The following is a 288,358-nucleotide window of genomic DNA, read 5'->3' as shown; positions in this document are numbered from 1 at the left end:
TATCTATGAACTGTATGTGACGAGTGAAAGAATGGCTACTGTAAAATAACAGTGCTAAAAAAATACATCTATACAATCTTCCTATTGCATTGTCCAAGACGTGACAATAGTCATTTGCAAGTTTACCAAATATTTAAAAGACAAAATACAATAAACTTTGTCAATTAATCAATTGAATGCTTTTCTATCACAATAATAGTGTCTTCAATTAACTTGGTTTGGGGGCTTTTTCAGAAAATATACTCCGATCAGGCATAACATTATGACCTAATATTGTGTTGGTCCCCCCTTTGCTGCAAAAACAGCCCTGACCAGTCGAGGCATGGACTCAACTAGACCCCTGAAGGTTTGCTGTGGTATCTGGCACCAAGATGCTAGCAGCAGATCCTTTAAGTCCTGTAAGTTGTGTGGTGGAGCCTCAACGGATCAGACTTGTTTGTTCGGCCAAGTGTTGAGTGTTGTGTGTTGAGGCCAAGTCAACACCTCAAACTCGTTGTGCTCCTCAAACCATTCCTGAACCATTTTTGCTTTGTGGCAGGGCGCATTATCCTACTGAAAGAGCCCACAGCCACCAGGGAATAACGTTTCCATGAATGGTCTGCAACAACGCTTTAGGTAGGTGGTACATGTCAAAGTAACATCCACATGGATGGCAGGAACCAAGGTTTCTCAGCAGAACATTGCCCAAAGCATCACAGTGTCTCCGCCAGCTTGCCTTCTTCCCATAGTGCATCCTGGTGCCATCTGTTCCCCAGGTAAGCGTTGCACACACACTCGAAAATGTGATTCATGAGACCAGGCCACCTTCTTCCATTTCTCAGTGGTCCAGTTCTGATGCTCACATGCCCACTGTTGGCACTTTCGACGGTGGACAGGGGTCAGCATGGGCAACCTGACTGGTCTGTGGCTATGCAGCCCCATACGCAACAAATTGTGATGCACTGTGAATTCTGCACCTTTCTATCAGAACCAGCATTAACTTCTTGAGCAATTTGAACTACAGTAGCTCGTCTGTTTGATCGGACCACCCAGGCCAGCCTTCGCTCCCCACGTGCATCAATGAGCCTTGGCCGCCCATGACCCTGTCACCGGTTAACCACTGTTCCTTCCTTGAACCACTTTTGATAGATACTAACCACAGCAGACTGGGAACACCCCACAAGAGCTGCAGTTTTGGAGATGCTCTGATGACTGATGAGAAACGCTTGCCCATTTTTGTGGAAAAAATGTTCACTTAATGCCTAACATATCCCACCCACTAACAGGTGCTGTGATGAAGAGATAATCGGTGTTATTCACTTCACCTGGTCATAATGTTATGCCTATAAACAACTATATAAACAACTTTCTTGTCTTAAGCGCATGTTGAGGTCAAAGGTCTGACCTTAGGATACCAAATTTTCCTCTAAACAAACTCTAAATGAAAGCTTTAAATTAAGCACAGTGTTGATTCCAGTCTCTCCATATGCACCTTCTCAAGATATCACAGCTAATAATGTGGTTACAAATCACTTTAACTTATGCCACACACGTGTTTGGCCCCATTAGTGCAGCCTTCCATTCAGTTAAACCCCTGACATGTTTACTTCTGCTCTGACACACGTCCAGATGCTTTTCAGCTCCAGTCACACATAAAAACAATAACAGAGAGGAAAAAAAATCCTTCCTTTCCCCATAAAACTCAATTAAGGGATAGAGGGAAGGAGGGGTGCATTAAAACACTGATTAATTCCCAGGCTGAGTAAATACAAAAGATTTCTACAGCACACAAGGAGAGGCGACAGGAGGATGAGTAAAAGTGCAGAGAGAGAGAGAGAGCGAGAGAGAGAGAGAGAGAGAGAGAGAGAGAGAGAGAGAGAGAGAGAGAGAGAGAGAGAGAGAGAGAGAGTGAAAAAAAAGCTTTTATTAAAATTCACATAACATAAATAAATAGCACAAATTTTGCTAAAAAAATTTCTTTTCTTGTGATATAAATCACCAATTTTGCTTGGCTCAACAAGAAATTCAACAACTGGGACTTAGGCCGCCTACACACTGCAAGTGTGGCGTGAGCGTCTCTCGCGTGACCGTTTTTATTCGGCTGAATCGGCTCCCATGTTAACAGGTTAGAGTGTGCACACTGCCTGCTTGACATGCGTGTGCATGCTAGAAATAGAACCACGCCTATTTTTCATGCGACACGCAAGCGCGTTTAGAGGCAAAATTGAATAGGAAAAGATGTTTGACACGAATACATATTAATAAATTACATTTTGATGTTTGAAAGTCTCTAGGTGTGACATAAATGCATATCGATTTTCAAATATTGCACCTGTCAATACAAAACGCAATATTCTGTAGCCTATTTTGCCGTCAATACTGCCTTCGTTGTCTTTGCTGTATCAGTAGGCTATACCAGTATATTTATGTTTAACATGAAGTATAGGGCTTTCACCGTCACCCAGCAGCAGCAGCGCAGCGTCAGACACGTTACTGGTGTGCAAAGACAGAAAACGCCACGCAGCTGCCACGCAACAGAAACGCCACGCTTGCAGTGTGTAGCAGGCCTTAAGGCCTGTTCACACCGGGACGATTTCCGTGTGCATTTATCGCTGACGTTTAACGTCTCGTGACTAAATAAAGGGCGCCAATGTGAGCGTGCACACCGACGCGCAAAACGGCAGGCGTAAAAGCGTCATTTTTTTTAAAAACGCCTCAGGTTCGTTTTTTTATTTTATACGCGTTTTTATATATTTTTTTAAAACACGACTTGGTGGCGCTCAAGCACAAAACGGTCTTGCCGAGCACACATTGATACAACGAAGAAGTAGTAAGTAGACAAAGAAAAAGTTGAAATGGTAATGCTGCTTGCCAGTTAGCATAAAGTGTGTGTGAATGGTTTTGGCCATAGACATAATATGTCTATGGTTTTGGCAAGCACGTAAATACTGTCTCTCTTCTTTTTCTGTGTGACAAGCGAGTGTCAGAAACGTAAAGTGCCGCAGCACCACCTTGTGTACCGGGAGCGCATCTACTGAATGTGCACGTTCACTCGGCGCATCGCCAGTGGAAATCGCTTGGGTGTGAACACTCAAGACGCGCCGAAAAACGTCCCGAAAAACGCTGGCGATAAGCGCGCGCGATATTCGTCCCGGTGTGTACAGGCCTTTATGGTGATGTTTTTTCACATATTTAAACCCACAAATAAACACTTTCATTGAAAAAAACACATCAAAGGAGGCAAAAAACTTCTTCAAAATATCAAATAAAGGTTTTAACCTCTCACGGTATATAAATGCATGAAAAATTGTCTCTTTTTGCAAACAAAAAGGACATCCTTCAGTAACATCAGAATTGATCAAAGAGACAAACGCATTAACTGCAATAGCATGTAAAACTCTCCACTGTAAATCGCCAGGATTTTTTTTACTAATGGTGACTTATACAAGGCTCTCCATTCTGGTTTTTCATTGACCTCAAGATTAAGCACATTTCTCCATGGTTCATCACACTTATGATTCAACAATTTCTTATTAAAAGCTTTTACACAGCACTTTTACAAATCTTTACCAAGTGAAACATTTGAACCCACAATCATTATTTCTTTACAATCTAATAACATTCTGTTATATTCTCCCAAAAAGAGTCTTTACAATCAGGGTTAATTGACCCCATCAAGTATTGATCCAACGGTTCTGTTTCTTCCTCAGTAAGGGCCGATCTCCAATTTTCAAGCGCTTTTGCGACTATTCGGTATGATTTGAGTCCTAAATGCTCAGCAAGCACGGTCACGTCCTTAAAAGCAGATCCCGCTATTTGATGTAAATGACCGATTACTATCAACTTGGCATTACGCAAAGTCCTTTCGGGAATACAAAATGTCATCTCATGTGATAAGTCCAATTTTTTAATATTCACAATAACTTGACATCTAAATTTTGTCAGATCTGCACTGTGAATGTTCATAATCATTATGCACTATAGGTCAAAAGTATGAAATATAATTTTTTTTTTTTTTAAGAAGTCTCATGCTCAAAAAGGCTGCATTTATTTGATCAGATACAGTAAAAACCACAATATTATGAAATATTACAATTTAAGTTAACTTTTCTATTTTAAACTAATTTATTTAAGCTGAATTTTCAGCAACTATTACTCCAGTTTTCAGTGTCTCATGAGAATTAATTTTAATATGCTGATTTGGTGCAATCAGAGTATTCTAGCAAAGAGAAATGCCACACTACACCTTTAAATACTTCAAAAGTTTTATTAAAGTTTTCAGTTTTTAGTTGAAAACGACTGTGTAAACCGCCCCCTAAATCTGTGTATTCTGTTACTGAATGTGTAATAACCACACCCATCAGCCAACGCACCAATCAAGAATGATGTTGAAAGTTCACTTGCAGGGGCGTGAAGCAGAGATGTGATTGTCTATCTACCTGTCTATTTGCATCGGCACCAGGAGCTTGTATGTGACACTCATTCAGGATGCAAATCAAGCCAGTGGCCGGAGATCAGTGCCTAAAAACAAGAGCACATCCACCCGGCAGGCTTTCTGGGGTTATCAAGGTCGTTCAGCCTGGATATTTACCAGCATCCCTGTTCTTATCAGCACAGATCTAGCTAATGGAAATAGCAGCTAGCCCTGTTCCTGCACTACCAGCAGTTGTTTCATCTGCTTCCTGTGACACCACAGCTCTCTGCGAGAGGCGTTTCCCTGTCTGCCGCCACTGCTGCCCTGTCTGTAGATGTTTAAGTTTTTATCCAGCTCTTTATGCTCTGTGACAGGCCTGCCCACAGGGCTGATGGGATTTCTACAAGAACTGCAACAACGCAATTACTTTCTCCCCTGCTTTCTCTGTGGTGATAACCCGACACAACTGCCTAAATCCTCCTGGAGAAGATAGACAGCACGGTAAAAGACAGTGATACAGGAATAGAGTTAGCTTGCATGTTATACAACTTGCATTATTCCGAGTAAAAGCTTAAAACACTGGTATCAGAGTTTTGTTTTCTGTCTCAGAGCGGAGTGATGTTTCTATTTGGCACATATAGGGACAGACTTGTGTGATAAATATGAGGTCGTTGCTGATTATTTGCGCAGAATCTGCTTCTGTCACTTATTAAAATGAGATCTGCGTTATGAAGATGTATTCCCAGCTCAGCTCGAACAGGCAGGAACACTGACGACGGGCTCCAGGGAGGAGCCGGAGAAATGGAAGAGAAGAGTAACTTTCCCACCAATCTGCTCGCACACCTGCTGGTGTTTTAGAGCAGTAGCGCTGAAGGAGAATCCAACAGCATGGACGAGGACACACTCAGACACTGAATGACCTCTCTCTGGTTCCCAGAAGGACACGGTCTCCTCTCTCTCCTTCTCTCTGCAGCAGTTAGTGTATCTGAGTGTGTGAGATCTGTCGCAGAGTCATGGCTGTTTCTCAAGGACATCTTTCACTCGTTAGAATCTCTAAACTCGATAGAATTAAATACAATGGACCAGAATGTTGTCTTTTTTGCTGGCAGATTTTAAGTCACATTATAGTACGCAACATCAGCATAGAAAAGCGGCATATTAAAGGGGCCATATGGAAAACAAGATATCCAGCCTCATTTGAAATAAAGAGCTTGATATCTAACATGGAGGTCATTTATATAAAGAATTTGTAAAGATAAAGTTGAAAAACAGCCCGTTTCAGAGGGTCAGAAAAGTTAGAAAATTATAACTGTTATAAGAAGTAACTAATTATAGGATTTTAAAGATTAACGAACTACATCACAACTTCAGGGAAAAATATACCTCTAAAAGAGGTTAAACGGTAAAGAATAAGTCCTCTAAAAGGGATAGTACACCCAAAAATGAAAATTCTGTCATCATTTACCCTCACCCTCAAGTCGTTCCAAACATGTATATGACTTGCTTTCTTCTGTGGAACGAAGATATTTTGTGAAATGTTTCTCAAAATGAGTGTTTTTCTGTTTGTTCATGGGTAGTTGACAAATAATATTTTGTAAAACACCACTTTTGAAGAAAACAATGCAAAATATGTAGTGTGAAGTCTGATGTTTGAGAAAATATAAGGGGTCACTAACGTTGTCAATTCTTTCACTGTTTTCTACCCTGGTTTTGAGCTTCTCTCATGGAACACTCAGTTTTTATGGCCGTGCCGCACTGAAGACTCGGAAGTAAACGCCCACTGCTATGATTGGATAAGCTTTGCATATTACAATGAGCTTCGGCTCCCCAGTGACTACACGTAAGGAATTGTTTTGAAAGTGTGTGGGAAAACGGCAACCAGAATGATTCACCCACAGGGCTCGCAAAATGTCTTCATCAAATAAACACAATGATTTATCTCTCATCCACCCGCAATTAATTTGAATGTTGTTTTTTATTACTTGTCCTGCCGATCAGTGGATATAACCATGAACCGTGCATCACTAACACAGACATGCACGCACAAGCCTCACTTTAGAGTCAGACAAATCAGCATAATCAAAACTTCCACTATTGTATTTTTCCTTCAAATATTAAGTCAAGAGTGTGAACAACGCACATCAAGAAAGGAATTTTATTTCACTATTTAAGATAGCAGATATACATTTTGGTAGCCCGTCTGGAAAACACATAGCCCCGGGACGTCAGGTTTTGTGAGCCCTGGCCCATACATGTCCGAGTCTGATCCCGAATCACAGCACAATGAACCAACAACAGCTCAAATAAAGGATTCTCCAGCCTGTGACAGCGTGCTAAGTTATGTTCAGTTGGACACGTACACATAATCAATAGATATCAAACGATCTGTAACAATGCAATACTGTCACATATACAAAACATGTTTTACTCACATAAGTGTGTCGCTTCATTCATCCTGTAATCTCATCCTGTCTGCAAATCCAGTCTCTTGTTTACAAACGAATCCGTGGTGAAATGAAGGAACAAACGCGCAATGTCTTCCCCACGTGAGCTGGATCTTCATTAAAAATAAAGTTCATCCATGCATTCATAATATTGGAATCTGAATGAAGCTTATGCAGCATGTTTATTACTTAGAAGTTAGATCCGGTTTAGCTCCACGTAGGCCTATGTTATTGATCTATAACGTCAGGCACAAAATCGGTGGGCGGGGCTACACAATCAGGCGTTCGACTTCTTCACCGTTAAGGCGGTGTTTCACCACACTCTGATGTCACAGGAAGGCACATTCCCAGATCAAGCGTTTGCTGAGCCAACTGTCAATAAAAGCTTTTCTTTGACTAACAAGGAAGTTTTCAGCTCTCAAACTTACAGGATATTCTTATAATACCATGACCTTTTATATATCAAAAGCTCAAGGGAAAGTCGATTTCTCAATTGATGACCCCTTTAAAACAGTGTATTTAACAAGGGGAAAAGAGAGAGAGAACCAAATCATAAGCTCCTACATCCAAGTTTTGCAGTTGAGCCAGAGCTGAAAATACACTCTGAAGAGCCTCTCTGACACTGACACACACACACAGTTCCTCCATGACAAGAATGAGAGCCCCTCTCACACACACGCACATACTCTCTTATCCTCCATGGCCCCTGATTTAGTGAATGACAGTATTTGTGGACAGCTGATTACAGTTGTCTGACTTTGGCTTCGTCTCTCGAACAAGGCCACTTGAACCAGAGGGGATCCGTTCAAGCAGACCTCTTTCCTGTGAGGAGCTTTTCTTCATCCTGCTCCCAATCAGAGCACTTTCTCCCTCAGCTTTTCTGCCTTCTGTTCATTTTCAAAAAGGAGTGATTAGAATGTGGCCGTAGCCATCAGCGATCCACAGCGGCTCTCACTTTCCCAACGGTGATTACAGGGTGAGACATCCACCCGCCCCTGACACCAGATCAGCACACACACAGAGGAGATTTTAAATCATTTGTGGTAATTCAACACATCCTTCCAGTCTAAAACTGAAGTGTATATGAGATGCTTCTGCTATGCTTTCTTTATAAAAACAAGCCAGTGTTGTGTGAACTTGAGTTATAGCCTACATGAATGAATAGAGGGAGGAAGTGTCCACATAAACAGCTCAGTAAGATTCTCTCAGTTAACACCCTTCAGATCAACAGAGAGAGATCTGCTCACATTTATGAACATGGCGCATCTGCGCACTAGGTGAGTTTCCTATGCAAAATTAATATCCACAGGAAATGTGAAAATGCCACATAGATACAGTAAGTGTGTCACTGGTGTCACAGAGTGATAACTCTTGTGTTATCAGTGGCAGCTTAACTAAAAATACTCTCAAACAGTGAAAAAGAGAGCGTGAGATCTGTCAGGATCATTCCTGCAAAATAAACTCTCATATAAGGATGAAAAATCACAAACGAGATCTCTTTTATACCTCTAATTGCTTCTCCAAGATAGAAATGGCATTCAATGGAGAATTTGTTTTTGTTTTAGACTTGTCTTCCCTAGAGCTGCACTAAAAAGTCATAGATTGCAAGTTAAGACATATAGCTTGCCACTTAAAGGGACAGTTCGTCTAAAAATTTAAATTCTGTCAACGAAGGTCTTACTGGTTTGAAATGACATGAGAGTGAGTAATTAATAATAGATTTTTCATTTTTGGGTGAACTAACCCTTTAAACTTATAGCTCTGTACCTGTACTGTATGTCAACAATGGCCCTTTTTTGCATCTACTTTTATTTCTCCTAAGAAACTTCTGGAGAAACAGCTAAGGAATAGTGTAGTTCTTGGTTTTCTTTCTTTTAGGTCTCACGAGCTTAAAGAGCAACTATTGAGCATTCTCTGATTATGGTTACTTTAAATGTTCCTTTCAGAGTTTTCCTGGACAAAAATTATCCTTCATTACTACTTAGTAATTGATGCCAAGCAAAACGAGAGGTCTCTACCTCTACGCTGAGCTCAAATGTTTGATTGACAGAGAACATCTATTGAGAACAGTTAACCCATACTTCAACATTCAACCTTAAAAACTCATTTAAACACACACCCCAAAACAAATGTTTTCACTCATCCTTCAACACAAACTTTCAACAGTACCTTAATGATTCAGAATAATCACAGCGTATCCCTGAGTTTAGTTTCTGAGTGATCAGTATGCACACTGCCTGTAAAAGGTCCAAAAATTTTCTCAAGTTAAAAAATAAATACGACCTCACATTGTGTCAATCACGTTTACACACTGCCTCCAAAACTTTTGTCCGTCTTTTGAACTTTTGAAAATCAACAAACAAATAAAACAGTAGATCTGTGCACTTTTTAAACAGGATTGGGATTGTGGGATTTCCTTCCTTATAATGACCGTCATCAATAGTGAAAGACTGGGAAAACTTGCCTATTACCAAAATGTCTGGTGGAGGAAAATTACTTCAAGATATTTGATATTTGAAATTGAACAAAGACATTTGCTCTACTGTTGTCAACCCCCATCCTCAACTTCCTCATCAGAAAAGACAAAGAGATTCCTAAAGACAAAGAGATCACACTTTGACAGTGGGGGAAGCTTGGTCTGATTGGTCAGTTTGAATGGCTCACGTTAGGTCACATGGTCAGGGAAAAGGATAAAAGAACATTGTAACTATTGCTCTGGCTCTTTTTTATTCTCTGGCTTTCTCTGCTTAGGGCCTTCTCTTTGGCTCTCCTCTTCTTCCCTCTCTCTCTCTCTCTCTCTCTCTCTCTCTCTCTCTCTCTCTCTCTCTCTCTCTCGTAACATTCTATTCATGCTGTGTACGATTAATAGTATAAGTTTATCATCTCATACATCCATTTTGAAACTATTTTAAGTGTAACCATAACCAGATATTGTCATTAAATCTTTACATTTTGATCTATTCTAACTTACTCTGTAATTATTAACCATCTCTAGTAGATTATGGAACGGTATAATTGCAACAAAGGGTTAAACAGAATGATTAAATGTGACTAATTATTAAATATAAATAACCAAACAGCCAATTGGCTTCCTAACCTAAATTCAAGATTATGATAAATGGAGTCAGATAAAAGATGAATTGGCAATAATCCCTTCAACCCAGCTGAAAAGACCGAACGCGCAGCGACCTTCGAACCGCTATCGTTACCTCCATTGGAACGAATTCAGTGGTCTTACAATAGCAACGCATTATAACAGCACACATCCAGACTCGCTCTCTCATTTCATTCAAATGCAACTTGCGTCTCTGTTTTTGATTGTTTTGAAAAAGAAATTAGAGGACTTTACTATTAATACTACTATAATTATTATTATAATTTCTTGTGATCATCTTGTCTGGACGACTGTTTTGTACACGGATATAAACAGGCAAGATTTAAAACATTGATCTCAATTCAATATGTCCCCGTAATTATTTATGTGATAAAGAAAATCTGTGTAATAAGTGTAAAATTAATATACATCATTATCCCTTAAATGTCACCCTAGTCTTGTCTGAACTTGTTCGTTCATCTTTGGCACAAAGCCACTTGCTGCAAACTTTCCTTCGTGGAAGCTTCACGTTAATTTTAAGTGAGTGAGATAAAATATTTCAACTCAAAATTGTGTGTCCAATTATTTCCCAGACATAGTTTTGGTATTGAGGTCAAAGTTAATTTGCCTTGCGTTCGCTATACAACAGTGTGTGATGGTCACGAAGACGACTGAGGATTTGAAGTGTTTGCCCCTATAGCAGCGACTTTATTTTTGCGTGTTCTGCATACAGGGTGAGCATCCTCGAAGTTTCCCTCAGGACTTTTGTAAAAGTCAAAATATGACCACACCTCAGATTTGGTCCTTTTCGAAGGCTGAAAAATCTCCTGGCGCCGTCACTGCCTTCCGCCATTTCTTCTCATTCAAAAAGCAACGTTGCGCGCTGCACCTGCACCAGACTGATGCTGGCTGGACGGGATTTACCGCAAGTTTTCAAAAAAATGTAATTCCATTAAATTCATGACGAACGAGAGAGGTAGGCTCGTAGGCTTTGTGAGGGGAGCCAAATTTAAGCTTTGCGTTTTGTGCTCTGGTCACCCGATTTTCCACAAATTTGGCTGACTCAATTTCATTCAACTGGACATTGAATCTCTCATTTATTTTCCCAAAACTTAACTTACGTCTCTCACAGGGGATTATAAACGTTTCTTCCTATTGTTTGCTTTTAATTAGGAGTATATCCCCATTATTTACTGTGGTAAAATAGAAAACGGTGAAGGACAGATACATTTTACTTCAAATTCTATAAAATTCTATTTGTGCTTGTTATTAGACTGTTGGTGCGTCAAGTTTATGTGTATAGCGCATTTCATACATGCCGGAGACTTTTCGTTTTGCTTTCTCTCGCAGTGCATAATCAAACAAAGCCTAAAGTTCTTGACCCTGCGGAAGATAAATTTGCTCTTCAAACCTTTTACTACAATCCATTTTCCAATCTAGTTTTGGAACATTAGGAGAATTTGAGAAAACATGAAGATATTAGAAAAGCGATGCTCTCTTTCCTGCTTGTGTCCCACATCTGCTCATGTCCCACATATACATATACACATATACACACATATATATATATTCCCTCTGCATGCAATAGGATAGCGCTACAACCAACCAGAGCAACGAAGAAGGCGAAGCGGAGCTAGTTGATAGATTAAGCTTTCGCCGTTCCTGGTCAGCAAAACTCAGAACACATCTTCTTTTCTTAAGAATGACTTCAGTGCCGTTCTTTGTTCTTTTCTCAAAGAAAAGCTTAACTCCAAGTCTTACAGAGTCGCGGCCAAAGCCAATTCGAGAGACCGCTGTTTGCCAGCTTTTTTGTTTACGAGTAGCACGTGGAACCGCAGCAACTCTGCTGACATTATGTTAAGCCCGCCCAACGACTCTAAACACGGTGTGATTGTCCAGACCAGAGTTTGGTTTTTCCAGCTCGCAAGCCAACGGAGAGTTGCTAGACTACCCTGGCTGCAAATTAGATTTGCTGCCGCTAGGGTGCGTCTAGATTTCTAGGCTACAAGGATGCAATAAAATGATCAAAAATGACATTAAAAGACATTGATAAATGTTAAAAAATATAGGGGCTATATGCGTTTTTCTGAAATTTAAACTCGCGACTGACACCTGTGGCCAAAAAACAGAACTGCTCTCATTTTCTGCTCGCTCTCGCAGCGGTGGTGACGTCACATCCGCAGACAGCGCGGGAAAAGACGACCCGCCAGAAAATAGGAAAAATAGGATACAGGCTTATAGGTGCACCCACTGTGAGCGGACAAGGTGTCAGTATGCTCATCAGGAGATGTTTGAGTCATAAATGGTAAAATAAAAAGGCTAATGTTACGTTTATTTTGGGGAAAAAGTTGCATATAGCCCCTTTAAATAAATGCAGTTCATTTGCACTTTATATTCAAAGTATCTTGAAACAACCATGGTTTCCACCAAAATATTAAGCAGCACAATTGTTTTAACACTGTAATAAGAAAAAGTGCTTCTTGATCAATATATCAGCACTGAGTTTAGAAGTATTATGTGACACTGAAAAACGGAGTAATGCTGAAAATTCTGATTTACATCACAGGAATAAATTACAATTTAAAATAAAGTAAAAAAGAAAGCAGTTATTTTAAACAATAATAATATTATTTCACAATGTTGCTGTTTCAAATAAAGCCTTACTGAGCATACACCATTAAATGTTTGTTTTTGTTACATTATAAAAGCAAAAATAATTTGCCTGTATTCACTTTCATTCTGCTCTCTAGGCATCAGTATTGGCCATTAAAAAAACCTATAATAGTCAACCACTAATTACATTATATAACCAACCTCAAAAACATTAAGAATTGTGAAGAAAAAAAATGGGCTTTGGCAAAATCCAGAAGGATTTCTCATTGCTATTGAGGAATACTAATTTCATGATTATGAATTGTTAGCCTCAGGCTGAATTTAGGCATTTGCGCTTGTGAGATGTTAGAGTTTAACAAAAATGACCTCAAATGTAATAATGCAGTTTTCTCTCGCTCTCTCTGCACCCACTGTCCCGCTGAGTCACCATAGAGAGAGAGAGAGAGAGAGAGAGAGAGAGAGAGAGAGAGAGAGAGAGAGAGAGAGAGAGAGAGAGAGAGAGAGAGAGAGAGAGAGAGAGAGAGAGAGAGAGAGAGAGAGAGAGAGAGAGAGAGAGAGAGAGAGAGAGAGAGAGAGAGAGAGAGAGAGAGAGAGAGAGAGAGAGAGAGAGAGAGAGAGAGAGAGAGACACTTCTCTCCCCTCATGACGCTGGACTCACAGATGACTGGGCACCAAGCTGGCACTGCCATCCTGCAGCTCTGCCCTGCGCTCTGTAGAGCACCTTCACAGCTGCCGGGTTCAGATCAGCTCTCTTCTGTACCGCAACCCTGTACGACTCCCGTAACCTCATCACCGCCAGCTTTTAAACAGGGGCCAATGAGCAGACTCACAGACCCACCGAACCTGCCAGATCACGAGAACTCAAGCGCTGAATCACGTGGGAATGATTCCACACAAGCAGAGGACCAACCATCTGGGTTCTAAAAAGCCAAAAGTGTATGAATGTTTATTTTAAAGTCTTACTGTGCACAACTGACCTTATGAGAGATAAATGACTCACAGTCCAAATAAACAATCAAATCGCTGTGCTGATAAGCCTTGTCATTTGCAATTTTGTCTAACAAACTTAGTGAACTTCCCAACATTATGGTAAAAAAAAAAGTGTTGTCATGGTAGTGACGTAATTCAGATATCCAGAAAAGGCTACCGAATGGAGTTTTATTCATTCTGTTCCCAAAACAGCCAGTTATTTTGAAAGAAAGGCCAGCGTCGGACCAGACTGCGGTAGACCATATGAACAAAACTAGCAAATTTGTAATGATCATCCAAAAGTAAAAAAAATTCTGCATTTACCCAAAGGAAAGGAATAATCGACTATACAATATGGTGGAAGTTTTTAGAAAGGGGAGTTATTGATTTAAATAGCGCTTGTCATGCTTTATGACATTGAACTTTGCTTTTTCTACTTTTGTGATTTGTTTTCTCCAATACAAAGTTTATTTAAGACCAACACAAAAACACATTTAGACCCGGGCGTTTGCATCTGCAGAAAGTATCCATAACATATTTTGCCTTTATGTTAATGTCAGTATTTAAGACATGTCGACTGTCTGACTTCTTGACCCTTGGGTAGATTTCCTCATGTAATCTTTTTTCTCATCTTCTAGCATTATATTTAGTATCAACATAATCTGAAAGCTCCTGCTTTGTTTTTTTACACAATGATAAACTGCATTCAAATAATTTATTCCAAAACCATCAGCAAGAGCGTAACTCACAATTAGGGTTGCAAAATTCAGGGAATTTTCAAGGCAGAAAACTTTCCATGGGAATTGACGGGAATGTATGGGAATTAACGGGAATTAATGGGAATAAGCTGGGAATTTGCAAAATTGCAGGTTAGCCTATACCAGGGAACTTCAATGTAGTTGAAAAAAAAATCTTGCAGTATAATCTTGGTTAAAACAACCCAATTTAATGCAATCTCAGTTGAATTTCTACCCTACACATTGCTCAAATCACATGCACACAATACACTATTTACTGCAGGGCTATTTAGGCCACACACCCTGCATGCACTGTGCATTCCTCCATAACGTGCATATTTGATCAAAAATATATATTTTTTAAAAGTAATACGTAATAGTGAGAAATATTATAAAAATTGAAGATAATGGTTTCTATTTTAATGTACTTTAAAATATAATTTATGTCTGTGATGCAAAGCTGAATTTTCTGCATCATTACTCCAGTCTTCAGTGTCGCATGATCCTTCAGAAATCATTCTAATATGCTGATTTATTTTCAATGTTGGAAACATTGTGCTGGTTAATATTTTTTTATAACCTGTGATACTTTTTTCAAAAAAGAACCGCATTTATTTAAAATAAAATCTTTTGTAACAACATACACTAAATATTTGTTTTTCTTTTTTTGAAAAATTAATACTTTTATTCAGCAAGGATGTGTTAAATTGATAAAAAGTAATAGTAAAGACTTTTGTTAGGAAAGATTTCAATTTTAAATAAATGCTGTTTAACTTTTTTTCCCATCAATGAATCCTCATAAAAGGAAAATACAGGTTTCAAAAATATTAAGCAGCACTGTTTCCAACATTGATAACTGAATATCAAATCAGCATATTAGAATGATTTCTAAAGGATAATGACACTGAAATGCATAATAACAATTGCCGCAATAAAAATATATGCATTTTTCATATTTACTAAATTAGAATTAATTGGAAAACATATCAATATTCCAAAAAAGCAACAAAAAAAACTAAATTAATTAAATTAGAATTAATTGGAAAACATATCAATATTCCAAAAAAGCAACAAAAAAAACAACATGTCCGCTTATATTTCCAATTAATTTCCATAAATTCCTGTTAAGTTTCCAAATTGGAATATTTCCAAAAAGCTCCCATAGAAAGTTTCCGGAAATTTACAGGAAACTTTCCGCTCTTTTGCAACCCTACTCACAATGTCATTTTATATGGCCATAGTTGGAGTACATGCCCTTGAAAAGCACCTTATTTAACTAAATTTAAAATATACATGTACAATAACTGGACTAGCCTAAAAATAGTTTTTGACTGATTTAAAGAACTTGACGTTTCACTCTGAAATACGCCACAATACGGAAGTTAATTGAACACTAAACCCATCCCACAATAGCCCTTAACACTCTAAAGCTGTCATTTGCACTGTCTTTGTTCTCTCTTAGGTCCTCAAAAAGAAGCTGTTCATCTAAGCAAGAAACGCAGCATCTGGTCAGCCTCTGGGGGGTCCGAACCACTGAGTTACCCTAATACACACACACACACACACACACACACACACACACACACACACACAAACACACACACACACACACACACACACACACACACACAGACAGACTAACCAAATCTCTTCATCTCATTTTCACTGACTCACTCGTTTCTCCCCCTCATCTCTCCTCCATTTCTGCTCTCCTCTCTCTATCTTCTGTAATTGCTCCCAGATCTCTCATTTCTCAGCCACGCTCCGCTGCTAAGCTCTTAAAGATTTAGGCACCGCACATAAACCCAGTCCTGTCGCACACCTCGACAGAACCGTAGGACCTCTCCATCTCTCATCGCTATACTCTCTTCCCCGTACCCTATAGGTCCATAAGGCGATTAAAAATCACAGTTCTTGCCAAATGGAGCCCGTGGGCTCGTAAAATTGTGGGTCACTTCAGACGAAAAACAGCTCTGTGCACTGTGTGTTCTTTTCAAAAGAAATTATGATGTTTTAAAGCAGTACTGTAAAAGAAAATAAACCCTTTAAAACACTCAGAGTCAAGCAGCACTCGAGCGGATGTCAGAAATGGCAAATGGGTAACAGTGAGTACCGTCATAAATGCCATATGCCATCATGCTGAAATGCCATCATAAGAACAGTTGATTTATGTCACGAACAAGAATACATCAGGTTTACAGTACAAATGCATCTATCCATCCATCCCATAGATACAGTGCATACAGTGTACACCCTTAAATCAGGTTTGAAGTAATCAGACATGAGAGCGTTCCACCAATGATTACTTTATAGCAAACAACATGATAGTGTGTGAAAGCAAAACTATGATTACTCCTGACAGGTCTCCTTGACAGGGTCTGATGTGTCATATCTGTACTGGTCAGGAGAGTATGTAGGTATGCAAGTTTCAAAATAAAAAATCAATACACATTTTTTTATTTAAAAATTGAAAATATTGAAACTGAAAATTTTATATGAGGAAATCTGAATGTTTTCCATGTTCCCTCAGGAACTTCAAAAGCACAAAATAAGCTTATTCAACCCAAATTGCTATTGAGGATGCTTCTATTTTACCTTGCGCACAGCTTCTGTCATCAGAACTGCCACATGAAACCTTCAAGCACGGCTTAGTTTGTAATGAATAAACATCCATAAGTGACACAAGGTGTTGGGTTTTGAATGTAAACTGCACATAGCTCTGTGTCCCTTTGATAAGGGCAATCACAACCTGTTTAGAGGCTCTGACAGAGCCTTTTGCCGAACACACAACTGCTCTAATACCCATTATATAACTAAATTAAATCCTGTGATTACAAACTGTCGAATGCAAGAATCAAATTCATAGTTTAAGAGCGTCACATTAAGCTGAATAACCAAGTCCAAGAAGACAATTCTCTTCTCTGCTACTTTAAAGCCAAAAAATATATATTTGTTGAGATGCAACCGGTTTTCCTTTCTCTACAAAATGTTCGCTAGTTACTGCACAGTATGTGCTGTGAGCTGATACAGTAATTGTTCTACTACATAACCAATGAAACTTTATTTTTACGTTGGTTAATAACATCAGCCGTCAATCACTCCCTTTCACTGCGCTCTGCTGTCACGTGACAGGGAGCTAACTAGCGCGTAACATGTAAAGAGATGAAGAGAGAAGGATTTTTATGAAGGAGAAAGTGAAAGAGTTTCTTACCCGACCGGACAAGTAGCCTGATTAAAACGTCAATAACAAAAAAAAAAAAAAAACTAAAGATTCACCAAAACCGCGAGAATGATTCAGATTTTATTTCATTTTTTGTAAGTGGCAATTGATGGTGGATACGTACTATAATGTACTGACAGTAACAAGGTTGCGCTGTTGAGGCTCACACAGCCTCTTGAGGAGAAATCAAAACAAATCAGCAGCAGCACACAAAGATTGAAAAAGTTGATAACATTGATTACATACAACAGTTCAATAAACAGTTAAAATCAAGTCACTTATATTTTAGACGCAATATTGACTGTTTTTGTTCTATTTCAGCAGCGAAAATATTTCCAAACAAAGACCACAGCAGGACCATAGCGCGTCTCACAGCAACACTCTTCCATAACTGAATGATTCAGCGTTTTGAACGAATCAGATTCAATGGCCCATTCATTAACAACTGCCTCATTCTTGAATGAATCAGTGATATGAACAAATGGTTTGAATGAATGACTCAATGACTCGCTCATTAAGATGGTCACCTGCTGCCTTTATAAAATCACAAATATGCAGATTTAAATATAGAACTGGTAGAACACTGGTGACAATATTTTTTTAATCTGACAATTGAATGACCGATTTATTAGCACATGATGCACACACACACATTTAAACAATGTATAAACATTTAAGTTGTGGTGCTCCTAAATTTTTTCTGGTGCTCCTAACTTATTGAAGTTGTGAGAACCAGTGCTACCAAGCAAAAAAGAAAATTTGAGCCATGTGTGTGTGTATATATATATATTTAAACATGCATTCACACACCTGAATTGTATATAAAGACATTTTGCAACACTGTTAAAAAGTTTGGGGTCGTACTTTTTTTTTTTTACATTTATTAATGCAAAAATACAGTAAAAACAGTATTATTAAATATTATTAATTTAAAATTGCTGCTTTCTATTTAATACTTATTTAACATTAGAAATCTCTTCAGTCACATTTGATCAATTTAATGCATCTTTGCTGAATAAAAACATTAATTTCTTTCCAAAAAAAACTCTTACAGTAGTGTACATGCACACCTGTACAGGTAAACAGCCATTAGCACATAATGCCATATGTCTACTTCCTGCCAGGCTTATTTGGACTTACCAGAACTACACACAACATCCACATACAAAAGGAGGAATCATGGAATTGTCAAATACATTAAACAGCTCTCACACAAGACTACCCATAATTTCTCATAGCATCTTATAACCAACAGCAAGAGACATATTAATCAATATTGAAGGCGGTTTAGCAGACATACTCAACCGCAAGAAAATGTGGTTATCATATCTGAATGTCTTTCATGGAGAGTGTGTATAATTATCCTGAGAAAACCAGGAAGAGTTTCAAACCCTCAAATCAAAGTCTAAAATAAATGAGAAGAGACAAAAAAAAAAAGAGAGGAGGGGATCGTTTCCGCTCTCTTTCGCTCCTCTCTCTCTTCATCTCTCCTTCACCATGCACATCAGAGCAGCTCAGGCCTTCAACAAAACAGGTTCCCGAGTTTATTTACATAAACTTCAAAATGCCGCTCTGTTTAGGAGGAAACAAAGACAGCAGACATCAAAGTTCGTAAGATCTGGCCAGCGCCTCCACGCTGCAGCCACCGCAGGCCTTGAGTAAACCTCTAAAAAGGATGTTTGCTTTATTCCCACCCAACAAACTCTTTCTTTTGTCATTCTCCACTGAGAATGGGAACATTAACCGAGAACAATTTGTCAGCGCACAGAGGGTTTCCAGACCTCCACGCTGACAGAAAGAGCAGAACACATCGTCCTTAACTTTCCACTTGTTTTGACAAATATAAGGAAAGGGGACGGCCACTGGAAAAATTGCAGAAAATTGCTGAATAAATGTCCTCATCCAGATTCAGAGAACAATGGGTGGCTAGGGCTCACAATTTTGAGTTGTTCAAAAGTTACAGAAAGTTTTAGTCAATCAGAGGGTGAAGATTAAAGCGGGTTCTTTGGGTTTGACTGACTTTGTAGTGGTTAATTACGATCATATTTAAATCACACTATTTAATCACATAAAGACAACATACATTTTACTTTTAATTTATCCTTAAACTATAACATACACACACATTCATGTATTATACAGGTGCATCTCAATAAATTAGAATATCATGGAAAAGTTCATTTATTTCAGTAATTCAACTTAAAAGGTGAAACTAATATATTATATAGACTCATTACATGGAAAGTGAGATATTTCAAGCCTTTGTTATCATTTTGATGATTATGGCATACATTGATTATGCTTACAGCTTATGAAAACCCAAAATTCTAAATCTCAGAAAATTAGAATATTGTGAAAAGGTTCAGTATTGTAGGCTCAAAGTGTCACAATCTAATCAGCTAATTAATCAAAAACTCCTGCAAAGGGTTCCTGAGTCTTTAATGGTCTCTCAGGCTCCGTCCACACGGAGACGCGTTTAGCTGTATACGTTAAAATTTTGTACCGTTTTGGGAGCATGAAACCGATATTTTTTGAAACCGGCTCCCAGAGTGGATAAATCTGAAAACGACACTTGCGTTTTCGTGTGTACAGCCAATCCGTATATTTTGTGAAACGGTGAGGTCATCACACCACGTCCTGAAAGAATAGAAAGGGATACAACTACGGGCACTGGGCATGTGCACATCAATATTGCGTTATTTAATTACTATATTTGCATTATTGTAAGGGTAGGTTTAGGGCTGGGGTAGGTGTAGGAGTTAATAAAACACATCTGGTTAGTAGCACATTTATTTATTGTTATTTTATTGTGAGATTTTGCCTCAATTCCTACCATTGCTGTACCCCTTCTAGCCACAACTCTTCTCCGTTTTAAGTGTACTTCTGTGGCAGAATTACATGCCTGGCATGTATACTACATCGTTTTGAGTCATTTTCATTGCTCTCATGTGTACGCAGATATTTCTTGAAACAAGGGGGGGGGAAAGATCAGATAGGGAAAGCTCTGGCTTCGTGTGGACGGGGCCTCAGTCTGGTTCAGTAGAATTCACAATCATGGGGAAGACTGCTGACCTGACGTTGTGCAGAAAACCATCATTGACACCCTCCAAAAGGAGGGTAAGCCTCAAAAGGTAATTGCAAAAGAAGTTGGATGTTCTCAAAGTGCTGTATCAAAGCACATTAATAGAAAGTTAACTGGAAGGGAAAAGTGTGGAAGAAAAAGGTGCACAAGCAGCAGGGATGGCCGCAGCCTGGAGAGGATTGTCAGGAAAATGCCATTCAAATGTGCGGGGGAGCTTCACAAGGAGTGGACTGAGGCTGGAGTTACTGCATCAAGAGCCACCACACACAGACGGATCCTGGACATGGGCTTCAAATGTCGTCAGAAGCGTCTTTCCTGGGCTAAAGAAATAAAGAACTGGTCTGTTGCTCAGTGGTCCAGCCCTCTCTTCTGATGAGAGCAAATTTTGCATCTCATTTGGAAACCAAGGTCCCAGAGTCTTTAGGAAGAATGGAGAGGCACACAGTCCAAGACGCTTGAAGTCCAGTGTGAAGTTTACACAGTCTGTGTTGGTCCACTGTGCATCCTGGTCTTCCATAACATCTCAGCAGTGCCACAGGCTGATAGCATCCATGCCACACCGCATTGAGGCAATAATTCATGCAAAAGGTAAAAGGAGTACATATGCATGATTATACTTTTCAGAGGGCTGACATTTCTGTATTTAAAATCCTTTTTTATTTAATATCATGTAATATTCAAATTTTCTGAGATTTTGAATTTGGGGTTTTCATAAGCTGTAAGCCATAATCATCAAAATATAACAAATAAAGGCTTAAAATGTCTTACTTTGCATGTAATGAGTCTATATAAATATATTAGTTTCACCTTTTAAGTTGAATTACTGAAATAAAAGAACTTTTCCACAACATTCTAATTTATTGAGATGCACCTGTATATATACCGTTCAGTGTTTTTTTAAAAGCAAGAATACTTTTTAACGTATAACATAAAAATGCTGTTCTTTTGAACTTTATATTCAAAGAATACTGAAAAAAAAGACTTACACAAAAATCAACAATGATTTCAACATTGACAAAAAATAAATGTTTCTTGACTTAATGGTCTTATGTTGCATGATTCATCAGTGAATGTTATACTAAAATAAAACTTGTTTTCATGATCACTCATCAAAATGATACAATACTATATGTACTTCCAATAATGTAGCTTAACATATCATTATTCAATTCAATCCCATAGGATAGTATTACCTACTAAATATTCGGTTTCCTTATAGAATGTCACATTACAAATGCTAAATGCATTGTAAACGCGTCATAAATACTAAACTTGGCTGCATCTGAAGGGGGAGATTGGGAGGGGGGGGTTTGAGAGAGCAGGACACGGCAAGAGGAAACTGAGATCAAGGCCTTTTGTCCCCGTTCATGCACGTCGTCTCTCTCTGAAGACCTCCAGCGTGCAGGCAGCAGGGTGGATGCCAGCAGAGTGAGCTGCATTCGTGCACGCCTGCGGACCGCTGTTGCTGGGCTCTGCTCTAGAGGGATTTCAGCTGACAGCTGTTATTAATAAACGAGTGCTGGAGGTCAGTTCATTCCTCCGCCTCCTCTCCACCTGACTCCAGCACAGTTACACGTCCAGCATCTCACCAGCTGCTCTAAGCACCTCTGCAGGAGCCATGGACACAGAAATGGTCTTTAATCAACAGCTACACTGACTGGGCATGCCATGTGGTAAAAACATCCAACATAATCAGGCAAGAGCCCAATAAGACATTTGTCAAAACAAAAGCGTGATAACCCTTTATTATAACCTTAATCATAGTAACTCTTTACTTAAAGTATAACACATACACCCACACATATTATATACCCCATTCAGTACGATCTTTAAAAAGGGGTCCTTTTATGCCCTTTTATGACGTCTTGATTTTGTTTTTGGGGTGTACTAGAATTTGCTTTCATGCTTGATTGCTCAAAAAAACATTATATTTCACATATTTTACATTACTTCAGCACCTCTCTCCCCAGTCTGGCTCTAAACCGCCATATAATTCCTGTTTCAATGAAACCCCTCCTTCCGAAATATGAAATATGCTGTGATTTGTTAGCTGACCCAGTGTGCTGTGATTGGCACCGTTTAGTGCATGTTCGGGAAATGTCACGTCCCTTCATAACAGCGAGCTCTCCTCAAATGTAAATATTAAAGATGCCGTCATTTTTCAAACCAATTCAAGCCTGATTTAGACTTAAGAATGTTCAAGGCTCGAAATTGTGACTATTTTGGTCGCATGTGTCCCCGAAATTTAATCTGTGCGATCTCAAAAAATATTTGGGAGCATTTGTGCAAGTGCAAATAATTGTTGAGGTGCGACCTGCTTTCATTTCTCTACAAAACGTTGGCTAATTACTACACAGAATGTGCCTGCTGTGAGCTAATACAGTGACCGGTCCACCGTTCTATCACATAACCAATTAAACTTAACTTTAAAGCAGACTTTAGGTTGATTAATATTAGCCGTCAATCACTCCCTCTCCACTGCGCTTTGTCACGTGACAGGTATCTATCTGGCGCGCAACATGTAAAGAGCTGAAGAGAGGAGTTTTTGAAGTGGCAAGTGAAAGAAAATTTTAATAGCCTGATTAAATAACAAAAAATACGTTTGGAACAAATCGGTTGAGTCAAAGATTCAATGATACATTCATAAACAACTGCCTCATTCTTGAATGAATCAGCCATGTGAATGAATCGTTTGAATAAATGACGAAAATGACTCATTAAAGATGCTCACTTGCCGCCACCTACTTGCTGTTTAAATGTATCATTCTTTCCAACAATCGAAATCTAAATCCCTCTGGCGCGAGGACGATCCGTTTAGATCTGCTCTGACGGATAGATCTGTATAGCCTTGGTGGTGAGAGGAAGGAGCGTTTAGATCCGCTGTGACGGTCAAACAAAGTATAGCCCTCCAGTTAGGCCAAGAAAATGTGTCTGTAAGGGAACGGTTTAAACGCGCAGTTACCTTACAAATATTTTTTAAGTAAACCTTGGCTTGTTTTACGCGGGGGCACATACTTCAATCCGAGTTCCCACACAAACATTAAATATTCTGTCCATTTTATCACGAAATTCAAATGATTAGTTAGTTCACTAGAGAAATTAACTCTTTAAAGTCCCTGAAAGGCAATTCTGAGATTTGTTTCTAAACACATTATAAATCAGTCCCTCCAGAAAAACGCAATTATGCGATCGCATGATTTAATGCATAATCAGCCAAAGTCCGCATATTTATGCGGGGGCCGCATTTTTTCAAATACGCCGCACTTTCGCTGCGTAAATTGCCTATTTCCGCGTGCAAAATATGCGGGGCTAGCATGATTTCATAATCCCCGCATTTTCGTTGCAAAAAAGTCATATATATTAGCAGAAAGTTGAAAAATGTTTGTTTACTTCACACAAGAGCCGCCATTTCCCCCTATTGCCATGGGTGCAGTGCCTTGAGCTCTGCATTAGACTTGCGTAAAGAGTTTCCACTGGAATAACAGAGTGATTTTCCTGTCGTTTTCAAAAGCCAGAACTCATCTCAAGACAAACGCTCACTCTTCCTTCTCTAGTGCCCTCTTTTTCTCCTCCTCTGGTCCTGATGTTTAGCACTTTTAGCATAAAAGGGTCATATCATAAGCAACCACATTTTTTTTAATTAAAAAATCTTGATGTACAATGAAATGCACTGCAACTCTGAGAAGTCAGTACTTTCTCCCAGGTCAAAAAAAGCCTTCAAGATCTTCACATAAACCTTCTTGTTTTTGAATTTCATAATAAAATGGACATAATTTGTTTCATATCAACAGTAACAAAGCACAAAGATTATTGCGATTTATTGGATGTGAGGCACGCTACAATGTTCCGTTCATTCATGAACTGAAAACAGAATGACTAATCGATTCTTCGGATTTAAGAATCGATATTGGTTTGTAAAAATGAGAATCGATTAAAATCGAGAAATCTATATTTTTTACCCAGCCCTATAATATTGTTAAATATATATTTATATAAACTTTGACTCTTTTATAGCTCCTGTGCTTTTGTGTAACTGGAGCACAATCCCATCACAGTGGGCACGCATTTACACTTCCTGTTTAAATTAAAGTGATAAACATCAGGGCATGTGCTGCATCAGGGCAACGGCATTAGAACCGCTGGCTTCCTTTCAATTCGTATCCCAAACAGTCAAGACTGTTCTAAGAGCATAGAGTGGCTGCTCCGTATCCGTTTCCCCACTCATTCTTACTAATGCCATTGAGAGTTGGTTGTGGCAAATCTCATCCAGGGAATCCTCAAAACAAAATTGTGTGTACAAAGATTAAAGGGGGGGTGAAATGCTGTTTCATGCATACTGATCTTTTGGCACTGTTAAAGACTTGGATTCCCATGCTAAACATGGACACCGTTTCATAAGCTAAGGTGGACGTTTGATGGGAGTATTTCTTTGCCAAAATTAGTACTTCCTGTTAGTCATAAGTTTCGGAAAGTTTTTTTCGATCATGGGTCCGCTTGACGTCAACAGGGCGGAATTTCCTTGTATGGGCCGTACGGACAATTCTACCGGAAGAGCGCGCGCGAGAGAGAGAGAGAGAGAGCGTGAAAGCAATAGGCTACGCCCATCAAAGCGCTGGCTCGTACAGATGGAATTTGCTTTTCCGGATCAACAACTGAGTTGCGCAAATATTTATGTCTGTTCCCTGCATTTCGGTGCCGATTGTTTTATAAACAAGGCCCAGTTCGACGCCGGATTTTCAGATCGCCTAATACTGAAGGATGGAGCGGTCCCAACGATAAAGGTCCCAACGTTGGAACCGCAGGTTTGACTGCTTCAAATGTCTGTTTTTGCCTATGCCCTTAAGTAGCCCAAACATGACCACGTATTGATCAATGGAGCATGCGATGTATAGTGTGTGTACATTTGTTTAGCTGGCCACTATATGTGTATGTTTGTGTATTGTAAAAGCACTCCAAACAACAATACACAAAGAATGGGGAAATATGTTGAACTAAATAAGCGCGGTTCTTCATTCAAATGCGCTACTATTCCATGTCTTTCTATGTAAACACTAGCCTGACGCGCAAAACCAGTCCGCTTACTACAAATCATGTCTTCACAAACCACGCGTAAACACACACACACACACACACACACACACACATTGTAACACTCGCGCTTGACATGGTGTTCTAAATAACACAAGCCGCTAAACATATTATATAGTTAGTGTAACTTATACCACATAGTCGACGTCCTGCTCTAGTCGTTTTTGCTGCTGCTCCTGTTCAACTTCAGCCTCTGGGTCTGATTCCGGATCATAGATGTATGGCTGTATCTGATTAAAAGCCATTTTTTATGTTGAATAAAGTTTTTCCCCACTTTTAGGGATGACGCAGCTTTCAGACCCACTCAACACAGTAATAGCGGCGCGCGCTCGACATTCTTTAGCTCCGCCCACACGATACGCCCCCAGCCGCACGGCTTTTTCCGGAAAGACTCGGAACAGCGCATCTTTCTTTTATAATTATAATAAAAATAAAGACTTTTCGGAGATATGCAGGATGCAGTGCTACTCTATAGGTACTCAAGATTGACATGACTGACTGAAACTGAGTGTCCCCCCCCCCCCCCCCCTTTAAAGTCTCTGTGCTTCTACCTGTAAACCCACTCCACAAAATCCGATTCATCAATGTGACAAAATAAGTATTCAGGACAGAGTGTCAAACTGTTCCCCTGAGGAACTGTGACAAACCTGAACCCTAAACACACAACGTGTGATGAGTCAGGAGGTCTTCTAGAGCTTAAATCTTCGGTAACACACTCTCGTATCTGCCTGACGATGATCACACTAAAATCACACACATGCACGTCTTGTCTAAAAAGAGAGCGATTCAGCTTGCAGTGCCTTGAGCTCTGCATTAGACTTGCGTAAAGAGTTTCCACTGGAATAACAGAGTGATTTTACTGCCGTTTTCAAAAGCCAGAACTCATCTCAAGAGAAACGCTCACTCTTCCTTCTCTAGTGCCCTCTTTTTCTCCTCCTCTGGTCCTGATGTTTAGCACTTTTAGCATTAAAAGGGTAGCCTAGAAATCTGGACGCACCCTAGCGGCAGAAAATGTATTTTGCCGCGAGTGTAGTCTAGCAACTCTCGGTAGACCTGAGAGCTGGAAAAACCAAACTCTGGTCAGGCCAATCACAGCGTGTGTAGAGTCGGTGGGCAGGCTTAACATAATGATGGCACGTTACGGCAGAGTTGCGGAGGTTCTGCGTGCTACTCGTAAACAAAGAAGCTTGCGAACAGCGTCTTTTGAATCGGCTTTGGCCCGCGACTCTGGAAGACTTGGAGTTAAGCTTTTCTTTGAGAAAAGAACAAAGAACGGCACAGAAGTCATTCTTAAAAAAAGATGATGTGTTCAAAGTTTTGCCGTCCGGATACGCCGAAAAGCGTAACTAACGTTAGCTCGGCTTCACCTTTTCCTTTGCTCTGATTGGTTGTGGCGCTCATGGCGCTATCCAATTCCGTGCAGAGGGAATTTGAAAGACAACCGTTTATCCCGCCCCTCGGATTGAGCCCTGTCAATGGTGAGTTTCCAGACCCAACATCTTGATGTGGGTCTGGCTTGTCAGGCTATTAAAAGGGTCATATCATAAGCAACCACATTTTTTTAGATTAAAAAATCTTGATGTATAATGAAATGCACGAGAAGTCAGTACTTTCTCCCTCGGTCAAAAAAAGCATTTACTAAAATTAAGCTGCAAAAGCAGCTCTGAACTAACAACTTAGAAGGACAGATGCTCATTTGCGTAACAATTTCAGGCCAGGTCACAGCATAAACTTCCATTCAGCTGTTTCTGTTTTCGGTTAATAGATGACTGAGAGTGGGTTTTTTTTTTCTTTTCACATTAACCTTCTCACTCTCGCTCTCTCTTCTGCACCTAAAGAAATGTCCAGAGATGGTTAAAAATAACACAAAACACAAACAGTGGACAAAGTCGTCATTGCCCTAACCTAACCTGCCCCATGCCACAATTAATCACACTTTCAGGTTTATAAAAAAAGAGAGCCCCCAGACAGACACACACACACACACAAACACACAGGTCTCCTGTGCCGTGACACTCAGTATCACCGTCAGCAACCACAGTTGTGCAATCCACCTGCATCCGCTGTCAACCATCTACAGCCCGTCAGACACATTGAGAGACCAGTCAATCACAACCCCCTCAGGCTTATAGGAGGCAGTATTGTGGCAATACGGTGCATAAATAATTATATCATCAAGCAGAGACATAATCGGGATATAAATGATGGGATTCTCACACACAATCGGCTAGCATTTACTCATTCACTGTGAGTTATGTGTATCAATTTAAGAGAAAGATTAAAAAATGTGGATATCAAGGCTGCATCTGTAGGAGGATAATCTTCTCCACTTCGCTCTCACACATAGACCAAAATGTCATTTTCAATTGAAAATAAAAAGTAATTGTAGGTGCATTAGTTCTATTCTGATCCAAAAGCTTCCAACTCAGACAGTATTTTGAGGCATCAATTGTAGTTAATTGAGGGTTAATGAAGGCCTTCTGAAGTGAAGCGATGGGTTTTGTAAGAAAAATATCTATATTTAAAACTTTATAAACTATAACAACTAGTTTCTCGCAAAATGCTGTACACATTGAGTTATGCGCGCAAAACACAGGTCACATATTAGAAGTCTAAAACGAGAATTTTTAAAGAGAAATGTAGGAAGATTTCTATATAAGAGAAGAGGAACTGTTTGAACCACAAGTTGCGTCTACGCTTGCGCTACTCCTACATCCTACGTCGGGTCAGCGGTCAATCTTTCGCCGTAACTCGATGCATATGGCCGTTTGCCGGAAGTTAGTTATTATAGTTTATATAGTTTTAAATACGGATATTTTTCTTATAAAAACCTATCACAGTTTGAAGGTCTTTATTATCACCCTGGAGCCGTATGGATTACGTTTATGATGGATGGATGCATGCACTTTTTGGGGGTTCAAAATCAAGAGCACCATTCACTACCATTATAAAGCTTGTTAGAGCCGATTGTGTTTGTCTGGAAGAAGAATGTCAAATACACCTAGGAAAACTTGAGGGTGAGTAAATCAAGGGATAATTTTAATTTTTGGGTGAAACGATCCCTTTAAAGAGTTTGAGCATTCATTTTGCATTAACCTTCTCTCTCTCTCACACACCTAAGATGGTTAAAAAAATAAAAACACACAAAAGATATAGTTAGCATTATAGATATTGTTGTTAGCATGAATGAACAGCAAGTTCATGTTACCTGCTAAGATACCATCAAAGGTAGCATATTTTATAGAGAAGGTAATCCCAGAAGGCACTGCGATTAGCCCATATAACCACCATTTCAATCGGAATCCACACAATTGGGAGCTTTGCATGAGTTCGAAAAAGTTCACAACACAGATTGGTTACACAAATTTGCTGCATTGGCAAGCTGCTTGATTTGAAAGTGACTTCTGTGTGAGCAGTGCTTAATGCATGCTATTGACAATTGACTGTTTTTGGGACATTTTTGCCCATGAAATTCCGCACTTGACCACATCTTAAGAGTCTTAACACTAGCAGACACAGTATAAAAGTCCTAGCTCGCATGCTATTTTCAAAATTCACATAACACTTTCAATAACAGTTTTATGATTTTTTTTTTAGTCAACTGAAAGTCTTTTGAAAAGATGTTTTGTCAGCTAAACAATTGACTGTTGTTAAACGAAGTAAAGTGTTCAATGGATGGTACTGTTGATCTCTCACAACATCCTTTTCCCTCCTGTCAAAAGCTAAATACTGTATAATGAATCCTCCTTGCACTATTTTTGTAGATGCCAACTATGGAAAACATTTTAATTTGGTCATTTAACAGATTCTATTTGAGTTATGATTCTGCTTTAGAAGGAAGCTGTCTATGTAGGCAGCAGACAGCAAGGCAGCTCATTAGGTTTTGGAACAGAGCTATAGCCTAGAATTAGAGAACGATAATGAGGGTTAACTGCTTGTGACCGTGATGTTATGATTTTATTCTGGGACATAGTCACACATCTTCATGTAAAAGAGGAGTGTGGTCCCGGGTTGAGTGGAGACAAATGGTTTCTCTCAGACACGCACTTACACACTCAGTTGGTACGTCACACAGCGCAAGAAAAAAGCCATTTAAATAATAATTAACTGGGCCATTTAAAACCACTCTGCCCCACACAGCTAATTACCCCGGCCGACTTCTGCCCTCGCTTTCCCATTGTTCCCCAGAATAGCAGTGGATTCAATGATCTCAGTGGCTGCAACGTGGACCGGCGTCATGCTAGAGCTCCTGTGTGCAATTCTCAGTGCTGGCCTGTGAGAACGACAGATTGAACACAGCTACCTGAACAGCTTGAATGCACGCACATTCTCTGACACTTTATGATTCGACGTCTCGCGGATAAAGTGAATCTGCCATCGCAGGGCGACCAGCACTGAACAAAGTATTTCTGCAAAAACACTGAGACATGAGTGAGAGAAAAACATCTTGATCAGTTCACACAAGGTGAACATAAAATCAAAGCATCAGTGACTTTAAATACAGCAATGTAATGCACAAAAAGAAAGCATCTCCTCTAAACAGACCTCAATGGAGTGAGATTCTAAGTTTCTCCTGCTATGGCGGCGGCTGATTCATTCCAGACCCTCAGAGTCAAATACACACAATGAGTTAAAAATAGAGATCCTCACTTCCTGCTCCCATTAGCTCGGTCTTAGAATAGAAGCCCCACATTTATAGAAACGCCAACACAAAAGAGAAAGACAGAAATGAAGAAAGTGTTCTGTTCGGGCTGAAACTACAGAGCAGAACACTTAAAATTAGGGGTGTAACGATTCATCTACTACATCGATGTATCGATTTATTTTCCTATGATCTAACTACATCGATCTGTGCTCGGCAAGTTGGCCTTCCGGACGACATATATCGATCTAACATCGTTTTAAAAGGTAATCAATCGATTGTATCGATCATAGGAAATAACGCATTGGATTTAAGCACGTCAGACTTTATATGGATGTTTTTTCTTAGCACTTTTAATGATAAAGGCGTTAAACGTTACTCGATTCAGTCTGCCTATCTGTGACATCATCGCAACGCACCAGCAGCAGCGCTCATTGAAATGAATGGGATAGTGTCGCTTTGTCGCTGCGTGTCGCTGGCGGTGTGAACGGGGCTTGAGAAAACAAAACATAGCATGGCGCATGGCAGAGGAGAAGCCAACGAGCGAGAAATGATCAAGCCACCAGGAGAAAGAGCTACCTGTACTTTCAACCCTTGCTAAATGTTACCTGTGCATTCCTGACACCAGTGTGCCAGCAGAGCGAGCTTTAGTACTGCTGGAGACATAGTGAACGCACAGAGAAGTGTTCTGCGGTCAGATCATGGTGATATTTTTGAAAAAGAAATCTGTAGAGTCATTGAAGAGTAGTTGGTTACATTTTATCTTTTGTTAAATATTGTTTGTTTATTAAACTGAGAGTAGTAGCAGACCAGTTTATTCAATCTGAAGAAATGTTGGTTTCACTTTATTTTTGATATTAATATTGTATTTGTATTATTTTAATGTTGAAAAACAACAGCAAAAGTAGCAGGCAAACTTACTATTAATTAAACCTGAAGAGAAGTTAGTTGCACTTTATTTTTGATATTAATATTGTAATATTTTTATGTTGGAAAACAAAAGCAGAAGTAGCAGGTTAACCTACTGTTAATATGTATTGAATATTGAAAATGAGAGCAGAAAAGGTTAACTTCCTGTTAATTCAACCTAAACTGTTGGTTGCACTTTATTCAAATAAAATTTTAATGCATTTGCCATTAATTGTTGTTTACTTGTTTGTTTATATCCATAATTAATTGATATACCGGATTCCCTTACAAGAAAAAACAGGAATCTTGGAAACTTCACCTGCACTGACCAGTATCCAGATATTTATTTCAGTCACACAATTTTTGGCTAAAAAGTTACTGAATCGATTTCAAGTCACTGAATCGTTTCGGATCGTATCGTTCTAAATTAACCAATATCGTCCTTGAATCGTATCGACAACCTCAAATCGTGATACGAATCGTATCGTTGTTAAAACGAATCGTTACACCCCTACTTAAAATACATGATTTTAAGATACCGTGTGAAAAAATCATACAAAACATCATAGCTACGGAACAGTAGACTAGCATGAAGTACAAAAGTCAATCCAGTCACAACAATATTAGACAAGGCTAAAAACAGACTCTTGCCTGTAGGTCATGCTGTGGAAAAGGAAACCATGAGTCAGAGCTGCATGAACTGAATGTAAAGGTCAGCGTCAGGTCAACAGGACACAGTCTTCACTGGAAGGCCGGTAACTGGCTGTAATTAAACTGATCTGGTTACTGATTCATGGCTAAGATACTCTACCCCACCTAAAGAAACAGATCAGGAAAGCTCAAACATATTAAATTGTCTTTTTTCTGGGCAAAGAAAATCCCATGCGAGAAGAATGGACGTGAACAACCCAGGCAGAGATAGCTAGGTGACCTCTGCCCTCTCCGGTGGGCACCGAAACAACTCACCCCGACCGGCCCGTCAGAACAAGCATCTGGATCACAGTGCCGGTCTAATCAGAACTGATGAATGTGGGTCGGCTTTAATCTTGCCGTGTTGAACTGATTGGAAGGCAGACTCTGCTTTGAAGTGAAGAATTCCATTAGCTTCCGGCGCTCTGATCCGACCAGTCCGGAAAAGCCATCACACACACACATACACGCACTTACTCTTTTCCAACATCACGCTCACCCCCCCCAAAGGCAACTGTAGAAGCCCATTTCCACAGAAAACAGCAAATATCTTTTTGAAGAGCATCCGTACGAGAGATTCTCAGTCTGTCCTAGCCGTCTGGGCAGCGGTGTGGCATCCTAACCAACCTTCAAGGGCTCGCCTCCACTTTGATCCAGTCAAACACGACAACTGGCTGTTAAGGGATCACAGACAGAGGAGAAGAACTGAGCAAAGAGCCAGTGAAAAGAAGAAAGCGAGCCACCATCTGGGCTGACCACCAACTCTTTCTCCTGACACACAGGCAAACTGTCAGAACCGTCTGCTCTGTGCAACAAAACAGACTGTACCTGATGCAACAATCCACTAGGGATGATGAAATTAATCGTTGCATCAATGCATTGCGATGCAGATGTGGACTATTCTGCATCGATGCAGTAAAAGACCATAATCGATTATAACCTACTGATGTTTTCTCTGACATCATTCGTCACATAAGCGATTCTCACGCTAGCGTAAAATGGTGGAGGGAGGCAAAACACAAAGCGAGTAATACAAAAAAATGCACCCACCAATTTAACATTTACAGCGTAAATGTGTGCGAGGCTGCATGCATGTACATGCGAATTTATGACCGTTATTGTAACTTAAAGGGATAGTTCACCCAAAAATGAAAATAGTAGTATCATTTAGTCACCCTCAAATTGTTCCAAACCTGTATACATTTCTTACTTCTGCTGAACACAAAAGAAGATATTTGGAAGAATGTTTGTAACCAAGTAGATCTCGGCAGCCATTGACATCCACAGTGGGGGGGGGGGGGGGTACTATGGTAGTCAATGGCTGCCGAGATCTGCTACTTGAAAGTTTCATGCACTTTTAGCATTTCCTAGAGCTTGTCAGTTTCTAAATGGTCCTGTTGTCTGCTGTATTCAGACTTAAGTTGTGTTCGATGTTTGCTTCATTCAGGAAGTGGACTTTCATGCAGTAGATAAAATAAATCTGACTGCTTGTATTCATTGATTCATTGGGCAGTAATATTGAGAATTAAGAATGCAACATATTGTGAAGACATGATAATCGTAATCAAATTGAACCGTGAGACCAGTGACGGTACCTGGTCTGTACTGAAATGTAAAAAATGTGACGCTTTGAGCGCTGTTGAGCATAATCGTAAACACCTCTGACTGGCCATTGTGCTCACCCGCTCATCGGATATGTCTGTGTTTGGCTACAATGCTCAACACACGGGGGCATTTGAAAGCACACAAAAGTGTTTGAAAGGGTTTTTAAAGCGGGAACGGGAGTGTTTGAAAGCACAAGCAGGCGCTGATCAGCTGACCTGCATTTAAACACTCTAGAGCCCGACCGATATATCGGCGGGCCGATATTATCGGCCGATATTAGGCTTTTTCCAAACTATCGGTATCGGCATTTATGATGGCCGATAAATGAATATTTTTTTAAAAATAAAAAAACCGGACGAAACACCTCTCAAACACATTGGCCCTCATTTATCAAAAGTGCGTACACCAAATTTCCAGCGTACACCTGGCGTACACCCAAAACCACGGTGACTTTGAGATTTATCAATATGGACGTTGGCGTACGGCACGCTCAAATCCTACGCCAGCTCAGGAGGTGGTGTACGCACGTTTTGAGTTAGTGCGAAAATGCGCAGAAAAACAATTCCTAACACCACAAAACGCACTGACAAAGATATGCTATATTATGACCCACTGTAAAAAAAACAAAAACAACAACAACAACAACAACAAATAAAGCCCTATTTGCACGGGATAAGTAGGCTAGGCTATTATCTGGGGACCTCGTGTGATTTAGAAATTACTCCCCCACATCTGAATTTTGCGTGGCGCATTCGCACGGGATAAGCTGTGATTTTACTCGAATTTACTGACTTATCTCCTGGATATGATGTTACTTGAAAATGTTTTTTCGTTATATAGCTGTATGAAATTATAAACAGTCGTATCGATATCATTTTGATTGTTTTATAGTAATACAAATAATTTCGTTCAGTTAGAGAACAGACGCAATTAAAAACGTAACTAAGCAATATAGCCTATAATAACACGGCGGAAGATTCAGTTTCAAAGCTAAATGTAAAAGTGCCCATTTAAGCGAGTTGTCATTGTACTGTTCTGTTTTTGTGTTTTTCATTAAGAATAATATTAAACACACCATTCAAGCAATTTACTCCCAATTTGTGCTCATTCTAAAGTGAAAGTGGTAGCCTATAATCCGCGCGGCCGCTCATGAAGTCATAACGGTGCACATATGCAGTCTAGCGCCATTCTTCGTGAAAGATAAAGATAGAAATGCTCACAGGACACGAAAACCTTGCAAAAATTATATACGATCGGCCTAATCCCGGCCAAATAGATGCCGATTCGCACGGGACTAATAATATCACCTCGGTGTTCGGCGAAATATGGTAGGTCATTTGCGGGGGAATTTTTACTTTAGGCCTACATATTACAGACATGGCCGATTCGCACGGGATTAAGATCACAGACATTATCTGCGATTATTAGCCTACAAATCACCAGAGGTCCCCGCATATACTAATAATCCCGTGCGAATAAGTAATTATAAACTTCAGTGTTTATTTTTGTGCAACATGAACTTCAATTTGTGTGACTTTACCAAAGCATTTGATTTGTAGGCATGTATTCGTCCAGTTGCGAGCCTGTGCGCTTTACCTGATGTTGGTTAGGCCCGGCAGCTGCGCACGGACTGGACTGAAAATAATTCAGACTGACAAAATAATAAAAATGACATTCTTCTTCTTTTAAATAATAATAAAATAAATAATAATAATGATAATAATGACATTCTTCTAAATAACAATAAGCGTCATTAATAATACAAATCATAATATTAATCTTACAAATTGTCATGCAATTATATTAATGTGAATGAATGGTACTCCACATCACATCATCATCACTATTGTACACATATTATTTCAAAACACGTGCTGTAAAATAATGAATTGTGATAGGTAATTTCTCATCCAAACAGCTATTTAAACTGGATTTCCACCGTACACCTTTTTGTGGGCACCTTTAATCCCACTCTTTAAACTTCCAAATAAAACAATTTTGTTTTTTTCCACTTCCCTGGTGATGGTCTCGATCTCTACTTCAGAGAAGTTTCGCTTCTTTGCCGTCTTCCGTATGTCCATGGCGTAAAATGAGGGCGTGGGGGAGGCGGAGACTTGAATATATAGGGGCGTGTTAATCTAATGACGATCGTTTTCAGCCGCGGCATTTATCAAGGGCAGGTATTGCGTACGCCTGGATTTCAGAGGTACGCACAGCTTCATAAATCAGGCGGTGAGAGGAGTGTAAGCATAATGTTACGCCAATATATACGCCCGTTTCTACGCAAGATTGATAAATGAGGGCCATTGAGTGTTGGCGTTTCATAGTTTGTCCACCAGAGGGCGCTCTACAACGTGCCGGCTGGCAACACCACCAGCTGATCCAGCAGAGTCATGCTGAGCTTCAGCGCTCTGAGCGCTGCATTCACAACACAGATCATCCGCGAAATGCATGTAAGTTGGCAACTAGACATACATTGCTTGAATTGAATAACAGTTAAAAGAACATCCCCATCAGTTCTCTTAACTCAAATAACATGACACAATTTGTAACTGCCAAGTCCAGTTTTGCTGTTACATGTAAGCCAAGAGAGCTGGTAATTACGCTAGGTTACAGTTGACTGACTTATTTTACCTCGGACAATGTGACTGAATAAAATGTATTTCTTTAATAGTCTGACAGTTTGACATCATGAGACGTATCATCTCTCCCCTGCCCGTTATTTTGAAAAAGTATACATATTTCTAAATTATAACTTATCATAGACGCTAACCACAAAGCTAGCTAATGCCATGGCTATCAGTGGGAGACCGCTAACATTAATGCGCCTTGAAAAACACAACAAACTTATTCTGCCTAAATAAAGTAATGATTACTGTATTTATAACTAGTATATTTGTAGTTCCAGTCTCTGCATTGTAAATCGTAAGTTAGGCTCGTGAAGAGTGAACGAAAGTGCGTGACTTCGTTCAGACGCCGCATTAACGAGTCAAATAATGGATTACACGAGTCATCATCAGTAACGTTAGTAGATTTTAGAAGGCAGGCAGCAAATGATGATTGAAAATGGTTTGTTGTAGCTTGATGGATAGAATTAAAAGTGCATGTAAAGGGATAAGCAAGTTGACATTGTAATTATAAGGTGGCTCATATTTATACTGTATATAGTTTATGTTTTGCTGTTGTTGTTATTTATCAGAACTTCTAGAACTTAACTGAATATTTTTTTTTCCAGTCTTGCTAAAAGTTATATTTATAAAGCTTACCACATCTATTAATACTGGTAACTTTGATTTTTTGTTTTTGTTAGCCTATTGTGTTTTCGTCCAAACGACTTTAAGTTTCATATCTTAAGTTTGTATTTTTATACATTTTATTTATCAGAACTTTAATATATTTTATGTTCCTCTGTTCTGTTGTAACAATAAAACAAACAAGTTTATTTTTAAACTGCATTATCATATTATTTTAGAGAGGCTGAGGGATCATGAATAACTACAAATAACTGATGTATAAGGGAAATCTGTTTGTGTTTTTTTACGCGTTTCTGTTATTTTATTTTTTTATTTTTTATATATATCGGCTGATATATCGGAATATCGGATTTTTAAGTGACCAAATATTTGTATCGGTATCGGCCTTAAAAATCCTTTATCGGTCGGGCTCTAAAACACTCCTGTGTGTATCTGTGCAAGCGATCGGTCAAAGGGTCACATTTTTTTAAATTTCAGTACAGACTAGTTAGCGAAGTCGATACTTTTGACAACACTACCTACAAGCGACCCATTTTCATTTCTTTACAAAACTAATTTGTCTAACAATATAAGAAAATGAGAAAACCACTAATTGCTCTTGCTCTTAATTTCTTTGCTTCTGACTGCATGATTAAATCCTTTAAATCAATGTTTACATTGACAAATACGTTATAGTTCAAAAGCATTTATTTGATCAAAAATACAGTAAAAGCAAAGCAAATAACTTTTCCATTTTAATAGATTTTAATTTCTTACAAAAAAAATCTAACCCGAGTCCAAACTTTTGAACAGTAGTGTCAGTAATGTCATCGTTTTAATTGTTTAAATTTAAATAAATACAATTATATTTTAAATTCAGAGTTCAAAAGAATATTAATATTTGTTGTGGTATCAAAATTGGTATCAAGAATTGTGAACAATCACTGGCAATGGTACTGAATTGTGGCAACAGGTGCCTAAAACTTGGAACCATCCTCCTAGGCATCTGGTCATAAAAATCAGAGTTTAATGCAATAAAAAAGGGGTCGCAAAAGGCACTGCAGTTACAGACCTTTCCATCCTCTGTGAAGAATGAGATTGAGAGAAAAAGAGAAGCATACTCAAACACTGAGATCTTCATATTTTGTATTCAAATAGAATGAAGAGCAGCAATCAGACAGCGCAGTCGAGTAAACAAAGCCTGCATCATTTTGTCTTATATTACCACAGGGCAAGTGTTGAAGAGAGAGACGATAAATTAGGACACAAAACTGCAAGGAAAGCAAACCTAAGCGGTCACCTCTGGAGCTACAATACAGCTGAGAGCCATTTATATTCCCCAACATGATTTTAATTTTAATATAACAGCCAAACAAAACCAAACAGGGTCGGATTATACAGCACTCCACGGAATCTCTCCTCCTTACAGCCTGGAGTGCACTGAAGCTGGCAAACCTCAGGAAAACCGCTTCGGTTTGTTCTTCTTGTTGTTTTAGGGAACTGTCAAGGCTCAAGGGAGAAAGACAGTGCTGAGAGCAGGAGAGAGAGAGAGAGAGAGAGAGAGAGAGAGAGAGAGAGAGAGAGAGAGAGAGAGAGAGAGAGAGAGAGAGAGAGAGAGAGAGAGAGAGAGAGAGAGAGAGAGAGAGAGAGAGAGAGAGAGAGAGAGAGAGAGAGAGAGAGAGAGAGAGAGAGAGAGAGAGAGAGAGAGAGAGAGAGAGACAGCTCTGAAATAAAGAAAGAGAGAGAGAGTGTGTGCTGAAGGGCAGAAGAGAAGCAGGACTGAAAGGAGGAGAAAGAGAGAGACAATGACAAGACTTAGATCAGGAGAGACTATTTCCTATTGTACACAGCTATGCTTGTAAATGCTTTGGTGAGACAAATGCACCGTTTTCGGTCATGACACTAAAGCACAGTAAAAATGTACGATTTGAAAGACAGTGCTGAGATCAGAAGAAACTACCCTGGAGTCAGGACAGAGAGCGACAGGACTGAGGAGAGGAGAGAGAAAGACAGTGTTGGGATCAGTAGACAAAGAGACTGAACTGAGATGAGAGAAAGACAGTGGAATCAGGAAAGGATAGAGCGACAGGACTAAGGGCAGGAGAGTGAGGGGGTGGGACAGCTAGAAGCATTGTCCTACACTGTGTATTACGGCTGAAGAGAGAGATAAAGCAAGCGAACACAGAAGAGTGCAGCAGGGAGTCTGGCTGCTTTATTGCAAGATATTGGGTCATGCCTCTGTACACATGCGGGAGCGCGTTTGCAAGAGACAGACACGTGTGTTTCGGCAACGGAAGTTCCAGTGTCTCCGTCAGCCGTGGGCTCTAACTCCAGGCTGCTTTGAATTAGCGATTTCATTTTGGTCGGGCTTCTCAATGACAAAAGAACTTGTTAAAGAACATTTGATCCCAGGACCACAACAAGACAACGCTATTATAATACCGACCGACCGCCTTCTCTGGTCATCAAAAGACAGCACGCAGCCATAAATTATTGAAGGCAAATTTCACAACCCGTGTTCGCGGAAACGTGCAAAATCAAAGCGCTAGAGTCAGCGCCCCAGGCTGAACCAAACAAAACTAATACTACCAATTAAACCGAACGCATCAAATTAAACAATGACCTTCAAACATCCCTGATTACACAAATAGCGGTCCGACAAATTTCCCAGGGTAATTATCTGTTTTTATATATAATTGGCAGGTATAAGCAGTAATTCATTAAATCATTTGATGACATTAAGATTTTAATAGTTTATTCTCTGTAATCCTAAGGTGAGGCTCATGGATTCTAATCACTGGGTTCTATTGTTCACTTTTTTGGCATCATTGCTTTTTATTCCACTGTTTAATGATTGAAATAGTGGCAAAGAAGATGGGCTACAATCAGAATGAAATTTACAGCTTAGTGTATATTGCAGAGTATACAGGCTACTTCTTATTAAAGTGTGAGAATCAGTATGGAACATAAAAGAATAAACATTTCAAATGGTAGCTAACCACATTGATGACCACTATGGTTTAATTTGGTGTCTGTTATTGTGCCATTTGAGGAATAAGGTGCATTACTGAACTTGATCTTTTCACCTCACTGTTTTAGTACATTTATGCACAAACAGATGGAAAATTGACAGTCCTGTTCAGCAGTTCTATGGATGTTTTGCCCTCCAGGTCTCTGTGCCAGTCATGTGACTGATTTGGTGCTCAAGAAATATTGTTAAAAAAAAAAGTTGTGCAGCTTAATATTTGTGGTATTGTTGTCAAAAATAATGTTATTTCAATATGTCTCGATACTGAAATATCTGAAACGGTTCCAATACTCCTTTTCTGCAGTATCGATACACCAATACCAGCTGTGCGTTCTCACACTCCACTCTCTCCAGCGGCGAATTGACACCAACCCGTCTCCTGTCACTCATCTCATTCGCTCTGGTTAAATAGTGCTTGTATTGAGCATTTTACTCATTCCCTCAGGTTTTGCGCTCACACCAAAAGTGTGTGCACCACTGAAACTTAAAGCCATGTTTATTTCATTTACTACCATTTCAGTAGTTACATAAAGTAGTATGCAATTCTAGTAACGTAAAGTAGTATGCAATTCGGAACATAGCCAGAGAGAATCTGAGAGACAGGCAATGACAGTGGAAGCATTTATAATTTATATTTCCACAAGAGCTTATCAGTCTCTTTGGATGGTGGTAGTGGCATCTCCACCATGATTAACCCCTGAGAGACAGACAGAGAGAGAAAGAGAGATATGGAAGAGTGTGGAGCTGGAGGTTGGACTGACAGGCAGAGACAGACAGTGACAGCGGCAGTGAGACTGACACCCTAAAGAAAGAGAGAGACAGACAAAAGAGAGAAAAAAATAGAGTGTAAACTCAATCACACAGGAGGAGGCACAACACAACGGCTGATTCTGCCTTCCAACAGAGACGAAAAACATAAATTATCAAAATAAACCATGAAACGGACAGAAATGAGTCTGAAAATGAGGAAACAAAAAGTGACATTCAAACACTAAAACAACAACAGACTCTCATACACACACACACACACACTTCATCCTGTTTACTGCAGCGCTTGTTTAAAAAGTGCTTATATCTCAGGAGTTTTAGCTGTGGAAGACACAGAAAGATGGAGATGAGACACTCTTTCTCTCTCTCTCCAGTATATTTGACGTTGTGCTGGTGTAATTACTTGTGCAGATGCCTCACCACAAACACACACACATAGCTGACAAGTGCAGATGTAGACTCAATTTCTAACAAAACTGTCCTGTTTTTCACGGAGCACAAAAACTGAATCGTACACGTGTGATAGTCACAGAATGAAGCGTAACGACGCAGGCATAGTCTAAAAGTGAAGTCTCAGCATCTGCAAAGTTTCATGCCAGATTTAAAAAGGAGAAAAGGAGAGAAGGAGAGAGAAACCTGCTGTAATATATCAGCACTATTTATCAGAAAGAGACTTTAAGCCTTAGTTTAGATTTTTTTAACATTATCCCTTGTCTATTATTTACTTTGAGTAAACTACTGTAAGCTAGAGTTAGAATAAACGACAGTGCATAACAATTACATCATTTTATATATGAATCATGCGCGAAACCACATATAAACTTGGGACACTATGGGAATCAGTTTCAAACTCACTTTTGTCCAGTGCCGTGGATCAGTTTGCACTAAGAAAAGCAAGATGAGAACCCATCTTTTGCTAGCCATCACCACATTTGGTAAAACAAAATAATTGCATTTTTGGACTACGTTAAACTCTTTGTCAATATTGTAATATTGACAAAATATTGTAATATTGTATTTTAACCATGCTAAGCTTTGCTGACATACAGAGAGAGACAGAAAATGCAAAAATTATGCAACCAGCAAAGACAAAACACACAAACCCATTTACACAGAGCACATAAAACAAACAGCGATGGCATCCAGAATCAATTCAAAACACACACACACACACACACACGCCTGAACATGACTATCGCTGAACTGGGCAGCAGAATCAATAGATCCCCTCACAGAGGGCTGCGTCTCACATCCGTCCTGAAACAGCAGCAAACAAACAGCTCATGCACACACATGAATCAGAGATCTCCCTGTTTGGGTTGTATTGCTCTTTTAAAATGATATTGTTTCCATTGTTACATCATGTGATTAATAAAAAAAAGACTCAGGAAAAAAGAGTAAAATCAATTCACAAGCAAATAAACATTTCCTACAAAGAGATAAGTCTCCACCTGAAACAAATGTTGCTTGAGCACCAAATCAGCACATTAGAATGATTTCTGAAGATTCATGGTGACACTGAAGACTGGAGTAAATTACATGTCAAAATACATTAAAATAGAAAAAAATATTCTAAACTGTAATACAGTGCCTGACATTTATTTAGGAAAATGGGGGAGGGGGGATTTTAGGCGACTCTTAAAAGGCATATTGCAGGTTGAATTTATTTTCAAAATGAATATATAACCTTATTTGCAAATACCATAAGAAAAGGGAATGCAGGACTTAAAGGTGAACTAAGTAAGATTTTTGCAGTAAAATATCCAAAAACCACTAGGCCAGTGTTATATATTTTGTTCAGTTGAGTACTTAGAATATCCCAAATGTTTCCAGCTATTTGTAAATCGTGAGAAATTGCTATTTTAACCAAGGAACCGGGACGTGTGAGCTATGCGTTTGAGGGAGTCGCCTGTCGATTGCGTCCTATCTGCGTTACCCTCGGTTTCCGGTTTTATTTAGCAGAAACGCTGTACTCTCACTGCAGTGTGAACAAGTGTAATAGCAGCCACTGAGCGAACATCATAACTTCCTTTTCAACACATGCAGATATATCTAATACGATAAACAGAGTTGCGTTACCTCATACTCATGACTGCAAAAGAGGAAGTGGCGCCGGCGACCGTGTCATAAAAGTCCCGCCGGCGACTATGCCATAATAACAGTCCCGTTCTTCAATCGCTCCTGCGGCCTTGCTCAGCTCCAGAACACTTGGTCCTGCTCTGCTTCATACTACAGTAATGTTAATAATCGCATCCATGAACATGATTTCTGCCCGAGTCCTATCCTGACTCTTTTCCACCGGCCGTGAGGTGAAGACCACATGTCCCAAGATTCTGCACTCAAACGTGGCGTCATCAAACTACGCCTTTGTTTTGAACAGGAGACCTCTAGTGGGCAGAAAAGTTACATAGTGTAGCTTTAAAATGTTTTAAAAAGATATAAGAGCACAAATTTAGTAGATAAAGTTGCCGGTTCGTTGACTGTTTGTAAAAAACATTTTGTTTTGTTTTTCTCAACATCGTCATATTACATCACGAGAGGGAGTCGTTAGCACAATAGGTTGGTATTCAGTAGGAGTCCGTATATTTTCAGTAGATTTTCTAAATACAATTTATCATCGTCAAGTTACGTCACTTCCGGTTTTGCCATTTTTAGATGCGGAAGTAACATTTTCTCACAAAAATGACTCCAGAAGCCTTAGTAGCGAATTTATAAGTATCTTTTATAGTATATTTAAAGAAAATCTAGTTCCTGCATAATTGATCTATACATTGACTCACTAGGGTCTCTAACCTGCAATATGCCCTTTAAGGGGGGATTTTTTTATTTGTATAATTGACCCAACACACAACAGCGCAAAGAATTGTGATTTTAAACTTTGAATTGTTTTTTTAACTAGTGCTGTCAATCGATAAAAAAAATAAAAAAAACCTGCAAATTTTTTTCTGTAATTAATCGGGAATAAAAAACTTAATATTTTTATATTGTAATAACTTCACGCAGAAAATTACTTTAGAAACAACTTAAAAAAGAAAAAAGACAGTATCATTTTAAATATTTGTTGTAATGGCATTTGTTTTATGAATGGCCAGTCTCACTGATACTAATACAGCTATTGATGTCTCTATTAAATTATTTTATTTTAAACATTAATGATAGACATTCAACATTAAAGTATAATTAAAAGCTATCAATTTCAACATTTATTAGGCTTTAAAAAAAAATTACTTTTAATTTAAGTGAACCTAAAACAATCTTTACATAAACCCATTATAATAAATGTCATATTTACCCATGGCCTTCATATACTATAATCAATATACAGAAATTGAATAAAGTTATCAAACACAGCCTGTATAAATTATGTATTAAATATAGATTAATCCTTATTAAAGCTACAATTTCTGTTACATTTGTTCTTTGATTAACATTAATGACAGACACAACAGCAACATTAGGCTGCTGTCACTTTAAGATCTGCCACTGCCGAACGACACGGATCCGACGAGCTGTCACGCACATCTCATTTTCTCAACTCTAAGTTCATTTAAGACTGCTCTTTTGAGAATACTGGATAAAACAGGCATTTTGGCACAATTCTGTGTGTTCGTTCAAGCGCAAAAGAGAACTTGAGGAAAAAGCAATAGTTATCTCCATCCTAAACGTGCAGCTGACGCTTGTCTTTTCCGACAGCATGTTTATTCCTGTGCACATGCCATGAGCTAAAGATCAACCTCGTGCATTAAAGAACACATGAATCCCTGCCCTGTTAGCCAAACTCATAAGGCACCAGACCTGTTTGTGTGTAACCCAAGAACACATGTACCTGAGGACACAGCTGTTTCCTGTGACTAAATAAACCCTCTGATCGGCAGCTCTCCTCATTGCTGGAACACAGACCTCAGCTTGGCTCTTTTTGCCTTACTGTCTCTCTCCATGAAACTCCTCATCTCTCAGTCTGCGCATGGGGATAGGAACCGTTGGGAGCTCATTCAGAAGATTTGTTCACCTGAGGTTCACAGCTGCAGTTCACAGCGAGTCCTCACACCCAGTGTTCTTTTATTTATGTAAAAGGTTAAGCATTAATGCTTTTTATCTGTTTTGTACTGTACTAAGAAAATTTTTTGTATGTTTTAAGCAATATAACTGTAATGCCAAACCTCAAGTGGCTACGCTATATGCAAATGTGATGAGACAAAACTAGAATGCACACATAGTCAGGGAAGCGGCCTACACTTTAAACAAAGCAACATCGACATGGTGTACTGGTTACATCTCAATTGAAACCCTGAAAGCATCTACCCTAACTACAATGGCAGAAAGCATAAAAATATATGACAGTTCAGACAGAGATTTGCATTGATTTGCAGCCTAAATCTGTTAAACGCACAGAGAGAGTGTGAGCGAATCACTCTTGAGTTTACAGAGGGCTAGAGACGACCTGATTCCACATCGATCATTCAGCCATAGTTTCAATTCTCCCAGGACCGAGTGAGCAAATGTCCAGCCAGACTAATTAATCCGTTAGACCAACTGATTTAATTAAGGCAGCACTTCTGTGAGACGGGAAAACTGAATCTTGTCTTTTGCTAGAGGAGAGGGAGAGACTTTAACAGCAGGTACACCACAGGAAAGAACAGAAAGTTGGTAATTTAGGTTTACACATAGGCTCACACAGAAGTTACTCAAAGCAAGCAGCTTTATGTCAAAGAGGTGGATTTGCGTGTCCAACTTGAACCTGATGTGAAATTGGCATGGGAAAATCCTTCTGCTACAAGCAAAATTCCCAATTGCATGGAATCCTACTGAAAGGACTTGATTTTGACCATGAAAATTCACATACAGTAAATGTGACACCTCAGAAATTCAGTGATTGACAAAACACCCCGAAGCTCATCCATTTAAACGTTTCTTTGTCACTTGATAGCGACACAGACTTAGTGTGATAGAGCCTTAATCATGGTTATGAGATGCCTGTCCTTCATGTGAAAGCAGAAATAACAGTATAGAAATGCAGCATCGTTCGTTCAAAAAATAAAGAAGCAAAAAACAAAACCAGAACTATGGTAAAACAGTTGAATGGGGTAAAACTTGTCCTTCTCAACAGGCCTCCATGAATTTGAGAGCTGCGATAAGAAATGGGAACACAGCAATGACTTCTCTTTTGATTTGACAGGGGACTTGTCAAAGACAATCACCCTGTGGCTCTGCCCAGAGCAGCCTGCAATCTATTCCTGTCTCTCATAGCACAAATAAAAGCCTCTGAACAACAGAAATCCCCTCAGAAAAGAAAGAAGTCTACAGTGAGCACAGAACAAAAGCATAAAGAGAGAGAGTCTCCAGTTGTTTGTTCAGTCCCATGGTCCATCACCTTGATCTGGGCTGATCGAGCAGCTGTGTACTGGACAAAATCTTGGCTTAAACCCCCGTCTCCATCTAATAAACCCAAATCCAGCAGCCGGATATCAGCCTCTCTCTGTGTGCCCTCCTGCTGTTGTGGAAATGTCCTGTTATTGCTGCTCTCTCTCTATTGATCGGGGTTTAATTGCTCTAAAACTCTGTTTGGAGGCGCTTCCTCTTTCCATGTGGTGTTGGGGGCATACTGGGGTTTCTCAAACCACAAGCCACAGTCTTTCCCAGAGATATCAAAGTCCTAGACTGGTTCTCTGCACGATACCACCTCTTAGAGCACAATGACTTCTGAAAAGTGTCTTTGAGCACATGTATCCAGGTCAGTGGATCATCGAACACAAACAGTCAGTTTTATGAAATCAGCTCCAAGGTGAGCCTTTTTATGTCTGAAGGCTGTTCCTGTGCCAGCATAGCCTTAAAGAGATAGTTCACCCAAAACTGAATTCTGTCATCATTTACCCAACCTCATGTCATTCCCAAACCTGCATGCCTTGCTTTCTTCAGCAGAACATACAATAAGATATTTTGAGAAATGTTTTAGTGTTTTCTTTTGTTTTTTGTGCATACAAAAAGCAACTCTTTAGTTACCAACAATCTTCAAAATATCGTCTTTTGTGTTCTGCAGAAGAAAGAAATTCAAACAGGTTTGGAACACCATGATGGGGAGCAACCCTCTTACCACACCTTGGCAATAGAATCACCATTGGCTAGTCATTTTTCAGTTTACTTGCCAGAACGTACACTCTTAAAAACGGTCAAACAAGCATTATATTATATGATAATGAAGCACTATAATTTAATGATAGAACTTTAGAAATTAGAACTAAAACTTGGTAACATGTATGAATGCATTTTTATAATTTTAACTGAATCTTAACATAAACATTAAATTCACGTTGTCAGCGTTCGCTCAAACGGATTTGCTGAAATCAAAACGGATGGTAATAGATGAGTGCCAGCTAATGAGATTGCCGTTTGCGCATTAGTTCCACCCACTACCGGAGAAACCGGAATCTCTCCTGCTTCTTCTTAAAAGCTGAATAATTCCAAATGAACTTATTTTAGCAAGAAAATACAACAAAGAATATCATTTACACGTCAATTCTGCGTGGTATGCAAGACTCTCGCTCTAAAGCTAGACATTATTTATGATATTTTCCCATATCATAGAGGGAGTAAATAATGACAATTTATTTTTGGGTGAACTCTCCCTTTAAGACGACTGCATCAGAAGAACTAATTCAAATACACATATTCAAATTCACATCACAATGAGAAAGACGGACAGAGTCATGTACATCATGAGTCACGTTCAGACAGTTCCAAAATACATCTCCACTAAAATAGCACAACACACTGACACACACACACACACACACACACACACAAGATGAAAAGGCCCACAGCAAGATCACAGCAGAGGAGATGACTACTGAAATAAAAACGAGAGACAGACCGAGAGAGAGAAGAAAATGAGAGAGTAACCATACAGGCAAATCATCTCTGTCTCTCTGGTTTGCTGATTTTACATTGCATGCAAATGTTTGTATGGCATGATGACAACTATAACTCAACCCAGTTCAAGAGTGGGACAGCACTGTAGTATTATTACATGCCTGAATGAGAGTGAAAAGTCAACTGTCCTTCACTTTTATCTCGTCTAGATTCATTGCACACCTGTTTTCATATGAACGGCCTTTATCGTCCTTGTGTAGCAGCGACACTGAACTGTAGCATGATAGCATCATATTACAGCAGAATGTACATTTGAACACAGAGAAAGAACAACAGTGTACACTCTCATATATGCATCTTATGATATTGATAAGATATGAAAAACTTCCTAGATGCATTAATTAGCGCATCGACATATTACATTTTCTGCGCTTACTGTAATGAAAACCTGCATAGTTCTGTGCAATTTAGTAAGGATAATATCTGTAACAAATGTTGCTGCAATTAGTTTTAACAGCTTAATTTGTTGAGAACTTGGATATTTAACTTCACTAAACGTAGACAAGCATGAACACTTTTAGATGAAACCACACATTATTACTAATTCAAATGTTGAATTTTAAGTATATAGATAAGATAATTGCAGCAATAATTTTTTTACAGTACTAAAAGTGCCCCTATTTTTTCGAATATTCCATTTCATGCAGGGTGTAATACAGCTGTTTGTGAATGTAAACGTTACGCAAAGTTGTAAAGTCACCCAAAAGAAAGAATCGACCGCTGCGTCACTAGAAAAGAATTTGACAAATGACAAAAGAAAAAATGAAACGAATACATGGATGTAAAATTCACGGATGAATGCATTTAGACATTCAATGAACTTCCCTTTCAACTTTATGGGTCAAAAAATTCATCAAAAGTGCGGAGTCCTCCTCAATTGCTTGCAAACTTTAGACATTTAGGTCTGACTCCCATTAAAAGTAAGAATTCTTGATATCCTGTTTCCCATTTTACATTGCAGGATTAAAATTGGCTGCAAATTCTGATAATCAAAAAGAAATTGAGGCCAGGAGATGTGTGGGACTTTGTGAAAGTCAGCCTTGAATTCTGCTGAACTTTCTGCAGATTGTGTGCTGGCCTGAGCATGATTCATCAGCACAATTCATCCAGGCAGACTGATCAGCCTGATTAGCAGACATCATGTTCTCTGTGTGTGCTCTGTAGGAATAGTTTTAAGCAGTAGAGAACTCGTACAAAGTCTTAAGCCAAATTTTACCAGAAATCCTTAACAGGTGCACCCACAAACTATAACAAAAGACCCTCAAGATGGGGTAAAAGATCACTAGATGTGAGAATCACTACAGGAAGAGAGTGACTGGGCACTCTCTTTTAAATTCTTAAAAGTGATTGTGGCAAGCAGGGCGGGGATAAGAGCCGTGTGAATGGAGTGAGGCCAGTGGCACGAGTGTTAGGGTGTATTCACACCAGGAAAGTCCACTAGTTCACTTGCTTTGGTCAGGATAAAATACAATGTTTATTTATTTTATTTTTTTTGGTGTGGTTCGCTTTCACAATGCCCTTTTTGCAAGTGAACCAAAATTTGTCAACAAAACCACATGTGTGCTAAGGTCATCCATTCATAAGAAGCAGGGAAAAGCAGGAAGTGCAAAAACAGGCTAATCATGGAGATCTTAGCGCCCTTTTTATTTTTTACTGATTTAGTGTAATCAGCGAACACAATATGAAGAAACTTATGAGCATCATATGATACAATGTCATCTATACCAGAGGTTCTCAACTGGTGTGCGTGATTTATTATATTATGTATATAAAGTTGCAAGAAAAAGTATGTGAACCGCTTGCAGAATCTGTGAAAATGTGAATAATGCTAACAAAATAAGAGCGCTCATACAAAATGTTTTTTTATTTTTGTTTAGTGCTGTCCTGAATAAGACATTTTACATAAAATGTGTTAAACATTTGAGATGTATATAAACATTTAGTCCACAAGACAAAAAAAAAAAAGCTGAATTTATTCAAACTACCCTGTTCAAAAGTTCCAGCAGTGACTGTATGACTTTGAGATCATCTTTTCACACTGAGGACAATCGAGGGACTCAAACATAACTATTAAAAAAGGTTTAAAGGGCATATTGCAGGTTAAAGTTTTTTCAAAATGAATATATAACCTTGTATGAAAATACCATATGAATTTAGAATGTTTTAAAAAGACATAGGAGCACAAATTTAGTCGATAAAGTGGCTTTTTTTCAACAGCATCATATTACGTCACGAGAGGGAGTCGTTTACCGGGCTCTGCGTTGGCTCAGTGCACAATAGGTTGGTATTTACATTCAGTAGGAGTCAGTGTATTTTCGGTAGTTTTTCTATTTTAATTCATCATTGTCATGGTAAATTATTGTGTCCGGCCTGTCAGGTCTTCGAGTCCAAAGGTTTCCTAAAAAAAAAAAAAGTTGAAATGGTGGCGTTTTGTGCAGGTGAAGAGACGGGACTTCTCTTCTGCATCTGCTTCAAAACACATGGTGGTGTGTATAGCGTTCACTTTAGACCGGAGGATTATCATCCCGGCAATATGATGGTGTTCAACATTGCAATACTCATGTAAAGGATTATATTAAATGAATAAACATCACACGCAATGATTCTTGATGATGTTGTTTTTACATGAATCAATTTCAACATTGATGAATACAAAGTACGTACATCAACACAAATGCATACAATGTGATGGAAATATTTTATATAATGGCCTCAGAAGTGGTCAAAGGGTTATTTAACATGAAACTACAGAAAAAGGCAGACTAAGGATAATCCGGCCAAAGACTTATCCAAAAAGGTGCCAAACACACATAGAACAGTCATACTATTCCCTTTATAAACCAATCACAGTGAAGAAGGCTTGTGACATTGATTTTCAATCAACTGTAGAAACATAAATGTACATGCATCTTTCTGTTCAGGAGACTCATTTGGTTGTTGTGACCGGTGATCTCCCGGCCATGAATAAAACTTCATTTCAGCAAAGAGCAACTTTGGAGTTATGTCAGGTATATATGCTGCGCAGCTGAGGAATAGAAGTACTAAAGATTCTACGCTCAAAAGATCACAGCAGAGACATTGATAGTGTTGGAAGACTATAGAGCCGTTCTCGGGGTGAGGCTGTAATACGTTAGGATCCTGCAGATACCAGCGTACACCTGAGGACAGTGAGAGTGTATAGATGCTAAAGACCTGTGTGCTCATGGTTTGAGGTAGTGATAGTAGCTTCTCGACAGGACGCTGTCACCTTACTTCGGGAGGGGAATTACCTCAAAGTATTGAAATTGTATTAGAAGTTTTCAAAAAGGGAATTACCGAGATACTGTAGTATTATATTAACAACTGGGAGTTGTTTTGCACGTGAACTGCGCACCATAAGTCTTGCTTTTTTAAACATTTGCTTACTACCAAATCAGTCGTGGTGAGAAACCGCTAACGTTATATCACATAACGTTTAGTGTGGACGGATATTAACGAGTGTGACTTATGCCTGATGGTCAAAGCTTATTAGTTTCTATAACTGGTAAGTATCAATACTCCTAGATGACCAAAACCATCTTTGATACTGCATGATGATGATAATAATCTGTACAGTATTGGGATCTGAGCAGGGTGTTCATATGGTTAGCTAGCGTGTATATATCATTAGCTAACACTGGTCTCTCACTGACACCTGCCGCTGTTCTCCACTGGTTCTCCTCACACAACAACTCAATTTGTCTCCTCTAATCGTTGTTCTGTCTAATCCTGGCCTGTCCCTAATTGTGTGTCATAATTGTATGGCTGTGGTCTGGCATATGAGTATTAATAAACATTTATCATTTCTTCAGCATCCGAACTGTCTTTGCGATCCATTGTGTTCCTATTGTTGAAATTCACTGCTCTCCCTCCCGTTACGTCACTTCCGGTTTTGGCATTTTTAGATGCGGAAGTAAAAATTTATTTCCTACATTATTTTTCTATACATTGACTCACTGGGGTCTCTAACCTGCAATAGGCCCCAAATACAATTTACCTTGATCTTCAAATTCAAAAGGTTTTCTCCCCCGGCTCAATGCGTCTTGTTTCCTTCCTTTCTTTCCTCCTTTCCTTCTCCTACCTTTTTTAAATAGTGGTGTTTGAATAATTTTTCCTTTTTTAACAAGCAAATTTATTTTCACAAAAAATTCACACACACACACACACACACGTACTGTCCCACTTCACTTAACGTCCCACTTCACTTAACATACACAACAACACACATAAGTTACATGAATATGATTAATACTGATTAATAAATAGGTCTATAAAAAGGTATAGCAGTCTTAAACTATATATACACACACACACACAATAGCCATCACATTAATTAAAAAAATATACAAAATAACTGAAGTGAAAATAAAGTGACATTTTGGGGTTATGGAAACAACAGTTACAATGGTGAATACACAATACCAACATGAACTGTTAATGAAACATGAAAACTGCTCCTGATGAACAGAATGAACATACCTGCATGCAAATCTTTCCCAGCTAACACACGCCGTACTAGTAATGGGACTTATTGGTACTTTACTTTTATTTCATGACCTTTTTCGTGACTAAATTTACAAAGCAACGTTGGATGCTCGTAGTTTCTCTTGCACTTTATATATCAAGTGATATACAGCGCATGCCGCCACTTTTGCGCATGCAATTGAAGGCTGACAGGACAAGAAAGTTCGGTTTTCTGAGGTGAGAGACTTTTTATATCGTAACAAGCTACGAAAATATAATTAGATTAATGAAACTGACTTATGTGCACCTACCATGGCATGCTGACAGTGGCAATGCGCAGAAGACAGATTAGGTACCAGAGTTCGTTTGGAACCGGACCGAGACCACCTCTTCAGCTGGGTCTCGGTACGGTTGTTTGGTCCACACCTAAGTGCGATTGCTGTATTCACACCAGCCCAAAAGGTCCGCACCATGGGGGGGAAACAAACTACAGTTCGATTCAATCGACCCAAACAAGACAGGTGTGAATATACCCTTAAATGACCGTCACCTGCGTGCCACAACTGTCTCAAGCCCTATAGAGAAGGAGGATAAGAGGAGGAGGGACAACAGAGGAAGACAAGAGAGGACCAGGCCTGGGACTTTATGTTGTAGTTTTGGTTTAATTAATACAACAGTCGTCCATGAGGGGCTGCCGCTTGCTTTACTTTCATTTTGTTGTGTTTGTTTATTTGGTCATTACAATCAATGATTTATAATCATAATTTGCCAGTTCCTGCCTCCTCCTCTGAGCCTTTAACATTGTTACAGTGACAAGTTAAACCAAAAATAAAAATTCTGTAATTTTGGTCTGTCTTGGCCAATTTTTCCATTTCTTTTTTTCAAACTATTGCTTAAACATATCGCATCTCCAAACTGTTTTTAATGCATGCCTTTTGCCACTTTTATTGACAGAGCAATGATGATCAGGAACGTAAATGTATTTCACCAATTGCAGAAAAACCACAGTCCCACAGGCTAACCACTAGGCCACAGCCCCAACTGAGCTCATCTGCTAAATTTACATTGTCCTATACAATCTGCGATCCCTCTTCCACAGGCCATTTCACATCAGAACCTACTACACCCTCCCCCCACCGCTTGTTTGCAGCCGTTACGATCTTTTTTGCTATGAGGTGAGAGTGAGGTGTCCTGATACCGCGATCCCATCAACTCAGTGCTGATTGATTGACTTTTCCCTCTCGATGATCCTGGCTGCCTTTGCCAGATATCGGATTGTTTCTTGTTGTCTGTGAAAAAGTCGATGGGCGTCCTGTCTGCTTTGCAGGGCCATTTTTAAAGTGCATTTCTTTTCTTAACAAAAACCCACATGAGCCAGACACAAGCACTGCTGGAGGGCTGTGTTTACACTTCAGGGTGTTTTCTGCCTTTTTAGATGGAAACAGAACTGAGAGTTTCACTTTAAAAACTGTAACATCATGCATGCAACAACTGCAGCTGCAGGAGTCCCGTTCCGTGACAGATCTAACCAAAAAATGACTCAAAGAGAGAAAGAGTAAAAGCATTGATGAGAGAAATAGAGATCAGCAGTCATTTCCTGCTGTCTTTATTGGTTATAAAGGGGGAAAAAACAGGAAGAATGGAAAGTTCATGAACAACTTCTTACACCATGTCCTACCAGACGCAATGCCATGCCACAGGGTAAAACATATCCTCATGTTTTTGCCCTAACCAGCTGCAACATACATACGAGTGACAGGATTCTATTTAAAAATAAGTTTCTATTTCTGTGGCTGAAACAAGAACATACAAACTAATACTATCAATTTTAGGTACTGATTATGTGCTTTAAATGTTAAAAAGGTTTAATATGAGTTTGAATATTTTGCATAATCATATTTATAACATCATACTAAAAGCAACAATAGATATTTTAATTCTTGAAAAAAAATTAAAGAAAACAAAAAAAGTTTGTGATCTCGATTCAAACACCCTCTCAATCTCACTCCTAAATGACAAACTCTTTGCCTGTGCCTATTAAACCTTTGACAAAGTCACCCGGGAATATTCAGATCTGCATTGGCGCTGCCGCTAACCCAGAGAGAGCAGCTAACATGTATAGATATGAAACGGCTTCATAAAGTCTTTTCAACCACACAGTATCCTTATTTCGGTTACAAATATTCATGTTACAGAGCTCCTGACTAAATGGTTGCTTTTTGCGACCTTTTTTCCTGCTGGTGCGACAAAATTGTTAGAGGTCGCACTGGTGCGACCGCCACGGTGCCCAACTGATAAGAGCTGCCATTTCTGTTACATATGAGAAACATTCAATAATAAGTATGTATTTTCAATAATAATAAATTGGTTTAATTATCATGTTATGTGCTTATCTACTTATTAGTGCGTCATAGAGAAGTGCACTTGCAGCCAGCCCACACATACTTCTGCTTGGCTGTTATTTGGATTGATTTTGTTGTGTCTAAGCCATAGCGCATCTGGTGTGTACAGATACATTGGTTGTCGCTGGAATCTTATTGCATTGCGTCTGGTTAGGACACAATGCAAGAATACAAGATTCAAAATCTGCTACGGGGTAATCAAATGTAACAAATCATGTAAAAAAAAATGTGCCATCTTTTATTGGAAAATTAAACATTCAATTAAATTAAAACAAACAAAAAACATACAGAACAAAAGCGTTTCAGCTCAAGCAGAGCGAACGGGGAAAAAAAACATGAATAAAGCAGACTGTGCCAATTATCGTACAGAAAGTAAATACATATACACTTGAGTCTGCATATGGTTATTGTGTTTATATTGTTTCACATGTTCATGTTGAGGACAAACAAGAATATCCTCATGCTCGGGTGAAAGTTGGCTGCTCAAACTGATAACAATAAGGCCAGCCTCAGAGAAAACGTGCTCCACCGACACAGACATTGCTTAGCACACCATTATATGTGTGTCCCTGCAAAGTTTCTTAGAGCGCTTTGTGTTTTCTGCTCTTAAACCGGTCTCCCTCAATGGAACTTAAAGGAAGCAATCTCAAGATCATTATACGTCTTTATACAACGTTTTTTATACGAATCTCAATGTACAAGTGTACTGCATGTTAACTAGAATAAAAGTATCTGCTCACTTACTAAATCAGATCGATCAAACAAACACAGTAACTACCACATTTAATTTAAGCTGCAAGCACAAAACTATGCTAAAAATCTATAAAAATTAATGATTCTAACAAGTCTTTATTTTAATAAATTGGTCAACAACAACAAAAAGTCTCGAAGTCACGTTCATAATCATATGTATATGCACAGTTAATGATACACATTCGAAATAAGAGTTTTGTTGTAACACCCAACATAACCATAAAATGTTTAGCATCTAGTAAGAAACACTGGACTTTTCTGGACCAATTCAATTCTTGTTAAAAAGGCAAGAATGAGCCGAAAATTAAACGACTTAAAAATAGACGTCTTGTATGACTATCTCACACGAGTTCTAGTAATCAGGGACAACTTAAAGCTGAGTGGCGGTTCTCAGTGAGCACATGCTAATGAGGAAGACAGGAAAACGTTAATCATGCTGGTCACCTCATCTGAAGAGACTCGTGACTAGCTGCCATTTCCATAACAAGCTTTCAAAGCTCTTTTAACGACACAAGAGGCCACAGTCCCAGTGGCAATTAAAATCATGTCGGGACACGCCATAATCTGTTGTGATATCACAGTGTGAGACAACGGCGGCAACAAATGTTGGCTGGGAAAAATCTCAGGAGACAACGGTCACTTTGGCTACCAAAGACAAGCCCATTTCTGAGACACTAATGTCTGCAGGAGAAGAGAGAACAGCCAGTCTTCCATGATACGCAGAAACTCTCAGACAGCTGGGGAAAAACTCATCTGCAAGTGTAAATGACATTACTGATGACATCACAAGGGAATTACAACACCGAAGGAGAATTGACCTATCGGTAAGCCCCTCCCCTCGAACGCAGATGAGCCAATGGCAGTTGAGTATCAGCTGCACGGGTCGGGGACCGGAACTCGGACATCGGACATCTTTAGGTTTCAGCGCCATAGAGAAACATTGGAAGATCCGAAGCTCTCATCGGTTTGATGGGGTTTATGGTACAAAAAAAAAAAAGGTAAAACGATGTGTCTGGGGTACTGTAACACTGATTCCAAGTATCCTGAGAGGATTTTGTGGTTGTCACACTCTCATTAAGTTACGATTAAAGTGAGTCCATGCTAACGTACAAACCTAAATAGCTAACTGTTCTCACAGCATTTAACAGTGTAACGTTAGGTCGAAAACACCAACGAAGGTCTACATTTCAGTGCCTCTCCGTATTAAACTGGTTAAAATGTAAATTGACAATATTTGCAATAATCCGACCACATGATGGCGCCTTATACTGTTGTTGTTCGCTCTTATTTATTTTATTTTATTTAATTTTAAGCTTAATAACATCTGGCAAAGGGACTACCAATGAAAACTAGCCTTTGGGCTAATCTGGGTACATTTTACATTCATAAATGTTGATTAATGTACACAGTCCCTTTTTGAAATAAATTTATAAATATATTAACCGCTCTCGTGTGACACGCTCTATGAACGTAGAACACATTACGTCTTAAAGGGATAGTTCACCCAAAAATGAAAATTAGCCCATGATTTACTCACCCTCCTAGGTGTATATGATATTCTTCTTTCAGACGAATACAATCTGAGTAATATTTAAAAAGTCCAGGCTAATCCAAGCATTATTATAGCAGTAATAGTTGCTCTGTTTTTGAAGTCCATAAAAAAATGCATCTGTCCGTCAAATAACGTGCTCCACACGGCTCTGGTGTGTTAATAAAGCCATTCTGAAGCAAATCGATGCATTTGTGTAAGAAAAATATCCATATTTAAAACTTTATTAAGTAAAGTTTCAGCCGTTCACCTTCGGTGGAAAAGTGCCATCTCGCAATTCAAGATGCGTACGTGACATCATGACGAGTTTGTCTTTTCGATCGGCAGAGGCACTTTCAACACTTTTTCCATAAATTGAATGCGGAAGGCCGTCGGCCGAAACTTTACTTTATAAAGTTTAAAATATGGATATTTTTCTTACACAAACGCATCGATTTGCTTCAGAAGGCCTTTATTAACACCACAGAGCCGCGTGGAGCACGTTATTCGATGGACAGATGCATTTTTTATGGACTTCGAAAACAGAGTTTGTTAGCACCCCCCGAAAAGCCATAAGGTCTGTATATGTTGGTTTACTGTTAGTTGTATGAGTGTTTTTTTGAGTAATTTGCTGTGTATGTTAGTGATAATGCAACAGAGAGAGAGTTTGTGAATTAAACGTTAATGCGCACTTCTTATGTTTTGTTTGTTCAGCTCTTATGGTAATTTTTCAGTGACAAAAACAATAAACTTCATAAACCATCAGTAAAGTTTGGCCATCATTCAGATGGTGTCCGCTACATTCTGTGTCCAAAAACATCTTGGGAGAAGGTTTTCACACTGACAGCTGTCATTGTAAGACAGTTAGCAATTCCGTTGTTTTTCCGAGTTAAAAACAGTAACTAAGGGGGCGGGGCTTACTGATCATCAATTCCATTGCTTAAAAATCTCATTAACGTCGTCAACACACCCATCCCTAACTCGAATCTAAACAGTGCAGATGATAACATTTCTCTAGACCAAAAAATACAAACCTCTCAAACTTCAAACTGCAATAACACAGGACAACTATAAAGGGTCCATAAACAACAGGAGAGCTGCAATCATGTAAAAAAAAAAAATGTCTCAGTCTCCAGCGGACATGGACCTCACACTGAGAAATAAACACAAGCACTACCGTTCAGGCAGAGTGCAGGCAAGATGTGTGACAAGAACGATTAGCTGCTTGCGGTCTAAAATCAATTTTACATGTACAAAAAAGCCAGTGCAATGCCAATAGATCTGCCTTAATCCTATTGCCTTAAGATCCCTTAAAATCGGTGTTCTCTGCTACAACCTAAAATAAATACAGTTCTTTCTGCACTTATGTACTCAGCTTTACATTTACTTACAAAAAAAAACAACAGCAGTACACTATTCTATATCTATCTTTATGTTATAAGAAAAAAGACATGGTAGAAATGATGCTAGGGTACAAGAGAGAGAAACCGGTCCATGTCTCCCTGAAATTGACAATTCAGTTCTCATAACCTGCCGTCTGCCGGGGAGTTCATATTGTTTAGGGGGTCCAAAAAAATAAAAAAAATAAATAACAGTGCTGCCTTGGAGCAAAATATATTTTCTTTGTTTCAACAAGAATCCAGGGATCTGAGGAGGGGGGAAATGTCTGAGCCGTCCTTGATGTTGCAAAAGAAAAGGTTAAGAGACCAAAACTGGCAAAAAAAAGAAAGGGGAAAGAACTGCCTGGAAATTTTGGAAATGCATGCCAACAGACTTCGAAGACATGCCCTGGATCATTCTGAGCATTTTCCTCCTGTCTGAAACCTGAGCCGTTCAGCAAAGAAAAAACTAATCTGTGAGGCACTCAAAACCAAGAAAAAAAAATCCATTATCGATCAATGTTTGTTGTGGGACAAAAAAAGAAAGAACCTGCCAGAGTGGACGGCACTTGGGCGGACACTTTGAGCTCCAGACCAATTTACAGAGTAAAGAGGAAGAACTGCATTAGCACAAAAGAGACGGACACACTGACAACTAGGAGCACTACCCACAAATCCCTGCAAATCACTTCAGATGGACACTTGCATCAATGTCCGACCATATAATTGATATCCCACACTATGATGCACAGGGCTGCACCAGCAAAAGCAAAAAAGGCAATGTCAGCGTCAAGCAAAAGTTAAAATTCTGACCTTGGGTTGGGCGCGTCGAGGAAAGGCAACCTTAGGATCAATCTGTACACAAAAAGAGGAAAAAAAGAGAGAGAAATGACGATTAGAAAAGCAAAGTCATATCTCAATGCAGTTATCCAGACCTAAATTTAACACTCTTTCATACTTGAAGAAATCATCAACACCATCAGGTTTTGGAATGAAACATTTGGAGCATGGAGGGGTCATGCTGGAACAAAGCCATTAACTCTTTGGCTTGTCATCTTGTTAATTTCAGTTTGTGTTCCATCTGCTGAAGGTGTGCAGACAGAAAGAATTATCAGAGAAACCATTTCATGCTCCAATGTCACACCGTCTTGCCTCAGCCTTAATACGGCCTCTTATAAAGAGGAGTTTCAAACAATCTCATACAGGCAGACGTAGTCAAGAGGAAAAACATAAACAGATCGAAATTGGGCTCTTGCAGGAAATTACTTGTCCATGTTCAGCAAGGCAAAGGCTTTAGATTGTAGCAAAACTCCTAGTGTAGATTTGAACGTTTGCCTGAGGGCTCTGCAGCATATAACTGTATCATTACAGACACAGAGCCTTTCTAAATAAAACACACACGGCTTCTTGCTGGATAGAATTTTAGAAGTCATTTTTTTTGCCTTGTCTATATGTGTGTGTTGTCTATATGTATATGTTGACCATTTTAAATAGATAACTCAATTAACTGTGCTACTCACGGGGGTAATTATTCTCTGAAATGACACATTGGTGTCCACTGAACTAAACCTTTTATTTTCCCAAAATTACATTTGACTGAGCTGTGATTGTTATCTCCCCAAATCAGGTCAATTAGAGAGATGGATTTTGTAACACCTGGGTATGGAAACCTTCTCTGTGATGAATTTCATGTAGCGATTCGTTTTAGCAATTAGCCTGAGGCTTAACCAATTCAACCTCAATTACTCCATAGAAACAAGCCTGTGTGAGCAGAAACAATATTACGCTTTGAATTTCAAATCAGTAGAAATTAGGAGTCTTTTTCCATACAGCCAGAGAGCAAACATGCCATTCTGATAAATGCACGGATAAATTGAGCAACATTTGTGTGTATACTGGGACTATAAACAAAGGCTCCAAAACAATCTCATGTAGGCTTTTGAGTTTTCATGCATTTGCAAATGGTCTAGCTGTCTGATCAGATATCGATTGAAATCAATAAGCTGCATCTATGGGGTCAGGACCTTAGAAGCCATTATAGGTCTAATTAGGCCTATTAGTACAAAACATTTATGCTACCACTGCTGGTACTGGAACAGTCAAAACAAGAACAAAACCACTGCAGTTCCAGCCATTCAGTCTGACAAACAAAATCACAGACAAAAAAAAGAAATCTTAAAACCTAGTGATAATCTAAATCAAACAGCAGACAGCAGTTATTAAGCCAATATGTAATTTAGACTCGAGCACACATTGTGTAAATAAAGTCCTGTGTATTTCCAGATGAAGCAATTACGGAGCTTCTCCCATCTCGGCAGTAGCAGCTTAATGTGTTAGTAGCCTTTTATAGCTTTCAGATAGTGGTTTACATCTGGTATTAACATCCTTTTTGGCTGACCCAATCACAAGCGGTCAGCGACAAGTATAAAAAGGCTCAAAGCATTTTGCAATTGGATTATTAAAACCACTTTAGCTGGAAGTTAAAAACTACCACATTGCATTTGTAAAGTACTCTGAGCTGGTCACATGCTTAAAATAACCATACAGTCATGAAGATTTTGAAAAGTCCTAACATATACATGCACAAAATTTCAGTTCACATGAAGCACAGGCAAAGTTCAATTATGCGACCGATTTCTCCACTTCCGACAGTCCCGATTATCTTGATGGTTCTGCAAATTATCTTATCAGATTTTCCTGTGGTGTGAAGCGTGTTAAGAGTGACTGAATCTGCTAAGAAGAACGAAGCCAGATCGCAAATCTACAATCAGAAATCCTGTTGTATAGGGGGAACCCCGAGGACAAACGCGTGCACGCTCTGGAGATTATCACGTGAAACGAAATGATACCCAATCGGAAAGCGAGCTGACAGAAGACTCACGTCCAGCTCGCACTTTAACATGAAAAGTCCATTTTCACACCGTCTCCATGACTTAAAGGGGGGGTGAAATGCTGTGTCATGCATAGTGAGCTTTTTACACTGTTAAAGACTTGGATTCCCATGCTAAACATGGACAAAGTTTCAAAAAAGAAAGTTGGACGTTTGATGGAGTATTTCTGTGCCAAAAACACTCCTACCGGGTTCTCACAAGTTTCGGAAAGTTTTTTTCCAGTATGGGCCGAAGTGACATCAAGGGCGGAATGTCCTTGTACGGGCTCTTCTCCCAGAAGGGCGCGCGACTAGAGTGAGAGAGCAAATGCACGCCCATCAACGCGCTGTGCTCAGCTTTAGGGAAGCCACAGGACTTCACGAAATCAACAATGTCACCAAAGATGTGTGTTTTTGGTTGTCAGGGCAAGACAATCCTGCACAGCTTCTTAAAGAAACCAGCATTAAGGGGACAGTGGATGGAGTTTGTTTTTCCGGAGCAGCAACGGATTTGTGCAAGTGTTTTTGTTTGTTGGCGACAATGAAGGCCCTGTTCAACTTTTGTAGCTCGTCTAATGCTGAAAGAAGGAGAGGTCCCAACGATAAAGGTTTACGGTCGTGCGTTGGAAGCTATCGACTCGTTCATTCAAATGCGCTACTATTCCATTGTTTTTCTATGTAAACATGCACTAATCTGACGTGCAAAACGTTCCGCTTGAAACTGCTAACATTAAATCGCATACAATAGTCCATAAACCAAATTATGTCCTCAAACCACGAGTAAACAAATTTTTTTTTTTTAAACTTGCGCACGACAAGCCGCTAAGCAAATATATACAGTTACAGTACATACCACATAGAGACGTCCTGCTGTAGTAGTTACTGCTGCTTCTCCTGTTCAATTTCAGCCTCTAGATCTGATTCTGGATCATATATGTATGGCTAAATCTGATTGATCTCCATGGTTTATATAGGATAATGTTTTTTCCACGTTTAAGGATGTCACAGCTTTCAGACGCTCTCAACACAATAGCTGCGCGTGCTCGGGATTCTTTACTCCACACGATACGCCTCCAGCCGCTCGTTTTTTTTTTCCGGAAAGACTCTGTACAGCCTATCTTTCTTTTATAAATATAATAAAACTAAAGACTTTTCGGAGATATGAAGGATGCAATACTACTGTATAGGCACTCAAGATTGACTGAAACTGAGTGTTTCACAGTTTCTGATGGTTTCGCAGTCCTTGACGCCCGCCATGTTTGTTCACTTTAAAGTCAGGTTTGATGCAAGAGATTTTGCAAGATTTCCTGTGTTCACAGACAGGACTCAGATGTTTGTGAATGGAATCTTTTAGTGTGTGGTGTGCGCTCCTGGTCCCATTGTGGCACTCCACACACTAGACGAACAAAGCGGTTAAATCTATGATTTCTTATGATCACGTTGTGGTCTCTTACATTTTAAAAATCTTTTAGAGTGGCCCCAGCTTTACAAAAAACCTAAACCAGCTTTCAACCAAAAACTTCCAAAACTGCTTACTGTATTCTGAAAAACACAGTGATTGTCTTCCTAGATGGCATTTTTAGGAGCAGACACAAAGTTGAGACAGAGCCTATCATTTTTCAAATACGCCTGGTAGATGCATCCTCTACCTAAAGTTCCTCTTTAAAAAGACATCACTCAAAGTGTTTACCGTTCCTGTACACTGTACAAAACTCAGCACTGATTGCAGGAGACGAGATAACAACCCCCCGCTGTGATAAAAAGCTCACAGAAATCTGATTTCAGCTGAATACGAGCGACACAGCACTGCCCTGAAACCTCACTGCCAGTCGTAATTATTCATTACCGTCAGATTTACAGACAGCATCAGACACGCAAGCGTTTCTGGAGCATTGAACACTTGGAGAATGAAGACAGCGTGTGGTGTAGTCACTCCAGGTGTTCGGCATAGTTTGTCTGACATTTAAGTTCTTGTTTTTTTTTCCCACAAACTAAACATACTAAAGGAATCAACGCACAGCAGAGACGTGTCATTTTCAGAATGCCAGCACACTGACTGATGTAACTATATATTCCCATTACGAATGTTCACATTTTCAACACTCTAGGGGTCATTTTTTGCAGCATCTTCATTGTTCAGTAGTGAACGGATTCAAAATCAAACGGAGTACAGAAATTGAGCAGAGCGAACTTTAATTTAATAATATGAAGGGAAAGGGATCTGGATGCAAAAGGGAAACATCCAGTCCATGTGGGTGGAAACTGGGAACTGGGAAGTGCATGTCCATGAGTCTCAGGTGACTGTGAAAGGAAAGAAAGGGGAAATCCAGAGGTGTCCCTTCAGTTCAGAATGAGATCAGATGAGTTTATAACAGTTGAGAGTCATTTCCCAGATAAACAAGGAAAGGACACATTTTGGCTCAGAGTCCTTGAGTGAATGTCAGTCTAAACACCATCTACACAGATGCCAAATTCATTTTAACACAGCATTCACTTTTATGGCTGATTCTACTGCATATGCAGGACTAAAAAGAAAATGGATGGATTCTGATTGGCGGTCAATAAAATCTTTCTGAACTAATGTTGTCAAAAGTACCGACAGCGATACCAAGTCGGTAACGAAATTTTAAAAAGTGACGCTTTGAGCACTGTTGAGTTGGAATCGTAAACACCTCTGACTGGTAAGTTAAAAAGTAAGTTTCATTCATAATATTTCTCCTTAAATCCTACAAAAATGTCATACCATATTGTCCCTCTTAACCTGTAGTATAAGCCTAAGCAAGCTTAATTGTTTTACTAGTTTAACATGACAGAAGAAATCGGCAGAGAAAACCAACATTAAAAATTAAATGATTTAGTTTTGCTGCAGATAGACACTTTTTAAAATATATATTAATTTCAAGATGTAATATTAACATGGCAATTTAAACGTAGCCTTTGTAAAAATTTGAAGCAAAACATTAAATGGTTAAATGTGCAAAAAAACTAGTATTTTCCAAATCGACTAGTAGCAGCAGTATCATTTAATTGGCTAGTCTCGCACATGCCTAGTATATTTTGACATAATTTTGTGTGTGTCCATTCAAGCGTAAGGAGACACGAAAGAGTAATCAATTCGGTGAAACTTGGCCCGAATTGCCGAGCGTCATATGACCTAGCATCGCTTCACTGCCATTCATAAATCCTCTCCAGTCACTGGTGGTGCCAGATTTAATAAACAGGGCAAATTAGCGAGAGCGCAATTCCAAAAAAAGCGCTGATGGGAGTGGAAAGTTCTGCGTGTGGGTTATCTACTGACAAGACACAAACTAAAGAACACAGACGCAGCCATCATTTCCATAATGACCAACGCAATCTATCAGTTAGCATCAGGTTTAAGATGTGCTTTTTTTCTTTTGGTGTACCGTTTCTCGCATTCTATAGACGTTTCATCGGAAGCACGCGCCTGGCCCGAAGTTAACTTCCGGTCTGTGTTTGTTTATCGGTCTGGCTAGCGGCTAGTATGGCACATTTATGACTATTCTTGGATAATATGATATAAATATTAACGATCAAGCAGAGAGAATATGACACCAGTGCAAAAACAGTGTGACTCACCAAAAAGCCTTGAAAGCTTAAGCTCATAAATATCCAGTCTGACTGCATACAAGAGCAGCGTTGTGTCTTTTCTAATGTCATTTATACGTGCAGTAATGTTTGTTTATGTTGTTGCCGTTGAAACAGTCTTTACAGTCTATACAGTAGGGAAGCATTTGATTTCAGACACAACGACTGTCTTTATGAATGGGTCATTGAATCATTGACTTATCCAATTTGTTTAAAAAGTTAAACACATTCATAAACAAAACACTCAGCTATGAGTCTGTGAATTTGATGAAAGAGCAAAATCAGAAAATATTGTGCCTAAAATGTAAGACACTTAATATTAAATTATTGTTAATTAAACTATTGTATAAAATCAACAGTACATTTGCAAAAGTGCTGGTATTTGGGGTAAAACAGCAGTCTTGCTCAAGTGATATTGCTTAACTATATCATATTATAAACTAGGGCTGCACGTTAAATCGCAATTAAACCATAAATGCTGCTCCATCTGGAAGCCAGAGGGCGCTTTCATGCAAGATACTCCAAATATGTGCCGCAGAAGTACAATAGCGCACATCATTCCAGGAAATCCCAGGCTAAATCCAAAATCGGCCCCCAAAACCTCATTCACTATTCCACTAGTATAGTTCACTGAAAGCAGGGCTCAACATTAAGCCTGTTCACATGCTTGCCCTTCGGACAAGTAAATCTATCATTCACTTGTCCGAGTAAAAAATTAGCTTGTCCAGATTTTTTGTCCGGATGAAGCAATATTCTCACCAGTGTTCAATCAGCTTTGACATATTTAAATATGCATATTTGTGATATTTTTACCTTTTTATAAAGGGCATTTTTCCATAATCTTATTAAATATAGGCTATGCTTCAGCTTTCATTTTATATTTTTTAATTTGACCTATAAATTAAATTAGAATAAGACAATATAGGCTGTTACCAATCAAATTAAATTATTTACACTGAAAAATTACAAATGAATTAAATAATGTTATGAGATTTTAAATATTTATACAAATAAGAAAAATGTTGGAAAGATGAAACTAAACCACCGGTAGGTGGCAGCAGGTGACCGTCTTAATGAATGAGTCATTGAGTCAATTCGTTCAAACGGCTGAGTCATTCAGTAACACACTGTTGCTGTGAGATGCGTTACGTTTCTGTTGTGATCTTTGTTTGGAACTATTTTTCGCTCCTGAAATAGAACAAAAACAGTCCATATTGCATCTAAAATGTAAGTGACATAGGCCCGGTTTCACAAACAGGACTTAGGCTAAACTAGGATTAGGCATTAGTTCAATTAGTACATTTAAGTAACTTTTATAAATGTGCCCTAAAAAAAAACATTTCCGGTGTGTATCTTAAGACAAAACAATGGCACTGACATATTTTAAGATACATCAGTGCAAGTTTCTTTCAGTTAACACAACTCAAAAATGCATTTTAGTCTAGGACTAGCTTAAGCCTTGTCTGTGAAACTGGGGGTTAATGTTAATTAATTGTTTATGGAACTGGCATATGAAAGTGTCATTTTCAGTCTTGATGGTATTCAGGAAAACTAACAACACTTGTTTGTGTGATGTTGCTTAACTGTATCATATGTTATAAATATAAAAACTACACAAATTTTTAACCGTGTATGTTAACCGAGTTTCTTTGTATGAGCGGCGCTCATTTGTTTTCGATTTTCTCCTCGAGAGGCTGCGCGAGCCTCAACAGCACAACCTTTTTAACATCAGTTTGTTTTATATTATTATCCTCTATCGATCTCCACTTACACTAACTGAATGCAGAATCATTATTGCACTTTGGTGATTCCCTAGTTATTTCTTTTTTTTTTTTTATGTTTTAACCAGGATACTTGTCCGTCAGGCAAGTAAAATTATTTTTCACTTGCCCCTTCAAAAAATCCCAGACAAGCGTTAATGTCGAGCCCTGCTTAAACGAGTGAATGAAAATGAGTGCGTGAAGTCAGACAGCCGTTGAGTGTACATCGGCTGTACACTCGTTATTGCGGTGCAATGTGGGATTGAATGAGTGCACTCAATAACGTCCACTATGGTTTCGGAAACCACTACAAATGGCTGTCCCCTCAAATAATGCCCTATTTGATGGTATTCAGCCCCTACAAACATCATACTATCGGTGAGCTAAATAAACAGACATGACTAAATGCTTCTCATGTTTGGAAAGATGCTAGACGCGTGTTGCTTTTTCAAGTTATAAGCAACTCAAACTCAGTGATTTCAGATGGAGCAGCATTTACTACTGATCACAGAGCCGCCCTGCATTGACAAACTGCGCATTTTATTTAAAAAATTGCCAAAACAATAAGCCAAATCGCATCAAGCGCGATTTCATGTTAATTGCGATTTATTGTGCAGCTCTATTATAAATATTAAAAACAAGTAAGTGGATGTTTGGTCCTCTTAGTAGGACAAAGAACAAAACTTTATTCAAATTAATGAATTATATATAGCCTAGAAAGCACACAAAGAGCCCTTCCTTTATTATTACCAATATCTCCACCAATCAGCTGGTGTGTGGTGAGCGTTCTGGCGCAATATGGCTGCCGTCGCATCATCTAGGTGGATGCTGCACATTGGTGGTGGTTTAGGAGATTTCCCCCTTCTATGTAAAGCGCTTTGAGTGCCCAGAAAAGCATTATATAAAATGTAACAAATTATAATTATCATCATCACAACATAGATGTCACTCATCTCAGTTCATTGCGAACTTCCAGTATAATCAATGAAGTTGTCTACACTGCGCAATGAATCTCTTATTTACATTGTGTCTACACTTTGTGTGTTATAATGAGAGGATTAGAACTCAGCACTGGACAAAAACTCAGGTGCTTTGAGTGGATTCTGACTAACTTAAAAACCTCTAATTGGCCATTGCGTGAATGGTTACATTGCTTAGTTTCAGCTGAGGGTGCACTCTCTAGCCCCACTGAAAGAACCGGGCCTGATTGGATCAGTGCATTAGCACTCCTAAATATTTTTTCAGTCGCACCGACTGTCACACAATCATTTTCAGCAGCCAATGCGACAGAAATGGTTGCACTGTTGAGCCCAGTGGCCCTAAATAGCAAGTGCCGATTCCAATCTCTTTCACACTGGCCCTAGGCCATCCATATTGTTAAGCCCTGATATATGCAAGTACGTAAAACTCTCAGTCCACTCAAGCTAAAAAAAAAATTTTAATAAAGAAGCAGGAAATAAACAGAGATTGGAAAGGAAATGAAAAACTCTGTGGGAAAGAACCATCTGAATGACATCTGTTTCGATGCACACTCTCTATTCTCACAGTTACAGAAACCAAACATTATGAAGTGATACATACCGTCTTGGAGTCTAATTCGTGGTGTGGTTGAGCTAAGACTTTATCTACACTGGAAACATCTGCAAACGTGATGAAGCCAAACCCTCTTCAAACAAAAACAAAAACACAAAACACAGCGAAGGTCAGGAGATAACTTCACAGGAGAGGCAGAACAATTGTGACAGCATACAAAGCGCTTGTGTCTACGCTCAATGAAGGCAGGGGTGTAGCAATCATGACACATTTAGAAATTTCCACTTGTGATATAATCTTAACTATTCAATGCCTTAATATGTCGCTGCAACACTTTTCAAATTGTTCCAATGCCCTTGAATAATGTATACACATATGTGACCCTGGACCACAAAACCAGTCAGAAGTTGCATGGGTATATTTGTGGCAAGAACCAACAATACATTGTATGGGTCAAAATGATCGATTTTTCTTTTATGCCAAAAATCATTAGGATATTAAGTAAACATCAAGTTCCATGAAGATATTTTGTAAATGTCCTACCATAAATATATCAAAAATGTACTTCATTTGGACAACTTTAAAGGTGATTTTCTCAATATTTAGATTTTTTTTGCACTCTCAGATTTCAGATTTTCAAATAGTTGTATCTTGGCCAAATATTGTCCTATCCTCACAACATGTATAAATGGTTTGTATAAATCTCAATTTAAAAAAAAAAAATACCGTTATGACGGGTCTTGTGGTCCAGGGTCACATTTAGTATATATACTGTTACAAAATACAATAGAGTGACTGAAAATATTGGTAATTTATACAGGAGAAGTGACCCTTTAAGCCCAACCAAATCTAAATTTAAAGATCATTACATTTATTAAACATCAGAAACTGACAAAATTAAGTTTAAGAATTTTTTTAGCACCGATTTAACTTTAAAAAAAACATATTTCTTAGCTAAAGCCGCAAGCTTGTGAGGCCTTATAGCTGTATTTTTTTTTCTCAGTTGGATAAAGTTCAAGAATTGTGTTATGACCACAATGGATTTAGTTGATGCCTTTTATATGAGACTGAATGGGTTCTTAGCTTATGCAGGTTTAATAGGAAGAGGTCAACTGTAGCATTCCTAAGGAGTGCGGTTTGACAAAAATAAAAGTTTTGATATGACTTCTACAGTGTCCGATAGAAGCAACGAATCCTAAATAACTGAACATTCAATTGGCCAAGTCAAAAATGTTTACATTTGCTATGAAACAACTTCTCTCATGCTTTGTATTTCAAAATATAACAAAAATGGGCTTATATGGTTTGTGGACTTATTAGGGTCACTTCTCCAATATAAAGAGTTCATGGATTCCACGCTGCAGAATTAGGTAGAAAAGACTGATATACACATCTATAATATAATGTGCATTGCCTGGCTCTGTCATGTATTTGCAAATGTACTTTGTCTTTTGTAATACAATTTAGAAAACAGGGAATCGCTTTCTCGCGGTACAGTCCTAGCTCAATGTCAAATTGCATTATGAATCGGCTTTCTGTCCTGCTCTTCTTGATCTGCCCTTAACGCATCATAAAACAGCAGAATATAGAGACAGCGAAAAATAGAGAAATTGAAGCACGTGTGTTTACCTGGAGCGTTTGGTGGTGGGGTCGCGCATCACCATACATTCTCTGATCTCCCCGAATTTACTGAAATAGTCTCTAAGGCTGTCTGAACACAAAACACAAGGACACAAAAGGGTTACACCGTGTCTACACTTCAAGTGAGCGACGCGATTAATCCTGAACGCTGCCGTTATAATCACCGAAGGTCGCGCGCTTCACACTTCGTTGATTATAATGAGAGCGTTCAAGTTTTGTCGTGTCGCTCGCTTTAGTGTCAGATTACTGAAAAACACAATAACCTTGTGCGCAGTGACACACATACACACAAACAGCTTGCAGCGTGTGCAATGGATAAACATGAAGCAAAACAACTCCAAAAACAGAAGAAATTATCCTTACCTGGTGAGGTTTGCCAGCTGAGGCCACCGATAAACATTTTACTGTAAGGAGAAAAAATGGTATAAGTGACTCCAGATGTCAAAACGGCCATTTTCCTTGTAAATACCTCATAAAGAGCGCCCTACGAACAGCTTGACCTGTGTACCGGCTGAAATGAGCCTTAGAAATGACCTGTCAATCAAAACATCAGCAGAACTGCGCGAGGAAGGACACGCGCTCGCTCGCGCTGAAAACAGAATCAAACTCCAAACACACACAAGGGCGCGCGCACACTTGTCCTGTCTTCTTACCCCGGGTCGTGTTGCGAATCACTCGGGCTTCCAGAGGTGACTTGACTCGCGTCCGCTTCCATAGCTCAAAGCCCAACCAACTCCAAACACACGCATACACACACACACGGGCACTGCAGCCCCAGCTCAAGGAATATTACCGAACCGGGAGCGCTAGCGTCACACGTGGGATCAGCGCGCGCTCCCGCCCCTCTCAGGAGGGGGCGTGACTGAAATCCTCAGCCAACCAATCCGGCGGGGATCTGAGCCTACCTATCTAAGGAAACCACGCCCCCTGTTGGTTAGCAGCGTTTGACAGGAACCACGAGAGTACATTCAGTTCTTCAGTAGGCTCTTTAAACCCTATAAAGTTTACATTTGCGCCACCTTCTTAATAATAAATACAACTAAGAGGCTTTCTGGAAAAGAAAATGTATATTTAAAGCTAAAATGAAGCACAATAGTTCACACAATTTAACTAAAATCTAGTGTTTTCTTGGTGGCACTAGCCCGTTATGTCATGTTTGTCATTTTGGTTTGACTTTGACAACTTATTATTAGTGCCAATGTCATAAATCCCCACAAAATTAATAAGTGAATGTACATAGTGCCCAGAGATTTATAAATGATCGGGTTTGTTTGGAATTAAATTTTTTCTCTTAAAAGTCCTTTCATTCTATTGGCACCTTCCAGTACTGAGCTTGGCTTTTGTTGTTAACTAAAAATAAACCATAGAAAAACATTTTCATTTAAATAAAATCAAATAAAAAGACTTCAATTTAGTTTACCTCAGATAGTTGCCAAGGTGACATTTCTCATTTTCATTTAGTTTAAATAAAATAAACAAAACACTAATATTTTTTGCTTTCAAAACATAACACAATTAACTTAACTAATATTAAAATGAAAGCAGACATTATAAATAAAATAAAAAAAATCAAAATAATTCAAATAATTAACTAAAATAATACTAAAATAACACTGGAGCTTAGCCTATGTAAAACACTGGGAATATGTCTGCTTTTCTATCACCGTGGGGACTTCCCAGTTAATTCTATTGTTTTTATACTGAGCTAATAATATTTATCCCTAAACATAGCCTATAAGACATCATTTGGTATGTATGTTAATTTTCCTGGAGGGTTCTTAAAAACCTGACACCCTCATGCATGAAAGCAATGTATTTCTGAGCCTTTCTCCGCTTTGCTGAGTGAGCATGCAGAATGGATAGATCAGTGTTAGTGTGACATCTGCTGACTTCATTGATATGGAAATGCTCAAATAGGAAGTTTATCAAATGACTGCAGCTCTAGTTTCACAGAGATTACAGTGGCAAACAAGAGCATTGCTTCTCCCACCATGGCCAAATGAGAACTCTTGAACCAGCCAATCATTTCTTACCTCACTTTAATAAACACACAGGCCATTCATACAGTATATCATGCTGCTAATGTTCTAATAAACTTTCCCAAACCCACGCCAGTCCCAAAATGCAGTCTTAAATTGATTTTCAACTCTGATATTTGATATTAAAATGGCTTCCGCTGGTAAAGGGGACATTGTGGAGAGCTTTTGATATTTGGAGCATAAAGAGTGTTTCCCTATGAAGAAAAGTGAACTGCATCATGTTTTACGAGTCCAATCTGTGATGGAGACCCACAGTCACAGTGGCATCTGTGTGTGATTAATGAGTGGATCTTCTACTTACTGAAAGTCTAATTTTTTAATGCTGTGCATATGTTAGCTGCCTAACAGATCACTGCGCCTCTTTAGGATAATATGCATTCATCAGGCCACTCTGGAAATGAAAGGATTTTCTGCTTAGATAAATAGAAATCTCAAACTTAAGACTGGAGAATGAGACTATACATGCAACAGAATCAGCTGTGGCATTCAGTTTCCAAACCAATCAGACCCCCTGCGGCGGGCAGATATGAGAGCAGGGCCAAACACAAGGGCTTTTCTGCATGTTTATTGAAGAATGTCACTGCTCACTTTAAATATTCAGCCCATTTCAGCACACTTTCCCATGATATTTCATGCAAATTATTGCAATACAAGTCACCTTTTCCTGACAAAGTGCTTTGATGTGGGATCTTTCACATGGCTGCACAGCCATGTGACATTTATTCAAGTCAGCTAGATGCATTTCTCTGTTGATCATCAGAGGGATAGTTGGGACAGTGTTCATTTTTGTAGAAGCAAGAATATAAATTTATAATTTTCTAATAATATTATGTAAAAAATATAAATGTATATTTACTGCATATGTATATGCATGTTGATCCTATCTAGTAACTTCCGTGGTAAATACATTATGCAGCAGAAAGAAAAATTATATATATATATATAATACATTATGTAGTAGAAAAACGTGTATTTATTTACACTAGTAGAGTTACAAGTGATGATCAACCTGTATACATATGCAGTATAAAAATATGTAAATATTTGTATATTTTTTCCACAATAAGAATATTATCAATTTATAACATTGCTCCTATAGAAACAAACATTATCCCGACCACCTACTCATAACCAGCCATTAAAAGCTTTACACTGAGTGACATCTGTTGGCCAGAAGTAGCAGGTGCACATCATTTGTTCAAAGACAGCCAGAGAGTGTGGACTTGAACTCTTTTTAACTATTAGGGAGATATTACAACATTTTAAAGAAATGAAACGAGTTTAAAAACGGGGGTCCAATCCTACTCCTGGAAGGCCACTCATGCATCAATGAGCCTTGGCCGCCCATGACCCTGTCTCACCACTGTTCCTTCCTTGGACCACTTTTGATAGATACTGACCACTGCAGACCGGGAACACCCCACAAGAGCTGAAGTTTTGGAGATGCTCTGACCCAGTCGTCTAGCCATCATAATTTGGCCCTTGTCAAACTCGCTCAAATCCTTACGCTTGCCCATTTTTCCTAGTGTCTAACACATCAACTTTGAGGAAAAAATGTTCACTTGCTGTCCCACCTACTAACAGGTGCTGTGATGAAGAGATAATCAGTGTTATTCACTTCACCTGTCAGTGGTCATAATGTTACGCCTGATCGGTGTATAGTAGGCGAAAAACAGTATGGGACAAAAGTAGTATATCCAAATTCACAGTACTCATAAAACAGTGCCCGGATTACCTACTTCTTCCGGCAAAATTCTTAAAATTCTTTACTATCCCATGAGGGCATGGGATAGGATTTAAGAATGATAGAGAAGCGACGTAGGTTACATGATAATGACAACATGTACTACCTTTTCTGGTAGTACATCCAGATTACATTCGTACTACAAACATTCATACTATCAGGGTCGCCGCTAGCAATTTTGGGCCCTGTGAAAGAATATGAGGTTGGGCCCCCTACCGCACCCATTCCGCACCAAACATACAAGCCAACCTAGCTATCCAAAATCTTTGGGCCCTATTTTAACGATCCGAGCGCATGGTCTGAAGCTCATGGTGCAGGTGCACTTAGGGCGTGTCTGAATTCCCTTTTGCTAGTTTAACAATGGAAGAAATTGTCCCCTGAATTGGCACATGGTCCAAAAGGGTTGTCTCTAGTCTCTTAATGAGTCATGGGTGTGTTTTGGGCGTAACGTGCAATAAACCAATCAGAGTCTCATCTCCCTTTCCCTTTAAAAGCCAATTGCACTTGCGCCATGGTGGATTCATATTTACATGGCGGACTTTGCGAGCGGAAAGACTGATAGGTATGTGTATGATAGGGCCCTTAGTCTGCAATTTAATAATACTGACCTATTTTTGCCAGCAATGCAAAAATAAGACGTCATTTAGTTTTATTTGTAACTCTTTGGTAGATTATACATTTATAATTTCTGTTAATACTAATAAAACCGATCTCGGGGTTCCCAAAAGTGCGTGGGCCCTTAGAATCGTCCTGACTTTCCCCCCCTTAACGGCGCCTCTGCATACTATATAAAACATACTTTTTTTTTAGCGGTTGTGAAGTAATTACTTATTCAAAATAAGTCCCTACTCAAGAAAGTATGCAATTTCGGACGCAGCCAAGGTCTTACTAGGCATACTAGAAACTTCCAGACAGGTGAGTTGAGGCAAGTCGGATCTAAACTGCAGAGTGCCCCTCCAGGACCGAGTTTGAACATCCCCAGTTTAAAACAACAAAGTATCCTCCGGTTTCACAGATAAGGCTTAAGCTAGTCCCAGACTAAAATGCATGTATGAGCTGTTTTAACTGAAAGCAACTTGCACAAAAAATATCTTATGTCAGTGCCATTGTTTTGACTCAAGATTCACACCAGTAATGTTTTTTTCTAAGGCACGTTTATAAAAGTGACTTAAATGCACTTATTGAACTAAGGCCTAATCCAAGCTTAGTCTAAGCCCTGTCTGTGAAACCGGGCCATTATTGCTCTGGACTGGAACTTAATTACTTACTTACAAAAAGATTAAATGTACTACTGAAATGAGCCTCACTTGTTATTAAAAATGGGAACGAAACCATGCATTAAAAGCTAATATGGAGCTGAATATCCTTCTTTCCCCAGCAACTCTGAGGTTAAATTTCGAATATACTTCAAAATCTGTTATGCAGGTTCTTCAGGGCAGTACTACAAAAAAAAAAAACAATTCCTACAAGCGGTTTGTAAACTTTTAAGCTGTATATTAATTCAACTGCAAGGCAAAGTCAGCATCAGCACAAGGGAGAGAAAAGCACAGCATGTTTATGATATCCACAGATCTTTTACTCCAGCAGCAGTGAGATGTTTAACAGCGTCACAGAGCAGTGAACCGTACAAGTTCATTTCAGCAGGGGTTCATGATGCTCTTCACTGCCGGAGTTCTTCAAGGCTTTAGTCAAAGAGCACCACACTGTCCCCACCCATTTCTTACAGAAAGAAAACGAAATACAAAGACCAAGAAAAGAACAAATATGTGTAAATTACTACAACAACAAAAAATCTATATACTTCATTATCAAAATACCTGAGCACAACACAATCTTTCAAACCATCAGCATTCAAGAGACAATCTTAGAAAACAGTACAATATTAGCAACTGTTCACATAAGCAGCTTTGGTTTACCATATCAAATGTACTCTGCAATGCATTCTGGGAAAATAACTTAATTCAATTATCCTTTAAATTACAACAAATAGCATAATATTAATCATTTAAAGATAATTTTTCAAAAATCCAACAAATTAATCTCCATACAACAAACAATTGTACAAAAAGTGAAAAACAAATGTACTGTGCGAAAGGGTGTTCAGGAGAGGATAAGTGAAAAGCTGTGACATCACTCCATCTCAAACCAGGTGCAAAACCCTCGGTCAGCCAGTAATCTGTTCAGCAGGACCACCTGCAGACACACAGAGCACACACACACACAAGTTAAAGCTGAAATTTAAGGATCTAGTAAAGAAAAATTGGCCATACACACCTCGTCTCCCATCTGTTTCCACATGTGCACCAGAGGAAGGCCGTCTTGACTGCCTGTCACCTGACCACAGATAACAACATCTGTCATATTCAGAATTTTTTTTCCTCTGAGCTGTTTTTGATCGCCCAGTACAGAGTATCTCAAACTGTCAACTGCGACTAGATGAAAAGCTATTTTGAATACTTTATTTGTTTACCTGTATGTCATGTGACCATAAATTGACTGTGAAAATGCAAATGTGTGGTTAAATTACTGAAATATTAACTTATTTCAAGTAAATATTTATCTCAAAGGGGTTCAGCTGACAAAGAATTTTGAGAATCCCCTGCCAAGTGAGATGATGCAATACTGTGGAAATAATCTATATATAGAATATACAGGAATAACTGACAGAAATTTTAGTTTTTGTTTGTTATAACCTTGATGATTAAGGCCATATTTGCAGTTAATTCCTCCAGTGCTGCTTTGGCCTCTAGGGAAAACTCCTCCTCTCCTATCAAAGCAAATAAACAGCTTCGTATTTTGATCATAATTCAGTATTTATAATCTGACAGATCTTTTTTTCATGAGCAGCAGCACATCACAGAATGTAACAGACTTGTGTTTTACCTGGCAAAAGCGTGATATTGTCTAACAGAACCTCTGCTGCCTGGAACGGTAACGTCACAAAGTCCGACCTGTGAAAACAAAATCTTCAAATATCAGATTCCGATCAACAATAACAGATGAAGAATCAAACCAAACTTGAGCCACCTGACCTGATCTGCCTGAGGGTGGCGCTGTTTACGGTCTCATAACCTCCAATATCTACATATCTGATATGAGCCATGCCAGACTCTCTGTCATACTGGATGACCTGGGCTCTCTGCCAGCCACTTCCTGGCACTGGGGCGGCACAGACCACCCCCACTGACAGAGAAAGACAGAAAATAGACAGACTTCCTCAAAACTAGACAACATCAAGCAATTCTAATTATTTTGGGAGATGATCTCACAGCCTATAACAATTATAATTCATCTTGCCACAATTTTAGAAACAATTTATTACATACAGCACATATACTATCAGTCTATCTCTCTCTCTCTCTCTCTCTCTGTGTGTGTGTGTGTACTTGAGGACTAAGCAGCCCTGATCTGTCGAGGCATGGACTCAACTAGACCCCTGAAGGTGTGTTGTGGTATCTGGCATACCAAGATGTTAGCAAGCTGCAAGCTTGGGCCTCAATGGATCGGACTTGTTTGTTCAGCACACCCCACAGATGCACGATTGGATTGAGATATGGGGAATTTGGAGGCCAAGTCAACACCTCAAACTCGTTGTTGTGCTCCTCAAACCATTCCTGAACCATTTTTGCTTGGTGGCAGGGTGCATTATCCTGCTGAAAGAGGCCACAGCCACCGGGGAATACCGTTTCCATGAAAGGGTGTACATGGTCTGCAACAATGCTTAGGTAGGTGGTACATGTCAAAGTAACATCCATGGCAGGACCCAAGATTACCCAGCAGAACATTTCCCATAGCATCACACTGCCTCCGTCTGCTTGCCTTCTTCCTATAGTGCATCCTGGTGCCATGTGTTCCCCGGCCATCCACATGATGTAAAAGAAAACCATTCATCAGACCAGGCCACCTTCTTCCATTGCTCTGTGGTCCAGTTCTGATGCTCACGTGCCCATTGTTGGCACTTTCGGAGGTGGACAGGGGTCAGCATGGGCACCCTGATGCATTTTTCCTGCTTCTAACACATCAACTTTGAGGACAAAATGGCCTGCTTAATATATACCACCCACTAACATGTGCCGTGATGAGGAGATAATCAGTTATTCACTGTTATGCCTGATTAGTGTATGGTAAATGGTAAAAATAATGACATTAAAATTCATTTTAAAAGTCATGCCAATAAAGCTGTGCTGGTTCTAAAGGAGAGAAAAAGCAAAAAGAAGACATTGATAGAGAATAAAAGACAAGCTATCAAGAGTAAAGCAAACCATACTACTCTATGATAGAGAGAGATGTCTTGTTGTTCCTAGCTAAATTAATAAATGGCAATGTAAAACATTTACACTCAACATGGAGATTTGTGTGTGTAGGTAGGGGTCTATATACCTTCGACGGGGGTGGGCAGGCTGGGACATCCCGGCTGAGAGTAACAGAGCTGCATGTGCTGAGTGAGTGTGGGAAGGGCCTGATAAGACGGATGCTTGTGCTGCTGAACGAAGAGATGAAGACCCACCTCCACCTGCGAAACGGTCACCTCCACAAACACATCATGAGGCAGCAGCAGCTACAGAGACAACAGAAAAACCCACACAAGTTGTTACTGGTGTCAAACTTGGTGTGATGAGCCTGGGATAGTTACTTACTCACCCTCAAGTTGTTCCAAACCTGTACGAGTAGACATTTTAAAGAATTTTTGTAACCAGGCAGTTGACAGCACCCACTGACTTCCAAAGTAGGGAAAAATATACTATGGAAGTCAATGGGTGCTGTCAACTGTCGGGTTACCAACATTCCTTAAAATATCTTCTTTTGTGTTCAGCAGAAGAAAGAAACTCATACAGGTTTGGAACAACATGAGGGTGCGTAAATGACAACATTTTCATTTTTGGGTGAACCATCCCTTAATTTTCCACTTAAATGTCAATCTGTTCCTCACACAAAGGTTGGAATATACAAAACTGAGCCTCACACAAAAAACTTTGAATATAGCACATAAATCAAATGAACTTTTATGATGCTCCTCCTGTCATACTTTTATGTTTTTGTGTTCCACAGAAGAAAGTCACATAGATTTGGAATAATGTCAAGATTTTAAGAGTCCTCACCCAGGATGTGATGGGCAGGCAGGGCAGAGGGACACAATTACTCAGATCCAGATCTTTAAACTTCTTCCTGATGAGTGAGAGAGCATCATCCACCTGGTGCTGTGAGCCTGGATGAATACAAACACACATGAATTCAGCGCTGGGCTTTAGCATTGATAAGGTAGCCATCATCATGGGAAAACTCACCCTGGATGTGGCAGATCTGAATCTCATGAGTGAACGGCAAGGTGGAGACGTAGATCTTTGCTCCAGAGCTCTGCTTCAGGAAGTTCACGAATTTCCCCTGCTTCCCGATCAATCGACCAACCAGATGCTGCAAAGACAGAACTTGTTTTAAATCTAGGACAATCCTTCCTCATACAGAAAACAAGTTTTCCTGTCACCCTCCTTATATCAGTAATACAATCCTCAATGCAAACAAACAGTATAGAGTCGTTCATATGTCCTGTAACTTGAGCTCTTCTGTAGCGAGTCTAGTACTTCAAGATCACGTATCTTTTCTGCTGTAGTGCATCTCCAAGCGCATTCATAACTTCATAGACAAGTATTAAATGGGAATTAATGTTCCATCAATATCAGTATGTGGGTGTGTCTGTGGGTGTGACTCACCGCTGGCACCTCTATGTCCCAGAGAATGATGGGCTGGGCTGAAGGTGGATCTAAGCTGCATGCCTGAGTATCAGCACTAACACAGCTTAAACTTTTAACACCCGAACCTGGAGACGAGATCCACATCAATGTCACACACTAAGAAATTTTTACTGCTTTGTAATGGAAGCAACTGTCCGACTTAAATATATAAATTTTTTCAGACAGATAGCTGTTACAGGCCAATAATGTCATATATATCAAAAAGTTTTTTTAAATGTAAGCATCTTTTGTTTAGCAAGGCTGCATTAATTTGATCAAAAATACAGTAAAAACAGTACATTTGTGAAATGACAATATAAAGGGGACATATTATGCAAAATTCACTTTGAACATAAATGGGTGTCAGCAGTGTGTGTACACAAACACCCTATAAATCGTAAAAATCCACCCAATCCCCATAAATCATAAAAAGTGTCTCAAAATGAGCTGTTTGCAGTTCCTAAGCAACGTGACGTCACATTGCACACGACTGCTGATGGATTTTGGCCTATTAGCAAAGACCCTGCCCTGTGTGAGCTGTACACAGTCCGCCATGTTTTTCTCCTCGCCAGAGCATTTAACAGCAGCATTCAAGTAAGAAATGTATTCTTATTAAAGCTTCTAAAGTTATTCAATCAAGAGAAGATTGAATCAAGTGATTTTGTGTTTTTCTTTTGTTGTCTGATTCATATTAACAGCATATTTAGTAGGAGGTACTGTATTTTACACTGCTTTCCCTTTAATACAAAGATCTAATGTACACATGCAATTGCTTTTCCTACTGTTTACATTCACAGACATAACCGACTGTGTTTATCTGAACTTTGAGTGTTTTTTTTAAATAACCTTGCGTGTATTTGATAGTTTAAGCGCAATAAGACGTAAAAGAGAACTTAGTTTAATACTCATGGGACGTGCCGTCTGACATCCAGCTCTCTCTGCACGTGCTTCGGATGTGTGCGCTCAGAAAACCATATATCAGAAGTTTGGATTTATATGGCTTTAAAATGCATTCAAATAATGATAAAGAACTGCAATGTCACGTGAGCGTGACCATGATGGAGATGATATTCAAATATTGGCAGAGTACCAGAGGCATAAGTTGTACAGGCTCCGCCCCCTTCCGGAAAGCAGCAGCTCATTTGCATTTAAAGATATATGTACGAAAACCGCATGTTTTTCCTTCCACTCAAAATGGGCATTTACAACATGGTATAATAAATGATCCGTGGGGTATTTTGACCTGAAACTTTCTAAAACTTTCTATAACTTTCTGATACAGCAGAGAGTTGTATTACATGTTGTAAGAAGGGGCATTATAGGTCCCCTTTAAAATAACTGTTTTCAGTATACACTCACCTAAAGGATTATTAGGAACACCTGTTCAATTTCTCATTAATGCAATTATCTAATCAACCAATCACATGGCAGTTGCTTCAATGCATTTAGGGGTGTGGTCCTGGTCAAGACAATCTCCTGAACTCCAAACTGAATGTCAGAATGGGAAAGAAAGATAATTTAAGCAATTTTGAGCGTGGCATGGTTGTTGGTGCCAGACGGGCCGGTCTGAGTATTTCACAATCTGCTCAGTTACTGGGATTTTCACGCACAACCATTTCTAGGGTTTACAAAGAATGGTGTGAAAAGGGAAAAACATCCAGTATGCGGCAGTCCTGTGGGCGAAAATGCCTTGTTGATGTTAGAGGTCAGAGGAGAATGGGCCGACTGATTCAAGCTGATAGAAGAGCAACTTTGACTGAAATAACCACTCGTTACAACAGAGGTATTCAGCAAAGCATTTGTGAAGCCACAACACGCACAACCTTGAGGCGGATGGGCTACAACAGCAGAAGACCCCACCGGGTACCACTCATCTCCACTACAAATAGGAAAAAGAGGCTATAATTTGCACGAGCTCACCAAAATTGGACAGTTGAAGACTGGAAAAATGTTGCCTGGTCTGATGAGTCTCGATTTCTGTTGAGACATTCAGATGGTAGAGTCAGAATTTGGCGTAAACAGAATGAGAACATGGATCCATCATGCCTTGTTACCACTGTGCAGGCTGCTGGTGGTGGTGTAATGGTGTGGGGGATGTTTTCTTGGCACACTTTAGGCCCCTTAGTGCCAATTGGGCATTGTTTAAATGCCACGGCCTACCTGAGCATTGTTTCTGACCATGTCCATCCCTTTATGACCACCATGTACCCATCCTCTGATGGCTACTTCCAGCAGGATAATGCACCATGTCACAAAGCTCGAATCATTTCAAATTGGTTTCTTGAACATGACAATGAGTTCACTGTACTAAAATGGCCCCCACAGTCACCAGATCTCAACCCAATAGAGCATCTTTGGGATGTGGTGGAACGGGAGCTTCGTGCCCTGGATGTACATCCCACAAATCTCCATCAACTGCAAGATGCTATCCTATCAATATGGGCCAACATTTCAAAAGAATGCTTTCAGTACCTTGTTGAATCAATGCTACATAGAATTAAGGTAGTTCTGAAGACGAAAGGGGGTCAAACACAGTATTAGTATGGTGTACCTAATAATCCTTTAGGTGAGTGTATAATACAAGATAATTTATTCCTGTGATTACAAAGCTGAATCATTACTCTAGTCTTCAGTGTCACATGATCCTTCAGAACTCCTTCTAATATGCTGATTTGCTGCTCAAGAAAATGTTATTACTACATTGAAAACAGTTTTTGATCTTTATTAAGAGATTTAAAAAATGCAATATTAACATTTTAAAAGCCTGTTAATTCATTTTACAATGATCAAACTGGAGCAGAATTTCATGAGTTTGAAATTAAAGGTCTCACATACCTCTCCAGGCATCCTCTTCTCCCTCTGCCACTCCGTGGATGTTTGGAATAATATTGCTCTCAATGCTGACTGTGTCCGTTTCTGTGGGGGTCATCAAAAAGCCTCGGCCCTGCTCAGACAGCTCTGCACTAGATGCATCCTCTGAGAAGCAAGAAGCACATCCAGAATCATCTCCAACAGAAGCGCCTAAATTGCAGAGTAGTTTATCCCTGAATGAGACGGCGCCCTGAAGAGATACTCTGTTGTTGTCATCACCGCTGATGCTTTGCTGCTCAAATGCTTCTTGAGCAGCAGACTGAAATTCACCCTCCGGAGGTCTTGAAACACCGGCAAGCTCATATGAATCAATGGATTCCTGGTCTTTGCAGTCCTCTGCTGCTGTTTCTATGATCTGTTGGACTAGAACAGAACTGATCTTTTCCATGTACTCTGGGCTCAGGCCTCTATCAGCGGAGAAATCAGACAGGCTGCTGCTATCATGACTGTCCAAGTGGACAGAAGCTGGCTGTTGCCCCGTTGAAGGGTGAGAGTCGTTGGAAAGGCAGTTTGAAGAGAGACAAACCAGATCAGACTCAAGCCCAGAGTCATCTTCACTAACTTCTTTGCAGTCTGGATGAACTTCACCAGCAATGTTGTCCTTTTCTTGCCCAGGTTGGAGAGTCTCAGGGAAACGAAAAGATACTTCTCCTTCTGGCTCGGGTCGAACTTCTTTGGTGAGGCCTGTCACGGGAGAGGTGCAGGTAAGGTTGCGCATGTCCAGAACTGGTGAAGAATCTGTAAAGTTGCTGATTTCAGAGGATCCTGAGATGTTGTGGTCCATCTTCAGGTCACTGTAAGAGAAGAAAAATAGAAACACTCCAGGGTCTGTCTTCACTCTGGAAAAAGCAAATCGGTCCATTCTCTGAAGGTGACTTACTTTGACATGTCAGGATGACTTGGCATCAACCAAGATTTTCCATTCTTCAACAATGTAAACATTAGTCAAACTGCTAAAAGGGTGATTTAGACCAGAGGTTTTGAAACATTTTGCTGGAAAATTCCCCAAATATGATCCCTTGCAAGCCCCTTTTCCACAATAAAAAGGCAGCCTTACATTTTCTTGAATAAAAACTACACTGAAAACAATATTAAGTGTGATATATTAAAGGATTAGTTCACTTTAAAATGAAAATTACCCAATGATTTACTCACTCTCAAGCCATCCTAGGTGTATATGACTTTCGTCTTTCTAATGAACACAATCAGAGTAATATTAATAAATATCCTGACCCTTCCAAGCTTTATAAGGGCAGTGAACAGGGCCCACGAGTTTGAAGCTCAAAAAAGTGCATTCATCCCTCATAAACGTACTCCACACAGTTCCAGGGGGGTTAACAAAGGTCTTCTGAAGCGAATCAGTGGGTTTTTGTAAGAAAAATATCCATATTTAAAACTTTATAAAGTATAATATCTAGCATCCAGCATGACCGCCTTCCCTTTTCAACTTACAGAAAAAGCGTAACTATTGTGACGTATGATGTCGGACGTAGCGCAAGCGGTTTGAAATGCGAGAGGCACTTTTTTTGGGATATTTATTAACATAACTCTGATTGTGTTCATCAGAAAGACACATACACCTAGGATGGCTTGAGAGTGAGAAAATCATGGGGCAATTTTAATTTTAAAGTGAACTAATCCTTTAAAAGACAACAAAATTAAGTATCTGCTTTCAAAATTAAATACTATATAGATTATTTTCATTAAGTTAACAGCATATCTGAGATGATCATTGTCTATGCTAAACATGTAGCTGTTTTGGAATAATGTGTATTGTAAACACATAAATAGAATAAACTGACTAGATAAGAAATATGTATGAAATAATCACAATAAATCTCATGATTTCAGACTAGTCTTCAGAAAGCAGAATGAAATTGTACTATTATTAAATTTGGGAAATGTATAAAATACATCATTTAAAATGTACTTAATATCTTAAGTTAACACTTTTCCTAAAAATATATTTTGTACAAAAAAGAAAACAAGAAAAAAAAAAAAGAAAGGCCTGGTCTGTGAAACTTGATGGAGATCAGTTACTTAAAACGGTGGCTAACCATCAAAACCTCACCACACAACCTTCAAAAATGAACACTCTGCTACTGACCTTTCCCCTAAATCACTGGAGTCAGCAGGGGAGGAGTTAACAGGTCTGCTTCTGTCCGAAAAACACACCTCCTCTTCAGTCCAGAGAGGTACTGCCGTCCTCCTCCTCCTCCTAAAGCTGTACCAGCACCAGCCCAGCAGAGTCAACACAGAGACGGAGACCAGTGGCCTAAACGACAGCAGCATCCTCTTTCCACTGATCCCACTGAGAGAGAGAGGGAGAGAGAGGTCAGCTACATCTAATAAGACCATCCCTGGTCTTGGGTGGCACTAGTCTGTAAGGAGAGACGTCTGAGCTCAGAGGGGGAGTGAGTCTTGACACCAACACTTCTGCAATAGAAGACTGAACCAGAGCAATCTCATTACCAGCTCAAATATCCCAGCAACACATAAACATGCGGCCCTCTTAAATACAGCTGTCACCATGACATTCGCCACATATCTTATTTTCTGCTCGTCTATGTGTATCAATATATAAAATGCAAAATGTGCTTGCAGTGTAAGGTGCCAAAAAAAACAACAACAATCACAACCCAAAAAGCAAATAAATGCAAGAAGACCAATCACAATTTTTGTTCGATTTCTTTTTAAAAGTCCACATGTCAATAAGAGAAGAAAAAGAAAATGAATTTTAGTAGCACTAACTAGGTGCCACCTTTAAATGTCAATATAGAAATCACAATATTATGATAAAAATAGAGCCTTCTAATCTCTAAGTGAACCTTTTACTCTATCAATGCCATCAGTCATGGAAGCAAAGAGAAGTAGTTTATGGGTTGCAAAAATATGAGTGTCAACAAGTCTCTCGGTCTCTCACACACACACACACACACACACACACACACACACACACACACACACACACAGTGTGGCGCGCCATCTTTCTGGGGATTATCCATGGTTTTTATACTGTACACATCGTATTCTATTCCCACACTAACCCTACCCCTAAAGATAGCCTACCCATTACAGATTCATCACACTTTTTGCATTTTTACATTTTCAAAAGAACTCATTCTGTATGATTTATCAGCTTTGGTACCCATGGGGACCTCAATTAAGTTCTCCACGGTGACACGGTGAATCCCCATGAGTCTGTGTGCTTTCAGGTTGAATGCTGCCTTCACGTGCTATCGGAAATGTGATAATTCCGACTTCTGAAGTCGTGGTTACGAGCTCATTACATTCAAGTTTCAGAATGTGAGGGCGTTCATGTGCAGTTTTTACCTAGGAAACTCATATTTACGATAATTCCGATAGCACGTGAAGGCAGCATAAGTCCCCACCGGGATAAAAAAAAAACAACATGTTTTTTTTTTGTTGGTGTGAAAGCATGTTAAAAATCAGTTGATGCATTTAAATCAAGAGCGAATAAATCCACAAGAAAGAGACCTTCATTCCACTTAAAAGAAGCCAGTGTTTGATGTCTCTCAGCTCACCGTGAAGCTCAGCCGCGCTGGTGGTGTATGGATGTGTATGACGTCACGGGAGCGCACGTGTGTTCGTGCAGTAATCAATAGCTGAGTTGATTACTGAATGCAAAATTTAGCGAGCAAAATTAAAAACTTGACAAAAATTAAAAACAATGTATTTCAAGGCAAATGCATGATATAACATTTACAGCAGTTATATAATTACAAAAAAACAACAACAATTATACACTTACAATAACCTATCATCAGACATGAGTGAAGTTTTGCTACAACCCTGAACATGTAAAAGCTGGTTTAACCCATTTAATCCCAAGCTTGTCCCAGAGATGACATATAAGAATTTGTATGGTATCGTATTTGTAAGGATATAAAACAATCAATGTCAATTATGTAAAAAAAAAAAAGATAAGTCCATGAACAAATAGGCACAAATAATCAATTAAGAACGATGACTAAATGAAATTTATTAGGGCTGTCAAAAGATTAATCGCGATTAATCGCATCCAAAATAAAAGTTTGTGTTTACATAATATATGTGTGTGTACTCTGTTAATTATTATTTATATATAAATACACACACAAGCATGCACTCTAAAAAATGCTGGGTTATTTTTTTAACCCAACCGCTGGGTTGAGACTGTTGGGTCATTTTATTGGGTTATTTTCTCAGTGTTGGGATGTTTTTTGTGTAACCCAACCGCTGGGTTACCGGTTGGGTCAAGTATTCTGACAGTTGAAACAGTGAACTCACCCCTCCCCCATCAACGCCTCAAACAAGACAACTCTACCTTCGCGGCCATTTGAATCACCTCAGGACTCAGGAGGTATCGTTTTTCAGCGAGGACAGCTGTTATTCTGAGAAAAAAGGTATGTTTTAGAGTATTTAATCTAGAAAACTATTACTGTACCCCAGAAAAATGCAAAAGTATGCAAAATAGGGCGATTCACACGACACAACAGTCTTAAAAAGTACGTTAACCCCTAGCTTCGTTCTTTGGTTTGTTAAGCCTATACTTTGTTATACAGCTTTTTCCTGCCTTTTGAATAATTCACATGTCTCTTTTGGCCAACATTTCCCCAGAAATATGTGACTTATGTGAGTCATTTAGTTCGCTAACATTATGTGTCTTCATAATGGGTTTTTTAAGGTCGATAGTCGACAGACACGCGAGCCTCGTTTGCTTTGTGATAAGACACTCGCGTCAGGGGTTTATCGCATTTTTTGTTTAAAATTAACAATATTAGAGAGTACATCATGAGTCCATCTTCCAAACCGTGTTTTTGTCCAGTCATGAAACACTAGAGTGAGTCTTGAATAAGAGTCAAGAGGACTTTATTGTCTGACTTTCTCTACTGCAGAGTAACGTTAAGTTACCTACAGCTAAACGTATGTCATATATTCGTATCTATAAACAGAGAGAAGGTTCTTCAGACAGAATAATATACAGTTTTACTTATTAACCGTTAGACCAGTGTTTCCCAACCGGGGTGGGTGCCGTCTGACGAGAGCAGGGGTGCCGTGTAAAAGTCCTTCATATATATATATTTGATTGAATAGCTTTTGTAAGTTTAATAGGATTAATCTTTGATTTATACAGTCAAATATGCAATGTTATTTTACATTTGATCAATTTCTGTACCTGAAAACTAATGTTAGACGTACCTGAAAAGCATAGTTTATTTTATTAGTATCTTTGCTCAATAGTATTTATATGTACTGCTGCTTGTATTTAAATTATTTGTTCTTATTATTTTCTTTATTTTTATTTGACAGTAGTCCTTTTTTCCCTGAAAATAGCAAATACTGAACCGTACCAAAACGAACCTAAAACCGTGATACAAACCAAACCGTGAGCAATCTGTAGCGTTACACTCCTAGTGTAACGTATGCGAGGGGGGGCCACAAAATGGAGAACATTTTCAAAGGGTGCCATGACTGAAAAAAGGTTGGGAAACACTGCTCTAGACCAACAAGCTACAACACACACACACACACACACACATGTTTGTTTTTGTGAAATGTGAGGACATTCCATAGGCGTAATGGTTTTTATACCGTACAAACCGTATTTTCTATCCCCTTACACTGCCCCTGCCCCTAAACCTACCCATCACACACACACACACACACACACACACACACACACACACACACACACACACACACACACACACACACTGCCCCTAAACCTAACCCTCACAGGAGACTGTGCAGTTCACTTTCTGTGAAAAAAAACTTGTTCTGTGTGATTTATAAGCAATTTGAAAAGTGAGGACATGGGGAACGTCCTCATATTTCACCCTCTTTTTGTAATACCTATGTCATACCCATGTCATTATACACATTTGTGTCCTGATATTTCACGAAAACATGCCCACACACACACACACACACACACACACACACACACACACACACACACACACACACACACACACACACACACACATTAATATCTCAAGATGTTGAGACATGGCTTTATACAAAGCATATGAGTGAGTTCATGTGTGACATATCTGTAATGTTAGAAGGTGCACTTGCGTGGAAATTTAAAACCATAGTCATATGGTCATATCTACACAGACATAACAAAGTGATAGTTTATTAATGAACTACGAGAAGGCACTGAATATGTCTGTTGCATAATCCAACGTTTCTCTCTGTGTAAAACACAATTAAATCTGTACAAAATACATTTTATATATTATAATAATAGTAATAATAATAATAATAATATTTGCCTCTTGGGTATTAAATGGATCCTGGAAAAATGGATTCAGTGAAACAGATTTGAATATACAGCAATAAACTAGCCAGTCTATATCTCAAAGGGTTAGTTCACCCAAAAATGAAAATTCTGTTCTGTCATTAATTACTCACCCTCATGCAACGCAACTACCATGTTCAAGGCCCAGAAAGGTAGTAAGGACATTGTTAAAATAGTAGTTGCGTTGCTGTCTATGCAGGGTAAGAAAGCTCTCAGATTTTATAAAAAATAACTTAATTTGTGTTCTGAAGATGAACAGAGGTCTTACGGGTGTGGAATGACATGAGGGTGAGGAATTAATGACAGAATTTACATTTTTGGATGAACTGTCCCTTTAATGCATGTGTTTTTGACTTTTGATTATTTAAAACATGAACAAAACAGTTATGTTTTAATGACAAAAGTTCAAATAAGTGAGCAAATGGAAAATATCTGTATAGGCCAAAAATAAATAAATCTTATTGTTGTATAGTGCACAGTTGTATTTTTTGTCAGTCATTGATTTAAAAAAAAGTATTTGCTCAAAAGTTAAGTGTATTCGAATTTCTCATATTCTCATCTGTTTGATATACAGACATTTTGTCTCATTTTAAATGTTTTAAGAAACGTGATGACTACTGAAAACTCACAGCCTCTGTCAATTTGCCCATTTTCCCACTGACAGGTTGCAGAAAAACAGCTTATGATAATGGATCATTTTGTACAGGAGAAGCTGAAAGAATGGAACTTGGATGTCTTGATACCAAGCTTTAAAGGTAAACTTTAAGTAAAATTAAAATGCACTTCTTTATATGTTCATTAAAACCCATTGAGCTCTGAATAGGTCAGTTTTCTTATATTCTTCTCTTGTCTCTTGTTTCCTTCTCTTTACAGATGAACAAATTGATGAAGAAACCCTCCTGCTGCTTGATGAAAAATCACTTGAAGCAATGATACCAAAGATAGGCCTACGTCTGAAATTTAAAAAGCACCTGAGAGAGCTCCTTGTTGTGAGTGAAGAAATCCACATTTAAGATGGGATATATCTGCTTTAAGTGTAAAAAAACAGTTGGGGCCCATGTTCGTTTTTTGTTTTCTCACCTAAGGAGAATGCATAATGTACATAGTTCATCAAGTTATTTTGAGTGTGGCCAAGCTGGGTGTCACAGGACATTTAATTACAGCAGATCTTTTAAGCGACATCTGCTCCAGCACCATATAGAGGCTGAGACAGAAGAATCCAGTCATTCAACACACTTGCCTGAGACATTGACATTGAGGTCTGACAGCAGACCTCTGACTTCTCACAGTCAGCCTTTCGAGGAGGAAGATAATGCTCGCGAAGATAATGCTGCTGATGACATAGAATGGGATGAGTTAGAGCAGAACAATATCACAGATAGAGTGGCCTTGTTTCTATCGAAGTTGAAAGCAAAATCGTCTATGACCCTATCTACTGTCAACTTTGTAGTTCAGCAAACATCTAGTCTGGTCTTTGATATTGTTAGTGCTTTACAAAGACAGACAATGTCTTTCTTAAAAAGGATTGGCCAAAGTGAGACCCCTGAAGGCCAACAGCTGAATCAGCAATTTGAAAATGCAGCTAAACCTTTTCAATGCTTGGATACTGAACACAAGCAGATGAAATACTTTGTTCAAACTGGGTACCTAGTTCAGCCAGTGGCGCAGCCTCTCCCTGGTGTCTCGTACACCCAACAAAGGGACTCACAAACAGGAACTGTAAAACAGGTGGCAGTGCAGGATACTTTCCAAAGGATTCCTTTACGTCCACTACTGAAAATCATTCTTGAGAGTCCAGGGACGATGGAGAAGATAATGGAGTGGAAAAGGAAGCTTAGTGACTCAAACAGTCTGGATGACACCACTGTGTTGAAAACAAGTTCTGTTTTCCCCACTGAGCCCTCTGTTCCTCTTCTGCTGTATAATGACGACTGTGAAATGGTTAATCCACTAGGCTCCAAGACGTCAATCCACAAGTTGGGATTCATCTATTTCACTCTTAAATGTCTTCCTCCAAAGTGTCTTTCCAGTCTTGATTCTCACTTTCTTTTGGCAGTGTATAAAGCAGATGATGCCAAAACGTATGGTATAGATGCTGTCCTGAAGTCAATTGTTGATGATATCAATGACTTGGAAACAAATGGTGTGGAAGTAGACACGACTCACTTCAAAGGCACATTAAAGGTTTGGGTTGCCCAAATTTGTGGTGATAATTTGGGGCTAAATTCAATCCTTGGCTATACAGAGAGCTTCTCTGGGAACAGTGTTTGTCGCTGGTGCCATGTGAAGAAACCATTATTGCGAACACAAACAATGGAAGATCCTTCACTGCTTAGAAATAAGGATGGCCATCTTTCAGATCTGGTACAAAGTAATCCAACAGAAACTGGCCTAAAAAGAGAGAGCATTTTGAACAACCTGAAATACTTCCATGTGACAGAAAATGTAGCACCAGATGTCATGCATGATATCCTTGAAGGAGTAGGGGCATATGAAATTAAATTGGTATTAGGCTCTCTCATCTCACAGAAGGTGTTAACCTTAGACCAGGTTAATTACCGAATCACAAGTTATGATTATGGCTTCTGTGACTATGCCAACAAGCCATCCACAATCCGACCTCAAGAACTAAAAATACCTGACAGTTCGATGAAGCAGACGGCAGCACAAATGTGGTGCCTGTTAAGGCTACTTCCTTTGATGATAGGAGATCTCATTCCAGAGGGAAACAAATACTGGGACCTCTTGCTGCTTTTGTTGACCTGTATGGAATACATTTTTTCTCCAGCCTTAACAGAAGATGCAGTATTATTTCTCAGACATCTCATTGATGAGCACCACAGCCTTTTCCTAGAACTCTTCCCTGATAGACATCTAAAGCCAAAACATCATTTCATGCTGCATTATCCAGGTGCCATAAGGAGACTGGGCCCTCTGGTGCACTACTGGTCCATGCGCTTTGAGGCCAAGCATGGTTTTTTTAAAAGGCTTGCCCACGTCACATGCAATTTCAGAAACATTTGCAAAACAATGGCCTTCAGGCATCAAATGTTGCTGTGTTACAATCTTTTGTCTGAACACATATTTTCACATCACAAAGAACTTGGTCCTGGTTGCACTACTCAACTTGCATCCATTGAGGGATTTGATCGAGTCTGCCAAAGATTTGAGCAATCTCCATTGACTGAAGTGTACATACCCTCTTGGGTGAAGTGGAAAGGGACAGAATATCGTCCAGGAATGACCCTCCTTATGTCTCATTCTCCAGATGGTGAACCTCAGTTTGGAACAATTCAGGCGATTGTGGTTTTTGAGTCTGTCATCAAGTTCATTGTTAGGAAATGGGACACAGTAGGATTTGAAAGACACTATTTCGCATGCTGTGTCATTCCCACTACTGTCATTGACTCCATTGATGTTGACTCCATTGATGATTATCATCCTCTACATGTAGTGAGGTCATACAAGGAAGGGGACAGCAACCACTATGTGTCCATACGCTACAGGTTGTTTTAAATGTCCCCTTTTTCAACTTGAGCTTCCAAAGAACAATTTTTTTTAATTTTTTTTTATTTTTTTATTTTTTGGACTGTACCTGTGAAGAATATTGGAGATGCAAGCTTTTTTCACGAAGGAGGCTATCTTTAATTCACAATTTTATAATTGACCATGCTTTGCGTAAGTATATGTAGAATATATTACAATACTATACTATTTTCAAATTAAGATATAGCATCCAAGCACTATTATTTGTAGAATAAATGTCAATATGAAAAATGCATGTCAGATTGTAGCTTAATATTTGCTACAAGAAATTAAACCATTTATTTAACCCTTTTTTCCATGCAATTTTATAGGAGCCACAACCAGAGCAGACCCAAACTGGATCAACTTCCGGACCTCCTGTGGACCAACAATGTGAAGCAGAAAATCAGATATCAGTGGAGGAAGTGCCAACATTTGTATGTGTTATTGCCTTTTCTGTACTTCAAATTACTTTACATAAAAGAAAGGGGTAAATCAGGTGCAACACAGTTTTGATCACGTTTACAAAAATTTACAATGATTTTACTAATTATTTCACTTATTTTATTTGTGTATAGTATGTTCACGAGTTAAAACAAATTAACTGTTAAATGTGAAACTCTGGAAAAGGGATTTGCACTAGTGTCAAAGGGATAGTTCACCCAAAAATAAAAACCGTCTGGCATTAATTAATCTCTTCATGTTGTTCCAATCCCCTAAGACTTCTGTTCATCCTCGGAACACAATTGAAGATATTTAAAATTAAGTCTGAGAGGTTTCTGTCCCTCCATTGACAGCTTAAGCAGCTGACACTTCGAAGGCCCAGAAAGGTAGTAAAAGCATCATGGATGTAGACTATGTTACTCCAGTGGTTCAACTGTAACTTTCTGAAGTGACGGAATGCTTTTTGTGTGCAAAAAAATGCAAAAATATCAACTTTATTCAACATTTTCTTCACTTCCGCTTCAATCATGCATTCATGAGAGCTGCTTCTTCTCCCATCCTCAAGAGCACCACAACGCATGCGTGTTGTGCTGACGCTAGAGCACGACTCTCACGATACAACCCGTACCAGAAGTGCTGTTACTGTTTGCAAACAGAGGAAGAGGAACACTACTGTAATAACATTGTCATACTATAATACAGTGTCCTCTGCTTTCAAAAAACAGTACTGCAGCATACGGGTTGTATAGTGAGAGTCATCGCATCAACAAAAGCACCAGCGTTGTGGTGCTCTCGAGGATGGGAGAAGAAGCAGCTCTCGTGAACACACGTTAGAGATTGAAGCGGAAGTGAAGAAAAATAGTTGTTATTTTTGGGGGGGTTTTGGCACACAAGCATTCCCGTCGCTTCAAAAAAAGTACATTTCAACCACTGGAGTAACATGGTCTACATCCATGATGTTTTTTTCTGGGCCTTTCAAAGTGTCAGCTTCTTAAGCTATCAATAGAGGGACAGAAACCTCCCAGATTTCATTTAAAATATCTTCAATTGTGTTCCGAGGACATCTTAGGAGATTGGAACAACATGAGGGTGAGTAGATAATGACAGAATTTAAATTTTTTGCGTGAACTATCCCTTTAATTTTGTCAGTTATTTTTTAAATTTAGTCCTGTGTAGCCACATTTAGTAGGCTAAATTTTTTAGATGTGCAGCTGGATTTGAAAAGATTGCTTCTTTGTCTTCTACAACAGAATATTTCTGAGGTCTTAATGAGCAGCGAGGAAGGCAAGGAAATTTTGGCCAGTGTCGAGAAGAACACTTTATCTTTAAAACAGCGAAGATGCATGGTCAGAATACTAGTTTCACACCTTATAAGTCGCTTTGGAGAAAAGTATGTATGCATTTGTCCGTAATGAAAAGTATATTTTATTGCATATGGGTTGTACATTCAACTGACAAAAGTGAATTTTGGTCAAATAGTGCATCCAGCTTGCATGAGCTGTCTGTCTGTCTAGCACTAGAAATTCTTTCATGTCTATATTATAATGATGTGCAAACTCCTTAATTCTTTTTTTATTTTTATTACTATTTCTAGCCCATCCTCTAAGAAAAAGATGTGTTTGGCTGTTTCTCTGGTTGAGCAATATCCCTGTCTAAAGGACACCCAGGGTAAAGGCCATGTAAGTACAACTTTCTTGTTGCCATATTTCTAAAGCTTTTCATTTTAAAAGGAACAAAGTGGTCTATGGCCTTATTGCATTCACAGGATACTATGGATGTTCTTGAAGCTGATGGAGCCTCTAAAAGGACATGGTGATGGAAAAATTAAATGAGGAGAATATATTTCAATGATTTTGCGTTCATTTTAGCGTTGGGTCGATAGACGATGCCATCGTCCATTGCTGATGGCTGACAGACATCACAATGTTTTGCTAGCATCATGATTCCTCCCCCCACCCCCGCAAGAAAATCTTAATTAATCACTCTATATCGCCCAGTGCAATGCATGTTTTCAATTTCCGTGCATCCGTGTGTCCACCAAAGCGTTTTTTCATGCAGCTGACTGGCGTATTCAATTGTTTTCAATGGGAGTGCCGCGTTTTTAGTTTTTTCGAGTATTTCACGCTCAAGCGCTGAGTGCTCAGCGTTTTTTACCGGTCGCCTAGAGTTGAAGAATGTTCAACTTTGAGTAAAACGCAGCGCTCATCACTGTCACTTTTCACCCAGCCGTTAGAGGTGTGCGATACCGCTAGATTTGGTATCGATCCGATACCAAGTAAATACAGGGCCAGTATCGCCGATACCGATACCAATATCGATACTTTTTAATAATTAAGGTGGATGCGTCTTCAACCTAAATCTAAATGAATTTTCATGACTTTTAATTTGTTTTTGTGATTTGCATTTTGGGTTATTAATCAGTACTACAAAAGCTTTTGTTCAGAAACAACTTTTGGTTACTTCTGTTTTATTTAAATAAACAAAGTTACAAAATGATTACTTCACAAATATAAAAAATGTAAAAACAAAATCTCTTTTCAAGTAGCATGTTAACAAAAAATGTTTCTCCTCTTTAGTGCACTTCTTTTCAGGATTTTTTTCTTAAATAAACAAAGTCACAAAGTTTTACATACAACGCTCCTCTTTCTCTCTGCTGCCATTCTCCGCCTCTGACTGACTGCTGTTAGAAATGCGCGGCTGAGCGGCGCGCGCGCCTGACTGCTGGTGGTAGCGCTAGTGGTGAGTCACGTGACGGTACAACACAGGAGAGGGGGAGGAGAGCAGCGTCGAGCACGAGCAGCATTCTTAAGAGCTTGCTCTGCTCTCTGACAGCAGCAGCATTTATAATAAAGCCTATAATTCTAATAATTTTTGCACAATAAAATCTCTACTGTTTAAATGACTGATATTCAAATGTATAACTTATTGTATAGCCAATATTTTATATTGGTTATCCCCAATCTCTCTTTCTTTAGGGGAAGTTTAAATATGACATTCTGGAAACAATCAACATTTAGCAGGACCTGTCGGGTCGGGAATTAAATCATTATAAGCATTATTTAAGCGGGTACGGGTGGGTGCGGAATAGGGCTGCACGATTAACCTTTATCGCATCGATATTGAGGTTTTAACTCCCGCAATAACCTAACCTCAGGAGTCTGAGGTTTTTTCCCCCGCCTCTGATATTTGAGTGACAAACCTATTAGCCAATCAAAATGGTCGAATCTCACGTTCCTGGCTTGCTGGCCAATTAGAAATAGCAATGGACACAAGGTTGTATAATGCAATGCACCGGGCGCGGCGTGCGGCTTTCTGTCAGCAGCAAAGCAGCTAACACACAACGTGTCGTGTACCTCGAATTGTGCCAATAGAAAAAGCTTGTAACTGCGCAGAAATGGCCGAAGGCACTTCTTCGGTGACGGGAGAGGAAGCGGAGCACTTGGTTAACAAGAAGGGTGGTACTTCAGCTGTTTGGACTTATTTTGGATTCGCGAAGAACGACGTGGAGCAAAAGAGTGCTAAATGTAAAATATGTTGACGTGCCGTGGCCAGATCCAGAGGAAACACTACCAATCTATACCAGCATCTTAAAAATATAGTATAGTATATAGTATATATATATATTATAATATTTGTAGTAAAAAACCTTTAATGTAGCACTCTGACACAGTTTCTGATTTTGCGCTTTCTTATCTTGCAGAAGGCTGGATAAGGTGTTGTTTTTAATTGTTATTGTCATTTATTTTAAAATGTCTGCAATATAACAGTTTCATGTTCAGTAAATGGAAGTGGACTACAGAATTATTTTGTTTTTCTAATTGTAAATCTAATAAGAATTCATTTTCTATTTTTCAGTGTTTAAGATTGTTAAATTTAAAAACAAAATAAATGACCAAGTGGTTAAGTTAATTTCCATTATGTCGTCTTATTCTTTGGTATTTAGGTTCAGGTATTTAATAATCACGAAGCATCAAAAAATCTCATTACCTCAATCACTATGTATGTAGTTTATTTAACCCTCTGTGTCGTAAAAGTAACAACATATTGTATTCATAATTTTAGGTTTTATGCACTTAAAAGTATCGAACGCAAAAAAAAAAACGCAAAAATCGCACCGCAATCGCAATATTTGTCAGAAAAACCGCAATTAGGTTTTTTCTCAAAATCGTGCAGCCCTAGTGCGGAATAGAACCTTGCGCACTTGGACGGGGAAAAAATTCCCGTGCAGACCTTTCACTGTAAACATTGTCTGATGTCAATTTGATAGACATCGCACAAACCTAGTTTATTTGTTAAACTTTTGTGAGCAAACGCAAAAGCATTGAAACTTAATTTCTCCTCTTATCTCATTTTTTTCCATCACCATGTCCCTTTAGGGGCTCCATAGAATGCGTTATTCATTATCTGTGCCTTTGCAAATAAAGTATTTAGTTTCGGTCACATTCCTAAAGGATACAAACTTATTTTGTGTTTTAGGAAGCATGGTTCAGCCCAGGACGAAGCCACCGTCCAGCCACTGGATTTCTGGAGGAACGCCTAAGAAATGTCAGAAAGAGATCACGCCGTGAAAACAGCTCAAGCTGTAAAAACTGTGCAAGCCGTGAGAACTGCGCAAGCCGTGAAAACCACGCAAGCCGTGAGAAGGATGATTCTCAAGCCATGAGCAGCATCTTGGTTATACCAGGTAAATGTGTAAATTTTTTATCCTTTACTAAAAACAAGTGCTTATTATTTTGGCAAATGCCCTTAATTTCATTGTTGTTAAAATTATTTTTACTTGCAGAGCCAAGTATTTCACCAGACAGGGCAGTGCAAATTGCTGAATGGCTCAAAAATAACATGTGGCCAGCTAACAAAGTAGCAGAATACATGAAAGAAACAGCCATCCACAGGGCTCAGTGGATAAGAGCTAATGGGACAAAATCGATTGAGGACATAAATTGTGAATTCCCTCGACTCCTTGATACTCCAGGCATGGTAGGTCCAAATCTATGCTTATTTTTTTTCTTCAGAAAGTCAAAATTCCTTTTGGTTGTCATTAAGCAAAAAAAAAATGATCATGATACTTTTCCATATTGTTCATAACAATATTTATTATGATATATTATTTGATGATGCTGCCAACTTAAAGAGTATCCCAACAATAACTGAAGCCTGGAAAAAAACAGAGGGTTTATTAATTAAACTATAAAAATATAATTTATAAACAAAAGTAAGATAATGTAAACTTAACTGTGCAAACATGCTTAAACATTCCTTAAAACAATAAAGAACCTGATATCAAAAATAATCAATATTGAATCGAATATTTAATCAAATTGTGAAATTTGTATACCCAACCCTAACTTGAACAATGTACAAATGAACAGCACTTTAAACAAAATTTTTTTTTTTGATTTTTATTATTATATACAGTATAATTGTGCTTAAAAAAATATATTTTTTTTTACCTACACCTTATTCTTGTTTAAAAGCATTTACATAATATATATGAATGTATATGGAGGGTGATAAAAAGGTGACCTTGAAATTGTGGCGTTACAGGCAACGCGAGACGAGGAAAAATTTGAGTGCACCTAAATTTTGTGCTGGTGCACCTAAATAAAAAAATTGAGGCACACCAGTGCAACCAAGGCAAAGGTGTGTTCCGGGCTTTAAATGGATAGTTCACTCAAAAATGAAAAGTCTGTCATTATTTTACTCACCCTCATGTTACCATTTAGTCACAGTCTGAAGCCCTGTAACATATTTTGTTTTTTGCAATCTCTCGAGTGGTGTTAGCTGAAGAACATTGTGTCTTGTAGGGATATATTTTAAAATATGGAAATGCCTGTACTGTTCTGGAAAATTAATAGTCTTAAAAACCAACTTGAAAAAGCTTTGAAATGGGTTAAATACATTCAATAAAGACGGAAGACAGATCATTGCCTTTAAAGTGTTTAAAATAAGCTAATGCACTATTGATTTGTCATTTTCAGATTTCACAAGACTTCTCTATATTATTCCCCGACCATGCAGAGAGACTTTGTCAAAATTGGAAATTGAGTTTCAAAGACAAAATCCTTCACTTTGCCAGCCAGGAGAAAAAGGCTCAGGAGCTTCTCCACAAAGTAGACAATTTGTCTCCAGGTACAGTTGTGAATGCAAGAACATAGGTCTTCAACCCATGCTCCTGGGGACCCACCGTCCCGTGGAGTTGAGCTCCAACCCAAACATACCTGAACCAACTAATTTAGCTTTTCAGGATCACTTGAAAATACACAGGCAGGTGTGCAGAAGCAGGTTGGAAATAAACTTTGCAGGACCGGGGGTCCCCAGGAGCAGGGTGAAGACCTCTGCCTTAAAATAATGACAATAAAATAATTAATTGATACAAAATATTAATCTGCACAGAAGCCCAAAGTGACATTGCACTCAGGCTGCTACCTGTGATACTGCCCACCCCTATCTACAAAAACGGGATGAAAATGTTCAAACCAAGCTTGGAAGAAAATATCAAGTCTTTCATTGAATTCAAGAATGTAAGTAATGTAACATTGCACACATCACTATGCAGGCCATTATAAGAGCAACAGTATCAACAGTAATTTCAAAGTATTACATTCTGTATTTGTCATGACTTAGAATCAGAAAATAACTGTTGAAGAAAAACCTGATATGCGGTAACTCATTAATAATCCAAGAATCAATATGCGATACGACCCAGTTATTGCAAGGCATTGCGATATGTACATTTGTGATATTTCAATAATTTCGGCATATTCAACAGCCCTAATGTTATGTAACGTATGTTCTAAATTAATTACATAATGCCACTCAGGGACCACAAACATTTGTCATTACCTGGACTGCTTTAATAGAAAGTTAGTTAATATAAAGATTTCCAATATAATTGCTTTTTTGTATTTTTTATTTTAATACTATTTTTGTGCTCGACCATGGGGTTGAAAACATTTATGACATACTATTGCAAAGCCATGCGCACTTAGTCTCCTTGTAGGATTTAATACTGAGCAGAACTCTATATCCTAGAAGCCTCCAGAAGGACTGGACTTGGACAGACACAGCCTCACTAGGAGCATTTGAGAAGCATCCTATGAAGACTAAAGGACTAATTATGCAAATTTATGTAAAATGCCATTTGAGTAAACTGCATTATATTTAAAATAAGGATTGATTTTGGATAGGGGTAGGAATCGCATGGAACCTCACGATTCTGTACTATCGTGATATATGGCTCACGATAGGGATGTGACGGTGAGGAAATTTTCCCACCGGTTAATTAATGTGTGACAACACCGGTAATACCGGTATCACCGGCGGAGGCTTTTAAATCACTAATTCTATCTAACCGAAAGTAACATGCACTCGACCGCTCTGAACTGAAAACGCGCCAGTGCGCACACACCGTGAATGACAGCTCGTCTGTAAATGCGCGCTCTGTTCGGCCATGGGTGCGTCTCAATCAGTTCCCTAGTTCAGTAGTCAGGGCACTGATCAAGCATTGATCAGTCTATGATTGAGATGCACGCCATGAATGAATAACAGTTCGTCCCCTTGTTTATAATCGACGCGCCCGAACGAGCGCGAGGGTGCGCGCGGCAAAAATAAATGTGCGCAGTCAGCGTAGCGCGGAGGCTCGCACTGCGGAGCCAGGCGAAAGTAAACAATGCGCGCTCTGTGCGGCCGTGCATATTTTACTTTCGGTTTTGAATTAGCGCCAATTCGGCTGCGGGTTGCTTGAATTGTGGGTTCATTAGCCTATTATTTTTAATGAAAAACACAAAAACAAAACAAATGACCAACTCCCTTAAATAGGCGCTTTTACGTTTCGCTTTGAAACCAAATCTTCCGCGATCATCTCCGTCAGCTCCTCACTCTTAAATCTGATGAATGACTCCTGCCGCTGCCGAGACTCTGAGTCGGATCCTGCTTTATTAAGCAGATACGTTCAGTTTTTATTTGTATTGTCTATTCTCTAACTGAACTAAATTATTTTATTACTATAAAAAAATCAAAAAGACGGTGGGCGGTGCCACGGTGGGCAAGTGATGTAACCGGTGTTGAGTCTGGACACCGGTAACACCGGCAACACCGACTATCGTAGCAAGCCTAGCTCACGATAACGATAATATCACGAAACAGTGATTCTGCGATAATTTGTATATTGCTAAGGAATCCTATAATGATGCATCACAATATCTAACTATGAAAACAAAATGCCAGTACAGTGTTTGCTTTATTATTTGTAACAGAAAAGGCAAACAATTAGGCTAGAAAATACTTTATCATTTACCATCAACATTCAGCAAATGCACATCTACATCATGTAAACAAATTTCTGAATATCTAATAAACATTTAATTTCACAAACCTTGCAGATTTAATCGAATCCAGCTGATATCTTGTGAAGTGTGCATTTTTAGCCTGCATAAACGTGTTACTGCGAGTGACGGTCGGTCCGTGTGAAGTGAGTGAATGCGAACAGAAGATCAGCTTCACTGGAGATGCGATCGAAAAACCTTAAATCCTTCATTTTAAAATATGCTGTGCTGTATCCAGTTGCCCACGGTGTCATATTCATATCGTTTTTACTGTGTGCTGTATGTAAAATTAGAATTACCTTGTCTTTATTTGAAAAAAATATGATTACCAGTGCGCATGAAATTACCAAAATGACTGAGAGCCCTGTTGCAGTGTTTAGCCTACTTCCTTTTTTCCACATATTCATATATTTTTAAACAATTACTTTATTTGTGAAAAATACTGTAACAGGATTGCAGATTCAAGAAGATGCCATCTAAAGTATAAGCATGTTTATTTTAAAGATTTGTTTTATAATTTATAATATATATATATATAATATAAATAAAAATCATATATATAATTTTATGTTTGTGTGTGTATATATATATATATATATATATATATATATTTAAAAAATATCGGCTTTATATCGGCCATCGACCACCCTGCTCTCTAAGATACCGACATCGGCCATCAATATTGGTCGACTACTAATTTAGAGTGCCTTATTTTGTCAATTAGAATATCGATATTTGGCGCCAGTGTATCGATTCTCGCATCACACTGTGAAGGACAACAATATATCGCCATATCAATATTTTGTCCCACCCCTATTTTTGTATATAATGCTACATTGTGCTGTGAGTTGTATGTTTTTAACATTCTTCTGTTTTTAACAGGTTGGGACCAACATGGTGGAATTTTTGAAGGAGGCTGAGCTCACTAAACCCTTCCCCTTTGTACTAGGTCTTGGGGATGACAGTCAGTGCCATCAGGCCTTTGTAATAGTTGGCAAACAGGCACTACAGGCAAACACTCTCCTTGGTGCTGTGGACACATGTTTTAAAGTTTTTTATGTTTTGGACATTCATTTCCCAAAGCAGTGCGCACCAGTGTGGGAATTTTTGCAAACTGTTGTCTACAAACTCCCAGGAACAGAATCTCCATCAGTAAGACTGCTCCGTGGATACTTGTCATGTTAAGCAGTACTGGAACCACAACCCTCTCTAAGATGTTATGAGTTCATAAATGGAAAATTGTCAAAGTAATGCATACTGTTTCTAACGCATTTTATTGTGCCACTGTGTTCTTGTGCCAATTTGATAAAAGCAATGAGTTTAAGGGTATTTAATGTATTTAATGTAAATGTTAAAAGTAAAGCTAATGTAATTTATTGATATTATTTATTTTTTTAAATATTTCTAAACAAATTGGAATTAAATGTTCATTGAGCATGAAAATATTGCCTTTTTCTATGAATTTATTTTATCTTAAATTTGCTCTCTTATTAATAAATCTTCTCCTTTTGATTATTACTGTTTCCTCTGGTAATTCTCTGCACTCATTATTATATATTCATTTTCAAACCTATTTCAGGGTTTTATTTAACCAGCAATGTAGTAATTTTTAATCAATAGTTGAGTTAAATAAAACAACCCAACATGTTGGGTTAAAGATTTAACCCAACCAGTTGGGTTAAAATAACCCAGCGTTGGGTTAGTCCATATTTGACCCAGCGTTGGGTTGCCAAAATAACCCAAATTGGGTTATTTTGACCCAGCATTTTTTTAGAGTGTGTATATATTTAAGAAAAAAATATTTTTATATATAAAACATTTATATTTATATATATTTTAGATTATATAAATGTATATATAGTATATACATGCAAATATTTCTTAAAGGGTAACTAAACCCTAAACCAACTTTTTTTTGTTAATGATCTGTAATACTGGGGCTTTATTAATGCTGTTCATTGATTCGAGTAAATGTTTTGACATTTGAGTATAAAAGGTGAACTATGTAGGATTTTTGCAGTAAAACATCCATAAACCACTAGGCCAGTGTTATATATTTTGTTCAGTTGAGTACTTAGAATATCCCAAATGTTTTCAACTATTTGTAAATCGTGAGAAAATTGCTATTTTAACCAAGGAACCGGGACGTGTGAGCTATGCGTGTGAGGGAGTCGCCTGTCGATTGCGTCATATCTGCGTCACCCTCGGTCTCCGGTTTTATTCAGTGAAACACTTTACTCTCACAGCAGTGTGAACAAGTGTCATAGCAGCCGCCGAGCGAACGTCATAACTTCCTTTTCAACACACTCAGATATATCTAATACGATAAACAGAGCTGCGTTACCTCACACTCAGCACTGGAGAAGAGGAAGTGCCGCCGGCAACCGTGTCATAATAAAAGTCCCGCCAGCGACTATGCCATAACAGTCCCGATCTTCAATCGCTCCTGCGGCCTTGCTCGGCTCCACAACACTCGCTCCTGCTCTGCTTCAGACTACAGTAATGTTAATAATCGCATCCATGAACATGATTTCTGCCCGAGTCCTATCCTGACTGTTTTCCACCGGCTGTGAGGTGAAGACCACATGTCCCAAGATTCTGCGCTCAAACGTGGCGTCATCAAACTACGCCTTTGTTTTGAACAGGCGACCTCTAGTGGACGGAAAAGTTACATAGTGTAGCTTTAATTCTATAAAATATGGTGTAAAACCGCCAAAGTGCTGCCCTCTTAAGGTTGAACGGTGGCTACTGCAGTTGAATTTTCCTATTGGGCGCTGTGGTACATCGTGACGTAGGATGGTACCTCCAACGGCTCACTATCCGCGCCCCTAGCACGAGCTCACCACGCCCTCAGAAATGTTTCCCCCAATCACATGATGAGAACGGCTTCACTACAGTATGAACTGTCATGTTACATGAAGTAGAAACATTATGAATGAAACTCACTTGACACATGCTTTAACATTGTATTGAAGAAAATACGGTTAAATAATGAAGTTTTCAGTACACGTCAGGCTTTTCTTGCGATTTTATTGCCGCCCGTCATGTGTACAGATAATTTTCATACATGAGCAGTGCTTTCAAACCCTGTCACGCAAGTGGTTGCCGCGGACGCAGATAGATTAGGTCAGTTCTCATGAATGTAATATATACATGAATGTGTGTGTATTTATATATAAAAAATAATTAACAGAGTACACACACATATATGTAAACACAAACTTTTATTTTGGATCACGATTAATCGCGATTAATCTTTGGAAGGTAATTATTATAAACCATTAAAAACTGAAACAAAACAAAATATAAGGGTTAGATAGATAGATAGATAGATAGATAGATAGATAGATAGATAGATAGATAGATAGATAGATAGATAGATAGATAGATAGATAGATAGATAGATAGATAGATAGATAGATAGATAGACAGACAGATAGATATTCAAAAATTAAGCTTTGACGTCATCATTGTATCAGGAAATAAATGTGTGTGGCTGGTCACATGACCAAACCCAACAATGTTAAACCTGCCCAGAGCTCATGTAGACATCTTACATTTGCATTATAAATGAACATTTGATTCAAAATATAAGTTGCTTTTTAATACCAATAAAATATGTGAGGAAAAATTATGGTCAAAATTGTGACCGGTGGGATTAAATGGGTTTTAATTTGTCTGAAGTGATTGAGAAAGAGTACGTGTGGCCTGTTGTCAAGCGATCTCCGCCTCAAACTGATTGGCGGGAAACTATAGAACACTCGTGAGATTAATGTAGCGACATTAAAACGAAGGTGACCTTTTTTTTTTGCAGAGTTTAATTAACATTTTAATTTCATATGTAAACAAAAGGAAAACTTTAGGCTAACTGTTTTATCCATATGAATAATTCAATTCACATTTGTATAGCGCTTTTCACAATACATAGTCTCAAAGAAGCTTTACAGAAAATGCATGCTTCTGCATTACAATTTAGAGGGATTTGTATTAATATACCATGTAATAATTTAAGGCAGAAACAATGAGCTCATTGAAGTAAAGAATACATGTTGTTAACAGACTCTCTAGTTACCTCGGCATGAGTGTCCCGAGATAAAACAGAACAGGAAAATAATTAGTGTAGCTGCTGTTCAAAACATTAAGCAAAGACAATCATGTGTACTGATATAACTGGAGTACAAGGTTATGAGCTGCATTATGTGAATGCCTGACTAAAGAGATGTGTCTTTAATGTAGTTAATCTAGAGTCTGAGCCCCGGACATTATCAGGAAGGCTATTCCAAAGTTTAGGAGCCAAATGTGAAAACGCTCTCCCTCCTTTAGTGGACTTATATCCTAGGTACTACCAGAAGCCCAGAGTTTTTTTAATCTTATAGAGCGTGATGGATTGTAGGGCAATAGAAGTTACAGGACACAGGAGCTAAACCCTTTAGGGCCTTATTTATAGGTCAGTAGCAATACTTTATAATTGATACAGAACTTAATAGGTAGCCAGTGTAGAGATGATACAATTGGTGTTATATGATCATATTTTCTTGACTTAATAAAAACTCCAGCAGCTGCATTTTGTACATATTGTAACTTGCTTATTGAGGATGCAGGACCAGCTTGTAATGCATTACAGTAATCTACTCTAGAGGTCATGAATGCATAAACTTACCCTTTTGCATCAGAAACAGATAACATGTTGCTTAGCGATGTTTCTGAGGAGGAAGAAGGCTGTTTTTGTAACATATGTAATATGATTTTCGAAAGACAAGTTGCTGTCTAATATAACATCCGGGTATTTAACTATATCCATCTAGATGCAAATTGTATTCCAACAGATTTTGTGTGCAGGTTTTTGGTCCAATAAGTAATACCTCAGTCTTATCTGAATAGGAGAATATTACTGGTCATTCAATATTGTATATCTTTAACACACTCTGTGAACTTGGATAATTTTGAGATTTCATCTGGCCATGCTGAAATATATATAACGGTGTATCATCGGCATAACAGTGGAAACTAATTCCATGTTTTCTTATAATATTACCAAGTGGCAGCATATATATTGAGAATAACAGAGGGCCTAACACAGATCCTAGCAGCACTTCATAATTTACAGACGTTATCGTATAATTTTCCCCGTTTAAATAGACAAAAGGGTAACGGTCTGTTAGGTACGATCTAAACCACTAATTATAAATACATTAATATTTACTATAAATACCAAAACGACCCTGTCCGAAATGTTTTTTTTTTTTAATCTATAGAAATTACAGGTATTAAAATTACTGAGTATTTCAGAGTCTTCAGATGTGATCTGTGAGTTTTTTACCAGCAAAACAAAAACAAGTTCAGACATAAAACAAACACAATGATGGACAGAAATGGACTTTATTAGTGTTACATCTGTAAATATGAAATCAGATGATAACAATAATGTATTATAAAGAGGGTCCAGGACACAAAGATTTCGATCTTCAGTGCAACCCCTCAAAATGTCCTCCATGTTAATTGACATAATGCAGTGAACATGATCGATAGACAACAATTCATATTTTATGTTGTACATATTCAGTAATTAACTGCTTTACAAAAAGCAAAATAATACAATGTCATAGTCACTTGTATTTACAGTGTAGTAAATATACTTTTTCTATTTTTACACAAAAAAATATTTACAGAGGTGAAGCTCTCAGCATAAAAAAAGAAACTAAAGAGAACAATTATGTAAAATTTTGCATAACCTCAAGTGCCAAAAAACGTAGTGTTTGAAACATCCATCAGTCTGCCATTAGTAAACCCATTCGACACTTGACCTTTCTGACATTAAGACGTACCGATGTGAAAGCAACTCACAAGTAGAAGAACAGAAAAAAGTAAAATTGCCCCCAATACACACATTTCAACATGTCCAAGAGTCAAAATGGCACCATTGTATATGGGGTACGGATAAAAGTTAGATTTCAAGCTTGGATTTAATTTGAGAGAAAACTAAAACACAAACATCAGCCACATATGGCATAACATTTACACGACCAGAAAAGAAAATCTGTTGCAATCCCACAAACTCATAACTGGATGGTACAGTCTTGCGGAACCCTGAATGTTACAGTTCACCGACCAAAAGGTGAAAGTAAACTTTGAAAAGAGCTTGAGAATTGTCCCTAAAACAGCATGTTCTTGAATCTTCCATTTTGTTTAAGTTGTCATAACTAAGAACCCAATGAGATCTTGGTTGCCTCTCTCAGTTCTTTATATCTCAATGTTTTTACAGCTGATTGTTATTTTTCCTGTAAAACTGAAGTGACATTTGATCAAAAACTTCCCCTCTAATCCAAAACTGACAGATTATCACCACCACAAGAGTGGTCATTGATTGAAGCCAATCAGAAGTTCACATATAATAATTTGGCAAAGTAAGTGGGTTTTTGGAAAGGCAGTCCACACTGAGAGATCACAGTTTGGATGGATTGGCAACTTAATGTTTCTCTTCTATGCATGTTTTTCTTGTACTATTAAGTCTAAAAGGGTCAATTCTTGAAATACTACATGAACGATTGTACATTTTTGTTTTAGGGGACAGCTCGCAAATGTTTCCTCATTAGTGTTGACTCTTCAGGAAGAAAAATCATTCCTGCCCTAAAGGAAACGACCACAAAAAAGTAAACATAATAAGTAAATAAGATCAAATACAACTGAACAAAGGAATGGCACTTGGTTAATACTTTCTATCTATTACATTTAAGAAGGAAATTAGTGCTTTTAAACATAATATACTTCAGGCCACCTTCAGGCAAAGTCTGTGATTCCATCAACAACAAAAAAAGTTAATGTTCTATTATGCATAAACAAAAAAATATTAGACTTCCTCCCATCCGGTGTCAAACAGTGACTGGTTTAAACAGAGGTGTTCCGTTTATTTTGATCCTGGCAAACACGGCTGGACAGTTTTAGAAGAACCTAAAGATTACCGTAAACGCTGGGTTTAGCAGGAGAGGAGGGAAACTGCATAAAGGGCAGCACAATGTATGTCAGAGGTCCAGCAGGGGCTAAACCCTGCTGTGCTGCAGTTCTCATACAATCTTTTTGATGCTAGGTCTTTTAAAACTGCCAGTGCTGCGTTGTTTCTGGACCTGGCTGGCCGAGCCGTGGCGTGTGCGTCCGCTGGATGCCAGAACCGTGGTAGGGGACAGGTCCACCTTCTCTTTGTCGATTCCTGCTCAAAGCAAAAACATACATGCATGATTAAACAAAGCTGCAAGTGTGAATATATATAGCCTATATTTTAACAGTCATTCAAAGCTTCCGTTCTTGAGGTTTTAAGTGGAAAGGTTCAATTGAAGAGGACGACCTATCATACATGCGACGCAAGTGTTTTTTGTTAATTCTGTTCGCCCATCTGTTCGCTGGTCTGAAAATGAGGTGTGTTCAGGCACATTGTTGGCGCTTCTATTTTGAGGCAACTGAAATAGACTGCGCCATTGACCAACAAAAACCTGGTCTAAAGTCAATAGCGCAGTATTTTTTGTGTTATTTAAAGGGAGCGTTAGTAATATGCACCTACACTCTGCTTTAATACACACACAGGGGAGCAGCACAAAACATTTTTAAACATAAAAAATAAAAGGATTCCTCTCTGGAGAGCGTTCCGTCTTTCCGTTCTAAAATTCTGCCATGTAAATAGCGAATCCGCCATGGTGCAAGCGCAACTGGCTTTTAAAGGGAATGGGAGATGAGACTCTGATTGGTTTATTGCACGTTACGCCCAAAACACACCCATGACTCATTAAGAGACTTTGTACAAACCTTTTAGACCATGCGCTTGACCCTTTTTTCCGTCGTTAAACCAGCAAAAGTGGATTCGGACACGCCCTAAGTGCACCTGCGCCATGCGCTTCAGAACATTCAAATTGTTAAAATAGGGCCCATAGAAACCAACCAGATAGATACCATTAGATATATCATGTTCAGATGATATAAAAATTATATAAAGCACACACAAAAGGTGGCAAAGCTGTTGCTTCACACATTGTGAGTGTGTACTGTCTAATATTGGTCAAACATTACATTTAGAGCATACATAAACTATGGCCTGGTTTCATAAGCAGGGCTTAGGTTAAGCCAGAATTAGGCCTTAGTTCAATTGGGACATTTAAGTTGCTTTTATAAACGTGCCTTAGAAAAAAACATAACTGGTGTGCATTGAGACAAAAAAATGGCACAGATGTATTTTAAGTTGCTTTTGTTAAACAGGGCAAACATGCATTTTAGTCTGCGACTAGGCTTAAGCATTGTCTGTTCAACCGGGCACATATGTGCTTTCCAAAATAGAATAAAAGACTGGTCTAACCATACAAAAAAAAAAACAGAAGTGTGAAAACCTGACAGGAACCAACTTGAAACAATTAACAACCACTCTTTGATCCATATCTGTAAATGTAGAAAAGTGTGTAAGACGTCATAAATTAGATTTATAATTAAAACATTGCTTTTAAATGTTTGTCTCTTTAAGTTCATCTCTTCCAAACCAACCACAACTGACACTGTGTAGACCAGTATATTAAGTCCTGGTTTCACAGAGAGGGCTTAGATTAAGTCAGGATTAGATCTTAGTTCAATTAGGACATTTAAGTGACTTTTATAAACATGCCTTAGAAAATTATTATTGCTCAATAACACATGCTCAGTAACATTGCTGGTGTGCGTCTTGAGACAAAACAATGGCACTGACATATTTTAAGTGCAAGTGCAAGTTTCTTTCAGTTAAAATAGCTCAAACATGCACTTTAGTCTGGGACTAGCTTAAACCTTGTCTGTGAAATTCAAAAACATTCTGGTTGGTGATTTTGTCATAGTGTTTTTCCATACGGTTTCCAAACTTGTACTATATAAGGGTTCATCTGCTACAAGTATCAATATAGTTTAATTTAATGCCATGTCAGCATCTGTGGCTATCTTCATGGCAAAAACGTAATTGCAAAAATACAAGAGTTACATATATTTTTTATTGGCTACAAAGTAAGGGTTTAAATATAAACGACAAAGTATTGAACAGTGCAGATAGAAAACCGCAGGTTAAAATGAAGCAGGAAGTAGGACAGAGAACTTCACACCACTTGAACAGATCTTTTTCATAAGACAGCATGCCAGTTGTGACAGAAAGACAGACAGCAGGAAAGCAAGAGTGAGAGACAAATTCAAATAAATAGTCTCAGGTACTTCAGGACAGACCTGGTGCATGCTGGGAGGTGGCCAGTGAGGTCATTGAATTCGAGAGGTTGAGGTTGGCAGTGATGGTGAGCTGGCTCTGGACAGGTGGAGGGTATGGAGAGGTGGGTGTCCGCAGACCCTCTTCGTTCGTTTCCTCATCGATGCCGGGCAAATAGGTGTCAATCAATGCATCAAGAAACTTGACAATCAGCTCTGCATAGTCTGGGAACTGAGTTTGCTGAGGGAAACAGAGAGCAGCTCAAGTTTATGCAGATATACAACTAAAATACATATATACACAAACATAAGCACACACTACCGGTCAAAAGTTTAGAAAAGGTGTTTTAATGTTTTTGAAAGAAGTCTCCTAATTTTACCACGGCTGCATTTATTTGATCAAAATATAGTAAAGAGAGTAATACTGTGATATTTTATTATTACTATTTAAATTAGCTGGTTTCTGTTGTCTTCAGCGTCACATGATCTTTCAGAAATCATTCTAAGATAATTTCTTATTAGCAATGTTGAAAACATTCAAAAGTTTGGGGTAAGATAAAAAAAAAAAAAGGCACAATAAATTGACAAAGACAGTAAAAACTTATGTAAAGACTTAACTAACTTAACTAAATATTACAAAAAAGTTATATTTATAATAAATGCTGTACTTTTGAACTTTCTATTCATTAAAGAATCCTGAAAAAAAAAGAAAAATTCCATGTTGGGCGTCGGCCATTTTGAATTTTGTATTTGTATTTTACGAACACATTAGCATATCGTTATGCAACTCGTATGGGTCATCAACACGATGCCCTGAAGGAACCTGAGAAGTTTCGAGGTCAGCGCCATCTAGTGGTAAAATTAAATATTCACATGCTTGTAAAAGTTTGGATGTGGTTGACTTATTTTCACCGGAGTCACATCCTTAGATTCCTGAATCCTTGCCTAGGTTTCACCTTATGGTTGGTGCAATGTTGCGATTTAACGCTTAAACAACTTTCACTTAAACAAATATCTTTGAAACCGTTAGTCCGTTCGAGACGAAACCACCGTAGGAAAATCGGAATCAAAGTGGGTGTGGGTCATTTTTTTAATTTGCTAATACATACAAATGTATTTTTTCATACATACAAATGTATAACCTATACAAAATTATATATTTTCACCAAATTTGCCACACACCCAGAGAACACAAAAAATGTCCGGGATTGTGTCACTTGGTGGCGCTATAATTGAACAAAACATGAATTTGCCACTAAATTCAATACAGTATTATGTAAATTGCTATATTTTACAAATGCATTGGTGTATCATTACTAAACTCGGTGTGTGCCGTCGGCACCATGCCCTGAAGGTACTAACATCTTTGGTTTTAATGAGAAAATAAATAAACTATATTCAGCGGATCTATGTATTTATTTACTACCATAAAGAATCGCTGGACTGCAAAATAGTGTGTTATAGCAGACGTAAGGAACTATCATCCAATTTCTGGACACACACACACACACACACTTAAACAAGGCTTCAGATGGCACTGATGCCCCAGGAATACAGAGATATCGCCTCGCTAGAGTGGCCAGCCTTGGGAAGCGCCTTTCATTTGCTTTCCACCCGTCAGGAGCTTGTACTACGGCTGTATTTTAATACCGCGTAGCATATTTTACAAGTAACTTTGTCGCCCTTTCTGTCGAAATGATCCCACACAGTAGGCCTACTTCTTTTTCATTGCTTCATTTTGCGAAATATGTCTGTGTAGACACGTGTGGTTGCACGTGTCGACGCGCCCCGTGAGTTAAAAGAAACAGCATATTTTTCTTTAACCATGCAGCAAAAAAAAAAAATTCTAAAAAAACCTTTTTAACCGTTTAACAAAATTCTTACTTTCGGTTAAAGGTTAAATGGTCAATATGAGCATCCCTAAAACTGATGGTTCTTTTCATGGTTAATGACTCTTTTCCATTGCTTATCTTACCCACATAAGTGTGATTTGTGTGTATGCGTTTTTGTTAGGTTAGTTGTGTATGTGATTTAGTTAATAAAACTTGTGCACAATGCATGTTTGGTTCTAACTCCCTGCCTGCAAATAAACGGTCATTTAAATTATCGTTATATTATTATATTATATTATATTATTGTTACATGCTCTAAGCGCTGTAAATGCTAAGGAAGAATTATTTTTCTGTGGCCATGAAAAATACCCTTCTCTTAGAATTTATTAATCAATACTGAGGGTTCACAGGATGAACTAATTGATTGATTATGTTAATTATGTTAATGCAGCTACGTCAAGTTAAACTCATGAATTGATTAAAATATTCATAATTAATCATAATGAGTTATGAATCATTATGAATATTGAGCTAACTCGCTACAACACCATATTGCCAAAAGTTTTGGGGCGTCTGCTTTTACATGCACATGAACTTTAATGACATCCCATTCTTAATCCGTAGGGTTTAATAAGGAGTTGGCCCAGCCTTTGCAGCTATGACAGCTTCAACTCTTCTGGTAAGGCTTTCCACAAGGTTTAGGAGTGCGCTTATGGGAATATTTGGCCATTCTTCTAGAAGCGCATTTGTGAGGTCAGGCACTGATGTTGGACGAGAAGGCCTGGCTCACAGTCTCCGATCTAATTCATCCCAAAGGTGTTCTATCGGTTTGAGGTCAGGACTCTGTGCAAGCCAGTCAAGTCCCGCCACATTAAACTCGCTCATCCATATCTTTATGGACCTTGCGCAGTCATGTTGGAACAGGAAGGGGCCATCTCCAAACTGTCCCGCAAAGTTGGGAGCATGAATTTGTCCAAAATATCTTGGTATGCTGAAGCATTAAGAGTTCCTTTCACTGGAACTAAGTCAAACCCCTTACAAAACCCACACCATAATCCCCCCTCTACCAAACCTTACACTTGGCAGAATGCAGTCAGGCAAGTACCATTCTCCTGGAAACCGCCAAACCCAGACAGAGTCCAATGGCGACATGCTTTACACCACTGCATCTGATGCTTTGCAGTTTGGATGCAGCTGCTCGGCTATAGAAACCCATTCCATGAAGCTCTCTATGCACTGTTTTTGAGCTAATCTGAAGGCCTCACAAAGTTTGGAGGTCAGTAGCTATTGACACTGCAGAAATTTGGCAATTTTGCGCACTGTGACTGATTTTACGTGGCCTACCACTTCGTGGCTGAGTTGCTGTTGTTTCCAATTGCTTCCCCTTTGTTATAATACCACTAACAGTTGACCGTGGAATATTTAGAAGTGAAGAAATTTCACAAATGGACTTATTGCACAGGTGGCAACCTATCACGGTACCACGCTTGAATTCACTAAGCTCCTGAGAGCGACCCATTCTTTGAGAGATGTTTGTAGAAGCAGTCTGCATGCCTAGGTGCTTGATTTTATACACCTGTGCCCAAGGAAGTGATTGGAAAACCTGAATTCAATGATTTGGAGGGGTGTCCCAATACTTTTGGCAATATAGTGTATATATAAAAGATTATTGTTAATGTTTTTCTCTTGCATTTTGAGAACAAATTTTGTGTCACTTACCTTAGAGAAAGGACCAGCAAACCTCCAGAGTCCATTAAACCCAAAAGCTGTGGAGGTAAGTAAAAATGTTATAGATTCTGAGTACTCACTCACTAGACTCGGTGTACCCACTCAGTCACTCATTCATTGATTACAGGATGATTTTCACAGCTTCTCATTGGACTCTAGCAATCATAGATCCTTCATCTGCCCATCAGACTCTGACATTTACAGTTCAGACTCTCATATCTGCATATCAGACTCTGGCATCCACCTATCAGATTCTCACATTTACAGATCAGACTCACATCCACTGATCCTGCATTGCTCAAACTGAGTATCATCTCAATCCTTAATCAGATTAAACATGAAACTAGTTTTAGATGTGTGCATGTATACGAGAGATGTGAGATACTTTACTTTGCAGGTAGGACGTTTGGTACTGAGGTGGCGACTCTTCATGATAAACTACACTCTGCACAATTCCATGGACTGGGTTCAGAAGATTTGGGTCCTGACACAGTGACAACAAAGTATTAATCTTTGAATCCAGGAGGTTGTGACTGAAATAAAAAGCAAAACACAACAATGAGAGTCTAATTTCATCATTCAATGTCATATTTACTGAAGAGCAGGTACATTTGGACTTACACAACAGGAAAGACCTTTGGGAAGACAACACTGGCCTCAGCTAAAAACTCATACAGGACCCTCTGCTCAAATTCATCCGATGTGTTTTTCACCTGAGTGGCCTGAAAAATCATTCAATAATACAGATTTGTCAAAATTCAGAGGATGAATGCATGTTTAAAGGAAATGGCGGGTAGGGGGGCAGGAAGTAAGACGCAAGACTTCAGAGGAACAGAAAATGATAGAAAAAGTAACAAATATTTAAATCATAAATGCAAATTGATCTGTGAATGAGGAACTGAAAAAATATGTATTTATTCCGAGAAATAAAGAGATTACCAGCACAGTCAGAAGCAGCGCCTGGATTTTGGGATCTGTGAGAACTTCCTCATTAAGCAGAACATTGGACTCAGACACAGAGACCTTCCGCAAGTGGTGATGGGAGATTCTTGGAGTTTCTTTCAACAGGAAACAAAAAGTTATAAATGGATGCAAACATTGAGAATCATTCACACCTTTGTGACCCTCACCAATTTCATATTCATTTTCAGCCACTCTCCTCATCTTGGGCGGCGTTGTGATACCCGACTCCATTTCAGGCCTCTTCGGTGCTTTGCTGTCTGATATCAGGTGGTCAAAGCTTTTCCTGGTGCCTAAGGAAAACATTTTAAGAAAATTAAAATCACTATAACAAACTAATCTAATATTTAAAAGCATTAAGGTATACAACGATTAGGGATAACATTATGGCCACCTTCCTAATATTGTGTTGGTCACCCTTTTGCTGCCAAAACAGCCCTGAACCATTTTTGCATTGTGGCAGGGTGCATTGTTCTGCTGAAAGAGGCCACAGCCACCAGGGAATACCGTTTCCATGAAAGGGTGTACATGGTCTGCAACAATGCTTAGGTAGGTGTCAAAGTAACATCCATATGGATGGCTGGACCCAAGGTATCCCAGCAGAACATTGCCCAAAGCATCAGACCGGGAACACCCCACAAGAGTTGCAATTTTGGAGATGCTCTGACCCAATCGTTTAGCCATCACAATTTGGCCCTTGTGAAACTCGCTCAAATCCTTACGCTTGCCCATTTTTCCTGCTTCTAACACATCAACTTTGAGGACAAAATGTTCACTTGCAGCCTAATATGTCCCACCCACTAACAGGTGCCGTGATCAGTGTAATTCACTTCACCGGTCATAATGTTATGCCTGATCGGTGTACATACATATACTGTATATGACATTGTTTTCTTAATACATTACCCAGAAGCTTCTTTGTGTTGACCTGGGAGGGTTGCCCCATGTCCAGGCTCATGGATTTGCGTGTTCGTGGGCTGATCTGGCCCACTATGGGGTACTGGGCCACCAAGTACCGCTCTGAGACCTTCGGGGATGCCCACAGCTGGCATTCTCGCAGCATTCTGAATGACAAAGTTCATGATTTATGAACTAGTATGTAAAAAGTTAGCATTTCACAAAAGGTGATGGGTGTGAAGTTACCCTGATCTTCTGTCTAGGTGGTGCCTGCAGGCGGAATCCTCATGATGTACAGAGTACATATCCATGGGAACATTCTCCATGGTAACATCAGAGAGTAGCAACAACTTCCTGTGTTTCAGGCTGCAGCGGCTTCGCACTTCTTCTGACACTGGGAGGAGAGCTATACAAGTGCGCGACATTACTCACTATACTGGACCCTAAATAACCAACGTGAAGACAACCCAGAGAAGGAAAGGCGAGATAGCAGTGGTTTCCTTACCTGCCAGATATGCCACGCTCTGTGTGTTCACCTCAAACTTGTCACAGTTCAGGTGCTTTCCTACCAAGGCCAACAGCATGTGCAGGATACGGATGGTCCGTGCCACTGTGGTGGGGGAGGGGTGTCGGAACCCTGCCAAAACAAAACAGAAATTTGATAGTTTCCCAACCAACACACAAAACATTTGAATATTTTTTTGCATAAAACCTATTTATTTACCTTTCAGTAGGTGTCCGACCAAAGCAAAATTAAAGTTAGAGTTGAAGTTGAGACCTACAAAATGGTCCATCTGTTTGCAGTGCCATTCCAAAGGCTGACGAATCTCCATAAACACCTCCTCAGGACTCTGATAGATAGACGGGACAAATCCTTTCACTAGTTCTTTTTTTTAGTTGTTTCAATCACAAATCAACAAAATGTTGTTTGAAATGGTTTTAGATGGAGAATAGCATGCTACAATGTTAACTACAAAATGTCAACTTCCCAAAAATCTTTATTTTCAAGTACCCAAAAGCACATTTTTGGTTACTATTGCCACTGTAGAACTACCCTATTTGGAAGTGTATTTTTCAACCATGATTCATTTATTCTGCAACCGCTAATAAGAGGTGGTTTCCGATATAGTGTCGTCCTACATATGTTTGTATATGTGCTGCAATTTGACATGTAAGAGTGTTATATTAGAACCTTGTCGTTGAAGACTCGCAGACTATCAAGTGTGTGTAGGTTCTGTTCCAGCAAAGCGGTTCCGGCAGAGTACAGATTCACCTCGTCCAACTGCAGCACAGCCACAGCCACCCAGAAGAGCGCTTTGTGCATCGGTGAGTCCTGAACGAAACCCACACAGCTAAACAAGTCACACTGGCTCTCTTTCTCACACTCACACATTTTTAGAAAAGCACTGTAATTTAATACCTTGTTTAGTAGAGGCTGTAGTTTAGTGAGGGCAATGACGGTGGCTTCGATCAGCACCTGGCTATTACAGTTATCAGGACTCTTCAGGCAGCTCTCCAAACCCTGAGAATAAAAAACAAAAACAGTTCTTCTTAAATGACAGAAAACATCAAAGCTAGATGGCAACTGAGATGATGGGCACAGGATCATCTAATACTTTCCAGAGCAGAGCAAAAACAGTACACAGGACAGCTTATGGATTGACTCATTTTCATGACTAGCCCTTGTTTGCTTTAAAGGAAGACAGACAGTTTAGACAGGTTCTGACCCGGTCGATGCTGAGGAGAGGGCTGGCCTTGCTCAGGATCCGTATGATTTGTTTCATTTGGGTATGTGTGACCCGTTTACTGATGCAGCCAAATACCACAAGAGCCCGTGGCTGCAAGGATGGATTATATTGAAAGGCAAACCTGCACATTAAACACACACATACATGTTCATCATGAATCTGCATTGAAACTTCAACTTTTTATTAATTATTAATAAATTATTTAATGATTCATCTGTATAGAGCAGTTTGCATACTTCTGTGCCAGATCGGTCCACTGGTCCAGCCATTTACAGCCTGGAATGTCCCTCATACATGCCTAAAACACAAAGGGAAAAACCCAGTCAAACCCTGTGACGTACTTTTAACCAGTACGTAATGCTTACCAACACAGAAAAATATAGAGAAATGAAACCGGCAGATGCACAACATTTTATCTTTATTATGACTTCCAGTAATTAAACATCTTTATCCTGTGAACATGCAAAAGTTAAAAAGTTACTTCTAACAGATCTGCTAGCCCTTTGTTGAAATAGCATTGCACTATGTTACATCTTAACTATGGAAGTAAAATAATGCCAAATGTTTTTGAAACAAAAAAGCTTGTTGAAATGCACTACTTGAAGAAATATACATTGCATTAACCATGTTTGCATTTTAATGCATTGTATTTTTAGGGCTTGCATTTTTATGGGCTGAAATTCAACATGGTTGTATATTTAAGATGAAAAAATTTGCATTATTAAAAAAATTCAATAATCCATATTCACCTCTCAGATTTAATTTCCAAAATGCAAAAATACAACCTATAAGATTCATTTTATTTCGCTTTACAAATTCGCGTACACAAATTCGGTGGTTCAAATTTGACAGAAAATTAAACAGTTCACATCCGGGAACATAATCTCCATCTGCTGTTAGTCAACCTCACCAGCAGGTGGTGCAAGCGGCTGTTGACGAAGACCAGAGCGGTAGAGAGTCATTCATTCATTAAATGGATTTACAGAAATGGAGCAAGCGATACGTATTTGTGATGATTATCAGGGCCAGTATATATATGGAAAAGCTGTTAAAGACACAAAAGCTGTGTTTACATTTAAGTCTTCGCGGTTACTTAATTGCAGACTGTTAATTGTGGTTTTAAACTACTCTTTATTGTCAGAATATGACAAACGCTTCATGTTTTTTAGTTCCTTACACTTTTCCAGTAATTTTTCCTGTAATTTCCAGTAATTTTTTCAATTTCTTAATAGAAAAAATGAATGTCTTAGGTTTCCGCATGTGCTAACGGGTGATATTGTTTCTAGTCATGAAACTGATTTTGGCATATATCTTCAGCTGCAGTATTAATAATATTACACGGTTCGTCTTAGAAATGCACATTTGACAGTGAGTTGACAGTAGTAGTAGTTAGGAGTTAGATGTACATTTATGTTCATCAACAAAAACACGGAAAACACTGTAAAAATGGTAACAACCTCATTTTTATATGGTAAAATTTAAATATATGACTGAGTTTTATTAAAATGAACCATTGGTCTTCCATAGTATCATAGATTTTTAGATCATGATAAACACAGTTAAAAACACGCATATTAGGGTTGTGCCGATGGACGATATCATCGCCACCATCGTGATGCCACGCCCCCCATTGCGAGTCTTGTTGTGAGTGCAACGCACACTAAATCCTCTTCTATAGTTAAACTAAAAACTTAGCAGGGATTGCTCTGTAAATTAAATTGAGAATAAACTAATGCATATATTCTATTTTAAATACTGTAGTCTATGCCAGATATAGCCTACATTTTGAAATAATAAACGAGGCTCAAACATCCATTTCATAAGCATGCGTGTTTATTTCAGCACTTCCGTCAGTGAAACAACACACCACAGCCTGTAAAACATTTAAACAATTATCAGTAAATAATGGTAACCTAAAGAATATAAGAAAATGTAATATTAGTAAAAAAAAGAAAGAAAAGTAATTTCCCCTCAAGGATGCCATATACCGCTCTGCGCGAGATGAAACACGAGCTGGACACCTTCTCAAATATCTTCATCTTCATGTGTGTTGCAAAGCAACACTTGTTGTAAAGGTTCTGAAGAGCAAATGTTATCTTCCACAGGGTCAAGACATTTAAGCTATGTTTGATTATTCATTGCCAGAGAAAACGAAAGTAAAATGGCCTGTGTGTGAAATGCGCTATTCAAATAAACTTGACGCTTCTTACCAAGTCTAATAACAAGCACAAACTGTGTTAAATAAAATTAAATAAATAGGTAGCCTATTCGTCCTACAGTGTTTTTCTACTTTCCCACAGTAAAGGACTTGAATGGGTAGCCTAATAGACTTAATTATAAAAAAAACGAAAGGAAGAAACGTTTATAATTCCCTGCGAAAATGGGTGCGACGCGAGTGAAGATTTGAGAAAAGAAACGAGATGTCCATGTGGGATAAAATGGACTAAAGTTAAGCCTATTGTTAAAATTCACGGAAATCGCAAAACAGCATAAAAAAGCTGACAAATCTTAAATTGGGCTCAGCCTACCGCTCTCATTCGGCATGAATCCATTCATGGCTGCAAATTTATTTCCTTTGTAAACAAAGCTTTGTTCTTCACTCTGTATTATTCACGTAAAACAGCATTCACATACAAAACACTGGGTTAGTAACGAAATTATAGTTTTGAAGTAGAAAATATTATTTATGTAAAGAGATATATTAAAATAAAAAGAGCACAACTCTTCTTAAGTGGAAGGAAGCTACTTTTTTCCCTCACGTGCAAGCGCGGATGAGTAATTATTTGGGTTAGTTAAATAACGAAATTATATAGTTTTTAAGTAGAAAATAGTAAATACTATTTTCTACTTAAAAACTATATAATTTCGTTGTGTAAAGAGATAGTAAAATACAGATATAGTAAATTATATATTTGTATTAATAAAAAAAAGACGATATCATCGTCCATCACAATGTTTTACTGTAAACATCGTCAACTGCCAATTTAGGAGACATCGCCCCACCCTAACGCATATAGCTCTTCACTGCCATGGTCAAATGTATCTAGGCTATATGGTTTCTATGGTATTTGTTTAGTAGCCTATAAATGCACAAATAAAAATACTGTAATAATATTCCATTACTCCTTTAATACATGTCTAAATTAATAATATAATAATTCTATATGAATATATACCACATTTCTAAATGAATATATCCCACATTTCTAAAACAGTACCATGGTGCAGTTAGTGTCAGAACAGTAAATCCATGGTAAACTATGGAAAAGATCGAAAATCCTTCTGACTGTATCATTGAGCACAGCGTTTCTCTTGATTGTCAGCGCTGTTTTGTCTGGCTTTAAAATAGTTTAAATCACCGAGACATTTGTGTTTTTCACTAAATGCACGTGCTTCTCACTGGATCTCACTGCGCTGTTTAGTGTTGCGTGACCGATCAGAGTAAACGGATCTGCTGAAGTGAGCTCGCGCTGCGCTGCCGTTTGTACTTTGACCCGAGCCGTCTGTGTGGCGCAAATGAGTACCAATTTGTGCTACCTTTTATCAACAAATTCGTCGTCTTTGGATGATGACTCAATGATGAGTTTCACTTTTGATTTAAAGTTTGTCACCGCTTTCACTCATTTTTTCCTTCTCGTGTCGAGTTTTCTTTGCCAGTAGAGCGTGCAGTACTTTTGATGTGCAAGTTAAAAGCTGCATGCTGACTGGCTCTGACTGGCTGTTGTCAGGTTTATTTCTGCTGTGCGATTGGGTGTTAGAGTAATCTATATTGGGTAAAAATGTCCAGAGCTTATCATCGTTATCGGCATAAATTTTTCCGCGATTCGATATGATATTGTTTATCGGCCCAGCCGTAGTTTCTCGTGACAGTGAACTGTTGAATTTTCCGTCAAATTTGAAACCCTGAATTTGTTGAAGCAAATTTGTAATATTCACATCTTAAATATACAACCATGTTGAATTTCAGCCCATAAAAATGCAAGCCCTAAAAATACAATGCATTAAAATGCAAGCATGGTTAATGCAATGCATATTTTTTCAAGTAGTGCATTTCAACAAGCTTTTTTGTTTCAAAAACATTTGGATTTATTTTACTTCCATACTTCCAGGCAACAAGTGTCCACACTAAATACTAAAAATGCTGTGCAAAGCAACAAAAATAGCTATATAGAGCAGGATTTTGTATCAATATGATGTTTAAAAGTCTTTCCGTCTACTTAAGATGGAAGAGATATGATTTATGGCTTGATGCTTTACGAGGTATAACGTACCTCCATGATCTCCAGCAATGCTTCGGTAACCGTCTCCAGGGATGACAGAGCAAAGGTCTCTCTCTCATAGGAGCCTGGAGAGAAAGAACGATCCCTGTAGCTGGAACGAAAGGCAATGACCGCAGCCGATTTGACCTTGCTGATGCCGAACAGCAGGTAGAACTTTGGCAGGGAGAACTCTGTCAGACTTAGACGCAACACCTGCTTGGTCTCCTCTGCACAGCAGAAAAACAAGACGTTTCAGTAATCAATAACTCACTGATGCATGAAAACATCTCTCTAGGGCATTGACATCCGCTTACCGCTGAAGCACAGCTGGGAGCATGTGCAGAGGGAATGGATGATGTTGATAACCAAGCCATGCGTGGATGCCCGCAGCGACAGAGGCCCCGTGGCCACCAGCAGGGTCACAACATGGAAGAGGTAGGGCAGGTGGGCGGCTACATCCAGAGAGTTGTTGAAGGACAGCATGAGCATGTACCTGGCCAGGATGGCGATGTCATCCCACATCAGGTGCTGCTCCAACGTTGGTGTGGGTGATAGACACGTCTTATCGATGATTTTACACATCCGAATGATCACCTGTGGGTAAGTGCGACGGCATAATTAATTAATAATAATAATTTAGAAGAGAGAACAGTTGTTACCGCAGACTAAAACTATTAAAAATAGGTTTCAGTAAATGGAAAAAAAAGTTAAAATAAAACAAGTTGAAAAACTTAAACTTAAACTAAACTAAAACATAAATAAAAAACAAGCACTGAAGAAAAAAAAAATGACAAAAGCACAAAATTACTAAAATTTAAATGAATTTTTTTAATATAAAAATTAAAAAGCTAATTCAAATGATTAAGAAATACTATAATAGAATATATAAATAATACTAAATAACAACCGACAGCTCAATATATAAAAACACTGAAGAAATTAAATTACAAAAACATATTTCCTGTTTCCAATTAACAGGAAAACCAGCAGTCAGGGAATTGTTCTGCTTGAGAATTAAGAAGTTGTTTCAATGAAATATTCATATGTTAAGTCTGTCTGGTTCACAGAACCCAGCTGAGCTCAATGAGCCAACATCAAGTCCATGACCTGAGTGCCATCAACTATCTCTCATGACAAAGAGAGAGAGAAATAGAGACAGGCCGACCAGAGTGGTTAAAGAGAGCAAGAACAACGGCGAGAGAGGAAGAAACCAACCAAACCACATCTGTGAGTCACACTGTGCTCATAGAATTACAGCTCTAGTTCAGGGATGCAAATGGGTGAGGGGTAAAAAAAAAAAGGTGAGAACATTGCGTGGGTAGAGAAAACATTGTCTGAGGTCAGGACACCTTTTTTTTCAAGACACTATTAAGTATCTTTGCATCTGCCTGAAAACTAATTCTAACAGGTAATGGTGCGTTCACACTAGACGCAAATGGAGCGTTTCACGCGAGTGATTTACATGTTAAGTCCATGTTAAGTTACATGTTAAGTCAATGCAAAGACGCGAATAGACATTCTGCGGTGCGAATTGAGCGTTTTTGACGCGTGATTCGCACGAATGCCGCAAATCGCGCAAGTTGAAAAATCTGAACTTTGGTGGATAGGAGCTTGCTCTAGTAGTGACAACAATGAGGACAGAATCAATATGTGGATCCCCGGAGCTGTACGATACATCTTCATACTTTATAGAAACAGGAATAAAAAGGATCTTGCTTGGAAGAAAATGAGTGAGGAGGTCGGACAGTCTGGTTAGTTGTAAAAAACGCTCTTTACTCAATTTGAGCTATATATACATATGGAGACAAGCTAGCTAAAGCCGGCAAATTGAGCTTATTCGCCGTATTTTAAAAGAATCCATGTCAGCCATTTCACAACGAGACGAGCCGGCTGGCAGAAGCCCCTCCCATGATGATGTGAATTTATGTCTGTTGTGAAGTGAATGTCACGCGCGAATGAAGCGAGTAAACTCAAAATGTTCAAGCGTCCAACTACACGCGAATACTGCGATTTATTCGCTTCATTCGCATCTGGTGTGAATGCACAGTAAGAGGTAAGAAAGTTTTTGTGTTTTATGTAGGGCAAAACAACCCTTTATAAAACACACAAAAAAGGATTCAATAGATGTGGGAGCTGAATACATAAACAAAACAAAAACAAGAAGACAACAACCAGATAAAATGTATGTTGGAAATCATCTTAGCTTCTTTATTAACACTCAAAACTGAAAACTGAAGATCCCACTGGTTACAAATGCATCAATATGGGATACTTTGTACACCATCGAAAGTTAAACCCTATTTTTTCTGACGTTTAGCCACGAGAATTTCAAGGGCCTGCTTCCTTTGTTTTGCTGCATGTCTTGGCCGTTTTTCTTTGACGCATTTATTTTTATTTATTTTATTACCTTATTACCTTGTAATGTCACTTCACAAAATGAGAAAAAAAAGATCCCCCCCTCCCCCAAAACACCTTCTCATCGGATCTACGCAAATCTCGTAGGTGACCTATTTTGATCTCAAAAAGGTGAATTCTCACCTAAAGGTGAGGAGTTTGCATCTATGCTTGTTACAGCATCATATGTTGCAGTTTTACATGTTCAGAAGCATTCTCAAAATTTGGTCCCATTTATATTCACTCTCACAAAGTGTGTGTGTATGAACATCACCTTGCTAGACACCAGTTTGACGTTGCCAGAGGCCAAAGCGACTGCGGTGTCTGCCATTACTTCAGCTTTGATGGATCCAAGACCTCCCGTCGCACTGGTTTTTATAAAACTGTCCAGAACTACATCAAGTAGATCTGTTATCTGTAGACACAGGAAGCTACCATCAGCTCAACATTGGCATGAGTAATGCTCTCTAAAGTCGAATTAATTGCAAACACAACAGTGCAAGTAAAAATATTTAAGGAAGTGCGTGCTACATGAACACGACCGGGAACCCACGAATAGCAATGTGTGTGCACGTGGTTTCACCATGCAGCCATTGGTAAGCCTTCACACCTCCCCAGCAAAACCCTGAATAAGATCAATTCTGTTAATTCTGTTACATTAATATATAATTTTAAGATTATTTCTGTTACCTGTCCCAAGCTCCCCCAAATCTTGGCCTGAATAGATGGATACATCTGCTTTTCATTGATCGTCATTGTAATGAGTTTGTCCAGAATTGCAGTAACTCGTTGGCGCTTGGCATCGTCACTGTGCTTGCAGAAGCGTACCAGGTTCAGCAGCCAAGGAGTCATGTACTCCAAACACAGGTGCTTTAGTTCTATACCTGCATACATGGAGGAACGTCATTGGTTAGCAGAAAACTTCCATACTTGAGTGCTCCTGGACCCTGCTGTGCTAAATACTCCTCATCCTTATCTCTAGACAAACCGTTCATTCTTGTAGACATAACTGAAAAAAAGCAAATACACAGTCGGTATAAACATTTGTGGACTAATGATGCCTTTTAGTAGCAGTTGAAAGTAGGAACTTCCTATTAGGAATTCAAGGCGAAACAGAATGCGAATAATGATCCGAAACAGCTGGGGATCACCAGGGTCTTCTGAAAGTTTAATTAAGGGCTTAATGGGGCACTAACTGGACTTGCTGAAACCAGAGATACACTCCTCCAGGAACTCCAGGGTCAGGTGAGGCTCATTAGCTGCTAGAGTCTTGCTAATGGACACGATGAAAAGGGTGTTATTGGCAGGGATGCAAAGGCCAGAGGTCTCCAAAAGTTGGCCTTCAATCTTCAGGTTGAAGGTGCAAGTTAAGGCACACAGGAGGTTATAAGCGGCAGACCTTTTAACAAAACAGAGAGAAACATAAATATTCAGGAATACACTGGTAAATATCAGACAGCTGTTGTATAAATTGTATAAATCATCACCTTAAACTGGGGTCAGAGCTGCCCAGGTTGAGGAGGGCGATGTTGAGAAGGGTCCCCGGCACATCTTTGGGCCTGATCTTGGTGTGCTGGGGGATGGAATCGGGCTGGGAGAGCTCCCAGCGCGTACGGATGTGGATAATCGAGTGAACTATGCTCTCACACTCCTGGTGCATGAAGGTCAATGGCGTACCCTGGTTAGCGATGGTTAGCGTGAACTGATTTTCATCCACTAGGCAGATCTCTTCAATCTCTGAGGCGTAGTAGATGTCGTTGAGGAAGACAGACTGACCCAAGACTCGTGTTCGTTCGGCTGAGGTCACCTGCACTGCCGTACTGCCCACCTGGAGAAGAGAGAATCAAATCTATTGAAATAAAACATAAAAAAGGGAAGCCGAGCTAAGTATTCATGTATTCGTCTTCACACACCTTAATGGACACTTTGGTGTCTTTGTGGGCCAGTTTTAGGGCATTGTGAAAGACCTTCAGGTCTTCTTCTAGTGCAAGAGTAGCTGCCGGAAGCTTCTGTTCCTCTGGTTCCACATGCTCAGCCAGCCGTGTGGGTGAGTCAATGAACAGTAACTTCTTACTGCCCTTGAGGCCCGTCAACAGTCTCTCATGGTATTTGGTGTATTCTCGTACCCATGTATTACAGTTATAGATGTAGATGGCGGCCACGTTCTCATAAGCAAAACCCGGAAAGACAACAAACCATTTGGAGAGGAAGTCGGTCTTGAAGCGATTGCTAGGGCCAGCATGCGTCAAGTCCACCACTAGCTCGTAGGGTTTGGCGTAGTAAGGTTTGAGGGTAAGAAGCACGTGATATATGAGCAAGTCCCCATTTATCTGGCCCGTCTTGAACCTGTGAGGGAGATGAAAATAGAAAGTCAACCTAACAGAAATAAAGGCCTGCAAACCCACTGAACGCTGTTATTTTAAGATGAATAACTAGAAAAAGGAAAACAAACTTTGATGCTTGCTTGATAAAGCCAGAGAGTGTTTTCAATGGTCATATAAACTTGCGTTTTGAAGGTTATAGAAAAGAATAAAACTTCTAGACTAAAATCATGGGCAAATCACCTATGACATGCACTGGTTCATGATTAAAAAAAGAAACGCTGTGAAATGTCTTTACTAGGAGTGTACAATACATACAGTTGTTGTCAGAATTAAATTAAGTAAATATGAACAAAGTAGCCTGTAAAAATACATCTGCATTGTTAATCCTTTTGATCTTTTATCAAAAGAATTAACAAAAATCTAACCTTTTATTGAAGTAAAAGAATTGAAAATGTGGGGAAAATCTCTTTATGAAATAAACGTTTTCCTCCAAAACATGTTGGACATAATTATTGGCACCCTTTTACCCTTTTCAACCTCATTTTCTAAAGATAACAGCTCTTGAGTCTTCTCCTATAATGCCTGATGAGTTTGGAGAACACCTGACAAGAGATCAGAGACAATTCCTTCATACAGAATCTCTCCATATCCTTCAGAAACCCAGCTCCATGTTTGTGCTTCTTCTCTTCGGTTCAGCCAACTCATTTTCTATAGGGTTCAGGTCAGAGAACTGGGATGGCCATGGTAGAAGCTTCATTTTGTGCTCAGTGACATGTTTGTGTTGATTTTGATGTTTGTTTTGGATTATTGGCCTGATGGAAGATCCAACCATGGCCCATTATACGATTTTTGCGGTCAGGTTTTGTATTCTAGTATTTACAAGAATCCATTATGCCATGAATCTGAAGAAGAGGTCCACGACCGCCAGCAAAGAAATAGGCCAAAAATTTCTCAGATCCAGCAGTATATCTAACCGTGGGCATGGAGTACTTTTTATCCTTGTTTACATCCAGTCGTGTGTCTGACAACTGAATGCTGGAGTTTCTGGATGAGCGGGAGAATTTTTCTTGAAACTCTCCCGAACAACTTGTGGTAATGTAGCGGTTGTTTCATAACGTTTTTTGTCTTTCTGACCCCAAAAACTCAACTAATCTCTGAAATTCTCCATCTGTGATCCTTGGAGAGTTTTTGGCCACTCAAACTTTCCTACTAACATTAGGACGATATAGACACATCCTCTTCCAGGCAGATTCGTAACATCTTTAGAAATCTTATAATGGGCCATGGTTGGATCTTCCATCAGGCCAATGTTCCAAAACACACATCAAAATCAACACAAAAATGTAACTGAGCACAAAATGAAGCTACTGACCTGAACCCTATAGAAAATGGTGCTCGCCTACAAAGCAACCACTGGCCCTGCACCAATATACCTAAACTCGCTTGCGTTCTGCAAGTGAACGACGCCTCATGGTGCCATCCCAAAGAGGCAGGAAATCACTCTCACTGACCTTTTCTTGGACCGTACCCACCAGGTGGAACAACCTGCCCATCTCAATTCGAGCAGCCGAGTCTGTAGCCATTTAAAAAAAACTTCTAAACACACATCTTTTCCAGCAGCAACCTGACCAATAAAGACTAGCACTTAACTATTCTATTATTTTTTATGTTTGCGTTTAAAAAATAAATACAAAATCTGTACTGTACTATGTGTACTCCGCTAGATTAATTGATACTTGTTACAGCACTTGCATGCTGTTGCCCCTTGTTTGTTTAGTTGCTTCTATTGCTCTCCTCATTTGTAATTCGCTTTGGATAAAAGCATCTGCTAAATGATTAAATGTAATGTAATGTAGTTGACTGGAACTACTTAATTATTGCCCTGATAGTGGAAATGGGGATTTTCAATGCTTTAGCGATTTTCATATACGTGTGAACAAAATTATCAACCATCTTTAGCTGCACATCATCATATTCTTTGATTTTACTCATTGTGATGGATGATTAAGGGAATTTTGCCTTTGTGTCATGTTCCAAGTCACCCTGGTATGCTAAAATAAAAAAAAAATGAATGGGAATATACTTCAAAGATATTTTACTCATAAAAAAATTCTAGGGGTGCCAATTATTGTGTCCATCGTGTTTTGGAGAAAAACATTTATTTCGTAATGTGATTTTCCCTCCCTCTTTTACTACAAATGAAAAGTTAGATTTTTGAGAATTATTTTAATTAAAAGATCAAAAGGAGAAAACAATGCAATTTATTTTTACATCCACATCTAGAGAGTGGATACACTCTGTGATGTAGCCTTTTCAGTTTAGGTTGGACTAGCGCATGTACGTATTTAGAGTGTATGCAATCACTGTGTGATTTATTCTATTATGATGCAGTAAAAATGCCCCTTTATGACCAGGAGTATTTGCCTTCTAGGCTATATATCATATGATATAGGAAAGCAATCACACAAAGAGTGCCGTTTTTCCACAAATATCAGCACGACTGCAAAGGTGATATCGAATTTATACAACGGTTTAATAAACAATTAAGTGACTTACATTTTAGACACAATTTTGTCAATAGGTTTAGTCACGATAGTGTCCGTTTTGTTCCATTTCACTGATGAAAATAATTCCAAACAAAGCCACAGCAGAACTGTTTTTGTCTCTGAGTACCACACAGAGGTGTTTCATTACTGAATGAATCAGTTCATTTTAACGAATCGGTTGAATGAATGATTCAATGACACACTTATTAAGAAAGTCAAATGCTTCCTGAAACGATGAGCCAATTGAAAAAATTGGTTGAATTCATGACTCATTGATTCGCTCAATAACACTGACTTGCTGGTTACCTACTGGCTGTTTTAGTTTCATATTTAAAGTATCTTTTCAATTTTAAAATCATTTCATATATCATATATTTTAAAACATCACAACATTATTTATGCATTTGTAACTGCAGGTTAAATGCATTTATGTCACCTCTGAGCTGCATTGAACAGTCCGTGTAAATACATCTAAATGACACTTCAGATTCATCTTCCATGTTTCCTGTATTAAATAATTTGACATAATAAAGGATGCATAGGCTACATTTAATTAGGCAAGAAAAAAAGCCCTTATAAATGTAAAAAAAAATTGTATGTAAAAGATTTAAACTTATTGGAAAATGTTGTTTCCAATAAAACTTTAGGAGTCAGCCGTCCATGGCAGTCCTAAACCTGCCACGGTACCAGTACAATAACACACTCAGCAAAATACTGTCTGATCACGGTTACCGCCAAAATCCCAGAACATATCGAGATATAATTTTTGTCAATAACGCACACCCCTCGTCTTTACACATATTACTAGCCTTGAATAGATGTGACTAAAGCCACAATGAACCAAGCCACACATTGGTTAATGTGCATGTCTAATATAAGAGCCGAAGCAGAAGTGAAAGTAAAGGCAGGAAACTTGTCGCTGGTTAATGAGTGTGTGTGCACCTGCAGGCTCGGCTTTAAAATGACCACTTCTCAAAAATAGTGCACACTTCTCTAGTGCTCTAATTTACAGCGTGAACACATTCACACAGAGTTATTGAAGCCTCTTCAGATAACAGAACCTCAGCATAAACCGAAAAGGTAAGAAACCATTTACTTTGAAATTGAGGAGCTTGAAGCTCATAAATAAAACAATTTATAGTCATTTTATTAAAAAAGGCTCACAAAAACTAATTTAAGTTTAAGTTAAGATTTAAGTGATAAAAAGTATATACATTTAGATATATAATAATATACTAAGTTACATACACTTGTTTTTGACTCTGTAGATGTCTCAAAAATAAATGAAAATGTGTAGATTTAAGAGTTATAAATAATATACAATAGTGGCCTAAAGTGATGTAAAGTGATATTTGATATATGACCCTCCAAGTTCGATTAACCCATCAAAATATGAGGAAAATGCTTTATTATTATTATTATTATTAATAAAAAAATTAATATGAGGGAATAATAACTTAATAACTAAAGGTTAAGGTATTTATCTAACAAAATTATTTGTCAAAAAAGGCAAAATTCACCTACATAGATTTTATTTTAGTATGAAAATAATAGCAATAATTATAAAAATAGTAATAGTAATAATAATAATAATAATAATAATAATAATAATAATGTATAGAAAAAAAAAAAGATTACCGGAAAAAAGCATACATTGACTACAACATAATCAGTCATTAATATTTAGTTAGTTCTTTTTTTGCACGTGTTCATAATTTCTTTGTAGGACCGCCTGGCCAAAAGTGGTCATCACTTTTGGGCACTACTAAATATTTTATATATATAAAAATTTTAATGTATACATATATATGTACATATTATTAATATATACAGAATATTAGAATATAAATAAAAATAGTATTCTTTTTTTATACATATTAATATTTATACACTTGTTTTTGAGACCGTATGTTCCAATATGTCACCAATAGTCAATGTTTTAATTGGTAGAAAAAGTGGGTTAAAGTATTAAGAAACACGTTCATTTGATTTTGAAAATGAATTTTCTAGCAGCAACTGATTTTGACAGAACAATTCAAGTATATATAAATGATTAATATGGTGTATAGCTTATTTATAAGAAATTTAACAGAAAATAAAATAACAGAACTTCTCCTTTCTCTTATATTTCACAGAACCATGATAAGCCCCAGAATCACTTGTTTTGTGTACTTTGCATTGCTCTTCGGAACAGCACATGCTAACAAGACAGCTATCACCAACACAACCAATTCAGTCACACAAAATAACAATTCACCTATAATAGAAGCCAGTACTCACATACCATCATCCATCCAAACTTTACTGAAAATGACACCAACATCTGTACCAACATCTGTACCAACATCTGTACCAACAAAGCCTCAACAATCAGTCTGCACACCGGCCACTCCTGAACCCATTAAAGGACAGTGTATCTTCTTACTGCCAACTGGAGATAGTCTGCAACTGGTTGTGGTTGCTCTCACAGTGGGCTGCATGACATTGCTGCTGACCACACTGATATGCGCCTGCCAGGTTTGTCACCTGAGAGGACTCATCTCTAGTCTCCATCTTCGTCACAACAGCGTTGACCTACGTGCCATAAGAGAAAAGAGTGAATCACCATACAGGAATGAAGGCCAAGTGGACGGGCAGCCAACTGAGACCTGCATCATGCTATCAGAGGTCACCACAGCACAAAAGGAGAGTAGAGAGGATGAGGAGAGAGTTCTGGGGAACAAGACAGAGGAGAACAAAGACACGCAGCAGCCCAGTACCATGAAGGACCCGAATGGAGACTTCACCCAGGAGAACAGTCATGAGCCTGCTGCAAAAGCACCAGAGAGCTCCGACACAGGGGTGTGATCACGATTGGACACTTTGAACAAACCGGTGTCACAACTCCCCCTGCTGGCATTCAATGTCTGCATCTGCTTAAAATGTAACTTATCTTCTGCAAGAGACTCAAAAAAAGGTCTGAAATCTAAAAGTACGGTTCTAAGACTGTTAATAGAAACTTATATAAAAAAGACTAAAATGTCAGCACTGAAAAATCCTGCAAATAAGCCTTTGTCACTCTCAACATTGTATGACCATGTTTCACCAGCCAAAAGCATTTATGTTGTCTGTATTTTTTTAAATAATAAAATCTGTATTTTGTTCATACTGCCAAAAATCTTTTTCCTAATAAGTCTAAACATCCTTAAATGAGATATATATACACTTGAGAAACAAAAATATGTAAGATAAAACTAGTTTTTGGAGAATGTATCTATTTATTTAACAGTGTAAATAAGTCAGAATCATAGACTATAAAAAATCCTCCACATATAATTTAAATGGATAAGTTATAAAAAAAATTTCCCCTCGCTAACAGTTGTCACGATGGGCAAAATTTGCTGTATCGACCAAAACTTTAATTATGGCCCGAGCACCAATGGTGTGAAGACCCTATTGGAATTGCTGTCTATTATATGAAATTAATGGCATTTTTGAGGGCCTAAAAATGCTCGAAAACTCGTGAAACTTTGCGCACGCGTCAGAAGTGGTGAAAATGTACGTCTGATGTGGGTTTTAGAATTAGGTGTTGAAAAATGGCTCAATATCGCCACCTACAAAATTTCAATTAAGCACCGTTCGGTAGACACATGTAACAGCCCAAAACCTACAAAAAAGTCTCAAGGAGCAAAATCTGAAAACCCAACAGAAAGTGAGATATTTTGAATTTTCTCTGCAAAATCTTTGCAGCTTTTGTCCTTTCCAGACGTTGTACTTTAACAAACTCCTCCTAGAGATTTAACCAGAACATCATCATATTTGCACAGTCTAATCTAAAGGCCTTTGCGACGTTAAATTATGAAGATCTTGGAGTTTTCCCTGAAGGGCGTGTCCCTGGCGGCCTCACAAAGTTCAATGTTTTGCCACGAAACAGTAACTCGGGCATACAATGTCCGATCTGCCCCAAACTTCACGTTTTATTAGAGTCCTGGCCTGAAGACATCTACATTCAGTTAATGTCATAAGTCGTTAAAGTTGACCAGTTGGCAACAGGAAACGGCATGTTTTACATTGTGATTAGCTTCTCATAGATTTAACCAGATCAACATCATATTTGGTCAGTCTAATCTTTGAAATTGCAAAGATCTTGAGTTTTCGCTGAAGGGCGTGTCAGTGGTAGCCTGACAAAGTCTGATGTTTCGCCACGAAACAGGAAGCTGTTGTAATTTAGGTATATACAATGTCTGATCTGCCCCAAACTTCACATGTTTGATAAGAGACCTGACCTGTAGACATCTACATGCCAATATTCAGTTAGTCATAGAGCCACCTGCTGGCAACAGGAAATGGCATGCTTTACACTGTAATTCACTCCCTGAAACACATTTGAATATGCTACAAAGTACCAAACATGCTAGAAACACGTTAAATCATGCATCACTTGGCTAAGTACTAATGTATGCAATTAACGCCACGAAACAGGAAGTTGTTGTAACTCAGGCATACAATGTCCGATCTGCCCCAGACTTCACGTTCGATAATAGTCCTGCCCTGAACACATCTACATGACAGTATTCAGTTATAGTAATAGCGCCACCCACTGGCAACAGGAAGTGACATGTTTAACACTGTGATGCACTACTGGCAACATACTAAAATATGCATTTGAGTACTAAACGTGCTAGAAACATAAAAAAAAGCCAGCAACACTTAGCTGAGTGCAAAAGCATGCTATTATCATCATGAAACAGAAAGTTGCGGTAACTCAAGAATACAATGTCGAATCTGCCTCAAACTTCACGTGTTTGATAAGTGCCCTGGCTAGAAAACATCTACATGCCAAAATGTAATTATAGCAGGGTTGCCAACTTTCACGCATTTGGCGTGAGACACACGTTTTCAGGCTCAGTCTCACGGTCTCACTCTGCCCAACTTAATCTCACGCCAAATTGCCAAACCTGCTTTTGATATTAAACAAAGTCTAAGCTTTTACATTTTATCAAAGTTTTAATATGAAATTCAAACAATAAATACCGCTTTGGCGCACTTAATGTGGCATAACAGTTAAAGCCAGAGCAGAGTTGCGACATGCTTTCATCTCGTGGTGGCGTGCGCGGTCACGTGGTTCATGGAGCACTCAATACTTTTATCGCTGTGTCAATACATTTGAATGGCTTAAGCGGATAGACGACAGCTTCATGATACAGGTGTTTGCATCAAGTTTTGGTAAACAGTACAGCATAGTGTGCATTGATTATTACGTCAACCATATTTACAGGATCATTTTACTATGGAGAGTGATGGAGATCCAACATTGTTAACATTAATGTTAATGTTTTTCCGCGAGCAAATCACTCCGCCCTCCGCAGAAGTAGAGCAGTGCTGCGCCTTCTGAGAATATAGTCCCCAGTGTGTATACGTTTATAATATGGCTGTGTCTCATGTAACCTTGTTATTTGTACACGCTGTGACTATACACATCACACAACATGTAAATAGGAAAATGTTGGTGTTATTTTGTCACTTATTGAGCAGTAGGCTAGATGGAGCCATATACCTCCACTCTTTGTGCTAAGCTAGGCTAACGGTGGGTGCGTCAGACAGCGTTATGGGATGTACGGAGATGAGAATGGTATGTATGGACTCATCTAACTCTGGGGGATACAGTGAACAAGCTAAAGTCCCAAAAAAGTGGAGTGTTCCTTTAACTGTATCATATGTTATAAATATAAAAACTACACAATTTTAACCATGTATGTTAACTGAGTTTCTTTGTATGAGTGGCGCTCATTTGTTTTAGATTTTCTCCTCGAGAGGCTGCGCGAGCCTCAACATAACAACCTTGTCAGTTTGTTTTATATTATCCACTATCGATCGCCACTTACACTAACTGAATACAGAATCATTTTTGCACTTTGGTGATTGGTGAAGCGTTAATATCGAGCCCTGCACCTTAACTATTTTTCAATTGAATAAATGTTCCATATTTTAGTTCAATAATATTTATTGAATATTTTGAGGAAATCTTTTGGTTCTAAATACTATTTGTGCAATAATTATTGTCAATTAATGACCACTTAAAATATTTTTCTTTTTTCATATTTTTATTATTTATATTACAATTAGTGTAGTAATCAAGGTTAAAATAGAGAATTCCAATTCAAAGAGGCAAATTAGAGTAATTTTGTGGCTAGAAAAATAATATTTTTGATTTGTAATGCTATTACCCACTAGGTGCCTGTATGGCTCTTTAATAAAATACATGTATCTAGTCTAGTTGCTCAAAAAAGTATTGCAGATCATAACTGCTTACTTATTTTTAGGTTTTGCATTTTAATAAATATTTAGATATGATCAAACACTAGATTTCTTTAAAACGTTAATAACTTACATCCTAATATTTTTAATGATAATTGTATAAGCACACACAAGTGAATATTAATGAATACGAGCACATATAATTTAACCCAAGAAACGTTTAAAATAGTGCTATGGCAAACTTATTTTTCCTTAAATGTACAGTAGTCTATATACATATGAATTGATACGAATCAAGATCGAAAGCGATATTTGTTCCCATCACCCCCACCGCCCAAAAAAAAAATAAAAAATCTCACTCCAACCTGAACTTAAAAGTTGGCAACCCTGGTTATAGTCATAGCGGCACCAGCTGGTAGCAGGAATTGTGGCAAATACAAATTACTTTGATGTAGTCCTCCTATATTTACATACTTATGCATATTTCCCACTGTGCTATGTTTTCCTAAAGCCACCAGGCGGGGGTGGCACGGGTGCGAGGGCCCTTTCATCGCTGCTTGCAGCTTTAATTCAAGTTATATTCTCTGAAATCAATCAGATTCATCTAGCTTTGCTTCTCGAGTAAACTCAATTTGAAGTCAAAAACGGATCTAGAAATTGACTGTGCAGTTTTGTGTTTTTGAAAAAAAAAAAATTGTCTTTATACCTGTACAAGACTTTGAATCAACTTTGGTAACAATAAAATCAATTCAATCCACACAATTTAATTTTGCAGCATCACAGCACCGTGATAAAATACATCATTTTACAGCCACACCCAAAATTTCTGCTTTTCATTCACACTTAGTACGTTATCACGTGATCTAGCAGAACATATTCTCAGCCTGTTATAAATAGAAAAGCAGCAACCCATCCAGGACAGTTGATGAATGGATCGCCTCCTCTGTAGACACAGGAACAGCCTTGAAATGGTAAGACCCATTTTGTCAGAGAAACTTTAATATTTAAGAGTAATTCGTTTTTAAAAAATTCAGGTTAGAAAACTTTGCACGCAGCACTGAAGTATACACATCGTTCGGTAGTATTTAAAATTTTTTTTTATCATTATACTACATAAATATAATGCTGGGAACAGTGCTTCACTGAAGTATTTGCAACATTGACAATGGTTAAAAAAATAAATAAAAATAATTATAAATTATTATAAAGGTAGCACTTTATTTTACAGTCCTGCTCCTCATGTACTATGCATACTATGAACTTATTATAGTAATTGCAATAACTGGGTAATAACTAGGTACTAACCCTGAACCTACCCCTAAACCTAATCAACACCCATGTAGTTACCTTATATTACCCAGTACTTTTTTTAGACGCAAGTGCAGGTACTGTAAAGTCAAATGCAAACATTATAACATATACAGTAGTAATTAAACTAAAGCACAGTTGTTTGAACTTATGAGAATGGACAAAGTTATCGTATACGTACTGTATTACAGGAATAATCTCCCAGATAAACAATATTTTATTTGAAATATAAACTCTTTCAAACATCTAACAATATAATGCAAACGTTTAAAAAAATTCCCTTTCGGTAAAGTGATAAAATGTAAAATATTAAACATGGAGCTACTCAGAAGTTATATGTTGGACATTTTGTTGTCACTGAATTCACACACACATAAAGTAGTAAACTAATTAAACTAAAGCAAAGTTGTACAAAGTTTAATGGTTATGTGAATGGACAAAGTTATAGTATATGTACTGTATTACAGGGACAATCTCCTGGAGAAACAATGTTTTATATATAATATAAACCATTTAAAATATCCAAGATATAATGTAACTACTTTACAACTTACAACTGTTTTTCTCTCTTTCCAGTGATAAAATATCATATTTAACATGAAGCTATTCGGACATTGTTTGTTCTTTTTGCTGTCATTAAGTATCTCTTCGACCACAAACTCTGACCACACCAACGCAGAAGAAGAACTTGAGAGGAAGGGTGGAGATGGTGCGAAAAGGTCACGAGTGAGAAGACAGAACTTAAACCTACCAGATGCATTACTTTTACAAGAAAAGGCTTATGCTTTATATGTTTTATGGAGACTTTTGAATGAAGTTTCCAACAATACAAATGCCATTAGAACATCAACAATGAGACCAGAAAAAATAGAATCTATGACATCAGAAGGGCCAAAGAACACGGAGATCGTCTTCAAAGCAAAGGACAAACCATCTTCAGCTCCAACACAGGAACAGAGCACTCACTCCACTGGCATTACTGTTACAAATGACTCTACAGCTATGGCGTCTTTCCCCACTGACCCATCATCACCATATTTACAGAAAACAACTCAATCAGGAGATTCACGACTAGTCAAACAATCAACTCAACGACTCCAGACCACAATACAGAAAATACCAGAACCCAGTCAAGTTACAGATCAACACAAGCCTGATTCCACAACATTCAAAACCGTTGAGGAACCCTCAGATATCATGCATGAAGAAAGCACTCGTTCTCCAGCTACAGCTATGGCATACTTCCCAACACACTTACCGGAGTCACAGAAGACAACTCGATCAGGGGATTCCCTCCTAGTTGAACAATCAACCATGGCAAAACAGAAAATCATTGAATCCAGTCAATTTACAGAGCAACACATCTCTCATTCCAAAACATCTACAATCAAAATGTCAACCGAAGCAGTCAAGGAACCCTCCTCAGATATCATGCATGAAGAAAGCACTCGTTCTACAGGTACGAATGATTCTACAGTTGTAACGTCTTACCCCACTGAACTGCCACCACAAGAGTCAGAAAAATACACTCAGTCAGGAGCACCACTATTCACACAACAATCAACTCAACATCTCCAGCGCTCCAAGCAGGAAATTTCAAAACCTAGACAAGTCACAGATCAACACAACCCTGATTCCACAACATTGACAAAACAAATGTCCTCCAAAGCAGTGGCGGAACCTTCTTCAACTCTCATTCATGAACGAATTGATAATTTCACTGGTATTACTGATACAAAAAACTCTACAGTTATGGCATACTTCCCAACAAACTCACCGGACTCACAGAAGACAACTCAATCAGGAGATTCCCTCCTAGTTGAACAATCAACCATGGCAAAACAGAAAATCATTGAATACAGTCAATTTACAGAGCAACACATCTCTCATTCCAAAACATCTACAATCAAAATGTCAACCGAAGCAGTCAAGGAACCCTCCTCAGATATCATGCATGAAGAAAGCACTCGTTCTAAAGATACAAATGATTCTACAGCTGTAACGTCTTACCCCACTGAACTGCCACCACAAGAGTCAGAAAAATACACTCAGTCAGGAGCCCCACTATTCACACAACAATCAACTCAACATCTCCAGCGCTCCAAGCAGGAAATTTCAGAGTCTAGTCAAGTCACAGAGGAACACATCCCTGATTCACCAACGTTGACAATAAAATTCTCCTCCAAAGCAGTGGAGGAACCTTCTTCAACTCTCATTCATGAACGAATTGATAATTTCACTGCTATTACTGATACAAAAAACTCTACAGTTATGGCATACTTCCCAACAAACCCACCGGACTCACAGAAGATAACTCAATCAGGGGATTCCCTCCTAGTTGAACAATCAACCATGGCAAAACAGAAAATCATTGAATCCAGTCAATTTACAGAGGAACACATCTCTCATTCCAAAACATCAACAATCAAAATGTCAACCGAAGCAGTCAAGGAACCCTCCTCAGATATCATGCATGAAGAAAGCACTCATTCTACAAGTACGAATGATTCTACAGCTGTAACGTCTTACCCCACTGAACTGCCACCACAAGAGTCACAAAAATACAGTCAGTCAGGAGCACCACTATTCACACAACAATCAACTCAACATCTCCAGCGCTCCAAGCAGGAAATTTCAAAACCTAGACAAGTCACAGATCAACACATCCCTGATTCCACAACATTGACAAAACAAATGTCCTCCAAAGCAGTAGCGGAACCTTCTTCAACTCTCATTCATGAACAAATTGATAATTTCACTGGTATTACTGATACAAAAAACTCTACAGTTATGGCATACTTCCCAACAAACCCACCGGACTCACAGAAGATAACTCAATCAGGGGATTCCCTCCTAGTTGAACAATCAACCATGGCAAAACAGAAAATCATTGAATCCAGTCAATTCACAGAGGAACACATCTCTCATTCCAAAATATCTACAATCAAAATGTCAACCGAAGCAGTCAAGGAACCCTCCTCAGATATCATGCATGAAGTAAGCACTCATTCTACAGGTACGAACGATTCTACAGTTGTAACGTCTTACCCCACTGAACTGCCACCACAAGAGTCACAAAAATACACTCAGTCAGGAGCACCACTATTCACACAACAATCAACTCAACATCTCCAGCGCTCCAAGCAGGAAATTTCAGAGTCTAGTCAAGTCACAGAGGAACACATCCCTGATTCACCAACGTTGACAATAAAATTCTCCTCCAAAGCAGTGGAGGAACCTTCTTCAACTCTCATTCATGAACAGATTGATAATTTCACTGGTATTACTGATACAAAAAACTCTACAGTTATGGCATACTTCCCAACAATCCCACCGGACTCACAGAAGACAACTCAATCAGGGGATTCCCTCCTAGTTGAACAATCAACCATGGCAAAACAGAAAATCATTGAATCCAGTCAATTTACAGAGGAACATATCTCTCATTCCAAAACATCAACAATCAAAATGTCAACCGAAGCAGTCGAGGAACCCTCCTCAAATATCATGCATGAAGAAAGCACTCGTTCTACAGGTACGAATGATTCTACAGCTGTAACGTCTTACCCCACTGAACTGCCACCACAAGAGTCACAAAAATACACTCAGTCAGGAGCCCCACTATTCACACAACAATCAACTCAACATCTCCAGCACTCCAAGCAGGAAATTTCAAAACCTAGACAAGTCACAGTTCAACATAACCCTGATTCCACAACATTGACAAAACAAATGTCCTCCAAAGCAGTGGAGGAACCTTCTTCAACTCTCATTCATGAACGAATTGATTATTTCACTGGTATTACTGATACAAAAGACTATACAGCTACGGCATACTTCCCAAAAAACTTACCGGACTCACAGAAGACAACTCAATCAGGAGATTCCCTCCTAGTTGAACAATCAACCATGGCAAAACAGAAAATCATTGAATCCAGTCAATTTACAGAGGAAAACATCTCTCATTCCAAAACATCAACAATCAAAATGTCAACCGAAGCAGTCAAGGAACCCTCCTCAGATATCATGCATGAAGAAAGCACTCATTCTACAAGTACAAATGATTCTACAGCTGTAACGTCTTACCCCACTGAACTGCCACCACAAGAGTCACAAAAATACAGTCAGTCAGGAGCACCACTATTCACACAACAATCAACTCAACATCTCCAGCGCTCCAAGCAGGAAATTTCAAAACCTAGACAAGTCACAGATCAACACATCCCTGATTCCACAACATTGACAAAACAAATGTCCTCCAAAGCAGTAGCGGAACCTTCTTCAACTCTCATTCATGAACGAATTGATCATTTCACTGGTATTACTGATACAAAAAACTCTACACTTATGGCATACTTCCCAACAAACCCACCGGACTCACAGAAGATAACTCAATCAGGGGATTCCCTCATAGTTGAACAATCAACCATGGCAAAACAGAAAATCATTGTATCCAGTAAATTTACAGAGCAACACATCTCTCATTCCAAAACATCTACAATCAAAATGTCAACCGAAGCAGTCAAGGAACCCTCCTCAGATATCATGCATGAAGAAAGCAATCGTTCTACAGGTACAAATGATTCTACAGCTGTAACATCTTACCCCACTGAACTGCCACCACAAGAGTCAGAAAAATACACTCAATCAGGAGCCCCACTATTCACACAACAATCAACTCAACATCTCCAGCGCTCCAAGCAGGAAATTTCAGAGTCTAGTCAAGTCACAGAGGAACACATCCCTGATTCACCAACGTTGACAATACAATTCTCCTCCAAAGCAGTGGAGGAACCTTCTTCAACTCTCATTCATGAACAGATTGATAATTTCACTGGTATTACTGATACAAAAAACTCTACAGTTATGGCATACTTCCCAACAAACCCACCGGACTCACAGAAGATAACTCAATCAGGGGATTCCCTCCTAGTTGAACAATCAACCATGGCAAAACAGAAAATCATTGAATCCAGTCAATTTACAGAGGAACACATCTCTCATTCCAAAACATCTACAATCAAAATGTCAACCGAAGCAGTCAAGGAACCCTCCTCAGATATCATGCATGAAGAAAGCACTCGTTCTACAAGTACGAATGATTCTACAGCTGTAACGTCTTACCCCACTGAACTGCCACCACAAGAGTCACAAAAATACAGTCAGTCAGGAGCACCACTATTCACACAACAATCAACTCAACATCTCCAGCACTCCAAGCAGGAAATTTCAAAACCTAGACAAGTCACAGTTCAACACATCCCTGATGCCACAACATTGACAATCAAAATATCCTCCAAAGCAGCGGAGGAACCTTCTTCAACTATCATTCATGAACAAATTGACCATTTCACTGGTATTACAGCTATGGCATCTTTTCCAACACACTCACAGAAAACAACTCTATCAGAAGATTCCCAACTAGTTGAACAATCAAAACAGAAAATCACCGTACCCAGTCAAATTACAGAGCAACACATCCCTAATTCCAAAACATTCACAGTCAAAATTCCTTCCAAAGCAGTGGAGGAACACTCTTCAACTACCATACATGATCAAATTGCACGTTTTACTGGTATGACTGGTACAACAGATTCTACAGCTACAATGTCTTTCCAAACAGATCTAGCATCACAAGAGTCACAAAAAAACACTCAGTCGGGAGCACCACGACTACTCAAACAATCAACACAACATTTCCAGAGCCCCAAGAGCCACAAAATTCCAAAACCTAGTCAAGAATCTCGGCAATCCACTGCACTTATGTCCATCCCAGTCATAGCCACAGCATACAGAAATGAAAAGGAAACTCTACTACAGACTGCCATAAACTCACACATTACAAACCATGGCATACCTGTATCAACAAGGGGAAACAACAGCCTGCTACCCATTTTATTTCTACAAACAATGAAGCATGAACATCCAAGAAGAGACATCACTGGGATGGAGAAAGGCATTTCAAAACCCACTCTACCTGCAAGGACAAAAAACCCAACTTTAAGTTCATCAGCAGTCAAGCTTGAAATTCTAGAAACTGCTACATACACACATTCTGTAACTTTGCAAAATGGGAAGCCCAACCAGTTTGTGGTGGCCCCAAAAACTACGCCACCTGCATTCACATTGAAGCAACAAATCCAAGACTCCACTTCACTTCTGATAACAGAAGAGAGACCCATTTCACATCTCAATGGGTTCACGTCAGATACAGAACGCCACAAACCCACACCGGCAGAAGAGCCTACAAATCAACACACTGAACAAAATGCAAATAATACAGAAAAATCTTCTAGAGACAGTTTTATGCAACACTTTATGACAACAAAAACTCGCATATTAACATATGATTCATCAGTAAGCAGCAAAACAGCTTCCACATCACCTCTTCCTAGCCTGACTGAGGCCCGTTTAGTTGACTCAAAAGGACCGGTGGACATTTCTGTGCCGGCGAGCATTAGTCAACATGTTTCCACATCATCTGCTGCACCATGCAGAACCTCTCAGATGAATCCAAAAACACAATCACAGAGCACAACAAACAAATATCCAATCCATGGCACAATAATGTCCCATACAAGTGTGCATTTGTCTCAAACTATTCCAGTCTCCACAGAAAAGATCACTGTGACATTTGCTCCAAATCCAACACCTTCAGAAAAAGATACTCATACAACATCAGTCATGAGACATGGATTTCTAACATTAAGAACACAGGAAATTCCATTCTGGATATCAACAAAACGGTCCAAATTACACCCCATTGAAACAAAAGAGCCTCAATCAGACTTGACAAATCAAGAACCAACAACATACACAGTGGAAAAGGAAAATCACACCAATAATGATCTATTAACTGAGATGGACAAACCAACGCAAAGCACGATTGGGCACAAACTGAGCAAGAAGACTCGTACAGCTACAACAAAATTGTCAAAAACACAAAAGGTCTCACAAAATCCTAATAGATTACAAAAATCATCTGATACTGCAATAAAAGATGACATGCAAACAGGCAGAGGGATTTTTGGATTACTCTTCAGTCTTGGGAGCCTCATTTTGTTGATAATAATATTCTTGCTTTGGGTAGTATGGAGAAGTTGGCAGGCCTGGCACTGGAGGAACAACATTTGGGTGGCAGGTTCCCCTGTCCTGTGTGGAACATATCATTCAGTCTTGCAAAGCAGCAGTCCACACACTGCAATAGAGATGACGAAAGGGAACACCCAAAAGAATAAGCAGGAAAATCATGATGTTGATGAGAGTATCGCCCTCAAGCAACAACAAAAAGACCTTCATTAAACACAAGGATGCTAGCGAACACAACAAGGCACACTGTCGAATACCCTCAACTTTTTTAACTAAACAAATTCTGAATTAACAAATTCTACAGACTCCTCAGTGAGTCACAAACTTAAAGACAACACCATCGTGTCTTGCATATGCAAACAATTAACTTTACATGACTTAAATGAACAAATGAGAGATCATATTACATTATATAGAGATTGTGTGATTGTACTTTTTAAGGTCATTTCAGTGTTTTTATTAAATGATTTTAATAAAAAGGTTGTTATTTTTTGTATTTTAAGCAGTGGAAAGCGTAATAAAATGCCTTATGAACAAATGCTTTATTATAAGAAACTTTTTGTTTTGTTTATTAAAATTTCAACAAAACATGTCTAATCAACTAAATTCAATAAATGATTATGAAGTAGATTAAGCATTATATTAAGAATAATTGAGTCCTATGAAATTTCTCTTTTTATGATTTAATACAAAAATATTATCAAAAAACGGTGGTAATCAAATAAAAAGCAAAAAACGTTTATCCTTTTATTTTTTGGCAAAGTGCTGCAAAACTGAGATTTACTAAATTAAACCATGGATTAAATGGTTTATATATATATATATATATATATATATATATATATATATATATATATATATATATATATATATATATATATATATATATATATATATATATATATATATATATATATATATATATATATATATATATATATATATATATATATATATATATATACTTAAATAATTTTTAAATCATAATTTCTTCTAGTTACACCAAACTTTAATTTTTACGGGTTGTAGTGAAGACCTGTTTCAGAGTGTATTTGACAGGTTTTTATTCAAATAAAAATGCTCATTAGGCGTTCTCTCAGATCATGTCCAAATATGGTTTGTGAGCTGTCAAAAACACCCTGAGCATCACGTGTATTTGAGTATGTAGATGAAACGGCACTGCTCATTCACACAGAGACAGGACAGGCAGATAATATATTTATGGCAGTGTTTTGCATGTATATAGCAGTGTTTTACGCTATAATATTCACAGACCATGTCGCGATTTGATTTATTGTACAGCTCTATTTTCGATTTATTCATTCTTCCATCAGTTTGCGTGTTTTAAGTGACATCTGCTACATTATACTGTAAATTCAATTTTCATGACTGGATTCTGGGATTCCCTCTGCATCACAGAAATCATTCGGCCTTAAGTTATAAACATACCTTTATCTGCACAAGAGGGATGATGTTCTATATGTTTCCTCGTTTTGCAGCCATGTGGCATCCACAAATTGGATATCCAGGACAAAACCACGTTATTAATTTTTCTATATCCAAAGTGTTTCCATACTAGCCAGGGGAAAACAGAAACTACACAGAAAAACTACTCAATTACAGTAACCCAAGTAAATGTAATTCGCTACTTTCCACCTCTGATTTTAAGAAACAATAACCTGATTCATTAAAACAAACAAATTCTTGTTGAAAATGCTAACAGATTTTATTTATATACAATGGAAAGTTGACATGTGAAAAGATTATACTTCATGTGGCAATAACAATCTTTTTTGCCTCCGACTGGCTTTCTTTTCACATCCAAATCTACCTGGCTAACATACAAAACAGCAACAACACTAAAACAGTGTTAGATGAACATATCATTGAACTAAGGGAAGAATCTAGACAGCACATGTAAAATTAGAGCTGAGCGCAGATGGATTAAGCTAAACAGTCTGACTATGCCATTTCTGCATTATACACACAAACACATATCCAACAACATTCACTCACACAGCGAGCAAAGCTACATTAGTAGGCAGAGGATGTGGCATTACTGGGCAGCATTAGCAGGGTCGGAAAGAATGAAGCGATTGAGGAAGAAAGAGGGATAGAAGAGGAGAGAAAGATGGAGAGTGGCACTGAAAACGTTCTGTACCAGCGCTCTTTTGTTCAAAACGCACATACACACACACCTGCCAAAACATGATGGTGAGGAACTTTTAAATCAATTACCAAAAAGCGTGCTAAGAATCGTACTACACTTAACTAAGAACTGTTCTCTGATATCAGGGTTTTAAATTATGAATTTTATGTGCAGATTTTGTGGGAAAACCTGTATAGAATGGGTTTAAAAAGAGATAGTTCATCCAAAAATGTTTATTCTGTCATTAATTACTCAACCTCATGTCGTTCCAGAACCGGAAGACTTTTGTTCATCTTCGGAACACAACTGAACATATTTTTGGTGAAATCTGACTGCTTTCTGTACTCTCTATTGACAGGTACGCAACTACCACTTTGACACTTCAAAAAGTTTATAAAGAGATTGTAAAACGAATCCATATGAATTGAGTGGTTTAGCTTTAGATGATAAACTTTTATACACATGTAAACATTGATCAGCTAACATAAACAGAAGCTCAACTGAACCTGCTTGATAACAAACATCACTGGTTCTCGCGGAAGCTCGAACATGCTGCTTAACAAACGAGAATGAACCTCATTGGTTCTTGTGGAAGCTCAAACGTGCTCCATAACACGAGAACGAACCTCATTGGTTCTTGCGGAAGCTCAAACGTGCCGCGTAACACACTAGAATGAACCTCATTGGTTCTTGCGGAAGCTCAAACGTGCTGCATAACACGAGAATGAACCTCATTGGTTCTTGCGGAAGCTCAAACGTGCTGCATAACACGAGAATGAACCTTATTGGTTCTTGCAGAAGCTCATATGGGCTGCGTAACACACCAGAATGTACCTCACTGGTTCTCGCACATCAAGTGAACATGCTTGAGCTTTCATTTCCCACAACTGAGGTGTGAGTTGATTAAAGTTTATATGTGAATAAAAGCCTAAATTCAATCTGTTTATCATATAAAGCGATCAAGTCTCTTCAGAAAATTTGGACTAAACCGTTCAATTCATATGGATTCGTTTTACGATCTCTTTTATGAACTTTTTGAAGCGTCAAAGTGTCAGTTGCGTGGCTGTCAACAGAGGGACAGGAAGGTCTCAAATTTGTGTTTTCCAAAGATGAACGAAAGTCTTACGGGTTTGGAAAAACACGAGGGTGAGTAATTAATGACAGAATTTTAATTTTTGGGTAAACTATCCCTTTAAATGCAAATGATAGTACTGCACTTTTTGTGATAGCTGACAGCATAATCAGATTAACCTAACATAATATCAGATTTCATAAAAGCAAAACTGTGGATTTAATTATTGTGCTAATATTGAAGTTCAGTAGAGTTTATTCTAGTTGGAATTAGTATTTTTCATCAGACTCCATCCCAGGAATCTAAAACTCAAACAAAAACATCTTCAGATCCGAATTACAGGTTAAGTGTTGCTTAATGACTCAAAAAAGAAAGAAAGAAAGAAACCAGGAAGGAGAAGGGGGGGGGGGGGGGGGGGGGGGGGGGGGGTTGAGTGCAGAAAAGAAAAGAGAAAGCAGAGGAAATGGATGCTGAATGAGGGAATCCTAAAGAGGAAACAGAGATGTCAGCACTTCCTCCCTCCCTCCCTCCCTCCCTCTCTCTCTCTCTCTCTCTAGAGCAGAGCAGACTCTACTACAGTCACCCCTCCACTATCTTAGTAATCCCAGAAAGGGATCTTCACAGAGAAAGACTGGATTTGGACTTTGGTGCAGCATAAAGCACAGAAAAAATAGAAAATAAGAAATCAGAATCGTGCTGATCTAGGGCAAGCAGACAAAAAAGAGGTGAGAGATGGAGAGAAACTGAAAGACAGAAAGAGGACAGGAGAAAGGAGCACAGAGTGATGACAAGGAGAAGGTAAGTAATTCACAATGCAGCACTGTTTACCTGAAGAAATATTATACTCACAATCAGTTATTTACAGGTTCTGTGGCATGACATGAACAAGCATGTAAGCACATTATATACAAATGCTGTTTTTTGTCTAAGCACATGCTTAGAGAGTCGTGCAGAGCTAGGTGCAGGCAGATCTGCAGAGACACTGCATGAAGACCTTCAACATCTCTGCTGCATGTGTTTCAGAATGCATGCATTGACTAGCCTCACAACTGCAAACAAAAAAGGCAGAACACATGCATATACTTTAAAAATAAAAAAACTGAGATTATAATGATAATGAATAAAGACTCACAGCCATATCAAATTATAAGACTCACAGCCATTACTAATGATAATCAGATTCATTATCATCACTAACAATAATCAGACACTGCTCTCTCACTCACATTGCTCTGATTAAACATTAATCACTACTATATTCAGATTTACTAAAGTTCAGATTCGCCATCATTACATGGCATCAGACACATTGTCATCAGACTCCCTAAGGTCACTAACTTTCATTTACATAATAATCAGGCACAAAATCAGACTTAATCACCCAGTATTAATCACCTCAGACTGTATTAAACTGTTTTCAGACACAAATTGTACCACTCAATATAGTCAGACTCGTTGTCATCACTCACATTAATCATATTTACTGTCATCAGACCCAATTTGTCACTCCAAGTTTGGACTCACTGTCATTACATAGAATCAGACTCACTAAAGTCACTAACCCTCATCGGCATTATAATGAGACTCATTACAGATTGCATCAGTCAAAATAGTCAAACTCATTGCTATTATTCATTTATCATATTTCTGTAATCAAACTCGATCAGTATTATCAGACAGCGGTCATTCACTGTAATCAGACACAAAATGTCACATACTCATCATCACTTAAATTAATCTGAATTACTGTCATAAGACAAAATCAGTCACTCAATATAATTACATTCAAACTATAATCATTACACACTGTCATCAGATCGCTTGCTATAATCAGACACAAATGACTCAGTATAGTCAGATTCACTAAAACTAACACTTATAATCATTATTTAGACTCCATCATTGGTAGTGTTGCCACAATACTGGAAATTCTAACTTCAATACGATACCTTGAAAAATATCGATATTCGATACCATTTTCGATACCACTGGGAAACTACCATATACACACTTGCATACAGATATCTCATAATTTTTTGATAAGTTGGGTAGCTTTCACACAGCACAGGGAGGCTTATTTGAAACTGAACTTAATTTACAAAAAAGAGACAAACAGTGAGTAATAAAATAAGAACAAATAAACATTGCAAACGATAGAAATAAAAAGTTCTAACAGTAGGCTAGTATTCAGGTAAGAAAACACTACAGAAATTAAATAAAAATTAATGCTTACAAGAGCAGCGAGTGATTTTCTTTTGTCTTTTTAAAAAAAAATTTATTAACGTCCTCATGAAATCAAAATCGATCTTATTTACTTTGTTAGCCCACATTACAGGTCTTAGGGTGAACAATTAATCCGTGCAAGTTAATACACAGAAAAAAATTGTTTGCCGTGGTAATCTTTAATCAGAATCTGAAAAGTAACTTCGGGTCTGGAATGGCGTTCCCTTTCCGATGACAACTGTGTGACGGCTTGGGGTTGAATATTCTTAACCACTCCCCTCCAACCATTAGTCTGCTATGAGCGAGAGATGGAGAGGGGAATCGCTGAAGTAAAACCCTGCCCTCTATTCAATATTCCTTTTCACTTGGAAATACGTCACAGCACTGAAATAAAATCAGTTGCAACTTCCGGTTCACTGGGACTTTAACATTAAAGACAGCAGCAGGTTAATTAGGCTGCTGTCACTTTAAGAGCTTATGCACGGATCCAATATACAGTTACACAACTTGTGCTATTTACGTTCCCAAACGGGCTGTGTTTACCTGAATACTCAACAAGAAGGGCATTTTGACACAATATTGTGTGTATTTTGATTCAAGCGAAATAACCCACTAAAAATAAGTCAATTTGGTACGCGCAAGCTGTTTGAGAGGTGGCTTTAGGAGCAGCCACTGATCAGTGGTGCATGCATTTTAGGTGTAAGTGCGAAACCTGCGGGAATGAGTAAAATTATGCGCAATACGAGCACTATTCAACCGGAGCGATTGAGACGAGTTTGTGACGGGTGTGATGCAGGTGTGTGTCAAACTGTAAATTTGCTTTTGGAGAGAAGAGAGCGAGAATGCGCAGCTGGTATCATTGTATCGATACTGCAGAAAAGAAGTATTAGAACCGTTTCAGGTATTTCAGTATCGATACATATCGAAATATCGATATTTTTGACAACACTAGTCATTGGTTTCTATTATCAGATCCTATCAATTTTAGACACATACACACATACACACACACACACACACACACACGCACACATTACTGCCAGTCATGGACACTAGTACAATACTAAAAATACAAATAGGTGCATTCTGCACGCATGTAACAAACAAACATGCATTCAGCAAACAAACCTCTTGCCGTTGTCCACAGGAACACCATGAAGATGCCCGTGTGTTCTGTGATGTCCTGCCTGCTCTTACTGTGGTTTACGTGTACATGCGCACATGCAGAATGTCCCGCTGTTTGCACCTGTAGCGAGAGCCATCGGACAGTTGACTGTTCCTGGAGGGGGTTTAGACATCTGCCGATGGGCCTGCAGAGAAATATTCAATCCCTCAACCTGACCCACAATCGGCTATCTGATCTAGACCATCACCTAAACGCCTTCACACATCTGCGCATTCTGGACATCTCCTATAACCGTCTACTTAATTTCCCAGTCTCACTGCCACGGGCGCTGTGGGAAATCAACATCTCAGGAAACCGTCTACGTGTACTCAACAAGGATGACACAGCATACCAGTGGAACCTCCGAGTTCTGGACCTGTCCGTCAATAAGCTGGAGCGTGTGGTATTCATCAACAACACGCTCCCTAACCTGAAGGCTCTCAACCTCAGTCACAATAAGTTCTGGACGGTGCCTACCAACATGCCCCATAACCTGGAGGTAGTGGATCTATCCCACAACTCTCTGGTCCAGATTCTGCCAGGGTCCCTGATCCGGCTATACAGGCTGGCTCAGTTCTACCTGCATGCAAACCGCTTTACAATGGTCAGTGAAGGGGTATTCGAGCATCTGCCAGGTCTGAAGCTCATCACTCTAGGGGACAATCCGTGGGCTTGTGAAGAAACTGCCAACATCAGCCACCTGTTGGTGTGGACCAAACACACTTCCACCCGAGTGTTGGGTTGCCCCTGCCACACCTGGCACACCTGTGGAGAGGCTCACCTGTCCAGGACAGGGAGCTGGCACTTTGGCACCTACACGCTGTCCCCATATGTCTTTGGAACAGAGGAGCCAAGCTACCCACACGTACAAGCGGTCACCACACACTCCTGGACAGGGACGTCACTCCTAAACACCAGGGATGACGAAACAGGATCTAGAAGCACCAAGGAACAGGAGTCTTTCAGAAAGGGCCTTCTCTTTACCTCAACTTCAGAGGTTTCCGATTCAAATATTCATTCAACTACAGAAGGCCCAATCACCCCAGTCGACTTCTTCACCACCATCTCCACCACCCGCAGGACCACCACTCTCCGCACAAGGAGCGTGAAGAGACCCAATCAGAAACTCAGCAGAAACACAAGCCCAGGACACAGTGCCGGCTCACTCTACAGATCAGTCGGCTGTCTGCTCCTCCTGGTGGCCATGACTCAACAGCTCTGAGTCACATGGTCCTTGGATCATACTAAAAATCAGGTTAACAAATAGATATCATGCTTTGCATTTTCATTTCACTTTTATGTTCAACATATGAAAACTTGAAAATGACCTTCCAAAACAGAACAGTCTCACAGTGTAACCTCCATCTGCTGATGTAGAGCAGCAACAAGCAAGATCAGTGGACATACAAGCTTAGATCCATGGATTTCATAGGTTAATAAGATTAATGTTACTAACTAGTAAAACTGACAATCCAATTAGTTTAAAAATGATTCTATTCATTTAAATGCATGATTGTTATTACTTAAATAAAACTAAAATAATAAACATGAACAAAAAGCATCTTGTTTGTTGTGGGTTATATTATATTTGCATTTTTTCATTCAAACTAATAAATTAGTCACTGAAAGGTCCAGAAAGCTACCAACCACGTTCCAACAGCTACTGACAACCATCAGGGATTCTTGATTAAGATGGTCTAGAAGGTCACAAACAGTTTCACAATCACCTTAAACCAGTTTGGAGAAGCTGGAAACCATCTGTCATGTTCTAAAAACACAGCTTAAGCTGATGATGTTAACAGGATTTTCCAGCTGGGAAAGCAAGTTTCTATCATGGCATACAACACAAGACATTTTGAAACTGATAAATGGTCAGGTTACCCAGCTATAGGAATCTAAACGTTAATAAAAAAAAAACCTCAAGTATATTTGGAAATCTTTTTGCAATAAACACAGAACACTTCAGCCAGTCTTCCGTGATTGTTACCATGATGCCTGATGAAAAGCAAACAAATAATTTGTTAAACAAAAAGGAAATCTTGTCAACATGATCTTTCCATCAATGACACTCCTTTCTGACGCATCATGTGACTTTAAGCACAGGTGTCATTATTAAAAGCATCCGCATCAGTCTAGAGACACTGCACATCATCACCACTCGCAGAGATAAAACGTTGATGCTGAACACTGCTGGTGAGTATGCAGGGAAAGATTTCTGCTTTAAATTATTTCTCAGGACTAGTGTTCAAACATTAAATTCTGATTGATGCTTAAACTTTTATGAACATTATTTTTTTTTTTTCTCTTAAAAAAAATTACATTTGATGATATTTTTGTGTCTTGGTATGTTGTTTTCAGATCAGAAAAAAATGGCTTTGAGGGTGGACATCTGTGTGGCGCTGCTGGTTGTGATGTCTGGCTGTATGCTGGTCCAAATGCAGACTACCAGTCGTCCGACGAACAGTACAACTGCATTAAACAACACCAACAGCACAAACCAAAACAAGACTACAACTACTTCACCCATTACCACCACTACCACCACAACAGTCACCATCAAGAACCAGAACTTGAACGGCGGCGGTTCAGCCAGTTTCCCCGGCAGCACAAACCAGACTGCTACAGGTTCAATGGCCGGCCAAATTGGTAGCAGTTCCTCCTCTTCCTCCATGACTAGCTGCTTCAAACTTCAGCTGCTTGTGTTCATGGCTCTGCGCTTTCTACAAATGATACAGTGACCATCAACCTCCCATGTGCTTTGAAGGTAGACAATCATGTAAGATTCTTCAGGGACTTAATAGAGTCTGTTTCTGAAATGCTTCAAAGCTTTTGTAGATGTGGTCTCGCAACTTGTAACAAACAGCTTTTTGCTTAACATTATGGAAGATTATTTCAAATATAAAAAATATTGTTCCTATTCAAAACCATTATTCAGCAGGCAGTCAGGGTATTTTTTATTTATTGTTGTAAAGCGCTGTAATATCTTCATAGATTTCCCTTTGTTGATGAAATGATCTATCTGTTATTAGTTAATTGGTTGTTCTCAGAAGCAATAAAACTTTGAACAAAAGAACGTGTGCTTTTCTAATTCTTTTGCACCAGTTTGCACCATGTGGGTATTATGAAGGCTTACCTGCGAGTCACATAGTAAAACACAGGGTTTCCGTTCTTCGAGGTTCCCGCCTGGTAAAAGATGTTAAGAGTCTTCAACGCTTTAAACTCTTCTTTCTCATGCACCTGGTGTCTAAAGAAAAAGAAAAACAGCTCTGAACTGCATCCTTTACTTACACTGCAAGAAACTGTACACTTTAAGAGAATTGTATATCAAATGTGCTATAATGGGCAACACAATCTGACTGTTCCACCAACTTTGGTGGAAAAACAGCACAGTGCAAAAAAAAAAAAAAAAAATGATAGCAATATTATTATTATTGTTTTCTTGATGAGTTTTTTGGGTCTCATTTACCAATAAAAAAATAAATAAATCGAATCATCCTTATATCAAGATACATTTACAAAGCAAAATATGTATTTTTTTCTAGAAAATGTGTGTGTACTTTTTCTTACTCTATTGCCAAATAGTCATTTCTGGGGTTCAAGTATAAATGTAAAAAGAAATAAATAAAATAAAGTCTTTTATCTGTTTTAAAAAACTTTTTAGATGGCATTTTTTTCACCGTAGAGCAATTTTTACCTGGTCATAAACTCCTCAAATTTGGAGCTGGTGAGATTCAGGCTTGACCAATGAGTATCTGCCACAGGTTTGTGTTCTGGGGGACCCAGGTAAGCAAGCAGGGTGGCCATCTTATCGAAGGGCCTCCTTCCAACTGCTTTATGATCCCTGAGGATTATGGAAAATGACACCCTGATTAGCTGAAACTTCTTTGTATTGCTTACATAACAATATTTTACTGATGGATAAATATAAAGCATTACAGAAAACGTACAACCTAGTCAGTCAAAATAATGGATGATGATTATTTTGACAACAAAACAGCTGTCCTTTATCCAAGATATCCATGTATTTCTGTCTTCAGTCGAAAAGAAGTGAAGATTTTTGATGAAAAGATTTCAGGATATTTCTCCATATAATGTAAGTCAATATGGAGTAAGTCAAGTAAGTCAGTTTGAAGCTGTACTGAACCTCTCATTTGGACCTTGAACTGTATGGGGTCTATTGACTTACATTATATGGAAAAATATATCCTGAAATCTTTTCATCAAAAATCTTCATTTCTTTTCGACTGAAGACAGAAAGACATGGATATCTTGGATGACAAGGGGGTGAGTAAATTATAAGCAAAAGTTTATTTGAAAGTGAACTAATCCTTTAATGACAGGCATCATCAGTGCTCCTGTCACTTTAAGAACAGCCACTGACGAACATGACGCGGATCTCACGCATTTCATTTCCTCACAACTCTTTAAGTTAATTTAAGACGTTATTTAACTAATTTAAGACTCCTAATATGAGAATACTCAAAATTCTCTGTGTTGTTGTTTTTGTTTGTTCAAGAGCAAAAGAGAACTCGATGTGAGCAGGAGACTGACGTGATTCTGTCTGTGCGTCGAGTGTGTGTGTGTGTGTGTGTGTGTGTGTGTCAGAGTCAGAGTGTCCCTCGATTAGCTGACATGAGACACAGCCACACAGACAGGACATTGACATACAGCGCATTCTCTTGTGTCTTGTCGCGCTTGGAAGCATTTACATGAATAGAAGCGTGATCATGTAACGCTAGGCAAAAATGGATATAAAAACGGACGCTGCGTTATTTGCGGTAAATATTTTTAACGCATTAAGCTGAAAAAATTAATCGCCTGCATTAACGCGTTCATTTGCCCAGCCCTAATATATATATATATATATATATATATATATATAAAAATATATACATTTTTCTAAAATATATACATGCATGTATATATAACATTATACACAGTACACACACATATTATGTAAACACACATTTTTTTTTTGGATGCGATTAATCGTTTGGCAGTAATTATTTTGCAAAACTTTCGCATTTACAGGTCACCTGGAGTATGTAAAAGTCAGTATGTTTGGACAGAACATGAGACTGAGTTCTATATTAAAGGGATCGTTCACCCAAAAACAAAAATGTGATGTTTTCCTGCTTACCCCCAGGGCATCCAAGATGTAGGTGTCTTTGTATCCTCAGTAGAACACAAAAGAAGATTTTTAACACGAGCCACGAGCCACTGGGTTTAATTTGAAGTTGTCAGTGCATGATTTTTTACTCTAATAGAATTAGACCCCATTCACATGCATTATACATCTGACAGACGGCAATGGTTGGAGTTAAAAATCTTCTTTTGTGTTCTACTGAAGAAACAAAGACCTACATCTTGGATGCCCTGCGGGTAAGCAGAAAAACATTACATTTTCGTTTTTGGGTGAACTATCCCTTTAAACTCATAAAAGACAAAATAATTATGGGAATACTGGATTCTTAACAACAAAGAAATGCCACAATTTATCAAGACCTCGATGCAGATAGGTAGGAGAAACAGCCAGAAACACCTCATACGTGGCCAAGTATAAGGGTCTTTCCTTGCCATTAATGCTTGGATAACACACCTACGTCTCCTTCAATTCAAAACAATGGCTAGTGCAGTGGCTGTGATATACGTAAACCTACCAACATTATGTTTTAGTTGCACAACATTGGTTAATGGAAATGCCGTAATTTCACAACAGTTCTTTAATCAACGTTCTGAAAATATCGCAAAGTTTTGCGCAATTCTGTAATGGAAACCAGGCTTGTGTCCAGTCAAATATAGAGATTTGAATGAACAAAACAAATATTTCAAGAGTTATTCCTAAGAAATGCTGGTCTGGCTATCACCAGACCAAGCTCAATCTTTTAAGATTTAACATTGGTCTGGGGAGTCTGCTCTGTATTTTCTACTGCACAAGAGTTCAAATGACTCTGTACGCAATTGGATAGTCAACCAATCAGACCAACGATCCATCGCTTCGCAATCCGTAATTGCGTTAAACCCGCCAAAAGCGCGCCAGGTGAATAAGTCGGTTTGTGATTGGTTCCCACAAATTTGTAACAGAAGCAGGATTGAAATATGTACAGGTTTCCAGCCTGAGCTGCAGGGTGAAATCAAATATCTCTTGGATATTGGCTCCATGAGCTGGATGACAACAAGGGTCATTCACCGCCCTGCTCACCTGTTACTAGACAAATACTGGCCAATTTTCTCTTGGTTGTTCCACAGCAGCCTGTGCAGGGCCAAAACGTTCCCATCACTAATAAAGGACAGGCTGTGGTTGAGGGAGTCACTCGCTGGGCAGTCAGAGGCGATGTCGAGGAAAAATCTAGAAGAAAATCCAAAGGTTAACCTAAGTGGTGACAGGAATCAAACCCTGAAGCTCATTGATTGCTTTCTTACCTTCTGGCTGCGTCAAAATTACTCTTCACAAAGTCATTAAAAGGCCTCATGTGCTCCTCTTTCGTGAACAAAACGTGGTTGGCAATACTTTGGAGGATCTGCAGACAGGTGAAAAATGAAATAAGATCAACTTTAACTTAACGAGTCTTTATTAAAAAGCCCAAATCGTTTTGTTTTGTCTACAACTTTATTGTACATTGATGTCTTTCATCATAAGATCTTTCATCATGCTTCTATAAAAGCAAAATACAGTCAAGGCTGTGCATTACAGTGATTATACAACGATTAAGTGGGTTTTAGGCATAATTTAAGTGGCTTTTCACTTAAATAAACCCTGCTAGATGGTTGATCAGTTGGCTTTCCCAATTATGGACATGGTTTTAACCTGGTAGATCCTTTTGGACCAGCATCAATGCAGCAAAGACCAGCTTGGCCAACAAAAGCTGTTTAGCATTATCTCATCTCTACGCCAAAAACACTCACCTTTGACATGAGTTTGAGGCCTCTTTCTATCCTGGGCGGAGGCTTTTTGTCAAGAATTCCAGCCTCATATGGAGAGACTATAGCCGGGTTCACGAATCGCAGGAACATGGCACTACCTACAGCTCCAATACTGTTCTGAGGGAAACGCTGACTCACCACCTGAAACCAAGACACACAAACACACATAGGAACATATAAAGCGGGTAATAGGGCTGGGGTAACATGGCACTATTTCATGAAGATAGTTATAAACCACAACCAAAACCTCTTACATTCATATAACTGAACTTAATTTAAAGTTAAATCCAACTAAACTCTGGTTTAGTGGAGGTCTAGTTGATCATATGATGATATCTGTTGAGTACATGAGGTTCTGTGAGGGAACTATCTGAATGAAATGGCACCAGAGGCTTTAGAGTTAAAGTGTAGAAAGCAGTTTGAAGCCGTTAAACAGTTTAACGATGGCGGAGGTCTTCACCAGTGACCTTTAAGAGTGTTAGAAGAAAAAAGGCAAAAGCAAAGCATATAAAATGGCACTACAGAGAAATACCTTTTACTCAGAATTAACGTTTCAGGTCGAACGATCAAGCATAAAATTATTTTGGCTTTCAAGAAGGGGTGGAGTTTGTTACCAAATTGCATTACCCACAACGCACCACTGCATTCTAAGGCCTGATCATTTACAACCCTCAGTCCTGAGAGTGACGGCCCATGCAAAGATGATGCCCGGAGCTACAGAGTTTGTTGTTTTTTCGTGGTGTTGGTGTTCTGTGGTACATTCAGTGAAACCTCAGCTTGCCAAAAATCAGGAAATTAGTAGATATGATTTGATGTAATGACAGTAATGCAGGCCAGAGGTGCACAAAAGTCTCAGATTAATGAAGTGAAACGCGACAGGAAGCAGATACATCCGCCATTCACACTTACTGCTTTCCTCACTTCCTTTCTGTCTTTGACAGATGCTTTAGACAGGAGAGAGTGACAAGTAGCCTACAGGACAGAAATGAGCACAAACAAGTCACGGCACAAGCTAACACACACACACACACACACACACACACACACACACACACACACACACACACACACACACATACTTTCCCTTACTACCAGGCCCGCATGGAATGGGCATCTCCAACTTGAACCGCTGGCAAAAGATTAGGTTTTTTTAATCATAATTGGAATTTTAAATAAACTATGTTTAAATAAATAGAATATTGTAAATAGTTTTTAATAATTGAATAATGCTGTCAGTTATCAATGAGTATATACACCACCATTCAAACGTTTGGGTTTGATCTGGAGTAAAAAAAAAAAAAAACTGTAATATATATTCAGGATTCTTTGATAAATAGAAAAAGTTCAAAAGAACAGAAATATAAATATTTGTATATATGTCTTTAAGGTCACTTTTGATTAATTTAACCACATCCTTGCTGAATAAAAGTATTTATTATTTAAAAAAAATATGTGTATATTTTACTGGCCCTAAACGTTTGTGTATTTAACCATGTAACCCTTTTAATTCATTCTGCAGAATTCCAGATTTTCCTGCACAATTGGCTTAATTTATGAAACATGTAGAATGAATTTCTTTCTAAATAATTAAAAACTTTACGTAAAACTATGCTTTCACACATGAAGGCAAAAATGTAACTAAGAAAGGATTTACAAACCACACAAATTTGTCACATATACTAGAAATTTATGTCAAATATGTATTTGAAATAAACTAGTTCTACAGTCGTAGCACAATTCAGATTTTAAAGTCAACATGATTTGTCGTTCTCATTCCATTTTAAATAAGTTATTACACTTAATTAGATTACAAATGCCATTTTTTTGGTCTTATTTGTGATAATTTGTGATACTTTTTGTGTTTGGCTGAAAGAAGAAAGTCATATACACCTAGGATGAGGCTTGAGGGTGAGTAAATTATGGGATAATTTTCATTTTTGGGTGAAATAACCCTTTAAGAAAGTAAATTTTGATGTAATGTTGAATTTAAACCGTTTAATAATCAACAATCAGTCTTCACAGCAAAACTGAAGCATACTTGACATTAGTATCATCATACACATTGTGGATACAGACATCCACAGAAAGTAACTCCACAATATCTTTCAGGCCTCTTTGCAAAGAGAAGAAACTCCTCATCAGTTTCTTCAGTCTCACCTGAAAGAGACAGTGACAGACACTGCGGAGCTGAGGAGGGAACTCGCCAGATGAGCTGATTATGGCCTGAAAGAATCGATCAGTCATCCGTAGCAGATTACGCTGGTTCTCCTCCAGATTCTCGCCGGTCTCGAGTCTGAGGGAAGAGGACAACTGTATCATCTCCAACCAGAAACTGAACATCACGTTTGCAAATTTGCAGTATTTAAAAGTAAATTTAAAAAGATAGTTCAAGTTGTTCCAAACAGTTGATGGGGTTTGGAAAGGACTGGAACAACTTAAGGGTGAGTAAATGATGACAGAAGTTTCATTTTTGGGTGAACTATCCCTTTAAGTGGCGAGAATGCCAAAATACCAAAAAATACCAAATAGTCCCAAACATCAAAGGACCAAAATACACCATATTGACAAAAGTTTTGGGACGCCTCTCTTTACATGCACATGAACTTTAATGACATCCCATTCTTAATCTGTAGGGTTTATTATGGAGTTGGCCCACCCTTTGCAGCTAGAACAGCCTCAACTCTTCAGGGAAGGCTTTCCACAAGGTTGAGGAGTGTTTATGGGAATTTTTAACCATTCTTCTAGAAGCTCATTTGTGAGGTCAGGCAGTGATGTTGGACGAGAAGGCCTGGCTCACAGTCTCCGCTCTAATTCATCCCAAAGGTGTTCTATCGGGTTGAGGTCAGGACTTTGTGTAGGCCAGTCAAGTTCCTCCACACCAAATTCGCTCATCCATGTCTTTTATGGACCTTGCTTTTTCCACTGGTGTGCAGTCATGTTGGAACAGGGAAGGGGTCATCCCCAAACCTTTCCCACAGAGTTGAGAGCATGAAATTGTCCAAAATGTCTTGGTATGCTGAAGCATTAGGAGTTCTTTTCACTGAAACTAAGAGGCCAAACCCAACCCTTGGAAAAACAACCCCAACACCATAACCCCCCCATTGCATTGCACGTGGTGATGTAACGCTTGGAGGCAGCTGCTCGGCCATGGAAACCCATTTCATGAAGCTCTCTACGCACGTGATTTTAAATGGCCTACCACTTCATGTCTGTGTTGCTGTTGTTCCCAATTGCTTCCACACCTATCACGGTACCATGCTTGAATTCACTGAGCTCCTGAGAGCGACCCATTCTTTCACAAATGTTTTTAGAATCAGTCTGCATGCCTAGGTGCTTGATTTTATTCACCTTTGGCCATAGAAGTGATTGGAACACCTGAATTCAATGATTTGGAGGGGTGTCCCAATACTTTTGGCAATATAGTGTAGTTTATCATATAAAAGTACACAAAATATTTCCAAAACCCTCAGCAGCCATTCATTAAACCACATGAAACACACTGTGGTCGGCACAAACCAGTTCATCATCAACCACAAGTGAACTTCTGATAAAATTAGTCTGGCTAGTTTTGTTCATGGTTTGAGGATGCCACCATGTTATGCAACCTGCCCATGATACCTCTGCCTAATTTGGCTAGCTTCTCTCAAAGTGACAGGTAAATTTGCACAAACACACCAGTTGAGAAGCACAGATGTAAAGGGTCAGTCGGACAGATACCTGGTGGGATCCACCTCAAAGCTCAGCATCTGCCACTCAGCACCAGTGATCACTCCCCTGAGCAACGGCTCCAATAACTTCTGCAGATACGTGGCCCCATACACCTGAAAAAAGGAATTACACAGAGGGAAATTCACAGCTAAACTTAATCCAGATCATTTGAATCTGTGAGTGGTTATTTGACTTCAGTGCATGCCAGGGAAAGTGTAGAGGCACCTTAAAGCAGAACGTCATGATTTTACTAGCCAGGCTGTTTCCGCGGAACAACGTTTGCATGGAATCTGCCAACTCCACCTCCTTGGAGAACATATTCCACAGTAGCTGATACAACAGATGTCTCGAATCGAAGAGAGACACCAGAACACGTGCCAGTTCATCCTGAAAAGAGTTTACAGTAAAATCATACACAGATTTTGACGTTTAAAAAAATAAAATGGTCCGTGTTAATTGTTAATATTAATGCATTTACAAACATTTTATATTTGGTAATACTTTAATTTTGATGGTCCATATTAGACAATCCGTTAACTATAAGTAACTTTGCAACTCATTCATTCATTCTCAGTCATTAGCGTATTAGCAGACTGTCTGATTAATATCTGATAACACTATGTTGATGGTTCCCCGACAGACATTGACAAGAAAAAAACGTTGCAACTACATGTCAGCTTATTCTAATAACCCTGCCCCAAATATCTAATCCTACTAATACAGTAATAGAGTTAGTTGACATGTAGTTACTTATAGTTAGTAGAATGTCTGAAGTTGACCATCAAAATAAAGTGTAACCTTATTCCCCACTTTCACAGAAGATGCTTAAACCTTGTCCCAGACTAAAATTCGTGTTTTAACTGAAAGTAACTTGCACTGACATCTCTTAAAATATATTAATGTTATTGTTTTGTCACAAGATGCACACCATTAATGTTTTTCTCTAAGGCATGCTTCAAAAATCTACTTAAACATCCTAATCAGGAATGAGGACATTTTCTCGAATGGACTTATTGCACAGGTGGCATCACGGTACCATGCTTGAATTCGCTGAGCTCCTGAGAGCGACCCATTCTTTCACAAATGTTTGTAGAAGCAGTCGGCATGCCTAGTTGTTTGATTTTATACATCTGTAGTCATGGGAAGTGATTGGAACACCTGAATTCAATGATTTGGAGCAATTCAATACTTTTGACAAATATATATATATATATATATATATATATATATATATATATATATATATATACATAGACAGAGTGATTAAGTCAATCAGTATATATAGAGATGATTAGGAGGCTGTGATGATGGACAGAGGCCAATGGGCAAATTGCGGCCATTTTTAAGGACATCCAGGGATTTTAATGACCACAGAGAGTCTGGACTTAACTGTTTAACGTCTCATCTGAAGGACAGTACTTTTTTGACAGTATATTGTCCCCATTACTATATCATTCTGGGGTGTTAGGACCCACACAGACTACAGGGTGAGCAATATTACAGAACAGTTGTTCGCAACCAGGGAATAACTTAAAAGCCATTAAATAATATAAATAATAATGTAATCTAAATTAAAATGCTAAAAAACACATCAAATCAAGATGTAAACTGAAATTAATATTTCTTCCCTCCCACCCAAAGTATTCATTGTTTATATTGAATAACTTATATTTCTTGAAACTTTTGGAATCAAAATGAATCATGGTTTTATAATTTATAATTTTTATAATTTTGAATTAATATATTAGTACTACCAGTTTCTGTAATAAATATCTTAGCCTATATGGGTGAAATAAAATAATAAAGTTAAACCCAAATATATAGAGAAAGAGAATGACAATTATCTAGATGGATAAATAGAAGTAAGGGGAAAAAAGGCATTTAATATGCAAATAGGTCTAAGAAAGAATTGACCATTGCCAAATCAGTATGCAAATAATCGTTTGATTTTGACTAGCAAACATCCTATAAATTTAAGTCACTGGGAGATTTTCCGGCTTTAACGTTACAATTCTTAAAAGTATAACATTTGATTACGTTTTTAAAGATGTTTATAAAAAATTAAACTCTGTTGCATAGTGAATTGTGAAGAACATAGTTTGAATTGCAGCTGAATTAAATTACTCATCTTGCACAGTCCAAAAACTAAATAAATAAAATAATATACCCACCCACTGGGAACAAGGCACCACACTGGCCAGCGCCATGGCGATAGGTAACTCCCCCTGGTCGCCCATCATTGTGACAAGTTCCACAAGTCTCTCAAAGCGATCGGCCAGAGCAGTCTCTGCCAGTGTGTCAAACTCTGTGCCCTGCTGCAGGATCTTAGTGAGGACCTCCATGAAAGTAGCCCTGGTCTGAAGGTCCTTATGATAGCCCAGCCCTGCAAGAGAGCAGCAGACGCATTAAGGTTGATCATATGTGTGATAAAGTGCTTACTAAATGTTGTTAGAGATTTGTCACAAAAAGCCATTTTATGTCAGGTAGACCATAAGTGACATGACGAAAAGGCCAACTATGGTAACCCATAGAATTTGTCTTCTGCATTGGACAGACACACCCGGAGCAGTGGGCAGTCATTTTTGTTTCGGTGCACAGGGAGCGATTGGGGGTTAGGCGCCTTGCTCAAAGCCACCTCAGTTGTGGGTAATGAGTGGAAGAGAGAGCCGTTCATTCATTAGGCCACAACTGCCCTGTATATATATATATATATATATATATATATATATATATATATATATATATATGTGTGTGTGTGTGTGTGTGTGTGTATGCGTGTATGCGTGTATGCGTGTATGCATGTATGCATGTATGTATGTATGTATGTATGTATGTATATATATATATATATATATATATATATATATATATATATATTACACGACTGCCCCGAATATACACTGATCAGGCATAACATTATGATCACTGACAGGTGAAGTGAATAACACTGATTATCCTTTCATCACGACACCTGTCAGTGGGTGGGATATATTAGCAAGTGAACATTTTGTCCTCAAAATGTTTGTGTTAGAAGCAGGAAAAATGGGCAAGCATAAAGTTTAGAGCAAGTTTGACAAGGTCCAAATTGTAATGGCTAGACGACTGGGTCAGAGCATCTCCAAAACTGCAGCTTTTCTGGGGTGTTCTAGTCTGCAATGGTCAGTATCTATCAAAAGTGGTCCAAGGAAGGAACAGTGGTGAACCGGCGACAGGGTTATGGGCGGCCAAGGCTCATTGATGCATGTGGGGAGTGAAGGCTGGCCCGTGTGGTCCGATCAAACAGACGAGCTACTGTAGCTCAAATTGCTCAAGAAGTTAATGCTGGTTCTGATAGAAAGGTGTCAGAATACACCGTGCATTGCCGTTTGTTGCGTATGGGGCTGCATAGCCGCAGACCAGTCAGGATGCCCATGCTGACCCCTGTCCACCGCCGATAGCGCCAACAGTGGAGCAATGGAAGAAGGTGGCCTGTTCTGATGAATCACGTTTTCTTTTACATCCCGTGGATGGCCGGGTGCGTGTGCGTTGCCTACTTGGGGAACACATGGCACCAGAATGCACTATGGGAAGAAGGCAAGCCGGCAGAGGCAGTGTGATGCTTTGGGTAATGTTTTTCTGGGAAACCTTGAGTCCTGCCATCCATGTGGATGTTACTTTGACACGTACCACCTACCTAAGCATTGTTGCAGACCATGTACACCCTTTCAATGAAACGGTATTCTCTTGTGGCTCTGGCCTCTTTCAGCAGGATAATGCACCCTGCCACAAAACAAAAATGGTTCAGGAATGGTTTGAGGAGCACAACAACGACTTTGTTGACTTGGCCTTCACATTCCCCAATCCAATCGAGCCTCTGTGGGATTTGGTGAAGAAACAAGTCCGATCCATGGAGGCCACACCTAGCAACTTATAGGACTTAAAGGATATGCTGCTAACATCTTGGTGCCAGATACCACAGCATACCTTCAGGGGTCTAGTGAAGTCCATGCCTGGACGGGTCAGGGCTGTTTGGGCAGCAAAAGGGGTACCAACACAATATTGATATATACGGTCATAACGTTATGCCTGATTGGTGTACATTTACATAGCAGACATCCAACGCGACTTACAAATGAGGAATACAACAAGCAATAATACAAGAAGTGCTAGCGATACAAAGTTTCAAAGATCATTCAGAAGAGTACAAACTAGAACAGGGAGGAATTAAGAAATAGTGAAAGCATAGACAAAGATTTATTTCTTTTTTAAATGTAAAAAAGTATCTAATTATGTACTTATCTAATTATGCAATGGTGCTGGGTATTATCACAAAAGAAAAAAAAGTAAAGGAAAAGTAAGTAGAAGGATAAAAAAGGGAACAATTATTGGGAAAAAATATGTCTAAAATGTTTATTTGTACAATTGTGATAAATGATTTTGAATGGAAAGACATAATAAAGTTTAAAAAGGAAAATTAAAAAAGGTTGGTATAATGTTTGATGAATTTAAAGTGTTAGTTGAGAAATTTGTGGCTTAATTGTCCCACCAATAGAGTGCATGAGGCCGCTGTCCACATTGGCATTGAGCAGATTGGACATGGCCAAGACGGTGCAGTGACGTAAAGACGCCAACCGCCTGGACATCCCCCGCTTGCGTCCGGCCACCTGCTGACCGTCGTCCTCCACCTCACTGCAGTCGTTCAGCAAGTTCATGAACAGAGTAAAGTACCTGCGGAGGACAGCAGGGGGCAGGGTGAAGTACAAACCCCATGGAGGGACAATATAGGGCGAAGGGTTTGATATGGCTTGAGAGTCTTACTTTAGAAAAAGCTGAGATTTGGCCTCCATCAATTCCACACCGTCCCCCTCCTCTGGCTGGAGTGGCAGCCCGGCCAGAAGAGACACCACCGCTTCCATACTCGCCTGATCCAGATCCCTGTCAATCAAAACCACAGGGCTCAGAGCCAAAAAAAATCCAACCACTAAAGGTCAGTTTCGATTTGTGCTACACTAATTTTAAAATCAAGGTTTCCAGAGCCAAAAGTCCAATGGAAGTTGTTTTTTGTTGGGTAAATCAACTCCAACAATGTTGTCTGAACATTTACCTGGTGAGGCATTTGACATCATCATCAGTGGCCTGGTTGGATGTTCCCATCACCCAGTCCGTTAGATACTCCACCATCTTATTCCTTAGACAAACACAAATCTGATGCATCTCCAGAACAGGAATAAAACATGCCAGATGATCTGACAATCAAATAAATTTGTACCTGAACTTCATCTCTTGGCAGAAAGAAAGGTCATCTCTGCGCTCCATCATGACCTCGACCAGCTGACACAGTTTGGTTTTAATATGGATGGCATGAACCATGTTGCCAAGTATACGTACATACCTGCCAACATATCAACGGGCACACAAATACTTACAGTTTAAGCACAGAGGAATCAACAATAAGGATAACATAGATGAGGTTGTGTCAAAATTGCAAGAATGACTTGTAAAAATGTTGGTAGCATCAGTAAAAATAGGTCAGAAATTACAAATTAATCAGTAAAAGGTTTGCTTTGTATGGTTTAATTTTTCCAGCAAAAATGAATATACATTTTTTTAGTTTCCTGTATAATTATAATAACAGCATAATTTTCAGATATTATTTCACTTTTTTTCTTTTTTTTTTAAAGAAAGCTTATTTGATTTATAGTTTTAGTTTATAAGATTTAGATAGATCGATTTAAAAAGTATAATAAACGTATAAATAAAAAAATAATATTAAATATTAAATTATAAAAGTAAATATAAAAATTATATTCAATAAATATACATACCGTGTATCTGTATACAGTACCATTCAAAAGTTCCCGCCATCACAGGAATAAATTAGTTTTAAAATAGAAAACTGTTCTTTTATATTGTAATAGTTTTTCACAATATTACTGTTTTACTGTATTTTGGGTCAAATAAATGCAGCCTTGGTAAGCATAAGAGACTTCCTTTGAATTAAATAATTATATTAAAAAATAATCAAATTAAATTATACTAGGGCAAGCTCTGGATCATTTTCTCAGTGTCCTCTACCCAGTGAAGACAAATGTATCTGGAAACATTTATGAAGAGAATGATCTTCACAATAAAGCTGATATTTACAACTAAGCAAATTACTTACCTGACCAGGTTGAGCATCATAGTCTCGATGCTGGCTTGACCTAGATGCTCCGAGCTTCCTTCCGTATGGTTGTCCAGAAGGTTCTTCATGATAGCGATGGTCTGCTCCACAAACTGTGTGTTGGTCTCATTAATTGGCACCTAAACATATTAGCACAGAGACATGAGTACCAATGACGTTTGATGTTGTTGATGTCCAACTTGCTCATAAATTATTACCACAATTAACTGTGGCTATTAGCGGTCTCACCGGCCCCTGGGCATCAAAAAACCTGCTGATGCTGTTCTTGAGTTTGTTGAATAGCATGGGGTAAAGCGCTGGACTTAGCTCCAGCCCCACCAGGTCTTTGACATTGGTGCGGATCTGATGGCCCTTCTCATGACTGCACACCATCAGTGACAGAAGGCGGTCCAAGAACCTACTCAGGGGCGTCTCTGGGCTCCCCTCACACGAGGCCATGGAGACCATGGAGCTCTTGCGATCGTTCAATGTACCCATGGGAGGACTGTAGGTGGCCAGAGCAGGCGTGTTTCTCTGCTGCAAACACACACCACCCAACGCACACAGGAAGCCAGTCATATTGATCCATTCCTGAGGGATGAGAGACAGGATTTAGGAGCTTATAAATGTAAACAGCCAACATTTTGTCATGTCATATTTTTAAGTCAAAATTTATTTGACCTTTTCAAATATCTTTTTTTAATATGTAGTGTTGACCAGTTTTAGGGGATAGTTGTTTTTCCAAAAAATGTGAGTATGTTTTTTGTAATTATTTAAGAAATTTAATTTAGAATTATTGCTTTTTATTATAGTTTTTAATTTAAGTTAAATACATTATTTTTGCATATAATTTAGCTAGTTTTTTACGTAGTTAATTAACAATGTGTTTAAAGGTGCACTGTGTAAATTTTAGCAGCATCTAGTGGTGAGATCGCAAATTGCAAATGCCCACCTTTCACCCCTCCCTACGAAGCACATAGAGAATCTACGTTGGTTGACACAGGACAAAGATGTCGTCATCTGAGACAGCAGAGAGTAGCTAGCGCTCTGTTGAGCAGTTTGTCCATTTAGAGCTACTGTAGAAACATGGTGCCGCGAAATGGTGACTATAGGGGGACCCGCGTTGTATGTAGATAGAAATTACAAATTTGAAGGTAATAAAAACATAACGGTTCATTATGTAAGGACTTTATACACCACTGAAAACATAGTTATGTATTTATATATAATTTCTCTCAATAGTTCCTTATAAATACTACACACTGCACTTTTAAGTTTTAATATAATATATATATTACTTAAAATTAAAATGACTAAATTAAAATTCTATGTTAAAATTCTCAAATAACTGATTTGATAATGACAAAAAAAACCCTACTCTCACACTCTTTGCAATTTTGCAACACTACAAATTAGGAAAAGGTATTTGAAGAGATCAAATAAATTACATACTCTATATTTTATAATTAAAACAGAAAATACTTGTTTCTTATGTCCCTTAAATTGAAGAATCAAGAATGTAGACTAAAATTTATTTTCTACTACTATAGGCCCTGAGTGTTTGTGCGTCTGACCTGACCGTCTTCCAGTTTCGTTTTCGGGTGGCTTAAGATTAATTTGGTTGCATGTTCCCATTTAGCATGTGTGTCTTCCCAGGCCTGAAATGACCAAACAGAGAGCGGAAAAAAAGCAACAGAAAAAGCACACAAGTACTGAACAGTGGAAAAATCAAGTTTACATATGCTAAAAGAATCCGATTCAAAACAATGACGTTAAATAATACAATGGCTCACAATCAGAAAAATGCAAATTTGTTCGCCAACAACCAGAATGACTCTACTACTGTTCAATGGTATTAAAAATGTAAATTTGTTACCTCTGTGTTTCCTGGGGTGGGCAGCTCAATCCTCCGAAGCAAAGCCATTACTCTCTTCTGTAGAGCCGAACGACCTAGAAAAATCAGAAAGATCTTATAGACTGTGCTGCCTCCTTGTGGCACCCGCACCTAAGACACATGTCTGAATCTGAGCATTCAAACGAGTTTATCAGACAGACCTGTAATCATCATGTTACTGACAGATGCAAACTCCATGAATGTGTTGTAATTTGGCAGAAGGGACTGCACAGGGATGTCTTCTGCACTGCAGCGGATGTCTGCCTCCTCACACAGGTAGCGGAAACAGGACATGGACACCAGAACTGCCTCCATGTCTGGACTCCACAGGAACATGTAGAGACAGACCTCCAGCTTGGTCTGGGCCTGCCGCCAGATGGCGATGTTGCTGCCTGCTGTGGCCCGATCCTACAGGAGAAAAACAATATATTATATATATATAAGGTCAGGTTGAACACATTGAATTGTGGGATACAGAACTATTGTGGGATACAGTACTCCATGCAGTTTAGTTTGGCTGTATACTTCACATTTTAGCAAATTAAATAACAATATAATAATATAATTTAGCAAATAAAATAAAAATTCATTTATATTAATTTTCAATATTTAAATTGTATTTTAAATTTTTATTTAAATTTGTATATTTTAGAATATAAAATCAAGACAAAATAAAAGTGAAAGATTAAATAAAGAAAAATGCAAATTAATGTTTCTTTGAAATATCCAGATAATGTACACGAGGGTATACACATATTTTACCCATGATGCACCGTGTGCAGTTGCAAGAGCCGACTCACCTTGTTCCTAAGGAGAAATTTATTTCTGCAGATGAGAATCTCTCGCAGCCACTTCAGAATCTCAGTGCTGTTGATCAACTGATGACCAAACAGCTTCTTACAGATGAAGTACAGCACCTGAGAACTGGACCAACAACAAATATAGAATTAGACGGGCAGAGTTTAGTTTCTGTCAGCACCAATTAACTGGAGTCGAGTCCACTAAGGAGCTACCTGATGTCCCAGAAAGTTTCCATAGGAGCGTCTGGGTTCCACAGCTCGATGCTTTCAGGCTGATGCAGAACCAAAAGAGCCTAATATAGAGATAGATTATGACCGATAACTCCCACAAAGGCTAACTAAACTCACACTGGTAACTACAGTTAAAGAAAGAGATACAATGATCTCACCTCCATGGCTTCCAGGGAAATATCTCCCATGTTAGCAAGAGGCACAAGCTGCACCAGGCCTGTGATGAGTTCTGCTGTGCTGCTGTGGACCTCTAGACCCTGTTTACCTGGATTCTAATTCACAAACACACAAAAGTGACATTAAATGTACAGCAGCGCATCTTAAAAAGTATCACACTGAAGCCAGAGAGGGGTAAACGTCCTCACTCACATGCAGCATCAATTTGGGATCTGCATGGATGAGTTTCACCAAAGCCAAGAGCAGATACTTGTGAATCCTGGTGTCTAGATCAGTGGTTTTCTCTTTAAACTTCAGACTGCTCATTTTCTCCTTAAACGTCAAACTCTGAGAGGAAGACGGAGAGAAAGAAGTAGAAACGTGCATTGGGTTGGACATGCATTAAATTGAATCAAAATGATTCAATTTATAATGTTACAAAAGACATATTTCATTGTAATATTTCACAATATTCACAAAATTAATAAGGGACTTATTTTACATAATTTAGCATTTATGACATAAATGACATTTATGCATGACATACACATACATACATACATACATACATACATACACATATGAAAATGTCATAAATGCTCAATTATGGAAAATAAATATATTCATAAATTGTATTTAATTTATTTATAGCATAATTTATTTATGTATTATTTGCATATATTTTTCTATCAGTCATTTTTCCTCTTTTTCGAGAGTTTGATTTTTTTTTTTTGAAAAGTCATTTTCAACTAAAACGGAATAAAAAGAACACGAAACTTCTGTATTAATTTCTGAGATGACTGGTCGCCACTATGAATTACATATGATCAATTATGTTACAGCCAGGATTAAAGTAATTATATTCCTCAAAATTCTACAAACAATACCCCATAATGACAAGATGAAAGAAGTTTGTTTGAAATATTTGCTAATTTATTAAAAATAAAAAACGAGAAAAAAAAATTTAAAATCACAAAAGGCGTAAAATAAATAAAGGTGACTCGACTAATTATACAACATAACTATTTTCAATTAAAACGGGATTAAAAAAATACTAAACTTATGTATTAATTTCTGAAATGACTGGTTGCCACTCTGAATGAATTATATATAAATAAAGTTGATATCTATAATATATTATAAAGGCGCTATATAAATAAAGGTGATTTGTCGACTAATTATACAACATACAGTAGTGATTATGTCATAGACCGTCTGGAACATTTATTATAGCATACTGTATGCTGTTTCACATACTGTCTAAAAATAGTAGGCTGTATGAAATAAATTGTGCAGTATGCAAGTATTCTATTCCAAACATCGGCCTAAGACATCTAGCAGGACACTAGAGGCCACATATCTAAGAAGTTTTACAGGCGCCTCACCGGGGTCATACGGAGGGGGGCGTGACTGCTGCAGCCCTGCACAACTCTCCCCAGAGTCTCAGCAAACATGAGCCGCAGCTCTCCCGAGTAACCGTACACGGTATCGATCTTCGGCCACCAGTCCAGCGGGGACTAGATCATGACAGAAGACACACAGAGGACATTTGGACACCCTGGGAGTGAATCAGACATCCTATCTCTCTGAGGTGAACTAAGGACACCAGGAGCACTTACATTAGTGATGATTCGGTGGAGAGAATTCACCAGCACAAAATGAAAGGTAGGAGGTGAGGACGGGGCCAGACACACCTTACAAAATAAGAAAGAGATTTGGTGCATGTTCTTGGGACAGTGTATAAATTTAACAAAAACGTACAGGTTTCATTCTTATCAATATCACCAGATAACAAATGAATAACTCAAATTAATTAATGAATAAATAGGCAATATGGTTTTAAGGAATTATAAACATTAACACCATGATTTTCTGTAAGGCTGCTTTGAAACAATGTTTATTGTGAAAAGTGCTGCATAAATTCATTTGAATTTGACCTGACTTGTCCACACACCTTAAACTGCTGATTGTTGTGCGGGTTGATTCTGAAACAGGAGACAAAACAGTCGATCATTAAGTCCACGTCTGCACTTTGGCTCCCTGTGCCTCTGGAAAACGGCTTAGTTGGATTAAACAGCAACCCCTGGAGACAAAGAGACAACCATCATTGAAAGGGACAGCATCAACAAGAAACATTCAGACAAACTTAAGCCGCTGCGAGTCACCACACTAGGGTACTGTGTTCGTCCCTTCTGGAATCTGACAAGTTGAGCTGTGGTGTTTATGTGGGTTATGCAGGTTTAAGTCCTGCCTGCAACATTTCACAAACTCCATTCTCCTTCTTATTGCTTAAGCCTACTGTATCATATTTAGGGCCAGATTTACTAACAGCTTGCACCAGCGCAAACCATCTTTTGATGCAAAATGTATGGGAGGAGAGTATTTAAATTAATCATGCAAGGTGATTTAATAAGGTTTGCACTCGTCAATTTACTGGTATTTGCGCCATTATTTACAGACCCAAAAAAGCATGTCTCTAACACCGGCTCCACACCGCACGCGCAAGCAGTGCGTTGGCAGGGCAGAAGCAGTGCGTATGGAGAGCAGGAGCAGCTGAACCGTGGCTTGTGTATTGCAAATACAGATGAATATTGTCCATTCTGTCACATTTTCCGGTGTTCTCCTCCGACCCCTGTCTGTCACGTGCTTTGATTTATGATGAGCAGCATATCTCTGCTGCAAATGCGACCGTGTTCCCCTCTGTCTCAAACACACATGCATAAAACATGTCGTATATAAGTAGTATCACATGATAAATGTAACATTAAAAGTTAAGATAAGCCTCTAGTTTTAGTCATTAAAACGGGCCTTTGAAGTTTGGGCAAAAACTTCTGGCAGTGTTGTGTTTTCGTGTATTTCTTTTTAATGCTGGATGTCATATGGTGATTGTGAAACACACGTAACACTTCACCACATGATTTCCTGGTGAAATATGTTATTTTTCATGTTAATCAGGTCAATTTTGATCAGAACAATGCACTGTGGCTTTAATTCAGCGTGAGCGTCAGCGTTTGGTCACCCTAGTTTACATGGGCGGCGAAAAAAATATGCGCTGCTTAAGCTCTGCTAACGTGCGCAGTGTGAAACCGGCCTAGTTTGCGCTGCACTTGGTAGATTGCAGGGCCGGACGATATGACCTAAAATGTAAACCTTGATTAATTGAACACTTTACCTCGATTACGATTAATAAACGATTATTTTGTGTGTGTGTGTGTGTGGGGGGGGGGGTGTTCTATTAGTAGGATATTTATTTTTTAAATAAATTAGCACCGTGAGAGTAGTTATCTGAATGCATTAACGAGAATGAGACTGTGTGTGTAAATTAGTCATACCGTCTCTCTATTATTTGTGAAGCTGTGCGTTGTATGTGGTTATTTCAAACGTAGAAAAAAAAATTGCTATAACTTTTGAGTTTCTAAGCTACTTTAGTGATAAATGATCAGACCTCTCTGTGCACGCGATCTTCACGTGATGTGCGAGCTACTGTCTGTATAGAAACAGAGCGACACGCGTCATAATCTGAAGACCACGCCCACCGGGGGGGAAAACAATCCAACGCTCTCCATTGACTTTGCATTGCGTGAGGCTGCCTCCTTGTCATTTCGGACTTATAACAAAAAATAGAACAATGTCTGAATGTGACAAAGTGTACAGCAAACAAGCTAAACAAAACCCACAACCAAAAACCCCAAAGTTTTTATAAGCTGTTGACCCAAAAAACGAGCGATTAAGGACAAAAAAGTGGATACAGGCCATTGAGACAGGGCGTGACACGTTGTATTACACTGAGAAGTACACACACTACAGGGGAAGGTAATCAGCGACAGGAAATAAAATATATAAACCTGACATTTGGATATTTGACTTAAAGGGTTAGTTCACCCAAAAATGAAAATTATGTCATTAATTACTTACCCTCATGTCGTTCGACACCCGTAAGACCTCCGTTCATCTTCGGAACAGAAATGAAGATATTTTAGTTGAAATCTGATGGCTCTGAAAGGCCTCCATTGGCACAATGCACGGTTCACTCTCAAGACCCTTAAAAGGTACTAAAGACGTCGTTACAAAGTCCATCTCACTACAGTGGTTCTAAAATAACTTTATAAATCGGCGAGAATAGTTTTTGTGCGCAAAAAAACCCTAAACAACGACTTACATAGTGATGACGATTTCAAAACACGGCCTCATGAAGCTTCGAAACGTTATGAATCATTGAGACGAATCATGATTCGGATCGCGTGTCAAACCGCCAAACTGCTGAAATTTGGCGATTCAAACCGCTGATTCGACTCACTGATTCATAACGCTTCGAAGCTTCATGATGCCTTGTTTTGAAATCGTCATCACTATGCAAGTCGTTATTTAGGGTTTTTTTGCGCACAAAAACTATTCTCGACGATTTATACAGTTATTTTAGATCCACTGTAGTGAGATGGACTTTGTAACGACGTCTTTAGTACCTTTTAAGGGTCTTGAGAGTGAACCGTTCATTGTGCCAATGGAGGCCTTTCAGAGCCATCAGATTTCAACTAAAATATCTTCATTTGTGTTCCAAAGATGAACGGAGGTCTTACGGGTGTCAAACGACATGAGGGTAAGTAATTAATGACAGAATTTTCATTTTTGGGTGAACTAACCCTTTAACAGTGACAAAATGTTTACTGCACACATTTGCATACTGAGTGTCAGGATCCCAAAATGTACCCATTCTTCCTGCTGAAGAGTCACGTTTTACTGCCTTTATCCACTTTTGTCTCCTTAAACTCTCATTTTTTTGGGTCGAGATTTTATAAAAACTTATTTCTGTGTTTTTTTAGCTTGTTTGCTGTACACTTTGTCACATATCCGCTTTTAGACATTGTTCTGTTTTTTGTTATAAGTCCGAAATGACAAGGATGCAGCCTCACGCAATGCAAAGTCGACTGATGGAGATGGAGAGCGTCGGATTGTTTTCCCCCCGGTGTGGGCGTGGCCTAAATACGCTCTGTCTGTATGAGTGCTCGTGAAGTGTGTCACAATGCATACGCAGTAGCTAAATATAATGATACACATCCAATGGTCTAAAATCACTTTAATGTCCAAACTGGCAAGCCTTAAAACACATACAATTGACAAAGTTTACTGAAGACGCAAGTTAAAGTCATCTGGCTTCAGGGCTCACGCGTTGTCAGCTCACGAGCACTGAAGTGCTTTGTTTTCCATATTGATGTTATTGAATGGCGTAAAATCACTTGAATTTTCAAACTGGCAAGCCTTTAAACACATTGACAAACTTTCGTGAGGACGCTGTCTGCGTGTGTTCACCATGGTGTTGTTGACTTTGTGTTTGAGTTCGCCTCCATGTTGCTTCCATGCCACTGACTGGACTGGGCGGAGTCATGTGACTACGCGCGCAGTAGTTTGTTTTAAAGGGGAAAGTATTAAAGGGTTAGTTCACCCAAAAATGAAAATTAGCCCATGATTTACTCACCCGCAAGTCACCCTAGGTGTATATGACATTCTTCTTTCAGACAAATAACATCAGAGTTTTTAATCGGAGGCCTTCTGAAGCGAATCATTATGCAAATTATCCCGCTGTGTCTGTGGTTTTTAATTTGCACGTCGTCAGTAGATCATGAGCAGAACTTTCGACTCCCATCAGTGTTTTTTTGGAATTGTGCGGTCACGCTAATTTGCCCTATTTAGTTAATCTGGCCCTTGATAATTTTGCTGAAATTTCTAAGGCCTCTTAATTATCAGCATCACTAAAACTTTGCTGAAAAACCTGTTGTACACATTACAATCTACTACATGCCTTCTGTCATCTGATTGATAGTTTATACTTTTTGATTTATATGTTTCAATTTAACCCTGTTTTTATTTTTAGTTTTAATTATACTCTTTATTTTTATCTTTTAATATTTTTATTTTGTTGAGGCTATCTGGGTGGAAGATGTTGAGAGACGGGGAGCGATAAATAAGTGGGGTGGATAAACCATAGGTGGATGACTGATTCTGTGGTAAATGCAACGTGATTTAAATTTTGTTTGAGATATCACGTGGGCAAGGAGGCCGTGCTGTGAGCCGGTTAAAACCAAAGAAGCAGACAGCCAATATGGGGAAGTCCCAAAGTAAACCTGACTCTCCATTTTCTTCCACCACAGATAGGGGTTTTCATCTTTATTTTTTATTTCTTTTCATTCCTATTATAACTGTTTTAATTCTCTTACGAATATTTTTATTTCATTTCTGTGTAAAGCACTTTGAATTTCCACTGTGTATGAAATGTGCTATACAAATAAACTTGCCTTGCCTTTTTTAGCAAGTAAAAGGCCTTAGCGTAATCATAATTATTACATTTTATTTAAATAAAAAAAGTTTTGCTGTGAAATCTTTAATGTTTTTTTTATAAAGTAAATGTAAAAATAAATGTTGGTAACACTTTAGTTTAGGGTCAAATTCTCACTCTTAACTAGTTGCTTATTAGCACATATTACTAGGATATTGGCTGTTTATTAGTACTTATAAAGCACAAATTAATGCCTTATTCTGCATGACCATATCCCATAATCCTACCCAATTCCTAAACTTAACTACCTTACTAACTATTAATAAGCAGTAATTAGATGTTTATTGAGGAAAACGTTTTAGTTAATAGTTAGTTAATAATGAGAACTGGACCCTAATCTAAAGTGTGACCTAACTTTTATATTGTTAGTAATATTATTTCAAGATAAACTCTAAGTGGACTGAAGCAACTTAGGTTTACTTGATTATACATACATCATTTTTATTTTTTGAACTGCGTTAAAATGAGAGTATCAAATATGATACATCAGACTTGTCTATCTCTCATCAATCATCATTGTATTGCACTGCATTATATGTTTCACCCCCAAATCTGAAACGCAGAATCATTGACAACATTCAAAAGTCAACTAAAAACTCATCTCTTCCGTAAGCACTTAACCTCATAAAAAAAAACCCCTTTCTTTTCCTCTTTCTTCCCTTTTTCCCTCCCTACTCTAGCCTGTGCTACACTGAGCAATGTACACGGACTCAGTATTTCAGGAACTTGTTGTGCTTACTCGACTCTTCATGACCAATCGCTTCCTGTACTCCCAAGTTGTAAGTCGCTTTGGATAAAAGCGTCTGCTAAATGCATAAATGTTAAATATAATAAAAACTACTGAGCTTTGATCATAAATCTAAGCATTTAAATATCATCTTACTAAGACATATTATTGAGAGATATAAAGTGACAACTGATATTTATATGCATTATATGTTAGTCTCCTGATTTACAAGCTATTAGAATTTCGTCTTACTTTTTAGCCATATATCAGTAACTACACCAAATTGCATGTTTTTGCTCAGTTTGGACATCTGAAACTAATTAAGGTGTTTTTTGTTTTCCTCCTTGAGTATGAGTTCCATATTCTCCTCTATCTTACTATATGAGCCATAAACGCCTGATGTATCAAATACGAACACATATGCACATATGATTTTTCGGCTTTATTTCATATGTCAAGCTTACAGAGTTAATCATTCCCTGACAATTCAAACTAGCCCAAAATAAAAAAGTTGTAAACTCTGCCTGAGACACATATATGTCCATACCTTCAGATCCATGACAATGGACTGCACCAGCAGGAAGATGACGGAGTGATCCTCCCAGTTGATATAGGTGGACGCTTTGCACAGTTTAACACAGGCAATGGCTGCACTCTCCGTCAGCTGTTTGCTTCCACTGTGACCAGTCAAGGCTTTCCGAAGATTCTCCAAAAACAATTTCTACAGGGAGAAAAACACCACCACATGAATACACATATCTAAAGAAGAATTTAGTTATGGTTACTAGTCTAATATTAATTTTACAAAAAGTATGGCCATCAAACTATTAACTGTGTGATGTAGTTGTCTAGGTTGAGCATGTGTGTGAGGGAGTGTGTACATGTTTTTACAATATTAGTGAGGCTCAATTTCCTAATATGGGTTTTGTCAGTGGCTGATATAATGCCATATATAATATTAATAAAAAAATAATAAAAAAAAATAATTTATTCATTCATTTATTTCTATAGAATAAAATAAACAAACAAATAACAAATATCATTCAAAGGGGACAAGATGTACTTGTACACAATATTACAAGATTTAAAATGTAATTGCCTATTTAATATTTGGGTATTTTAATTTAAGAACAATAAAAAGGAGAAGATCTTCACAAGTACATGTGCACAAGTTTGTTTATGCTTGCCTTGTTGTCTTTAGAGTCATCTGACGTGTCTCTGGACATGTCTTGTGTGATGTCAGGACAAAGGATGAGGAGGATGATCTGCAGGGGCCAAACGGCTGCCTTCCTCTTTGTACTCTCAGCAAAACTATCCACCAGATCAAACAGCTTCTCAGCACAGTCTAAAAGGCACACACATAAGAATCACATATCCTCTCCAAAGCATACTGATATGCTGACATAGTAGTTACAGTGAGGTTTTCAGTTGACGCACCAGCCATGTCCGCCTGAGGCCTCTGGTACAGCCTGGTGAATTCATCAGGATAATTCTCCACCCAGTTCCAGAACGCCTACAAATACAATTGCATTAAAAAAAAGAAACACACACACACACACACACACTGCAGATGTTAGCTGCATTGAGACAGGACAACACTAGGTGGCAGCAGAGTGAATTTCTTACAAAAACCAAGTTACAAATCACCACAGAACATAAAAGTATCTTAAACAAAACTTTTAAAGGTGCAAAAAGTGATTTATGAGAAACAGAGTTCATATTTGAAATCAACCCAAACAAATACACCACTCCCTTCATTGCTCTGCCCCAAAATGCACAAACAAGCAATGCAAGTGGTTCTGAAATTAGAACCGCATACTAGTATACTAATCTTTATCATATCTTTCTATGGCAGAAATAGTAAGAGTAAAATGCTAGTATGCGGTTCTGAACTCAGCATGGGTGGCTCTGTATCATAGCTGAAGTGAATCAAAATAATGTTTTGAGAAAAATAAAGCAAAGATGATGGACAAACGATAAGGAAGAGCAAAAAATGTACATTGTATATTCTTTTGTGTACTAACAAGAGTTGCCAGCAGCAGCACACAAGCTCCAGACAAACAATGACACTCAAAACTGTCCTGTTACCATAGCTAATAGAACAACAACAGCATCTCTATGCTCTGTGAAACAGCAAAACCAATGTTGCTCATCAATGGAGCAGAAACAACGCAACCTTGGCGTCCATTTTCAGGCTTAGGTCTATTATTTCCACTGAGCGGTAGGGTACAATAAGGTACGCAAAGAAGTTTTGAATGGTACCAAAATCCCAAACCGTACCAATTTTTTGGGACCCTTCCGTTGGGGTACCTAGCATTGTAGTCCGGTACTAAAGGGTGGAGCTAGACTCAATGCACAACATTGATTGGTTGTCAGATAATTGTCACTTGCACATACTTTTTCAGCTGTGTTTTTCTTTGCAGCCTACATCCTTGGGCCTGGCTCAAACAGAGCGTGTCTTCTTCTTGTGACAAACAGCCACATGCAGAGAAGCAAGAACAAGATCTGCTGTGTGTCCTCCATTGTTGTTTACCTTTGTGCGAAAATGATGTGGATTGCTTCTAGGGGTTGCACAGACTAGTTGACTAATCGACTTTAATGCTCTGCCATGATGTTTACTGTCTACTAGAGGGCGCAACAGGATAAGACATTTCCTGACACTCACGCTGATATATAAAAGTTGATATAAGTTTCGGAGCTGAAAACGTCCTTGTTAGTCAAAGAAAAGCTTTTATTGACACCAGACCCAGTAAACGCTCTATCTCAGAATGTGCCTCCCTGTGACGTCAGAGTGTGGTGAAACGCCGCCTCAACAGAAGAAGTAAGAAATGTAACATAAATAACATATAGGCGTTCATGGAGCTAAACCGGATCGAACTTCCAAGCAATAAACATGCTGCATTAGATCAATTCAGATTCCAATATTATGGATGCATGGATGAACTTTATTTTTAATGAAGATCCAGCTCACGTGGGGAAGACATTGCGTTTGTTCCTTAATTTAAACACAGATTCGTTTGTAAACAAGAGACTGGATTTGCAGACAGGATGAGTTTACAGGATGAATGAAGCGACACACTTATGTGAGTAAATGTTTTTTATATGTGACAGTATTGCATTGTTACAGATCGTTTGATATCTATTGATTATGTGTCTAACTGAACATAACTTAGCACGCTGTCACAGGCTGGAGAATCCTTTATTTGAGCTGTTGTTGGTTCATTGTGCTGCAATTTGTGATCAGACTCGGACATGTATGGGCCAGGGCTCGCAAAGCCCAATGTCCCGGGGCTATGTGTTTTCCAGACGGGCTAAAACGTATCACAGCATCATCTTAAATAGTGAAATAACATTCCTTTCTTGGTGTGCATTGTTCACTCTCTTGCCTTGATATTTGAAGGAGTTTTGATCATGCTGATTGGCTTGACTCTTCAGTGAGGCTTATGTGTGTATGTGTGTATGTGTGTGTGTGTGTGTGTTAGTGATGCAGGGTTCGCAGTTATATCCAACAATCGGGGCGGGACAAGTGATAAAAAATAGCATTCCAATTAATTGCGGGTGGATGAGAGATAAATCATTGTGTTTATTTGATAAAGACATTTTGCGAGCCCTGTGGGCGAATCATTCCGGTTGCCGTTTTCCCACACACTTTCAAAACAATTCCCCGCGTGTACTCATGGGGGAGCCGAAGCTCATTGTAATATGCAAAGCTTATCCAATCATAGCAGTGGGCGTTTACTTCCAAGTCTTCAATGCGGCACACCCATAAAAACAGAGCGTTCCATGCGAGAGGCTCAAAACCAGGGTAGAAAATAGCCTATTACCGTATTTTCCGGACTATAAGTCACACTTTTTTTCATAATTTGGCTGGTCCTGCGACTTATAGTCAGGTGCGACTTATATATCAAAATTAATTCATACTGACTGACAAGAATAAACATTTAGCTACGTCTATAGCCGCAAGAGGGCGTTCTATGCTGCTCCTGTAGCCTACCCCTGAAAAAATTAACTGAAAACTGAAAACCTGTTAACTGAAATATTAACTTAAAAGACAACAGAGAAAGACTGAACACAAACAAAATGCCCCCCCATAAAGAAAATCCTATTCTGCAAATTACAAACTGCAGGAAACATTAGTAAAATATGCAGGCGAAAACGGTAATCGAGCAGCAGAAAGAAAGTTTGGAGTGAGTGAGAAACTTGTGAGGGACTGGTGAAAGCAGAAAAGCTAATCGCGGACTGAAAGCAAGATGGCCAGAGCTGGAGGAACGAGTTCACAGATGGGTGCTTGAACAATGCTCTGTCGGGAGAGGCTCAGCTGCACGAGACAAACGCTGCCAGTGTGGATGCTCAGCGGGCGCGCGCGGATCCCGCTCTCCATACACACTGCTTCTGCCCCACCAAGGCTTGCGCGTGCGGTGTGAAGCCGGCGTTATAGTCCAGTATAATCCGACTTATAGTCCAGTGCGACTTATATATGTTTTTTTTCCTCTTCATGATGCATTTTTTGACTGATGCGACTTATACTCCGGAGCAAATATAGTCTGGAAAATACGGTACTTATTCATTATGATGTTTTTGAATGTATAAACCATGTGAACGTCATAAGTTGACCTCAGACAACAGTATAAAAAAAAAAAAAAGAGCCAGTTCATGACCCCTTTAAAATGACAAATAGATTCATGAGAGCTCCCCACAAGACATGTTTGATTATGCCATCTGGATGCTCAATTTATCGGGTGAATGCACGTTTTAAACAGCTTATTGTACAGGTAAGGTAATCACCAATGCGCTGCTGCATTGTAACGCTTACATATAGCTCACACATCACATGGCGATCGCGCAAGCCACAACTGCCCCATTATAATAGAATTTTAAATAGTCATTATACTGTTATTAAAGAGTGACATAGCTGCAATGTGTTTTCATGTTATTATTATTATTAATAATAATAATAATAATAAAAATAGTAACAATAATTCCACCTACCTTCTCTAAATTATAAATGACACTCAACTGGGCTGGCTTCTTCAAGGTTTTAAATTTAAACCCAGTTTCTGCAAGGAGAAAAGATTTACTCTTTAACATATAAAAAGGGGGGAAACAATTTTTAAAAACTTTTTTCCCCTGTTCTCTTTAACATTTTATAGTATTAGAGCTTGAGTTTGAGTCAATCAAACCTTGCAGTAGGCGTTTGAGTTTACAGCAGTCCACGTTGATGTACTGGATGAGCTCGATGTCATGCACGTCTACGTTGTCCTCAGAGCAGACGGTCAACTCCTGCAACCTGAAGAGAACCAGAGAGACAAAGCGAGTGAAATCAGAGAGATCAAATCCATTACGGATACATTCATTCATTCATTTAGTCACAAGTATGCACCTGGTGGAGATGCGGCTGAAGACAGCATTGAAATTACTGCAGCTCAGAGAGAACAGAACCCCACAGGCTGAGTTCCTCAGCTCGGCTGCGTGCTGGTTTCCCTCACGGAACGTGTGGATGAAATGACAAATCTCGGGTAACAACTGCTTCACGAGCATCGTCTCGTCCAGACGCATGCTGTCCTTTGGTTGCTGATAGAGAAAGAGAGATTATAGAACTCATTTATGGGATATTTATCAACATCTAGATGTGCTTCTCAGAACTTGAGAATGAAGAATGAAATTGAAAAAGCAGTAATCACACAACGGTGACAGCTCATGGAGATGAGAGACAGTGAAAGGTCTGCAATCGTCTCTCACCCCTGCCAGGCATTTCTCTAGTGTGTCCATGATGATAAGCTGCGACAAGTAAAGGTTCTTCTCCGCAGTATCCCCAAATATTCGCTGTAGCAAGAGAGATGACAAACTAAGCAAGAGAGAGATCCCAACATTCTCTGCCATAAAACGCCAGCTTACAGAACCATCTTCGGCAGTCTAAAAAATGCTCACAGTATCTCCGCTCAATATTTTTTCAATAGCTAACATAAATATCTAGAAAACATGGAATAATGTTGTTGAATAGGATCAGTAAAGATATAAGAAAATAAATAACAAAAAATCTGGAACCAAAATATTAAGCAGCACAACTGTACACACAACTGTATCAACAACATTGATAATAATAAGAAAAGCTTCTCAAGCAGCAAATCAGCATATTAGAATGATTTCTGAAGGATTATGTGACACTGAAGACTTGTGACACTTAAGGATGCTGAAATTTCAGCTTCGAAAGGCACAATATGTAATATATTTGGATTAAAATAACCAAAAAAACGCTAGAACAATGTTACATATTTTGTTGTTGATTTTAAAATATATAAAAACAGAAAACAGTTCCTTTTAAAGGTGCACTATCTAACTTTTCCGTCCACTAGAGGTTGCCTATTCAAAACAAAGGCGTAGCTTGATGACGTCAAGTTTGAGCGCAGAATCTTGGGACAAGTGGTCTTCACCTCACAGTCGGTGGAAAAGAATCGGGATAGGACCATAGACAGTAAAAGAAATGGACACGGCGACCCATAGACTTCACGGACGACGACGTAGATGTGACGTGAGCAACCTGTCCGACAGTGGCAAGTCTTCTAGTAGTTGTGCAAAGTGAGATCTGAATCACGTTGTTGAAATATTTTGTCCCGTTGCTTTTTGCTCTCTATGGGCTTCTCCACATGCTTCTCCCTTAACTTTATCGGACTTTATGCCTCCACGTCCCCCCCTTGCCGATTGACAGTAAAAGATTGCCTGCGAGCTTCTCCTTGGGTCTATACGGTAATTTCTTAACTGCGCGCCGAGAGTCGCGTGGTTATAATGCAATCGTTAGCCTATTTTTTACATTCTGTGAGTGAGATCCCTCCCCTGTGGGCGGGTTGAAAACATGCGGAACTAGCTCCTGTAGTCTCTGGCCTCTGGCCAAAAATCCTCCCGTCTCAGGGGGATATGAGGGGGTAAAGTACCATAATTCGAATAACGAAATACTACCGGGTTTCTACTGATACAAACCTTAATGTTAAATCACTGAAGTAACCCTTTAACGTTACTGTAGTATGAAGCAGAGCATGACCGAGTGTTGTGGGAGCTGAGCAAGGCCGCTGGAGTGATTGTTAATAAAAGATGAACGCAACACACGCCTCGCGAGCAGCGGGACTTTTATTATGCCACAGTCACCACTGCCATTTCCTCTTTTCCGGTCATGAGTATGAGGTAACGCAGCTCTTTTTATCATATGAGATACATTTGAGTGTGCTGAAAATGATGTCAGGACGTTACCCAGTGCGTTCAATCGGCAGCTGCTATGGCACTTGTTGCATACTGCAGTAAGAGTAAAGCGTTTCTGCAAAATAAAACTGAGGGAAACGCAGATATGAAGCAATTGACAGGCGAATCCCTCACACGTCCCGGTTCAATGGTTAAAATAGCAATTTCCTCACGATTTACAAATAGTTGGAAACATTTGGGATATTGTAAGTACTCAATTGAACAAAATATATAACGCTGGCCTAGTGGTTTTTGGATATTTTACTGAAAAAAATTACACAGTGCACCTTTAACTTATATTTTAATTATATTTTGCAATATTAATGTTTTACTGTATGTTTGACACCAAACTTTTGAACAGTAATGTACTTATTATAAAATATTTTAAATACACACTAAGTATGTTATTGTGTCTATGTACTCACCATGTTATTGACATTCTTCAGTATGTTGGTGAGTCCACTGATGACCAGAGAGAATTTGTACCTGGAGATGTTGATCAGACATTCCTTATTGTGTTCTGTGCTGATCTTAGTGTGTGTATTCTGCAAGCCGACTTTCACAGGAAGCTAAAAACAAACAAACATGCACAGTCAGGCTGTGTTCAGGAACAAACACATGCATTCGGAATTGTGTTCAGAAGCAGTTTCACTCCACAAACTGGATGAGAGAGAGTGAATAGTGACTTTAATTTATGGTCTTTTAAATTACACAAACCTATCAAATGCCTCAGAAAATTTGAAATACACTGCATTCGTCATATGAACCACTTTTAATGGTCGTCTTTTGTCATTTTGGATCTTGACAGTACAGTCACCATTTATTTTCATTATACACCGGTAGTCAAAAGTTTGGAATAATCAAGATTTTTTTTTTTTTTTGGAATAATTTTTTTTTTTTTAAAGAAGTCTCTTCTGCTCACCAAGTCTGCATTTATTTAATCAAAAATACAGTAAAAACATTAATACTGTGAATTATTATAATTTAAAATAACTGTTTTCTATTTTAATATATTTAATGTATATATTTAATTTAATATAAAATGTAATTTATTCCTGTGAAGACAAAATAGACATTAATATTTTATTTAACAAGGATGCATTCAATTGATTCAAATAAAAGTAAAGACATTAATAATCTTACAAAAGATTTATATTTCAAATAAATGCTGTTCTTTTGAATATTCTATTCATCAACAAATCCTGAAACGTTTCCACAAAAATATGTTTTCAATATTGATAATAGTAATTTCAGCTTTGCCATCACAAGAATAAATTAAACAAAAGAATACATTTAACAAAATAATAGAATAAATTAAAATATATTAAAATAGAAAACAGTTATTTAAACAGCAATAGTATTTCACAATGTTACTGTTTTTATATGTATTTCTGTATATTTCTGTATACCTGTATTTTTTATCAAATAAATGCCACCTATGTGAGCAGAAGAAACTTCTTTTAAAACATAATTATTCCAAACTTTTGACCTCTAGTCTGGTATATGTAAAAGAGTAGCCAGGATATTCTTCAAACATTCACATGAGAGTGAACGAATGATGACAGAATCTTTTAGAAGGTGAACTATTTCTTTAAACAATATGAAAACTTTTTTTTTTTAAACTTGCTTGCTGGGCTACAACAATGGTTGCAAACATCTAGATTTCAAAGAGCATGTCGGAAAATTGCTAAAACCAATCAGTGGCACAGAATCTCATTTTGGGATTATCCAGAGCTTAGGCCAAGTTTAGCATCATGAAACACCCCTAATCTCTGCTGAACTTCAATCAAACTGCAATGATCCCAACACAGCCCAGTGAGCCCACAAGCCACCCTTGACCCCTTCAACAAGACCCCTCTGCCTCCACCTGTTGGCTGGACACCCTCTGAACTGTGTCTATATACTCTACACCACTAAATCTGGTATTTACCACCAACAGTAATAAGGCTAATTTGGCTAAAGACAAAGAATTCCTCGTTTGTTGTTGCAGTACCTTTAGCAAGCATTGGGGGGCAACAGCAGCTTGTACCTTCTAAACTGTGTTGCCAGTTTAACCTGCTCAAAACATAATATTTCCCCTGATACTCATAGACTTATGCTCTCAAAGAGTCAGTTCACCCCAAAATGTAACTTCTGTCAACATTTCCCCACAAGTTTTTGAAGAAAATCCTGTCAGAAACTTTTGTGAGCCACAGAAGAAGTAAGCCATGAGGGTTTGGAACAGCATGAGGGTGAGTAAATAATGACACGATTTCTTTTCAAAATGACATCATTCTGTTTCAAAGATGGCGATCTGTTGAGTCTGTCAATGTTTATTTGGTGTCTGGTCGAATTTTTGTCATAAACTTCTAGACATTTATCACGTTTCTGCAGTTAAAACATTGTACACACAGAGGCCAATCTACTCAAATAAGATGAAAAGAAAACAGACATAGTTTAACCATTGACAGGCTTTCACCAGTCTGTGGTAAACAATGGGTTATATTTCTATCTTATAACCTGTTTCATAAGTACAACTGCAGGTTTAAACCAGTAGAATCCACACTAAAGAGGGAGAGTCATCATTGCACAAGATACTTATCATACTGAACACCACACAACATACCTCACTGAAACCATCTGAAGTAACCCAATAACTCTGAAGAGATATTAAACTGATGATGCAGCTCTTAAATAAGAAAGTGAAGCTGTGTCGATCAATCAAGGGTCAGCTATGAGGTTGGTTCACACAAAATATGAAGTGTAAGTAGTTGGATGTAGCTAACCTTCATCTCACATGATCAAGTTCCTGGAGCAACAAAACAGGACATGTTCAAACCATCTTAGCTGTAATTTTACCCTCTATAGGCAATATTATCTGACAAGACATCTGCTTCATAAATGCATTTTTGTAATGTTTGTGCAACATTAAATGGTCCCCGACTTATGAATCAACCTTATTCACATGTAATTTACTATTTATTATGCATGTGATTACACTGTTTTTAAGATGTTTGGGCAAAAATATGATGTTTAAAACTGAACAATATTTTCTAGGCTAAAAAGCTATCAAATGTTTAAAGATACCAAAGATAACTATTAACTATCAAAATTTACCTCCTGCTCTTTTTATGAAGCATTGTCTAAAATTATAAGTAACAATGGTTCTATAAGCAAGAATTGAATTTGTATTTAGGTACAATCTCGATGTCTATTAATTAGAAAGCAATCAAAACATCTAGAAACTTCTTTTCTTTCCTCTATTAGATTAAAGTCACCATGAAATCAAAATTCTTATTTTTTTATGGAATACTGCAGTATTCATGCACTTTTCGTAATCTTTAATCGAAATAACTTCCCCTCCCTTTTTCAGTGATATTTCTTTTCTGATGATGTGTTTAATGGCGTGAGGGCGGGGCAAGTCGTCACTCATATGACATCACAGCAATAGCAAACCACAATGATCCAATGATCAAATTAATTCTCATCTCTTAGGACCGTTTACACAACACCATTTTCAACTAAAAATTGAAAACTTTTTATGCGTTTTGGCCGTTCATTTTACATGACAATGGCGTTTTGGGGCCCTGAAAACGCAAACTTTTGAAAACGGGTTTCAAGGTGGACGTTTTTGAAAACGATACCGTTATTGTATGCACTTGCGTATTATGTTTTCAGTCTACAGGTGCTTAGAGTGTCTTTACATCACCAACTACTGGCCTGTCATGAATAGTACAGCATTTTTTTGTCCTTTTCGTGAATCCATGTGAACGTTTTTGACAAGGTTGTTAAAAACATGTTAGTGTTGTCTGTACAACACAAAGGAAAAAACTTTTCTCTGTTCTTTAGTACACTGTTGTCGTGTAAACTTAGCGTGCGAAAGCTATATTATGGTGGTAAAATTTTGGCTTGGCACATAGTCCAAGGCTATAGTGATTGGTCAATAAGAAAGTTCATTGCTCTCTGATCTTTTTTATACATATAATAATTGGTTGACAAGCACACAACTCTAACCCTAAAATCAGTGGTCAGTAATTGGCTGAAAGGAATAATATCCAAGATGAACCCTTGCCCTTTGATTTTATGTTAGTAGGGGTTGTTTAGGTTTAGGGTTGGCAAGAATGTGGTTCCAGGTTTAGTAAAGGATGCTGAGCAACATGTCCTACTAGATTAGTCCCGTCCCGTCCCGTCCCTTTAACGTTGTTATGGGACAAAAACATGACAGCATCAGAATGAGATGCTGCACGGATGCGCTGCGGCGGCGGCGGCTGCGTAACTGCGCATCCGTGCAGACGAAGCGTTCAGAGATGTTTAGATGAGCTCTGACCTGCTCGTCGAATCGGGTGATGACGGCCTGGACCCACTCCACGGGCTTTTGCGCCGCCATGGCCGCTCACGCCTGCACCTCCGCCACTGATGATGATGAAGATGATGATGAAGTGGAGGAGGAGAGAACGCCTTTTCCGCGGTCCGCGACCCCTGCGCTCCTCGATCCGTGCCGCGCTGAGGGCGGAACGAGGGGCGGCTCGGTATTCGGTCTGGTCGGTGTCAGAAACAGCAGCATGCCGCCATGACAGTGCCGGAAGTTTGAATCCTCCGATCCAGCGAAGCAGCAGCAGCACAGCAGCGGTGCAGATGAGAGATGAGAACACGAGTGCGCATGCGCCAGCAGAGAGCGAGCGAGCGAGCGAGCGAGCGAGAGAGAGAGAGAGATTTTGTATAATGTTTTCATTTATTTTACTCTTTATTAGTGCTGTCAAACGATTAAAATATTTAATCGCGATTAATCGCATTAATGTCATAGTTAACTCACAATTAATCACAATTAATCGCACATTTTTATTTATTCTAAATGTCCCTTGATTTCTTTTTGTCCCATTATTTTTTCTTATTTTAATGCTCGTATCAACATAGAAAAGTGGATCGGCTTGCTTTGTTCAAATGTTTGTTTTATTGAAAACAACATTGGCATACTTTAGTGTTCGATTTCACACCAACATTCTCACTTGGAGCAAATAATCTCACACAATGTAACACTGCCCATCAATAAAAGGGTGAAACAAATACTTTGTTGCACAAACAGCCCCTTCAACAGCCCTTTCTAAGGGATCAAAACAGGGTGATACAAAATAAAATTACAAAGTGCACATGCAAGGTAAACTAGGACTCCGCGTATAGTGCAGTTAAACCAGGGGTCGCCAACTAGTGAACTCCGGTCCGAATCCGGACCGCGAAGCCTTTTGACATAATGAAACAGTTAACGTTGCAATGCTCACTGTTACTACGTTCAGACCCAGACGCGCGGTCATCCGGTCAAGCATGCAGTGAAGAAGAGACTGATGGTGCGCTCACACCGGACGCGAATGACGCGACATGCACACCGCTTAATCCGCGCCGCAGAATGTCTATTTGCGTCTTTGCATTGACTTAAATCACTCGCGCAAAACGCTTCATTCGCGTCTGGTGTGTAGGCTACGCACCATCAGAGCAGAAAGCAGCGCTCAAGACAAGCACTTTTAGTTGAAGACCCCTGAGTTAAACCATGGCTTAATACGTTTCTCATTTCGGCGTCTCACGCTTGCCATCCACGTCTACTCTTTTAATGGCCCAAACGAGTGCGGGCAGCCGCAGCGTGCCTGATGTTTTGTTTCCGGTCTAGCTACATCCGGAGTGGTGTTGTAGTTTTTCTAACGTTACTAGTTGTTGCAACAGCATGTGAAAAAACTACAAAGTTTGTTAGACCAAAAAGAACGTTAATCTCGCGATAAAAAAATTGACGCCGTTAAAATAGGTTTGCGTTAACGCCGTTAATAACGCGTTTAACTGACAGCACTACTCTTTATATATATATATATATATATATATATATATATATATATATATATATATATATATATATATATATATATATATATATATATATATAAATTCTGTATTTTATATAAAAATATAATATACATATATATATATATATATATATATATATATATATATATATATATATATATATATATATATATATATATATATATATATATATATATATATATATATATATATATATATATATATATATATATATATATATATATATATATATATATCTTATTGTAAACGGTATTGGTGGTATTGCCATGACTATTATAATATAAATAACATTGGACGTGAAATTAATTAAGAGAAAAAAAAACTTTAAAATTTATTAAAGCCAAAAAAAGACTAAAATTCTTAGAGAGAGAGAGATTATTTTTTTGTTATATTTATGTTTTGTATCTATTTTTTTATTTAAATTGTATTTTGTATTTAAACTAAATTCAATACTGCTCATATAAAACTATATTCTATTAATATTATGTACTATTTATATAATTTATTTTATTTTTATATAAAACTACACTATTAATATTATACAGTATTATTCTTACATAAACAATATTTATGGTATTACCATGACTATTGTTTATAATAAGAATATTATTGGACATGAAATTAATTAAGAGAGAAAAAATATACGATAAAATTCATTAACTGAAACTAAAATTGGACGTGAAATTAATTGAGAGAAAAAAATTATACTATAAAATTCATTAAACTAATTAAAAAGATCTAAAATTCATAGAGAGAGAGATTATATTTGTTTTTTAAATTTATGTTTATTATTATTTTTTTAATTTAAATTATATTTTCTATTTAAACTAATTTCTATATGTTCATATAAAACTATATTCTATTAATTTTATACAATATTATTGTTTAATGCGTGAGGGTTAGGGTTGAAAGCAATAGTCATTCCAATAAAGCTTCTTGGACATTAAATTAATTGAGAGAGAAAAAAATATGTAAAAAAAATAAATAATAAAAAAAACTAATATTTGTATAAAAACTCTAAATGTAACAACAGCTCATGTCACACCTAATCCAACATATACAAAATAATTAAACAATAGTAATGTAACTCGTGAAGTTGTGTGTGTAATTTCTTTTTTGATGTTAACAATCATGTAGGCCTAAATGTAAAAAAAAAAAAAAAAATTATAGGTCTAAATTAGGAAACTAAATGATATTTTAGTTTGTGTAAAAGAATATAATTCAAGTCTCTATTATATAGCCACTTTCCAGTCACATGCTGTAAAGGAAACAGGTTCATGAATCTAGGGAAATGCTGAAAGAGAGAGAGAGCGCAGAAGAAAGAGCAGCTTGTTGCAGGCAGTGCGAGGCGCTGTGTGAGTAAAACTCAAAGAGATGCCGGAAACAGCATGGTCGATGCAGAACAGTGAACGCTCTCAGACACAGAGAAATTAGAAGCTGCCTCGAGACACAAAGCAAACCTTTGTGAAGAGCCCTGGAGCTCAAACCTCCACAGTGGAAACAGTGAATGGACAGTTTCTCAAGAGTCTTCAGACCTAGTCATGGTACTCACAAGAATATGGACTGCTGACAACAAGCTGCTGGGTTCACAGTGTTTTTAACAGTTCATTTACTCACTGACAGTTGATGCCCTAAAATTAACATGCACATTTCACTGTTCTTTAATGATAGGCCATATTAATTATTGAATAAAAACAAAATGGTCTTTTATTTATTAATCAGTATATAAAACGGCAGGGTTATATCTTTCATTGACACTGAGGGAGTTCTGTCACTCCAGTATTCAGATATCAATGGCAGAACTGTCTTAAACTGTTACAATTCACACAAACTCTAAATATATGCTTAGTTACAGTCTTGAATAATGTTTTTTAAAGAATTATCTAAGCATATTTTCATTTTATATCAAGAACATGAGCTATAAGGGCTTCACTGTGCTAGTTAAGTTGTGTGAACCTGTGCATTGATAATTTGACCATGTTTCCAGTTATGGACTCCCTGAAGTGAGACAGTGTAACACTGACCCCTAGAGGTCACTAGCATAAACACACTGAAAGAAACAGAATGATGAACTCGTGTCCCCCCCCCCCCCCACCGCAAATAAAGTGTAAAATCTCCAAAGACATAAGTTATTTTCATCATTATAAATGTATATAAAACGCAACTGTGCTCCATGAGAAGGATTTTTGTCCTAATTATGCTTAGCTATGTGCTCATATGTGCTTACGATGACACTGACAGTCTGAGGCAATGGTTGTATATTTGTCCACCGTTCCCCGGTAAAAAGTTCCGACTAGTGGTCGACTAATACAGGTTTTTGAATTATAGTGGTTGACTAATACAGGTTTTTGAATTATTTGGTTACACACCACATTCTATCAGGAATATTCATTTCACATAGGTCTGGTTCGCATCTTTGTTGGGACTCTCCATAGGCGTAAAGATTTTTATAGGCTCACTGTACAAACTAGTATTTTCTATTCTCTATAGGACACGTAGGCTTACATCTCGGACAGGTCTATATTATATATGCGTGTTTACATCTGGAAGTGTTTGCTCATCTGCAATGTATAGGCCTACGTTTATAAGACATTTCCTGTCAGATGTCAAATAGACGTTTAGAAAATGTCTTTAAGATGTTTATGATATAGAATGTATGTAAAACTGACATAAAGACCATCAGATGTTGGTTAACAGCTTTCCAGACGAAGTGATCTTTAACAGACTTATTGCAGATGTATACACCCCTAAACCTCCCCATCACACAAACGTCTAGACATTAAAATTGTCTTAAAACATAATTTAGTATGTTTATTAATCCATTTCCCTCGTGGGGACCACTGGCTGGTGCCCACAATGTAGGTGATTTCAGGTTTTACAATCCTTGTGTGGACATTTGGCCCCCACAGTGTAATATAAACCTGTACACACACACACACACACACACACACACACACACACACACACACACACACACACACACACACACACACACACACACACACACACGTGTAGGCTACACAAGTGTGTGTTTATTGCGACATGAGAAAATATTTAGACTTTTCATGTTTCTTCCTCTCTGCGACACTTCACAAGTCTCTGCAAATCCCCGGGATCTTTTTAAAAAGTTTCCAACGTGTATAGATCTGAACACAGTCACGTGACAAGCTCGATTTTATTGTCTTTCAAGGATGAGAACAGACAGTGTGTACAGTAGCCACATGCAATACAAAAATATGACTGTACATGACATGTATCGACCCATTCTAAAAAAGTTTTTCCATGTTTTTTTTTGTTTTGTTTTGTTTTTTTCCATGAAAAAATATAAAGAATATTTACATCTGGGATAGCACAGCAGTACCTATTCAAAATGTCATGATGTACAGTATATATATATATATATATTTATTTATTTATTTATATTTATATAAAATGTCCATATAAATATTAAAAGAATTCTGTTCATTGACTGTACAATAAATAAACCATATTTATACATAAATATTTTACATTGTCATTGATATTTCCAAACCACAAAGTCCAGTCTTTCACGAAACAAACAAACAAACACACACCCTTCCACATACACAACGTTACAAACACGCACGTTACACACAAACACACAGTTCATGTTTACACAATTTATGGAACACTGTTCTGCTGGGTTCATCGAAATCTCACTTTAATGCAAGCGTTCAGCATCTTCGCTGTGGAAAATCAGGACCTATAGTCAGGCGAGAAGATGCACATGCTTCTCTTTGGCTCATTTTTGCAATCTGTTGCAATAACCCACACCACAGCTCAATAACTTACCATCAAGAACATTATCATTTGCGAAAACAAAATGTCTACTATCGGACACCATGGAGGAAGAGTGACAACTAAAGGTGTGTTAGCATGAACCAGACGAGCCAATCAGAGACAGAATCAGCGCATGTCACACAGGACTAAGAGGCACCAAGACCACGAGAGAGGGAGGGAGAGGAAGAGAGAGAGAAAGAGTGAGAGAGAAGGAGAACATCTTTGCAGTGTCATGGAATCCTGCGAATCCAACAGGAAATGTGTCACGTGATGTCACAAACCGGAGCAGGAGGGGAAGAGAGAACCAGTCGCACACTCCGAAAACAATAGTAGGAATCAGAATTTTAAAAAGGGCAAAGCGTTTCATTTTACGCATCACCACGGCAGTCCCCCATCCCACCACCCACGGAACCAAAGAGAGATAGAGACGGAACAGCAGGCGATGTTAGTTTGTAAGTCCAGAAGAGGTCAGGCTTTCAGCAGGCATGCAAGGCAGGGCCAGGAATTGTGTTTTGCATTGCTCATGTTTCAGGCACGCGGCTACAACCTACGACAACAAGAAATAAATGATAGACAAAAAAGAAAGAGAAGCAGATTAGAGAGACAAAGCGATAGTTCCAGAGTTTACTTGAATTTACAGTAGGAGAGGAACATAGCAGTAAGACAGAATTTAATAAAGGTGCACTAAGAATGCTGGTCGGTACCAGGGGGGTTGGCTCCATGGGGGGGATTTACAAAAATAAACTACATAGTATTTGGCTAGTCATCTGCTTTCAAGATGGCAGCTACATTGATGGACCTCCTTTATATACATAACAGATTACAGATATGACTGGAGTCTCCATATCAAGCGAGCTTCCTTTTAAGTGGAAATAGATTACTTAATGCATCTTTAGGATTAATAAGGAATATACTGAAAGGTTGGAAAGACTGCACACATCTTCATAAACTTGACCAAACTGAAGAAATTATTCTATATGTAGTATGCAGGGCTGCCAACTTTTGAGTTCAGCTAGGAGTGAAAATGCAGTGCTGTGGTATTGACGCAAATTTCACGATTAGATTCATAAGCTTTTCAATTTGATTTCGATAACGATTCAATATGGTTTAATTTGCATATATACATAGCTATATAGAAGGCTACATGTTAATTTTTCTCAGAGAAAAACTCAGCATTTCCCAACTAATGTTGTAAACTATGCAGAACACCCTATCAACTATCAAGTTGTGTAACAGACGTAGGCCAGTAAGAGTTGTGTGTTTAACCCTCACTCCCCCGGCCTCAAGAGGTGCACTAACAACTGGCGCTAACTGCTGACGCTAACGGCTGCGTGCTTTAGCGTCCTTGTTAGCACGCCCTCCTCCCATCCCATGTTTTTATAATATAAAAATATAGTTATAATAATAACTTTTTAATAGTAGGCTATTAAAGTAACAATATAATGAATGTGTGTAATCTCCTTTCCAGATTACATTTTTCTCGCCAACTAGTTTACGGACATTTAATGGCTTTTCTAAGGTAACTGTAACGTTACACAAGCTGTTTTATCCACGGTTGAAACATTGTTTGAGCTATTACATGAGACATGATGCATTTCTGTAAATTCAACATACCCTCTGATGTTTATTTATGATTATTTTGTGCTGTAACTAGTAAAAAGGAAGAGATGATCAGTTCATGTGTTCCGTGCTTCAACTAAGGCACTACAGCAATCGGTCACACCACATTAAGAGCGCCAAAACTACATTTATTGTTTGAATTTCGTAATAAAATGTACAAAATACAATAACTGAGACTGTTAACAACAATTAACTGTTAATAACCTACTCTGTCTTGTCTTTCAGCACACTGTCCATGTCCTCCGTAATGTTTTCTCACTGTGTGTGTGTGTGTGTGTGTGTGTGTGTGTGTGTGTGTGTGTGTGTGTGTGTGTGTGTGTGTGTGTGTGTGTGTGTGTGTGTGTGTGTGTGTGAGAGAGAGAGTATGGACGTGTGGCATGAGAGTGTGAAAATGGCGTCAGTTGTGTGGCTGAATGCATGAGAGTTGGCAGCCCTGTTAGTATGTAACAAACATTACAAGCAAAAAAATCCAGGAATAATAATTATAACAATAATAAGTATTATTATTATTATTATTATTATTATTATTGACTGGCCATCCGTCCAGGGTGTTTCACTGCTTTCGGCCTGATAGGTTTCAGTATCTCTGAGACACTACATAGGACAAGCAGGACGGATGGATAGATTGATTAATATTATTGTTGCAATTCATTATTATGAATAATAATAATTAGTATTGTTATTTAAATAATTATAATATCCTATTAGACATCCCACCCTGGAAAAAACGAATTTCCGGGAGATGGCACAACATCCCCCTTCCACCTTAATATAAAAATGATATTAATTTGCTTAAGCTGCCTAACACAGGTTCGCTCATTCAATAGTAGGATATTCGTGCGTGAAAGTGCAAGTGATGTAGTTGAGTTGTGATGAAAAAAGAGGCGAAGGTCTCCACAAAATCCGAACGCAAGTGGTCAAAGAAGATGCATTTGAAACGCGTGATAATACCAGATGTGACCACTTGTGATCGATTCACTGAAAACGCATTTTAATACCAGGTGGAAACAGGCTTTCTCTCTCGCTCGCTCTATTTCCGGTATATTGTATATAATTTGCGGGTGTCAGGGAGCTGCTATAAATATGTGGGAGACTCCTGGAGAGGTGGGATGTGTGTTTTATGATTATGGATAGATTTTTCCAATTGAAAAGTTACCAGTGCTGATCATCTGAACAGAGACAACCGAGACATTTACTGCCTGCTGATAAAAAATAATGAACTGAACAAGATAAAAAAAAATACTGTAAAAATACTAAAAATAGTGAAGAGAAGACCAGGCAGGAAGTAACCAAACAAACAACACTTAAAAAGTGTGTCATCATTTCTGCAGACTGTGCAGGTTTCACCGGTTTGTTCTCTTTTTACAGTGTGCCACATTCTAGGATACATACTCTGCAGACTTCCAGAAGTGCCCAGGGTGAGAAAGACGGCGGTTGAGTTTGGGCAGTTTCTCCAGCATGTCAGCCAGCTGTGTGAATGTGGGCCGATTACGGGGGTCATATGACCAGCAGGCAGACAGAATCTCCTGTGGGACAGAAAGGAATCCAGCAGTAAGCACTAACAGCTGAAGTTTGGTTGGTTTTTACAAGGATACCTCATTAAGTGCTGATGTACCATGAAATTAAATGAAAATAATTTATGAAAACAGAACTATTTTCACAAGGGCTCGCAAGAAACAAGATGAAGAATGTTAAACTAAATGTGACACTTTTTTTGTGTTTCAATGTTATTTCTGATGCGATTTGCTAATCACTGTCAGAATAAGCCAGTCAGTTCAAATGGGAGGACTGAAGGGTGATATGCAAAATATTTTAGATTATTAACTATAAACATAATGTCAAACAAATGTTATCCTTCATTAAGATAAAACTATGAAAGTGTGATAAATTAACCTCAGTGATATTTTGCATTGATTGACAAATTCAGTAAAAATTATTCTGTAATACCATTTGTATTGCCAGACATTTTTTCTCCGTATTAATCTGATTAATTGTATTAATCTGACCGGTCAAGTTTCCTAGAGCTGTGGAAAGACACTAATTAAATAACTACATAAATAAATCAAATAAATTATAAAAATAATAATGTATCATTTTTTATAATAACAATAATACAACTATTTTATTATCATTTAATATAATTATAAAACAATGTAAATATTAAAGCTGCAGTCTGTAACTTTTTGCGCTCTAGTGGTTAATAAACTGAACTGCGTGCGTCTTGCGGAAGAACATTGCAGCCGGAGCTACTTCTCTCTGTTTATGTCTATGGCGAGTCACGCAGGGACTGTGCTCCTCCGCAGCGGTTCCTACCAGTCTGGCCTGAAATAGTCCCAATATAAACATTTATTATAAGTGTACCATAATGATTCAGGGTAAGACAAAAACACGGTTTGGAAAATGGATTCATGTTGTACATTCTCATTATATAATTTTTGTAAATCTTGAACACAAAATAAGTTACGGACAGTTAAAATAATTTTTGCTTATAATTATCTATTATAATATTTATTTATTTATTATTTAATGCCATATCAGCAGCAATGTCTATATTCAAGGCAGTATTTAATTTTTTAAAGAATAATTATGATTACAATCACTTCAATACATTTACAATAATTTAACAATTTTGTCTTAAAAACAATCAATATACAAAATCAGACATATGTCCCAAAAACAACAATTACATAGAATCTTTCAATTTAATAGTATAGTTTAGTTTATTGTCCTTACGGAAAATCTTTTTGCATCTGTGGAAAAACATTTAACATTTGATTGAAATTCTCAAATTATTCCAGGAGAAGCCTTTTAAAAAAATATCCATGAACATTGTCTAATATCATTTAAAAAAAGAACATTCTATTAAAATATGTTTTGCAATGTTTTGAAATTCTTACACAAAATCGCAAACAGTTTTTTCTTCATCTATTATAATATATTCATAATTATAATTATTATAATATATTATTATTAGTTCTATATGGTCTAGCTGTTATGTTACCTTATTTTCACCCAGGCAGTCTTGGCGTGGAGTAGTGTAATTTCACTGCTATCCCACTGAGCATGTGTCAGATAATAAATAAACTTAAAATGTGGCACTCACCGTGACCTCTTTTCCTAAGTTGATCTCTGCCAGGACCCTCCTGATGCCCTCTCCGCTGCCCACCTGCCAGATGGTGGCCTCCACGGGCTGACAGGTGATGGGCCAGTCTCTCGCCTGCAGCTCGTACCAGATGGTGCTGAAAGAGTGCAGATAAAGGCCTCATGTCAACGCTGCTCTGTTTGGGAGACATTTATGTCTAAAGTCAAGTATATTTCTCACCCAAAGGCATAAACATCAGCGGCATTAGAAAACGGAAGCCTGTCCTCATTGTTCCCGGGACTCATTTTACGCACGATCTCCGGAGCCAAGTAACAGATCCACCCGTGAGGAAGCTTCAACTCGTTTTCACGTCTAAAAACACAACAGATCGGTTAATCAACTGATTCATGATAACAATCCATGTGATCATGAGTTAAGGTGCAGCCACGTTAGCACGCAATGAGCAATGAGCATAGCTCACACAGAAGTCATTTCTGTTAGTGGCACATTTGCGTGACCAACATCAGTGAAATCTGCATGGTGAACTTTTTCACCCTCACATGAAACTCCGGAACACCGGGTTCCTCTGAAATGACTGCATTTCGCCTGTGAAACTTCACCAAGCAAGTAAATGTGAATGCATCTTTAACTTACCGGCCCTCCTGAACCACTCCAGAGATCCCAAAAAGGCCAAAGTCAGTAATGACAACTTTATTTGTGTCATGAAAGACATTTTTCGATTTAAGGTCTTTGTGAACGATGCCCTTAGCATGAAGGTAGCCCATCCCCTAAAATACAGGAAACACAAGCAAGACTTTAATCGTACGAAGCCATACAGATATACAACACATCCACCAATAAACACACAAACGCCACCTTCACAATCTCCTGTGCAATCTGCCGAGTTTTATTGATGTCCAGTGTGTTTTTCGTGTCCCTCACGACGGAATACAACGTCCGGCCTTTGCAGAAACTATAGGGAAATTAAAGACATGCTTGTCAGAAATCAGTTGTCGACCGGTTTGCCACCTGCATGGAATGAGACTAGGGCTGTGTAACTAATCAAATAGACGCTACACCCCATTTTTATAGCATGAAATAACTAACTAAAACCAAACTCAATGGACAAATTAACACTTGAAAATGCTTCTGCATGATGAGAACTACCTAAAATGACAGAAACGATCTTTGGAAAAAAATTATTTGAAGTGGATTTTTTAGTTTGGCATCCCATTCGATTATATGGAGAGGGCGGTTTATGACCTATACTGCAGCCAACCACCAGGGGACGATCGAAATGCTTTGGCATCACTTTTCAGGAATTTTGGGCACACTTGATCACTAAATTACTCATATTAGGTTTTGGTCATATCATCCACTCATAGGGACAGATTTACTAAATGCTTGCACCAGTGCAAGTGATGTTTAAAAACCACTGTCAGTATTTACTAAAGACGCGTAGTGAAAAGATAGCGATGAATAGGCGTGGATGGTTATTTTTGCAGCTGACCTTATTGCATTTGTAAGAGTTCTGCTTTCAAAAGCAAAATTTACCGTAGAGTATAAATAAATCACATTTATTTATCCATTTAAAACACAACATGATTCACTAAGGTTTGGGTAGCCAATTTACTGGTATTTGCGGCCCTTATTTAAAGGCGGCATGAAATAAAATTTTACAATTCGTATTTTTATATTTAATATTGTAGTGTTTACTATAACTGATTTATCTGTGCACTTCATTATTTTTTTTAAATACCGCCTCTCAGAAACCTGTCACTGATCGTAGCAATATGGTGGTTAGGTGCATTTTTCTCAGTGTACACAATACCTTCTTCAAGAAGGACTTGAGGCAAAAAGAGAGAAATATATGAGAAATAAAAGCTTTTTTTATGTAAAAATTACTCAATATAGTCGGACGAAGAGCTTGTCGGGATGGCTCGCACTTAGGAATGCAGCGTGTGTGAACGCGCTTACGGCGCGCCCCTCTTATAAGGGAGAGCTGAGAAAAAAGTTTTACAGAAATAAAGCTATAAAAGGCTTAAAATAAGTGAAATCTGTAGCATAAACCAGCGAAAAGTGAGGAAATATGCTCAGTAACGTATGTAGAAAGATTTAGAGAGAAAATACATTTATTTAAGAGATAGATCGAGTTTTTCTCCACAACTGAGCGCAAACTTCAAATCTGCCTCCATTTTGTTAGCAACGCCCAACTTCCAACGATCCAATCAATTCCCAAAGGACGAAATCAAGCCTCGCCCTACATTTTTCCTAATTTCAGAAGCCGTTTCACTCGGATATACGTCACAATAAGGAGAAAAAGACGATCTCAACTTCCGTTTCACGCCGACTTTAACGCTAAAAAACATGTCTTAAAGAGATAGTTCACCTAAAAATGAAAACTGTGTCATTAATTACTCTCGTATCATTCCAAACCTGTAAGACGTTCGTTCATCTTCAGAACACAAATAAAGATCTTTTTGATGGAATCTGAGAGCTTTGTGTCCCTCGGTTGACAGCTACGCAACTGACAATTTGACGCTTCAAAAAATTAATAAAAGAGATTGTAAAACTAATCCATATGTATTGAGCGGTTAAGTCCAAATTTTCTGAAGCGAAACACGATCGCTTTAGATGATGAACAGATTGAATTTAGGTTTTTATTTGCATATAAACATTGATCAGCGAGCATAAACAGAAGATCAAACGTGATGTGTAACACGAGAATGAACCTCATTGGTCCTTGCGGAAGCTCAAATGTGCCTTTCATTTTTGGGTGAACTATCCCTTAACATGGCTGCATCTGGCCTTTCATTTGCACATTGTGAGTAGATCACCCACAGAACTTTTATGGGATTGCAGTCTCACGCTAATTTGCCATTTTGTAAATCTTACCCATAATAGTGTTAAATAATCATGATTACAATATTGATCAAAATAATAGTGATTATGATTTTATATGAGACGTTACCTGGTAATGATGGCAAGATGAGGCGGGGCCATGCAAGCTCCCATAAAGAGGACGACGTTCTCGTGGCGCGTCTGTCTGTAGTTCATCACCTCCTTTTTGAAGAGCTTCAGGTGGTCCTGGTTGTTTCCGTCAATCTCCAGGAGCCGGATGGCCACCTCTCCGTGCCAGCGGCCGCGATGAACCCTACCCCAGCGGCCCTTCCCGATGAGCTCGCCGAGATCCAGCTGCTCAAAGGGAATGTCCCACTCCTGCAGGTAGACGCTGGTCTGGCTGGCCTTACGGGAGATGGGACCCTTCCAGTGGGTTCCTCCTCGCGTGCTGGGCAGGTCGTCCAACTCGTCTCCTTCATAATCTCCTTCTGAGCCTGGGTTCAGCTCTTCCATATCCTCCTCTTCATCCTCAAGCTCTTCCTCTTCGTCTTCCTCTTCCACCGCTACATATTCTTCCTCCTCTGCTTCTATTTCCTCTTCTTCCTCTTCCTCCAGTTCCTAGACAAGAGGAACCAACCACCATGAGTTTTCTCAGCAGTGATGGGAGCATTACCATATCACTTCCACACGCGTCTCACCTCTCTGTCGTCTTCCTCATCTTGTTCGGCATGCATCTCCTCCACTGACGGCTCGATTTCATTACTGTGCACAAAATTAAACACTATGACTGAATGCAGAACATGCAGCAGTATAGTTAAGCTTCTGAGAAGAAAATTTGCTTACACTGTGTCTGGGAGTCCATCTGAATGAAGGATGGTGGAATTGCACACGTCTGTGAAAATCATGAAAATATTGATAAACTGAAAGAATATAGACTGACACTGTAAACAAATTATTTCTATTTGAATGGATACAGAATTACTGATATTATTATTGCTCATTGTAACAGTAATATAATGTGCAGTGTCATAAATCACCAGCAGGGTGCAGCTCATCTCACAAACTACTCCTGAGCAAAAACCAAATCAAACCCCAGCATGCAAAACATGCAAAACACATTCCTTTAGACACTGCTCAGATTTGCTCAGAGTTCAGTGCAGACTAGATGAAAAGACTCTGAGACTATGCTAGCCATTTTGGAGCTGAAAATCTGCTGAAATTCTTTGTTTCTCACTGGGAATTCACAAATATATGGAAATAAGTATGAGGTACTTTATTAAGGCCTTATACCCGCAAATGTGGTGTTAATGGATCACCAGTAAATTTTCAGAATAATTTATTATTTATATAATATTATAGTATTTGTTAATATTTTGAATTAGCTTTTATTTTTATATTTTCAGTTTTCATTATCAATATTAAAGTTTTTGTAAATTTCTTAAGCACTTTTCTTATTTTTATGTTTTAAAAATGTGTCTGTTTTATATAGCTTACATTGTTTATTTTAGTTTTCAACTTATTTTACTTCAGTTAGTTGCTCATTTATTTGAGTTTTTCATCTAATATGCATTTTATTTTATTTCAGCTTTATTTCAATTAACAAAAATGACTATTACTTTAAAATTGTAGCTAATTAATTTGAACAATATTGGGCAAAATGTATTTATTTATTGTCCTTTTTGTATAATTGTATTAATTTAATGTTATTTGGAATATGCTTTTACTAAAAGACACTTTATTTAAAATAAAAAGAAAAGACATTGGGGAAATTCACTAAGGGTACATTTTATCCTCTGCTAGCGAAATTACACGGCAAGAATGGAAATATACAATACTGGATAGTTGCAAGACTGGAGATTATAGTGCTTCATACACCGATCAGGCATAACATTATGACCTGGTTTGTGATGGCTAGACGACTGGGTCAGAGCATCTCCAAAACTGCAGCTCTTGTGGGGTGTTCCCAGTCTGCAGTGGTCAGTATCTATCAAAAGTGGTCCAAGGAAGGAACAGTGGTGAACCGGCGACAGGGTCATGGAGGGCCAAGGATCATTGATGGAAGTGGGGAGTGAAGGCTGGCCCGTGTGGTCCGATCAAACAGCGCGTCTGTACTGTAGCTCAAACTGCTCAAGAAGTGAAGGCTGGTTCTGATAGAAAGGTGTCAGAATACACAGTGCATCACAGTTTGTTGCGTATGGGGCTGCATAGCCGCAGCCCAGTCAGATTGCCCATGCTGACCCCTGTCCACCGCCGATAGCACCAACAGTGGCACGTGAGCATCAGAACTGGGCCACGGAGCAATGGAAGAAGGTGGCCTGGTCTGATGAATCACATTTTCTTTTATATCACGTGGCCGGGTGCATGTGCGTCGCTTACCTTGTACACACAAGGCACCAGGATGCACTATGGGAAGAAGGCAAGCCGGCGGAGGCAGTGTGATGCTTTGGGCAATGTTCTGCTGGGAAACCTTAGGTCCTGCCATCCATGTGGATGTTACTTTGACACGTACCACCTACCTAAGCATTGTTGCAGACCATGTACACCCTTTCATGGAACCGATATTCCCTGGTGGCCGAGGGCTCTTTCAGCAGGATAATGAGCCCTGCCACAAAGCAAAAAGGGTTCAGGAATGGTTGAGGAGCACGAGTTTGAGGTATTGGCTTGCCCTCCAAATTCCCCAGATCTCAATCCAATCGAGTATCTGTGGGATTTGCTGAACAAACAAGTCCGATCCATGGAGGGCCCACCTTGCCACTTCCAGGACTTAAAGGTTCTGCTGCTAACATCTTGGTGCCAGATACCACAGCACACCTTCAGGGGTCTAGTGGAGTCCATGCCTCGACGGGTCAGGACTGTTTTGGCAGCAAAAGGGGGACCAATACAAAATTAGGGCATAATGTTATGCCTGATCGGTGTATGATACTAACGATGCATTTATATATTATGATATGACGATCCTTGATCACCATTTAAAGGGTAACTGCGCTGAAATATTTAACAACTGTTTATTGAATTTGCACCATTGAATCCTGGATGTCATTATGAGTGCTGAAGAATTTTACACACTTTGTGTTTGTTAACTCACCAGGGAAGATAAACTGCTGTCGGTGCTGAAAATAACAGGCAGCTTTGCCACAGAGAAGGAAGACAGGAAGAGAGGAAGACAGGCAGGAAGCAGACAGAGAGACAGTTTGAGGTTAGAGTTGAAGTCCCATTATGCTTTATGTTGAGTTAGGATGTTACATGCAGATACAGAGTCCTGAATATCAGCTTTCTTTTACCCAGGTTTAATGCGGATGTCTATTATGTATTAATCAATGTAGTATTTGTTAATGTATTAGTTTATTGCAGTTTCAGTGTTTACAGCTGCTTACCTGGAAAGTGGAAGCGGTTGTCACGGTGACCCTTTGGGGAAGGGTTTGGGGGCGGGGTTACACTGGGAGGGTTGCTCTGCTGGAAGGGGGCAGGAGAGGAAGGCGTAGAGGAAGTGGTGGAGGACGGATTACTGCTGGAGTCCAGTTGATTCAGCACCGGCGGTTGATCCTGCCAGAAAGAAAACAACTGCTTTTAATGCTCTATTACAAGAAAAACTGATGAAGACTCTGGCTAAGTTCGGTATGGAATTTATGGAATGAGTTTACAGTATACTGCATGCGATTTTAAAAAAGTATGTGATGTTGTTTGCTGGTACGTCATTCTGTCACACAGGAATCAGTACCTTCTTTGTTATTGCCTTCGGTAGGGTCCCGAACTGAGGCGCTTCGGGTGGACGGTCCACGGGGTTGTTGATGTCTGAGGGTACAGACTCAGTCCTACGAATCTTTGTGACTGAGAGACACACATGAAATTGTTAGAAAAACATGTCTGTCATGACTGATATTCTTATATCTGAGCATCAAAGATAGACTTACTGGGCAGGAAGGAGATTCTGCAGGATGGAGCTTCTTTAGTGCATTTGTTGTGACACTTTAACCTACAAGTAGAAAGATGACACATGAGTGTGTGATATTTACATTTACATTCGATTCATGAGTGTGGTTTCCTTGGGTGAATCTCACAAAACATATCAATGAACATATCAAAAACTGAATTAACTTAACTTCAAAATAATAATGGTAATTGTAAAGAATTACATAATATATAATACTTTACAATATATTGTATTATAATTGTAAAGCATGTAGTATTTATACAATAATGGTAGTTTTTACAGTGGCACTTTACAATAAGGTCTTATTTGTCAACATTAGTTAATGTATTAACTAACAATAACAATGAGCAATCCATTTATTACTGTGAATAATTACTTAGTTAATAAAAATACAGTTGTTCATTGATTGTTCATGTTAGTTCACAGTGCATTAATTAACGTTAACAAATACAACTTTTGATTTTAATAATGCATTTAGAAAATTTTGAAATGAACATTAACTAAGATTAATAAATGCTGTAGAAGTGTAGTTCATTCTTAGTTCTTGTTAATTACTATTTTATTACTATTACTTTTTATTATACTGAATTTAATTTATGCTGCTTTTAATAAAAACAAGTCATTGCATTCAGACAGGATGATTTTCATTACTGTACAGTAAATATAATTATATTTATTGCACTACTTTAATGTGAATTTAGTTATGATTTTTTTAAATTGTCATTAAAGTCACCATGAAATCAAAGTGGACAATTGTTATTTTTTATGGAATATTGCAGTATTTATTATAAATGATTTATCAGGGCACATTATTATTATTTTTCATTAATGTGCTCTTGTAATCTTTAATCAAAATAACTTGCAGCTCATCTCTTCTCTTTTCTGATGAAGCGTTTACTGGCGCGAGGGCGGGGCAACCTGTCACTCATATGAGATCGACCAATAGCAAACCACAACCATCCAATCAATTTCCAAATGTTTGTTGTTCGAGAATCCGTTTCACTTTCATATACATCACAATAAGAAAGAAAAGACTATCGCTTCTAGGGCTGTAATCTCCCAGTCGATTAGTCGATTATTAGTCGATACGTTCTGGCTCGACCAAAATTCTGATTGGTCGATATTTTGCCGCGTTCATTTCATTAGTTTTGCTGCGTTCATTTCATCAGTTTTGCCGCGCCGCGTTCATTTCATCAGGTGGAAAGTACTAATTGCTAATGGGGGTGTTTTGAGAGCACCCCTGTTTCACAGGTAACAGTCTGCCTTCAGAACACCCCCATTGTTTTCACTTCTTTTGGATTAGCCCAACCCACTGGCGAAGAGAAGTCTCTCGCGGGTCCTTTGTTTTTCATTCCCGCTGGCTCAAACGCACACCCATTGCGGTAAACTTGAGGAACGCCCATCAACATACACATGAGGGGAAGCGTCACAACACCGGTGGATCTGTACTGTCAGTTTTGCCGCGTTCATTTTATCAGTTTTGCTGCGTTCATTTCATCAGTTTTGCCGCGCCGCGTTCATTTTCATCAGGTGGAAAGCACTAATTGCTAATGGGGGTGTTTTCAGAGCACCCCTGTTTCACAGGTAACAGACTGTCTTCAGAACACCCCCTTGTTTTCACTTATTTTGGATTAGCCCAACCCACTGGAGAAGAGAGACAGATTGAAGAAGGCTAGTTTTCTTGTATATTATTTATTTAATTGTGAGAGCGTTTTTTCTGCTCTTGATCTGGCTTGTTTAATAAATATTCCTTTTTTATTAAAGTGGACGTGCCTTTTGTGTTTAAGAGTAAAAGCTTTAAGTTAATAGTCTATTCGTTTTTTCAGCCGCGAAGCTGAGCTCCTATGTTTGAGCTGCACAGAGCGGCTGAAATTATACTGTCTGTCAGTTATTATAATACATACAAAAACAATTGTCTAAATTATGTTGCATATTCCTCAAAAGTTCTTGTGATGATATCTAGTTGACAACACATAGTACTATATTCTCGGAAGTCATAGGCTATGATATTGCGCAGGTGCACGTGATGCAACGCTGTCAGAGCCTCATTTCAGTGCAAAATAATCAGCTCAAAAACGATTTAATATTCTGCAAATAGCCTACTAGTTTTTTATGTTTATTTATAATTAATTTAGGCAGACAACAAGGCTACCAAGTACTGCGCACAGTGCGCAGCTTATTCATTTAACGTTTTTTTTCCTAACGTCATTTTAGTCGATTTTTAGTCGAAAATTTCAGGACTTTCAGGACAAGATTTTCTTTGGTTGATTACAGCCCTAATCGCTTCATGGCGACGTATAAAAAACCCCAATTATTATTGCATTATTTTTAATGCAAAATAAATTAGTACTTGTCTTTACTCACCTGCAGTGTTTACATTTCACCCCAAAGATCATGTTTTTCTGGCACACTTGACATGTCTGGGAGAGCCAAGACTTTGTAGAGAACCTATAAACATAAAAACAAACATCTTTGTGTCTCCAGGACATAATTCTACAATAATTTCCATTCTGAGAGTTTTTGATTGGTGACTTAAGCCCACAGGGGTATGATTACCTATGAGTGACAGCCAGACCGATGTCTCTCCGCAGGGCCTGAGGTGAATTGCGGTGGACAGTGACATTATCTAGAGAGAAACGGAACAGACAGAGACAGTTTGAATGAGAGACTTTAATTTGATTAAGTATTTCTAAACAATATGGTTTAAGGGCCTGTTTCAGGGTATATACAGAACTTCTTAATTTGAATTTAATACCTTTTACTACCTTTTTAATACCAGCGCGACTTCACGCTGCAACTATAGTAGCGTAAATTAAATATCTTTCCAAATGGAATAACATATTGCATCACAATGTAACGAGGTCATTATAACTTAACATCAACTGCCCACAGAGATGAGAATAGAAATAAAGACAGAAGAGGAAGGAGACATCATCTTCATAGTTCGTGCAGTGTACAGAGGGAAACGAAAGCAATTTTCACGCCGCAATAAAGATTTTTTTTCTTTTTCGTTTTAACCCTCTGGTCCTCTTCGGTCAAAAATGACCGAAAACTTTTACGTTTTGAAATGTTTCATTTTTTTGCCTTATCGTAATGGGATGACACTTGGTGACTTTTGTTGCATTAGCTATGTGAACACACAAAAAAAAAAAATCAAGGAGATGATTCGGATATGTTAAAGGGTCGTAAAAAAAATTGTCACACTTGTCTCCTTCGCAGTCAAAAAAGACAGACTTAGGAAATTAATGGGAAATACGCAAAAATACGAAAACTCAGAGAAACTTTTGGTGGTACAAACTACAAATCAGCCACTGTGCAGACAAAAAGTGCACAGCAATGAAGGGGTGACACTCTAAAATGTCAAGAGTGCAAATTAGACACCCACACTCCCGCACACACACATAGAAATGAACAGGTAAGACTGCAGCAGCACATTTTGAGAATTTGCTAAATAAAATCAATAAATGAAAAAAAACCAAAAGTGACTCTCTCGCTCAAATGCACTCTCACTTTAAAAAAAAATGGATTTTAAAGGCCTGCACTCTATTGTAATGTTAAATGTTGCATTTTTGAAAAAAAAAACTAAAAATTCAATATTAATTCTAATGGAAAAAATTGCTCATTAAAATTGTATAATTATTGCATAGTACCATAGAATCCCTTCAAAATTCTAAATAATTATCAAAAAATTTTATTGAACAAAAATATATTACATTGGTTTTCCTGAAGAAAAAAAGAGTGACATTTTAAGGCTTCGGTCACTTTTGACCGCGAAGGAGACGAGTGTGACCCCTAAACGAAGAGGACCAGAAGGTTAAATCATGAAGGCCAGTCAGTGGACATCACACAAAAACGCAATGTGCGCGAGAGTCGGTGAAGTCTCAAACCTAGTCAATTATTCACTACAGAAAGTGAAAGTAAAATCTTTCGGCGCATATTCTCACAGAGACAAGAGATATCTCTTTATTTATATAAATCTGCTTTAATGCTGATAACGTATAGCCTATAACTGTCTGAATTTATATTCTTAATATTTCTCTCGTGGCCCATATTGTGAAACAAATTAGAAGAGAAGTATAGGCCCATTTCGTGTTAAACAAATTGTTGAAATATGTTGAAATAAAGCTGCTCTTACTTTCTGATAATACTGATATTATTGTAGTGTTCTGACATATTATAGACTGATAATCATTTTAATTATAGGCCTATAATTCCTTGTTTAATTGGGCAAAATGTATTTAAATAATGAGGAGCAAGCTAATCTATCTATTCTTTTATTATGCAGCGTGTCGGTTATCCATTAATGCATTATGAAATTATCACGTGGGCAAATTAAATGTAATATCAATTTAATAATAAAAGTAGGCCTACCCTAATAATAATAATAATCATTTATATACATAAATTGTAAATGCTAAATCCTCTTGATATCGATAGCTGATGCATTTGATAGGCTATCTCTCTATTATAGGTTTTTCCACATATTTCACTCGTACAGTGAGCAGACGAGTCGCGATAGACGATCCGAGCCATGGTGTGAGCGCATAAACCGTGAGCTTTGGCTTTACATCGCATGCGATCGACCCGTACAGCGTGAGTAGATAACCTTGCTGAAATCAGTGCACAGTGTATGCCCAGCTTTAAGCAACTTGCATATTTCAAAACAGCTCTTCAATGCCATCGTTCAAATTGAAAGAGTCGTGTTTAGTTGCAAGGTCTAAACACCTCAGCTCGCAATGTAGTGGTGGTGATAGGGCATAGCGTCTGCTGTCTGTCACGCACCTGTTGATGATGCTGCTAGGACTAACGTTAGGCTACTGCTGACTGCAGTGGTTTGAATCAGGAGAGCAGTCGGGGTTGAGGGCTATGCAGTGGAGGTTGAGGTCGTTGATGCATCCGTAGCGCAGAACATTGATATGGGAAGCTGCTCGCTACGTCCGCGCATCTTGGTGGCTATTTGATTAACTTACATATGCGATTTGACGCCATTCACACCCACCCAAGTTATTGTCTTCTTGCAGACGTGGCAATAAGCCTCGCGGCTGTTGCAAACTACTGGCCTAAGCCAGTCTTTAAATCGTGAGTCCTCCAGCCAGAGGTCCGAGAACTTGCATTTCCCCATGCTTTAAAGGGGTGGTAAACCACGATTTCACTATTCTAACTTTAGCTAACGTGTAATGTTGCTGCTTGAGCATAAACAACATCTGCAAAGTTACAACGTTCAAAGTTTAAAGCAAAGGGAGATATTTGCTTTTAAAGAAATCAGTTTCTAAGAACTACAGCAAACGGCCAGCAGGCGACTACACACATTCCTCCAGGGTTGGTGACATCAACAGGCTCAATATTTACATAAACCCCTCCTCCGAGAATATTAAATAAGGGGGGGTGAGGCCATTTTGTCTCGCGGCGCTGTTGTGGTATAGTTAGGCTGGAGTGTTGTTGCCGCGATGCCAAGGAAACGCTGTTATTTTCATCCGGATTGCAGGTCTGGGGTACTTGCTCTGTTCAGCCTTCCTTGGGACGGGGGTGCGTTGCAGAGCGTTTAACATACAGCATGTTATATGCACGTGTGTTTGAGTCAGCGGGGAATCAGGCGCGCGCAGGGCTCCCTGCAGCACATCTAACAGAGGAAAACATCCACCGTCTTCGCGATTTCAATGCCAAATTTGCACAACGTCAGCTGCGTGAAAAAAACACTGCCGGTGCGTGGATGCACGACGCGCGCGCTGCACATTTCACGGAGGACAACACAAACTTCCACAAACTTCGCGAGTTCAATACAGGATATGCACAACGGCTTGTCCTGAAAGCTGGATTTACAAACAGAAGCTGTTTACGGGCCACAACCTGTAAGTCTGATTTATTTTTCATCGATGTGTTTTCCTGTAATAGGTTGTAGCAAGGAAGTAAACAGATGACAACGCTGTTCTGCAAACCAGTCTGTTAAATGCTCATTCATACTTAACGTTATCCGACGAACACCTAACGTTACAAACACTAACGTTAAAATCTCAACAGCGAACCTGACATTAGTGTAAATGATTCTTTGATTAGAGCTTTTATGTATTGTTTATCTACAGGCATGCTAAACATGGTTCTGTGTGTGATTTGGCTAACTTACTAGTTAAAGCCAGTGCTTAGTGTTCGTTTTGGGTTAGTTCTTGCGACAGATATTTGGCTATAATCGTTCTAAAAATACAAAAGTTAAAGTGCCATTCAGTAGCGATCATTATAGATCCGCAGTCTTTACTCTTGAGGACTGAACAGGTTCTGCTCGATCATCTTCACTCAAATGTTCTGGGTCTGATTCGGGCTCATATGGTTTTATTGACGCCGTTGTTTCTAATACTGACCAAAGCACAGTCTACCGGTAAAGGTAAGGGGCGTGACGTTTCCGACAAACGTGCACTAGGCGGTTAGCGAATCACAACACACTGGGCCAGCTAACCAATCAGAGCCCACTGCGTATTTTTGAGGGACTGGCTTCATACAACCCGGAAAGCATCAGACCGTTTTACATGGAGGGACAGAGCAGTGTAGAATAAAGGTCAAATATATGAAAAATAAGGCAATTTTTTTTAAAACGAAGCATGAACACATGTTACAGTGCACCCCACAAACACAGAAAAGCCTTCAAAAGAATGTGTTTTACCACCCCTTTAATTACTGAATGGAAGCGAGCTCGCGTACATGTTTGGCAGCAAGCCAGCCAGCGCGCGCGCGAACGAACACCACCTCACATGATATCGCGCAGGTCCTACTCTCAACATATAAATAAATCCACGCGAATTTGAGAAAAAAAGGCCTGTACTTAACACAAATTGAAAATGTATCTAAAAAAAAATTTGGCTCTAAAAATTTAATACCTCGTCAGATGACGTTTACTACTTTTTACTACTTTTTAATGGCCTTAATTTTGGCTAATTTAATTTACTACCTTTTACAACCCCGCGGACACCCTGTGTTTACACCTGGCCTAAAATGCGTTTTGGGAAATCGGATCACAAGTGGACGAGGGAGACACATACCCGTTTACAACGGGTGTTTTAATTCATCTCTTTTGTTCACTTTCAAACAATTCTGTCCTGATTTATTCGAGGGGAGGGTCTATGGGTGGGTAAATGTATGGTTTTTTCAGATATTTTGATCTAATGGACAAAATAAGCTCCTGCAATTTACATATGAACGTGTCCGGAGACGATGGAAAAACAGAGACTCAGCTTTCGTTTTTGCTCTGACAGCCGCAAAACCATGCCGAACGCTTTGAGTGTGTATTAGAAATCAGGAATGTTAGAGAGAGAACATGTGTTTGGTAAATTTTTTGTCTTCCAACCAAACTTGGGTCTCCAGCCAACAAAGTTTAAATCCTGTCTGACTAAAGCGTAAAGCTTGATACATACTCTGCAAGAACAACGAAATTTGTTTGTTTTCTCGAGGTGGCAAAAACAAGAAGAAAATTTGTTCTGGCCAGGACATTCCATACTTCACGAGAAAAGCAAGTGCCGTTTCTCCGCATTAACCCCGGCCACTTTAAATTTCTGACCAATCACACAATAGTTCTCTGACACCCACAAGAAAAAAGTTCTGCTCAGATGATGTGTCGAGAACAAGCTGCGAGAACTCCCAGCGAGAACTTTTCTCTCTAGTATGTAATAGCCTTAATGCGTTTCCAATAATGTTAGGCGGAGAGTCTTTTGCAGCTATTTGAACACATTCGACAACATGAGCGTTTACACTACAAAAGCAATCCAGTTGAATGCATTATAGACTACCTCAGGAAGTGGAAAAGCTCAAAACGTTTTAGCCCCCATTTACACCTGTATTTAGTGTCGTCCACTTGCGATCCGATCGACCAAAACGCATCTTAATACCAGGTGTAAACAGGGCTTTAGACATAACAACCGCCAGATATACTAGACCTCAAACACAACAAACACTCGTCTAGACTCAGCAGCAAACGCTCAGTAAACAGCTGTGCTTTTACAAAGTGCTGCTGGTGAATCATTTACTCCGCTCCCTGAAAACCGCCAGTGATCGCAGGAGTATTTGAGTGTGTAGAGCAGGTGAGAGCTTCCTCTTCACTCTGAGAGGTTGAACTGTGACCTCAGTCTGATCAGCATTCAGCAGGCACTTCACTGCAGTCTGGTCTATTTGAATTGAAGATCTTCTCCTCAGTCAAGGACTATACATGTGTCTGAAATGCTGTAATTGTGCTGTTGAACTCACTCCTCAGACCGCTGTGCTCTTCCTGTAGTGTGGGAGTACCAGGCAAGGTGTATGGGGCCGTGGCGGGTGCCGTCCCAGGGGTCCGTACAGAGAGAGTGGGTGAGCGTGATGGAGAGTCCTCACAACTGTTTCCATTAATTTGGACATTCAGAAACAGCTTGTTCTTCTTCACACACCTAAGAACAACAAAAGTCAGTGTGACAAAGTGACCGAGCAATATACTGCCCAGACCGATTAATAAACCGATTAATTATATTATATTATTAGCAGTTTAGAAATTGTTGTTTCCGTGTATGCTGGACACTTGCTGGCTGATTTCCATTACATATGTTACATGTACTTACCATAGTAATAAGAGTAAATTATCCAGAATTACACACAACTAACCCTAAACCAAACCCTAATCCTACCCTAACCCTATAGTAAGTACATGTTTTTAATGAATATTACTCAGTACTTAAATATATAATAACACTGTAACAATGACACCGTAAAATAAAGTGTAGCCCTATGTAGTAAAATTTGTATAATAATTAATTATATTAATATAAAACACATTATTATAAAAATTAATTAATGTAATAGTTTATAAAGAAATTCATATGTAAGCATATTTTAATTCATTTAAATTTAAATTGGTCTAATACTAATGACTTATTTCCAGCTTTTAGCACAAGCATTCAGATCAAAAGGTTTTTAAGATCATTTAAGACATTTTAGTCAAGTGTGTCCAAAATTTTGACTAATATATTGAACTCTAAATATCAGAATCAGCTGTTGAAACACCCATATTGGGCAAACACTAACAAAAATTGTATGAAACATTTGTGAAATAGATTGTCTTTATTCTATGGTCATATTGTTGGCGCAAGTGGTCATGACATAATCACAGATTGCTATTAGTCACTGCACAGAAACATGCATGACTCATGAAAAATAATAATAACAGTAAAATAATTCTAGTGATTTAACCCTGCAAAGTCTGACATGAAATAAGAGCCTGAAAAATCCCATTTATTTTTTGTTAAATATCATATTGGATAATTTATTTGTGGCTCGTACAGTTCAATATAGGACAATATGGAGCTCAACACCTCAATTTTATGCCAAAATGGAGCAAAAATATGCAATTTGGTGGGGCAGTTGATGATATTTATATGGCCAAAAAGATGAAATTCTGATAGCTTGTAATGTAAACCAGTGAGATCTTTATAACAGTATAAGAGACTACTAACATAAAATGCATATAAATATAAGTACTCACTCTATATCTGCCAATAGTATGTCTTAGGAAGATGATATTTCAATCTGTAGTTTTATGATCAAAGCTCTGTAGTTTTTATTGTGCAATACAAAACTTTTAATGCAATACAATTCGATGATGATTGAGAGATGTACAAACAAACATTCCTTAAAAGCCTGATGCATCATATTTGATTTTAACATGATTTTGTTCTAAAAATGATGTATGAAAATCAAGTAAACCAAGGTTTAGATCATATTTTAAAGGCCTTAGAAATGTGAGCGTCAAATATATGATACAGTAGGCTTTATTGTGTTAAATACTTTTACAAAGTACATGTGATGTCCCTATTTGTAATATGTCAGTGTTTGTACTCTGTGGTTCATTTTCTCATGACCTACTTGTTTGTGGGCGTGTCTTCGATGCGGTGGCCGAGCTGACTCTCGTGGCTCTTGCTGCGGGTCATCGAGATGTTGGGGAGGAGGTGCAAAACTTTGCGGGACGGAGGAGGAGGGGTGCAAGGAGGCTTGAGGCGGTGTCTCCTCCGTGAGGGGGGAGTTATGGGCGGGGTCGAGGTGTGTCCGGTGAGTCTGACAGGCCGGGAGGTGTAATACGGGCTGGGATCGGTCAGACTCTCCGCGTAACCGTGGTAGATGTGAGCCTCGCCGGCTGACAGGATGTAGCGGGGGTATGGGCAGGTGGTGAGGGGCGTGGAGGGTGTGGTCGGGGGTCGGGCCAGAGGGGAAGGGCTGTGGGGTCGCATGGAACCTCCTAGTAATGGAATCTGATCTGCTGTAGTCAAACCACCACTGTCCCGCCTCATGGGCTCGGAGAACCAACAGCCGCTGTCCTCTTTGAACTCCCCTATGGGTAAAAAAAATGACAGTCAATTCAGAGGAAATCTATTAGTGAGATTAGGGCTGCACGATATGTCGAAATAAAATAAATATTTTGACATGGCTTAGAGCAATTTTGAAATCATGCAGATTTCGATTTAATTAAATAAATATATGCATTACCGACTCATCCACATACATCCAGCCAAATGATACAATGCCGGAACACAACTTTCACTCTGAAACTGAGTATGCATCCATTGACTGGTAACCCATCAAAATAAAAGCTCAAAGTTTACTTTACTGAATTGGTTAAAGGGGTGGTAAACCACGATTTCACTATTCTAACTTTAGCTAACGTGTAATGTTGCTGCTTGAGCATAAACAACATCTGCAAAGTTACAACGTTCAAAGTTTAAAGCAAAGGGAGAACTAAGAACTACAGCAAACGGCCAGTAGGCGACTACACACATTCCTCCAGGGTTGGTGACATCACCAGGCTCAATATTTACATAAACCCCTCCTCCGAGAATATTAAATAAGGGGGGGTGAGGCCATTTTGTATCGCGGCGCTGTTGTGGTATAACGTTAGTTAGGCTGGAGTGTTGTTGCCGCGATGCCGAGGAAACGCTGTTATTTTCATCCGGTCTTCCAACCCGGTCTGGGGTACTTGCTCTGTTCAGCCTTCATAGGGACGGGGGTGCGTTGCAGAGCGTTTAACATAAAACATGTTATATGCACGTGTGTTTGAGTCAGCGGGGAATCAGGCGGGCGCAGGGCTCCCTGCAGCACATCCACGGAGGAGAACATCCACCGTCTTCGCGATTTCAATGCCAGATTTGCACAACGTCAGCTGCGTGAAAAAAACACTGCCGGTGCGTGGATGCATGACGCGCGTGCTGCACATTTCACGGAGGACAACACAAACTTCCACAAACTTCGCGAGTTCAATACAGAATATGCACAACGGCTAGTCCTGAAAGCTGGATTTACAAACAGAAGCTGTTCACGGGCCACAACCTGTAAGTCTGATTTATATTTCATCGATGTGTTTTCCTGTAATAGGTTGTAGCAAGGAAGTAAACAGATGACAACGCTGTTCTGCAAACCAGTCTGTTAAATGCTCATTCATACTTAACGTTATCCGACGAACACCTAACGTTACAAACACTAACGTTAAAATCTCAACAGCGAACCTGGCATTAGTGTAAATGATTCTTTGATTAGAGCTTTTATTTATTGTTTATCTACAGGCATGCTAAACATGGTTCTGTGTGTGATTTGGCTAACTTACTAGTTAAAGCCAGTGCTTAGTGTTTGTTTTGGGTTAGTTCTTGTGACAGATATTTGGCTATAATCGTTCTAAAAATACTAAAGTTAAAGTGCCATTCAGTAGCGATCATTATAGATCCGCAGTCTTTACTCTTGAGGACTGAACAGGTTCTGCTCGATCATCTTCACTCAAATGTTCTGGGTCTGATTCGGGCTCAGATTGGTGTGGTTTTATTGACGCCGTTGTTTCTAACACTGACCAAAGCACAGCCTCCGGTGAAGGGAAGGGGCGTGACGTTTCCGACAAACGTGCACTAGGCGTTTAGCGAATCACAACACACTGGGCCAGCTAACCAATCTGAGCCCATTGCGTATTTTTGAGGGACTGGCTTCATACAACCCGGAAAGCATCAGACCGTTTTACAAGGAGGGACAGAGCAGTGTAGAATAAAGGTCAAATATATGAAAAATAAGGCTTTTTTTTTTTTAAAACGAAGCATGAACACATGTTACAGTGCACCCCACAAACACAGTCAAGCCTTCAAAAGAATGTGTTTTACCACCCCTTTAAAAACTGTGGGAATGTGCCCTATGCAAACTCAAGTGGAGATATATACATTTTAAACTCTGTTCACTTTTCAGCCCTAAAAATTGTTAAATTATTTTTACTGTGCACTCCCCAACAAAATCAACCCACTCATTCTAGAATGATTAATTCTTTCCAAATATAGCTATTCAAGTAATTTGGTAAACATTCCTGTATTTTTCATATTTTAGTTTTTAGTATATTAATATATAGTATATACAGTATTTATTATAAATGCTTTATCTGTGCATATATATATATATATATATATATATATATATATATATATATATATATATATATATATATATATATATATATATATATATATATATATATATATATATATATATATATATATATATATATATATATATATATATATATATATATATATATATATATATATATATATATATATATATATATATATATATTTATTTATTTTAAATCATGTGCCCTCATATTCTATAATCAAAATAACTTCCCCTCCATCTAGGGTGGCCATACGTCCAGATTTTGGCCAGACAGTCTGGATTTTAACCCCCCTGTCTCATTTGTCCTCCTTTTTGGAGTTGCGCTGAATCTGCCTAAAAAACCCTGCTATAGAATCTTTATTGGGACGCAGCAGAATAGCGTCTAATGCCGTAATATCTCTGGTCAAACAAATGATTGGCTGAAAGCCGTGTCAAATAAATATCTGATATATCGTTGGTTAAAAGCGTAAACAAGTCTCCACATCCACGTGATGGCTACGTCATATCATAACGTTAACATGCCGAAACCTCAGACCTCATTTAATCCGGAATGGACAAAAGAACACTAATTTATATCAAAAAAGCAGTATAGACGCTTTTCATAGATTTTGCACTCTGTGTCGCTGTGAAATGTCCATCGATGTTTTCTGGCACTGTGCCAGATTATTTGTTTATTTATGCATTTCTTTTATTTCCAGAAGAAATGCTTTCAGGCACTGTGCACTTTGCAAGACAGGTTCCTCTCAGTGGTCAGTTTTTGAAACAAACATCACAATATCTTGAATAAATACAAATACTGTGAACAAACACTTTTTTGTCTCTTCTGTTACACATAAGTCTATGTCATATCGTAGATCAAATTTGTCTAGCAATGAATAGAGAATAGAGGCTATTTCAGAATCACTGCATCATGATACCATCGATATAATGGACAAAATTGTATTGTAGTTGCAAGTACACCAGAGTCCTATATGCAATTATTCTTGCCTCACTAAATGCCGCAAAGTGTCCTCCGTTATGGAAATGGCCACCCTACCTCCCTCTTCCAGCTCATCTCTTCTCTTTTCTGTTGATGTGTTTACTGGTGCGAGGGCGGGGCAACCTGTCACTCACATGAGATCGACCAATAGCAAACCACAACTATCCAATCAATTCCCGATTGGACAAAATCAAGTACTGCCATACATTTTTTCTTGTTCGAGAAGACATATAATAAACGTCACAACCTCGAATAAACGTCACAATAGACAAAGGCGAGGTTGGGTGGGTGGAGTCAATGATTTTCTCTGAGGTATCAATAAATAAATAAAAAAAATTATAATAATAGTTTTTATTTGTATTTGTCTTCTTATCATTTTAGTGTAGAATGAGAAAAGCTGTTTGTTGTTAGGATGACAAAAAGTTTTAAAAGTTAAATTTTTAGGCTGTTCTGCCTCAGCAATCTAAATGCGCTTGTCAGTCGCCAATGTCAAGATGATTGTCAAAAATCCTTGAATTATTTAATTCCTTTATTATTTAATAATAACCCCCCGTAACTGGCGTGACGTATCACTAGAACATAGAGTAAGCGTTTTGAACTGTGAGAGGCGTTACACTTTCTGTGTAAGTTGAATACGGAACGCGGTCTGGCAGAAGCTAGATATTGTAGTTTAGAAAGTTTTAAATATGGATATTTTTCTTACAAAACCCCATCAATTCACTTCACAATGACTTTATTAAGGGCCTGGAGCCATGTAGAGTACGTTTATGATGGATGGATGTGCTTTTTTGAGCTTCAAACTCAATGGACCACATCACTGCCATTTTAAACCTTGGAAGCATCAGGATATTTATTAATATAACTCCGATTGTGTTCATTAGAAAGAAGAAAGTCATATACGCCTAGGATGACTTGAAGGTGAGTAAAGCTTGGTATATACTTGGTACATAAATTTGTTAGTTTTCTCGAGGTGGCAAGAACAAGAACAAAGTTCGTTCTGGCCAGTACATTCCATACTTCATGAGAAAAGCAGGTGCCAAACATCTCCGTTTCTCCGCATTAGCCCCGCCCACTTTAAAATTCTGACCAATCACACAATAGTTCTCAGACACCCACAAGAACAAGCTGCGAGAACTCCCAAACCAGGGCTCCGAGAACTTTTTTCTCTGTTCTTGCGGAGTATGTAGCGGCCTTAAATCATGGGGTAATTTTCATTTTAAAGTGAACCCACCTGACTCAGAGGCACTCTTTAAACAGTTGAGGGCCGCACACAGCCTGGTGCACTCCTCTGAACTGGAGCCCAGCCGTCTCATGGTTTCCTTCACCTGACTGCCGGGCATCTGCAGCAGACCATCCAATGACAGCTTCACGTTCACTGCCTGAAGAGAGCGTGAGGGAGAGAATGACAGTGAGTCCTGTCTGCAATGTGAAGAAAAACACTCTTAAAGCAATCAGCAAGATGCTGACATGATCCTAACAGACAGATGGTTATTCAACAGGTGATTCAGGGTCACATACACCACGCACTCGCAGTTTATTCTCTTGTGAATAAAGCTCTCCGCCTCTTCAAACTCCCAGGACACATGACCGCTTAGACTAATTAATCTGAGTGCCTAACTACAAACCTGTGTGATTGATTTGAAGTGAGAGACTCCTGAGACTTGACTGATATTAATATCATATTAGCCCAGAATTACTCACACAATCATACTGTAAATGTGTGATGAATCTCACAAACTGATATTTTTTGGGGGGCTTTTTGCCATGTTTAATGCCATTCATAATGGAGTGAGCACAGGATATGATGTTGTGGAGAAGGATGATGTGTGATTGTGAAAAAACACAAGCCAGAACGCACTATTGCTAAATGTGTCAGATCATGTATGCTTATTTTTTTTTATTATTATGATTATGAAACTTCTCTAGAATCTGGCCAGTTATGTATGTGACATACAGTATCATACTGCACATATGCAACTGATCTTGATGAGCAGGGGAAAAAAATAGGAAAAGAGGAGAGTTTACTGTTGTCCGTGCGACTGGATGTAATGTAGGAGTAGAGCAGTGTCAGAGAGAGAGAGAGGGAGAGGCTGACTCAGCATGTTGGGTAATTAGAGTTGGTGTATCTTGGGTCTGCTGGGAAAGTGGCTGTGGCCAAACTGCCAAAACACAGCAGATTTTCTAATTCCTCAGCTTTACTCAAAGATATTAAACTACAACGAATAAAAAAAAAAAAACACACACACACACACACACAAAAAAAACTTGCTCAAAAACTTAATCAGGGAACTGATAACGTGTAAGTCGCTTATTCAAAACAAAGGTGTAGCTTGATGACGCTTTGATTTCACAGATCTTTTATCATGCCGCAGACGTCCGCTTCTTCCGCTCATGTGTATGTGGGGAAATGCAGAGCTGTTTTTTCATATTAGATACAGCTGAGTGTGTTGAAAGTTGCGATAATGCTACTCTGTGCTTTTGCTCGGCGGCTACTATGAAACACTTATTGCACACTGTAGTAAGCTAGATCGATATTAGGCATGGTAAAACATGGTACAGTAAATCAAGAAAACAACAGATTTAAACAATAAGACTAACTGTGTTGAGCTATATAACAATGATTAGTTTTCTGTCGATGAATGTATCCAAACAGTTGCTCGCCTGTCTAATAAAACACATAATATATTAAAGCGTCTTTGGTGTTTCCATGGAAATCGAGGGTAACGCGGGTATGATGTCATTGATGCACGGACACGGTTTGTGTCCTGGTTAAAATAGCTTATTTCTCTGGATTTAAACTTTCTTGGAAACATTTGGGATAATGTAAGTACACAAGTCAAAAAAATGTATAACATAGTTTGTGATATTTTTATCCAAAAATCTTACATATTGTGCCTTTAATGAAAATATAAAAATACAAATATATAATAACTTTATACAGTCATAAAACATAAACTTTTTTATTTTTTAAATATCAAAATGTATTTGATTTTGGTGTAAAATGTGATCCAGTCAAATATGACCATTTACTGGCTTTGTGAGAGTCATCTTGTGACATTCATAATTTGAATTTCTGGTAATCAGAAACATACATGATATGTCAAATTATATAAACACACAGTATACATTATTAAAGAACCTGATAGCACCTAATATGGATTTAGCTTTATGTAATTTTTTCGGGAACACTTTACAATAAGGTCTCATTTGTTAACATTAGTTAATGCATCAACTAACATGAACTAACAAAGAGCAATACATTTGTTACCGTATTTATTATTCTTTGTTAATGTTAGTTACAGTAGGTCATTGTTTGTTCATGTTAGTTCACAGTGCATCAACTAACGTTAAGAAATACAACCTTTGATTTGAATAATGTATTAGTAAATGTTGAAATTAACATTAACTAAGATTAATAAATGCTGTAGAAGTATTGCTCATTCTTAGTTCATATTAGCTAAAGTAGTTGCCTCATGTTAACTAAATGAAGCCTTATTGTAAAGTGTTACCTTTTGTTCTTTATACAAAATATAATTTGACATTTTTTTTATTCAGTTTTGGTGTGAAATATAATCCGGACGAATATGACCAGAGAGTCACCTTGTTACATTCTTAAATTGTATTTTTAAGTGTCACATTACCAAAGTCCGGAATATTTACAGGCAAACAATTAAAAACACCTGTTATGAATTTAGCTAAAAAGATAAATAATTATTCCATCCTCTTCAAAACACACAAACACAAGTTACCTCTATGAGCTCAGCTCTGACGTTGATGGTGCGTAACCAGTCCTCCAGCCGTGGGTAGCTGTTCAGGGCCGGCGGCTTTTCTGTGTCTGGCACCTTCTGCTTACACTGCAGCTGTTTACAGATGTACTTCATGAGCTTGACCTGCAGGGGGCGGCAGAGCACAAAGCAGATGAGGGAGGGGCCGGTCAGAGTAGGGGCGGAGCCTAAGAGAGGCCTTTATTGCCTCTGCGGGTTTCACATTCAACCAAAGGACAATTTCACATACAGCTGCGTGAACTCAGATTTTTGAAGACGGACAAATGTTACATCAGCATGATGGATATCACATAGGACACCAAGACATGCAATCAAGTCAATTTAAATGTAATGACAGTCCCTAATGACGTGGGTGTGAAATCTCAAACAAGGCGTGTTCTGTCAGGATGGAAGGTACGTCCATTAATCACAGTCACAGATAAGTCGAAATCAGCACTAATCCACAGCTTTGCATCACTGCAGTGTCTCTCATCAGCCAGATTTCAGCATCAGTCGCACCTGCAAGTCTGATAAATAACAGCATCAGAGCGCATGCAGTTTGAAATCTGAATGGATTTTCTCTCCCTCTCTCTTTTTTGTGCTCCCCTTCAGCAAACAGGGCTGTCAGCTATAAATAACTGTTATTATATGGAAGGGAGCTGCAGCCCTCCTCATGGGGGCGACTGCACTGCTGGCATGGCAACCGAGTGTCATCGGAACACTGCGCTGCGCTGATGGTGGGAGCGTTCTGACATCACAGCTCCACGAGACGAGGAGTTCACACGGAGGCTAAGACGGCAGTCCGTCTCGTCGAACGCGGACGTCGCCGTCTGCTCCCAGTCGCACATGCCGCAGAACGCACCGATATAGGGCTGCAGGATTTTTCCCCATTCCAGACTAGTCGACGAAAGGATATACGGCTGCTACTAGTCGACATTGTAAATACTAGTCATTTATATTTATTTCTCTTTTTTGCACTTTTATGTTTTGCTTTATATTTTTGTTCAAATTACCCTCAGGTCCTACTCGTCCCACTCTACGCGGGACTCTGTGCAGGCCAGTCAAGTTCCTCCACACCAAACTCACTCATCGATGTCTTTATGGACGTTGCTTTGTGCACTGGTGCACAGTCATGTTGGAACAAGAAGGGGCCATCCCCAAACTGTTCCCACAAATTTGGGAGCATGAAATTGTCCAAAATGTCTTGGGTGTGCTGAAGCATTAAGAGTTCCTTTCACTGGAACTAAGGGCCAAGCCCAACCCCTGAAAAACAACCCCACACCATAATCCCCCCTCCGATGCAGTCGGTTAAGTACCGTTCTCCTGGCAACCGGCAAATCCAAACTCGTCCATCGGATTGGAGTCCAGTGGTGACGTGCTTTACACCACTGCATCCGACGCTTTGCATTGCACTTGGTGATGTAAGGCTTGGATGCACCCGCTCGGCCATGGAAACCCATTCCATGAAGCTCTCTACACACTGTTCTTGAGCTAATCTGAAGGCCACACAAAGTTTGGAGGTCTGTATCTATTGACTTCTGTGCACTGTGCGCCATAGCGTGCGCTTCCACTTTGTTATAAACTAAACACTAACAGTTGACTGTAGAATATTTAGTAGTGAGGGAATTTCACAAATGGACTTATTGCATATCACGGTACCACGCTTGAATTCGCTGAGCTCCTGAGAGCGACCCATTCTTTCACAAATGTTTGTAGAAGCAGTCTGCATGCCTAGGTGCTTGATTTTATACACCTGTAGCCATGGAAGTGATTGGAACACCTGAATTCAATGATTTGGAGGGGTGTCCCAATACTTTTGGCAATATTGTGTACATGTATATGTTTTAGGAGCATTCATTTTTTACTTCTTCGGGGGGTTTCTTAGGCTAGTCGGTTACAACATTTCTGTTTAAGCGTTATGGAAATTTGTCTTGGCGCACATTCCTAGTAAGGATCGTTCTGGATAATAAACGCAGTGGGGAACGCTCCCAAATCTTGCACAAACAAACTGCACTGGCTAACGCAGGATGAATTTTCCAGCTCGGTGCAGAATGCTGACCCACTTCAAATTCACCAATGCACTCCAAAAAAACCACACCTATTCCCTCAATCTCCCTGTATACAGCTTCCTGGATGGGCCGCACAGACACCTCAGCAGAACAGAAGCGCTGATGACGCAGTGAGACAGAAAGAAGGGAAGGGGGTAAAATAGTGGGAGAGAGAGAGAGAGAGAGAGAGAGAGAGAGGGTAGGGTGAGAGGAGGGCTCACCTGCTGTGACAGTTCAGGTCAGCGGCTCACTGACGCACAGAGGCCCGTTACCATGAGGCCGACGGCCATAAAACGAGTCATCCTTTCACACTTCCCCCTCCACCGCCCCCCATCCCACTGCTGCTGCCTGCAATCACTGCTTTAATGAGAACAGCACGCTTATGCATGCATTAAACAGACACACTTAATCCCTCTATCATCATTACCAGATACACCAACAAATGCATATAGAATAAATAAATTGATCCCTGCATAATCAAACTGATTATTGCCTATGTTCAAACTGACCTCTGCATACTAATCTCCACTGATCTCAAAATCATATTCAAATTGAATGCTATAGATTTAATTTGCTCCCTCACACACTACATGTGCAAACTGATCCGCACATACTAAAACTCATCTTTATATTATACTTAAAATAATCCCCACTGCATACTCAAACTTATCCTTTCACTTAATCACTATATACTGATCCTTATATGTGACCCTGGACCACAAAACCAGTTATAAGTTTTTTTTTTGAGAGATTACTAAAATAAGCTTTCCATTGATGTATGTTTTATTAGGATAGGACAATATATGGCCGAGATACAACTATTTGAAAATCTGGAATCTGAGGATGCAAAAAATCTAAATATTGAAAAAAAAAAAAAGATTTCCTTTAAAGTTTTTGATATATTTACGATAGAACATTTACAAAATATCTTCATGGAACATGATCTTTACTTAATATCCTAATGATTTTTGGCATAAAAGCTAAATCGATAATTTTGACCCATACAATGTATTGTTTGCTATTGCCACAAATATACCCGTGCAACTTATGACTGGATTTGGGGTCCAGACTCCAGGGTCACATCACATATACTTAAAATGATGCCCACACATACTTAAATGGATCCTTGCATACTCAAGACTGATCACTTTACAGGGGCCAGTTGTTCAAAAGTTATCTGATCGGATTTCGGCTATCGGATTGGATCAAATCTTTCAAATGGGTTGTTGGAAAGAAAAAAAGGATTCTGAAATCAGATTAGAACAGAAAATCCAATCTTGGTTTTGATTTGGAACAAATCATTAGCTCGTGTTGTTCAAAACTTTTTAGTAAGATCTTTGATTCAAAACATCAGAATTATACTGATCCCAGCAGAAGTGTGGATTTCAGGAACAATAATTTAATAAAACTTTAAAACTAGTTGAAAAAAATACAACATTTGTATCATGTAATACACACACACACACACACACACACACACACGCACGCACAGGTTCTCGGGTGAACGCTACGCAAAACGTATTTGAGAGAACGCAAAAACATTTACGTTTTTTTTTTCTCCCCATCTCATATTTTTTTCCATCACCATGTCCCTTTAAGGGCTCCGTAGAGCACTAGTAATTCAGATTTGGTAATCTGAAAAAGTGTTTATCTAGATCTGGGTGATCCAATCCAATTTTGCTTTGAAAAAACGGCACAAAATTTAAATGGATTACCTGATCCTGGAAAGCAAAACATGGAATTTCCAAATCCAGATCTTCTGATCCAGATTAAACTTTTTGAACAACTGGCCCTACACCCTCAAATTGATCCTTATATACTTAAAGTCAGCATTAACACTTTTCTTCCCTATTGAGATGTATACCTAAATGAAACAGCTTCTCGAACAAGAAAAAAAGGGACGGGACTTGATTTTGTCCATCGGGAATTGATTGGATGGTTGTGGCTTCCTATTGGTTGATCTCATGTGAGTGACAGGTTGTAGAGGAGAGGAGAGGAGAGGATGGTGACCCACATACTTAACCTGATCACTATATACTCAGATTAATCAACTCAAACGGATCCTTATATAATTTAAATGACACCCAACTAGTCATTGAATCCAAAAACTCATACATATTTAATTCCAAAATAGTTTAACTTATTCCTTAATATGCTATATATGCAAACTGATTCCCACATACTCAAATTCATCCCATAATTATACTCAAACAGGAGCTAAATACTCATACTGATCCCTGCATACTCAAAATGATCCCCACAGACTGGCAACTATCTGATCAAACTGACATTCATATACTTTACGATACCCACAAAGTCAAACTGATCTTGGCATAATCGCACTAATGCCAAAAACTCTTACACATTTAATACTACTATGTAACCTATATATCCAAACGGATTAACAACAAAGTTGAACTGATCTCCACATCTTCAAATGATTCATACATACTCAAACCTTCAAATCATTATCTGTTTTTCCAAATGATCCCTATATTCTCAAACTGTTCCTTACATAACCGTTCCTTTGAAGCCATTATGATCAGATCTTTGTACTGGGGAATTTCTGGCTGAAAGTTCTTGTTCTTTATCTCCGTTACACACTCGCACACATGTCCCTGAGAGAAACCAGTACCTCAACAGGTGAATCAGAGCTTCAATGACAACCTCTCAAGAGCAAACAGTCTCTCTTTTGTACGCATACTCGCACACATACTTCAGCAAAAAAAAAAAAGAGACCTTGAGTACTGTCGCAGCTGAAGCCAACAAAAGGCCCGCGCACTGCAGGCGAGCATCTCGTAGCAGGCGGCAGAACAAACACCAGTCGGGGTCAGGGGTCAGATGCGTAGGAGGACAGGGAACCGAAAGCACCTTGTGGGAGGTCAGAGGCGATAAACAAGCAATTAAAGCTCTATTGCTAACAGCTAAATGCTAATTACACCGAGGACAGTGAGCACTCCACTCAATAAAGCTCAACTGCCATTCAAAAGCTTTTAGCCATTGCAGTCAATATGAAAATATGTGTCAAGTGCTTGAGGTCTGAGAGTTTTCCACAGCGCTCAGATTTCAGCACAACTAAAAAGGCTCACAACGCAACTGTTTAAAAGTACATGGTCTCATCCGATGCTCACATATGGCACACTTCACACAGGAAGAACTTGAACCATTTCACTAAGCTAAAGAGCTCTATTTTATAGCCATTATTAAGGGTTCCTGTTTGGTTTTGGAAACCAACATTCTGACAACCAAATAAGAACTGATACAGAACATTATATAATGGTTATTTTAAAGTTTGAGCTCTTTTTTTTAACCAAAGAACTAGAAGCAAAGACATTTTTATTTTATCAATTTTTTGTTGTTAAAAATTCTACTTTCATTCAACAAGGATGCCTTAAATCGATCATTTATAATGTTACAAAAGATTTCCATTCCAAATAAATGCTGTTCTTTTGAACTTTCTATTAATCAAAGAATCCTGAAAAATGCATCACGGATTCCGCAATAAAGCAGCACAACTGTTTTCGACATTGATAATAATAAGAAATGTTTCTTGAGCAGCAAATCAGCATATTAGAATGATTTATGTGACTCTCAAGACTGGAGTAATGGCTCCTGAAAATACAACTTTGCCATTATGCGAATACATTATATTTTTAAATAATTTACAATAGAATACAGTTATTTTAAAGGAACACGCCGACTTTTTGGGCTTATTTACCGTATCCCCCAGAGTTAGATAAGTCCATACATACCATTCTCATCTCTGTGCGTGCCATAACTCTCTCTGACGCACCCACCGCTAGCCTAGCTTAGCACAAAGACTGGAGGTATATGGCTCCATCTAGCCTACTGCTCAATAAGTGATAAACTAAAGCCAACATTTTCCTATTTACATGTTGTGATGTGTATAGTGACAACATGTACTAAGGCCGAAGGAAAATGAAAAGTTGCAATTTTCTAAACTGATAGGCCTATGGCTAGGAACTATACTATCATTCCAGCGTAATAATCAAGGGACTTTGCTGCCGTACCGTGGGTGCAGCAGGCGCAATTTTATGCAGCGCCTGAAAATAGTCCCAAGCATGCTCCCTGTGCAAGCAGATTGTCACGTTGGTTATGTTGATGGAAGTTAGCCTATCTTCAGGCGCTGCGATAATTTGTTATTACACAGGAATGAGAGTATAGTTCCTAGCCATATCTATCTAGAAAATCTCAACTTTTAATTTTCTGTTGGTCTTAGTACACGATGTAACTATACACATCACAACATGTAAATAGGAAAATGTTGGCTTTATTTATCACTTATTGAGCAGTAGGCTAGCTGGAGCCATTTACCTCCAGTCTTTATGCTAAGCTAGGCTAGCGGTGGGTGCGTCAGACATAGTTATGGCACTCACGGAGATGAGAATGGTATGTATGGACTTATCTAACTCTGGGGGATACGGGGAATAAGCTAAAGTCCCAAAAAGTCGGTACGTTCCTTTAAACAGTAACATTTCAAATTATACTGTTTTTACTGTATTTTTGATCAAATAAATGCAGCTTTGGTAAGCATAATAGACAAACTGCCCCCAAACCTTTGTTTTGAACAGTAGTGTATATGGAAAGTGATGAATACATTACTTATTTAGTCTCTTTTTTTCTATAACAAATACCATAGATTGCTGCTTAATAGAAATCATAGTTATATTGATCTAACCATGGTAATGAGGAGCCATCCCCCTATTAGAATATTCAGGTCAAACCAGCTTCTGACGGTTTTCGCGTGGCCTCTAGCTGGCCACCTTGGTTAAGGTGGCTAGATCTGGTAAATCAAAGCAACAACCACCACTTCCTACAAAGCCACCTGATCACCTTAAGTTGCAATGACTTAGTTTGTCCAGCAGTGTTACCCGTCACTAAACTATAGTTAAAAGGGTAATCACAATAAGAGAAGGCTATGGCCATTTTCTGACAAGATCTTCACAATGCTGGAACTAATCGTGGTGTCCACCATAATGGCCACAGCACTGGCATGATTCCTGGTTTTCTAGTCTCACAGCTCTGAGGAAAGCAGAGAAACACCCACTTTCATGTTCTTTTGTTAGTTTGTCTCTGTGAACATTGATTTTGGGGCTTGGCCAAAGCTAGACAGAGATGAACAGGACAATTCTCTGCTGTTGGTGTGAAAGTTAAGGCCGCACTGGTTTAAAGCCTGCAGAGACATACCAACAGCCCATTTTTCTCAGACCAAACAGCAAAGCCCACCATCTCAACTGCTCTCATCTTAACACATGAGATCATAACAATGCTAAACTATTCATTTTTGCAAGTTGTGCAGAGCAGATTTGAAATTGTGTGCTGCAATTACAGTGCAACTTTAACTTACTCGACATGCTCCGAGCGGGATTCAAACTCTGGTCTGAGTGAGGTTTACACACGTCTACATTAGGTATAATGTATACTTTCTCTAGGTATAATAGAGCTCCTTGGAGTCGCTACAATTAACGGCGTCATGAACCGGCTTTTAATTTTTTTTTATACTGTTGTCTACTTGTGATGTTCACGTGGTTTTTACATTCAAAAACATCATAATGAATAAGTAATAGGCTATTTTCTGCCCTGGTTTTGAGCCTCTCTCAAGACACGCTCGGTTTTAATGGCCGTGCCGCACTGAAGACTCATTTTGAACGAATCTTTAGTATGACTCGGGACTACAGAGTTGTCTCAGAGAGTGATTCGTTCATTTTGTGTTGACCGCGCATGCGCATTACGCAACATGGGTTCATACGAGTCTCGAGTTCGGGTTTTAGTCTTTCGTTCTTCCTGTCAGTCCCATAGAGTCTATGCTGTCAGTAACGGAAACAGAAAAGATTAGTTCTTACGAGTCTTTCGGGTTTGACGTTTGAGTCATTCGTTCTTTTGCCACGTGACTTGTCACCGTATTGAACACTAGTTCACAACCTTTTTACTAACAAGCACGTAGTTATTTTTTTATTTTATTTTAATTTTTTTATATATAATTCTCAGTTAATATCAGACATATACAAATATGGGAAATATATTGACTATTCAAGTCTAACATCACAAATTCAAGTCAATTAGATTATTACTCGTTTTGAATCAACTGTATTTTATTTTTATATTATGTTATATAATTTTGTTGTCCTTGTGTTATTAATGAATAAAAATCAGTTTAAAAATGTTACCTAAACCTTTGTAACATAGCTTATAGGCCTATAGCACCTATACAAATACATATTACATATTACATATATATATATATATATATATATTGTATGTATGTGTGTGTGTGTGTGTGTGTGTGTGTTTGTGCTATATGATTCAAAATGAGTAATAGTCTAATTGACTTGAATTTGTGATGTTAGACTTGAATAGTCAATATATTTCCCATATATGTCTGATATTAACTGAGAATTATATATATAAAAAATAAAAATAAAATAAAAAAATAACTACGTGCTTGTTAGTAAAAAGGTTGTGAACTAGTGTTCAATACGGTGACAAGTCACGTGGCAAAAGAACGAATGACTCAAACGTCAAACCCGAAAGACTCGTAAGAACTAATCTTTTCTGTTTCCGTTACTGACAGCATAGACTCTATGGGACTGACAGGAAGAACGAAAGACTCAAACCCGAACTCGAGACTCGAGACTCGAAAGATGAACTAATCATTCTGTTCCCGGACCTGTGTCACAGGGCCTGGCTCAGCCCCAGATCAGAGTCAGACACAGACGAGTCGACAACTAACGTCTCGAGGAGTTCGAAGACACGAGAGGCGGAGAACAAACATGATAAATATGAAGTTACAAAAGAAAGAATGTCTCGGATCAGGAGGTGAGGTAAACTAACAGAGTTAGACTGCAATAGCCTGACCCAACAACTAATCAATTAATTTAACGTTTCAGTTTCTTATCATTTGGCTTTGGTTGCATTACCCTATAGTTTATTTTTATTTAGTTTTACAAATGTAATCAACATTTTCATAAGTACTAGATGGGTTGGGCTATTTAACATATCATTTTAATTATATTTTGCTGAAATGAACGAAATGACTCGAAAAAAGATTAGTTCATTTTGCTGAAAGAGACTCAAAGATCCGAGTCAGTAAAATGATCCGAACTTCCCACTACTACTGAAGACTTGGAAGTAAACGCCCACTGCTATGATTGGATAAGCTTTGCATATTTAATTCGCTTCGGCTCCCCCATGAGTACGCGTGAGGCGTTGTTTTGAAAGCGGCAACCGGAATGATTCACCCACAGGGCTCGCAAAAGGTCTGTATAAAACAAACACAATGATTTATCTCTCATCCATCAATTAATATTAATGTTATTTTATATTATTTGTCTCGCCTGATTCACAATTCATTAAAAATAAAGCTCAACCACACATTTCCAATATTAGAATACGAAGGAAGCTTATGCAGCGACTGTGTTCTTCCACAACCAGGCACATCGCAATATCTTGCTATCTTCGGCATGTTTATTGCTCGGTAGTGCGATCCGTTTAGCTCCACAAGTCGGTGGGCGGGGCTACAGAATCAGGCACTTATTCTTCTGTTGGGGCGGCGTTTCACCAAACGCTGACGTCAAGGGTCGACATATTCTGAGATTGAGCGTTTGCTGGGTCTGATGTCAATAAAAGCTTTACTTTGACTAACAAGGAAGTTTTCAGCTCCGAAACTTACAAGATATTCTTATATCACGATGAACTTTTATATATCAAAGGCTCAAGGGAAGATTTCTCAATTCATCACCCCTTTAAGGTCCAAATGTCTTTGTACTAAATCTTCTTTACTGCAATTGTCTAGCAGGATAAAATATCGCCATTTCAGTCTCTTCAATTTAATTTCTCAGATTCATTGCACATGCGTGCATGACCCAGATGAAATATACTGGTTCTGTTTAATGACTGGACCAGGTCCTGAGCCTGCACTGCTGTCTCTGCGCACACACAAACACACATCACTGACAACAATACACTGGTGAAAGTGTGACGTCAGGTTTCCTAGCAACTACACTCCTGGGTCGTCAGTAATGTTTTTTCAGAGTGGGATTTTCCCATAGACAGAAAACATGGTGAAACCTAGACATCTTTACACAGCATGGTCATCTGTCTGTAGTCATAATCTACAAATCTGTGTTCACAACATTCTCAGAAATTTGTTTCATCATCAGCTTGTTGTATCATCCCATATAAACTGATCATATTTTTAGCTTATTGAAGAATAAGCAACCCGTTCCTTCTTTTTAGACATCCCTGAAGAAAATCTTGCTCAGATGTTGCACATGGTTTAGAAGATTTAAAGGGCAAGTAATTTCTTTTTTGTTGAAATATCCATTTATATCATATCAAACCTGTATGTCTTTCTTCAGTGGAACACAAAAATAGATCTTTTGAAGAGCTGTTTTTGTCCAAACAATGAAAGTCAATGGGGTTTCATTGTATGGACAAAAAAATAAACGTTTTCAGTTCTCAAAACATCTTCTATATGTATCAATTTTCTATACGAAAAGGTATAGATATAGGTAACTATCTATAGCTATTCTCAGATATTTTACAATTTCTTTGTAGAAAAAAAGAGCAACAATTGAGATATTAAAGAGGCTGATTTATATATGTTAACAATCTAATTCATATATAGTTATATTTCTTTAAATATCTTGGTATCATGTGAATATATTAATTCATTAATATAAATTAAATTACTAGTAGTAATAATATCAAAGTACAATGGTAATACTTACAGCATCTGCACCATGCTACCAGACTTTTTATTGGATAGTTGCTAAAAATATTAGGTTTTTTAATCTTACTGAGGAATATCTGGGGCAACCTGTTCTCAGACAACAACACGACATTAGTGAAAAACTAAAATGGAGCCATACTTGAATGTGTCATTCACATGTAAAATAAACCAAAACACAATAATTTAATGATTTAAATGTTATGGTAAGCAACACTGGTGGTTTTTGGTCACACCTGCTTGACTGCAGATGAGGGTAAACACAGGGACGAGGCTGCCATGACAACAGCTCAGTGAGGTCAGCAGGTGTGATTGACAGCCAAAGGGCAGGAACACGCCCAGCTGCTCAGAGAACACAGACAGATCTGCAGAAAAACGTCAAACAATGTGTCCACAGATACGAGCTGTGAGGTATCCACCTGATCCACATTGATTAGCATGTCTCTATGCAATTTCACCTGTCACCCTGGTGTAATGTGCTTAACGCCAATCCCTTCATCTCTTCTTACGAGCTGCCCACCAGCCTCAACTACCTGCAGGACACACGGGAGTTTAATGCTGACCTCAGACAATCCCCAACACTACACACACGAGAGATTTACTAAAACCTACAGCTAATCCCAGCATTGCTTCACAGACGTTTACTCATGTAAAGTGTCATGTCACGTGTGGGTCATGTGTCTGTGTACATGCTGACGCTGCCTCACCGATAATCTCATTTGATAAAGGAGTATTAATGAGGGTGTATGAGGGATTCATTCTAGAAGATATAAACATAAATGGATCACCCATTCCCAGCTGCTAAATAAATATGAGTAATAATTATGATTATAAATACATACAATTATAAAACAAGTATTATATATATCAAATATATTCTGTAAATATTACAAATACATTGTTGCATTTTTGCAATATATTGCAATATATTGTGACATAATATATTGTTACATCCCTGACACACACACACACACACACACACACACACACACACACACACACACACACACACACACACTATCTACACCTGTTCAACAGCTTGTTAACGCAAATATCTAATCATCCAGTGATAGAAGCTGCATTTAGGGATGTAGACATGGGCTGTGTCCGAAATTGCCCCCAAACCCTTAAATAGGGCACAATTTAAGCCATTTGTAGTGGTGTCCGAAACCATAGTGGACGTTATCGAGTGCACTCATTCCATCCCTCAATGCACCACAATAACGAGTGTACAACCGATGTTCGGCTAGAGAATACCAAGCTGAATCATCCACCCATCCGTTTTCCAAACTGCACTCTCGTTTTCATTCACTCCTTCAAGTGGGCTATATTAGTGGAGTAATGTATGGAACAGTGAATGAGGGTATAGGGGCTGATTATGAACACACAGCCATGGTCAAAATGATCTGCTGAAGTCTAAACCTATCATCAGAATGGGAAGAAAGGTGATTTAAGTGACTTTGAATGTGGCATGTTTGTTGGTGCCAGACAGGCTGGTCTGGGTATTTCAGGAACTGCTGATCTACTGGGATTTTGACACACAACCATCTCTAGGGTTTAAAGAGAATGGTCCAATATCCACTGAGCGGCAGTTCTCTAAGCGAAAATGCCTTGTTGAAGCCAGAGTTCAGAGGAGAAAGGCCAGACTGGTTTGTGCTGATAGAAAGGCAACAGTAACTCAAATAACCACTCTTTACAACCAAGGTATACAGTAGTGGATCTCTGAATGCAAAACACGTTGAACCTTCAAGCAGATGGGCTACAGCAGTAGAAGACACACCAGGTGCCATTCCTGTCAAGAACAGGAAACTGAGGCAACAATTCACATGGGCTCACCAAAATTGGACAATAGAATATTGGAAAAGCAGTGCCTGGTCTGATGAGTCCCGATTCCTGCTACAACGTTAAGATGGTACGGTCAGAATTTGACTAACAACACAAAAGCATGGATCCATCCTGCCTTGTATCAACAATTCAGGCTGGAGGTGGTAGTGGTGTGTGGGATTTTCTTGCCACACTTTGGGCCCCATTGTACCACTTGAGCATTGTTTAAACGCCACAGCCTACCTGAGTATTGTTGCTGACCATGTCCATCACTTTATGGCCACTGATGGCTACTTCCAGCAGGATAACACACCAAGCTCAAATCATCTCAAACTGGTTTCTTGAACATGACAATGAGTCCAGTATAATAAAATGGCCTCCACAGTCACTAGATCTCAATCCAATAGAGCACATTTGGGATGTGGTGGAACGGGAGAATCGCATCATGGATGTGTAGCCGACAAATCTGCAGCAACTGCGTGATGCTACCATGTCAATATGGACCAAAATAAGGAATGTTTCGAGCACCTTGTTGAATCTTTGCATGAAGAATTAAGTCAAAAGGCAGTCCAACCCGGTACAAGTAAAGTGTATCCAATAAAGTGTCTGGTGATCCATGGACCCCTTTCAAAACTAGAGGAAATGAGGATGTTTTTTGTGTAAATGTGCCTCAGTAAACATATCTTTATAATTGAAAAAAATTGTGATCTGACAATCTGGCCATGAAAGAACGTTATTTAGACTAAATCTGATCATCGACATCATATTACATGATTGCTGCCAGACACGATGACAGCTCCTCATCAGGCCTTAGTGACGCAGCTCGGATGCGCTGGAGAATATCTAGGGAAGAGCTCAGCCCTGAGACAGCCACGAGTAATGATGGAACATCTCTTACCTGCTCTGCTTGGCTGAATCTGTCACCCCCCTCCCCATTCCCAGTCTATTGGGAGCCCTCAAACAGGCGGAAGCTGATTGGCTGGCACTCTCCCTCTCCCCTCCCCCCCTCTCATCCTCTTCACGTCATTATTTTCTTATTTAACAACCAACCCTGAAAACGCGTAGGGAGGAAGACATCTAAATATAGCCACAGCCACGACAGCAAACGACACGAATGCACTGCAAAACTCTCTCAAACATCACTGCGGGGGGGGGGGGGGGAGTCCAGACTGATGAGGGCTTCAACAGCTGACCGCTTGAGTCCGCAGAACAGAAACCCTCTGGAGCAAAGCTAGCTCTCCTTTTTTACCTTCAACAAACGTGTTTATCCACAGAGAGATTGAAGATCTCTGCATAGAAGTAGGTCACTGCTTTCCTGAGACGGCATCTCATGCTGTCGGAATCAAACATCACAGTTCATCAAAATCTGCACAATGAGAAGATGTGAGGAGACATAAGAAGCTCACTCTGGAGGACACGCGCAGTCCCACAGCAGCTGGAGAAACAACTGGTGCAGGAATAACATTCCCAAATCTTGCAAAAAAGACAGGGAGCGAGCTGATTTGGTTTGATCAGTAAAGATGATTTTAATGATTTAGCAAGTTTTGCATATTTCTAAGAATGGAACACAATTACTAGCAACCAAGTGCCCTGAAACTAAACCGTTAACAAAGTGTTATAAACATTTTGGTTAACTGAAATAAAGCTGAAATAAAATATGTAAATATTACACACTGTAAACCCTAATGCTCAAAATAATTGCTTTTTTTGTAGGGTAAACTTAAAGTAAACAAATTAGTTCAAACTAATCAAATGAACTTTTATGAATATTTAGAACTTTCTTTTTCAGTTCACAAAACTGACATGTTAAGTAATCTGAATTGTTTCATTGTTTTGAGTTTTACAATTCAAACTTAAATTGAACAAACTGGGCTAGGATTTTTATTTCCCAGCATGCTTTGCCATGACACTCGAAAGGGAGAGTAAATGCTAAAATTAAGTGTTATATAATGTTTTTTTGTGAAAGATTAATGGTAAGTGGGAGATGTTTTCTGTTATGTGGGTTTTTGGGGGGGTTACCATCATGTTGACAAGTGGAGCATGAGCTTAGTTTGAGAACAGATATATTTTAAGTGTTTTATATTGTCTTACTCATTTAGAAATTGCAATGCTATGCTAATGCTATCAAAGCATTGTGTTACCAATTAGCATTTACCGAATTAGCTAGTTAAAGCTAGCCAAGTTTCCATTACTAAAAATATATAAATTAAGATTAAATGATAAAATGTTTAAATTAGCTTACTCACACATTTGAAGTCAAGCAGTTCAATTGTACGATTACAAAATAAAAATCTGCCAGTTCTGCTTGCTTAAATTTCTTAACTTACTCGGGTTTACAGTGCATGAAAACAAAACAAAAAATTATGAAATATTACCTGAAATAAATTGAAGCACTAAAATAACTGGAAATAGATAAAAAAAAAAAAATACTGAAATAAAAAGAAATTAATCAAAACAGTAAAACTAAAATAAAAAGATGGGGGGGGTCACATAAAATGGCTAAAAAATATTAATAATTCCAGAAAAATTATTTTAAATAATAAAATAATCTATAAATAATACTATGCAGACTAGGCTGACTCAAAAGGGATGTATGATATCTGTACCATATCGTTAATCAACCAGTATTCAGGAATATTTGTATTTATTTTTTACATATGCATTCGACTGTACGCATACGCCAAAACAACGAAGTATACTTTAGGCTTAATGCTCACTTAAAACACAAGTTAAATGTAATCTTTAGCAAGTCTCAATGAATATCAATATTCATTCTGTACATTATAATATTGTGATGGTTCAATTCACTTCTTGTAGCTTATTTTTCATTTATTTAGAAAAATAATATAGAATTTTACATCAGCCATTTATCGGATATCAGGCATAACGTGAACATTTTTGACGTATTGGTAGCCTACTGGTGAGAATTGTAACATTTGCGCATCCCTACTTATGATCCATTTAGTTCTTTTTGTATTATTTATTTACTCTTATATTATTTATTCATTTATTGATATTTATATCCCACATTTTTTCATGGAAACATGTCTCATTAGAGAAATGAACACTGTTTCATGCTGACTCTAACACTAAAATCTGGTTGATAGCATTGTTGTTCCAGTATCAACAATAATGTTTATCCAGGGTCCTACTTGCGCAAACCAGCGAACCAAAATCTATGCAAAATACAGATTGGAAAAAAGGGCCGATCAGCAGAACGACAGACGCAGGAGAGAGTGAGAACATTCGGTCAAACATAACCACACGGTACTTCAGCCGGAGAGACCGAGAATAATTATCTCCTGGCCAGAGTGGCGAGCTGTTAAAAAAAAAGACGTGAAGTGGTGTTATAAAGAGCTTTCAGTGAGAATGTAATGCGAGTTCAAGCGTCTCTTGATTGCACTGAAGTGTACGGGAAGTGGTGGGGGTCTGAATGTGGCCACTTCAAATCTGTTGTTCTGTACAGGAATTAACAAGCATCCAGGGCCTGTAATACTGCCGGAGTATTGACGGGCTCCATCTGTCCCTCCGAACGACGCTCATAAGAGCACACTTACAATAAATCAACCTGTTCAGCCGGGTTAAACAGGTAGTACTGGCTGCTGAGGGCTGCATACCTGAAATATGAGATCGACCACCTTGTATTTATTACAACTAATCAAAAACATGTATTAAATGCCCTGAAGGAGGGAGATGCAGTCAAAAAGTTCTGCAATACATAAAGAGGAAGCAGGCCAAGCAATCTCTCCCCGGCGGTGACTCCACCATTTCCTGTAGACATAGGCCCAGTAGTGACTGATTTGGAACGCAGGTAGAACTTTCAACTTCCTACTAGAGCAGGAAGCAGAACTGAAGGAGTCCGTTTGCTGTTCTTTCACTAAATTGTTCTAGATTTGATCTTTGGTGGAAAAAATGGCCTTCTCAATAGAGATGTACAATATATCTGTACCATATGTAATCAACCAATATTAGTTATATATATAAATATTCTGCTAAAGCAGGAAGCAGAGCTGAAGGAGTCAGTTTGCTGTTCTTTCACTAAATATCTGCACCATATTGGTTATCATCAACCAATTTTAGATTTTTGATCTGTATTTTTTTATTGAATATTTAACTGTGCACGCTCATTTCCCCACATTTAGACTACATTCACAGCCACCAAACACTAATTTAATGAGATAGTTCACCCCAAAAAGATGACAATTCTGTCATCTATACTGAGCCTCAAGTTGTTACAAACCTGTAGGAGTTTCTTTCTTCTGCTGAAGAACACAAAAGAAGATATTTTGAAGAAAGTCAGTAACCAAACATTTGATGGACACCATTGATTTCCCTAGTATTTTTTCCCATACTATGGAAGTCTATGGGGCCCATCAAATGTTTTGTTACCCATATTCTTCAAAATATTATTTTGTGTTCAACACAATAAGTCATACAAGTTTGGAACAACTTTAGGGTGAGTAAATGAGTTCATTTATGGGTGAACTATCCCTTTAATAACACAATTAAATATAAAAATTTGGCAAGTCTGAAAATGAATAGGCTCAATTTTTTTCATATTGTACATTATAATTGTGATAGCTCAATTCACTTAGCATTTAACATCATTTTATTTTTACATTTATTTAGACAAAATACATCAAATTTGAATAATGTTATGCATCGCCAGTAATAATGGTTGACCAAAAATAATCAATTTAAATCGTCATGTCGTCAAGACTCTTCTTGAGCTTTTAACCCCAAATTAGTACTAATTTCCTTTTAGATCTTGAAACACAGATCCATAACACTTCATAAAACCTCAGAGGATCTCAAAAACAATCATTCTGGTGCATGCGGTCACATTCTCGCCCCAATACTCAAACTACAGGCCCTCTGGGGCTGTTTGCACACCATCCACCCCATGGCTGTATTGATTCCCCATTAATTACCCCTACCAGTGGAGCAGTGGGGCACTTTCCAGGTGGAGCACACATCAATAATGACACCTAACCGCCGTTGTTGTGGAAGTTAGGGTGAGACGTTATCGGCAAAACATCACACACAGTCCGGCTGACAGTCCAGCGAAGGCCTTTACTGTCAGATTATCAGGACTGCTTCTGGAATGGAGTTGCTGTAGGAATGCTGTGCTTTATGCAGCATCTCACTGCCAAGAATATTTCACCTAGTCAACAGAACCAGGTCAAATAACCCCCCACTGGGTTAGTGTGCTGTGAACTCCATGCATAAGCCAATGCTCAATGTTTTCCCTTACAGAAATGCACCATGTCATTTGTGGGGTTGTTTTTTACATTGTATTGACATACAGTAATGGACTTTTCAAACCTGTACAAAATGACCATTGTTTTCCCACGATAAAACTGTAGCTTTGTATGTGTCACTATACTGACAATTTTAAGATGCTCTTCACACTCGCATAAAAACTCGCACACTGTAGCTATCACATGGTTTTACCATGGTACATTGCTATTGTGCTGCTATATGATTACCCTATCCAAGCGTTGTGATATTTACATCTTATTCTACTCCATGAACATGGTATTATTATCATGCTACATTGTCAGGTACTACTGTCGGTTTTAAATTCCACCTCTGTGCGTTTCTAAAAAATATACATCATAGTAGTGTCTAAATTCCATTGTATTGCCGTGGTGCCCTGTGGAAACATGGTAATACCATAGTACTTTTTGTAAGGGATATTATGGTAAAATAAGGGGTTCGTTCCAAGCACTGTGCGCATCTATAATGCACCACAATAAACAGCTGCAGTGCAAAAATAGGAAGAAACGGATAAAGCGCGCGCGCGAGAGCGGGTCCGCTCTCTCATGACGCTGCACTTCGGCCCCTCTCGTCGTTATTACCTCTAAAGTGCGGATCTCCTGCTGTGTGAGATCGTTGGACGCCGCGCATTTGGTCCGGAGCCCTTGTAAACTGGAGATGGAGATGTCGATCATGTTCTGGATCAGTTCGCACTGGTGTAGCGCGGCCATCGCTGCGCCACCACCGCCGCCGCCGCCGCTGCTGCTGCTGCTGTCCCTCTGTTCATCACTCTCCTCCACCATCATCAGCCCCACTCTAACACCATCCATCCCACTGCATCGGGCTCGGCGTGGATGGAGAGATGAGTGCAACTACAAATAACAATACAATCCACATGCACTACTACAGACGCATGCCATCAGACTGTCCGAGCAGGACAATAGATGAGGTCTATACTGGGATCCACAAGGGAGATGTGGTTCAAGGTAATCCCAAATCCAAGTGCGCTTTTGAAGCCCGTCGTGCGAGATGCGCGTTCTGCTGTGAGACTCTGCTCACTGTCTGTCAGCTGTGGGAAACATCGGACGACGCGATGCGCGCTGGGAAATGAAGTCCGTGCCCACATGTCTGTAGGCCAATGCACGAACGATAGAACGACAGATAGACAGAACGATAGATTTAGGTTTTTATATGTAGCCTATTTTACCATATGTTTTTGCTTTGCTAACTCTGATTCTGAACAGTGTTGTTTTAAGAAAATAAACATTCATATATTATGAATAGGCCTAATATAATAGGAAAGATACTTAAGCCAATTATTATGTTTTTCCATTAACAAATCAAATTTTAGGTTTTTGTCAGATATTACATTTGTAATTATTTTCTTTATTTGTCACTGATTCTGTGTAAACTTAACCTAAATAGTGATGCATAATGATGTTTAAGGTGTAATGATAATATTTCATATTAATATTATTTCATTTTAACCCTAATGGTTAAATGTGCAGTCCATTACAGAGGACACTGAAGAAATCAGTGTCTCTGAAAACTTTTTTTTTGGTTGTTGTTTATTTAAAAGAAAATGTTTTAAACCAATCAAAAAAATAGCTCCTAATGATGAACTGCAAAATAATCCAGCTAATGTTCCTCTTTCCAAAAAAATGTGCTGAAATTTCAGATATTTTTAAAACCAAGGATGGGCCAAAGAGTTCCCCATCTGAAACTTCCATAAAGGTAGGACTTCAAACTGTGCCATGTGACCCTGGACCACAAAACCAGTCATAAGGGTCAGTTTTTTTAACTGAAATTCATACACCATGAATAAATAAGCTTTCCATTGATGTATGGTTTGTTAGGATAGGACAGTATTTGGCCGAGATACAACTATTTGAAAATCTGGAATCTGAGGGTGCAAAAAAAAATCTAAATATTGAGAAAATCGCCTTTAAAGTTGTCCAAATGAAGTCCTTAGCAATGTATATTCCTACTAATAATACATTTTTGATATATTTATTGTAGGAAATGTACAAAATATCTTAATGGATCATGATCTTTACTTAATATCCTAATGATTTTTGGCATAAAAGAAAAATCAATCATTTTGACCCATACAATATTGTTGGCTATTGCCGCAAATGTACCCGTGCGACTTATGACTGGTTTTGTGGTCCAGGGTCACATATGGTCTCTGAGAATATCAAAAGGAGGATATTTAATATCTTGGCAAGTCTGGGCACAGTTTGAGACGTCGTTGAGATCTCTTCTGAAACTCTAGATGTGCAAGATCACTAGGCTTTTTTTCCCCCCTCAGGAGAAGCATCTGTGAAGCATGAGACTTAAACAAAAAGCCACATTTGTTCTAATTTAACTTAATTACTGTTAAAGAGTTTTCATTTGTGGTTTTTCTTTCCTTAGGGCGTCCTCGACTCAAACAGGGGGCCTTTCACATCTTAGGGATTGTAACAAATATAAATTGAAATTCACTCCTTTGCCTTCTACTAAACTGTGTTTCTCTGTATGAGCACAAGCATGTTTAATAACATTTATTAAAATAATTGGGGGGGGGGGGGGTGTTAGAAGGATTTCTCATCTCACTGAGGGTGTGATGTTCCCTCACATCAAACGCTCAATCTGACTGCTGAGTCACACTCCAAACCTCACCTCCTCTTCCATCTGTCCTCCATCTCACTCTCTTTCTCTCTATCCTTCCATCTGTCCTCCATCTCTCCATCTGGGTGCTCCATAACACTATACATCCTCCCCAACACACATCTCAGTGACAGAACATTATTCAAAGTGTCCGCGGAGGTCCAGTTTGTAAGGACGGATTACAGTCCAAATTGTGTGAGGTAATGTCCAAACAATCAGAAAGACTTATGAGAAATAAAGTCACAGTTGAGTAAAATAAGGACTCAAATTATACATCATGAGCGTAATACATTGAAAAAGACACATCATGATATGTCCAGATATGTCATTCTTTTCTTTCACAAATTGTGACAGTAGTATTGATTTTATCTATCTATATCAATTTCACGTCTGCATAACTTATTTCCAGGTATTCATTCAGGTATCTGATACATTTGAGCATGCAACATGTGCACATTTTTTCCTCATCTCACATCCAGCAGACTGACTCAAATAATTTATGATGTATCAGGATTACACTTACTGATTTAGCAAGCGATTTGATCAAAAGCAACTTAGAAATGAGGACAAACACAAGTAATATTATAGAGTCAGACCAGTACAAGTATTAAAGGGGCAGTTCTGCCAAAAATATTAATTCTGTCATCATTTACTCATCTGTCATTTCAAATCTGTATGACTTTCTATCATCTGCGAAACACAAAAGAAGATCATTTGAAGAATATTGTTTTTTGTTCATTAAGTTCTGCTTTAGAATTAATAATATACCTTTATAATATTTATTAATGGTTTTAATTAGCTTTTCATTTTTATATTTTCAATACAAATATTTTCAATATAAATATTTTAATTTTTTTTAGTTTACTTTAATTTAAGTTTACTAATTTTATAATGTGCTTTTGTCATTTTTATTCGTTTTTATAAATATTTTTTTTATTTATTAATTTTTATATCAGTTTTAGTTTTAGTAATTTTAGTATTTCAACTTAAACATATTTATTTCAGTTAGCTGCCAAGACAACATTTGTAATTTCCTTTAAAAAAATAAAATAAATATAAAATATACAATAATTTTATTTTATTTCAGCTTTTTTTTTTTTTACAACACTGATGCAATGAAAGACAATTGGTCCCAAAACAAAATTGGACCTCATTGATTTTCATTGTACGTGCTAAAATCATTTTGTTTGAGTTTTTTTTTTTAAGAAGAACATCTTCTCCTGTGCCCTGCAGAAGAAAGAACGTCATACAGGTTTGGAACGACATAAGGGTGAGTAAATGATGACAGAATTTTCATTTTTGGATGAACTGTCCCTTTAAGACTTTCCCAGAGTAGTACAAAGCTAGCAGACATTTAAGTATAGATCAAAATAAAAGGTATCTAAATGTATATATTTATATATTTCTCTCACCAGTTAGAGAGTCAGGCGTACATCTGCTTCATGCGGACCACAGGAACCTCTTGTAGAAACTAGACCGTCCCATCCATTGAGAAGAATTGTTATTACCGTGACCTCTTCCAAAGCTAGCATGGCAAGTTTAGTGTTTATCTAACAGCATTCTTAAGACTCTTTGGTCAAAAAAAAATTATATTAAAGCAAGTTCTAAACTAGGACTAGGTCATTTATGTGAGAAAGTTTCAGAGCACCAAGCCAAAAAAGAAAAAAGAAAGCTAACAAAAGTACTACAGACAAAGTGCAGCTTCCACCTGGCGACTGCTATGTCGTCAGATACTGACACTCTATTGGTCAGACTAAGGAATCCCTTCCTAGGATACAGCAGATTAAATTGGATTGTGGGGGATCTGATGGCAGAGATCATCCGTGACACAGGCTTTCAATAAGTACCTGACTAACATGTCTTTTCAGTCAGATTTCAGACTGTTTGTGTCTGTGGGGCAGGTGGTGGGATGTGTGCTTTTGTTCTATTTTTGTTGTGTGAGATAAGATTTGAGATTATTTTCGAGACCTAGGTAAAAAGGCCACTGGTTGCAGGATCTGGGAGTGGTGCATTATGGGGCTTTGAGGTAGACAGGCATGGCTATAAATAACTCCCAATCTGCTGACACCAGACAATGAACAGAAACACTCGGACACGTGAACACCCACTGCTAGCTCTCTCTCCCAGGGGCCCTACAGGTATTTAGAGACAAATTAATAGTCATCTATCACAGGAATGTCAGATTGTGACTGAAAAGAAAAATCAGTTTGAGATGTGTTTGAGATGAACAAACATTAACCAGGAGAACTAGTCTATAGCTCCATCTACTGGACAGTTTTAGCAATTTCCACAGCATAAGCTTGTTTATCATGTTCATTTATTATAGGCGACCTGATCTAGGTCAAGTATGATGGAGCGAAAATAAAGCATCACAAAGCATCAAGTTCACCGATATACCAACATTAATTTCAACAAGGTACAGACATTTCTATCAATTACTCTAGCCCTACACTGATCAGGCATAACAGTATGGCCACCTTCTATTGTGTTGGTCCCCCTTTTGCTGCATGGACTCCACTAGACCCCTGAAGGTGTGCTGTGGTATCTGGCACCAAGATGTTAGCAGCAGATCCTTTAAGTCCTGCAAGTTGCGAGTTGGGGCCTCCATGGATCGGACTTGTTTGTTCAGCACATCCCACAGATTCTCGATTGGATTGAGATCTGGGGAATATGGAGGCCAAGTCAAACCATTCCTGAACCATTTTTGCTTTGTGGCAGGGCACATTATCCTGCTGAAAGAGACCACAGCCTCCAGTGAATACCTTTTCCATGAAAGGGTGTACATGGTCTGCAACAATGCTTAGGTAGGTGTTATGTCACGTGTCAAAGTAACATCCACATGGATGGCAGGACCCAAGTTTTCCCAGCAGAACATTGCCCAAAGTATCACACTGCCTCCGCTGGCTTGCCTTCTTCCTATAGTGCATCCTGGTGCCATGTTTTCCCCAGGTAAGCGACACACACGCACCCAGCCATCCACGTGATGTAAAAGAAAACGGGATTCATCAGACCAGGCCACCCTATTTTCATTGCTCCGTGGTCCAGTTCTGATGCTCACGTGCCGACTGTTGGTGCTTTCGGCGGTGGACAGGGGTCAGCATGGGCACCCTGACTGGTCCCCGGCTATGCTGCCCCATACACAACAAACTGTGATGCACTGTGAATTCTGTCATCTTTCTATGAGAACCAGCATTAACTTGAGCTACAGTAGCTCGTCTGTTTGATCGGACCACACAGGCCAGCCTAAACCCCCAACGTGCATCAATGAGCCATGGCCGCCCATGACCCGGTCGCTGGTTCACCACTGTTCCTGTGGAATAGATACTGACTTTTGATAGATACTGATCACTGCAGACCGGGAACACCCCACAAGAGCTGCAGTTTTGGAGATGCTCTGACCATGATGTCGTCTAGCCATCACAATTTTGGCCCTTGTCGAATTAGCCTAAATCCTTAAGCTTGCCCATTTTTTCTGCTTTTAACACATCAACTTTGAGAACAAAATGTTCACTTGCTGCCTAATATATCCCACCCACTAACAGGTGCCGTGATGAAGAGATATTCAGTGTTATTCACTTCACCTGTCATAATGTTATGCCTGATCAGTGTATATCTAATCTATGCATTATGTATACATTTACTGTGGTTCGTTACTGTTGATTTTTAAATAGTCATTTTGATACGTTGTGCTAGCCTATATGGTAGGCTACTGACCCCTCCTAGCTTGTGGATGCAGACAAAAGTTTTCATTTTTATTCATGCCATTGTAAAACCCTGCTATAGTCAGACATTATAAATGTATTCCATGAGTTAAGGTGTTTAGAAATTATCAACATTGTGAGTACTCGGTTTGTCATGTAATTAAAACATCTGCCCCCACGAGGCAACCTGCTCTAATAAAACAAATCAGCTTTTATGCACTATTTGTTTTGAATGTACACTCAGGATGTCGGGTTCTCCAGAGACCCCAGACAACAAAATGTGATTTTGTGACATGCATTTTTTTTTAACAAATTTAATATCACTCACTTTATTAATGTTTTACTCTACATCTGTTCAGTGTTGGGGGATTTCAGGTATTTTTTAATCTATATAAATAATTAAAAAATATATATTTTTAAAATTGGTTTTTATATTAAAAAAAGTGTACATTTCTCTTAAAAGATTCACATTTCCCATTTTCATTCATGGAGATAACATGGAGAATGTGCCATGGTTTAATGGAAGATTGCTGCCATCATCTGGAGAACAAACTTTTAAAATTGAAATAATATGAAATTTCAACTACAGCCAGATGGCTTCAAAGCATTACTCAATGGCTCATTTGCCACTTCTTCATTGGTATACATCAAGTTTTATGTAGTGTTATTTAGTTTATTTATGTTTAGACATTATAAAACAGGCGTAATTATTATAATTAAAAGAAAGACTTTTTCAAAGTTTAGCATTTTTTGTACTGAAGTATCATTTTTGCAATTATAACACATTATTAGTCAAACAGCAAAGAAAAGTATTCTGAAAGAGAGAAGATAATATGTTCAGTTTACTCCATCAGGGATGTGTTGTGGTATCGCCCCTTCATTTTTTGTGTTTTCTGTAAAGTAACTGATTTCTTGTTTTTGACAAACAAATTATGTAATAAAAAGCCATTTTTATAGTCTCCCATTGATGTCAATGAGTTTTTGCAGTTTCACACTAACATACAACCAGATATCATTCTAATTTAATTTTGTTTGTAGAGCTAGCAAGTGCCAACCACGACATCAAGTCTCATGCCATTTAGATGAAGGGAAATTTTTATTTTTATTTCAGCAAACATCATTTGGGGTCAAATAGACCCCGAAATAGAACCCACAATATGTAATTTTCCCCACTAGATGTCGCTTATTCAAAACAAAGGCGTAGCTTGATGACGCCTTGATTTTGCTGAGCTTTTATTATGCCGCTTCTCCCGCTCATATTATATACATGTTTTATCATATTATATACATCATTTGAGTATGTTGAAAGTTGTTATAATGCTACTCTGTTCGTTCGCACGGCGGCTACTATGAGACACTTGTTGCACACTGCAGTAAGCTAGATCGATATTAGGCATGGTAAAACATGGTACTCACGGTAAATCAAGAAAATGAGATTTAAACAATAAGACTAACTGTGTTGAGCTATATAACAATTATTAGTTTTCTGTCGATGAATGCATCCAAACAGTTGCTCACCTGTCTAATGAAACACATAATATATAAAAGCATCTTTGGTAATTCCAATTTCTGGAAATCGAGGGTAACGTGGGTATGTCGTTATTGATAGGCGACGCACGGACACGGTCCTTGTCCTGGTTAAAATTGCTTATTTCTCTGGATTCATTCTTGGAAACATTTGGTTTAATGCAAGTACACAAGTCAACAAAATATATAACATTGTTCTAGTGGTTGTTCGATATTTTAATACAAAAATTTTACATATTGTGCCTTTAAGCTTACTTAAAACATAAAAAAAATGCTGGGTTAAAAATAACCCAAGTTGGGTTGAAAATGGACTAACCCAGCGGTTGGGTTAAATGTTTGCTTAAAACAACCCAATTTTTTATATAGAACCTTTAAAAAATAAATAAAAAATGTCAGCCAAATCAGCAGGAACATGTATATAAACCACGCGGTATTAAAGAGACAGCTCACACAAAGGGTCCGCTGCAGCTCAGTATGTATATGCAACAATTGAAGATATTAGAAGACATGATTGTCGTAAAAAAAAAAATATATATACAGTATACAGTATATCAACATGATGATGTATTTATTTATATTTTTAGCTTCATTGCAAGGCACATGGCAATTAAGTGCTTTACATAAAAATGAGAAAGAAAATACAAGCTATTAAAAAAGTAGAAACTAGAACTAGAAATAAAATTAAATAAAATTAGAATTGATTACCAGGAGATTAAAAAAAAGGTTCATTAAATGGGATTGGGATGTTGTCTTTTATTCTGGACGGCAAGGGCAGTGATTGCATGTATTTTGCAGTATTAAACACGTATTTATATCGATTTCATCAGGCTCTGAAAATTCCTCAAAAAGAACACAAAGAATGGCCTTCTCAACTGCCATAGTTGCAACTCTTGCGTCATCAGAACAGGGTGTTCAACGCAGCACCGTTTCCGTTTAAAAAACGTTTTGCAACGTTTTGTTAGGGCTGAACGCAGCCCTGGAAACATGACTGTGATTAAACTCAAACAGAAGAAACATGAACATAAAACAAAACCAAGACACTGTAACGGATAAATAAGGCAGGATACAATAGCAAGTAAAAGCTCGTTTATTGAGACAGAAGATCGCAGGTAGAAACCAGAAGGCCACTGGAATCACTCGATGATATGGCAGAAGATCGCAGGTAGACACCAGAAAGCCACAAGGATCAGAGCGGTGCGTTGGCAGATGGTCCGGGCAGCACAGGGACGCTGCAGACAACCCAGCTTGGTGACGACGGTGAACACGGTGATGGTGGAACTCCAGGGTGCACACGGAACACAGGAAACAGGCAACGCAGGAACACAACGGGCACAGGCGGGAGAACACACGAGACATCCAAACAAACGCTCTGACAAAGACAAAGAGAACACAGAGAGACTAAATAGGGTGCGCTGATGATCTGCAGCTGGAGCGCTGATCAGCTGCGACAGGTGTAATGATCATCAGCCAACCAGCGGCTCCGCCCCATACAAACACACATACACACACACACACAAGAATGAGATGATGAATTCATGAACCGTGACAGTACCCCTCCCCCTAGGAGCGCCTCCTGACGCTCCCAGGAGAACCTACCTGCTGATTGTAATCATCAATAAGGGAGTGGTCCAGAATGTCCCTAGCAGGAACCCAACTTCTCTCCTCCGGACCGTAACCTTCCCAGTCCACCAGATACTGGAATCCGCGTCCCCTCCGTCTCGAGTCCAGAATACGATTAACCGAATACGTTGGTTCCCCATCTACGAGTCGCGGCGGTGGGGGAACCGGGACTGGCGGATTAAGACGGGAATGAAAAACTGGCTTTAATTTGGAAACATGAAAGGCGGGGTGAATTCTCCTGTACGCTGGAGGAAGTTTGAGGCGGACTGTCACCGGACTAATGATCTTGGTGACAGTGAACGGGCCGATAAATTTGGGAGCAAGTTTATTAGACACGGAGCGGAGCGGAATGTTCTTGGTAGAAAGCCACACTTTTTGACCCACGACGTATACGGGAGGCTTCGACCGGTGGCGATCGGCTTTAGCCTTGGTACGCGCCCCCACCTGGAGCAGAGTCTCACGGGCTCTGGTCCATGTGCGGTGGCACCTCTGGACAAAGGCGTGAGCGGAGGGGACCGCGACTTCGGAATCCAGACTCGGAAAAATAGGTGGCTGGTAACCTAGACTACACTCAAAAGGGGAAAGGCCCGTGGATGACACTGGTAACGCGTTGTGAGCGTACTCCACCATAGAGAGTTGTTGGCTCCAGGATGAAGGATTCTTGGATACCAAACATCGCAACATTCTCTCCAGATCTTGATTGGCTCGCTCAGTTTGACCATTGCTCTGGGGGTGGTAACCCGAAGACAGACTGACCGTCGCCCCTAGTAATCTACAAAACTCTCTCCAAAATTTGGACACAAATTGGGAACCTCTGTCGGAGACCACGTCCATCGGGAGGCCATGTAACCGAAAGACGTGGTCTATAACAGACACCGCTGTCTCCTTGGCTGAAGGTAATTTGGGCAAGGGAATAAAATGTGCTGCCTTCGAGAACCGGTCCACTACAGTTAAAACAACCGTCATGCCATTAGAGGGCGGGAGGGCGGTGACAAAATCTAGCGCAATGTGGGACCATGGTCTCGAAGGAATAGCCAGCGGCTGAAGTAACCCATCAGGAGGTCGATTAGACGTCTTACCAACAGCACAAATTGAGCAAGCCAGGACGAAACTGCGAATGTCGCGAGCCATACATGGCCACCAGAATCGTTGCTTTATTAAACTGCAAGTACGGTTTACTCCTGGATGGCAAGCGATATTGGAACAGTGACCCCATTTAATGACTTCGGACCTCAACTTCTCCGGTACAAATAATCGACTCGGTGGGCATCCGGGCGGAGGCGTTACCCCTTCTAAGGCCAATTTGACCTTCGATTCGACCTCCCATGTGAGTGTAGAGATAACTATCTTCTCTGGCAAAATGCACTCGGGAGTAACCGGGCGTTCGGAAGGATCAAAAATTCGAGATAAGGAGTCGGGTTTGATGTTTTTGGACCCGGGGCGGTACGAGAGAGAAAAGTCAAAACGTCCGAAAAAAAGTGCCCACCGAGCCTGCCTGGAGTTAAGTCTTTTGGCAGATCTAATATATTCGAGGTTCTTATGGTCCGTCCATACTATAAAGGGTACCCCCGACCCTTCTAACCAATGACGCCACTCCTCCAAGGCCAACTTAACTGCCAACAATTCTCTGTTACCAATGTCATAGTTGCGTTCGGCAGGTGTCAAACGGTGGGACAAAAACGCGCAAGGATGCATCTTATCATCCGAAGCAGAGCGTTGGGAAAGGACCGCACCTACCCCCACCTCTGACGCATCGACCTCTACCACGAACTGACGTGCTGGATCAGGGGCTACTAAGATAGGAGCCGAAACAAAGCGGCTCTTGAGGTTGGTGAATACAGCCTCAGCTGTATCGGACCACCTGAACGTCACCCTGGGAGAGGTCAAGGCAGTCAGAGGCGCGGCTAGCTGGCTGAAGTTGCGAATAAAACGCCGATAGAAGTTGGCGAATCCCAGAAACCTCTGTAGGGCCTTACGGGAATCTGGACTTGGCCACTCTTCCACAGCCTTAACCCTGTCGGGATCCATACGCATCCCCTCGGATGAAACGATGTATCCTAGGAAAGGAACAGACTGTGCATGAAACGCGCATTTCTCCGCCTTGACAAAAAGCCCATTCTCTAGCAACCTCTGAAGCACTCGTCTGACGTGTTGAACATGTTCCTGGAGAGACGAAGAAAAAATCAATATGTCATCCAGGTAAACATATATGAACTGGTCCACCATGTCTCTCAACACATCATTGACGAGTGCTTGGAAAACCGCTGGGGAGTTGGATAGCCCGAACGGCATCACCAAATATTCAAAATGGCCCCTGGGGGTATTAAATGCGGTTTTCCATTCATCCCCCTCCCTGATGCGAACCAAATGATAAGCGTTACGTAAATCCAATTTTGTGAAAACGGATGCTCCCTGCAACCTCTCAAAGGCTGAAGACATCAACGGTAAAGGATAGGTATTCTTGACCGTGATGTTATTCAGCCCTCGGTAATCAATGCAAGGTCGCAGAGAACCATCCTTCTTCCCCACAAAAAAGAACCCCGCCCCCGCTGGAGAAGAGGAAGGACGGATGAATTTGGAAGCTAGAGAATCAGAAATATATTTCTCCATGACCTCCCTCTCAGGAACAGAAAGAGAGTAAAGCTTGCCTCTAGGCGGAGACTTACCTGGGAGTAAATCTATAGCACAGTCATAGGGACGATGCGGAGGAAGAGAAGCAGCGCGGGACTTACTGAACACTTCCTTCAGGTCGAGGTACTCAGAGGGCACGTTAGACAAATTCACCATCTCCTTCTGAAAAACAGGACGAGACACAGACGAACAGGCAGATACAAGACAAGACTGATAACATCTTTCACTCCACGAAGAAACAGTGTGATGTCCCCAGTCGACCCTAGGATTGTGTTGGACCAGCCAGGGGTGACCGAGGACAACAGGAGCCAGAGGGGAGTCCAGGAGCAGGAAGGAAATCTGTTCAGTGTGGTTGCCAGAAGTGATGAGTGTCAGTGGTCTGGTGGTGAGCGTGATGGGTGGTAATTCCTGACCGTTGAGTGCACTGACGGATAATGTGTCCTTGAGTGGGATGATGGGAATACCCAGTGTGTGAGCCAAAGTCAAGTCCATAAAATTACCTTCCGCCCCCGAATCCAGAAGTGCTTGACAGGGGTGAGACCGGGCTGTCCACAGCAGTCTTACCGGAAGGAGAGTTGAGGATGAGGTCTTATCCACGGAGATCCCGCCCGACAGTAGCCTTCCCTTTACCGCCGGGCTTGGTCTTTTACTGGACAGTTGTTCAGGAAGTGGCCCCCTCTGCCACAATAAAGGCAAAGACCAAGGGATCTCCGTCTCTCTCTCTCCTCCCGGGAAAGCCGAGCACGACCCACCTGCATGGGCTCGGGATCGATGTTGGGACTGACCGCATCACCTCCGCTAGCCTGGGGACCTTCGACACCTCCAGACTGGAAAAACGTCTTGGACTGTCGTTCCAGCCGACTCAGGCGTGCGTCCACCCGTAGTGCTAGATCAATAAGTCCGTCGAGTCTCTCCGGTAGATCTAATGAAAAGATCTCCCTTTGGATGCGGTCAGCCAGCCCATGCAGGAACATGTCCCACTGTGCCTCCTCGTTCCAGTGGCACTCGGCAGCTAGGGTTCTGAACTCGATGGAGTAGTCCGAGACCGAGCGGTTACACTGACGAAGGTCAGCGAGTTGGCGAGCTGCTTCCTTGCCAGCCACCGCCCGGTCAAACACCCGCTTCATCTCCTCAGATAGTGCCTGGAACGAGGAGCAGCATCGATGTTGGTTCTCCCACACCGCCGTTCCCCATAGCGCAGCTCGTCCTGATAGTAGTGTGAGAACGAAAGCCACCTTTGACTCCTCTGTGCTGAACGTAAGCGGTTGGAGAGCAAAAAACATGGAACATTTGGTTAGGAATGCTCTACAATAGTTTGTCTCACCAGCGTAACTCTCCGGAGTGGGTAATCGTGGTTCGTGCTGGCGATTGATGGTAGATGGTGTGGGGGGAATCGGCGGTGGGCTGGGCACAGCGGGACTGACGAGTTGTTGTATTCGTTGGGTCAGCTCGGACACCTGTGCTACCAATACCTGCACCGCTCGTCCTGTGACAGCCAGATTTTCCTCCTGTTGGTCCATTCTGGAACTGCTGTGAGTTAGGTACTCGTTGAGATCAGATGAACTTGCTGTATCCATAATGGTCAGAGCGTTCTGTAACGGATAAATAAGGCAGGATACAATAGCAAGTAAAAGCTCGTTTATTGAGACAGAAGATCGCAGGTAGAAACCAGAAGGCCACTGGAATCACTCGATGATATGGCAGAAGATCGCAGGTAGACACCAGAAAGCCACAAGGATCAGAGCGGTGCGTTGGCAGATGGTCCGGGCAGCACAGGGACGCTGCAGACAACCCAGCTTGGTGACGACGGTGAACACGGTGATGGTGGAACTCCAGGGTGCACACGGAACACAGGAAACAGGCAACGCAGGAACACAACGGGCACAGGCGGGAGAACACACGAGACATCCAAACAAACGCTCTGACAAAGACAAAGAGAACACAGAGAGACTAAATAGGGTGCGCTGATGATCTGCAGCTGGAGCGCTGATCAGCTGCGACAGGTGTAATGATCATCAGCCAACCAGCGGCTCCGCCCCATACAAACACACATACACACACACACACAAGAATGAGATGATGAATTCATGAACCGTGACAGACACTAGACATTACAGGAACAAATGAGTCACACATTATTAACACTCTAGTAACTACTATTACCTAACAAGAAACTCTGATTAACACATAAGTATGTGATATCGCTTAGATAAATGCGGTAGTTCACTGTTAGCTAATCAATAACTACTATTTTTTCATCCCTCCCAGAAGACTACTAACTAATAGAGGTTCATAATTGACATGCATAGCCTAATATAAGCTATAATTCACTGATTCTTGAGATAAGGGACAAAACATGTTTAGTTTTTAAAATCTAGGATGTAGGACCTATATTTTTATTTTTGTGGACAAAGATCTCAGGTAATGAACCATGTAAGGGAACAGGCTTATTAAAAAAAAAAATACATTTATTCAGTCCATAACTAAATTTGTGTTACTCCATCAGACACACTAAAAAGCATGCTAATTTATTTGAATCCATCCAAAAACAGTATTAAGTCTTCAGTTATGTAATATTGGTGTTCAGTAAAGGAGCTGAGTCATAAAATACATTCACTGTTTTTTTTTCTTCACACAATTATGAACAACCCAGTTCTTAAATTCTCCTCAATCCTTTTTAATATTAAACACATATCACCAATGATCTTAGGTAGTTAAGACATAATATCATGATGTTTTAACATTTTTACACAATAAATTGAAAAAATAACAAGACATTTCTTTCAAAATGATCAAAAACCTTCACCTGACGGTGTAAAATACTGATGGAGTTGACAAATACTGACTGAGTTGACAAAGGTCAAGCTGGGGCCAAATATGCAGTGACAAGAAAAAGTGTGTGAACCACTCGCAGAATCTGTGAAAATGGGAATAATTTTGACTAAATAAGAGGGATCATACAAAATCCTTGTTTGTCATGAGCAGTTAAACTGCCCAATGTTCTTCAGAAAAATCCTCCAGGTCCTGCACATTCTTCAGTTTTCCAGCATCTTTTGCATATTTGAAGCCTCTCCAGCAGGGACTGTATGATTTTGAGATCCATCTTTTCACACAGGAGGAACAGGAGGAAGATTTTTCTTTTCGTTTTTATCATTTTTGTACTACCCTTCAGAAGCAACAGAAGATACTTACATGTTTCCCAGAAGACAAATTAAGTACAATTTACCTTGATTTTCAAATTCAATAAGTTTTCACCCCCCAGCTCTTTTTTTGGCAATTGTTTTGTCTTGTGTACTATATGTAAATATTTTTTATGTAAAACATCTTATTCAGAACAGTACTAAATAAAAAATAACATGCATTTTGTATGATCTCTCTTATTTAGTTAAAATTATTCCCATTTTCACAGATTCTGCAAGCGATTCACACACTTTTTCTTGTCACTGTATCATAAAAACAGCATTAGAAAAATTCCACATATGTAAAAAACATATTAAATAACATTATACAGTTTTTTTGGGAGCACTTGTCAACCATCATTCATAGAACCTGACGACTAATGAAGTTGACAAAAAAAAATACCATAACCATACCATAACCATGTGTTGGAGCAATTGCATTTTTTCCCTCAGTTGTAGCTGGCTGCCTTAATAAACATATCAAAATGGCAAGATTTATCCCACAACTATTTACAGAAACTATTATACTGTGATGATGGAGTTGACATGTTAAGAGACTTCAATATTGTTTAAAATACTAAAATATATATAACTTCCAGTGTGTCCAACTGTGAGATCCACAATGAGCAGGAAAAAGTGAATGCTCCTCAGAGTTAAAGCTGCCCATGAATCTGCCTGATTTATTCAGAATTATAAAAAATCTTAACGGAGTTGACGCAAAAGTGAGGACACAAATTTTATAGCAATTTTTTAATGGAAAATATAATTCAATATTTACTTTTTGTATTGTTTGATATCTTAAAGATCTCCGTCTTTTAATGTTACTGTGTATGTTTTAATTTGTTGCATTTTTAAACACTTTGTTTGGCAGTTTTACATTTGTGGGTTAAATTATACATGTTTCCAAATATAATGTGTGCTTTTAAAATAATACTAAAGACATTATTTAAAAGTATAAGCAATGAATGTCCTGAGTATACAATTTTCCCATAGATGTAACTTTTTAAGTATTCTTTTTATTGTGTTGATATTCTTACTTTTCAAATTTAAATAGGGCTTTTGTGTTTGGGACATGTTTTGTCCCTTATCTCAAGAATCAGTGAATTAATTCTAAAGTGAAGGTTATGGTTATCCACTAGTAATGACTCATATATTATCAAATCCTTCAGAAGAAATTACTAATTATTTGGATCAGTATTCTAAAGTGAAAAACATGATAACTCCCTAATATTGAAACCATTGTAAGCTTTTGTAATGTTTTGGATATTAATAACTTATGTGTTACTACATCCTTGCATCCCTACATCTTCAGTAAGGCTTTACTTAATGTCTTCTTAAACACTGGGTGTTAAAGAAGTGTTCTGTAGACAGTTGGGCAATATTTAGCCTTATGGTACAGGATGTGGCGTCCTCTACTGGTTCTTGCAGGAAATACAGCAGAATCATAATCAGCCATAACAAACACGATACATGTTTTAAAACAAAACAATTTTACACCCTAAATATTTGACTCCGAGTTAATGTGTGCATATGAAAACTTTATACTGAAACTTTTAATGTTCTACTGTTTAATAATCAAGACAAACACGGACGTGTTGGTTTCAAAATGTAATTTATTTAATAACAAACAAAATGATCCTCTGAAAATCAATAGCAATTTACAGTGAGCTAACAGCCCTAAACTGTGAGAATTATTACAATTTAGTTTTAATATTTACTATCCCAGTGTAAATACACACAACCAGATCGTACTTCACACACTAATAAAATCATAAATGTTCATTCCAGGAATGAATGGTGAAAAGAAGTCTTGAAGCACGATTTTAGATTGTGAGTTGGTTGAAAACACATTTCAACACTGCAACTAAATATAATAATACATTTTTAATCAATCACCTAGATATCAAAGTAATATCTTATCTATCAAATAAGATCATGAGAAATGGAAAGAGCATTATCAGGAACTGAACATGGGCTCCAGGCCGTTTAAATTCTCCTGAGATAAACACAGATTTTCTTATCAAGCTGAGCAATGAGGTTTTGTGCTTGTGGATGTTCTGACTCCTGAGTCCCAGCACAGTGTGAGCACCGGCCCGACACAGCAGTCTTCTTAACACCACCTGATCTGCTACATCGCATGCCAGTCAGAAACTACAAGAGACTGTTGAACCAGAATATTACAAACGATAAAACTATGATGATTTCATGGCTCAGGTTTAATTAAGCATTGCAGGAAACTAATGAGTAAAATCTTCATCTTCACGATGCTTTCGTTTTTAAATGCAGAGACAATCGGTTGCTCCGGCCATTATTCATCTGTAAAAGAACATAAAAAACAATCAATTTATTGTCTATATATATATACACACACACACACCGATCAGACATAACACATAACATTTTGACAGGTGAAGTGAATAGCACTGATTATCTCTTCATCACGGCATCTGTTAGTGGGTGGGATATATTAGGCAGCAAGTGAACATTTTATCCTCAAAGTTGATGTTTTAGAAGCAGGAAAAATGAGCAAGCGTAAGGATTTGAGCGAGTTTGACAAGGGCCAAATTGTGCGGGCTGGACGACTGGGTCTGGTCAGAGCATTTCCAAAACTGCAGCTCTTGTGGGGTGTTCCCCGTCAGCAGTGGTCAGTATCTATCAAAAGTGGTCCAAGGAAGGGTCCAATCCATGGAGGCCCCATCTTGCAACTTACCGAACTTAAAAACTTGGTGCCAGATACCACAGCACACCTTCAGGGATCTTCAACGGAGTCCATGCCTCGACAGGTCAGGGCTGTTTTGGCCCTAGTTCTGATGCTCACGTGCCCACTGTTGCTGCGTTTCGGCGGTGGACAGGGGTCAGCATGGGCACCCTGACTGGTCTGCGGCTATGCAGCCCCAATACGCAACAAACTGCGATGCACTGTGTATTCTGACACCTTTCTATCAGAACCAGCATTAACTTGAGCAATATGAGCTATGCGTCTGTTTGATCGGACCACACGGGCCAGCCTTTGCTCCCCACTTGCATCAATGAGCCTTGGCCACCCATGACCCTGTCGCCGGTTCACCACTGTTCCTTCCTTGGACCACTTTTGACAGATACTGACCACTGCAGACCGGAAACACCCAACAAGAACTGAGGTTTTGGAGATGCTCTGACCCAGTCATCTAGCCATCACAATTTGGCCCTTGTCAAACTTGCTCAAATCCTTACGCTTGCCCATTTTTCCTGCCTCTAACGTATTAAATTTGAGGACAAAATGTTCACTTGCTGCCTAATGTATCCCTACCACTAACAAGTGCCGCGATGAAGAAATAATCAGTGTTATTCACTTCATCTGTCAGTGGTCATAATGTTATGCCTGATCGGTGTATATATACTTCATACACTTTCTATATATTAAAGAATCCTGACAAAACTAATCACTGTTTACACAAAAAATATTAATGAGCAAAACGGTCTTCAACATTTGTAAAAACATCTGTAATATGAAATTTTATTTTGAGCAGCAAATCAGCATGTTAGAAGGACAATGTGACACTGAAGACTGGACCAATGGAATAAATTACATTTTAAAATATATACAAATAGAAAAACAGTTATTTTAAGTAACATTTCACAATGTTACAATTTTTACTGTATTTTCGATCAAATAAATGCAGCCTTGGTGAGCATAAGAGACTTTCAAAAACATTACAAAATCTTACTGACCCTAAACTTTGGAAAAGCATAGAAAAAATATTGTTATAAATTTAATAGCAATTTATCTAAATCTAAAGTGATGGGATCGGATCATCAAATAAATGTTAAAATGAAAAATGTGTCCCTTAATAAAAATGTACATTATTTTCTGAGAATTTCAAAAGGGGTGAATGAATAAAACCTTTTATTCTAGCTGTTATTTATGCTAAGGTGGACAATGGACATCATAAACATATATATTGTACATTTTATATATTATACTTATTATATAACAATACATTTCATGCCAATTCTCTAGATCTTTGAGGGTGTTTAGTGTGCACTTGCCATGATATCACTTCCTTTGATTCTTCCCCTTCCTCTCTTCCTGACAGCCTCTTGAGTTGGTTGTTGTCCTCAGCTTACAAACACATACATATATCCACTTTACAAGGTTTCACCAAATATTATACATCCATGCAGTGCCACTACATTGAGATAAAGAGAATATTTACCTGACAGCGGCCCCTCTACTTCATCCAGCAGATTGATGGTGGAGTTTGCAGAGGCCAGACTGAGAGGAAGTCAAGGATCGAACACACTACAGGTTTAATACAACGGCATATAGCCAATTCTAAGATGAATTTTAAAATGAGCACTTTTAACTCTAAAAGTTTAACTTTGGGCATTCGTACAATAGGCTACATGATCAAATAATTATATTTAGACATACACATTAGCATGAAGCTAACAGCTCCCGAAATAAAAATGTAAGAACTCTTCCTTTACACAACATACATAGATGCAAACTTCGGGCAGCGACTGTCTGGGCTGGACTTATGAGGATATGACTGATGTTTGGGCAGAGCTCGCTTTTTGGACTTCTTCCTTCTGGTCTTCTCTGAGAATGACCTAGCAATTTCAAAAAGCTTCTTCCTTGTAGCTGTAGGTAATAATACAGTGGTCAGAATGGGGTGAGAGCTGAAGCCATTCAATACATTTGCTTTGCAAGTTTTAGGTCTGCGTTCTCTTACATTTGCCCATGTGCTTGAGTTTCTCCAGGAATAAGGCATCATCAGAGACAGATGAACAGGCCTCCTCGGACCCCGAGCCACAATTATCACCTACATCAAGAGTTAGACATGAGCATGTCAACATATGTTCGTAAAGAAGGTTGAGTAAATGATGACAGAAATTTGGGGTGAACTATTTCTTTAAAGGTACAGCAGCAAAAACAACCAAACAACTAATTTTAAAGAGGCCATTTTATGCCCTTTTACAAAACAAAATAAGTCTACTAGAATAGGTTTTAATGTTAAAAAAAAACTTTTTTACATATTTGTCATAGTTGCAGCACCCCTCTTCCCAGTCTGTCAGTAACGCTCTGTTTAGTTCCTGTCTCGAGTGCAACAGTCGGTTTCCGCAAGCAAAAACTTTTTTTCATTTTCACATTCATTTTCTCCATAGGGAAATTGATTTTGAATGACAACTTTTAAACCTTTTAAGACAGACCTACCGTGAGCTTATGAGGTTGTTAATAGATGGTATTTGCATCTAAGCTCTCAAAATACTTAAATATTTGTGTGTGTGTATATATATATATATATATATATATATATATATATATATATATATATATATATATATATATATATATATATATATATATATATATATATATATATATATATATGCATATATGTGCATATTTTGCAATAAACTAATATAAATATACTGTTTTTATATACACTATTGCCAAAAGTATTGGGACACCCCTCAAAATGATTGAATTGAGGTGTTCTAATCATTTCCATGGCCACAGGTGTATAAAATCAAGCACCTAGGCATGTAGACTGCTTCTACAAACATTTGTGAAAGAATGGGTCGCTCTCAGGAGCTCAGTGAATTCAAGCATGTTACCGTGATAGTTTGCCACCTGTGCAAGTCCATTCATGAAATTTCCTCACTACTAAATATTTTACGGTCAACTGTTAGTGGTATTATAAGAAAGTGGAAGCAATTGATAACAACAGCAACTCAGCCACGAAGTGGTAGGCCATGTAAAATCACAGAGCGGGGTCAGCACATGCTGAGGTACAGAAGTCGCCAACTTTCTGCAGAGTCAATAGCTATAGACCTCCAAACTTTGTGTGGCATTCAGATTAGCTCAAGAACAGCGCATAGAGAGCTTCATGGAATGGGTTTCCATGGACGAGCAGCTGCATCCAAGCCTTTCATCACCAAGTGCAATACAAAGCGTTGGATGCAGTGTTGTAAAGCACGCCGCCACTGCACTCTAGAGCAGTGGAGATGTGTTCTCTGTGTTCTTCTCGAATTACGCTTCTCTGTCTGACAATCCGATGGACGAGTCTGAAGAACAGTACTTGCCTGACTGCAGAGTGCCAAGTGTAAAGTTTGGTGGAGGGGGGATTATGATGTTGGGTTGTTTTTCAGGGGTTGGGCTTGGCCCCTCAGTTTCAGTGAAAGGAACACTTAGTGCTTCGGCATAGCAAGACATTTTGGACAATATCATGCTCCCAACTTTGTGGGGACATTTTGGGAATGGCCCCTTCCTTTTCCAACATGACTGCGCATCAGTGCACAAAGCAAGGTCCATAAAGACATGGATGAGCGAGTTTGGTGTGGAGGAACTTGACTGGCCTACACGAAGTCCTGACCTCAACCCGATAGAACATCTTTGGGATTAATTAAATCAGAGACGAGCCAGGTCTTCTCGTCCAACATCAGTGCCTGACCTCACAAATGCACTTCTAGAAGAATGGTTAAACATTCCCATAAACACACTCCTAAACCTTGTGGAAAGCCTTCCCAGAAGAGTTGAAGCTGTTATAGCTACAAAGGGTGGGCCAACTCCATATTAAACCCTACGGACTAAGAAGTTGTGTATGTAAAGGCAGGCGTCCCAAAACGTTTGGCAATATAGTGTATATAATCAACATTTGTGCATTTTTTTAATTTGATTATGCTGTTCGCAATGCTTCATGGGATTGTAGTTATTTCCCTTCACTAAAGCCGTTAAGTAAATGGTCTTGTACCTTTGTATTTTCGTCCGATTTTCAACAACTTTTTTGCTTCAAATAGTTTGTAATGTTATGATTCACCTTGTAGCTGAGTGTCTTGGTTCATGGCTTATAACGCTTTTTTAAAAATGCCTAAGGGAAAAATTAATGGAAAAAATACCAGCACTGCTAAAAAAAGGGGCGGGAACTATTGAACTCTCTGAAGCCCCTCCTTCCAAAAAGCGCAATGTGATCTGATTGGTCGGCTGGCCTGGATCAGTGTGTTGTGATTGGTCAACCGCTTCTGGCGTGTTTTGGAAATGTCACGCCCCTTACTATAACCGCAAATTTCAACAAACTACTAACACAACTCAACCAGGTCTTGCCCCTTTTTATGCGTATACCTTGGGTGAGAATTCTTTAAATGAGGAATATTGTGACGTGTTTGTGGAGAATATGACCCATGTAGGCCATTATGTGTGTGTGTTATGCTTTATGTGGCGGCACAAACAGGTTCAGATGAAGCTTCCTGTTAGTGTATGTGTGGCAGAGCAGCTCGCGCCGTGTGGCTGATGAATGAAGATGAAGGCAATCTACCTTCGGTGGAGTTCTCCGTGCAAGCGGATGAATGACCACACTGTGTTTTCTCGCACTTCTGACGATCTAAAACACAGCAGGCAACAGGGTCACTGAGGGCAGGTGAAGATCAGCCGCTCCAGAGTGAGTGGAGACAGGGGACTGAACAACACAACACTACAAACAGTGTGTTAGGAATGAAAGCTGTTCACACACACACACACACACAAACACACACACACACACACACACACACACACACACACACACACACACACACACACACACACACACACACACACACACACACACACACACACACACACACACACACACACACACACACACACACACACACACACACACACACACACACACACACACACACACACACACACACACACACACACACACACACACACACACACACACACACACACACACACACACACACACACACACACACACACACACACACACACACACACACACACACACACACACACACCTCTGTGGTTAATTCAAAATGCATTTTAGCAGAATGACAGGAGCGATGGTTTACAAATATGAGAATGAAAAACATTGCAAATCTTTTTGCAAATAGAAGGGAATAAAGTTTAAAATGTAGTACTTGATTAAATTATTTTAACTTGAAACAATTATTTTAAATGTATTTGTATGCCGCTTTTCATAACATAAATCATTCCAAAAAGCAGGTATAGTGAGAAAGAAATCTGGGAGGAACCAAGACTTCAAAAAGGTCCCAAATAATGGTAAAGACTGCAAAAAAGATGCTTGTCTGCAATGTTGGTTTATGAATTCTTTACTATGAATGACAGTTTTTTTCAGATGGAGAAATCCAAACATTATTTCATCCTAAGTGAAGTATGTTTGAAAAATGAGTGTCTGTGTGACAGTGTTTGCTCTTGTGTTCTTCTGACCTACTGTAATTACAATACAGCTTTTGGGAAAATATCTGAAAAATGGCCTAATAGCAACTGGAATTTAATAAATAATCAAATTAAATAACCCACTTCCTTCAATTATGTATGTATTTAAATAGAATTTCATTAAATATAAATACATGAATATTAATATAGTAATATAAGTAAAATTGAAGTATACTTTTCATTTAATTGTAATTTAAAGTCAACATGAATTGACCGTAAGCTCAGACTCCGATCTGCCTCCATCCAGTTAACAACCGTTGAATTGAACCAAGTCCCTGCCCTTCATTTTTTCCTTTTCGATAATCCGCGTCATTCGAAAGTTATGTCACAATATAGAAAAAATCAGCTGCCACTTCCGTTACATTGTGACTTTAAGAACAATAGAAGGCAATATGAAATTCACATTGAGGTCCTCATATCATTTATATATGTGTGTGTATGTATACCTATCTCCAGAGCTATGAGGAAGTCTCTGTTACGCTGTAGCTCTTTCATGAACTCCTGATTCTGCAGGAAAAGGGCGATTCTCTCGTCCTCCAAGTACTGTTTCAACTTCCTGTCCTGTTCAGATGACCAAACGCTACCTGACAGGGCACCACTGCTGGATGAGAGCTGTGTCAGGGATGACAAGGAGGAAGAGGAGGAGGAGGAAGGCTGAGACAAGCTGCTCTGAGAACGCTGTGGGGGAACAAAAATCACCAAAGACATTTTTACTAAAATGACAAAAAAATCAACCATGAGACAATTGATTTGCTTTGCCTGGCCTCAGTGAATTTAGACATTAACAGAAGTCTTTGAATCAAGATGTAATGCTTGTTTTTGTAAACTCATGATATTTGTGTGTATTATTGAAAGGAATTGTACCTAAAAATGCTACAAAAATATATGTATATAATATTGTCACTGTATATGAATCAGTGAATCTGGACACAAAGCAGGGGGTGGGGGGAGTTGAATCTGCATCTGAATCTGAATCTTTGATATAGACCATTGTAATGTAATGATATTTAGCCATGATTTGCATGCTAGTAATTTGTAAATCCACCTGAAGATTCTCTGACTGCTGAGGCAGGATCCGCAGGAAGTCATCGGGGAGGTTGCCTAGTAACGGTGGATTCCAGTTCCTGTATCTTCCGACCTGCTGATGCCCAGGAGGGGGATAATCATCGAACCTGGCAAAATGATGAGTGTAAAATAAAAACACTAATTCTTCTCCTGAAACACACACCTTTAATCAGAATGGCCTGATGGGGATCCTCATTATGTGATTTAAATAATTTATAAGACACTGTTGTTAATTGAGTTCACACACTAATAGTTACCAAATAAATCCCTTGTGCAACAAAAAATAGATGTGATTGGACTAACATTTGGACCTAACGCGTTGCACACGTTGTTTTAGTCATTCTGAAATGCCTGAGCCAAAGTCTGTTATCAAAATGATTTAGTCTCGCACGATTATGTTTCCAAACATCAGGCATCCACCTCTGACATGACAGAGTTTCTTGTATTTTGTCTATGCACTCAAAGATTCAAGCAATTTCTTATATAGGATATAAAGAGTGAAAGTGGCTGTCCCTGTTGCAGCAACTTTCAATTTTATTATTGATACTTTGTGCCAGTTTCTTAGAAAGTGAAGATTTTATTCTCTTGAACACATAAGAAACGCCATTAATTAAAGGGGTACTTCATTGCTGGGAAGATGAATGTGTATTTAAGCTGGGTCATTTATGTAGTAGAAATGTGAAATTATTTTTGAATTTGGTGCCTTCTAGACTGAGAAAAGACAGAAAATGTAATTTTGTCTCATGTGGATGAAAGACAACAACTCCCAGAATGCACTTGCTTCGCTGCCCAACGAGGCCACTCCCGGCTACTGGTTATCACGGCACCGCCCCACCGTCGTTTTGATTTTCATAGTAATACAATCATTTTGTTCAGTTAGAGAATAAACACTACAATTAAAAACTGAACGTGTCTTTTCAATAAAGTGTGAGTGAGCCGAACGAAAGTCTCGGCACAAACGCAGCAGCAGTCAGATTTCATTCATCACGAGAGAAGAGCTGAGCAGAGCTGAGGTAAGTGCGGCTGTCATTCTCGGCGCGTGTCCAGCAGTCTGGCGCGTTATCAGATCGCATATGGAGGCTTAAAGGGTAACTAAACCCCTGCTCAGAGCTTAACTCCACCCACTGGCAAATTTTGAAAAATGCTGGAAAAGTGGGCAGAGCCCAGCGGAGACGAACCGGGGGCGGGGCTGAGCGGAGGGCGTGCACCTGAGACCCGCAGTGACGGATGGTTTGACAGCTGTCTGACTCGCGAGTCGCAAAGATGGAGAATGACTGTAGTGACGCCAGCTTTGCAACAGAGCGGTCATTTCTCCTACCTTCATCTGAATTGGAGGAGGGTGAATTGTCTGTAGACACAGACCCAGAACCTTATCAATGCGAGCCGCTGGCTCAAACTGCGTTAACTCCCGATGCAGACGATGCCAGCGAAGCAGCAGCGCAAGAGAACTGACCTAATCTATGAACTGTCGAATCCTTACACTGAATGCCACTAAAAATAGATCTGATATCTGATATACATACAATGTATTTTCATTCAAATTAACTGAATCAGCGCAGCACCAATAAGTTCAGACCTAAAAGCCTATTATAAACAGATTTCCTGTTAGGCTATATACGCCAGCACGTAACAGTATTGTTGTCCCGCGTCCGCGGCAACCACTTGCGTGTCAGGGTTTGAAAGTGCGTCTCATGTATGAAAATGATCTGTACACATGACGGGCGGCAATAATATCGCAAGAAAAGCCTGACGTGTACTGACAACTGCATTATTTAACCGCATTTTCTTCAATACAATGTTAAAGCAAGTGTCAAGTCAGTTTCATTCATAATGTTTCTGCTTCATGTAAAATGACAGTTCATTCTGGAGTGAAGCCGTTCTCATCATGTGATTGGGGGAAACATTTCTGAGGGCGTGGTGAGCTCGTGCTAGGGGCGCGGATAGTGAGCCGTTTACACCATATTTTATAGAATTAAAACACTTTATACTCAAATGTCAAAACATTTACTCAAATCAATGAACAGCATTAATAAAGCCCCAGTATTACAGATCATTAACTAAAAAAAGTTGGTTTAGGATTTAGTTACCCTTTAACTTTCATAGGAATTCATTGAAATGTTGAAACACTCACTATTCTCCGCACCGCACCGGTTCACTCTCAAGACCCTTAAAAGGTACTACAGATGTCGTTACAAAGTCCATCTCACTACAGTGGTTCTAAAATAACTTTATGAATCGGCGAGAATAGTTTTTGTGCTGAAAAAACCCCTAAATAACGACTTATATAGTGATGACGATTTCAAAACAAGGCATCATGAAGCTTCGAAGCGTTATGAATCAGTGAGTCGAATCATGATTCGGATCACGTGTCAAACCGCCAAACTGCTGAAATTTGGCGATCCAAACTGCTGATTCGACTCACTGATTTATAACGCTTCGAAGCTTCATGATGCCTTGATTTGAAATCGTCATCACTATATAAGTCGTTATTTAGGGGTTTTTTCAGCACAAAAACTATTCTCGCCGATTCATAAAGTTATTTTAGAACCACTGTAGTGAGATGGACTTTGTAACGACGTCTTTAGTACCTTTTAAGGGTCTTGAGAGTGAACCGTGCATTGTGCCAATGGAGGCCTTTCAGAGCCATCAGATTTCAACTAAAATATCTTCATTTCTGTTCCGAAGATGAATGGAGGTCTGACGGGTGTCGAACGACATGAGGGTAAGTAATTTATGACAGAATTTTCATTTTTGGGTGAACTAACCCTTTAATGCCCGATCCGTGCGCATTTACATTCTGTGAGTGAGATCCCACCCCTGTGGGCGGGTTGAAGACATGCGGAACTAGCTCCTTCTACTGGCTGTAGTCTTTAATGCCCGATCCTCTGATGACGCAAAATGGTCGCAGGACTTTTTCCAGAAATAAAATGCATAATTCTCTCATCGCAGGGGGATATGAGGGGAAACGTATTGAATTTGAAGATCAAGGTAAATTGTACTTAATTTGTCTTCTGGGAAACATGCAAGTATTTTTTGTTGCTTCTGAAGGGCAGTACTAAATGAAAAAATATATAAATATTTAAACAAAATAAGAAAAATTTGTCGTGTGAGTCCCTAAATTGTCCTCAGTGTGAAAAAATGGATCTCAAAATCATACAGTCCCTGCTGGAGAGGCTTCAAATATGCAAAAGATGCTGGAAAACTGAAGAATATGCGGCAGTTTAACTGCTCAGGACAGACAAGGGACTCATGATGAACAACCATCACAAAACAAAAAAAACAGCCATGGATCATCCAGGGAACGACACACAGTATTGAGAATTAATTTTGAACGGGGTTATTTTAATAAATTCAGCTATTTTTTTTGTCTTGTGGACTACATGTGAAAAAAAAAATTTTGTGTAAAATATCTTATTCAGGACAGTACTAAATAAAAAATAATGCATTTTGTATGATGTCTTTTATTTTGTTAAAATTATTCACATTTTCACAGATTCTGCAAGTGGTTCACATACTTTTTCTTGCAACTGTACAGGGAGTGCAGAAATATTAGGCACGTTGATTTTCTGATCATATTTTTTTTCCAGGCACATTTGACCAATTCCAAACCACAGTAATCCTAATAACTACTATTGATTTAGTATTTAATAATGTATAAGTGATATATAATTGTTCATGAAGGCTGGAAATGAAAATCACCTTATATTCAGGTGTGCAGAATTATTAGGCATGTTTTCTTTTACAGATACATTGAGCCAAAAAAGAGATTTAACTCAGACTGAAAAGTCAAAAAGTATTAAATGCCCATGAGAAGGATGCAATACTAATGCAATACTAGACATTGCAGTTAAGGCATGACCATTGGACAGTGAAATGCTCGTTGGGTCAGCAGGATCTGACAAAAACAGGTGGTGAAGAAAAGACACCTGTTAACTGCAAAAGAATTAAGAATTAAGGTGAAGAATTAAGGGTGAAACCATCAGGAAGCCTTTAGTCTCCAGCGCCACCATTTTCCAAAGCTGCAACCTACCTGGAGTCTCCAGAAGTGCAAGGTGTCAGGATCTCAGAGACTTCAGTTAGGTAAAGAATCCTAAAAAATGACCCCCACTAGATAAGAATCACAAGCTGAAGTGTTGTAAAATACATGAAGAAGGTTTTTTTATAGGCTTTATGGACAGATAGGTTGAGAGTGACTCTTGAAGGACCAGCACCACATCCTCTAGTACCACTGTTTGAAGAATTCATCTTCCAGAATCTGGCAGTACGTTTTGGGAGTTCATTTTTAGTCCATCTCTGCAAAACGGACTTCAGGATGGACTAAAATTAACTCCCAAAACGTAATGCCAGATTCTGGAAGATGAATTCTTCAAACAGTGGTACTAGAGGATGTGGTGCTGGTCCTTCAAGAGTCTTTCTCAACCTATAAAACCTATAAAGCCTATAAAAAAGCAGGCTTCATGTATTTTACAACACTTCAGCTTGTGATTCTTATCTAGTGGGGGTCATTTTTTAGGATTCTTTACCTAACTGAAGTCTCTGAGATCCTGACACCTTGCACTTCTGGAGACTCCAGGTAGGTTGCAGCTTTGGAAAATGGTGGCGCTGGAGACTAAAGGGTTCCTGATGGTTTCACCCTTAATTCTTCACCTTAATTCTTAATTCTTTTGCAGTTAACAGGTGTCTTTTCTTCACCACCTGTTTTTGTCAGATCCTGCTGACCCAACGAGCATTTCACTGTCCAATGGTCATGCCTTAACTGCAATGTCTAGTATTGCATTAGTATTGCATCCTTCTCATGGGCATTTCATACTTTTTGACTTTTCAGTCTGAGTTAAATCTCTTTTTTGGCTCAATTTATCTGTAAAAGAAAACATGCCTAATAATTCTGCACACCTGAATATAAGGTGATTTTCATTTCCAGCCTTCATGAACAATTATATATCACTTATACATTATTAAATACTAAATCAATAGTAGTTATTAGGATTACTGTGGTTTGGAATTGGTCAAATGTGCCTGGAAAAAAAATATGATCAGAAAATCAACGTGCCTAATAATTCTGCACTCCCTGTACATTCTACCAATTTTAAAATTGCACTAGATTTTGAATTTTGAATGAAAGGGGCCTTTGAGTTATCTTATGAAAACAGACTGTTTATGAATACTACTAGTGATTTTCAAGATGAAATTGTTTTTTATAAAGCATAACAGGGACTGTAAAATATATATTGTAGGTATGGAATTGGCATATGTTGAGTTTTGATATTATAGGGTCACTGGGATTTTTTGGGGCTTTTTTTGATTGGCCTTTGGGTTAGTTTTGTTACACAGATCTGGCACCCCTTGTCCTGTAGTGTGTTTTGGGCAATATTCCATTAGGGTTTAAAGGTTTTAACATGACCCCAATAGAAGGCAACAAATTACCAGTAGAGATCCACAGGGACATCACGGTTTCCATTAAATCCAATACAATTCCCATTATAACCATTACAAATTCTATAAGGGTTTCTATTGTTTTTTTCAGCAGGGCGGGAATTCCACAAATCGGATCAGTTAGAAAATATATAGATTGGTGGTCTTACAGCTTGAAAATTAAGTTTAGAAATTTGGTCTGTAAGAAGAAAAAAGGCTTAAATAGTAGATCAGCCAAACCAACATAAGCAACAAAGTAAACGCAGACACAATATCTCTCACAGATTAAAGTCGTATTAATCTTATTATTAAACTATTATTAGTAGTAATTTCTTCCAACAGAAAACCCGGTTAGATGTTCTTCTTGCCTGGGTGGTGGTGTGGATGGAACATCTGCAGGATGTTTTCTGTCATAGATGTGCATGTCATAGGAGGGTGGAGCGTAGACGGGTGGAGGCTCCTCATCTGAGCTGTCCGGCTCCAGCGTTCTCTCCAGGATCTGCAGCGGAGGTTAGATGGAAAGATTATTTTGTGCATCAAGATGCAAAAAGACCAAACCTTTAGTCTCAACAAATCTAAATAGAAGTTTCTAAACTAACCTCTGGAGGAATGCTGTCCTCAGAATCCGAGCTGTCATCTGTGGCTTGGCTATCCAAGCTCATCTGCAGGAGCTGGTCAATGGTGGAGTCGACAGCGCCTTGGTTAGCCCTCAAGACACACTCAATAACCTCATGCTCCATGCTGGGGAACATAGTCTTAAAGTCATCCATAGCCTGGCTAAACTCCAAACGCCGGACCTGACGTGGAGGCCTCCTGTTATTGAGCTCCCCTGAGGCAGCGTCGCCCCCTCGTGTACCGCTGCCATGGTTACTGTTCGTGTTACTCCGGCGGAAAAGGCTGGTCATCATTTACAGAACCTCCCTTCCACTCAAAACTGCCCATCCACTGCAGTGGCCCCACCCCTTGACCTATGCACCGCCTCCGGCCACGCCCGTTATCCACTCATGATGCCCCTGGAGGTGAGCTTCAGTATATAGAGGAGCAGCATTGGGTAAACTTTTCTGCTGATAGCTGACACTCAACCACATCCAGGACTGGCTGGGCTTCCTAGAATGCCTTGCTCTCACTCTCACAGTCCCCCTCAAGTCAACGAACAGCGGCCCACTCCTGAAGACCTACATCAGAACAGCAAAATGTTAACCATTGATATTTTATTCAGTATAGGGGTAGTTAAAGATAAAGTTGCATTAAGATTTAGATATATATACAGTGAGGAAAATAAGTATTTGAACAAGTTTTTGCAATTTTGCAAGTTCTCCCACTTAGAAATCATGGAGGGGTCTGAAATTGTCATCGTAGGTGCATGTCCACTATGAGAGACATAATCTAAAAAGAAAAATCCAGAAATCACAATGTATGATTTTTTTACCTATTTATTTGTATGATACAGATGCAAATAAGTATTTGAACACCTGTCTATCAGCTAGAATTCTGACCCTCAAAGACCTGTTAGTCTGCCTTTAAAATGTCCACCTCCACTCCATTTATTATCCTAAATTAGATGCACCTGTTTGAGATCGTTAGCTGCATAAAGACACCTGTCCACCCCATACAATCAGTAAGAATCCAACTACTAACATGGCCAAGACCAAAGAGCTGTCCAAAGATACTAGAGACAAAATTGTACACCTCCACAAGGCTGGAAAGGGCTACGGGGAAATTGCCAAGCAGCTTGGTGAAAAAAGCTGCCACTGTTGGAGCAATCATTAGCAAATGGAAGAAGCTAAACATGACTGCCAATCTCCCTCGGACTGGGGCTCCATGCAAGATCTCATCTCGTGGGGTCTCAATGATCCTAAGAAAGGTGAGAAATCAGCCCAGAACTACACGGGAGGAGCTGGTCAATGACCTGAAAAGAGCTGGGACAACTGTTTCCAAGGTTACTGTTGGTAATACATTAAGACATCATGGTTTGAAATCATGCATGGCACGGAAGGTTCCCCTGCTTAAACCAGCACATGTCCAGGCCCGTCTTAAGTTTGCCAATGACCATTTGGATGATCCAGAGGAGTCATGGGAGAAAGTCATGTGGTCAGATGAGACCAAAATATAACTTTTTGGTCATAATTCCACTAAACGTGTTTGGAGGAAGAAGAATGATGAGTACCATCCCAAGAACACCATCCCTACTGTGAAGCATGGGGGTGGTAGCATCATGCTTTGGGGGTGTTTTTCTGCACATGGGACAGGGCGACTGCACTGTATTAAGGAGAGGATGACCGGGGCCATGTATTGCAAGATTTTGGGGAACAACCTTCCCTCAGTTAGAGCATTGAAGATGGGTCGAGGCTGGGTCTTCCAACATGACAATGACCCGAAGCACACAGCCAGGATAACCAAGGAGTGGCTCTGTAAGAAGCATATCAAGGTTCTGGCCTGGCCTAGCCAGTCTCCAGACCTAAACCCAATAGAGAATCTTTGGAGGGAGCTCAAACTCCGTGTTTCTCAGAGAAAGGCCAGAAACCTGACTGATCAAGAGAAGATCTGTGTGGAGGAGTGGGCCAAAATCCCTCCTGCATTCAAAACATTAGCAAAAATCTAACCTTTCATTGAGGTAAAAGATTTGAAAGTGTGGGGAAATCACATTATGAAATACATGTTTTTCTCCAAAACATGTTTGACACAATTATTGGCACCCCTAAAATATCTCTGAAGTATATTCCCATTCATTTAAATTTTTTTAGCACACTAGGGGGACTAGGAACATGAAATTGTCCAATTATGACATCTTGTTTCACAGGATGATAAATATGAGGAAACACAAAGGCCAAATTCCCTTAATCATCCATCAAAAACCCAAGAATATAGTTCTGATGTGCAGCAGAAGATTGTTGAACTTCATAAAACAGAAAGTAGCTGTGAGAAAAAAGCTAAACCATTGAAAATTCCCATTTCCACCACCAGGGCAATAATTAAGAAGTTCCAATGAACTACAGATGTTACAAATCTGCCTGGAAGAGGACGTGTATCTATATTGTCCTAATGCATGGTTAGGAGAAGAGTTTGAGTGGCCAAAGACTCTCCAAGGATCACAGATGAGAATTGCAGAGAAAAGTTGAGTCTTGGAGCCAGAAAGCCTAAAAAAACAACAACCCCGACATCACCACATGTTGTTTGGGAGGGTTTCAAGTAAAATCCTTCTTGCTCATCAAAAAACAAACTCCAGCATATTCAGATTTCAGACACAACTGGAACTTCAAACGGGACCAGCTTCTATGGTCAGATGAAACAAAAACAAAAAAACATTTTTGGCAGCAAACCCACCAGATTGGTTTGGTGCAAACAGGGATAAAAAAGTATCCCATGCCCACGGTTAAATATATAGCTGGATCTTTAATGTTGTGGGCCTATTTTTTTGGTGGAGGTCCTGGACAAACATTTGTGAAAGAATGGGTCACTCTTAGGAGCTCACTGAATTCAAGCGTGGTACCGTGATAGGTTGTCAGCTGTGCAATAAGTCCATTCGTGAAATTTCCTCACTACTAAATATTCCACAGTCAACTGTTAATGGTATTATAACAAAGTGCTACAGACCTCCAAACTTTGTGTGGGCTTCAGATTAGCTCAAGAACAGTGCGTAGAGAGCTTCATGGAATGGGTTTCCATGGCCGAGCAGCTGCATCCAAGCCTTACATCAAGTGCAATGCAAAGCGTCGGATGCAGTGGTGTAAAGCACGCCACCACTGGACTCTAGAGCATTGGAGACGTGTTTTCTGGAGTTTTCACTTCATGCTTGAATCACCCTTCTCTGCCTGGCAATCCGATGGACGAGTCTGGGTTTGCAGGGTACCAGGAGAACGGTACTTGCCTGACTGCAAGTTTGATGGGGTTATGATGTGGGGTTGTTTTCAAGGGTTGGGCTTGGCCCCTTAGTTCCATTGAAAGGAACTCTTAGCTTCAGACATTTTGTATGTAACAATTTCATGCTCCCAACTTTGGGGATGGCCCCTTCCTGTTCCAACATGACTGCGCATCAGTGCACATACAAGGTCCATAAAGACATGGATGAGCGAGTTTGGTGTGGAGGAACTTGACTGGCCTGCACAGAGTCCTGACCTCAACCCGATAGAAAACCTTTGGGATGAATTAGAGTGGAGACTGCGAGCCAGGCCTTCTTGTCCAACATCAGTGCCTGACCTCACAAATGCGCTTCTAGAAGAATGGTTAAAAATCCCCACAAACACACTCCTAAACCTTGTGGAAAGCCTTCCCCGAAGAGTTAAAGCAGTTATAGCTGCAAAGGTTGGGGTAAACTCCATATTAAACCCTACGGATTAAGAATGGGATGTCATTAAAGTTCATGTGCATGTAAAGGCAGATATAACAAAACTTTTAGCAATATAGTGTACATGGTATCAAAGATTGTAGCAAATACCAACAAATAAAAAATCGAAACCTGACAGCCTCTGCTAGAAATCTTATAATAGGCCGTGGTTGGGTCTTCTATCAGGACAATGTTCCAAAACAAATACAAAAATGTCACTGAGCACAAAATTAAGCTTCTGCCATGACCATCCCAGTCCAATGAACCCAATAAAATGAGTGGGGTGAACTGAAGAGAAGAAGTACCAACATGGAGCTGGGACTCTGAAGGATCTGGAGAGATTCTGTATGAAGGAATGGTCTCTGATCTCTTGTCAGGTGTTCTCCAAACTCACCAGGCATTATAGGAGAAAACTCAGAGCTGTTATCATGGCAAAATGAGGTTGCAAAAAGTATTTAATAAAAGGGTGCCAATAATAGTGGCCAACGTGTTTTGGAGAAAAGCACTTATTTCATAATGTGATTTACCCCCCACTTTCAATTATTTTACTTTAATGAAAGAACAAATGGATAAACAATGCAGATTTATTTTTTACAGCCATCTATGTTCATATTTACCAGGGGTGTCAATGATTCTGACAACTGTAAATGCATTATATTCTGTAAAATGACATAATTTGAACATTTTCATTATTTTATTATCACATTTTTGTAAATAGTGCAGCATTGTGAAGTATAGTATAAATATTCCATAGTCTCATTTAATATGAGTTATTTCAGAAATGTTTTTATCCATATTTGAATTAGCTTTTATTTTTATATTTTCAGATTTAATTTTGTTTACGTTTTAGTAATGTGCTTTTGTGATTTTTATTCATTTTGTAAAAATATTTCTATTGAATTTATTTAGTTTCATTTTAGTAATTTCAGTACTTCAACTTATTTATTTCAGTAAGTTGCCAAAACAACATTTCTATTTTCATTCTTTAAGTTTTCCATTTTATGTTAGCGTTATTTCAGTTCAACACATTGTTTAGCATAGTTTTAGTTAACAATAAAAATGAATTTGATATGTACGTATATTTTTTATTTATTTACGTTTTGATAGATTCTACCATATTCATTGGTTTTAACATCACATCAGTGCAATAGGGATTAACAATTGTCTTTGATTTTCAAATTTAATTGTTTGAATTAATTCTCATAAAGGATGAACAAATAATGCATTCAACAGATTAAATATTGTCTCAAAATTCATACTACCCTCAAATTATTTCAGGGTAATATGAATTGTTTCTGAAACATTTTAATTAATGTAAGAAAATATATTATTTCAGATAATAAAGCATATACACACACATATATATGCACACACATGAGCAGCATGAGTCATACAGTGGACGGCCCCCATTGGACATTAAATGGATCAGGTTCATTAACAAACAAGGCTTCCAAAAAAGACAGGGTAGGTTTTAAACTCTTTAAAGGGCACATTTCACCCTCACTCAATACATGGCCAGACGTACATCATATATATGCAGTGTGTTTCCCAAATATGTATCGATTTCCTACCTACTGTCTGTCTGCAGAGGAGATGCAGGCTCACACCAAAAGATCCACCAGGAAGCGACTACAGCCAGCAAGATAAACCTTTAGCTCCCATCACAGGCAGCGGGCTCCTCCATAAAATCCATCATCGGAGAGGTTCGAATATCCCTCGCTCCCATTTTCATCTCTCCACATTAATCTCCACCTAAAACCAAACAGGCAGCACTAAATATAGCCACAGACTCTGGCACAGTTCGCCAGCGAGCACAGGAACAGTAGCAGCTTAGTGATGTCTCTGAAGAAGGGAGGCTGTGCCCTTGTGAATAACATACAGCAGAGGGCTGACGTCATCCATAGTTAATACGCCTGCTGAGCTGATATCGGTTAAGCAGGGGTATGTGTGACCCACTGAGATGGATTAGAGCCGGAGGAATGCCACACAGTGCCAGATCTGATTGATAATTTGGAAAGGTCTCAGCACGGCAGAGGTGTTATCATAATGGGGGCAATCATCTTCTAGCAACACAGGAACGCTTGTTATTTGAAATTACGGCTATCGTCAACAGTCAATGTGATCAGAGCCTGTTGGTCTTGTATCCATGGCAACCCCCGTGACTATCAATCCCGCTGTTGTTGGACCCTCGGAGTAAGTGATTGGTTAAAGAAGCTCAGAATAAACAACAGCAGTGGTATGTCGTCAAAACGGCCGGCCCCTCAATGGCAAACACAGTTCAACGCTTCAATCAATCTTGCAGTTAGTCAGAAACACATAATACAAAATCAATAAAAGCTGCACTGTAAGTGTAAAGCTTTTCAGATATAAAACTGAAACTGAATTGAATCAGATGAAGGTCAAACCTGTGATCAAGACGTCATTCACACTACAGGTCTTTTAAAGAGGACCTATTTAGCTTTTTTACATTTTCAACTTCGTTTAGTGTGTATCGCCCCAATTGTAGTCTTCAGTTTTCTTCCGGGAACCAGTGTTGGGGTAGTTACTCAAAAAAAGTAATTAGTTACTAGTTACTAGTTACATCTGTAAATTGTAATGAGATTACTTTACTAGTTACTGTATTTGAAAAGTAACTACACTACTTATTACTTTACTTTCCCATTTTTTAATTTACCGTGTAGATATATGGACAAACATCATGGTTCTATGGCAGTTTCCCCAAACAAACAAAAAGGACTACTGTCAAATAAAGATAAAGAAAATAATAAGAACAAATAATTTAAATACAAGCAGCAGCACAAATAAATACTATTGAGCAAAGACACTAATAAAATAAACAATGCTTTTCAGGTTTTTCCAGGTACGTCTAACATTAGTTTTCAGGTACAGAAATCAAATGTAAAATAACATTGCATATTTGACTGTATAAATTAAACATTAATCCTATTAAATTTACAAAATCTATTCAATCAAGAGCAGTGAGTGATGCCCTTGTCTTTTGTTGTTTGACATTAAACAGACAGCAGTAAAGGCCACTGCCCCTTTAAGACCTAATAAAACTGCCCCTTTTAGACCTAATAATACTGCACCTTTAAAGCAGCACTAGGTAACTTTTCAACCTTTATAATATATTTTCAAGACTCTTGTGATGATACATCGACTTACAATAGGTTGAATGACACTTCTGCCATAGCCTGACGGGGTCTGTATCGTTTTTAATCGTACTTTTAAACTTCGGGTTTCGGGTAGTAACCCGAGAAAAAAAAGAACTACAAAATTCGACTGCTTTACGGCATATACGTCACTTCCACCACCACCCCACTTCCTGAAATTCGGACGTGCGAGCCAAACTATAATTTGTTTGCCGAATGTTATAGTCATGGCCGAAGCAGCACAGAAAAATAAGAAAGCAAAGGTTTTGTCGGAGGAAAGCAAAAAGAGGAAACGAGCAAGTGATCGGATTAAAGGCAGGACGAGGATCAACATTGGGCCAGCGTTTGCTCGTTGGCGTGAGCTGAAGGAGGAGGGGCTACATTCTTGCAAGTAAATACATATGATAAGACGTACAAAATCATATTTTAGGATACCTAACATGTCTGTGATATTGGTTTATTTGTCTTGCCTCAAGCTATAATGCAAATCGTTTTTTCATATTTGCAGATTCATCTAGGGTAGCTTGATATTATAATATTGACGATATATGGTTATCTACCACTCAAACATTGAATTGAAGTATCATATAGATTCCGTAAAACGGTAACCAATAGACTAGGCTACTATAATGACGCTGGCTTGTAAACGTGAGCATCGCGATCATTTGGCGTTTGAAAAAAATAAAACCCATGAAATTATATTCATATGACATGCTGAAACATATGCCACTGTACCTGGGATGAAGACATTTCACACGCGACGCAAGCAGAACACCTACATGTGAACTCCTGCAGTGTTCAGGGCTATCATGGTTGTCATGTCAACAAATGCACGTGCGATGCATCCCCTGATGTAGAGTGACCGTTTACGACAGTAGTAGAGGACAATACTGTTTCACAACTGTAGGGGGAGCCCGAGAGCAAAAACTACCTAGTGCTGCTTTAAGACCTAATCTTTGACCTAATGCTCGGATATGCGTCGTTTTAAGGCATATACAGACTATGTCTGCTAGGATACTCATCAAGATGGGCATGTCGACATAGTTTTTGTGTGAGTTTGTCCGTTCAAGAGCAAAACTTGAAAGAGAACTCAATATTTGCGCACTGTGAGACGTGTGCGCGCTTTCGGATGAGTGCACATAGACAAAATATTCTCACAGCGTGCGCAACTTCTCATTTGTGATGACGGCGAAAATGACTGGTATTCGAACATACTGCAGCACTATATGCATTGAACAAAGTTTACAAAGAGAGAATTTGAAGGACTTTTACACTTTTATTATTTTTAATAAAAAATAAGTTTCCAAATCCTAATTCCTCAAGTCATATCTACACACATATGCACACATTCGCATTCAAACGCGCTTGCCTATAGGCTAAACGGGTAATATTTGCATACATGCCATCGCCGTTTTCGCAGGGTGGTGTTTTTTCGTGATAGTATAGGGTATAGTTTAAAAACTATTTCAAAACCTATTTCATGGTTTGCGCTCTCTGGCCACCAGATTCTGTTGCCGTGCGGATGGGCGTCCACAACGCATAGGGTGTTTTCTAAAGCAAAATGAATTTCCCATTATCACTGTAAAGCAAGGCCGTTACCATGTCTTGAACATGGGGGAGGGGGGCGGGGTGCGGGGCATTTCTTTAAGCATAAAGAAACAGAACAGTGAACGAAATTCTGGGATTATTAGGAAGTAATATTTGCATTAATTTGCATCAAATATATTGTTAGTATCGAGATTCTTTAGTGTTAGTGAATAAATACATTGATCTGCTGTTAAAATTCTAATTCCTTAGTGGTGGTCATGGTGGTAGAATTTTTGTAAACCGTGTCGAAGGTTGCAGGTTTAAAACCGCCCTCATATCACTTTTTTTCTTCATTAAAATCAAAGATGTTCAATGATTGTATTAAAGAGCAGGGACACGTTTGTGTGCATTTTGTTTTGTGATTTCACCGGAAAGAATAGAGTCTCCACAACGGTATTAAGCGATAGATTGACGCGCTCGTCTGTGTGAAGACTGTGCACTGTACGAGCCAAAAGAAAACGTAAACCCCGCCTACTTTGATTTGATTGGCCATCTCAATCATTTTGACATTGACAAGCGCCGTTAGACCGCTGAGGCAGACCAGGCTGAACATTTTATGGGGGGGGGACTTGTCCCCCTCAATGTCTATGGTGGTTACGGCCCTGCTGTAAAGCCTCTTTGAAGCAATCTGTGTTGTAAAAAGCGCTATATAAATGAAGGTGACTTTTCTACAATCGCCTTGTCTTGTTGTAGTATAGTGTATGTTTACATAACAATTTGAAGCATATTGTATGTTTTATATAGCCTGGATGCCAGCCGAACTTAGCCCCGCCCACAACATTTTTACTCGGGCAGTTCGGTCTGGACTTGCTCAATAGAGAAGTAATTATGCCCGAACAGAAGCTGTTCGGACCAATGAAATTGTCAGGGCGGGCTTTAGACGATGATGGACAGATGATCAACAGTAACGTAATCATCCACGTCATCAAAAGCCGCTCGGGTTGAATTTGTTCTAATCCTAACGGAGAACTTGTTCATATATGCATTCACCTTTACTATTTCTCTCAGAAATGATGATCGTGTTGGTAAGTACTCTGTGTATCCTTAAATTCTTTTTTTACAACACCGGCAAAGTTAGTTTACACTCATCTTTTTCTTCTAACGTTAGTCCAGCGTGCGTGCAGACAGGGTTGCCAAGTGTTTACAACAAAACCCGCCCAATTGCTAACGTTCCTCAAAACTAGCCAAAAACAAGCCCAATAGCTTTCCAAGGGGGTTCTCCGGGAAAAAAGGCATTTGGGGGGTAAAATATGTGTTATTTTGGAAGGACTGCCTGCTAAAATTCGCATTCCTGGGTCTGTATATCACATAATTGCGGTCGCTTCAACCCGTGGACTTGGCAACACAGTGCAGTTGAGTTCTGTTGACATTTGACAACTAACGTTATGCGTCGCTCGGTCGCTCCGTTGCTCTGATTGGTTGTAGGTCTATCCAATTGAGGTCTTTCCTGGTTCGGTTGAAACACGCCCCATAATCACAGCCCAACGGAGCAGAATCAGACTCATATTCTGACTAGAATTGAGTATGACGACGTCAGGCTATGTTTTATACACAGCAAAAATAGCATTTTGACAGAAAATTCCAGATTTGTCAGCAAGCTAGATATCTTGTGAATGTTTATTTGGTTGTCAACAAATGGGACTCTAAATATCATGTTGGATTTAATAACATTTTCCCAATAAATAGGCAAGAATAAACCTGGTGTCCTCCATGATTCCTGTTCATTCAGCCAACAAAGTACTTGATTGTGATGAGCTTCAGAAGTGGGAAGTAGTAAATCTTAACGAATCGGATCAACCTATTATGACTTGGAAAGACTTGATTACTTTTATGGTCTCCATTCATTGTTACTGAATCGGGGAAAAAAACAATTAATTCTTCAACATTTCACATTTTGTGTTTATGAAAGAAAATCAGTCACACATGTTCAGTTCAACATAAGGGTGGAAAAAATAATTTCCGATGTTTAATTTTTGGATGAACTACTCCTTTAAAAAGATGAACGAATCGTACTTGACTCCTTTTGGCACAGGACGTAACTGTGAATCTGCCAAGCTGGCATACATACAACAGCCCTGCCATTAATAACAAGCTATAAACAACGTTTTTTTAATGAAATTTAGAATGTTGTCCCTGCCAAAATGATCCCAATCTCCCTTTCTGTATTATGCCAAATTCTGATGCTTTTCTGGCTGATTCAGCGTCCAAGAGGAGAGTGAAATCCAAGCGGACAGATTGTGGTGTCTGACAAGGAGAGCTGTTATCACCACAGGAGTCGTCTGTGGGTTAGTGCTTATGTCAGAACACACGCCTGCTGTCTATGTATAAAAGTAGCAGCATGTTCACTGGCACCTCTCTACACTATGCTATCATTAGCCCTAATTGGCCCAAACCCACAAGGATAATAAATTCTAGTAGTCACTTACACATTTTTAATATTTCGTTTGAATTCATTTTATTAGAAGCAGATTTCATTGCAAAGATGCATGCATTTTCTCCAAATATATAAAGTTTTTCCCAAAGAAAAGGGGAACAGTTGCATAGTGTGCACTGAAACAAAAGCACGAGCGGGGCTTTGACATTGTCCTTGTTTCTGACCTGGTTCTGCTGAGACTGAAGGAGAAAAGAGAAGAAGAGAGGACAGGAAGGAACAGTGCAGAGGGGAGGTAAAAGTCCACTACTTTAACAATGTCATTTAAACTGAAGCAATCAAGTTGCAAGGCACGTCACCTCAAATAAATACCACAACAGCAGAGACTTAATAGGATCTCTGATCTCAGCCGAGCCGTGAAACTAAGCCCTAATTTAATGAGACTAAATCATGCCAGATATTAGAGGCATATGGTCAAACATTTGGAAGAAAACGGATCCCATCCCAGAATCCTTTGGGAGGTCAAACATCAGTCTGCTATCAGCTAATATGGCACCATAAGCAATTTAGGCTACTGTGGAAAATATGAACATATCACAGATAGAAGAACGGGATTTCACCAGGTAGAACATGTTCCTGGATCAACATCATTGTTGATCCTGGAACAACATTCCAATGAACCAATCAGATTTGAGGGATAGTTTTCTTATTTTTTAGTTAAAGGTGGGGTAGGTAAGAATGTTCTAAAACACTTTTGTCCAAATTTGTTTAAACTTTATTTATATGTCAATACATAATTAAAATTTAAGTACTCTGAAAAAGAGAGTATAAAAATCGAGTGATTCTAGACTTTTTAATCTGCAATAAACACTGCTCATTATTTTCGTTCGGGCCGAAACAAGTGATTGGCTTGGGCGACTGTCACTCTCTCTCGCTACCATGGCTACCGCCGCTTTTGCTCCAGGATCTGCCCACATGCGCGCGCCCCAGTGTTGCCAAGTCGGGCTACTTCAAACACTGTTGCCGCGGGCTGTTTTTCATGTCCGCGGGTTGAAGCGACCCCAATTATGTGATATTTTGCCCCGGGATTTGCGAATTTTAGCAGGCAGCCCTACCAAAAAGACACATATTTTACCCCCCAAACGCACGATTGGGCTTGTTTTGGGCTAGTTTTGAGTAGCAATTGGGCAGATTTTGTTGTGAAAACCTGGCAACCCTAACGCACCTGTTTGATTTGAGTTCAAGAGGCTGTATTTCTGCTGGACAGGTAACCTTTCATTTTGATTATACATTTTTTTGATTTATGTTTTCATGAAGCATGTATCACTAGCACACGTAGCTGCCTAATATAGCTAACATAACATTACTTAGCATGAAGTTACAATGTTATACACTTAGCGAACCATTAGTAGAGATGATAAATACTCAATATGCCTAGCTCAAGTTGATCGCTGTCGTGTTGAATTTCGCAAAATGTAACTTTAGATAACAAAATGCATGTGTAAAAGCTAGTACACCGCATCCAGGAACTTTTTTTAGAACTAAGTTAGCTTTAGCTACTACCCTCTGTCTAAACTCTTTTACCATGTTCACCGGGAACTTTACCTGCACGTTTATTTCGGCCCTTGGTTTGTTTTTATATACTCTACCAATGTTTATGTTGATGTTTTTATCTTGTATCTGTGTGTGTCGTAGACACTGTGTTGTGTGTGTATTTTAAACTTGACCAGTATCGTTATTCTAGCTTGATAGTGAGTACTAAAAGACATCTTATTTGTTTATATTCATAATGATAAAGTTAGATTTTTTATTACATGTGATTCTGGCATGATGTCACTACATCCACTTCTTCTCCGCTCACCTAAGGTAAATAATGCGTCTTTCAGCTGAGCTGATCGTGGTCGGCGTAGCGCGTTCATGTGTTTTGGGGGCGTGGCTTTGGAAAGAGCCCAGAAGGGAGAAGGTGGAGTGAATGGAAATAATGAGCTGTCTTTAAAACATGAGAGAGAGAGAGAGAGAGGTCTACAGACACTCAATGTTTATACTTTCTTTTTCTGAGTACTTACATTTTAATTATGTATTGATATATAAAGAAAGTTTAAACAAATTTGGAAAAAAAAGTTTTTTAACCAAATCCTACCTACCCTACCTTTAATATCCAGTTTAAAGGAACACTCCACTATTTTTGAAAATAGGCTCATTTTCCAACTCCCCTAGAGTTTTACCTTTTTCAAATCCATTCAGCCGATCTCCGGGTCTGGCGGTAGCACTTTTAACATAGCTTAGCATAGATCATTGAATCTGATTAGACCGTTAGCATCTCGCTCAAAAAATGACCAAAGAGTTTCGATATTTTTCCTATTTAAAACCTGACTCTTCTGTAGTTACATCGCGTACTAAGACCGACGGAAAATGAAAAGTTGCGGAACTATACTCTCATTTCTGCGTAATAATCAAGGAACTTTGATGCCATACCATGGGTGCAGCAGGCGCAATGATATTACGCAGCACCTGAAAATAGTCCCCAGCTAGGTAACTTCCAACGTGACCGGCACTAAGTTTGTGTACCATATTTTCCAGACTATAAGTCGCTCCGGAGTAAAAGTCGCATCAGTCAAAAAATGCGTCATGAAGAGAAAAAAAACATAAGTCGCACTGGACTATAAGTCGCATAGAGAGGCGGTTGCGTTGCATGAAGCAGTAACAAGAAGGCCCGCCGGCAAAGTAATTTATGTTCATCTCCTTGGCAACTACCAGGGTGTGGAGACGTAACTGCACCGTTGACAAGCCTCTCCCGGCAGAGCGTTGTTCAAGCACCCATCTGTGGACTCGTTCCTCCAGCTCTGGCCATCTTTTTTTCAGTCCGCGATTAGCTTTCTTTGTTTTCTTCACTACAGTTAAAATAACCTCTGCTTTTCGCCAGTCCCTCACAAGTGTCTCACTCATTTCAAACTTTCTTTCTGCTGCTCGATTACTGTTTTCGGCTGCATATTTTACTACCTGCAGTTTGTAATCTGCAGAATAGGATTTTCTTTTTTGGGGCATTTTGTTTGTGTTCAGTCTTACTCAGTTGTCTTTAAGTTTATATTTTAGTTTACCGTTTTTCAGTTTTCAGTTAATTTTTACAGGTGTATTCTACAGGAGCAGCATAGAGCGCCCTCTCGTGGCTGTAGATGTAAATGTTTTCTGTTGTCAGTCAGTATGAATTAATTTTGATAAGTCGCACCTGACTATTAGTCGCAGGACCAGCCAAACTATGAAAAAAAGTGTGACTTATAGTTCGGAAAATACGGTAGTTGCAGGTATTCCGGTTCAAATAGATACGGTTCAGGATCTGCACGCACCAAAGTAAATATCTTCTGAATCGTCTCTCACAAATGTCTATATGGATACAAGGCACGCTCCTTGTGCAAGAAGATTGGTTATGTTGACAGAAGTTAGCCTATTTTCAGGTGCTGCGTAATATCATTGCACCTGCTGCATGGTATGGCATCAAATTTCCTTGATTAATACGCAGAAATGAGAGTATAGTTCCTAGCCATATCGGCCTAGAAAATCGCAACTTTTCATTTTCCATCGGTCTTAGTACACTATGTAACTACAGAAGAGTCAAGTTTTAAATAGCAGGGCTCCAGACTAACTTTTTTCACTAGGAGCACAGTGGCCCCCAACTGAAAATTTTAGGGGCACAACCAGAAATTTTAGGGGCGCACACCGTAAATCAACATGCTAACCAAATCTACTCATTTCCACTGTATTACTAATAGAGATCGGTATCATTAAGGTTTTAATGGTATTACTACTCTTACCGATACTGCTTATCGATCCGGTACTTTAACAGTATTCTTACCAGTTCTTTTTATTATACTTTTTTTTTTTTTTTTTTTTTAAACATAATTAAGAACATAATTACCATGGCTTTATAATCTGAAAAGTAAAATATCTATAGCAAAAGAAACCGCAAAGTTTGAACAAAAATATAAAACATCTATTTGTAAATGGACCAGTGTGCAGGCATTCGGAAGGTCTGCTAACATTAATATTAAAGTAAAGAACAAACCTACAAAGAAATCTAATAAAGTAATGAAATGTAAAATAACACTGCATCGTTTTCACTGTATAAATTGATAGATTAATGCTTATAAAAGCTTAAGTTATTAATTCAAGAGATGTGAATATTTTCTATTTGCCTTTTGTTCGATTTGAATTAATGGCTCAATCGTCAGCAGGTTTATGAGACGCTGCCCCTTTAAGACCGATCGAATGTAGAACTAATAATATCATATTCTCCTATTTCTCCAAACTATTTACGCCCATTTAAGATATAAACTGTTAAAATAACTACTCTCCAATCGGGTCATTTTGACACCGGCTATTTGTTGTTTATTTGATGGTTTAGACGCGCACACGAAGCCTAAAATATTAAGTGCAAGTCGGTCCATTTCGCAGCACACACACATAGCCGCCTTGAAGTTGGAAACAGCGCGGATTATTTTGCATTTAATAGCTCTTTATTATCAAACACATCCCGCAGTTTAGCAACAGTAGAGACTGCAGTTTACAACAATCACTGAATCTGACATTAAGTTTAGGTTTAAGGAGAAATGACAGCGCAAGGCTGTGAAGGGAAGGATGAGCTCGACGGAACACGGCTATAGGAATAGTTTTACCTCATACCATCTTTTTATAATTCTTGGAAGCCAAAATCGAAAATAAAATTTGATTAATATCACAGCACATCCCTAAAGTTTAAGCAGACTAAACTTTTGTTTAGTTATTGGCCATGGTCATTAAGATGACTGACGTGTTGTGTTTGCTGTAGCTCCCCGTGAGCTCGCTCGCTTTCTCTCTCTTCTGGATTGCGAATGGCAAAAATGCATCACGGACAAATGGTTTAATATTATCGCATATAGAAACGGCTGGCAAAGAGAGAATTTGCCAGACATAACGTCTGTCAATTATAATTAGTAAGTGTATTTTCTTAATTTCTTCAGTACCGACAGCAGGCAAATTTACTGGTCGCACATGTGCGACTGGATGTAAAATTCAGTCGCACACTCTCAAATTTTAGTCGCAAAATGCGACCATTTAGTCGCACTCTGGAGCCCTGAATAGGAAAAATATCAAAACTCTTTGGTCCTTTTTTGAGCGAGATGCTAACAGTCTAATCAGATTCAATGATCTATGCTAAGCTATGCTAAAAGTGCTACCGCCAGACCCGGAGATCAGTGTTTGGCAGTGTTTTAGCAGTGTTTTATGTAACTTCAAAGGGTTTCCTGTAAAATTACACCAACATTTTTAATTTTCACCCCTGTATGTGGGTATAGGAAGCTTTTCAATTTGGATAGGCCAAATCCAAGCGGAAATGGTCCCAGAGTAATTTAGTGTGAATAAGTTACTTTGTGTAAAACAAATGCCAAAGTGATGCATATCTCCAGAAAGTAGAGCTAAGCTTTCAAATGGTACCACATATGAGGTCAGAGCTCCTCCACAGACATTTAAAATTGAAAGTACGCAGAGTTTTAGTGGTTAACTGTTTAACTCTAGGGAACTTGGAAAATGAGCCTATTTTCAAAAATAGTGGAGCGTTCCTTTAAGTTTACAACGGTTAGTGGCTTATTCACCTATCCTCTGAAGATTAGGGGTAGGGAACATTGGAAAAAAAACATGGTTATCATTTTATTATTTTACACTTAAAGATATTGAAAAGATTTTTTAGCATGCTTAAGAAAACAAAAATGCTAAATGCTAGACAGCTAAATGCTTTATCATATAATCTTAATTAATTATTTTTGGATAACATTTTAAAAGATCAAATTTCTTCCCCTTTATGATTTTTTGTTGTTGTTACATATAGACATAAGTGGACCAGAGATACAGGTGAGTTTTAACCTATGGTTTTAACAAACTCTATCACATCATCATGTAGTACCATAACAGCACTGCTTTAAGAGACCTGCACTATATATGAGGTTATTATTAGAACATAACCGCAGGACAGATTAATGAGGCCTGCCTGAATAGAATTTTAACAGAACAGCGCTTCAGTAGTAAATGTATCTAAATAAACTGAAACTCAAATCATCCGGCAAAGACACGAGCAGTAGAAATGAGATCTTACCAGCTGAAGCGATCGGCTCTGATCACATTACTCGATGCTACGTTCCTCCATGTTGTGTAGCCTATAAACAGTGATAACAGCGTTCACAGCGCGTCAGATGGTGAGTCTTTATCGGCTCTTGAGCGCTTGAGGTGTGGGCAGATTATCCTCCTCTCACCGCGCTCAAGAGCATCTAGTGGATACAGGTGAGTAAAGCGTCTCAGCATTTATTACAAAAGATATAATCAACCCCTGAGTTTGTAATAAAATATTATAGGTATTCATACTTCAATTATCTTCAATTTCTTAAATATAAAGTTAAATGAATACTAAGTTAATACTACAAATATCAAAAATATAAACAATAGGCCCATATTGTCAACAATTATTGTCAATTTTTGAAAGAAATTAATATTGTTTTATTCATCAAGGATAAATTAAATTTATAAAATAATACAAAATAAATGCTATTTTATGAACTTTCTATTCATCAAAGTATCCTGAAAAATCGGTATCAAGGTTTTCACAAAAAAATATTAAAGCCCCCCTGTGGTGAAAATCAAGTTTTTAAATGTTGTTTATATGTCTGTGGTGTTTTTAACATGCTTATAGACAAACCATGTGCAAATTCATAAGTCAACCGCATTGCTGAGTATTTTCTTTTTAAAACTTCAGTGAAACAAAGACAGTCTCAAAAAGGCATTTGAAATCAGGTGTTTCTGACGTCACAAACTACCTTGTAACCAGTCATGTCAACTTGGGGGTGGGCTTTAGCATATCATTACTATGCCATGAAACAGGGGAGTTTAAAGAGAAGAGTTTTTTCTGTTGATATATAAAAAAAATCGGGTAGATTTAGTGAGTGTGTATATAACGATGATACAATGAACTATGCTTTTCTCCACTGACGTTCTGAGTTGTTCAAAGCGTTTAGGATGCTGATGGTAATGCTGAGTTCACACTGCCCGATTTTGACTCGCCGACAGGTTTCGGGAAATCGC

General features: G+C 38.8%; 7 protein-coding genes across 22 annotated transcripts in view; 3 read left to right on the top strand and 4 right to left on the bottom strand.

Annotated features, from left to right (window-relative positions):
* msi2a (musashi RNA-binding protein 2a) overlaps positions 1 to 70,245 on the bottom strand; it is a 224,699-nt gene extending 154,454 nt beyond the window's left edge. For all 4 annotated transcript variants that reach the window (XM_079804940.1, XM_079804942.1, XM_079804941.1 and 1 more), the window contains exons 1-5: positions 70,049 to 70,245; positions 69,759 to 69,799; positions 69,384 to 69,465; positions 67,803 to 67,887; positions 58,800 to 58,841 (exon numbers count right to left, since the gene is read on the bottom strand). In XM_079804940.1, the coding sequence (XP_079661066.1) occupies positions 58,800 to 58,841; positions 67,803 to 67,887; positions 69,384 to 69,465; positions 69,759 to 69,799; positions 70,049 to 70,110 (312 nt within the window). In that variant the 5' untranslated portion in view covers positions 70,111 to 70,245. The remainder of the gene's footprint in view (positions 1 to 58,799; positions 58,842 to 67,802; positions 67,888 to 69,383; positions 69,466 to 69,758; positions 69,800 to 70,048) is intronic.
* Positions 70,246 to 105,739: 35,494 nt separating this feature from the next.
* On the bottom strand, positions 105,740 to 188,278 carry nf1b (neurofibromin 1b). Of its 6 annotated transcripts, none has more exons than XM_079805420.1 (57): positions 187,954 to 188,278; positions 184,073 to 184,216; positions 182,157 to 182,240; positions 181,798 to 181,988; positions 181,598 to 181,704; positions 181,407 to 181,474; positions 177,855 to 177,930; positions 177,605 to 177,762; positions 176,965 to 177,138; positions 171,314 to 171,442; positions 170,979 to 171,053; positions 170,745 to 170,876; positions 169,573 to 169,707; positions 169,362 to 169,475; positions 169,186 to 169,265; positions 168,973 to 169,096; positions 168,334 to 168,580; positions 168,155 to 168,228; positions 167,853 to 167,936; positions 166,528 to 166,869; positions 166,279 to 166,418; positions 165,385 to 165,507; positions 165,220 to 165,303; positions 164,934 to 165,050; positions 164,662 to 164,843; positions 162,308 to 162,519; positions 160,362 to 160,523; positions 160,146 to 160,249; positions 158,586 to 158,721; positions 157,338 to 157,400; positions 156,411 to 156,569; positions 155,928 to 156,025; positions 155,707 to 155,853; positions 153,199 to 153,345; positions 152,638 to 152,748; positions 125,305 to 125,737; positions 124,879 to 125,219; positions 124,588 to 124,790; positions 124,082 to 124,275; positions 123,666 to 123,806; positions 121,312 to 121,591; positions 121,010 to 121,224; positions 116,975 to 117,036; positions 116,718 to 116,859; positions 116,411 to 116,512; positions 116,183 to 116,323; positions 115,715 to 115,841; positions 115,496 to 115,627; positions 115,237 to 115,396; positions 115,000 to 115,157; positions 114,264 to 114,386; positions 114,073 to 114,191; positions 113,755 to 113,855; positions 113,524 to 113,666; positions 113,125 to 113,171; positions 109,598 to 109,814; positions 105,740 to 107,582 (listed from the first exon to the last, which is right to left on the bottom strand). In XM_079805420.1, the coding sequence occupies exons 1-57, from the start codon at positions 188,011 to 188,013 to the stop codon at positions 107,440 to 107,442; spliced, it is 8,307 nt and encodes a 2,768-aa protein (XP_079661546.1). In that variant the 5' UTR covers positions 188,014 to 188,278; the 3' UTR covers positions 105,740 to 107,439. The 6 variants fall into 6 exon arrangements, 5 of the variants coding, with proteins under 5 accessions (XP_079661546.1, XP_079661547.1, XP_079661545.1 ...); XM_079805421.1 differs by having other exon boundaries at positions 157,350 to 157,400; XR_013815626.1 differs by having other exon boundaries at positions 105,746 to 107,005; positions 107,338 to 107,582; positions 116,183 to 116,512.
* On the top strand, positions 129,090 to 131,413 carry LOC307118305 (uncharacterized protein). Its single transcript, XM_079803886.1, has 2 exons — positions 129,090 to 129,341; positions 130,397 to 131,413. Exon 2 carries the CDS (start codon positions 130,401 to 130,403, stop codon positions 131,106 to 131,108), a length of 708 nt encoding a protein of 235 aa, XP_079660012.1. The 5' UTR covers positions 129,090 to 129,341; positions 130,397 to 130,400; the 3' UTR covers positions 131,109 to 131,413.
* Positions 135,416 to 143,518, top strand: LOC307118747 (uncharacterized protein). The gene is made up of 2 exons (XM_079804495.1): positions 135,416 to 135,469; positions 136,383 to 143,518. The coding sequence occupies exon 2, from the start codon at positions 136,404 to 136,406 to the stop codon at positions 143,106 to 143,108; it is 6,705 nt and encodes a 2,234-aa protein (XP_079660621.1). The 5' UTR covers positions 135,416 to 135,469; positions 136,383 to 136,403; the 3' UTR covers positions 143,109 to 143,518.
* On the top strand, positions 149,494 to 150,726 carry LOC307119131 (oligodendrocyte-myelin glycoprotein; the record flags this gene model as incomplete). Its single annotated transcript, XM_079805210.1, has 1 exon — positions 149,494 to 150,726. The coding sequence occupies one exon, from the start codon at positions 149,494 to 149,496 to the stop codon at positions 150,724 to 150,726; it is 1,233 nt and encodes a 410-aa protein (XP_079661336.1).
* ksr1a (kinase suppressor of ras 1a) lies at positions 184,165 to 240,885 on the bottom strand. Of its 4 annotated transcripts, none has more exons than XM_079805425.1 (20): positions 240,415 to 240,885; positions 221,918 to 222,058; positions 219,400 to 219,547; positions 214,640 to 215,102; positions 212,996 to 213,171; positions 207,326 to 207,395; positions 207,134 to 207,217; positions 204,750 to 204,811; positions 204,557 to 204,666; positions 204,213 to 204,381; positions 203,924 to 203,965; positions 201,682 to 201,730; positions 201,537 to 201,600; positions 200,969 to 201,456; positions 198,874 to 198,970; positions 198,652 to 198,785; positions 198,238 to 198,369; positions 198,019 to 198,154; positions 196,308 to 196,441; positions 184,165 to 184,216 (listed from the first exon to the last, which is right to left on the bottom strand). In XM_079805425.1, the coding sequence occupies exons 1-20, from the start codon at positions 240,640 to 240,642 to the stop codon at positions 184,207 to 184,209; spliced, it is 2,937 nt and encodes a 978-aa protein (XP_079661551.1). In that variant the 5' UTR covers positions 240,643 to 240,885; the 3' UTR covers positions 184,165 to 184,206. The 4 variants fall into 4 exon arrangements, with proteins under 4 accessions (XP_079661551.1, XP_079661552.1, XP_079661550.1 ...); XM_079805426.1 differs by lacking the exon at positions 184,165 to 184,216 and adding an exon at positions 192,717 to 193,842; XM_079805424.1 differs by lacking the exon at positions 184,165 to 184,216 and having other exon boundaries at positions 195,276 to 196,441.
* A 15,831-nt stretch (positions 240,886 to 256,716) lies between these two features.
* On the bottom strand, positions 256,717 to 287,515 carry cuedc1a (CUE domain containing 1a). Of its 5 annotated transcripts, none has more exons than XM_079805413.1 (12): positions 287,379 to 287,515; positions 275,719 to 275,899; positions 270,423 to 270,998; positions 270,192 to 270,322; positions 264,392 to 264,518; positions 263,793 to 264,024; positions 262,418 to 262,483; positions 259,835 to 259,924; positions 259,599 to 259,743; positions 259,316 to 259,374; positions 259,149 to 259,221; positions 256,717 to 257,435 (listed from the first exon to the last, which is right to left on the bottom strand). In XM_079805413.1, coding segments are annotated over exons 3-12 (1,233 nt in total). In that variant the 5' UTR covers positions 270,732 to 270,998; positions 275,719 to 275,899; positions 287,379 to 287,515; the 3' UTR covers positions 256,717 to 257,434. The 5 variants fall into 5 exon arrangements, with proteins under 5 accessions (XP_079661539.1, XP_079661543.1, XP_079661541.1 ...); XM_079805417.1 differs by having other exon boundaries at positions 259,650 to 259,743; XM_079805415.1 differs by lacking the exon at positions 275,719 to 275,899.
* Between the last annotated feature and the right edge of the window lie 843 nt (positions 287,516 to 288,358).

This window comes from Gobio gobio (assembly GCF_949357685.1).
Source record: "Gobio gobio genome assembly, chromosome: 22".
Lineage (NCBI taxonomy): Eukaryota > Metazoa > Chordata > Actinopteri > Cypriniformes > Gobionidae > Gobio > Gobio gobio.
Note: the sequence above shows the minus strand (reverse complement) of the source record. Positions and strands in the feature narration are given on the sequence as shown.

Excerpts from the sequence above, each read along its gene's own strand:
- LOC307118747 (XM_079804495.1), top strand. The coding sequence starts at position 136,404 with ATGAAGCTATTCGGACATTGTTTGTTCTTTTTGCTGTCATTAAGTATC.
- ksr1a (XM_079805424.1), bottom strand. The coding sequence starts at position 240,642 with ATGGATGGTGTTAGAGTGGGGCTGATGATGGTGGAGGAGAGTGATGAA. Across the intron at positions 215,103-219,399 it reads AAAGAGTGCCTCTGAGTCAG|GGGAGTTCAAAGAGGACAGC; the intron begins GTGGGTTCACTT and ends TTTTACCCATAG. Across the intron at positions 204,382-204,556 it reads CGAAGGCAATAACAAAGAAG|GATCAACCGCCGGTGCTGAA; the intron begins GTACTGATTCCT and ends TCTTTCTGGCAG.
- cuedc1a (XM_079805413.1), bottom strand. The coding sequence starts at position 270,731 with ATGATGACCAGCCTTTTCCGCCGGAGTAACACGAACAGTAACCATGGC. Across the intron at positions 270,323-270,422 it reads AGGACAGCATTCCTCCAGAG|ATCCTGGAGAGAACGCTGGA; the intron begins GTTAGTTTAGAA and ends CCTCCGCTGCAG. Across the intron at positions 262,484-263,792 it reads CCTCATAGCTCTGGAGATAG|ATCGTCAGAAGTGCGAGAAA; the intron begins GTATACATACAC and ends GCTGTGTTTTAG.
- nf1b (XM_079805419.1), bottom strand. The coding sequence starts at position 188,013 with ATGGCGGCGCAAAAGCCCGTGGAGTGGGTCCAGGCCGTCATCACCCGA. Across the intron at positions 152,749-153,198 it reads TTTGAGGAGTTTATGACCAG|ACACCAGGTGCATGAGAAAG; the intron begins GTAAAAATTGCT and ends CTTTTTCTTTAG. Across the intron at positions 114,192-114,263 it reads TGAAAATGAATATGAAATTG|AAACTCCAAGAATCTCCCAT; the intron begins GTGAGGGTCACA and ends TCCTGTTGAAAG.
- LOC307118305 (XM_079803886.1), top strand. The coding sequence starts at position 130,401 with ATGATAAGCCCCAGAATCACTTGTTTTGTGTACTTTGCATTGCTCTTC.